The sequence below is a fragment of the Electrona antarctica genome (genome assembly GCF_951216825.1).
Source record: "Electrona antarctica genome assembly, chromosome: 9".
Lineage (NCBI taxonomy): Eukaryota > Metazoa > Chordata > Actinopteri > Myctophiformes > Myctophidae > Electrona > Electrona antarctica.
Genome location: NC_136790.1, coordinates 39,908,927 through 40,160,687, shown reverse-complemented (window position 1 = coordinate 40,160,687; position 251,761 = coordinate 39,908,927). Strand labels below are relative to the sequence as shown.

At 40.8% G+C, this 251,761-nt stretch overlaps 22 protein-coding genes across 47 annotated transcripts; 11 read left to right on the top strand and 11 right to left on the bottom strand.

Annotated features, from left to right (window-relative positions):
• Window positions 1–2,167: 2,167 nt before the first annotated feature.
• On the bottom strand, window positions 2,168–13,694 carry patz1 (POZ/BTB and AT hook containing zinc finger 1). 2 transcript variants are annotated; one of them, XM_079511106.1, is made up of 6 exons: window positions 12,156–13,475; window positions 10,401–10,464; window positions 9,934–10,105; window positions 6,997–7,155; window positions 3,984–4,196; window positions 2,168–3,443 (listed from the first exon to the last, which is right to left on the bottom strand). In XM_079511106.1, exons 1-6 carry the CDS (start codon window positions 13,427–13,429, stop codon window positions 2,965–2,967), a joined length of 2,361 nt encoding a protein of 786 aa, XP_079367232.1. In that variant the 5' UTR covers window positions 13,430–13,475; the 3' UTR covers window positions 2,168–2,964. The 2 variants fall into 2 exon arrangements, with proteins under 2 accessions (XP_079367232.1, XP_079367231.1); XM_079511105.1 differs by lacking the exons at window positions 3,984–4,196; window positions 6,997–7,155 and having other exon boundaries at window positions 12,156–13,694.
• Window positions 13,695–14,197: 503 nt separating this feature from the next.
• On the bottom strand, window positions 14,198–30,509 carry eif4enif1 (eukaryotic translation initiation factor 4E nuclear import factor 1). 6 transcript variants are annotated; one of them, XM_079511102.1, is made up of 19 exons: window positions 30,163–30,509; window positions 29,231–29,449; window positions 29,070–29,143; window positions 28,677–28,804; window positions 26,290–26,564; window positions 25,425–25,632; window positions 25,140–25,297; window positions 24,039–24,177; window positions 22,730–22,906; window positions 22,089–22,366; window positions 21,445–21,525; window positions 19,134–19,326; window positions 18,319–18,404; window positions 18,035–18,171; window positions 17,694–17,778; window positions 17,517–17,607; window positions 17,054–17,371; window positions 16,771–16,941; window positions 14,198–15,228 (listed from the first exon to the last, which is right to left on the bottom strand). In XM_079511102.1, the coding sequence occupies exons 2-19, from the start codon at window positions 29,414–29,416 to the stop codon at window positions 15,053–15,055; spliced, it is 2,961 nt and encodes a 986-aa protein (XP_079367228.1). In that variant the 5' UTR covers window positions 29,417–29,449; window positions 30,163–30,509; the 3' UTR covers window positions 14,198–15,052. The 6 variants fall into 6 exon arrangements, with proteins under 6 accessions (XP_079367228.1, XP_079367224.1, XP_079367227.1 ...); XM_079511098.1 differs by having other exon boundaries at window positions 17,487–17,607; window positions 30,163–30,508; XM_079511101.1 differs by having other exon boundaries at window positions 17,487–17,607; window positions 17,694–17,766; window positions 30,163–30,508.
• Window positions 30,510–30,887: 378 nt separating this feature from the next.
• On the top strand, window positions 30,888–51,047 carry sfi1 (SFI1 centrin binding protein). Of its 6 annotated transcripts, none has more exons than XM_079511092.1 (30): window positions 30,888–31,350; window positions 32,449–32,520; window positions 32,844–32,954; window positions 33,096–33,190; window positions 33,291–33,408; window positions 33,537–33,639; window positions 33,773–33,929; window positions 34,071–34,229; window positions 34,341–34,414; window positions 34,573–34,664; window positions 34,783–34,849; window positions 35,025–35,155; window positions 35,739–35,820; window positions 36,424–36,602; window positions 36,698–36,773; window positions 38,671–38,766; window positions 38,854–38,930; window positions 40,293–40,395; window positions 40,509–40,605; window positions 41,732–41,892; window positions 42,007–42,081; window positions 42,337–42,411; window positions 43,223–43,399; window positions 43,845–44,062; window positions 44,143–44,226; window positions 44,516–44,663; window positions 44,761–44,827; window positions 48,705–48,843; window positions 48,985–49,084; window positions 50,640–51,047. In XM_079511092.1, exons 1-30 carry the CDS (start codon window positions 31,199–31,201, stop codon window positions 50,781–50,783), a joined length of 3,429 nt encoding a protein of 1,142 aa, XP_079367218.1. In that variant the 5' UTR covers window positions 30,888–31,198; the 3' UTR covers window positions 50,784–51,047. The 6 variants fall into 6 exon arrangements, with proteins under 6 accessions (XP_079367218.1, XP_079367219.1, XP_079367220.1 ...); XM_079511093.1 differs by having other exon boundaries at window positions 34,068–34,229; window positions 48,708–48,843; XM_079511091.1 differs by having other exon boundaries at window positions 30,889–31,350; window positions 34,068–34,229; window positions 34,344–34,414.
• Window positions 51,048–51,574: 527 nt separating this feature from the next.
• On the top strand, window positions 51,575–59,521 carry sxph (saxiphilin). Of its 2 annotated transcripts, XM_079511108.1 has the most exons (17): window positions 51,575–51,692; window positions 51,997–52,160; window positions 52,803–52,902; window positions 53,112–53,288; window positions 53,411–53,573; window positions 54,005–54,069; window positions 54,236–54,393; window positions 54,566–54,752; window positions 55,098–55,246; window positions 56,309–56,399; window positions 56,794–56,841; window positions 57,393–57,575; window positions 57,974–58,121; window positions 58,216–58,298; window positions 58,393–58,577; window positions 58,703–58,889; window positions 59,011–59,197. In XM_079511108.1, the coding sequence occupies exons 1-17, from the start codon at window positions 51,647–51,649 to the stop codon at window positions 59,052–59,054; spliced, it is 2,178 nt and encodes a 725-aa protein (XP_079367234.1). In that variant the 5' UTR covers window positions 51,575–51,646; the 3' UTR covers window positions 59,055–59,197. The 2 variants fall into 2 exon arrangements, with proteins under 2 accessions (XP_079367234.1, XP_079367233.1); XM_079511107.1 differs by lacking the exons at window positions 51,575–51,692; window positions 51,997–52,160; window positions 52,803–52,902 and having other exon boundaries at window positions 53,279–53,573; window positions 58,393–58,582; window positions 59,011–59,521.
• A 2,071-nt stretch (window positions 59,522–61,592) lies between these two features.
• sirt4 (sirtuin 4) lies at window positions 61,593–65,739 on the top strand. Of its 2 annotated transcripts, none has more exons than XM_079511118.1 (4): window positions 61,593–61,736; window positions 63,145–63,629; window positions 64,195–64,489; window positions 64,760–65,737. In XM_079511118.1, the coding sequence occupies exons 2-4, from the start codon at window positions 63,145–63,147 to the stop codon at window positions 64,901–64,903; spliced, it is 924 nt and encodes a 307-aa protein (XP_079367244.1). In that variant the 5' UTR covers window positions 61,593–61,736; the 3' UTR covers window positions 64,904–65,737. The 2 variants fall into 2 exon arrangements, with proteins under 2 accessions (XP_079367244.1, XP_079367245.1); XM_079511119.1 differs by having other exon boundaries at window positions 61,726–61,841; window positions 64,760–65,739.
• Window positions 65,740–67,664: 1,925 nt separating this feature from the next.
• On the bottom strand, window positions 67,665–68,576 carry cUnh1orf74 (chromosome Un C1orf74 homolog; the record flags this gene model as incomplete). The annotated part of the gene is made up of 2 exons (XM_079511120.1): window positions 67,665–68,531; window positions 68,562–68,576. 2 exons carry the CDS (start codon window positions 68,574–68,576, stop codon window positions 67,752–67,754), a joined length of 795 nt encoding a protein of 264 aa, XP_079367246.1. The 3' UTR covers window positions 67,665–67,751.
• Window positions 67,888–70,679, bottom strand: tomm6 (translocase of outer mitochondrial membrane 6 homolog (yeast)). 2 transcript variants are annotated; one of them, XM_079511128.1, is made up of 3 exons: window positions 70,449–70,669; window positions 69,205–69,324; window positions 67,888–68,026 (listed from the first exon to the last, which is right to left on the bottom strand). In XM_079511128.1, exons 1-2 carry the CDS (start codon window positions 70,550–70,552, stop codon window positions 69,228–69,230), a joined length of 201 nt encoding a protein of 66 aa, XP_079367254.1. In that variant the 5' UTR covers window positions 70,553–70,669; the 3' UTR covers window positions 67,888–68,026; window positions 69,205–69,227. The 2 variants fall into 2 exon arrangements, with proteins under 2 accessions (XP_079367254.1, XP_079367255.1); XM_079511129.1 differs by lacking the exon at window positions 67,888–68,026 and adding an exon at window positions 68,756–68,879 and having other exon boundaries at window positions 70,449–70,679.
• A 1-nt stretch (window position 70,680) lies between these two features.
• Window positions 70,681–71,958, top strand: uqcc2 (ubiquinol-cytochrome c reductase complex assembly factor 2). Its single transcript, XM_079511127.1, has 4 exons — window positions 70,681–70,868; window positions 71,316–71,390; window positions 71,579–71,645; window positions 71,795–71,958. Exons 1-4 carry the CDS (start codon window positions 70,731–70,733, stop codon window positions 71,908–71,910), a joined length of 396 nt encoding a protein of 131 aa, XP_079367253.1. The 5' UTR covers window positions 70,681–70,730; the 3' UTR covers window positions 71,911–71,958.
• A 614-nt stretch (window positions 71,959–72,572) lies between these two features.
• tspo (translocator protein) lies at window positions 72,573–75,439 on the bottom strand. Of its 2 annotated transcripts, none has more exons than XM_079511123.1 (4): window positions 75,227–75,439; window positions 73,427–73,601; window positions 73,165–73,303; window positions 72,573–73,045 (listed from the first exon to the last, which is right to left on the bottom strand). In XM_079511123.1, the coding sequence occupies exons 1-4, from the start codon at window positions 75,330–75,332 to the stop codon at window positions 72,872–72,874; spliced, it is 594 nt and encodes a 197-aa protein (XP_079367249.1). In that variant the 5' UTR covers window positions 75,333–75,439; the 3' UTR covers window positions 72,573–72,871. The 2 variants fall into 2 exon arrangements, with proteins under 2 accessions (XP_079367249.1, XP_079367250.1); XM_079511124.1 differs by lacking the exon at window positions 75,227–75,439 and adding an exon at window positions 74,209–74,344.
• A 6,545-nt stretch (window positions 75,440–81,984) lies between these two features.
• frs3 (fibroblast growth factor receptor substrate 3) lies at window positions 81,985–91,266 on the top strand. Of its 2 annotated transcripts, none has more exons than XM_079511109.1 (7): window positions 81,985–82,219; window positions 83,461–83,589; window positions 83,971–84,059; window positions 84,197–84,383; window positions 84,520–84,681; window positions 84,773–84,888; window positions 88,353–91,266. In XM_079511109.1, the coding sequence occupies exons 3-7, from the start codon at window positions 83,994–83,996 to the stop codon at window positions 89,661–89,663; spliced, it is 1,842 nt and encodes a 613-aa protein (XP_079367235.1). In that variant the 5' UTR covers window positions 81,985–82,219; window positions 83,461–83,589; window positions 83,971–83,993; the 3' UTR covers window positions 89,664–91,266. The 2 variants fall into 2 exon arrangements, with proteins under 2 accessions (XP_079367235.1, XP_079367236.1); XM_079511110.1 differs by having other exon boundaries at window positions 83,446–83,589.
• Window positions 91,267–98,654: 7,388 nt separating this feature from the next.
• Window positions 98,655–109,775, top strand: slc6a11a (solute carrier family 6 member 11a). The gene is made up of 15 exons (XM_079511130.1): window positions 98,655–98,824; window positions 99,420–99,607; window positions 100,952–101,086; window positions 101,808–101,948; window positions 103,550–103,637; window positions 104,234–104,366; window positions 104,693–104,827; window positions 105,009–105,112; window positions 105,393–105,517; window positions 105,685–105,797; window positions 105,896–106,033; window positions 106,824–106,926; window positions 107,646–107,746; window positions 108,226–108,396; window positions 108,852–109,775. The coding sequence occupies exons 1-15, from the start codon at window positions 98,817–98,819 to the stop codon at window positions 108,999–109,001; spliced, it is 1,833 nt and encodes a 610-aa protein (XP_079367256.1). The 5' UTR covers window positions 98,655–98,816; the 3' UTR covers window positions 109,002–109,775.
• A 2,362-nt stretch (window positions 109,776–112,137) lies between these two features.
• ppil1 (peptidylprolyl isomerase (cyclophilin)-like 1) lies at window positions 112,138–115,048 on the top strand. The gene is made up of 4 exons (XM_079509344.1): window positions 112,138–112,351; window positions 113,678–113,832; window positions 114,541–114,609; window positions 114,755–115,048. Exons 1-4 carry the CDS (start codon window positions 112,296–112,298, stop codon window positions 114,973–114,975), a joined length of 501 nt encoding a protein of 166 aa, XP_079365470.1. The 5' UTR covers window positions 112,138–112,295; the 3' UTR covers window positions 114,976–115,048.
• Window positions 115,049–118,115: 3,067 nt separating this feature from the next.
• Window positions 118,116–118,937, bottom strand: LOC306929997 (potassium channel subfamily K member 3-like; the record flags this gene model as incomplete). The annotated part of the gene is made up of 1 exon (XM_079510734.1): window positions 118,116–118,937. One exon carries the CDS (start codon window positions 118,935–118,937, stop codon window positions 118,116–118,118), a length of 822 nt encoding a protein of 273 aa, XP_079366860.1.
• A 2,679-nt stretch (window positions 118,938–121,616) lies between these two features.
• On the top strand, window positions 121,617–129,725 carry eno1b (enolase 1b, (alpha)). 2 transcript variants are annotated; one of them, XM_079510156.1, is made up of 12 exons: window positions 121,617–121,711; window positions 123,530–123,628; window positions 123,852–123,947; window positions 124,728–124,786; window positions 125,676–125,745; window positions 127,110–127,243; window positions 127,441–127,663; window positions 127,926–128,123; window positions 128,436–128,637; window positions 128,777–128,885; window positions 129,224–129,282; window positions 129,554–129,725. In XM_079510156.1, the coding sequence occupies exons 2-12, from the start codon at window positions 123,544–123,546 to the stop codon at window positions 129,621–129,623; spliced, it is 1,305 nt and encodes a 434-aa protein (XP_079366282.1). In that variant the 5' UTR covers window positions 121,617–121,711; window positions 123,530–123,543; the 3' UTR covers window positions 129,624–129,725. The 2 variants fall into 2 exon arrangements, with proteins under 2 accessions (XP_079366282.1, XP_079366283.1); XM_079510157.1 differs by lacking the exon at window positions 121,617–121,711 and adding an exon at window positions 123,356–123,383.
• Window positions 129,726–132,207: 2,482 nt separating this feature from the next.
• On the top strand, window positions 132,208–149,767 carry rereb (arginine-glutamic acid dipeptide (RE) repeats b). Its single transcript, XM_079510526.1, has 17 exons — window positions 132,208–132,404; window positions 133,222–133,270; window positions 133,728–133,852; window positions 135,224–135,323; window positions 135,409–135,507; window positions 136,292–136,372; window positions 136,499–136,649; window positions 136,795–136,887; window positions 138,794–138,990; window positions 139,897–140,058; window positions 140,368–140,478; window positions 141,069–142,207; window positions 144,109–144,319; window positions 144,420–145,125; window positions 146,397–146,519; window positions 147,981–148,164; window positions 148,350–149,767. Exons 1-17 carry the CDS (start codon window positions 132,379–132,381, stop codon window positions 148,381–148,383), a joined length of 3,591 nt encoding a protein of 1,196 aa, XP_079366652.1. The 5' UTR covers window positions 132,208–132,378; the 3' UTR covers window positions 148,384–149,767.
• A 61-nt stretch (window positions 149,768–149,828) lies between these two features.
• Window positions 149,829–155,514, bottom strand: perm1b (PPARGC1 and ESRR induced regulator, muscle 1b). Its single transcript, XM_079510553.1, has 4 exons — window positions 155,431–155,514; window positions 151,501–155,000; window positions 151,227–151,343; window positions 149,829–151,059 (listed from the first exon to the last, which is right to left on the bottom strand). Exons 2-4 carry the CDS (start codon window positions 154,772–154,774, stop codon window positions 150,974–150,976), a joined length of 3,477 nt encoding a protein of 1,158 aa, XP_079366679.1. The 5' UTR covers window positions 154,775–155,000; window positions 155,431–155,514; the 3' UTR covers window positions 149,829–150,973.
• Window positions 155,515–157,591: 2,077 nt separating this feature from the next.
• cUnh1orf159 (chromosome Un C1orf159 homolog) lies at window positions 157,592–165,221 on the bottom strand. 3 transcript variants are annotated; one of them, XM_079510281.1, is made up of 9 exons: window positions 165,050–165,221; window positions 164,407–164,486; window positions 163,400–163,484; window positions 163,179–163,274; window positions 163,012–163,068; window positions 161,059–161,196; window positions 160,784–160,809; window positions 160,590–160,614; window positions 157,592–159,795 (listed from the first exon to the last, which is right to left on the bottom strand). In XM_079510281.1, exons 2-9 carry the CDS (start codon window positions 164,476–164,478, stop codon window positions 159,701–159,703), a joined length of 594 nt encoding a protein of 197 aa, XP_079366407.1. In that variant the 5' UTR covers window positions 164,479–164,486; window positions 165,050–165,221; the 3' UTR covers window positions 157,592–159,700. The 3 variants fall into 3 exon arrangements, with proteins under 3 accessions (XP_079366407.1, XP_079366409.1, XP_079366408.1); XM_079510283.1 differs by having other exon boundaries at window positions 157,592–158,333; XM_079510282.1 differs by having other exon boundaries at window positions 161,059–161,193.
• Window positions 165,222–165,609: 388 nt separating this feature from the next.
• ccdc36 (coiled-coil domain containing 36) lies at window positions 165,610–169,036 on the top strand (the record flags this gene model as incomplete). The annotated part of the gene is made up of 8 exons (XM_079510733.1): window positions 165,610–165,721; window positions 165,965–166,023; window positions 166,387–166,495; window positions 166,961–167,103; window positions 167,203–167,251; window positions 167,338–167,422; window positions 167,764–167,879; window positions 167,996–169,036. Exons 2-8 carry the CDS (start codon window positions 165,974–165,976, stop codon window positions 169,034–169,036), a joined length of 1,593 nt encoding a protein of 530 aa, XP_079366859.1. The 5' UTR covers window positions 165,610–165,721; window positions 165,965–165,973.
• kbtbd12 (kelch repeat and BTB (POZ) domain containing 12) lies at window positions 168,503–174,790 on the bottom strand. The gene is made up of 6 exons (XM_079510162.1): window positions 174,670–174,790; window positions 173,023–174,233; window positions 172,629–172,899; window positions 171,783–171,933; window positions 171,169–171,366; window positions 168,503–171,076 (listed from the first exon to the last, which is right to left on the bottom strand). The coding sequence occupies exons 2-6, from the start codon at window positions 174,096–174,098 to the stop codon at window positions 170,907–170,909; spliced, it is 1,866 nt and encodes a 621-aa protein (XP_079366288.1). The 5' UTR covers window positions 174,099–174,233; window positions 174,670–174,790; the 3' UTR covers window positions 168,503–170,906.
• Window positions 174,791–176,054: 1,264 nt separating this feature from the next.
• Window positions 176,055–186,344, top strand: slc26a6l1 (solute carrier family 26 member 6, like 1; the record flags this gene model as incomplete). The annotated part of the gene is made up of 19 exons (XM_079510732.1): window positions 176,055–176,194; window positions 176,494–176,633; window positions 178,660–178,770; window positions 178,857–179,032; window positions 179,304–179,468; window positions 179,635–179,787; window positions 180,357–180,439; window positions 180,736–180,883; window positions 180,986–181,099; window positions 182,978–183,055; window positions 183,218–183,313; window positions 183,439–183,545; window positions 183,688–183,757; window positions 183,851–183,943; window positions 184,228–184,338; window positions 184,990–185,409; window positions 185,868–185,922; window positions 186,032–186,177; window positions 186,318–186,344. 19 exons carry the CDS (start codon window positions 176,055–176,057, stop codon window positions 186,342–186,344), a joined length of 2,433 nt encoding a protein of 810 aa, XP_079366858.1.
• Window positions 186,345–187,510: 1,166 nt separating this feature from the next.
• On the bottom strand, window positions 187,511–208,625 carry p4htmb (prolyl 4-hydroxylase, transmembrane b). Of its 7 annotated transcripts, none has more exons than XM_079509297.1 (12): window positions 208,509–208,625; window positions 199,544–199,679; window positions 193,270–193,358; window positions 193,004–193,194; window positions 192,314–192,395; window positions 191,858–192,048; window positions 191,653–191,749; window positions 191,177–191,339; window positions 190,574–190,759; window positions 189,780–189,870; window positions 189,501–189,624; window positions 187,511–189,037 (listed from the first exon to the last, which is right to left on the bottom strand). In XM_079509297.1, exons 3-12 carry the CDS (start codon window positions 193,328–193,330, stop codon window positions 188,811–188,813), a joined length of 1,413 nt encoding a protein of 470 aa, XP_079365423.1. In that variant the 5' UTR covers window positions 193,331–193,358; window positions 199,544–199,679; window positions 208,509–208,625; the 3' UTR covers window positions 187,511–188,810. The 7 variants fall into 7 exon arrangements, with proteins under 7 accessions (XP_079365423.1, XP_079365421.1, XP_079365420.1 ...); XM_079509295.1 differs by adding an exon at window positions 199,812–199,929 and having other exon boundaries at window positions 193,004–193,358; window positions 208,509–208,607; XM_079509294.1 differs by having other exon boundaries at window positions 193,004–193,358.
• A 9,825-nt stretch (window positions 208,626–218,450) lies between these two features.
• Window positions 218,451–251,410, bottom strand: cacna2d2b (calcium channel, voltage-dependent, alpha 2/delta subunit 2b; the record flags this gene model as incomplete). Its single annotated transcript, XM_079511417.1, has 38 exons — window positions 218,451–218,588; window positions 218,703–218,785; window positions 219,066–219,175; window positions 219,278–219,401; window positions 220,109–220,164; window positions 220,389–220,441; window positions 220,841–220,993; window positions 221,545–221,616; window positions 223,420–223,467; window positions 223,561–223,652; window positions 223,820–223,918; window positions 224,532–224,635; window positions 224,787–224,849; window positions 226,678–226,768; window positions 226,867–226,964; window positions 227,063–227,123; window positions 228,160–228,236; window positions 228,360–228,421; window positions 228,565–228,636; window positions 228,813–228,884; window positions 231,263–231,337; window positions 231,653–231,730; window positions 232,182–232,247; window positions 232,496–232,585; window positions 232,737–232,786; window positions 234,511–234,589; window positions 235,501–235,611; window positions 235,799–235,960; window positions 236,098–236,197; window positions 236,634–236,684; window positions 237,081–237,138; window positions 237,269–237,400; window positions 237,903–238,038; window positions 238,216–238,260; window positions 240,569–240,628; window positions 241,034–241,150; window positions 243,070–243,151; window positions 251,295–251,410. 38 exons carry the CDS (start codon window positions 251,408–251,410, stop codon window positions 218,493–218,495), a joined length of 3,294 nt encoding a protein of 1,097 aa, XP_079367543.1. The 3' UTR covers window positions 218,451–218,492.
• Between the last annotated feature and the right edge of the window lie 351 nt (window positions 251,411–251,761).

Below are 251,761 nucleotides of genomic sequence, written 5' to 3'. Positions count from 1 at the left end.
TAAAATACTCAGTGTTAAATAAATTTTGAGTTAGAAATTGATAAATTGTCACTGAGGATTTTACAGTGTACCAAAACAGCATAATTAGGTTTACTCTCTGTACGCAGTGAAGACACTCAAACATCCATAACTTATCCTCTACATAACAATGGAGAAAAATATATACACAGACGAGAATCACTGACAAACATTGATCATATATTGGTTTGATCATATATATATTTATATATATATAGTATGTGTATATGAATGGTATATACACACTTGTTACAATCACAATATAATCATAAATAATGTAGGAATGTACTGAATTTAATAGACTAAGATAGCCACAAATAATTAAACTGAAGCAAACCAGGAAACAACACACCCACACACACACAGAAACAAACACAGAAAGCCAACCAATTCAAAACACTCACATACCCACCCCAATCTGTTCATGTAACATTCTTTCCCTGTTTCCTGACCGATTTGCCATGTACCATGATTAATGGTTAAAATTAACTGATAAAATGGTTTGATGAACTACAACTGATTTAAAGTGTTAGGATTCAATATGACGTGTTTTGTACAAGTTACAGTGCCCAACAAATCTGGTACATTTTCAGTGTTTTGAACTGAAATCATAAGAGATTATTTTGTGTAATAAATAGCTTTCTGGGGGCTACATTAACAACTCAATTTATATATCATGAAGTTATTTAACAAATGAATTCACAACATAACAATAGAACCTATTAATCAGGTTAGGTATGAGGCACTAAAGCTTGCACTTTACCTAGTTGTGTGCCAGCATTGCTCAATGAATGTAACAAATCTACAAGCCGAGGCATAATGCATCCTTCTACACTGTGTTGTAAGCTTGTAGATATGCCATTGTCAGTGCACAACACCAGCACATGACTAAGTACAACTCAGGCTTAAAGAACGCACAATGAACTAAAGGAAGAGAGAAAGCCATGTAGAAAGACGAGGGGTTAGCTCCAGCTGTGAGTAGACTGGAGGGCACAGTTCATTGAAGCCTGTTCCTGTCACAGACAGGCCTACTCAATGACAAATTATGCACCAAGTGATTTTGTTTCGGCAATTTACATTCTGAAACCGCAGTTCCTTTTCCACAATAACAGTAATAGAGAGATGGGCGACGCACTTGGCTAATCGTTAACGGGGATCATACAGAAATGCCCTCTTCACCTAGCACAAGCAAATCTGATAGAAGAGAGGCACTGATAGTGTGGGTAATTTAGGCACAGCCTAATACAAGAGAAAGAAACATTGTCAAATGTCAATACAAAGTTATGGATGATTTGAATTTATGATGGTTGCATTGGGTTTTGCCAGTCAAGAGCATGGCAGATAAGAATGTTCCTCACCCATTCCTGCCCACAGCTGTATAGTAATGGCCTTAATCCTGCTTCAAATCAGATCACTGTTGCACAACACACATACGTCACACACCCCTCTGTAGTCTGTACTCTGTATCTAACATAATTTAGCTTGTACAATTATCAAAATTTGCAAACCACAAGATTTTTGTTTGACAAACAATATAAAAAGCTTTGTACACAAAACAGAGGGCATGAATAAGTTAACAAAATATAATCTACATTTCTTTGAATTTATGTCACACCGCAACTTGGTCCCCATTATAATACACGTGATTTCACATTTGAGTGATTGCCAAAAAAGACTGGGAAACGTTCTTATTTGAGGGGTTTTACAAAAGCATTCATAACAAGCTCATAGGGTGATCATTACACATTAATGGAATTAACATAAGTACATTTTAGACAGAGATTATGCCATCTATTTTATAGGTGGCACTTTAACACCAATTCTTTGATACGGTAAGACTGCCTGGTAGAACTTCTTATCCTGGTTGACAGCCATTACAATTGGAACTTCAGTTTAATAGCAGTGCTAATATTGAAGGGAGCAAGATTAGGGGGCATTAAAGGGCCCAATCCTTGAGTCCTCGGTATGACTCACTGGAGAAGGCAGTTACCTGCCCAAACATTAGTTTATTTTTACGCTGCTCCAAAAATAAAGTATTGGCACTTTGGCTACCAGTGTGTGAGGCCACCTTCTTGTCTCTTGAAGACTACCATTTATGGCTTACTGGCTGACCAACCATATTGGTGAAACATTTGAAGTTTTTTTAATATATTATAATAGCTTTCATGAATATGCCATAAAACATGAGCTTGTTATGCATGTGATAATGTGACCCCCTACAATTAAACTCTTACAAAAGACTGGTAGCAGAATTCTACCCAGAATTTAACCCCTGCCACACACACACACACACACACACACACACGTGGGAAAAATAATATTTCCTTGAAAGCAGCAGCATACAATATTCAAATAACAAATTCACTGATCTTGTTGTCCTTAATTTAAGGAGACGTGTCATTGTAGCCTTCTGAGTAAATAAGAATAAGCTAGAATAAGCAAGTAAAAGCAACTAAGAATGAGCCACTTAAAATGCAATGGCAAATGATGGTTTGTGATGCATTTCATAGCATTGACAAACTGGGGGAGTCGACAATAAGTAATTCCTTGCTCTAAGAATTTAAATGACTGACCTTGTACAAAGTAACAAATGTAGCTATGAAAGGTTGATTACACACACCCGAAACAAGGTCATACTAATGTCATTAAACCTCAAAATGATCAGATTACAAATAAACCTTTGCAACATTTCAGAAAATACAAATATGTATTATAATAAAATAAAATGCTTTTCCCCACTCTGAAACAAAAAGAAACATGTCAGACTCCATAAAACAGAATAATAGCAGAGCTGAATGCACAGTGAGCGACACAATGAACAGCAGACTATTCTTGGGGCAAAATTCTTCCCAAATAAAGAGGATCTTGGGGGAGGGCAGGGGGTTGGGGCCATCAAACAAACCTTGTCCTAAGAATGAGAAATATATCATAATTCGCAGCAGCATGTCACTTCCCTCCAAAGTCCATCCCGCTCTGACCTGCCTCGGGGTCAACCAGTGACGCAGCGAAAGCAGACTGGACTATCTGAAAGCCGAAGGACTCGAGCAGAGACATGTTCTGTTGAGGGGAAAAGGGGGAGCTCAGAGTGGGAGCCAGTTCTCCCAGTCCAGACCCTGTTCCCCCCTGGCATTTCTGAGCTTTGTGGACTCGATGCTGGTGCTTGTTGAGGTAGGACTTAGTGCGGAAGGCCTGACCACAGATGCCACAGGTAAACTTCTTTTCAGGATCCGTCTTGGCTTTTGATCCCTCTGGAGAAGCCAGCACCCCGGCAGAGGGTCCATTACAGGCTAAGTTGGACATCTCAAGCTCCTCCCCATCAAGCTTGTGTGGAGATTTGAGCTCGCTCCCATTGGACAATTCCCCAAACGAAGGGTCCGATTCCTCAGATTCCAGATGTGGACATTTCCCAGCATTCTCCTGCCCGTCTGAGGTCAACAGAGTATGAGGGAGGGGACAGACCAAGAGACAAAAGACAAGATGCAAGGAGAGACAGAGAGCCTTGAATTAGCACAATATACATTTAAAACAAGGTTAATTTAGAACCATTTTGCAGTAGTTGACAACCACCTGGAACAGTTTAAGGTTTAGGCGTAGTTGTGTGCTCTAAATAAAAAATCAGACCTGTCTGAAGTGAGTGGTGCAACAGCGCCCCCTGTTGGTACCCTAAACATAGGGACATACAGACATAGGGATGGACATAGGGACATTGCTGTTCCTTGGAGTGATTACACCACTCAAAAAGGGGGAAAAGTAACAATTGACCCAACCTAATACATGCTTCTTTGAGAAGTAAATCTGGAAAACTGCCTCATGAGCAATCCTTGTATGCGACTACAGTTAACTGAATCTAGAAGTGGAAGTCCAATCATCTAGGCCAATGTCGTACGAATCTGCTGTGCTCATCCAATCAGTGGGCCGTGTTCGCACCATTACCCCCGCCCACCCTCCTGCTGGACTGTACTGACCTGCAAGAGGGCCATGGAAGGGGAAGCCAGGTGCGCCGGCAGAGCGACACTCCCAGAAATATGGAGCCCCACCTGACTTCCCCAGCAGCAGCTCAGGCTGCAGGCCCAAGGCTGGAGGGCCCGGCTGAGGAAGAACCGGGGTTCCAGAGAGCCTGTGAAAGCGACCCTCTGCCTCAGGGAAGGTCACAAGCAGCTGGTGACTGGCGCACAGGTCTACACGACACCCGGCCAGAGAGAGAGGAAGGGGAAGGGACAGACATAACAGGCCAGCGGAAACCACATTACCACATTACCTTCATTTCACCACTGATATTTGCATTACCGTCTGTAAATTCTCAGACCCAGTAAGCAAGCAGTATTCACTTATTTTGAATCTTACTTCATTCAGATCACTGGGACAAATGTGAATTTATCACTATTCCAACAGATTGCTAATATTGGTGGGGCCTGGTGTCTGTGTCACAGTAGCTTCCAACTCAGCCATTTCATTATCAAAGGTAATTGATAATGGCAAAGCTACATTGCATAGGCCTCTTCTATGACAAACAAGCCATTTAAGATTGAAATGGACTTGCAATCTTTGTGGTACATGTATTCTTTCAAAACTTTTACATAACTGGAGGCAAATAGCCAGTTATATTAAATGAAACAAGGTTTAGCTTAAACTGAACCGTACACAAATGATATGTGATATAAGGACAGCACTCATTCTTTGCCATGTTCACTTGCAAGAAAGATATACTTGCTTTGTTGTTTATTTAAATTCATCATGTGCCCTTTTTTGTAAAATTATGCTTAGTCCCTTTATGAGATAAGATTTAGTACATAGCAGATTAAAGACACTGTCCATAATCAATTTAATTATCTAAACCCAACAAAGTGCAAACTTTTGCAAACCAACTCTATTATGAAACTCACACTAAATCAACAATTTAGAGATAACCAACCATAGGTTTTCAGCTATAAACTTAATGGACAAAGACTGGCTGAATGACAGCACATGAAAATGTCTAAACTATAAGATTTCCTCCAGTGTCGACTGACGGTTAAAGATACATATTTATTGTGTCTCTAAGAACCTGGTTTTCATTTTTAAAAAAGGCACATTTTAAATGTTGCACTGTAAACAGAGCACACATTAGGACAATCATGCAACATCAACGCATTGCTGAACACCTGGTGATGGACAGGCCAAGCAGAAACATCATACGACCATGGCCATGCTAAACACGCAGGCAAAATCAAATAAAAAGGCTTATTACTAGTCCAGATACTTAAACTCAAACAAAATGCAATGACTTATCTTAATGTTCCTGTAGACTGCACTATTTTGGCTATCATATACATTCATTAGATATGACACTGAACGATGGGAGATAAAATCTTGATTATCTACCAAGGCAGAGTTTGACCTTTCACACTGCAACAAAACTATGACCTATGTCAACGAATGAATGTCAGGGCAATGTTTTACCTAAATAAATAAATATATATATATATATATACACACAAAATGGAAAGGAGGATAATTTGGACCCAGTCTTGACTCAAAGATGACAAGATGGGTTGGTAATTCTCCATAGCGAACGGATAATATCTCTAGCCATTTGTCACAAAGGTCTGCACGCACAAGTACCGTAATTGACTGCCTGTACTTGAACACAAGAAATATGTAAAATTATTGCAGTCTTTTATAGCAACTTCTGTTATAGCCTAGGATGCTGTGCACTGGCTTATCATTGCCCTGCCACACTGGGACTCTAAGACAGTTGATAACTTGATATTTTAATGTGATAGTGTGTTCTCAATTAGGTTCACATTTTTTATTTGGGAATGACACTATGTAGTGCAAATATAAACCCTGTTGTATGAGTTTTGAATATTATCTGGTTAACTGAAGACTTAAATAGAGCGTCGCAGTCCCGCCCCCTACCAGGGCCCAGGAAATGATTCCCCGTTCATTTTCCTCAGACATTTCAAAAAGTATTTATTTAAAGACCTTTTAAGCCTCGTACAAAGCCAACTCGAGTTGTGACAAATCATGACAACAAACACAATTTTTCGGGCCAAACAAATAATTAGAAAGAAGAAGAAAACAGCAGGTTTTTTGTTGTTTTTCTTCTTTGTAATTATTTGTTTGGTCCAAAATATTGTGTTTGTTGTCATGATTTGTCACAACTCGAGTTGGCTTTGTACGACGCTTATAAGGTCTTTAAATAAATACTTTTTGAAATGTCTATGGGGAAAAATGCATTGGGAATCATTTCTTGGGCCTGGCGTCGTCATGAAAGGGGGCGGGACTGTGACGCTCTATACCACCACATGGACAACTACTATATAGACACTATATTCATGTATTTAAGAATTGATTTCACTCAGTGGAATTCGGTGGAACGGGACATTCAGGGGAACTTTTCTAGTGGAAGAATAGCTTCACTCCAGGACTCAAATTAAGTGTCCAACTGTTTCAAACACCATTCGATTCTCTAGCACTAAAGCTACAATAACAATTACTCTGACCTGAAGATGCTGGGATTCCATATTGACAGCTTTAGAAACATCCGACTCATGTAAGCCAAAAATGCATGCAACTTGAATGAATTCATTCTGACTACTAAAAAAGGTTTAGTCTGAATAGGGCTTAGTCACAAAAGTTCAACGTGGAGAAAGTGAACATCATATTTAGTCATTGTTTACGTCCAATTGTAAACAAACATTGCATATCACGGTGTTACCGTATAACCATGCAGTCAAAATCTTCAACAATGTTCAATCTGTTCTGAACTTGACCGCTATAGTTAGCCAACAGAAAAACAACCAGCAGATGAAATCTGAAAGTAGCAATGTATGAAGAAAAACAGCTTGGCAGCAGCAGAGGTTGACGTGCGCTTATGTTTTAAGCACAGACAAAAAACAACAAAAAAGAATGCAACAGCATGTTTCCTCCATAAAGCAGCAGAGCAAATGAAAGCCAGAAACATGAAAAGTTGGGGTGGAGCAGACGGCTGCTTGCCTTCCACTGAGCACTGGCGTCCCGTGTGATAAGGGGTGCCGTTGTGCATCTGTGTTCCCCCCCTTGACTCGGGGAATACGTGCATTGTGGCAGGGTGGGGCAGTGGTGAGCTGTGGTGTGCCTTTATGTGCACCTTAAGGTAGGACGCAGTGGAGAAACCTGGGACACATAGAAGAGCAAAGGAGAGGGCAGTTGTTGGAGACACCCAGCCCTATTATGACAGGGGCCTCCTGTAATCAAAAACATTCATCAGCAATACTTGTGTACCCAAAGTCAATCGTGACAGCTCTGGAACTTTGATTAACACTTGAAGACCAGTTTATCTGAAATTTAGATTTCAAGACTGAACTGAATTTCTGCCTCTTTGAACTGCAAATGTCACACTGAAGAAACACAGGAACATCCATGTGAATCCTACTAGGAGCCAGAGCAATGCTCCTCCTTCGCAACTATGAGTGTTAAATGAGACCTGGGTGAGATCTGGCTTGAATCCCCAGTTACTTCTCACCAACTTGCAAGAGCAAATACAAATTCTATTCAGTGCACGATTGACATAATTTTCTAAACAAAAGTCACATCATGTAAACTGTCATGTTCTTTTTTCCTGTTAATCTGGTTATATCTTATGTTTGTGCCACCCTCTGGCTGTCAATAGCTGCATGTGCGGGTAAGCATCTTGAGAAGGAGGTGTTAACTGTGTTTCTTTGCTAGCTCGAGGAGCAGTAGTATTAACAGCTGAGAAACTAATAGACCAAATTCTAGAAAAACTATATAATCTACAACCCTCTCTAGTCTTTATTTTGTAATTACATGGAGCTAGAACTTGCCAACCTTTCTAGCAAATTAGAATTTGGCAACACTGAGAAAGACAATTCAGTATGCACATTTTCAAGAAACTAAATCAATTGGTGGTCTTACAATCAGAATTGTAAGAACATCAGATGAGTTTAGTTTTAAACTAAATATATCTTCTGCAACATGAAGAGGCTCATGTAGCATTAGACATCCCTATCCTATACCACTTTCAATAACTTAGGTTGAATGTCCTAGATTGTCGTCATTGTATAGAATTTGTTGACAGATGTACCATTCAAAACTGTTTTACCGTCTTATGATCATGGAATCTACCTGAAGCTATTTTCCAATGTGGAGACACATTACACACACACACACACACACACACACACACACACACACACACACACACACACACACACACACACACACACACACACACACACACACACACACACACACACACACACACATTTTGTGCAGTATATTAAGTATTTAGCCTGATAAACCCACTTATCATATATGTATTGAATTGACTGCGCAATTAAAAAACAAACATCCACTCTCTGAAAGACCATGTAGGAAATAACCAGGTGCACCACTGCTTACAGAAATACAAAATGCAAAATGTATGCACAATATTTGAGTCACTGTGCACCAACCATGCACTAACATCGTGAGAAAGAAACAGCCTAACCATATAGCACAAGACAACACAACCAGGGGTTCATTTTCATTATAGTTTACATTCCACCAGATACAAGTGACTCTCCTATGCAAGTCACCAGAAGACACAAATGCACGGCTTATCCAAGTGTTGGCCTTGTGGAAGGTACATGTAGTGGTTTACATTGTGCAACAATGTGTGTTCCTCGGATAAAGAAATAGAAGGTATTTCCTTAACCACCCCATTTTGTTTTTATTTATCGTTTTGACCGCCTGAGAGAATTGGATTACAGCTTACTGGAAAAAGAAAATTGATTAATATCAGCCAAATGTGTGTGCAGTGTACATTAGATTACACAAAGTGTTAAATTATGCAATAAGGTTTGGTACGACATCTGTAAAGGTATGCTACTGTTCGATCATTGCTAATATTATTTAACAATTTTCTATGCAGTGTATTTTATTTCCGTTCTATTTTTATTACTACTACCATCTATTATTTATTATTACTCCTTTTTTTTTCTTGCAGTATTGTCTCTGCATCTGAGAAGAGTGGGAGGGTAAGTGGGCGGACGGGTGGGAATACGCATTGCATATGCGTATGTATGTTTATGAATAACGACCTCACATGGGAGGGATTAAAAAAAACAAAAGAAAACAATAAACAGATAAAAAATGCACTAAGAGGGATGGTGGTCTAACAAAAGCAATTAAATAGTGTTGCTCTTCAGTCAGTTTAGGCAGTTCTACTCACAATATGGTAAAAGATAATTTTGTAGAGCCTGCATGACATTTATGCATCGCATTAATGGGAACATTGATTTCCTTGCATATGAAATGCGCCAACCTCTCCTGAAATTCTACATGCCTTATTTTGCTTTGATTTCATGCAGCTGAGGTACAGACGTTATGGATCAGAAGATCACACCAATCTTTCTCATATTGTGAACGACCCTGTCCTACAGTCATCGAGAAATTATGCAAAATTGTGACAAATACGATTTCAGACTTGCCAATCGTCCATATTTTTGAATAGTGCATTTTTATTTCAGAATCCTGCTCCTTGCTAAGTTAGCCAATATGTCACTTAGCAATAACATAATAGCAATTGTAATTTTACTGTGGGGTAAAATCCATTTAGCTACAAAATGGTGCATTATTTTTTAATTATAGTTTTTTTTACTAAATCGATAGCAGAATTTCCCTATTAAAAAAATATGAATTGTTGACATTGTCCAAGTTGGGATGTAAATCAGACATGTTTTTCATTCATCTTCCCCCCACTTGCTAAACACTCATTTGGAATAGAACGATCAACGGCTCACCAACTGCCCAATGTGAATCTTTTTTTCTTTTCTTTTCTTTTTTTTTACCTTTTTTTCTTTTTTACTTTCCTACACTTTACTGTGGTGTGTATGAGCATGTGTACTGATACCATAATATAGCAGTGTATAGCATGTAATATTGGCCAGTTACCTTTGTTACAAATACCACAGTAGTTATGATTCCCTTCACTGTGTTTCTTGAGGTGGTCTGTCATATATGCAGCCCGCAGGAACTTGCCACACATTTTACAGGGGATTTTGTCCTCATGGCAAGCAAGGTGTGATCGCAGGCGATCTCTTGTAGCGAAAGAAGCATTACAAATCTGAAAAACATTAATTAACATCACCACCTTCTCACATAATATGCAAAAATATCCAGTACCATATGTTGTCCACTTATTTTACTGCAAGAACTAATGAACTCAAATAGTATTTTTTAATAATTCACAGAGTAATAAAATCAATAGCATAAGCTTTTTTCTATATATATATATATATATTCACAGATCGACCATTTTGCTCTCACATCATATTATTTGCGGGTTGGGAAGAAGAAATAACGTAATAGCAAATTGGCCGCTGTGTGAATATGGTGAATAGGTATATCCCAAATGTCACCTGGCACTTGTGGGGTCTCTCCGTTGTGTGAACTTGTTTGATATGCCCATTCAGATGGTCTGGTCTGGAATGAAAAGGGAAAATAACTATTCTGTGTCATCAACTCCAAGTGTCTCAACATTTTCAGTTATACTGAGGCAACAACCTTTGGCCTGGGACCAGAACTGCTTGTAATCCAGGTGAAACAATGCATCAACAATCATGCAGACATCTCAGCCAGGTGGAACATAAGACTGAATAAGAGATCTGTGATTTAATCAATCTTAACATTCAGGTGCTTGCATTGATTCAAGTAAATTGAATATACGTTGTATAGTCTAACATTTTGCATTGCAGCTGTACAGCACCTGGTGGTAACGTATATCAAAAGCTAACTCCCCCTACTTTGAATATATTATAATGATGTAAAACATTCATAAATTATTTTAAATTATAATCCCACAAGTCTAGCAAAGATTGTACCTTTCTCAACAGTGACACACTAAGGTGTTAGTGATTAGTTGGTGATTGGTTTTGCGGTCAACAATAACCCTAGGATGTAATTTACTACTACTGTACTTTTGTTGTGTGATGTCTACATGATTCATGATCCATTACCACTATAACTACCATCAAACTAAATAAGTCATAGTCCTATGAGGTACAGGGCCCCCATGGGTCTTTGAAGGGTAAGTAAGTAAGTAGCCTTGCCGAGCCATGAGGCCCATAGGGGCAGGAGCCTATCTCCTGTTTCTGTAGCGTGAGGCAGCTTGATGTACAAGTACACCCCCTGGACATGATGCTAGTATGTCGCAGAGCCTTACCCCCAATCCAACCCTTGATGCTGAGTGTCAAGCAGGGAGGCACTGGGTCCCATTTTTAGAGTCTTTGGTATGACCCGGCCGGGGATCGAACCCCGACCTCCCAGTATCAGGGCAAACACTCTAACCACAAGGCCACTGAGCTCTTTGAAGGGGTTCCCAGGTAAATTATAGTAGCCGTTAGGAAGTAATAGCATATATATGGTATCAGTCGCCCCTAAATCATCTCGCCCCTCGATTTTTTACACCGCTTGGTGCCGCGGTTCTTGTATTTTGTTTTACTGAGAATAAGGTTAGAAATACGTTTAGGGTTAGGCAAGGCATAGTTTTACTGGGGTTAAGTTTAGGTATAGGATTAGGCATAGTTTTACCGAGGTTACGGTTAATAAGGATAGGTTTAACCGTTTAAGCATAATTTACTTTAAGCATAGGTTACTTTAGGCACATCAGGCCGCGCAGTTCCGCCGGCTGGACGCCCGGAGCGAGTTGGTAAAGGGGCGACCAGCCAACCTTACAGGTCTATTACGCAAGAGTGTACCAAATACCGAACAATTTCAGACTAAAACTCCGGATATTCAGTGTAGAATCGGATCCCAGGGATAAAAAGCGTATCAGTAGTTATAGGTCTGTGGCCTAATAATGCATATATCAAACTAGTGGTCCTTGCAATTAAGTGAGAATTATTGGCCTAGAACAGTGGTTCTCAAAGTGGGGTCCAAGGATCCCCAGGCCAGGGTTTCCTCGAGGGGTTCCAAGTCCGTCTTAAGGGGGCAAGTCTACAACTGAGAATGTACAAATTGGTCCATTTGTACACTCAGTGTTATGGGGGTCCTTGAAATTAAAGTTTGAGAACCACTGGCCTAGACGACGTAAAATATTGCACACTTTGGGGCGAAGCTGCACTCCAGGCTCTAATAAATCCAAACAACTCTCGAGTTACAAACAACGCACTCACCTGGAAAAACCTTTACCACAACTCTGGCACACATAGGGTTTGCCAACGGAGCCGTCGTGTGATCGCACATGGTACGACATCCTGTCCTTGCGTTTGAACCGCAGCCCGCACACATGACACGCGTACGGCTTCTCCCCGGAGTGAGAGAGCTTGTGTCGGTTCAGGTGGTAAACATCACGGAACACCTTCCCGCAGATGTCACAGCCCACGTGTCGCCTGGTCCGCTCCCGTTTACGGTTATGATCCAACGTGACTCCACCGTGTAATAACGGTACGCCATTTTCTAGCAGCCCCGCTTGAGGATGAGATATCAAAGTGATGCCACCCTCCGTGGGCACACCGTTGTTGTTGCTGTTGATGCCACCGCCGGTGGCCGCGCCATGCTGCGCTTCGTGGTTCTTCAGACGCTGTGGTTCTGTGAACGCTTTGCCACACGTTCTGCAGGGAAACAACGCGTTGTCTTTAATAGGGGTGCTGTGGTTAAAATGTAAAGGTTCCATGACCGATCCTTTCTTTGGTCTGCCCCGGCTTCTCTTTGACCCGAGAGAACCGCTGTCGTCGTGGAAGGAGTCGTTCACCTCCTCGGGCAGTCCGTCCACAGGCTGCAGGACAGGCATCGACGAGTCGGTACCGTCCTCCAATAACACCGTGCCATCGGTGTTTTGGGTTCCGTCCATAATATGAGTTTGTCCGTTGTTTGCAAAGGAGGGCACTCCGTTCACCAACATGCCAGTCCCGTTCACCATAACGTGATCCTGTTGTTGTTGGGCCACCGGGAACCCCGGCTCGGAGGAGCCCGCGGTGGCCTGGAACAGACTGGCATCTGCTCCCCGAGCGGTCGGAACCAGGATCTGAACGTTGGATTGTTTGATCACCTCCTGGCAGATCTCGATCACGGATCTCATCAACAGAAACTTGGCAGCTGTCATCAACTCCGGGAAACATTCCAGCCGCACCACAATCCTGGACGTGTAGGCGAAGTCCAGGATGTCTCTGAAAACTTTGGGGCTGATCGTGTGCATCTCCAGCTCCTTGGCGTCCCCGTCGCCTCCCTCCGCAGCCCTACAACTGAACACCGACTCAAAGTACTCGCTGCAGGCGGCCAGCACAGCTCTGTGTGCGGGGAAGCTCTCCTCCCCTACGCGGAGGATCACGTCGCAGAACCTGCCTCCATCTTTCCTTTGAACGTTGAGGTTGTGTAGCATCTCCGCGCTGTGTTTGCTCACCTGGTAGGTGTAGGAAGAACTCCAAGACGGCTCCACTACCTTCTCCATGCCGGATTCATCCAATACCGATAGTGTTCGCAACGATCGTTGTGGAAGTAGAGGACAGTTTAGAGATTATACCTAAAAAAACATAAGCAGCCCTCCCGTCCGTGTAGCATGTAGACGCTAGCAGCAGCAGCAGAAAGATGGCAGCCCCTCAGCTTCCTGTGAACTTCGACCCCGTTTCTTGTAAGGGGTGGGGGTCGCTCCGTTTTAACGTTCTCTCCCTTAAAACGTTCATGTGACGTGACCACTTAATCTTGAGCCTCCTTATCTGGGTGCCATTATCCAGAGGAACTAACGTCCAGTAAGATCACTACGACCATGTTCCTTCCACCACAACGAAACTACTCAATTTCTCTTCCTGGTCTCTAGTCTTAACCCCCTCCCCCAAAACACAAGCACGACCCACTCATGTTCTAAACAAAACACCTTATTTTGAATGATGCATAAATTGCATGTTGGGCGATAACACTTTAGTGCCCATTCCAAAATGACTGATGTGGTACCACATCAAATTCTCAGCTGCAGCATTACATTTAATAAAGTAGTACAGAGGAAATATTAAGAAAGTCTTTAGTTGTAGCCTCTTCCTAGACCCAATGCATCATTTTCAGAAATAAAAAGTAGATGATTGCCTTTTTGACATGCCGACCAATGCAAGTCAGAGTTGCAAGTTCCAAAATAATTAACATTGATCATTGCCAATTTAGGGACAGTAAGTTATGACCAATAAGGGCACACAAAAACAGTGATTAATATAAGCAAGAGACAAGATTGTTTTACTCAAGATTTTATTTATTAATTCTATTGTGCTTTTATAACTTAACAGCACATAAGCATAAACTGGATCCCAATCACCCCCTTCCAAGAAAATATAACAAAACATGATTTTGCAGTGCTTCACCCCTTGTGATCGGTTGGATGGGAGGGATACAGTTAAAAAAAAGAAAAAGAAAAGAGAAAAGAAAATAATTCGCAGAAAAATAAAGGCACAACCAGCACTCGCTGCTTATCCCAGAGACTTCCTGAAATACTCCAGCCAGCTACATCTACAGGAGGGGGCACTGACCTCGCCACATAGGACAACAGCGTAAACTTTGTGTCACTCTATCAAACACCTTGACCTGCAGTAGCCCTTTCTCAGTGCAGTTTCTGGGGGGAAATGACAACCTGGGACAACCAGACAAAGGAATGCTACCATCTCTTGGTGGCTCTACTTAAGTCTCTGGCAGTTCTCAGTTTAACTGCAGTATAGTTTAACCTCCCACCCCAAACCAAGAAAAAGAAAACATCACTATGTACAGGGAGAACACGCTTCTTTACCATGGTCTGTACAATTTGAGCCTATACATTAATTATTCTTTACTGCAAGGAAACCAATATTACAAAAAATGACGTGGGGGTGGTGGGGGGACAACCAACTGCAAAAAGAAATCTCCATGACTCGTCATCCCTTTTTCAGGTTAGGCCTCATCAAAAGTGGCAACTTCAAGGTTAAAGACAAGCATAATGTGACTCAGTCTATGCATCGTCTTAGAAATTAAAGTTCACATTTATCCCAGTAATGGGGTGGTGGAGATGGAACAAAAGAAAAAAACAAGGTTGTACTATCCACCATGTTTGAAATTCTCACGGCCGGAACTCCAGTTCATCTACGCTTATGACCTTAGCAGGCATAGAAGGAAGCGGCTGCTCGAGCACATCTGAGCCGAACCACTTGGACAGACCAAGAGGGGGGCTGCCCCCATGTCGCTGGGAGTTGTTTGTCCGGTGAGGGCCATGGCTCTGCGACTGATGTGGGTGCACTGCAAGATAAAGATTTAAAATAATTGGAAGAGAGAAAAACATTCAAATATTGTAACTACATTATAGATGGTTTGCACATGCATAAAGTGAATGGCAAATTGCATGGCAAAGTCAGTTTAACGTTGTTAATGCAATCAGATAGGACTTTTCTGTTTGGATGTATGGGCTGTCAAGGCCAGAAAGTAGTTTTTTTCCACTCAGTAGGCGTTCATGCATAACTTCCGGGTTTGATGATGTCACGAGCATACCAGAAGTGAATATCCCATTAATTTACTCCATGTTTCAGAAAAAAGGCGAAGGTACAAGACTATACATATTTTAGGGTGAACAAAACACTCATTATTGCATATACCCAGGGCTTAAAGCCAAAATAAATCCCAAGACTGAAAATGATTTTTTGCAAATCTGCACCGATCATTAAATGACCCCTATGAAATCCTCAGGACTGAAATCCACCCAGGACTGAGAACTTTAAGCCCTGCATATACCATTACCTTTACAATGCTTCCACCAGAATAATTGTTTAGCTTGTTTCTTCTTAACTGTAACAAAGTAGTTGAATGGGACATTTTCACAATGCTGTACAAGCATCGGTCCAGGCCAATTGATGTACCGGTAGTTGCAGGAGAAACTCAGGGCTGAAACATTTGTTAAAATAATGGCCTGTGTGTGAGACTTGATGCATTATTTTAAAGAAGTTGACAAGCTCTACTATTCAGGACATCACTGCTACACTTCGGTAGTGTAGTACTTCTCCATCACATTGTATATATTTGTTCTTAACTAGATCGACATACACATGTGTGGCTTCTACAGGATAATAGCATAGTTTTACAACCACATAGCTAGTGGTAACCTACAGTAGAGTGCTACGACATTATAGCCGATAATAAAATAGTCTATGTAGAAAATGAAAGGAGTTTTACTTCTGGCACATCAGCGTTGAGCTATATAGGTCTTGCTTCATAAATGCAGACTGGTAGAGGCTTTGCTGTAAAATTATGTTCTGGCTCCAAGAAAAGTGCCATTGATCACACCATTTGTTCAAGAATATATATACAAATTATACTAGGATGCTTTTCATTTAGTACCACTAAATTAACACATTCACTTCAATTCATTAATAAATTACATAAAGGGAACACATAAGCAGTGTATATACTGCGAATACAAAAACTTAGGACCAAATGTTTACCAATAATTATTTGAGCCGTTGGTAGATCAGAGCTGCCACTAACAAATATTTTCATATATCAATCTGTGTTCCATTCTAGACTAGAGCCCACCAACTGCATCTGGTAATGCATGCATCATTTCCACCGAAACCACATACAAACAATTCCGCTAGCAAGCCAATGACTCAAATGTGCCTCCTCTTCAAATGCTCCCATATTGTGGATGCCAAACAAAGTCCATCTTAAATGTTGCAGGTAATCTTTTAAATCTTTGAGGGTGAAATGCTCCCAGACCTGCCATTGTCATTTGCCATTTTTGCCCCACTAGGTGGAGCCAGACATTCAGAAACCATAGTGGAAACCTACTTTGTCTCTGTTGCTGAAGTTGTTGCTGCATTACTGCTAACTGCATCTGAGTGCTGGTTCGGGGAGGTAGGAGAGGATGCCCCGGGGGACCAAGCGGGTAGAGGGGTTGTCCAAGAACGGAAGGGTGCAAACCTTGGAGTTGTGCAAGGTCAACATGCGGTGGAAATATGCCTGAAGAAAACAGCAATAGGTGAAGGAAAAATACATTTAGCATACTCTAATCAACTGTGATAATCAAAGTCACTGTAGACCTATAACATGGTTGTAGAAATACAGAACTAACCTGCTTGCAATAAAGCAGGTCCAAGCTGCTGGGGCTGCATACCCTGTGCTAGCATCCGCTGCACCATACTGGGGTGAATCTGGGGCGGAGGAGGGCCACGCACCATGGGTACATGGGATAGCAGCGGTACAGGGTAGATTGGGCATGGGAAGGTTGAGGATGGGCCCGGATTCACCAGCGTCGGTGTGTGCTGTCCAGAGCCTGGCCTGAGACGCTCATGGTCTTTGCTCGCAAAGTTTTGTGATGAAACTTTCACCCCCCCGGAGTGGGAGCCACTCCCATTCATCGAGTCCAAATAAGAGTTTGGGGAACTGTTGTCTGGAATTCCATAACCAAAGTTCCAATGTTAAACAACAATTTGCAATTGTAAAAAATACAAAAGGAAATTAAAATCATCAATTAAGTGGTGGTGAGCACATCCAAGTGTATATACCATCTTGGGAGCGTTCCACCTCATCCTTACTCTCTTGACGATTGCCTGGCTCATCTCTGCTTTTCTCTTTCGTTTCATACATTTTACGTATCACCGACGTGGGGGTAAATGATGGTGATAACTGAAATATAAACAAATATTTATGTGGACAATGCTTGCATGTTGGACAAAGTTAAGGGACCAGCCAACCAAGTCATTAATACTCACAATGCTATTGACATTGCCAGGAGAGTTTCTTCCTGCAGGGTGAGGGCCTGGGGATCTATTTGTTCGTGGTTGTCTTAAAGGAGGGCTGAAATTAGTATAATAGTTTGTCACACAAAACCATTGCAGTTTAGCTTTAAATCATTATCACATCATTCTCAAGTACCACAATCAACATAATCTCTCAACATTTTCCACTAGACCTGCAGACATCTAGGGACAATACAATCCTGTAACAGGATTCTTTTAATCTATAAAAGCAAGGTTATATATATTTTCTCTACCAAAGCATAAAAGACCTTGGTAGGCCCTCAAAAAATAAAGTATTAAAAGGAAAAACAAACTTGTTTCGGAAGGCCTTGTCTTGTGGTTGATGGTTGTAACCAGTTTGGAATGAGTGGTGGGCATGCAGAGCAAGGTCCTGCTGGAATGCAAAGTTTTCCAGGTCCGCCTGGCTAGCAGCCATAGACAGTGCCCTCATCTGGACAAACACAAAATACAACATGAGGTAGTTCGAGGTTACCTCCCCATACTCCAATGAAGACTACATCCATCTGTATCAAAAACATCTGTTTCCAGGTGAATCGTCTTAAAAATGACAATTGGTTAAAACTACATTTTCTTTCACCTGCTGTGGAGTGGGTCCAGGGCTGATAGATCTATGCACGTCTGTAAACTGCTCCGCCATCATGGGCTGAGATCCAACTGGATATCCTGGACAGAAAACGTTTTAATTACATCTACAAACTTGTTAAAAAAAACAAATTGTTTTTTATTTCTACAATTAAGGGAGGGAGAAAAAAAAAAAGTATTCCCGGGGCACAGAATTATAGTCATTATAGTGGAATTGCTGCATTCATGATTTGAGGCATTTTGTTCAACACAAGCGACTCCTGCCAATCTTAGCCAATCAGGATGGAATATGAAAAATCGGATCACATGACTATAGAGATAATGTGTACAGATTTGCGTGGTGCGGTGCTATAACAGGCCAATGTGAAAAATCTGGGGCAGAGGTTTTGCTCTGTCATCCAGGGAGTGTGTGTGCAGTTTAACGTGGATTGGCCCAACGGTGCCAGAGATTAGCTGATGTAGGGAGTCTAGGGACAGGGTGCAAAACATAGTCCTGGCCAAGGGACTATGTGGCCGGGACTGGCGGAGACAAAATCAAGTATGCCCATTAAACCATCTACACCAGATGTATTAAGACAATCTAATGAATCGGTGTCCATGATCGACAAAGTACTGTCTGATGTTAGCACTGAGGATTTGTCACAGGGCAATTGGTAAGTAGTTCTAATATACTGTACTGTAGATATAGGTAAAGCTCACCATAATCTATAAAGGCTACAGCTCACATTTTGTAGTTGCATTCTTGAAAGACATCGCTTAGCACCTTTAAAATTAAATTACCTGAAGGTTGCACCTTTACAATTAACTTACCTGAAGGTTGCATACGATGTCTATGAAAGTAGTCAGGTGATGGTGCCCTCTGTGGAAAGAGAGGGGGTGAGGGACCCTTATGCAGTAGTCCATGTAAAGGAGTAGCGTTTACTGCAACGTCAGAGCTACTCAGCAGACTGCCAAGTAGATTAGGAGAGATGCTGCGAGGTGGACCCTGGCCTCCCAGAAGCTCCTAATAAAAACAAACACCTTAGAAAGCATGGCATAACATTTGCATGCACCAGGTTCAAGAGCAGGTTGGACGGAAAATTTAATTTAATCTTCAAGTTACCGGTATACCCATTCTACCACTGCTGTGTAGCGTTAACCTGGTGAAAATCCTCAATCGTATGCATACTCCTAAAAATTGACTACTGTTAAGATTTGTATATTGAAAACTATTTCTAAAATGGTGCATCTCATACTGCAGAAGAATGGGCAGAGACTAAAGCCCAACTGATATATCAACCATTTGGCTATTTGATGACATAAGTATGTGTCCCAAACTTTAAACCTTTTAAAAGTAAAAATAAAATAAAAAAAAAGGCATATCTAAAAATGTGATCTTGTTCATTGTATAATTAATAAGGTGGTGCAATTATTAGTTTTGTTATAGTTAAAGCTCTATATATTCTGAAAGCAACCATTGCTATATTTATTCAGTAATAGAGGATATCCTGTCTCTCCAGGCAGCTCTTTAAACATTTTCATCCAATAGAGAACAATTAAGACGTCTCATTTCAGCACCACTAGTAGTACTTATGGAGAAGTTGAAGAAATGCAAACTGGCTCTAGAAATACAGGAATAGGCGTATCTCACAGCATTTCCCCGCCCCCTTTTGGAGATAGTGGTGTTATTTATTTTGCAGTCCATAGGCTTCCATGTTAAAAGAGGTATTTTCACAAGCCACAAACTACCGTTTTGTAAAGGTAAGGTTTATTCTACTTATTTGAGTTGTTATACCATTGTGTTTTCTTCATTTATTATCAGTCTTTGACATTTTAACATTAGGAAATGTACTTAGATTCTCCAGAGATTTTTTTTTTAAATGCCTAATGTTAAATGACATCACTATCTACCGGAAGTGGGCGTGAAAAGGGGGCTGTGAGATAGGCCTATAGGGGTGAAAGGCTAATTACTCCATTGAGAATGAGTGTCTTAAACATCTAAAATGTATCGATAGGCTACACAAATGTAATGCTCACGACAACACATCACATCCATGGCACAGGCCGCGCAAAATAATACATTGGTCTCCGGTTGCCGACAGACTAAAAAAAAAAAAAGTCAAAATCCGACCGAGTCACTCAGAACAAAAAAGGTCTTTATATATGGATATATATGCAGCCCAACAAAACGTAGCCTACACCTGCCCAAAGCCAAAGTTTTTCGACGTACTCTACTTAGGCTACTACGACAGAGAAAAGTCGGCTTCTCCGCCCCGGAGAGCACGACGGGTGGATTGACAGTTGGCGTTACGGTGTACTGGTTTGTCTTGCGCTATTTGAATGAAAACACCGGCATGCAATTATACTTTATATACGGATCCCGACAACAGTGTTATCCCATTCCCCACACGTGGATAAAGAAGAGGGCAAAGTAGGAGCTGTTTATAAGTGCATCGAGTGTCGCGCCTTAATATTCCAAGAGACGAGGCTCTTTTTTTCTCTCACCCTCTACTGCAGCACGCAGTCTGTAGGGAACCTCTCTCTCTCTCCCCGTCTGTCCACATGTAGGCTATGTCTGCCTGGCTGGGTCGGGTCTCTCTCGGAATGTCAGATTTATTTTGGATTTCGGAACCATTTTTTTGGACCCCTGAAGAGCTCTACTGTGTAGTATGTGTGAGCTAGCTAGCTAACGTTAGCTATGTTTTTTGTCTTTCAACCTGTAGCACTAGCTAGTAGCTATACTCGGGCAAATATTGAAGTTATTAAAAAAGAAGCCTATCCATCATTGCCGTAGGGAAAAAAAATATTTTGTAATACAATAAATTCCTTGCGACCCATCCTTCCGCGAAAAAAAAAAATATATATATATATAATAAAATAAATTCCCTACCGACTCAGCCCAAAAATGACAGCCAACCGGAGACCAACAAATGATTTTGCTTGGCCACATCTTAAGCTTACACACGTGCACTAAAGTATAAATCAGAACCATCACTGGAGTCATGGACGATGCATAGACTACAAAAAGCATAGCTGCGCCTGGTAATGGCTTCAGATGGTGCAATGAAATACAAAAAGCAGACTGCATTTCATACCACAAATGAGCATTGGCCAGAATGAGTAGAGCTTGCTATATACATACCTGGAATATGTTTTTCTGCTGTTGAGCAGGCACTTGACTATCAGGTCGTGGGACCTGTCGTGGGACAGCATCTGATGACTGCTGTGAGAAAAGAGTGTGTGGGGCAGGCAGGTATAGTGAAGTTCACAAACCACCCATGTCCTTATAAAACCCCATCCCACTGGGCATGCTGCTGTAGCATGTGTGCAGTGTGTTAACATTATACTAATGGATTCAAAAGCCACATCACTAAAGGATATCATTTGGAGGATTAATGCTTGCCCACTGAGATTTGGAATAGTGTAGACCTCTCAAATACTAATGAAATATCCTTTGTGCAAGTCAGCCAGTAGTATGATTGCAATACTACTGCATAAGAGATGGAATTCCACAAGTTGACTTGCATCTAGGACATTTACGCTTTCATACATCCAACCACAGAAAAGAGGTACTTCACTGATATTTAATGTAAATCCAATTTTCTATTGTGAAACTCAGACTCAACATGGGGATTTGTGATAATATTGGTGAAGTTCCTCTTTATAGTTACAAGACAAATTTATGCCCATCACTTTTAGTGTTGAATGAAAAAAACATGCGTTTTTAAGGATTGCCAGGCATGAGATTATCCTGCATGTCACTGGAGTTGGAGTTGTGAGACTTACATTGTTGGAGTTGGCTTTGGGGTGGGGAGGCAACGTTCCACTTGCCTTCATGCTGCTGACCAATTTATTAAAGGCTGACATGTCAGGGTCATGCGAGCGTGGACGGACACTGGGGCCACCTGTTAAAGCTTCCTCCAAGTGCTCAGCCATGTAAGGTGTGCCATCTCCCCTCTGTGGAGCGGACATCTTTTGCACCCGTGGTTGAGGTTCAATCCCCAACTTCATCCTGTTCATTCCCCCCTCCACCTCCTCCAGAGAGAGAACCACTCCCGAGTTGGCTGGAGACAGGATGGGGACAATTAAAAACAAAACCACAAGGAGGAACAAAAGTTGAACCATATTTTTCAGATGAATAGATTATGCGGCCTGATTTTCAGAATCTATGCCAGATTAAAGTAAATTAAGTTTTACTTTATTCATTATACCACATGAAACGATACTTTAGTTTTACAACCCCACTGACAAATTATTGGTTTTCCCATTTGGCAGCAATACAACCATCACTAATATAGATTTTGTATTCCTTTAACCAGTAATCGCTATTTCGGCAGAATGCGTATGCATTTCAAAAGGTAACGTTTGGCTGAATGTTCATACACAAAGGCTTGTTGTAAATCCAGTGAAAATGACTTGGCACTCACTGCTCTCACGTAGCCGAGCTTTGTTGACCGACAGACTGGAAAGGAGGGGCTTCAGGTCTACTTTGGCCTTGTGTAGTATCTCCAAGATGTCCACCTTCTCCTTGTGCTCTGATGATTGAATAGGTGTGAAATATGTGACTGGCCCTTGGCTAGGAGAGGTGCTGCGTGGTTCAAGCCCTGAAGACGAGCAAGACGGTCTTATGTTTTAAGGCAGCAACTATTAATTTAACAGATTAAACGTAGAATTTGAAGTCATGTCAGACATGTCTGACGAAGGCTATGAACATTAGAGTTATGGTGCAATTTACTTGCAGTCATACATCTTAGGAAAATATATAAGAGTAAAATGAATAACTTAATAGCTAAACTAATTATAGAATAATTTGTATTTAAGGCCACCGGCATTAATTAATAAATTCGATGGAATTCACACCAGGATTTTCCACCGTTCAACCCACGAGCCAAAACCCACAACCGGATGTTACTAATGTTGTCGCATCCACTCCCAGTCCCGCGATCGGCGGAGAGAAAGCCTCATCGCGACCATAACAGCGTCGGCTATGGGCTGTGGAATAAATCTTGTTTTGAACAGAAATGCCATCTGGGACAAGGAATTGGAGATAAAGGCGAATTAAACCAGTGGGCACGGGTGCACGAGAAATTCAAGATGGCGTGCTCCAGTGTTGTTGACGGGAGTCTTTTTGCGGAGCCTGGGTGTCGATGGTTGCTGAGGGGGCACTTGTTTTACAGGTTAGGGTTAGGCATAGTCTTACCGAGGTTAGGTTTAGGCATAGTTTTTGTGAGGTTAGGGTTAGGCATAGTTTGTGTGAGGTTATAATAACTCAGGGTTAGTCGGCGCTGTAAAACAAGCGTCCCATCAGCACCCATCGAAACCCAGGCTCCGCAAAAAAAAGGTAGTCCCTGTTGTTGACAGCATCAGCTAGCAAACCAATGCTTATGTAAGTAGCATTACAACTTGATCTAACATAACCACTATAAAACACGAATTGCCGTAGATCTACGGCAATGTCGCTAAGCGTGGTATTTATTAATTGACGCAGATCTACGGTGATGGCAAGAAGCGTGTTAAATTGTTAATACTTTGCAGTGAAGGAGATCAGTTGCCATCCCATTGACGGTCAGCAATAACTTGCACAATCAATGGTCTGCATGTTGCCAGGGTCTCCCTCACATTGAAATGACATCATCAGGATTAAGACATTTGTGTAATACACAGGAGAACATGTTTACAGCCCATAAAGCATTATGGGACAAATGCTTGCAACTGTAGAAACCCACTCATTTTTACCTGCTAGTCTCTCCAGCTCTTCATGGGGTGTTGACCTCAAACTGCTGGAACGACTGCCTGAAGGGCTCAGGCTACTGGAGAACCATTGACTGAAGCGGCTGGCTGATACTGGACCATCCCCAAGAACATCTTCTATCATCTGAAACACACAAACAGCAAGGCTTTGTGAGACAGAGTGGGTGGCCCAGAATGGAGACTAAAGGGTCTGAGGACAAAGGTGACACTTACGTTTCAAAGGCTCTCCGTCTGTTTAGCACAGAAGGTGCTAGAAGACGGGATGAGGCAGTTTCATTGGATGCATTGCTGGTTGGAATTGTGCCGCTTAAACACGGACCCAGTCTTTGTTGAACTTTCTTATTCAGCTTTCTCATATTCGCTCAGTTTCTAAAATAGGCAGCTGTGCCAATGTGGCAGTGATGATGGGCATACATTTGGATTCAGAATCACTTTCTGTACCCAAGCAATAATCCATGATTGGCAAACCAGAAAGAGCACCATGTAGTGACAAACAAATGCCATCACAACAGAAGGTCCGTGAAGTGCATGTGCAGTAGAGGTATTCATATTCAAAACCTTCCATTTTGTCAAACTCTTTGACCTTCCTAACCAGATCAAACTCTTCAGAATCAAACAAATACTGCCAGTGAAGGGGCTGCGTGCACCAATGAGTCTTTTCCTGAGCATTTTGAAATGTTTTCAATGGGAGCACCGCATATTTATTTACACTATGCTGGAAACGGCAGCAGCATGACAAGGCTCTGAACATTCTGCGCTGTGCTCCTTTTTATCTGGCTAAAACATTTTTCAACTTTGGGTGTTTAGAAAAAGAAAAGTTTTGCACGCATCAAGATATAACGACTTATGTCCAAAAATAGCCAATCTTCTAGCTCACAAGGTGTCGAAACTCAATGAGTTTTTCTTTTTTGCCTATAATGACATGTCCATAATAAGGATGACATGTTTAAAGTGATTCAAAATGTTGCATAGCTGCCATACTGCATTAAAAGATTGGAATTCCATTTGGAGGCATACATGAAGACCTCTACTGTTCTGTCTTAAACCTCTAGCCCCCAAACCGGTAAAGTGCTCCCCAGGACTTACAGAAGCCAGTCCTGGCATGGTCTTCTCAAGGTTGAAGAACTCATTGAAGTCAAATTCTCCAGCTGATGGCTCTTGCAGAACAGGGTGTGGCACCTCTTGATCAGATGGGGCTCTGACCACATCTGGCTCTTCCGCCTGTCCACCATTACATTCCACTGCTAAGTGAAAGAATTATCACATTTGAATTACACATTTTACTGTAAGGCCTATGATGAACCAAATTCAAAGTGAATTGATACATTAATCATTAAACCGCTACAATTTGTAAATAGATGATTGACATGCCTTCTTTCAGAGATTCTGTCCGCTTCCTTGACCTTGACTTGTTGTTGGACCTACGCCTGTCATCTTCCAGGATCTTATCATCAAATCCAATGAGCTCGATTGTTTCAGACTGGCTTGTGGGACCTCCAGAGAACCACTCCGGTTCTTCCTCTGCATAAGAATCATTCCTTCTCCTCTCACTGAACACACGTTTGTCACCAAAATCTCTCTGTAAAACAGTTGCAATACAGCAAAACAGACATAGTAAGATTAGTATAAGGCTCAAAAATAGCTAAAATAACAGTCTACAAGCTCACAACACAATGAGAAATGCCGTGAGCTTGTAGATCTGACATTTTAGTTAAAAAGAAATACATGTGGCTCCGATAACTGCATGTGGCCAGCTGCCTGTAATTTAGGCTGTCATTTATTATGACTCTAAATGTGGACAAGGTTTCAGTCTTATCCGAGGTATCCCTATCTTTTTCCCCCACTGGGGCAAATGCCTTGTTTGTATTTATCATATTGCCTGCTATTGTCTGTTTATATTGCACGGTTTTGCACTATATTTTCTAAAATGCGGTTTGCCGTATATTCATGTTCAGTTTGTATATATTGTAATGTTTGCCCGTTGTCTTCTTTTAACTTGTACAGCACGTTGGGTGACCTGGTCACCTGGTTAAATGTGCTATATAAATAACATTGAGACGAGTTATCAGAGCCTCATTGACAACTATTATACAGTCACAAAAAGACATGTGAAAAGTTCTGGACACACAGATTGCTAGACTCCTGTAGAGTAATGCTGTAAACATTTTGCCAAAAAATGCAAATGTGTGTTTACAAGATTAACTGTACCTCAAGCAATGATGCATAATCTACAAACCCTGAATCTCTTGTCCTTGAAATCACGTTCACGTTCCCTTTCCTTCTCCACACGTGCTTCTCTCTCAAAGGCTCGGGTAGCAATGATGCGCCCACTACCAATTCTGCGTGCACCACCAAGACGAAGACTCTCATTCTCCTTATTCTCCAAAGGACTGATGGGGCGACGAGTGTGGGCTGGAGGTGCAGCATTGCCCTGACATCCCCCACCAAAGCTGCGCCTCTGTGGGCTGAGTACAACATCCAGGTCATCCTCCTTTAGGCGCTCACGAGGGTCTAACAGAAAAACAGAATACAAGGTCCAGTTCTAAATATTTCAAAACACTGATGTACCTTCTAATAGAGATACACACACACACACAATAAATGTTATTGCGATTTAGATATGGTCAGGCCGTTTATAATTGTTGTGGACTTTCTTTCAAGGTAAACTATAGCTCTTTTTTAACCCCAACAATAGAGGTGATGCAGGGAAACCGTCCACCCACGTGCCCCTCCCCACTCTACTCACAGACATAGACAACTGCATTAAGTGAGCCATTCAGCAGCACATCCTCAGCACGAGACTTTGAGTTAGCCTTGCAGCCTTCACTACGCTTAAGGGCAAGATAAATGCTCAGCTCTACGTTACACTGTGTGCCACACTGTTGGTGTTTCCAGAAAGGCAGCACTCTCCTTACACAATCAGTGCCGGGATTCCTTCAAAATAGAAGCTCTGGGGTGCTGGGAAGACATGCCCGCTTTTACTCTGTAAAGCCCCCCCCCCTCCCTTCTGTTACGGGGGGGGGGGGGGAAAGGATATTTTTTTGCTTGTCGAACCAATGACTAGTCTAAACTAAGTATGCACCCCATACGCAGTATGCAGTTGAGAAGTCAGAAATGAAGATCTTAGTATATCTATCAGATCAAAACCACGGAGAGCACCCTAGATTAGGAGATACGAGGCATTCTTTCTGCAGTGGTAAACAGGGAAGTGACCGCACATGAACAAAAAGCGAAGTGTATGGTGGCCTTAGAGTCCAACTAAAAAACAAAATCTCGTTTGATATCATTGAAGATGCGCTAGGACGTGTACACAAGTCCTTTGAATCCGTCGGTTGGATTGCTTATGACGTGTGGGCACGTCAGATGGACTGAACCTAAACAACTCAAAACATACGCTGTGCTCAGGAAAACATCTTTGTGTACACAATTACAAGGTGGAACACTGATTAATATACAGCATGTAGTTTTGTAATAATGCATCCCAGGGAGGTTTCCATGAGGTCCCAATATCAGGTGCTTCTATTCTAAGACTCAATCTGAACCTGTTGTAAAATGACTTCTCAAACTACAATTACTGAAATTCACTAGACCAAGTGGTGAACTAGAACTACTGATAACTTTCCTCCAACAAATATGGTGGCATCATCATACCCGGAACTGAGTGGCAACAAAATATTTTCTGGCCTTGATACATCCAAACAGAAAAATCCTATCCTATTTCATTAACTTTTTCCTCTGCCATCTACGTTTATAAACGTAGCTAGGCTAACGGTACCTACTGGTGCTATCTACGCGTATGTTTGTAGACAACCGTATAACTCCATATATTAAAGAGCCTCTGTCACCACCAGCTATGGGATTTTTAAATACAGCTCCGTTGAGCCTCCATAACAGGATATTCAAAGGGCTGTATCTCCAAAGGTTCGAGAGCTGTCAGCCGCCGTGCACCAGACGATCGTAAATCATTTGCGAGTTTGTATCGCATTGCTGAGCAAATGTAACTGGTTGTAATGCTAGCTAAAGGCTGTGAGCCAGTGGTGATGTACTCATAACAAAGGCCCCCACCTTCCTGAATAACCCGGAAGGGAAACAAGCTCCGTAGAGTTAAGGTGGACCGCTGGCATTCCTTAGGTGCGCATGCTAACACTAGATGGCACTAAAGGAGTTAAACAACATTAAAAGCTTTAAACTCACTTTGCCACTAGATTTGCCACCCACTTTATGCATGCGTCCTAGTGCATCTTCAATGATATCAAACGAGAGAAGAATATTCAGAATTTTTCTTTTTTTGAGTTGGACTCAAAGGCCACCATACGCTTCACTCTTCGTTCATCCGCAGTCCCGGTCACTTCCTAGTTTACCGCTGCAAAAAAGAAAGAATGCCTCGTATCTCCTAATCTAGGGCACTCTCCGTGGTTTTGATTTGATGGATATACTAAGCTCTTCATTTCTGACTTCTCACCTGCCTCTCGTTCAAAAATATAATAAATAATAACGCGAGGGATCAGCGATTATTATCGGATTCTTAGCGAGGTAAGCAAGCAAAAATATGTCTCCGATTTTTTTTCGGGACCGAAGGGGGGGGGGGGTCAATGAGGCATACGTATATGTCATGTCACTTACCTGGTATTCTGCGTTTCAAAAGAACTCTATCGTCCCCGTAATCTTTCTTAAAACCATCAACTGGAGAGGTGCGTCCTGAAGTGGGATACAGTGAGGCATGCCACTTCTCAGGGTCCCAGACGCCATCACTGAAAACAATTTAAACCAGAATCAGAGAAAAAAATATTGACACAAATGATGCTGTGGGTAGAAACCAGCTAACTCCAAAATCCGAGTATATATATTTTTTTAGCTTTTCACCTATTATGACATGCCCAGAATAGAAACGATAGGGTTCATGTACTGTAGCTAGGATCAGAAAATGTGCATTCCAAAGAAGAGTCCATGTAGATTGGACATACTGAATTCTACTTTAGGGCTTCCCTTAAATGTCCTCCATACTCCAAATCTTACCTGTCATATTTGTCAGCGAGACATTCCGGCCTTTCTTTGGAGCATGGCAATTCCTTTATTTCCAAAAGCTCCTCCTGTAAAATGATTTATACAATTTAAATTTGTCCTCCATTGATCAAGCCAACTTTGGCATATACATTTTGTTTTGTGGCAGTCCTCACCTTGGTATATCTGTAATAATTTGCGGTGGCTGACGGTTCCTTCACTTGGTCAATATCATCATTCTTCTGTTCTTCATTCTTCTGTTCTTCATTCTTCTGCTCATCATTCTTCGGTTCATCATTCTTCGGCTCATCATTCTTCGGCTCATCATTCTTGGGCTCATCAACACTAGCATCGTTCTCCATGACTGATCCAACAGGCCCACCAATGCACAGCTTCTATCATGATGCAGACAAATACAAACATTTGTCTGAAACTTTGAATACATTAACAGTTAAAAAAGCACAGGGCAGTACAGTTCAATACAAGGTCTGCTAAGATAATTTAAAATGCAAGAAAGCCTATGGCTTGTTTCCATTTGGGGTCCTTAATATTCAATTAATCAGAAAACTAATTTCTGATTACAGATAAATGCCTACCATATATGCTATATGGTGATGAGTTATGGAGTTGTCACCTTCTTAGTAAATAAAACAAACAGAATCATTCCCAACTTATCAATCTTACTGAAGGCAAAGTGGTAAGAGGGCGATTGTGATTTAAATTATTCCCATCTATTGCAATTCTTTAAACTGACCCCATAATTATCATTCAAATGACCATTTTAACACCCCCCACAAACATTAGGAACCAATTAACAAGTTCACTGATGACGGCAAGACGCCTAGGTGATACGTAGCCGTAATTGGTTAATTGGCATTCTGCCTGCTGTTGCGAATGAAGAAAGATGGGCAATTACAGCAGCCATTCCGACGCATTTATTCGCCTTATACGTTTTATTAAACAGTCATAATTCAATATTTTCTTGTTTTGGGTTCAGGCTTCATGCCAGCTATATTAGCCCACAAATACAAAACTTCTGGAGAACGCCTCTCTGCGTTAACGCGGCCCTTTACCAGGTTAGGTCAAAAATAAACATTCAGCCACTTACTTGGTTTGGATGCTGCTCAGAACACGGTTTGTTTGTTTGTATGCCAAGCAGAGCTCGGTTAGCTAGCTAGCTGTTCTGGCTGCTGTAGCTAGCTAGCCAGCTAGCTGGCCGAATGGGGATAAAGCCCACCCAGCGATAAAGGAAACGTCCAGTCGGTTCTGTGGCCGCGGTAACGTCACTAGATGAAGTCTCTGTTGAGGTGGATGAATACAATATGACAGATAAAAGAACGCATTCAATGTGCGAAGACTGTGTGTGTGTGTAAACTCAACTCTATTGATGTCTCCTCTTTCTCTGTTTCGTAGCAGCGATTTTCCTCTGATCACCGCTTTAAGAAGGTCCTCGCAAGGATTACAGCGTGCCCCGCTGCGCCTTTGTACAATTCCGCTGAGTCCAATAATATGTTCTGCACTGACTGTGTGGCCTTATGGTTAGTTTATTAATAGCTAGTTAATACATAGGTCGAAAAATGTGTATTTTGAATTAATTATTAGTATGGACGCTGACATGTAGTTACATTGTTTGTGTAAGGTTTAATCGGCATTTCATTGGGCACCTATACTGCCTTTGGGTGTGTTTGATTTGAGTCATGAACCAGTCCGCAGCTGGCATAGACGCCAGTCCTCTTCTCTCCTCCAACGGAATACAAAGTCCCGCCCATGCGGGCTGCCAGGGGCTTGCAAACACGCGTCGTCATGATTCAGAAAGAGACGCGGTCCAGATTTGTCACTAGTGGAAGTAAACAAAAGGTGTAAAACTTCAAACTTTACAAGTTTCACTTTAAATAGTTCACGAATAATATACACGTTACGTGCTGGCGTTATAACGTTAATTGTATGAAGTAATACAAAGGGTTTTGTTGGTTTATTTTGTTGCTAAGGTTTGATTAAAACGTCGATCTCTGGAACCGCTACAACGTGACAGGTGGTTGCGTTGAACACCAAACAAACCCGGGTGCTTGCTAACTGACAACTGTTAACTGTTCCTCTGTAGTTGACTGATTTGGTGTCGTGTCTGTCTTTGATGGCCCCGCACAATGCAAACTAACAGAAGAAAGCCAGATCTGGTGAAACTCAATAAGCCAGGTGGTGAAATCAAACAAATACGCAAAATCCTCACCCGAAAGATCACCTATAGAGTTGGATACAACTGGAACAAAGGTGGAAGACTAAAGGAGATCAGAATAAGGTTATTTTTATATCACGTTTCTTTGTTGTTTTCTAACCATACCAGCCTTCGATCAGAGTATAATAGATGCATTTTATCGAGTCTGACTTTTACATTCGCATACATAATGCAAAAGTAAAAATCGATATAATACATCTGAGTCTTGATCCAATTGCAAGGCAACCATACTTGGATGACATTTATTTAGTTTAATGAATACAAATTATATAGCAACAAATATTACTGCAAATTTAAATAAATACTGCCCCTTTTAGTTTATACTGAAAATAAGTGTAATAACATCTCTCTGAGGTATGATTGGAATGGTATGGTAGAGGTTTGGACTGAGACTGTCCTGCTGAGCTAGTAGGCTACAGTGCTGGCAATGATGCTAAAATGATAAGAAAGCCCTATGGGCTTGTTTCCATTGTGTTCCTGTGTTTTTGGAATCAGACTTTCTCAAAGTCTGGCCCAGGGGTCCAGATGGACCCTTATTTGTAACTCTGAAAGGCCCCTTTCCACCAAAAGAACTTCGGTTCTAGAACTGGTTCCGTCCTAGATTCTTCATTTTTATATACAGCTTTTGTCCCCACACGTCTCAATATTTGCCATTGACAATGACAATGAAAGGAGAAATTAGGTCAAATGTCTGCCAAATACGTAAATTTAACCAACCAATCACATACATTCAGTTGTTCATGAGATGATGTATGATAATGTATAATGATAAGAGCGCCCCTCACTTCAAGTTCACACGGGTGTGATTGTTTTGGTTCCATTTCCATTTCAGCTTTTAGGGTTGTGATTGTGAACCAATTCATTTTCAGTGGAAACACTGAACTGGTTCAATATTACTGTAGGCAGGAAAAAATAACTGAACTGGTTCAACCCCGGTGTAAAAGGGGACAAAGTGTACCTTTGGACCCCAATCTACATTGTGTATTAATGTTGTTTTTACAGACCGTCACCCCTGGTGGTCACTGGACCCGACGTTGAGAACCAGTGCATATAATCTAGACTAGAGGGCTAATTTATGTTTTATAATCTGATTACGTAATCCTGATAATGTAATCAGTCTGACACTCTTGACCCTGCCTATAACTTTCTTTAACACTGAAGGCATCTGGCAAGGAAGTTCCTAAAGTTATGGATGCTGAGAACGTTTGGGCGAGTTCATCCTCATGAAGCCAGGTATCATTATTTACTTCATAATATTAAGTGTAGTTTCAACTGTTGGATTGACCGAAATGTATGTGTAGCAATTCATATTATAATGTTATAAACTTAGAAGAAAAAAGTCCTTAAGCACATCTACGGGGGACAGGTACATCAGATAAATTAACTGGAATAGTATGAAAAAGACTGCAATCCCGCACACTTCACGTCTTCACTTACAGAATTTCATTGAGGCATAGAAGCAGCAACGTTTGGTTCCGTCAGACCATCATCAGACATGAAGGTCTGACGTTGCTGCTTCTATGCATATTAATGTTATAAACCGTTACATTGTCCAGGTCCCACTACCGCAGAGTGCTACTGCTCAAAGCTTGGGAAAGTTGGAGAAACGAGTGGTGGACATCCAGGCGTGAGTGGGGCCTCTCAATGCGAGCGGAGTGTCACTACAGGTATAGTAAACGTGCCCTTATATCTCTGTGACACAGACGAAATCATGTTACAAGCTGATATCTTATAATTCCCTTAATATCGTACAATTCCCTTGTCAAAGCTTTCCTTTACATGTGCTAACAATGTCGCATATGTTTTAGGTATCACCTTTACAACCGGACCTTCTATTGCTGGCAAATGTTTGTGTCTTTGCAGAGAGAGAAGAAGAAGAAACTCCGGCGTGCACAATGTTTTGGTATGTGGTCTGGGTGATAATGACTTTATTGGAGTTTGTGAAACCTAGAAGTCTGTCTCTTGCTGTCTGCAACCAGTGATTCATTTTTGTTTGTTAACAGCTGATAGGCAACAGGTGCGTCTGATTTGGCACAAGTGGGAGCTATTCCTAGAAATGAAGCAAATTAAGGGTAGAATGCTCGAATGTGCTCTTCGGCAGAAGAGATGCACAACTCTTATGTAAGATAATAGTTTGTGTACATAAAAAATACATTTTCAACCATGGCTGTATTAGAGCACATTATATTTGCTCTAATACAAATAAAGTGTGCAGGTCATAAACATATTTAAATGTTTTTCCTATGCAGGTCGGCATGGAATAAATGGAAGGCCAAGCTGCAGCAGCACTATAATGTGTATGCACTAGAGGATCAGGCCTTGCAGCAATGGGCTTTGATGCTACAGGGCAGGGTAACCATGCAATCCATCATACACACCAAGGGTTGTGTATACAGTTTTATATCCACTTTTTGTCTGTCAGTTACTAATCTTCAAGGCATGTCCTTATACTTTGTGGGGTATGTGTATCGATCTCCTACCTCAGGCATGGCTTCTGTGGAGAACTATGTACATAGCTGCCTGTTGTCAGAGGGAGAAACAATCAAAGGCTTCACTCCACTTCATTCATGGGACACAGAGAAAGGCACTCTGTACATGGGCTACTTATGTACGCTACCGCCAATCTAAGAAGAAGTCTCAAGGTAATTTTATATTGACTGCCGTCAGTCCACACGAAATAGGCCTCTTGATTATCTACAGTAAGAGATGTCCAAGTACAAGTGTGACTGTGACGTTATTCGTACACTTTTCCCCTAATGTTGCTGTTCTGACTGATCTAGAAGAGGCTTTGCATGGCTGGCATCTCAGAGTGCTCAGGATGTATTGGGATACGTGGCACAGTGAGCTGTGTGTCAAACGATGTGAAGAGGATCAGTGGCAAGCTGCAGGACATTTGGCCAAACGGAGCATCCAGCGTAGAACACTGGGGTGCTGGAGAACTTGTATCCCAATACACAGTATTCAAATATATTATTTTAAACTATATCGTTCTCAATGAATTTTGGAGTATGTAAAACTACAGACACATTGTTGTTGTTTCTTGAGCTTATCAGTAGATGTAAAATTGTGCAGTGAGGAAGCGGAACAAGATCAGATGGCAGGTCAACAACAGGCTCATTATTTACTGGTAAGAACCAAGAGCAGTAATAGACAAACATGACTGTAGTATACAGAAATCAAATTATTGTATTTAAAGCTATCTTCACAGCCTCCTGGGTTGGAACTTGCAAGGGCTGTCCCTAGTAAAACCCATTGACTGAACAAAACTGTCGCTGTTTTTCACAGGTCAAATATTGGAGACTTTGGCAGAAACGTGTTGAAGAGGCTGAAGACGAGGCTCTTAACTCCCACATAGAAAAGGCCATGTCACATCACAGGTGTGGCTTATTGTTTTCGTTGTATCATCTTTTACAGCACTTGTCATTTGTGCCATTACATGCATCATGGAGTGTATTTTTCGGTAACGTTTTGTTCTTAATGCCTCTACCTCAATAGTGCCTCAGTCCTGAGAAGTTGTTTCTACCACTGGAAGGTGAAGCTTGCTTGGCATAGACACAAGCAGGTATTCACATTTTTCATTATAGGTGTATCCTATTATACCACCACTAAATCATTAAGATCATATTATGAGGCTAAACAATTTGGGCAAATATTGTCTCATATCACTTTTATATGCTTTATTGTTTTCGGTTGATAAATCCCAATTACATTGTGTATTGTCCCATGCTTCTGAATAGGGGTTGGAGTGTCGAGCAGATGCCTGGTTTGCTGAACACAGATTGCCACAGTGTTTCAAATCCTGGGTTGAATTTACCCTACAGAGAAGACTTTGCAGGGAGATGAGACAGAAGGCAGAAGTGTATAATCGGTGAGTCACCATCATTTTAGGCATTTAGCAGATGCTCTTAATCCAGAGCGATTTACAGTAAGCAAGAACAATACAAGCTAATACATCAAATACATATAAATGGTCATCAAGAATCATAAGCAAGCTAAGAACCTGATATCTGTATAACAGTAGATTATCTGTACAGTGAGGCTATGAGTATACATTAAAGAGTGCTATGTGCTATGTCTACATAAAATGCTAAATTATAAATCTAATAAAATGCTAAATTATAAATCTAAAGTACATACGTTTAGCCCATCGCATACTTCATTTAACTCTTTTACGGTGTGGCTCCTCTGAGGTGAGCCATCTAGAAGAATGTCTCTGTCTGTGGGTCCCAGATCTATTTTCACAAATGTTTTATACTTTTTGAAAGGTTCAACTTTAATTTCCTGAACAAAAGACCTGATCAGGCTTTGGAGTTAATGCGTCATGTCACAGGCCACCCTACATTGGGGTCACACTGTTCCCATGTAGATCCACATGATTTGTTTATTTTAGACACTTGCCCTTCCTGACATGACAGCACTGAGCATGGTTTCTTTCTGTATTGACTTTACAGACAGTGTCAGTACACCTGGGTCTTCTACAGCTGGTGGGGAGAGACAGAGAAGATGAAGGAGCAGAAGCTTTCGGAGAGAACGGTACAAAGCTTTAATGTTCTTCATAGGGTTGCAATAGTTAATTAATTTATTATTAAAACATAATGGACGTCTTTACTTTATAGGCGAAAAGCTTAAATTTTTTAAAATAGATAATCTTCAAGCTATAAAAATATATTTTAATCCCGACTCCAGCTTTGTGTGTATTTGTAGCACGGAATGTGATGATTTGATTGGCTGATGTTTGATGATAAGAGCGCCCTTCACTTCACACGAGTGTGATCTCTTTTGTCATTGTATAATATATTTGCACGTACATGAAAATTGTCCTGTGAGCAGTGAGAAGCCATTGTACGGCGTTCGGGGAGCAATTAGGGGTTAAGAGTCTTGTTCAGGGACCCACATTGCTGACCTGGCCTGGAATGGAACTTGCAACAACCAGGGCCTCTGGCCCAGGCGGGCTCACTAACCACTCAGCCATGGCAGCTAGTTGTAGTTGATCTACAAGCTCACAACATGTCTCATCACGACGCATTGTGTGCTTGTTGATCACCTATAACAAAAACAAAAGTTCCTCATCAATGTGGACATGTTTTGGTTGCAGAGCAGACAAAGTAAATGTGCTCATGACCCTGTTGGTCCTAGGCCATTCTGCATGAGGAGCAGTGGCGTGCACGCAGAGCCTTTGCTTGCTGGAGGCAGCGTACACAGCAGCACATTGAGGAGAGGAAGAGACAGACCTCTTCAGACGTTCTGTACCGACACAGGCTTCTCCAGAAGACAATCAGACAGTGGAAGGACAATGGCACTGAAATACAGGACAGGTGAACAGAATCCTGCTAAACTGGATAGTGTCTTAAGAAAGGCATAACGGGCTCGCTAATCTTTTACATTTTTCCGTTTTGTTTGTTAATTCTAGGAGAACCCAAGAGGAGCAGGCTTGTCGACATGGTGAACTGCACCGCATGAGATGGGCTTTCGATCGCTGGCACAAGGTAAGGTGCCTCTCTGTTTGTACGCTTTAATCTCTCAATACATTTACCATATTCACACGGTGGCCCTTTTTAGATATTCTTTATGGCTTTTTTGCCTTTATTTGATAGGGTACAGTAATGTGACAGGAAAGGGGGGGAGACATGTGGCAAAGGCCGACGGGCTCGGGACTCGAACATGCGGCACGCCGTCAGGCTGGATTACCGGCCTAAGTGCCTGGACCGCACAGCCGAGGCCCAGGCACGGTGGCCATTTGCGCCCCTCCTATGCCCAGCTTTCTGTGTGCGCTGTGTACCCTATAGTGATGATTTGATTGGCTGAGGGCTTAAAAAGTGAGTACAGAAAAGTGAGAACGCCAAAAGTGATTGGCCGGAATGTGATGATGTATGTATGATGATAAGAGCGCTCCTCACTTCACACAAGTGTGATTTTTCTTTTACTTCATACCGTGTGAAGTGAGGGGCGATCTTATCATCGTACATCAACCTACATCATCTCATTCCGGCCAATCAGAATTTGCGTCCTCACCTTTATAATAATAATAATAATCTTTATTTATAGAGCACCTTTCAGACACAAGTGTAGTTCAAAGTGCTTTACATACAGTAAAAAGAAAAATTCACATAAATGCAAAAAATAGAACAAGGGTAAAAACAAAAGTAATAGCTTCAAATCTGGTCAGTAGAATTCGTTGAAATTAAGAGTACATTTAAGATAAGGAATCATGAAGGAAACAGAATCAGTTAAAGGCGAGGTCATAGTAGTGGGTTTTTAGCCGCTTCTTAAAGTCATCAACTGAGGTTGCCAGTCTGATATGGAGAGGAAGAGAGTTCCACACCCTAGGTACGTAGCTGGCAAAGGCAGCTTCGCCGTGTATTTTGCCATTAGTTGGAATTTCGATCAGCCGTTCAGTACAGAGTGACCTGAGGGGGCGAGCTTTGTCTTCAATGTTTGTGTTTACACAAATACTCAAAATTGTCCATGGAATTTAATGTTTGTGTAGGACAAAGTTTGTATTAGCACATACACTAAAAGCTGGACATAGGAGTGGATATCGCCCTTCAAAACAAAATATATATATAAATTATATATTTTTGAGTGGTGCAAACCACTCCAACAACTGGCTTTGTACCCGTGTACCCGTGTTTGTTCGTACCAAAAAAATCACACCCGTGTGAACTGAGTGGTGTAAGGTTTTATATAGCATGATCAGCTGTGGTCTGACGTAATGTCTGACGTTAAAGATCTTTGGCTAGGTAGACTCGTCTTCTGATGTGATGATTTGTGACCATGAAGTTGATTCAGCTGGAGTTTTTGTCCGATGTGAGGTATTATATAAGGTAAGGTATTATATAGCCTGATCAGCTCTGATCTGACGTAATGAAATCACACCTGGATGTGATTTCACAACTGGCTTTTTTTGTGCAGAGAAAATGACCATGGTTGCTACGGTCATCCAGTTCACCCGGGTGTGATTTAATTACGTCAGAAATTATTTTGAACATAGCAACCATGCTCATTTTTTTCTGCACACAAAAGCCAGTTGTAGGAGTGGTTTACACCACTCAAAAACGAGCATGGTTGCTATGGTTAGCAACCAAAAAAACGAGCATGGTTGCTATGGTTGGGGACGTCACTGACATAGCTGATCAGACTATATAAGACCTTGCACCACTCAGTTCACACGGGTGTGATTTTTTTTTATAATGGCGAATTATATATATATATATATATATATATATATATATATATATATATATACAGTATACAAGGAATAACCTATTCTCTCATGAACATTTTTATACCATGTTGTGTACGTATGTGTGTTATATACACTGTTAGTGTCTTCAGTTTAAAATTATACAGCAATTGTGTTTATCTCTCTCATGTGCACATCAGTTTGTTCAGCACCAAAGAGATAAGAGAAGAAGACTGGAGCAGATGGGGAACTATAACGAAATGAAAATACTCAAACATTCCCTAAACGTCTGGAAGGTACACCAGGCACCAATGGTAACATGAATTCATGAAGCTGGGCCAATAATCATTTCACTGAGCTCAAACACATCCATGTATCCACAGGATCACCACATAAAAACAGTACAGGTCTGTGGCCAGGCAGAGGAATGCTACAGAGTGCAACAGCAACACTTTCTCAGGTAACAACAATCACTACTTCATCCCACGATGGCACCACGAGTCGAGAACAGTTGACATACGAGCTCACAACGTGTTGCATGTCGGCTATTTTCAACGTGCGGACCATAAATTAGGCTTAATTTTCAGTTTTTTTCTTAATTTTTTCTTCTTAATTTTTTGTTTTTATATAATTTATTCCACATAAAAGTGTTGTTTGCCAACCTCTTTAAACACACATTTTTAACTGCAAGGCTTCCCCCAGCATTCACGCCAAAATGACTCAGGCATTTGGGGGAAGTGCTTTGGAAATCTTTTTAATTTAATTTTCAAATTGAATACATACCATTTGTGACATGTCGCCGTCCTCAGCGTGATGATGCTTATAACGCTCATAATGCTTATCACGCTGAGGAAGCCTTTGACCAAAATGTTTGTGATTTGCCCATGCCATCTGAATATTAGTACCTGAAGGACACTTCAGAGAGTTATTTTTTGCTGATATTGAACTCTTCTGAGCTGTGCACCTGGTAAATACATTAGTTGATTACTTGTGACTGAGTTGTGTTCACATTTTCTTCTACTTTGCGTTCCAAAATATTCTCTGTTCTCAAACCATGCTGTATTCTTTTTGGGCTAGGGATGGGAATTATCAATTAATTCATTAATTGATAGTTGAAGTTTTGATAACCTTATCGATCGATTAACCGGTTAGTTGATAAGCGGCGTTTTTGTAAAAAAACTGAGAATCTTAATTTCCCTCGATAAAACATAAAAATCTACATTTTGCTGATACATGGAAATAATACAAAAGGCATATTATATTCCTAAATCAAATATTTATTTGACCATTGACGATACAGGGCCAGGCAATGGCATCTTTGTATGTGCGTTCCTCGCCCACGCACGCAGACAGCTTTACATTCACAGAAAACCACCCAATGATAGAACCACAGACTTTTCGATTAATTACGATTCATTATTAACTGTTAAGTTTAATTAACTAATTTCTTAACGGCGATTAATCGATTAACTATTAACATCCCTAACCCTTTCTTTCTATATAAAGTTCTAGAACTGGTTCAGTTCTAGATTCTTGGAACCATGGTTCTTTCACGGAACCGGCGGACATTTTTCGGTTCCTAACTTTTAGGGTTCTGAACCAATTCATTTTCAGTGGAAACACTCTTAGGCGAGAAAAAAGAACCGAACTGGTTCGACACCGGTGGAAAAGGGGCCTGAATGACTATTAAAGGCTAAAGTCAGACTTTTAACCACTTGAACCAACCATATTCTGGGGGGAACATTAGCTAAAAAGAGCAGGGTTTAAGTGGTCACAGTCAAAAACTGATCTTGATGGTCTCCGTGAACCTCTTGCCTCTTAGGAGGAGTTTTGCTCTGTGGAGGAAGAACACAGTTCTTCTGGCTCAGATCAGAGTCAAAGAGCAGAGGGCACAGAATCACTTCCAGCATGGCCTTCTAGCAAAGGTAACAGAATAACCTGCTGATCAAGCTCCCTGTAGTGTTACCATCGCTATTGTTTTGCCATGGTTTATGCACAATTATTAGTTATTAGTTGGTGACATGCACAATGTTTAAAGGTGTTTCTTGCATGGAGGAAAACGACCGTGCATGCTGTGTCCAAACGCCACCAGCAGGGGGAAGTGTTGAACAGGGTACAGAGCTGCATAGATCAAGGTAACAATATCAGATGCTGCAGGGCCAATGTGCTACATTGACATAAAGGTGTGTTCACACAATCCACCTTTAAAAAAATATATAAATAAATAGGCACTGCCTTTTTTAAATGTATTTATATTTATAGTCCATACCCGACTATTGACCAACACCGTCTCATGGGCCAACAGCAATACATCTGCTACATACATCACAAGCTCTGTCTGGAGAAAGCCCATTTAAAAGTGTTCTTCTTTACACAATGCACATGCACCGAGGGTCTGCTGAGCATCTCCTGCTGAGCACGAGAGCTGACTGGCGGGAAGGAGAAACACAGATCTTTTATTCCAAATTTCACATCTTCAACTAGTTTAAACGTAACGTAGCAATATTCAGCAGACAGAAGGCTAATTTCCAGTTATAATGAAGACGGCAGACACATTTGATTGTAATTGGTCAGCTGATGAATATCGATTATGTGCATTTCTCAAATTTTTAACTAACCTCAACCTTTGAATTGAATTTGGCCCCCAAAAATCTCACTGAACATGTGTAAATACCTGAAGCCTGAAGTAAACTTTAAATTGAGCTTTCCCCAGAGCTCCTGGTTGTGATGATTAGGGGTGGGATCCTGTTGGATTGTATCGACTCTGTCTGGTTCCTTCTTAATGATTCCCTCTTAACGGTCCGATTCCATAACGGTTCCCTATAGGGGTTTTCAAATGGTCCTTTAAAGGTTTGTAATTCCCCCATTTGGTTCCATATGTACACTCTCAGAGTTATAATGGTCCTTGAAATTAAAAAGTTTGAGAACCACCAGTATTGTACTGTAATTGTATATCAGTCAAGTCCACATACCAGCTGAAAGTTTGAGAAATCCAGTTCCAGAAATGGTTCTAAATGTAATGGATGCTGTGCCAATGCTGTTGTCCCAGGAGACAGAAGAGGAGGATGGTGTTGGTGGTAAATCAGGTGTGGATGCATGACCGCCCCACCTCACCCCAACCAACAGCGGTATGGACTACAGAGCATGCCTTCATAAAAGGCAGATAGTGTGAACATGCCCTAGGATATGTGTGTATAGTGTGTGCATGCGTGGTGCAACAATTTACCATGCGTTGTAAATCTTTTTTTTCCTTTCAATAAGTGATTCTACAGGGGGTTTTCAGGAGATGGAGAAATGGAACATCAGTGGCTCAGAAGGAGAGTGTAGACATGGAACATGCCAAACAGCACCACCACTCCAAACTTCTTTGCAGAGTCATGAAGGCATGGAGCAGACATCACTACCAATACCAGAGATATGAGGTTAGTATTCCATTATCCTTTGTTTACGTATTTGTTCACTTGTACTATTTGTCACGTGCCACTATTTGTCACACTCTTATTTCAACTTATTTTTATATTGATATGATTCCGTAGGTGATGAAGAGGCAAGGAATGTTGTTGCTGAGACTGAAGACATACCAGACCTTTTTTGAACAGTGGAAAACTGAGGTTGGCTAGAATAGAGAGAATATGAGTTCTCTTGTTTACACAGAGTAGACTGTTGACCTGCCTGTTAATCTTTTCAACTTCAATAACATGATCATGACGAGCGTCTGTCTTGAGTAGATATTAAGGTGAACAAGTATCGGTGTGCATGTGTATACACCTATGTGTTAGTATTTTCACTTCTAAAAAATGTTAATTAATTGCAGTCGAAGCAAATGTTTGAAAGTAGTAACTCAAGTGATTTACTGCCCCTCACAGCTGCAGCACAGAAGGAGAGAAGCTGAGCAGACCAAGCTTGCTCTTTGGCACTGGTCCCTAAATCTGCAGGCCAAGGTAAACACCTGCTGACTGCTCTACAGTCTATGGCTGACTGACAGTATTTCCCTGAGAATCAAGGATATATGGGTATTGCTGTCACCTTTTCAAAAGAGCAGCTATGTTACTGTGCACCATCATCACTTAGTAATAACTATTAAAGCTATTCTTTTTCTTTTTGTCATAAATCAATGCTATTGAACACCCTTTACCTCTTTGTCTAACTAACTCCATGAACCTCAAACTGTCTGCCAAACCAGGTAACTCCACCAGAGGGGGTGGAGTTAGCTGGTTTAGCCCTCTCCCCTGCTTGGCAGAGCAGCTGCAGAGGCATGAATCCATTGTCAGCTGTTGGGACAAAACCTCCTAACTCCACTTGAGCTGGATTTTCATCCATCCATCTTCAACCACTTATCCGTAGTCGGGTCGCGGGGGCAACAGCTTCACCAGAGTGCTCCAGACTTCCCTCTCCAGAGCAACATTAGTGACTTCCTCCTGGGGGATTCCGAGATGTTCCAAGGCATCCTAACCAGATGCCCGAACCACCTAAGCTGGCTCCTTTCCAGGCGAAGGAGCAGCGGTTCTACCCCGAGTTCCTCTCGTATGACTGAACTTCTCACCCTATCTCTAAGGGAGATGCCAGCCACCCGTCGAGGAAAACTCATTTCGGCCGCTTGTATTCGCGACCTGGATTTTCATTACTTTCCTAAAAAAACATACATTTTGGAGTTAGCTGGTTTCTGCCCAACAGTAGAGATATACATTATGTGCTCTTTCAATTTAAAGGGACTTGCCTCGCAGTCATTCATTCCTTCTTGGCCGTCTGTAGGTGTTGTTTGCATGGAAGCTGTGGCTCACAGAGCAGCACAGGAAGCAAGAGCGTCAGGCCAGAGCGGCCCACTTCTACAGAGACGAGCTGCAGAGAGAAGGGGTGACATATATCCTCACACATGCTGCTCACATGGGCAGCCTCACCACTAGCTTAGCACAACGGAGTCAAGAGCAAGTGGGTTCATAGCTGTATGCGTGTGCTTACAGTTGGGTGCCACCGATATTGTCCCTTATCATTTGACCCATTTAGGCCTGACCTCAAAATTTTTAAAAAATCCTTCTAAATCCTCCAGTTTTCTGAAATAAATATTTTCACGATTTTTCAAAAATAGCAGACCTACAAGCTCGTAGCGCGCCACTCGGTGGCGCGCTATGAGCTTGTAGATCTGCTATTTTTCAATAGCTAAATTATAACATAATGTTTAAAACACCAAAAGGGGTTCCCGCCCAAAATGGGTTAACTGTCCTTTTGCGCAGATCACACAAACCTCAGCAAAAAGAAAAGGACAATATCGATGGCCTCCAACTGTAGCTGTATGTGTGTGCTTACATTCATTTGGAGGTGTACATTTTTCCTGTCTCATCATTATTTTAAAATAAATTATGACAATGTTCCACAGACCACACAACACCTCCAACAAGTGGTCCAACGCTGTGCCATGCGATGGAAGCACCGGGCCTTGTGCCGATCACCCAGCGTGCGAGAAGTTGGAAGATTGCTGTGTAAAAAGAGCGTGTCCTTCTGTCTGCCGGAACCCGACTCAAAAAGCATGTCACACGGAGTGACATGGTCTGCTTCTGTCGAAAAGGGGGCTGGAGACAAAGTGCTCAGCCAGCTGTGAGTATTTGCCAGTCTGCAGCAGTTTCACATTGGTAGTCTTTATTCTGAACTAACCGATATTTGTTACTCGCACACAGTGCTCTGACTCGAACGACTAGACTTCAACCTCGTCGTCCAAAAGAACTGCTGGACTCTCCTATAAAAGAGCTGCAGCACAACAGGTATACAAGAAGGCTCTTTGCCAAACTATGAGAGGTATACGCATGTACATGGCAGTGCAGCGTGGTTCAAAATAAATACAAATATCACATGTTGTAAACATTGCATGCTGAATTTTAAATATTGCATTTGGAAAAATCCATAGCTCACTAAAGGGAAGCGGTAGTAGCTCCAATTTCTATCTCTGCTAGCTCGTAAAGACACTCTTGCTGTATGTGATTCCATAGCCAGCAGCATGGATCTGATTTCTTCTCCATACAGTCAAATCCTGGTGGTTCCCGTTTCTTCCAGGGCTTTAGCTGCGGTACAGAGCACCATTGTTCCTGCACCAACATCCTCTGAAGCTCACACGTCCTCTCTGGATTCACTTAATGGATTACAGAACCAAGATGTCCTTTTACCACCATCTGCTTTCATGACCACCAAAACTCAGGCCAAGGTAGCCACTAGTCACTCATCTTTTCTCAGATGTGTGATCTGTCTTCCACTGTGTGCACATTGTTCCCTAACTTGGGCCATGTGGCCTCTTTTTAAAGGTCGGGAAAAGCAATGACTCAGTGCTGCTACCCCCTGAACAGTTCACCTTCTCATCTCATTATTCAGGTATGGTGATCACACTTTTAAATACTTTTTCTTCCGATAGGGGAAATGTATCACTAGCAAGGTTATCTCAGCCGTCTTTCACTAACAGACCACTTCACCCATTTCTTTTCTTTTCTTTTCTCTTCCAACAATTGGTCTTAGAGGGATATTCCTACACAGGCTTTTGTGAACACCTCAGAGAGTTTTTAAGTTGCTTGATTCAGTATAGATATTTGATATTCATTTTAGCTGTATCTATTTATTTAAAGTTTGGGGGATCTTTTTATGCATCTTTGTTTTTCATTTTCAAAAAGGGAAAAAATTAAAAAGTAATTGAAAAAACACTGTCTCATTACGTATTAGAAGGACATTATCAGTCACCAGAACCAACATGGTTAAAATTGAGTTTGAAGTTACAATGGGTTAAAATAAAATGAATATCAAATATCTAAATACTGAATCAAGCAACTTAAAAACTGTCTTATCTGGGGTGTTCACAAAAGCCTGTCTGGGGTGTTCACAAAAGCCTGAGTAGACGATAATTTTTTTTTTTTTTAAAGTGAAATATCCCTTTAACTAATGCTCATAAGTTGACACCAAACTGGTCAGGCTACTACTTGGCCTAACTCCCAGAACCCACCTCACCCCCACTTATTTTGATAGGTTGGAATGGCTTAGGGCTGACGAGTACAGCAACTTGCAATGGGCCTGGTCTTCAAGATTCGCTACACTACTAAGATACCCATGTACCTGTCTAAATACTTCCTTAATGTCAACGAAGTCCATCACAACACCAGAGGGAGTTCCACAAACCACATTCAACCCAGATTCGGCTCAAACAAGTGGTTAAACTAATTTCGCACCAATGCCACTAAAATGTGGAACGCCCTACCAACAGCCGTAAGAAATGGGAATCCCTAGACTCCTTCAAAACCAGTCTCTAAGGGGCAATTCACACTATGGTCCCGGGTGCGCACTCGGGACCACTTGGCAATGGCAGATCTTGTGGTAGTGTGAATGATGCGTACCGTTCCCGGGAGCGGATCGCCCAACCGTCCCCGAGACCGCATGGGGGGCGGGTCTCTGGACCGTTGAAGTGTATTCAGATACGGATCGTTCCAATGTGAATGCATGCGTACCTAAAGAAAGAAGTGGACTGTTTTTTTTCGATGAGCCAAGCGTCAACAACAAAAAAACACAGACGCTGCACGACGCGTAACACCAGCGCATTTCTCAACGCCGCCCGTCTCCTGTTGAATCTGCTATACGCGCAGCACCGCAGTACGCGCTGATCTTGATCTTGATCTTGATCTTGGACTACACGTGGCAGCGGTGGCCGAACGGATAGCGGCGCGGTCTAGATACCGGAAGGTTCCCAGTTCGAACCAGCCGTCCGACACGTTAAAATTACCACCGCTGAAATGCCCTTGAACAAGGCATCAACCACTACGATGAAATGTGTTCTATGAGCAGGGCCTGGCTGGAAACAAGTTCTTGAGCTTAGCCCAGATACCCTGGGTAAATATAGATTTCATTTCATTTCATTTCATTACGTGGCTCTTGGGCTTTGCTTGGCATAGTTTCCAAAGTAAAACAAAATAATAATAATGCTAAAGTAGAATCCATAGCAAACTAATATCAACACGACACTGGAGCACAGAACTGACTGAAACAGTGAATAGCAGGCAGGCTGACAGTGAAGTAGTATAACGGCAAAGAGCCAAAAGAGGCATTGCAATGCAGTGTGTCTGGATTTATTGGAGATAATGTCGCAGAGTTGATGGCCAGTGTCCGTTCGCGCCAGCCATCAAGCACACCGCAATTTGGAGGATCAAAGTGTGTTATGCAAGTGTACCCGGGTGCGCTGTTGAATCTCGGGCAATGTGAATCATGGCCATCGGGGACCAGGCAACCGTATTCGGAAACGGTTCCAATGAAACGGATTCAGTCCCTCTCAGTGTGAATTGCCTATAAGAGCACTTAACGGGTGGCTGCAATTCGAAACTGGCCCCTGTAAAAAAAAAAAAAAAAAAAAGGTAAAGACCCTCCCCCCCTTTTTTTCTATACTGTACATATTTTCCATATTTTAAATGGAGGACCCTGATCTCATTCTTAGTGCTTTTTCTGGTTGGAACTGTACCCATTCTACAAACTGTTAATATATATTTTTTCAATCAATCAATCAAACCATTTCTATCTACTTGGCTACCAGTAACATCATTGGTTTGTTAATTTCAAACAAGACTTCAAACCTTTTCTCTTTTTGTTAATTAATGCAATAACAGGGCTTCTATTTCAGCATACTAACTTTCCAGTGAGGGAAAGGCTGTAGTTTCTATTAGCTTGATGATGTCAGGCAGATTTCTGAACTGTCCATAGCCCACCAAGGACAAAATGAAGCCATCCTTGCTCCAGAAAGCGCCAATGTTCCCATCTAGACCACCGGATAATCAGCAAAGACCTCCGAACATCGCACGTTTTATCCAAACCATGGAGAGCTCCGTAGATTTCGAGTCATTCAGCTTTTTAGTCGGCCTGTATAAAGAGAGGTGAACGGCTGCGTGTTTGCGCAATCCGGTCTAGGATCGGTAAAGAAGGAAAGGCCAAGCAAAAATAAATCAGCGATCCGGTTTGGTATCAATAATAAAGCTTATCAGATGGAACGTTACGCCAGAAGCATTTGCCGGTTGGATTCCAACTGTCGGAACCTTTCCGCCAGAAGCAGTACATTTGTTAAATGCCATTAACAATAAAGAGACAATATGACGTAATGAGTTACAGAATGACGTAAGTTTTCCCTTCATTGTCAATGGAGTTTATTAAACAAACATTGAACTAAAGACAGACATTAAACCTGTATATAGCGCCCCTCAAAAACGCCATTGACAATGGACAGAGTTTAATGTTTGTTTAGTCGCTAACACAAACATTAAATGCCATTAACAATAAAGAGTTTAATGTTTGTTTGTCTGTTTGTTTTACATCACCATTACTTCACCTAATCATAGCAACATGAGCTAAACTTTAATATATTAGCGCCCCTCACTTCACACGGGTGTTATTGTTTTATATCTATGCACTGCCCCACCTTGTGGAAAGGCTTACTGACACAACATGTAGTCCAGGAAGGAAGTGAGACCTCACTATCTAAAACCACATTTTACACACACAAAAACCCCAGGAAAGTGTTCTAAATCTTCTAAATGTCATTAACATAATGTTTTATTGCAAAGGGGTGAAGTGAACCTCATACGGTAACCTCCAGAACTATTAAAATGGCAGAAGTAGTAGATCTATAAGCTCAAGTGTTTCAAGCTTGTTTGATCTGCTACTGTGGACTTATTCATTTACGGAAAAAAATACAAAGAGTTACAGTTGGAGGCTATCGATATTGTCCTTTTCTTTTTGCTGAGGTTTGCGTGATCTGCGCAAAACCCCTTTTGGTGTTTTAAACATGTTATAATTTAGCTATTGAAAAATAGCAGATCTACAAGCTCATAGCGCGCCACCGAGTGGCGCGCTACGAGCTTGTAGGTCTGCTATTTTTGAAAAATCGGAAAATATTTATTTCAGAAAACTGGGGGATTTAGAAGGATTTTTTTTAAATTTTGAGGTCAGGCCTAAATGGGTCAAATGATAAGGGACAATATCGGTGGCACCCAACTGTAGAATATGGAGATAAGAGGTTTCTGCCCCACAGCGACGATATATACATTTGGCCTCTCTGGGTGCTTGATATGCTCTTGTGGATGTACTAATTTGTAAGAATAATAAACAAATGACATGATGCAACACTTCAACATTTTAAAATCTAAAATGGCACAGATTCTTTCCGGTTTTAATGGGTTAATATCCAAAGTAATCTAGTGGTCCATTGTGGTGTCTATTTTTTTTGCAGCAGCATCCAGCAAAGATGGTGACGTGAAAGATGTGCATTCCGAGGCAGAGTATGCTGATCCAACCTTGGCCCTAACTGGAGAACTGCTCCGCATTCGTGTGGAGATGAAGCACTTCCACCAGGACAGGAAGCAGCTCCAGTAACAATTACAACCTTATTTAGCTTGCCTTGTGCTGTTTCTCTTACTTTGTCGGATTTCATTTTGGTCCCTCTTGCTGCTGAGTGCTGACATACCAATATATGTATTGAGGTTGATTTGCATGTGCATTTGTGTGTGCAGGGCATGGAAGAGGTTGAAAGATGTACTGAAGAACTGGCTGCAGACCAGTGGAAGGGAAGACCAGATGGATAAGAACACAATATGTCAAGAGTTGGAGCTGGTAAGCATTCATTGAAGATGATTTGTGGCTAATTTATGCATTATGTCACCATTTCGGTTTAAAATTAGATATTTCAATGTAAAATTTAAAATCACACCCGTGTGAACTGAGTGGTTTAAGGTCTTATATAGACTGATCAGCTGTGGTCTGATGTAATGTCTGACGTAATGAAATCACACCCGTGTGAACTGGGTGACCATAGCAACCATGCTCATTTTTTTTTGGTACGGACAGACACGTAAACTAACAAAGCCAGTTGTAGGAGTGGTTTACAGTACACCACTCAAAAAGAGATATGTCACTGTTAATTAAGTTTTATTCTAATTTGTACTATTGTCAGTAGATCACAGCAAATGGTTGATGGTTTGACCAGGTTAAAGGAACATTTCACCACTGGAAGAAACTGCAGTCACTCAATGTCAATAGTATTTGAGGTATCCGGACGTAAAAACAAATCTGTTGTTAACAGTAGTACAATTTGAAATTTGCACCCTCACTTCACATGGGTGTGATTTTTTGTATATCTATGCACTGCCCCACCTTGTGGAAAGGCTTACTGACACAAAATGTAGTCCAGGAAGGAAGTGAGACCAGTGCCTGTGATGTCACAGGCACTGGTCTCACTATCTAAAACCACATTTTACACGCACAAAAACCCCAGGAAAGTGTTCTAAATCTTCTAAATGTCATTAACATAATGTTTTATTGCAAAGGGGTGAAGTGGCCCTTTAATAAATATCGTTGTGGTCGGGTGTTAACCTCATACGGTAACCTCCAGAACTATTCAAATGGCAGAACTTTTGACTTGGGAAAAAAAAGTATGCAATATGGGTGCTTGATTTGCTGTTGTGGATGTAGCCCCATATGTGCCCTCTCCCTACGCTCATTCTGTAGCTCCGAGATGAGGTCACACACAGGGCTCCTCCCACCCCGCTCAGAAACGGCTCATGTTTCCACAATTCCACGATTCTTACCTTTTCTAAACAATTAATCAAAAACGTGAAGTGGTGTGAAGGGTTTACACTAATTCAACGTCAACAACGCCAAAGAAAATCCAACTTTAAACGGTTACACGAGCGTCTAGCGGTTGGTTTAGCATGTTTTTCAAGGAAGTTGAAAAGCTTTAGCGCCTCCCTGGTCGAAAATTTCCAACTGACTTCAGTTCACTCGACATGCACGCGCACACGCACAAATCCCTTGATAAACATGGAAGCGGCTGACTAAACCAACCGCTGTAACGCTCGTAACCGTTTAAAGTTGGATTTTCTTTGCCGTTGTTGACGTTGAATTAGTGTAAACCCTTCACACCACTTCACGTTTTTGATTAATTGTTTAGAAAAGGTAAGAATCGTGGAATTGTGGAAACATGTGCCGTTTCTGAACGGGGTGGGAGGGGCCCTGTGTGTGACCTCATCTCGGAGCTACAGAATGAGCGTAGGGAGAGGGCACATATGGGGCTATTGTGGATGTAGTCTACGGACTAATTTGTAAGAATAATAAACAAATGACATGCAACACTTCAATATTTGCTTTAATGTGTTGTTCACGTTTCCAGTTGGAGGAGCGTATCAGCCAGCTGTCCACAGAACTGGAGAAGCGGAAGCCAATCATGCTGCTTCATGTTGCCAGGATCCAGCATTTAGAGACCCTGCTCCACAGCTCCACAGGGGATGCCTTCCTTAACAGGGCACCAAAATGAAAGACTTAAAGATGCTATGATGACATCCACAAAAGTGGCAATTAGGGGATATCTTCGGACCATGTCATAGCAAGCAAATCTCAACTGTTTTTAAGGACAATAACGAAAGAAGTGGAGCAGGACAACAACGAAAGAAGTGGAGTAGTCAAAGTAAATCTTTTCCGTGCTGGTTATTGCCATTTGCATTAATTTCATTGTTTAATTGTGTTTTATGCTTGGTTACAACTTGGATTGTAGTTTTTTTATATACAATAAATTATAAATACTGTTGTTGTTTGAATTAATATTGTTCTCAATTCCCATTGTTAGGAAAAAATCACACCCGTGTGAACTGAGTGGTGTAAGGTCTTATATAGACTGATCAGCTGTGGTCTGACGTAATGTCTGACGTAATGAAATCACACCCGTGTGAACTGGGTGACCATAGCAACCATGCTCATTTTTTGGTACGAACAGACAGACAGACAAACTAACAAAGCCAGTTGTAGGAGTGGTTTACACCACTCAAAAATAATTATAATAATTATTATTAAAATAATTGTATAATTGCCCACTAATTTGGCTGCTGAAATATCCAAGAACATTAAAGTCAAGACACAAAGCAGCCCTTAAGTCTGCCCTTTAAAACGACAAACCTGTTTGGATGTGGGCAGTCCACGTGACAGATGGTCTTAAATATTTTCCATATGTGTGTAACAAAAGTCACTTTTTTTTTCCAGAAGAGCTCCTCTTGCACAATACTTTATATTTACCCCGCTATCACTGCCCCTCGCGTCTAATCCTCATGGAATTTGGTTTGCTGGATTATGTCAAGTGTAGGGTACATTTTTAAAGACATCTGTTGAACCGAAAAAGAGGGAAAAATGCGAACAGTTTTTCTCTGTCTCATATTTCTCTATGGCAGTTTGGGTAAGTGTGATTATTCTGGCTTGTTCGTTCAGCTGGCTATACTGGTAGTATTGAAAATGTAATGATCAAGATATAAACACTTTCCTGTGTTGTGAGCTTTAATTAAATACGGTACGTTATAAATTATGTACAAATCTGCCAGCGTGTAGGCAAAGCAGTTTCATCTTATTTGGATTATAACCTCTAGTCTGTTCACATGTTAACCTTTTTCCAGTGCCCTATCCAAAAATACACAGTATGTACATGGAAGTTTAGAGTTTTATAGTGAAATATCGTTCAGTTGGAGACATTCCTTGCAAAACAGGAAAGAAGATGCGGTGGTGTACAGTGTCGGAACCAGAACAGAAGAAATGTGCTGAACTGGCCAAAGCCCTGGTGGCTGTGTTGCCTCCAGCTGCTGTGGCAGCCTTTGCCAGGCTGTCCTGTGTACGTGCCTACAGCACTGCTGACTGCATCGATAAAATCAGGGTGAGACCATTTTCACATGACAAACTTTGGCACTATTGTTTTCAGCTAAGTTCCCAGCTGTAACTTAATTTTAGGGGGCTGCTCCAGATTGAAGTTCTTGCAGATAATTCTTCAGATTTCTTTTTGAAAGCTATTTGATGGAATTTATTGCAGCCTTGCTCATAAGGCTCACTGCCTCTGCGGGGGGACTGTTCAAGTGGCGTGAGGAAGTGGTCCTAGTCCGCTATACATTTTTCTTCACAACAGCATACATTTGGACTCCCTTGTCCCTTAGGGCCAGTGAAGGGTGGGGGGCTTGTTGTAGAGGGGTGAAATAAACTGCCCCAATGGCATGAGGAAGAGGGCTTGACAGACCGGTGTCTTTTGCTGGAAAGTAGATTAGATAATCTAATCCATAGGCTTGACAAACGACAATCAAAAATTAAGTAAAAATCTGCACACTGGTTCTCGGTTTCACTCGTTTATTGCTGTGCCACACTGATGTTTCAATCTTACTCTCGGCACACCATCAGGGAATTCGATTTTAAATTGCTGATGAAGATTGAGTGAGATTGAATTACGTTATCTGAGAACGAGTGTGTGGATATTATTCTCACTGTCAGATTGGGGAAAATGGCCTTCACTGCAGATTATATCTTTCAGGCTAACCGTGCTGATATAGTGACACTGGATGCTGGAGAGGTTTATTCTGCTGTGAAGCAGTTTGGCCTCATTGCCATCGCCAAGGAGATCTATAGTGAAGGTAAGTTCATGTTCATGTTCTGGAACCTTGAGATATTTCACCAGTAACAGTGTAACTATAGTTATATAGTGTGTGTGTGTGTGTGTGTGTGTGTGTGTGTGTGTGTGTGTGTGTGTGTGTGTGTGTGTGTGTGTGTGTGTGTGTGTGTGTGTGTGTGTGTGTGTGTGTGTGTGTGTGTGTGTGTGTGTGTGTGTGTGTGCGCGCCATAGGAGGTTGTATTCTGGCTGTGGCAGTGGTGACAAATGCCACCTTGGATATACGCTCTCTGAAAGGCCACAAAAGTTGTCACAGTGGAGCACGATGGACAGCTGGCTGGAGTCTGCCTCTAGGCTTCCTGCTGTCTCGTAACTATTTGACCTGGGAAAAGGAGCGGCCCTTGAGCCAAGGCACAGTATAATAAGTATAAGGCCTTACACGAGACTAGGACAGAGTCTACTTTACTTTATGCATAATAATAGCATTTTTGTCATCTCGGTGTTAAATGTGTTATGTTTTACTTGTACTGTAGATGTCGGTACCTTTTTCAGTGCTAGCTGTGTTCCTGGGGCTTCGGCCATGGCACCAGCCTTGTGTGCCTTGTGTCAAGGCCAGAAGTCATACATTCGACAGCGTAACTACCACTGTGAGACGTCCCACAGTGAACCCTTCTACAACTCACAGGGGGCGCTCAGGTTGGACTTGGCAGTTGCCCTAAGCAGTGGTTTTCTAACTTTTTATAATTTGTCCAATGCGCACCAATGGGCAAGTCAAAAGATAAAGGCAAACATTTCCGATCTACAAGGTTTTGACATGACCAAAATAACGACTATGAATATGTTTTTTGGGGTATAGAATTTGCTGCTGTATTGGGAAATTAGTCATTAAAAGTAGTAGTAGTAGTAATTAAACAATAACGTTATGTATAGTTGTATAATATACAGAATTTATATAATGTGTGGTTGTCATGAAATCCCTAGAAACATCTGTGCTTGACTCACAACACAGAACCTCAGAACCACTGGCCTAAAGCATGAATTATGAATAACTTAAATGTATGGCTTTCTAAATGTGCAACATCAGTAACTGTCTGCTTTTTCTATATCTTTTCCTCTGCCTGTAATAGATGTCTCAAGTCTGGAGCAGGGGATGTTGCATTCGTAGATCACTTAGCCCTTGAGAGTATTGAAGGTAGATCTGACTCTTTTCCATGTGCATGTGACTTTCTCTGTATCGGCACACCTTGGCAATGCAGTTTGATTTAACAAGCCAATCTTCATAACAAATTCCTTCTGACTCTTCAATCTTCTTTCGACCCATCCGCCATTTGGCTCATAACTGTTCTTTCTGGTCACAGAGAGTGAGAGAGAAGAGTTCAGATTACTGTGTGCCGACGGTTCACATGCTCCTCTCAGTGACTACAAACGTTGCAATTTGGGTCGTGGTCCAGGAGGAGGCATGGTCACAAGACTGAACTATCGCAAGATGGCTCGCAAATTCCTGACGACAGTGCAGGTAGATATACTTGTATATTTTAAAACATTGTTTTTAACTCTGCCAACAAATCCAAAGACACGTCCACAGACTCCACACTACACGCTGACTTCATTGATACATAACATTGCTGTGCTCCTTCTCTTGCCCGCCATTGCTTTGTTTTGTTCACTGCCCTTTTCATGTGTGGTAGATGTTGTTTGGCCAACGGGGACGAGAGAGGCTGCGTTTCCAACTCTTTAACTCGTCGTTTTATGAGGAAAATGACCTACTCTTCAAGGATGCAACAGATAAATTGGCCATTTTCACAGATGATAAGGATGTCAGTCAGGTGCTGGGGCTGGATTATGTAGCGCTCCTCAAAGGCCTTGGGCATGAAGGTGCTTATCAACATTGGTGTGTTTGTTTTGAATTGTCTCTGCCAGGCCGAAAGGCATGGCCGAGACTATGTTTTGCACCCTGTCCGTCCGTCTGTCTGTGGTTTTGTAAAAAACACTTATTCCATCCTGATTGGCAAATTCCGAACATTGCTGGCCCACAATAACCTACATGACCTGTGCACTGAGGAGCACCTTTGACCTCACTGAACGTGTGTGTGTGTGTGTGTGTGTGTGTGTGTGTGTGTGTGTGTGTGTGTGTGTGTGTGTGTGTGTGTGTGTGTGTGTGTGTGTGTGTGTGTGTGTGTGTGTGTGTGTGTGTGTGTGTGTGTGTGTGTGTGTGCGTAGGTAGCTCATTGGAGGACAGCGTTGTCCGTTGGTGTTGCATTAGCCATGCCGAGCAGATGAAATGTGAGCAATGGGCCCTCAATATAAAGTCAGACCCCTTAGTGTGTGTTAGAGCAGTCGCAATGAGTGACTGTGTGGAGAAGATAAAGGTGAGTTGTTTACCCACTTAAACACGCACACACACACATTGTATATGTATGTATATGTATATATATATATATATATATATATATATATATATATATATATATATGGAATTGACTTGGAGCATGCTGCATTGATGCCTGTATCCAGCCAGTATACAGTGGCTGACTTGCCAATCTCTAGGCTTTTTTTCAGAATAGGTTCAACAACCAAAACACTGATTTAATTAATGCAGAAATACTATTGATGTAAAATGTGTAGCACATAGACAATAGAAACTATTGCACATTCGGAGTCCACTAGTATACATTTAGGGCTGGGCTTAATTGTTTCTGTCAATGACCAATAATTTTATATATCCATGGCAAAAATAAAAATTAGACAAAGTTCCATCACAAGCTGACCCCTGCTAGTACCCTACCTCCTTTTTGAGTTACGGAGCTATATGTGTGGGTGGGTGGGTGGCTGGGAACGTGAGCACGAAAACAGCATGGTGGTTTTTCACCACCTGTGCGCAACCTAACACACACGCACATATTAACTGTATATATGGTGATTTCGGGTGTGCCAGTACAGTACAGCTAAGAGGGACCCCCACACGGTTACTCTGTCATTTCTCAACCGTTTCGGACGCGGGGCGGCTCGCCGGAATCGGGCCGGCACCCTGGGTGCGTTCCTGTGGGTCTAGAACTCCCCCCCCCACACACACACACCCCCACACGGAGTTGCACCACTCACTTCAAATGGGTGTGATTTTTTTCCTTTTTGCTAGGGTTCATGTGGTAAACTTTAAACATCACTGGATAATTTAACTGTCTTATGGTTTTATTTTGAATATTTGTTTTTCAACATGGGTTTCCATCAATCATCTCACAATTGCAAGTGTCCTATTTACATAGTGTTGATATATCGCCATGTCTTATAAGTTATTAATATAACTATATAATCATTATTAAATTCTGTACTGTTAACAAGTTATTAATATACCATCTGTTATCAGTAAAAAGTTGGACTGCTCTTCTAGCTACCAGTATCACTGATTCTACACACCTCACAATTTGCCACAGAGAGATGAGGTGGATGCTGTCTCGCTGGATGCTACTCATGCTTTCATGGCCGGGAAATGTGGCCTTGTCCCAGTGGTGACAGAGTATTATGGTGAGACCATATATAATACATCACACTGTATGGAATTCTGAGGCCTAATTTATACTTTGCCCTATGGGACACGGTCGTTCAGTGGAGTACAAATCACTGTAGGTCCTTCCTCATAAACTCATACAGTATACTTTGGCTACTATAACACAGAAGTTCAGATTATCTGGTTGATGCCATCTTTATTATTTAAACGCTATATACTTCATTGACCAGTGTTCCCCAGGGCTCTAAATAACTGACCTACAATGTCCTCTTGCGGCGCGTTGTGACTGTTAGCTTGTAGATCTGCTATTGTAGCTCACTGTTCACCCTAGAATAGGGACACTAGGGTGTAACTGGTCAATACAATTAAAATATTGGGCTGTTTGCACTGTTTTCTTTGACTCTCCTATAGGTGAGAACTGTGTTCCTGCTGATGGAATGACCCACTTAGAGACAGATGGTAAGATGAGATGAAATAATTACCCATTATTATCCAACATTCAACATAATGGAGACAATGAACCATATCTATGTATGGAAGTTTATTTGCCAACAATAAAGATCTATATACACAGTAAAACCCTCAATGTTAATTTAATTCCAAAGAGTGTATGAACACTCATCTAGGACTTTAACTATCGATTATCGTCTTAGTGATTATTCAATTAATGTTAATTTATTTTTTGATAAATCAAAAAGTGATGTTTTTATTTTCTTTAATCATTTGAAAACGTGTGTGTGTGTGTGTGTGTGTGTGTATATATATATATATATATATATATATATACTGTACATACATACATACAGACATACCCTGAATATTATAACGTAAATATCAATGGATCGATGTGAAAATGGCACAATAGATCTGCTATTTTCTTTTTAAATAAAGTGATGTACAAATTATTGTTTTTATTGTTGAATTGAATGAATGTTAAATTCGCCCCAAACTCTTCAGAATTTAATGAACACTGAGGATTATACTGTGTATCAATCAGTGTGTTCTTTCAGTGTTGCCGTCAGTGGTCGGCGTGGCGGTTGTGAAACGATCTAGCAGAAACCTATTTTTTGGGAACCTTGGGGGCCGTCGCTCCTGTCATGGACACATGTACAGTCCTGCAGGCTGGCTGCTGCCCTACACACATCATTTAAGCATGGATCATAACAGCAGCTCCCCCTGTGATCCAAACCAAGGTACTGAGGTTTCATGTTGAGTTGTTTCATGGACAATCCTACATTGATGCTTATGGTCTTATCTTATAATTTGTAGCATAGTAACTGATGCATAGAAATAGACCATCTACAAGCACTGCTGTTTTTGAAAATCTTTGAATGCCCAAAATAGTAACACTAAGTTGCAAGTGCTTTAACTTCATGAACTGCATTTCATTCAACACTTCTCTATTACACTTCATATACAGACTAGAATGTTTGTTACATACATACTCATACTACATACTCTTGTCACATACTCTGACTATAACACATTGCTTTGACCCTTGTATTCCCTTGTACTTACTTTTCTTTTCTGTCAACGGTGGTGGCTAAATGCCAGAAAAGGGAGTGTTGTGATTTGTTATGTCTTTGTTTAGTGTACAGTGATGTATTCTGGAAGGGCTGTCTTCCTGGCTCCCAGGGGAATCTCTGTAAAGTGTGCATGGGTGGTACAGGAGAGGCTGCAACCAAACGCTGTGCTGATAACCACAATGAACGCTACTATGGCAACATGGGGGCACTGAGGTATGTCAGAGAATTTATTTGAAAGTTGGCTTTTCGGTTTAGATGGGTTCAAGATTGTCAAGAAAATAATTATTATAATATTTATTGATTGTAGGTGCCTGGTTGGAGACACCAGTGGCAAAAGCTACGGAGACATAGCCTTCCTTGAGCAGCACAATTTGGAGACCAACATTCTCAGTGGGATATTCAACTTGCATGCATACATGCTAATGCATATATTTATCTGTGTTCCAGTGTTCTGCCACATTATGCATTGCCTTTTGTTCTCCAGGTTTGAGTTCGACTGGCTGGGCAGACAGTTGGCTGTCATCAGACTTTGAGTTGTTGTGTGGGGATGGTCGACGTGCCTCTTTATCAGAGTGGAAGAACTGTAATTTAGGAGTCATCCCTCCAAACATCGTCATGACACGGCCAGTTCTTACAGCCCGAGTATATGACTTTCTCATGAAGTCACAGGTCAGGTTGTTACTTTAAACATACTTTATTATAACATAAATTTAGATTTTCATATATAGCCTATACACATCTCAAAGACAGAAAACTTCATTTGCAGTGCAATAACTGTGTGTTTTAATTTATAGGAAACTCTGTCAGCCAACCCAGACACAGAATTCAAGCTCTTTCAGTCCATGCAATATGGAGAAAGTGATCTGTTATTCAAAGATGCGACTCAGTGTCTTGTGCACACCAGCCACATGGATTATCGTGCTATCCTTGGGGAGGAGTTTTACAGACATGCTGAAACAGTCTTCAACTGCACACATTCTGGTATGATTGTAGTCTACATCTAGTCTACATGTGCATTATTGTTACACATATCACTTATATGAACTATGCATAATTAATGCATAATTAATTAATTGACTACTTAATATCTTCCCTGCAACAGCTCTCTTGGAGTTTTGTGATCAGGATGTGTGCAGCATATTCTAATGGACAAAAAGAAGAAAACCCCCATGTATGCAATATCGGTAAACACATGTTTCTTTTCTTCCTGAGTGGCTGGAAATACTCATTCTCGCAGCTTGCCTCCTGCCAACCCACTCTTCTCTACATCATCCAGTTGCCATAGTAATCCTGACTCTGCTATGTGTTGCTGACTGTGTGTGTGGTGCACCAAAGCTTGAAATGAAATGTCAAGCAGCTTCTACAAGCCTACAATATAAAACAAACACTGATCGAATTGTTGAAGGCCATGACAAATAGGTGAAAAGGCCTTTAGCAACTCTCAAAACAAATGTACTACTGGGATTAAGTTTTATTTTATTTTTTAACATTCAATGTTCAAGGGCCCGGTTTCCCAAAGGACACATGGTGTAAGAGGTATGGTGTAGCTGTAGCACATGCCCTCTAGGCCACACACAGAAGCCTGTGAACATAGACATTCCGTGCATAGATGTGCCACGCAATGGTAGGCCTCAGGCCTGGTATGGTAGGCGTCAGGTCTACCATTCTGAAATTTCATTTAATTAGCTGGACAGCTGACAGTAGGCTCTTTACTCTAAAATATATATATATATATATACATTATCTTTTTAAGAGTAAAGAGAGCCTACTGTCAGCTGTCCAGCAGTCCAAATATTATTAAATTCAATTTCAGAATGGTACCATTGTGTGGCACATCTATGCACGGAATGTCTATGTTCACAGGCTTCTGTGTGCGGCCTAGAGGGCATATGATCTGAGCATGTACTTCACCATACCTCTTACACCATGTGTCCTTTGGGAAACCGGGCCAATGACTCTTGCCTTGATTCACCATGTCAGCGATTTAAAAACTCAGCAATTGAAATATTTGACTATACAAACCGATGGTTTATAACAAGCAATAACACATGCCAACTGCTGTGCTTCAAGAACACATATGGAAATAAATATGACAAATCAATCAATATGTTGACAACTACAGTTTGTATTTGTATTTCAAATGACTAAGTCTTCAACCACCTTTGGCTTGTCTCAAGTCGTCTTCAATCTTTGGCTTGCTGTTTTTGCTAATATAAGGGAATTGCTCCTTCTATATGCCTTGCAATGCATTACACTTGTTTACAGGCCTATAGGGTCCACCATTTTCAATTCATCAGAACATTATCTTGTTTAAAATTATTCAGAAGAGGCTAACCTATCCAAAAAACAACGTCCTTACAAAAATAAAGTTTATTTACTTATTACTTGGCAATGTTGGCATACATATTTACATACATTTAAATCAATACATATAGGCTATATAACTTATAAATGTCAGGCCAAATAGTAATCTCAAATAGTAATCTCAGCAAGGCAGATGGCTTCTTGGTTAGAGTGGGTGACAATATTATCACACGAAAAGATGAAATTACCTACCTAGGTTCCATCCTGGAGGCTAATCTTTCCGGTGATAAAATGGCCACCAATGTAATCAAAAAAGTCAATCAAAGAACAAGATTCCTTTACAGGATCTCCTCACTGGTCAACAAAAACACCTTGAAGACCTTAACAGGAGCCCTCGTACAAGGTTTCTTTGACTATGCATGCACCTCTTGGTACCACAGCACCTCAAAGGCCCTTAAAACAAGGTTCCAGACCTCCCAAAACAAACTGGTCAGGCTCCTACTTGGCCTCACCCCCCGAACCCACCTCCCCTGCCCACTTTGACAGGCTGGAATGGCTTAGGGTTGACGACAGAGTACAGCATCTTGCAATGGGTCTGGTCCACAAGATTCGATACACCACCAAGATACCCATGTACCTGTCTAAATACTTCCTTAATGTTAACAAAGTCCACACCCACAACACCAGAGGGAGTGCAACAAACCATGTACAACCCAGATTCGGCACAAACAAGGGACTAAATTATTTTTGCTCCTATGCCACCAAAATGTGGAACGCCCTACCAACAGTCATTAAGACATGTGAATCCCTTGACTCCTTCAACACCGCTCTCAAAGGGCACCTATGGACGGCTGCAATTCGAAACTGCCCCCCGTAAAATCTGAATCCCCTCCCCACCACCCCCCCCCCCCTTTTTTCCCCTCACTGTATATGTTTCTTTTCCCTTTTTACCTCCTTTATGATGAATTCCTGTTCTGTTCTTTGACTATATAGTAGTGTCTATCTGTACGTCTCTAAATGTTTTGATGAATTGAACATGGTGGACCCTCTTGTAAACAAGTGTAATGCTTAATTGGGTCGTCCACTCACAGTTAACAGTCTTTGTATTGAGTTTGTGCTTGAAATGTACTGTAATTCTGCAAACTGTTAATAAATATTTCAATCAATCAATCAAGCCAGTAGGTCTATATTAGGCCAGTTATAACAATCGTTCAGGATTGGAAAGATTAAATAGAAATAGAAATGTTTGATTCCTTTATTTTATTTTTTAAAAAGTACCAGATATGAGTGTAATATATTTTATCTACAAAGGTGATTCGATGCCCGGTCCCGGCTACAGCAGCTACATAACCGTGACTTTTACGTCCACAGTAAAATGACCATAGATAACCTTGCACGGCACGGGCTCCTCCAGCATAGGTCGCCAGGCTTTTCCTTTCTCCTTGACTTGTGACTGGTGTTACACAAAAATGCGACACATCCGGTTCTTCTCACTGTTGCTTGAAGGCGTCCTTTTTCAGTGTGGTAAATGCATTACTTTATAAAGCTTGGCAGTGGCCATGTCATTCTGTCATATTTACCTTCTGATATGTTATAGAATTAGCTACGTCAGTACGGTGTTGTGACAAGGTACCATTACAATTCATCCAGATAGTTAGCTTTGGCAACGTGTGGCTTTGAACTGTGCGCTGTAACGTTAGTTCCTTGTGACTCTTGAAACATTTACTTTTATAGATTCTAGCTTGCTAAATATAACGTTACTAATATGTTGTGTTGCTGTCAAGGTTATATAAAGATCCACTGTAGAACGTGTAGTCTCAAACATTTTTTTTTAGAGAGAATTACAAATTGAACTGCAATGGAAATATATGCAGAAGCAGTTAATGTATTTATAGTGTACATTAGAGCTAATGCTAGCTCTGGTCCATAGCTAGCCTAAAATGTACTCTCGTAGATGTAGGCTAGTGAAGTCCAGAGCGAGGCATAGTCTTACCTTCACAAACATCACTGCAGTGTGAACGATACTTATAATACTGTATCGTATTCGTATAATGTAAATATTTGTATACACAGTGTTGCGAAGGCTCTCAAATGGATCTCCATATATGGGGATAAAAGGCTGTCACTTGGATCTCCACATATGATGATGATTTATGGCCCATATGTGGAGATAATGGAAATATCCAATGCTGACATCGGATTGATGTGGGAACCCCATATAGGGATGTACACGTGTGTCATCGTCATATGCGATTGGATAGCATTGTCATTATGACACACATATAACTAAAAAGTATAAAAGGATTACAGTCAGAGACTTAAGGTGGCAGAATATCTTCTAATATCTTTGGCCTGAGTCAGTTGGATAGGACGGAATATCTGGCCAAGCAAATTATAGAGCTTTTCATTGGAGGTTTCCACATCTCGGTTAAGTTCGTATCGAACACCACTGTCGTGGGTCCTAACTACATAACCAGCACTGGTTCGAGCTATTTTACACACAGTATAGGCTATGTTGTGTAATGTACAGTATGATTGAAGGCTATTCATGATTGAATATGTCATTACACCAGCAAAATATAGCCTAAGATTTAGACTCTCGTAGATGTATTTATCGATAATGACTTTTTGTAATACATCTACGAGAGTCTAAATCTTAGGCTAAGCCAAATACACACAAACTATTGTTTCTGTGTAAAGGCTGTATTAAATGACATGATTACAATTAATTTGACACATGTTCTCATGGAGTACCTGTAATGGAGAAACCTTATAAAATAAGTGGTAGGCTGTGTGTGTGTGAGAGAGAGAGAGTGTATTATATGAGTGAGTGTGTTTTATCAGAATCTATCTGTTCCCCCAATATGAATCTTCAAAAATCCATTTGGGATGACAGCTATAAAATAACCCACATATTGTTGTCTTGACATAGATGCGACTGCCATGGAGGCCCTCTGTGCTCTGTACAGCACCAGGAAAAGGTTCAGCCGCAGTTCCTGCAAGACTGTTGAGTTTTGTGCCTGCCAGCAGCACCATTGATGCACATACCCTCGAACGGCTGCAAACCTTTGTATCCCGTGCCACAAAACTCTTTGTTATGACTGGTGCAGGTATGTCGACAGAGTCTGGAATTCCTGATTATCGCTCAGAGGGAGTTGGACTGTATGCCCGCACTGATCGACGACCCATGGAGCATATTGAATTTATTCGTAGTGCTAAATCTCGTCAGCGCTACTGGGCAAGGAACTACATGGGGTGGCCACAGTTCTCCTCCCACCAGCCGAACTCTGCACACAAGTCACTGCAGAAATGGGAGGAAAGGGGAAAGTTGCACTGGCTTGTCACTCAGAATGTAGATGCCCTTCATTCTAAAGCAGGACAAAAACGGCTCACTGAACTTCATGGGTGTACACACAGGTATGGCTGCATTGTCTTCTTACTTACACACAACAGTGATTCGGTTAGAAGTCTAGTCGCACCACAGAGAATTAATTGGTTAGCACTGAGACTAACCATCAGACAAATACTAGCCTGGCATAGCTAGTATATTTACCGGAGAAAATAATGTCCTACAATCCCTCCTGTTGGTTCCATCATGACTACAGCAGAAATTAAACTCCACATAATGCAATAAATGCAGTTTTTCTACAGCACCCATAGTGTATCAACCGTTTGCTCTTGTAATTGACAATTCCAACCCTACATTCAGAAAAGATAGTTTCCATTTTGTAACACAGACAGTGTCAAGGTTTCCACCTTGATACAATCAGGAGTACACTTTTTTTTTTAGTAACTGGTAAGGAGTGTGGACTCATCATTTAATAACAAAATCTGAGGCAACATAGAACCTCAAACAAATCTGATAATGCACCTTCCAACTGAGACAAATAAAAAGCCAAATAAAGTATTTACGGTAGTCATAAGAGCTGCAGGATAACAAATTATACATATATCAAATTAATTGTATGCATGTCCCCCTTAGGGTAATGTGTCTGGGATGTGGTGCTATCTCACCAAGGGAGGCGCTCCAGAGGAGATTTACAGCACTGAACCCTGGTTGGACAGCACAGGCAGGGGGCGTGGCTCCAGACGGTGATGTTTTCTTGGAGGATGAGCATGTCCTCCACTTCAGAGTTCCTTCCTGTAAGGACTGCGGAGGCATACTGAAGCCCCAAGTTACATTTTTCGGAGACACTGTAAACAAGGCAACGGTGCAGTTTGTGCATGAAAGATTGGAAGAATCAGACGCAGTGCTCGTTGCAGGGTCCTCAGTACAGGTAGGGTTTACTGAGATGTTAGCAATGATGTCTTTGATTAACTGTGATGTATTTATTGCCACATACGATTCATGTCGTTAATATTTTCACCTAATGTACTTCTGTTTTAATTTTGATGAACATCTCACTTTGGAATAAACCTGGTTAAATGTAGAGGCATTGTTTAAGGTCATTTGTCTCTGGAGTCTGGACATTGTAAATAACTTGAATGGAATGAAAACACAAATATACAATTCATGATTAACTATGATGCTCTCTGTCTTTCCAAAGGTTTATTCAGGATACAGATTCTTATTGGCAGCTAATGATACGAAAATCCCAATTGCCATTTTGAACATTGGGGCCACGAGGGCGGACCATCTGGCAGAACTGAAAGTGAGTGCCCGCTGTGGTGAAGTGCTATCAATCATTTAGCCTCTCTGACTTAAAGTCGGAGTAACATTTTGGACAGTATTGCTTCCCATGGAGAGGGATGTCTGGAGCTCTCTGGTGGAGCTGTTGTCCCCGCGACCCGACTACGGATAAGCGGTTGAAGATGGAAGAATGGATGCTTCCCATCAGTTCATCGCTCCAGACTGTCAATGATGCCTCAAAGTCAAGTAGATAGCCATGTTATCAACTTGATTTAACTTTTAATATGTTTTACAATGTTGCGTTTTGTTCTAATTTCATCTACCGGTATGTTTGAGATGAAAAAATAAATACACTAATCATTTAAAACTGCAGTTTCTATCCAATGATGACTTTGGGAAAATGAGCTTGGTTTAATTGGAATTTAAATGGCAGAACTTGGCATCCTCCCCAGCACCTATCACGAGGTATCCTTTAAGGGTCAGTCTTTTGTTTTCTTTATATATGCTTCACTTTGGCACTATTTTTCTGAATTGTTTGTGTGTTTGCCCTCAGCTGAATCCCAAATCAGGATGTGAACAGGATGGTGGATTTATAAATTCAACAAACTATGACATCAGGAGCAGTTATTGAATTGACTTTACTTTATAATGATTTAAGTAAATATAAATGTCATGTATATGTAGTGGGGTTAATATCATTTTAATTGCCTTGGAAGTCATTACATTTTGGATGGCTACAAACTTTCTCTGGCTAAACAAAAACAAAACTGAAGTCATCATTTTTGGCCCACCAAATTCCATCACCTGCATGCACTTGGCCTCCCAGATCTTCAAAGTGCATCCATTTTGGGCACACATGCACAAATCTGTGCTGTGTAACTATGGCTATGGCGACTGTGGCTCAAGAGGTAGAGCAGGTCGTCCAATGATCCATGGGTCGGCGGTTCGAATCCCGGCTCCTGTCTACATGTCGAAGTGTCCTTGGGCAAGACACTGAACCCCAAATTGCTCCCGATGTGCTGGTTGGTACCTTGCATGGCTTCCGCTGCAATCGGTGTGTGAATGGGTGAATGTAATGCAATCTATGTAACGCGCCTTGGATAAAGGCGCTATATAAATGCACCATTTACCATTTTATGTTCATTGGTTGCACAAGTGCACTGTAGTAGTTTTTATCCTTCAGTCACAATAGCAAACTTTAAGCTGCAGTTTTAACACACCGACCCATGCTTTTATTACCTCTCCAGTCTGTTGATGGTACAAAATTCAGCTGCTAGACTTAACTGGAACAAATAAAGAAGAGCACATTAACCCCATTTTGGCCCAACTGCATTGGCTTGCTACCAGTGAGATATCAAATTGATTTTACAGTTTTTGTTTTTAAAGACTTAAATGGCCTAGCCCTAGGTCATCCACAAAACACCCTTTCAGTTCCCAAAACATGCCTTGGACCTAAAGGGTGACCGGGCCTTCTCTTTTGCTTCCCCCAAACTCTGGAACAATACCCCACCATGTTAATGGCGTGATTTAAGTTTTCCCACAGCATTGGGCTTCGTACACACACAGAACGAATGTTCTGTGCTCTGCCTGTGTGTTATGGCCGCCCCAATGCTTTTCCAATGGAAGTCACATGGTTTGACCAAACACTTGTTTGATTGTGGGGAGGGGGGCAATCAAAAACAAGTGTTTGGTCAAACCACGTGACTTCCATTGGAAAAGCATTGGGGCAGTCATGAAACAGGCAGAGCACAGAACATTCGTTCTTTATGCGTGTACGAAGCCTTGGAAAACTTGTCTTAAATCATACCATTAACATTACATCCATTTATTGTCTTTATCGTTTTCTTCTCCCTCTTCAACGGGACCCTTTTGATGAATTGAACATGGTGGACCCTGTTGTAAACAAGTGTAATGCTTAATTGGGTCGTCCACTCAGTTAACAGCCTTTGTATTGAGTTTGTGCTTGAAATGTACTGTAATTCTGCAAACTGTTAATAAAATTTTCAATCAATCAAAACCCTACCTGCAGGGTCCACCCTGTTCCGACGAGCAGGTCCAAATTGGGCTATTCATGTAACAGCAGGTTTTTTTTGTTTTTTTAAATTGACCACTGAATGCAATTAATTTCTTTGTTTGTTCCACTACTATGTTCTCTGATTTGAGGTTTTTAGAATTGTATCATCTATGGTTTTTATTGTTATTTTAATTGCACTTTGGGTCAACTTCTGTACTAGTATTTAAATGTGCTATACAAATAAAGGTGACTGGACTTCACATTTTAACCACATGAACCAGCATCCCCAATAGTAATTCTGGGCATGTCCTAGTAGGCGACATTTTGCAAAAATAACTATCTACAAGCTCAGGTTTCTACAAGTTTGTAGATTGGCTATTTTCAGTGAGGGTTTGTGGTTAAATGCTGGTTTAGGTATTGTTAATGCTTGTTAACTGAACACTACTGAATTTGACAAGATCAACCTGTTTTGTTTTCCCTGATCCTCTGCTACTGATTTTCTTTGTACTCTACTAGTAATTCATCAATCTTATGGCATCAAATCATAAGGAATTATTTCATGCCGTAGCTTTTGGCTGTAGCTGTAAGTGTCCCTGAGCAAGACACTTATAGCCGAACAGTCAGCCTAACTTTTTCCTGGACTGTTCAAAATAACACTTACTGCTCCTAAATATTAGGATGGGTAAAATAACACTTACTGCTCCTAAATATTAGGATGGGTAAATGCAGAAGGCACATTTCAGGTATGTCCAAATGTACTTGAAGAAAAAATTAAATTATATACTTTAATTTTAAATAAACAACTCGTTGTTTGAGTCAGTTTAATTGAGTGATGCAGTAAAAACTTTCAACACTAACACAATTCCAGAGAGAACGTTTTAAACTTGTGTTGAAATCACAGACAGACAGAGGGCAATGTGACCACAGATTGGCAAACATTAAGATCACTAAAGACAGTTTGCTGCTGAAATCTCTCTTTAAGTCGAAGGTTCCAGCCGTCCACAATGCACCGAGTGTCTTTGTGCAGAACTATTGGAATGCTGAAGGAATACAGCAGAAATGTATGTTCTCCACAGCACGCCTTCCATGTCGCTGAAGCTTTCGTCACCATCAATGGGGTCATTGCCAGGCAGTTCTCAAAACTTCTGTTCTGGTCGAACCAGTAGGTTGCTGGATATCCCAATACAATCCCAAAGAGAGAGCACAAGTTCCAATCATTTGATTCTTCCTCAATATAAAGCGTTTTTTTTACTTCAGCTTGTTGCACAAACTGCCTTAACATAATTAACAGTTCTTGTATCATATTTCTCAAATCCTTATTTACAGGGTCAATGATGCTAGGGTTTTCCAGTGAATGGCAGACATTAATCACAATGACATTATTGTTTATATTAAGTAACTGTTCTAGATTTGACATTACTATTGTTGGATTAATGATGAGGGCATTGCCACTTAGAGACATTGTGAGAAGAGATTTGGACACAAGCTGGACAGACTGCAGTGAGATCAAATACTCTTGCACTTGCTCTATATCTGCGCCATTACTATCATACAGCAAAGCTGGTTTCAAGCCCATGTCGACAGCCAGGACTTGCATAGCCAAGGCCACACTCTGGGTACTAGAGAGGGATTTCCTTCTAACAGATAAACATTTGTGAGCAGCAGCGCAAAAGACCTCATAAGAAGCCATGACATGATTATAGACCTCATGAGATGACATGATTATAAATTATATAACATTGATCTCTCGCTTGTTGCAAAGTGCCACAATGTTACATTTTCAGTTTCTGAAAGATGCGCCTCTGTGTGAGTTCTAGCAGTTTACATAATTCAATCAAGAGAAAATAAGCTTAAAAAAGAAATTACGGTATTTAAATGTGAAGAAAAAAAAATCCAAACTGTCAGTTTATATGTTGTCACTGTCACGAAAAACTATTGTTAATGAGTCTGTTTATATCATGTTTACACATCGTTATTAAGCATTGCTATTGTGGTTTGCTTCTTCAGTTTGGGTCCATGACACCTAAAGAGAGAATATTGACGTTTTAATATATAGGCTTAAAGGTTCTTATTGGTTTGAGGTATTTACAAAACACACTGGTCAGAGAGCGATCCGAGGGTGGCACTGCCCTGCCAAGTACATGCTCTTCAAGTCATTGTGACTCATTCAGTTATTGTGTTTAGCAAAAATCTTAGCGCACTACGGCACTAGCTAGCAAGTCAAATAAATACCTAATAAAATACCTCCCAATTTAATCAAGACGCTTTTGGCAGTGAAAAATTAGCTATGCTTTTCTTTGATATCAGCAGAGATAATACACAAAACAATGCATCCCTTTGGTTCTGACCTTGTGCTGTTGTCTTGGTTGTTTTATGCCATAGGCTGTGGAGTCATCAGATCAAAATCGGACAGATTTCTTGCAACCCAAACACCAGCTGCAAATAAACCCAAGTTGACCAGTAGGTTCCTGTAAATAAAAAAATTAATAATAATTACATAATTCACTCGCAAGGTGCAAGTAGACCATTACCCAATTCTACCTGCAATTTGCAACACTAGATTTTTTTTAATGTGTTGAATCTGGAGTTGCAACACCGACCATTTAACAGCATATACGTCCAAAGTCTCCAAACAGAAAAGTCCTATCCGATTGTATTAAACAACGTTAAACTCACGAAAAGCTTGAATTATCCTCTATCTGCAAAGTGTTTGTTTCATAAAAATCCATGTTCCACGTAGACATGTTATGACTTATGAGCTACTTTGTCAATACATTCTATTTGTCACTGTGCAGGTGATATTTTGTGTGGTGTATTTTGAGTTTGGAAGCACTCGTTGGAAATCACTCAACAGAGCTGCATATCACCAGTTTTGAAATTGCACATGACATAATGTAGGAAGCAGCAAGGAGGTTCCGTGTTTGAAAACGAGCGCATCCAAACTCAAACAATTAAAAAAAAATCACCTGCACAGAATTTCTTGAAATGTGTCAAAAAGTAGCTCATAACATGTATAGGCCTACGGTGAACAAACACTTTGCGGATAGAAACAGCTGCAATATTGGTGAGTTAAGGTTGTTCAATACAATCGGATAGGACTTTTGTTGGACTATAATCTAGTGGAAATTGCGTACTGTACTGAGCCACTGCACCACCCGGAGGTCACGCCAGCGCAAAACAGGCAGGACAAAAGTATCTGGATGTATATTGTATAACTATCTGACAGAAAATGCACACAGCTCTGTTTACATTTATTTAATTCCCATTTATATCCAATATGTATTTGTAAATACATCGCTTTGGCAATGTAAACGTACGTTCTCATGCCAATAAGCTCATTTGAATTGAGAGAGAGAGAGAGAGAGAGAGAGAGAAAGAGAACCAGGTAGGATTCCCTCCAATCATGTGATCATGCAGTAATCCAAAGACTGTATAATAATGTAACGTGAATGAATGTAATTATACTAATTATGTGACTCCAGAAGAGCTTGAGAGCAGAAGCAAGGGCAGAGATAGCTTGGTCATGGCGTTGTTAGCATTAGCTATGGGAGCTGTAGGAGGACATCCAAGAAATGTTCCTGTTTTCACTCACCTTCTAAAATCATTTCTGTCTGCTGCGAATTGGCAAGCAGACGTGATCCATCCTACCACACCAGGTGGTCGCGAAGAACCCTTCTTCACAGCCTCTCCGCTCATCTTTCTTTAATGCGACTGGTATGTGAGTGTGACTGTGTGACACGGAACCACGCGGAGCAAAAGAACACCTTGTACAACCCGGGTCGATTTGGGTGTAGCACAAGTACGGGGAGCCATAAAGCTCAAACGTAATGTGTTACGCCAAAAACGCGATACCGTCTGCGTTCAATAACAAATCATGTCTGCTACAAGGTATCGTCGGTTCTTGAAACTCTGCGAGGAATGGCCAAGGGATGAATCAAAGAAAGGTCGAGATTTAGGAACGTTTCTCCGACAGAAAGTTGCGCATGCTTTTCGCGAGGGTGAAAATACACAGGTATTGTATGATAACTGACGACACTGTTTATGTTGGGCTATCTAGTTCAACAGTGAATGTTACCTGCAGTTAGCATTAGCCAAGAGGATGAACGGAACGCTATCGACCTTGCTGTCAGTGTTTAGTGTACTAGTCCTCCTTAGGACGGATTTAATTAATTAACCAGGATACCTTTTGGCAAGTCAAGTTGTCATTTTCTCAGCCAAGCTTATCATTCAGATTAAAGTCATAATAGTGCACTACGTCTAGAAAAATAATGGATCTGTGATGTGTACATTCATCTAAGTGGCAATTTATATATTATTGCAGTGTTCGGCAATTAATACACTTAAGTAATTTTTCATACAATGAAAGAATTTGACTGTCAGAAATGTACATAATTTGTGTCTGTTTGTGTGATGTATGGCTTTTCTTCCAATGGCCCTGTGATTTATATTTATTTTTCAGATCACAGATCCTGACAAATGTGACCAAATATATGACAGTTTGGCATGTATCAACAGCAATGTATACAAAGAACGAGTAAGTTTAAGATATATGCTACATTGCATGAGTGCTGTTATGGTGGTCAACTGGTCATTACTTTTATGACTTGATATCAATTATTTGCTAATTTGTTGTATTAATGCTGCTTCGTCAAGTAAATGAAAAGACAAAAAGTCAGTTTCGTATAGTTTAAAATATATCTTCTTTCTTTTTAACATGCTCAGTTTCCCCGTGTAAAGGACACAAGTTTTACTGGAGTGACAGTGGAAGAATGTCGATTGCTTTTGTCAGGTATGGAGATAACCATATCGGATTTAGTAGAATTTCAATTACTTTGCACTGCACACAGGCAAATATTCATGTACCGGTAAATGTATTAACAATCAACAATTCTGAAGACAATTCCTAGATTATTTTTGATTGATTGTATCTTTTTACAGGGAGTTTGCAGCAGATGGATGATGAAAAGAAAGGCTTGTGGAAGACATTAATAGATCGATTCTCCTCCAAGTCACCAGAAGATGGTCCTGAGAAGGCTGAGAAGCCTGAGAAATAGCACCCCCCTGTCATTCTGCATGTTTAGAAATAAAAGATTATTCCTATATCTTGGTTTCACGAGCTTGAGTCTTATTTCTTACATTACACGCCTTGTGTTTTTCTTACACCAAGGAGGTTTTCAGGATGAAGTATAGAAGAAAAGTTAAGGGAACGTTTCCTGAAGTTTGTTTCTTTTCAAGTCGTATGCACTGATGAAGGCTGGATAGCCGAAACGTCTGTCATTGATTTGTGATGTCGAAAATAAAAAAGGGTTAAATTTAATTCTTGCTGTGTGCAACCCAAACCCTCTCTTCCTATGATGTTGATCTAAGCGGGTAACAACATATGTCAGAGTGTGGTGGTTACAAGAAAAGTTATTCCTCAAGTTGTATGGCATTAACTGTTTCCACACACTTTGTGTACAGTAGGTGAATATAAGTAGGTTACAGATTTGTTATGTTAGTGATTTTAAATATCCAACACTTTTGTCTTGTAACTTTATACTTTAAAAAACAACAGTCCCAACATCAGCACTCCTCACAACCCTGCCAGGAAAACCAGCTGAATTTATTCCATGTAGAACTTTTTGAAGAGGTCTCAATTAAAATGGTGCCCAGGCTGAGTCTTGATTGGCACATTACTACATTTGTGGACAAAAGGCTAAAATGAATTCAACCAATATAACTTGCACAATTTATTCAATACAAACAGTAAATGATTAAATAACAGAAAATGGGTGTCAAGACATTACCAGTCACCTCCAGGTATGGGTTATTTGGTAGAAAAGCAGTCAACTGCTCAGCATATGTGGAATCTACTTCAAGTCTGATGAAAGTGCATTGCAGGTGACTACCTCATGAAGTTGGCTTCATGGGTATCCTGAAACACTGTTTTGGTTACTACCTGTACATAATGTTACTTCATAGTTTTGATGGTTATTCTGACCTAGAGCTTGTTAAAACAAAGTGTTGTCTTGTCTACTACTCTTCTTTTTTCTCAGGGTTGTCTCTCCATATGCAGTAGTTAAGAGAGGTAGCTAGACACAGCCATGACAGGTAGGGTGCCATGAGCAGAGTAGCAGTATGGCTTATGGAATACCAGGTCACCATGGTAGCTCCAACAGTTCCAGTGAGAAACATGATTTCAATGAGCGCCTAAAAGATGACAGGTAAAGGTTTACTGAACACATGCACACAAAATATGTTAAACATTTGTTACTGTACAAAACAAGTCCTGGCATGACATGATTTATTGATTTTATGTTTAAAGTTACCAGTTTGAGCTTGTGTGCACCAAAGAAGATAGGAGTCCAGGCCCAATTCAGGGCAAGTTGCAGCGCATAAAGTCCCATGGGTAGCAATGCATCCTCAGTGAAACCTCCAAGTTCTTTCCACACAAGATAGGAAGCATATCTGTATGTCACAAGTTCAAAATGTGTTGAAGATTTGATCAGCAAGACTTCACTGGTCTCAAACTGATGGGTGTAAAAAGTAAAACGAGATATGATTGCATGCATAATAAGTTAGGATACTGACCCCATGCCTGTATAGAGACATGTCCATGCTACTCCGAATGCTGCATTTGGTGGGCGCCACCAAGGCTTCTGAAGAGTAGGGTACCAGGTCTTGACTTCATGGCGTGTGACGTAGCCCCCATATAGCCCTCCAAGATGCGGCAGCACTGTCAGTCCCAGCATTGACAGCCACATTTCTAGAGAAGACACACAGACGTTGTAGCTAGTCAATAAACTGTTAACCAACCACTTAAAGAAATAATAATTAAAAACGATATACTGTACATACATATAATTTTGGGCATGTCATTACAGTAAGTTCCCAAAATTAGGATGCCAGGGCAATTAAGTGTCAGCCCAGATACACATTTTCTTTTGTGACTGCCTGTTTTTATTTGTCCCCAGCAGCACATTATATTCTGAATTAGATCAAATGAACTATATTTTTCTTAAATGTGGAATCATGTATCTTTATAATGTTTTGTTTGTTTTCATCTCGAAAAACATTAGGCTATAGGGTAAAATAATGCGGCCAATTGGTCATCACCATTGTGATATTGCAATGCATACATTTCAACAATACAGTACAGGCCTACGTCCCATCAGTCAAAGTTTCTTTGCACCCGATACATTTCCATGATTATTATTGTTTTTACTACCGATTTAGAAAAGAAAAAGATCCCTTTTTTGATTTTACTAGCCTACCGAATACCGATTTAGAAAAAAAGAAGTGACACAATACATGCATTTAATACGGCTGAAGTTACATATGTATACGGCTGTTGTATCTCTCTCTGATCTTACCTGAGCCGTGCACTTGTGTTGTAACTTAAAGTAGGATCACCGGGTAGCGCAAAATATTTGTTTATCTATCAAAATTCATAACCATAAGCAAAATGTGTCTGGGGTTCATATTCATAACTTCATACAAGGAAGCGCAGTGTGTTCGAGGCGAGCCTATAGTATGATGACACTCCCATTCACGTGACCGTCGTTAAAAAGACAATGACTGACATGACATAACCAAGACTGAGCCAAGACCATGCAGTGAGGGACAGACAGTTAACCATTTACACTGTAAAAGGTTAAAACTCTTAACTGCATACAGACTGTAAAATGTATGTATGCACATGTAAGCATAGATATATATCTATGCATGTAAGCACACGTGCATCTTCTTCTCAAAGACCGTGGCTCCGTGTTTTCCCAAGGATTTTATTTCATTAAAACGTTGCAAAATTAAAAGAGGCGTGGCTTAGCGTAAAAGGCTGAAGTCAAGTAGCCCCATATATATATATATATATATATATATATATATATATATGCCCACGTGCACTATGACGTGTACGTCGAGCCCAATGATAAGCAGCTTCATAACATTGTAGTAGTTACTGTAGTCCTAATAGTATAGTATCTTAGGCTAATTTGTTTCATTTAAAACACATGTACATAAATAAATTCATAACTAAATAATAAACAACGTAGGCCTATAATGATAGGCTATCCTATTTATAATACAAAGGTAGTAAGCAGTAATAATGTATAGTGTCGAAATATATAGGTACCAAACAAACTTTAAAAATAGCAGTATCAACAGCATCTTTCCTGCGCACACTCAAAATACTAGTGCATACTGTATATGGGACTCGGGAGAATCAGACTATATTTATTTACCATACACTGTATTATCTTCATATTTGCATAGATTATAATCCTATTATATAATAATATTATTGTAGTTATTATTATGAAAGATCCCCCCCTCCCTTGATTGGTACATTAGTTTTAGTCATCTATTTTTAGGTAATTGAACTGCTCATACCCTCTGGGGTCCTGTTGATCATAACATAAGGGGGCTTTAGATCATCCATGAATGTGGTGGTGAGCAGTGAGCACTGGAGCCAGGAGATCAGCTCAGTCTGACTCATCCGGAGATTCCATCTGGGCCGGCTGCTTTCCTGGTGTCCACCCGTTTCAACACTCTGATTGATTGATTGATTGATTGATTGATTGATTGATTGATTGATTGAATACTCTAAGGCTGGCAGCCTCCTCTCTACTGAACCAGTTCCCCTTATATAGACTCCTGACTCCACCCCTGGCTAAGCAGTCAGCAAATCACAATGCATTTAGCAACACACAAGACGCTCCCCCTAAAGCAATCAATCAGAGCTCTCTTCAGGCAATCAAGGCAGCGTCCCAATTACAGCATCTGCATAGATAAACACAGGTATGTCAGATTCACATGTCACAGCAGAATGTGCACCTTCTGTGGGACTGAGAATCCAAATGTCAACATACAATACAGCATAAACACAATGAATGTGTATTGTTGAACAGCATACATTACTGTGACAGAGGCTGCTCTGTCACAAATGTATCATTGTTAAGTTCACTCTGTATATCCACGGGCATAATAGCATGATGATGCCATTACAAAACATGAGCTACATGGAAGAAATGTGTTTAATAAAACGAAATTAACTGCTAGAAGGTCCTAAATTAACTTAATTAAGCAGTCACCGTCTCTGTATGGAGATCGACTACTATACAATCAAATAAATCTGTATACAATATAATTTCAGATTTCAGAGAGGGAGGGAAATACTAAATTAACTGTTAACTACATTAAAACATTTCGCGGGGGCAAGTTGGTAAAGGGGCGAGTCGTTTGGTATTCAGATCTGTTAAAAGGATTAAACCAGATTAAACCAGAAAAGCGTTTCGGCTTCAGGACATTGGTGTCCTGCACGTATACTTAATTCATCGAAACCCTCCTCCCCATCATCATCCTGCTCTGAGAGGGTTACTTCAGAGCACATTCATTGTAAAGTGCTTTGGAGAAAGTAGTAGTAGTATATTATGTACTATTTAATTTACATACAAATATCCATGATCATCTACTTGGTTTTATATTCAAGAAGAGGCTGTTGTCCTGGCACAGTGACAGGTCTGCCACCTGCTCCAGATAGGCCTTCGTTGTCATTGTTCGTGGTCAGGCACACAACCATTGTGTCATCTGCAAACTTGATGATGGTGTTGAAGATATTGATATGATGTGTGTGTGTGTGTGTGTGTGTGTGTGTGTGTGTGTGTGTGTGTGTGTGTGTGTGTGTGTGTGTGTGTGTGTGTGTGTGTGTGTGTGTGTGTGTGTGTGTGTGTGCGCGCGCGTGTGTGTGTGTGTGTGTGTGTGTGTGTGTGTGTGTGTGTGTGTGTGTGTGTGTGTGTGTGTGTGTGTGTGTGTGTTTCACACGAAAATATGAAATTACCTACCTAGATTCCATCCTGGAGGCCCGGACGGTTAGTTCAACCGTCTGGGCACCTAGCCAGCCGGACGGTGTGCCGCGGGTTCGACACCCTAACCCGACGGCCTTTGCCGCGTGTCTGTCCCCCTTTCCTGTCTAGTTACTGTACCCTATCAATAAAGGCAAAAAACGTAAAAAAAAAAATCTTTACATTCCATCCTGGAGGCTAATCTTTCCGGTGATAAAATGGCCACCAACGTAATAAAAAAAGTCAACCAAAGAACAAGATTCCTTTACAGGATCACCTCACTGGTCAACAAAAACACCTTGAAGACCCAGGACAGGAGCCCTCGTATACAAGGTTTCTTCGACTATGTATGCACCTCTTGGTACTACAGCACCTCAAACTTAGAACAAGGCTCCAGACTTCCCAAAACAAACTGGTCAGGCTCCTATCACCCCCCGAACCCACCTCACCCTTGCCCACAGAGTACAGCATCTTGCAATGGGTCTGGTCTACAAGATTCGATACACCATACCAAGATACCCATGTACCTGTCCAAATACTTCCTTAATGTTAACGAAGTCCACACCCACAACACTGCAGAGGGAGTGCAACAAACCATGTGCCCAGATTCGGTACAAACAAGGGACTACATTATTTTTGCTCCTATGCCATCAAAATGTAGAACGACCTACCAACAGTCATTAAGACATGTGAATCCCTTGATTCCTTCAAAACCGCTCTCAAAGGGCACCTACGGACAGCTGCAATTCGAAACTGGCCCCGTAAAATCTGAATCCCCCCATGTTTCTTTCCCTTTTTACCTCCTTTATGTTGAATTCCTGTTCTGTTCTTTGGCTATATAAGTTTGTACGTCTCTAAATGTTTTGATGAATTGAACAAGGTGGACCCTCTTGTAAACAAGTGTAATGCTTTATTGGGTCGTCCACTCAGTTAACAGTCATTGTATTGAGTTGTGCTTGAAATGTACTGTAATTCTGCAAACTGTTAATAAATATTTCAATCAATCAATCAAAAAATGAGTTCATAGGCCTAGCATGGAAGTATAGATCTAAAACATGAACCTTGCGATGTCATTAAGATAATATATATAGACCTAATTTAAAACTGATCCTGTCAACACAATCAGAAATAACAGTGAAATGAGATCACCCAGAATGTATTTACAGTTTAAAAATCACACCCGTGTGAACTGGGTGACCATAGCAACCGTGCTCATTTTTTGCGCACAGACAGACTAACAAAGCCAGTTGTAGGAGTGGTTTACACCACTCAAAAACACATGCTACAGAATGAAAATCACACCCGTGTGACCTGAGTGGTGTAAGGTCTTATATAGACTGATCAGCTGTGGTCTGACGTAATGTCTGACGTAATGAAATCACACCCGTGTGAACTGGGTGACCATAGCAACCATGCTCATTTTTTTTGGTACAGACAGACAGACAGACAAACAGACAGACAGACACGTAAACTAACAAAGCCAGTTGTAGGAGTGGTTTACACCACTCAAAAATGATAAAAGGGTCACATAGACATGATCTCATATAGCCTTTTTGTTGAGCATGTGTTATATGTGCACAAATATGGTCCCAGACTGTTTCTGATGGAGACACTGCCTGGTGGAGTTGGGCAATGCTTGAAGGAAACACCAGCTAGGGGGACATTCATCATTACATATCACACACAAAATCTGAGAAACAAAAATGTACAAAGAAAAAAAGTAAACCTATTTAAGAATAATAAGTGACCCTAAGCAGCCACAATTCCTCAAAAGAAGGCTGGTGCATCATATGATGAGAACACCTCATGGTCAGTGCACCCTTCGGATGAGAGAGGTTAGTCAGACGATGGAAGCATTCATGTGTGAACCCCAGGAAGAATAGATGAGGATCCGTATAATAAACAATAAATAGCCTAAATGATCCATTGATTAATGAATTGGTCCGCAAACTAGTAGGCTACATGGTGTGCCAAGAGATTTGTGTCCAGGTGTGACTATCGGTATTAATGCAATATACTTTTTCCTTTTTTTTGTTAAATTTCCAATAAAGGGGGAAATGTTATAGGCCTGCCCTACAAATAAATTCCAACCTGGCATCCCTAAAGACATGTATGCCAAAACCACTGGATTAATTCGTATTGCATTATTCGTAATATATTCCATCCTATGCCAGTCCCAGTCACACCTTTCCCAGTACAACATTTGTGATCAATACAGATTTTGATGGCATCGTGACTACGAGCTGTGCAGCCTCTCTCCTTTCTCAGTCATAGTTATCTCCTGCGGTCAGCACCTCCCCACTACTGGTGTGCGCTCCTACCTTCCTGTTTGTGTGATCAATAATTTGACCATGAATACATAATAAACTAAATGTGCTGCACATTTTTGAGTGGTGTAAACCACTCCTACAACTGGCTTTTGTGTGCAGAAAAAAATGAGCATGGTTGCTATGTTCAAAATAATTTCTGACGTAATTAAATCACACCCGGGTGAACTGGATGACCGTAGCAACCATGGTCATTTTCTCTGCACAGAAAAAGCCAGTTGTGAAATCACATCCGGGTGTGATTTCATTACGTCAGATCAGAGCTGATCAGGCTACATAATACCTTACCTTATTTCATTACGTCAGACATTACGTCAGACCACAGCTGATCATGCTATATAAAACCTTACACCACTCAGTTCACACGGGTGTGATTTTTTAAATTATACTAGAATAATACAGAAAAGTCAATTTACGGCACTTGTCTTGGCCTATAATGACATGCCCAAACAAAATGGAGATGCCAGGGTTAAAGAAAACCTTACGACCACCAGGTGACTATAAGACGGTCATTAACTGTGGCATGATGACAGTTTATTCCATATTTGAGGTTTCAATAATTGGGTCTCATCAGTACAGTTAGTGCTTCCATCGCATGTTACATAACATGAGAAAAGGGCCATTTAGGTGCAGAGGTGAGTGGGTGCGTGTTATATGGTTATTGTAGAGATTGCTTGCTTTTCAGAGGACAGGGTTGCTTGAGGTCATGAGGAGATCAAGTTCTACCAGTTCTACCTTATCAAACCGAAACTATTTGGTTTGGTACGGTAGCTTCGATAGTTGGTGACATCTTGATGAGACATCCTAGAGACAGTCTTAGACCTAGCATAGCTGTGATGTCATGCATGACAATGGAACAATGGAAACAGAAAGATATGAGTCAAAACCATCATGTACATGTACGTACATGATGAGTGATTAGATAACGATAAAAAGAGCATGCCAGGATTTAAAGGAATGCACTGTCACAACTAGTTCCATGCAAGGGCTACTGTAACTTTGATCATAGGTGAACAAGCTTCTAAGTGGAGATTGTGGAAGTTGTGCATAATAGTCAAACAAACAAACTCCACATGTCTGGGGCCATCACTGCGAGCTATTCTAAATGCACGTTCTGTGTATTGGTAGTGATGGACTGCCTGTCAGTCTGACACCCACTCACACCGGGATCTACTTGAATGGCTCGTGCGAGCTACTGGTAGCTCGCGAACCCCTGGTTGGTTACCCCTGCTTTACAGGATCACCTCACTGGTCTACAAAAACACCTTGAAGACCCAGGAGCCCTCGTACAAGGTTTCTTCGACTATGTATGCACCTCTTGGTACCACAGCACCTCAAACTTAGAACAAGGCTCCAGACTTCCCAAAACAAACTGGTCAGGCTCCTATCACCCCCCGAACCCACCTCACCCCTGCCCACTTTGACAGGCTAGAATGGCTTAGGGTCGATGACAGAGTACAGCATCTTGCAATGGGTCTGGTCCACAAGATTCGATACACCATACCAAGATACCCATGTACCTGTCCAAATACTTCCTTAATGTTAACGAAGTCCACACCCACAACACCAGAGGGAGTGCAACAAACCATGTGCCCAGATTCGGCACAAACAAGGGACTAAATTATTTTTGCTCCTATGCCATCAAAATGTAGAACGACCTACCAACAGTCATTAAGACATGTGAATCCCTTGATTCCTTCAAAACCGCTCTCAAAGGGCACCTACGGACCGCTGCAATTCGAAACTGGCTCCCGTAAAATCTGAATCCCCCCATGTTTCTTTCCCTTTTTACCTCCTTTATGTTGAATTCCTGTTCTGTTCTTTGGCTATATAAGTTTGTACGTCTCTAAATGTTTTGATGAATTGAACAAGGTGGACCCTCTTGTAAACAAGTGTAATGCTTTATTGGGTCGTCCACTCAGTTAACAGTCATTGTATTGAGTTGTGCTTGAAATGTATGTAATTCTGCAAACTGTTAATACATATTTCAATCAATCAATCAATCAATCAAAAAATGAGTTCATAGGCCTAGCATGGAAGTAGAGATCTAAAATATGAACCTTGCGATGTCATTAAGATAATATATATAGACCTAATTTAAAACTGATCCTGTCAACACAATCAGAAATAACAGTGAAATGAGACCACCCAGAATGTATTTACAGTTTAAAAACACATGCTACAGAAAATAAAAAAAATGATAAAAGGGTCACATAGACATGATCTCATATAGCCTTTTTGTTGAGCATGTGTTATATGTGCACAAATATGGTCCCAGACTGTTTCTGATGGAGACACTGCCTGGTGGAGTTGGGCAATGCTTGAAGGAAACACCAGCTAGGGGGACATTCATCATTACATATCACACACAAAATCTGAGAAACAAAAATGTACAAAGAAAAAAAGTAAACCTATTTAAGAATAATAAGTGACCCTAAGCAGCCACAATTCCTCAAAAGAAGGCTGGTGCATCATATGATGAGAACACCTCATGGTCAGTGCACCCTTCGGATGAGAGAGGTTAGTCAGATGATGGAAGCATTCATGTGTGAACCCCAGGAAGAATAGATGAGGATCCGTATAATAAACAATAAATAGCCTAAATGATCCATTGATTAATGAATTGGTCCGCAAACTAGTAGGCTACATGATGTGCCAAGAGACTTGTGTCCAGGTGTGACTATCGGTATTAATGCAATATACTTTTTCCTTTTTTTTGTTAATTTTCCAATAAAGGGGGAAATGTTATAGGCCTGCACTACAAATAAATTCCAACCTGGCATCCCTAAAGACATGTATGCCAAAACCACTGGATGAATTCGTATTGCATTATTCGTAATATATTCCATCCTATGCCAGTCCCAGTCACACCTTTCCCAGTACCCCCCCCCCCCCCCCCCCCCCCCCCCAAAAGAAAACAGGAAAAAAACAAAAAACACTCGTTGTCTGACTGTGAACTCTCACCCCGTTGGTGGGGAAATGTCACTGGGAGGCCCGCGCTGCAGTAGGGGGGCGTAAGGGGAGAGAGGGGAAAAAACAAGAAAGAAAAAAGAGAAAAAAAAACATTTTATTGCTGCCACTAGATTTTTTTTATTTGCTTTTCTTCTGTGCAAGTGCCATATGCCATTAACAGCTGCAGCCAGCGCCGGTAATCATTTGCCGTCTCAATGCTTATTTCGTAGGCTACTAGGGCTAATAACAATCCGTGCCAACATGTGAGTAGCAAATGATCGCTCTTTCCTCAGTTTCCCTTTAACTGCTAAATGTTCGCGCTATTGTATCCACTAACCATTGGAACATAATGGCTACATTGTGTCGATGCATTGTGCATAGATGCTTAATCGCATAGACATATTTTGTGCACTTCAAATTGATTTGAGCGCCGTCGGCTTCTTCTGGATTTTGCGTCGTCTTGGCTAATTGAGCAAAAGGCTACGATTTGTCTATTTCTAAAAGCCTATAGATGAATAAAGATGTGCCTGTTACCGTCCCATGATATATGACAAGTGTATGACTGTCATGTAGCCTAGCTCTTAGCCTGCTGGTTCTGATTCAAGATTGCTCGCTCTTGAATCAAAACCAGGCTATAGAGTCACTGGTTGCCTGGCATCTTAAATCAGCCAGATATAGGCTATAGGCCTGGATTAGAGAACACACGCGGTGTTGTTCCGAAAATATTGTAGCCTATTTCCAGATAATAACACACTAAATTGAACAGAAATCACAGCCATATGTGAGCATTATTTGTTTTGTCTTGTGTTTCCTGTGCTATACAGCATGCCATGCTGGACAGATCACAGATGTGTCCAAAATGTGGACTTCTATGGAATCATATATATATGACATAATATATATATAATATATATATAATATAATATATATTATATATATATATATATATATATATATATATATATATATATATATATATATATAATCATATATATATGATTCCATATGTATATATAAAATATATGATTCTTCTGTACTTGTAAACATTGTCAATAAACATATCAATCAATCAATCAATCAATCAGTATATATATATTGTAATGACAAAAACATTGTCATCATATTTATCACATGGTCACTATTTTGAAGCATATAGTTTTAGATGGTCAAATAAGGACCTTTATTCACAACTGGCTGTGATTATGGCTGCGGTTATTAGTGTAACATTTTATGTGAGAAGTTTTGTCGTATCATTATTTTATTATTTTTAAACATTATACCAGAGGGTAAATAATACAGTTAGCTTTTGATAGAAACTATGAGGGAGGGGTGTATTTTTACATGAAATTCTACGAGGCAACCTAAAAGGGAACTCATTTGTATCGGTACAATCAATGAGATACATGTCTTTCTTCATTCCTAAATTCTAACATGTGTTTTTGTCTTGACAAGTTCTTACACCTGTGCTGTGTGTATTTACTGTAAGTAGCTTTATCCATTTTAGGAGGGAGAAGATGATGTTTCTCTTGAAGATGTTAAACCACCCAACTGGCTTGTGTTTTACAATGATGATGCCCAGTAGACGATCCTGGGATTGAGGCTTGAATCTCTCTCCACTGATGGCCTGGACTGAGTAAGAACTTTGCATGTAACATTGCATGTTCTCCAAAGCAGTGGGTCAGGACCCATTTGTGGGTCACGACTCACCACTCGAGTAAAAATCCCATTTCATTTTCCCATAAAAAACAAACAAACAAATGTAAGAAATTCCATAAATAAAAATAATAATTAAGATGTAGTGAAAATATCCAATCTACAAGCTTGCAACTGCTATTTTCACTAGTTTGGCTGCCGTGCAAACATCTAATCTCTCTTTTGTTTCTCGACCTGAAAAGTTTGGGAACCACTGCAAGTGTATGATTGAATGTTGCTGGTGTTTGATACAGTATATTAAGCCCATCAACTTAAAGAAAATCAATGCCTGCTTTCATGCGTTGCTTCATTGCATCAACAGGTTTCAGCTGGTCTGCTGAAGCTATGGGGAGCTGTTGGAGCTGTCTATACAGAGACCCCATCCGAGACAACCATCTCACCAAATTCAAGGTACCCATACCCCAAACTGTCGTGTTTCGTTTATTAATTATTTCTAAGAAGAGTATGTTACCCCTCCCACCCTCCAAAGTTACCGCTTCAAAAGAGCAACAACTATATGACTTTTATTTGCTTATTTTACTTGCTAGGTCACTAATGTGGATGATGAGGGCAATGAGTTGGGTTCTGGAACCATGGAGCTCACGCAGACAGAGCTCATCCTACACACACGCAAAAGGGATGCCATCCGATGGCCCTATCTTTGCTTGCGACGCTACGGCTATGACTCTAACCTCTTTTCTTTTGAGAGCGGTCGCCGCTGTCAAACTGGGCAGGGTAGGTCATCAAATTGCTCTAAATACATGCCTGGTCAATCTGCTTCAATCATACTGCATGTGCAAAGCCATATAGGGGTTTGTGTATAGACCAACAGTTATTGAATCCACATTGTTGCATTGCTTTTTTCACCCAGGAATCTTTGCATTCAAGTGTTCTCGAGCCGAGGAGATATTCAACCTGCTCCAGGAGCTAATGCAGTGCAATAGCATTAATGTAGTGGAAGAGTCGATGATGATGAGCCGTGGTGGTCACACACCAGAGATGGACATGCCACGCACACCGCAGACTCCCAACAGTGAGTTACATACACACATACAGACACACACGTGCAAACGGTGCAATGTCCCTTAATGTCTCACTGTGTCACGACAAAAATCTGTTTACAGCTCCAGGATTCCCTGTCCAGGGCTTTCCCAATGGATACCCTGGTTATCCAATCAGAGGCGACTCCTCCCAACCCTCCCTTGCTGACGACCATGGCCTCATGGGCTTGGAAGACCAGGTAGGGGAGCTCAGTTGACCATATACCCATTTTGATCTCACACTCAAGACCAAAATGGCCACCGTATGAATATGGTAAAGGACCACCTATCCTCCTCCTCTGTCAGTGAGGTCAAATGTAGAGCTGCTGGCCGGCTCATATATGCAGAACTAGTACGTCAAATCAAGTGTCTTCATATATGGAGATCCAGGTGATGATAGTCAGCTCCACGTATGGAGATCCATGTGTTGTACCAACTTGGTCATTTGCAAGTCTGAGTAGCGCCACGGCAACCACAGTGGGTATCATGAGGCACAATATGGTCATATATTGACATTCCCATATGGGCTTAATATTGATCACATCAGGGATCTCCATATATGGACATAACAGGGATTGTATTAGGCCCTAATACAATCAAGACAAAAAAAGGTCCATATATGCAGCTGGGAATGCCCATATATTTTTTTAAATTCACGTTTTCACGACCTACCCGGCTCAAATACGTGAACAAATCCATATGGATTTGTTCACGTTTTTGAGCCGGGTAGGTCGTAAAATGTGTGCTAATTAGTAAGGCCAGGCGGGGCCTCGGTCCACCCCAGTTAGGGCAAAGGTAGAGTCAGACCTTAATTTCCGTCCCTGTTCTTCATCGTCACTGCTAACCACTGGTCGGATTTCCATTACTGTGGTGTCCACTTGATTGTTACCGTATGTCTCCAGCTTGACACTGTTTATAAAGACATGACTGGTAGAGGTTACTTTTTGAATGACGTTTTCAAATGCAGCCCCATCAGTGTCTCAGAGTTTTGCCAGTGACTGTTGTGACCCAGCAGGACCTCAGCGGTTTTCTAAAAGCATGTCAAGCATAGTTCGTCCTTAGAGTCTTCTATTTTGATCTTCAGTACAAGTCTGTATTTAAAGACTGGAAAGGTTTTGTTGCATTTGGAAGAGCAGTATTTTCTACTGTTCTACAAGTTTCTTGTTGCAGTCTGCACTGGGACATGCCTTGTATATGCAGTTGTCATGAGACTGTCACAATATGGTCGATATGAATGTCGACAACCATGTAGTAATCCACCCATTATTTCTGTCCCTGGGGCGCATTATTCATCTCGCCCAAGCTTTTCCACTTGGCGTTGGTTACGTTACTGTGTGTCAGGGTTTTGACCTTCGAGGTTTTCCCTTTTTTATCATGCTTTAAGTTTACACGCCTGCAGTATTTCTGGGTTGACCATCATCGTTGAGGTGAACGACACTGACAGAGATCGGCCTCCAAAGTTTGACAGGGATCTGCTTTCACGGCTACAATGGGTTGAGAACAGTGGTGTCATGCTTGTAGAACGCAGTACCACACCGTGGTACCAGTCATTTTTTGACGTGCACGCACAGGGACGGAACTGAGCGGTGCACGTGCGTGCACGCTAGAACGCATCCCCCTAGATTCAAGAGAAGACCCTATCTGCATAACCTGACTCTGCCAGATTGCGGCAGTATTGAGTTCACAAGTTCCCTCCTCCTGCCTGCATCTGGGCTCTCTCAAGCAGAAGCGATGAACCGGAAGCAGCGGGACAAAAATCTGATATCTCCACAATCATTTTGAGTTGTAGTCTTGTTAGGTTGTGTTTACATTTGTACTGTGGCACAGCTTCAATATGTCATCAGTGTCGCGTTGATCCCGCCTCTAGCGGCCGCATACGGCCGCATATCGCTCCGACCAGAATTGGTCCGGAGTACATCGTCCCTGCCCGAGAGAGACCAGACTCTCCCTTCTGGCAGAATGCAAATGTTGTCCAGCAGGGGGAGTGGTTCCACCAGGCTACTATCTGCAGTCTGCAGACAGACCCTTTCCAAGTACCCAGTGGTCTAGGTTTACTGGCGCCCCTGGCCCTCCCCTCTATTTTCACACTGTGTCAAGTACCGTGCCAAATTAAAATGGAGACTACTTTGCATAACAACAGCTTTAACTGTTTACACCTGAGCGCACGTAGCCTATAGGCCCTATACGATAAGCATGCACACTTACAGCAGTAGGCTATGGCTCCAGTAGGCTACTGCTGCTGTGTGTTGTTGTTCTGCACACAAGAAGAATGCCCCCTCCTCCATCAAAGAACAGATTAATTCGTCCAAAGCAAACGTTTTTGTTTCGCTAGTGTGCAGTAAAGAAGTTTGTCTGATTATTTTAAGTCTACTTTTGAGTTTGTGTGTCTAAAACTCTCATACACTATTTAACAATAGGCTTAGGCTAAGCAGCTGTTCTGTGTGCACGGTGCGATGTGCACATGCACGCGCGTGCACGTGCGTGCGTGCGTTTGATGTTCCGTGGTACTAGAAAAAAAATCACCATGACACCACTGGTTGAGAAGAACCATCAAACTTCTCTGCCTGCTCTCCCCACAGGGTAACTCTCACCTCTTTACAGCTCTCGTCCATTAGGTTGATGTCTCTCTTGGAGACTTCTCTGCCCATTTTAGTCATGATCCGTGACACGTCCCCAGCATTCCTGCACACTCCTATCACATTAATAATGGCTCTCTGGTCCATGTTCTGTAGGTCACTGATGGGTACGAAGTCAAAGTGCTGCATGGGGATTTTTACGATGTTATTACAGAGCACGACTGTACTCTTGTTGTTCAATATAATTTCATAGTCGTTCTCCCTGTTGTAGTTCTTGTCAGCTGTCTTAAGTGCCTCGGAGATTAGGTACACCACTTTTCCCTTCCTTCTCCACTAAAGAGAAAAACTGTCCACCTCTTTGTTGAAAACGGGCATTTCCCGTCAGTCCTATCCCTGATGTCATGAATATTGTCCAGCAACTCCACATCTGACCTCAAACCTCTGGAAACCCATGGAGCTGACCTGTTCTGACATTCCATATGTTGATCCTTATTCCTTCCCCATCCATCCTTCCTCTTCGATGTCTCCCTTTTGACTGATACCTGTCCATTCAAACTTTAGACGGGTCCGCCCCAAAGTTATTAGTGCAGCTGCGCCCGGCAGCCGGCAAAAACTAGAGTTCTCAACGGGCCCGAAAAACCCTGTACACTCAAGACACTGCCCCCGCTGCCACCCATAGATCTCCATATATGGAGCTGACCTGTTCTGACATTCCATATGTTGATCTGACCTCATCAAACCCTGTACACTGTGTCTTGAGTGTAGAGGGTTTGATGATGTCAGACTGACATATGCGTGATTATATATGGAGACGTGATGTCACGATGCGTGACCATATATGGAGATGTGATGTCACGATGCGTGACCATATAAAATATGGCGACGTGGGTGACTAGACGTGATGTCACGATGCGTGACCATATATGGAGGCGTGGGGTGACGCATTGACTGACAGACTGACGGGAAATGCAAGTTTTCATAGTAAATGCAACCAATACTGTGAACTGAACTCAAACTGATATCACCATGGCGGTCTGAGTTCCCGATTGCTTAGCTCTAATGTACAATGTGTTTCTCTTTCCTAATAGACCCACACGTACGTGAATACTGTTAGTATGGACGGGGATCTTTCTATGCGTCACTGTGTGCACTCACTGCCCGAGGTGCATCCCAGCTCTTTCCCAGAGACAGCACGGGGGGCCATGCCTGTTGGGGGGCAAGTAATCCAGTCAAACATGCGCTGCTGCCCCCTGGAGGAGCGCAAAGATCCTCAGGTGTTCTTGCAGCCCTCCTCGCAGGAGGTTAAATTCATGCTGGGCCCCACTCCAGCACAGCGCCATCTAATGGAGCGGGAAAGGGAGAGGCATGCACACAATGCCCATGGCCTTCAGCCTGTAGAGGGCGCTACCGGCTCAGAGACGGAAGGAGACAAGCCCCCGCTGCACATGTGCAACTCTCACTCCTATCATCACTTCCACCACCTCATGCACCGGCATCCGGGTCACGAGCACCCTGCAGAGGGCTGCCAGGGCAGCCAGCTCACCTATGAAAACATCAACGGCCTGAGGGGCAGCCGCAAGCAGAGGCTGAGTCCCAGCAGTGTGTCCCAGTCGCTGGGTTCAAGTAGCAGCAGCAGCACGGGGGACAGCCACTCGCTCTCCCTCTCGCACCCCCACGGCCCCTTGTCCCTGCCCTCACAGGGCTACCCCTGCGAGAGGGGCATGGGCGGAGGTCACCGGCGGACAACTCTGCTCAACTACGAGAACCTGCCCTCTCTGCCTCCCGTGTGGGAGTACAGCGCTCTGCAGCGAGACGACGAGCAGGACGAGGAGGACGACGAGCAGGACGAGGAAGAGTACGAGGAAGAGGAGGAAGACTTTGACGAGTACGAGTTCTCAGAAGGACCGGGGACACCCAACGGGTACCACCAGGAGAGCCGGGGCATCCACCGAGACGCCCTGCAGGACTATGTCAACACTGAACAGGTGCAGCCCCCCCGGCTGCGGCACGCCTGCCCCCCGCACCCCCAGTCATGTCAGTCGGACAAAGGGGGGCGAATATTTAACTTTGATTTCCGCAGACGATCGGGGGCCGGGGTCGGAGGCTGCGAGCACGGCCACATGCCTCCGTCGCGGCAGCTGAATTACGTCCAGGTGGATATAGAGGGAGAGCCACCATGCCCGGCCCTCAGCAGCGCCCCCGGTGCCCAGTCCCAGCCACAGCACCAGCGCCTCCCAATCCAGAAATGTGGCCAGCAGCAGGCACCCCGGCGCAGTGAGTTCTACGCAGTCATCGACCTGAAGAAGACAGCCGCCATGTCCAATCTGCAGAAAGCTCTTCCCAGGGACGATGGGACTTCCAGAAAGACTCGCCACAACAGCACAGACCTGCCTCTGTAAAAGGTGTTAAGGTGAAGAGGAAAGATGAAGACAGCAAATAAAGAGGTAAATAGAGGTGAGGATGTAGAGCTTGATGGGACAGGCTTATCCTCATTTTAGCACACTGGACCCTTCACTGTCATCCATTCATTCGACTGTCAGGCTGAATAACAGTACGTACTGAAACGTATCTGTGCATATAAAAGGAATCACAGAGGCTCTAGAAAGTTAGGAGTTAGGAGAAATTGCCATTTTATTGCGTGTTATTTATTGGATGTGGTGTGAAGCTCTTTTGAGTAACCTGCAGTGGTAACTGCAACTATACTCTTGCTGGATTCCAGATTAAACCCTATATATACACTGTTACATTAGTTGAAATTTGACCTTCAAGCTGAAAGTAACTTAAAGCCTCATTGTTTGTCAGTGGAGGCAGTTATTTCTATGCTTTGTTAGCTAATTTTAAATTATTCAACCCATTTCCATTCATAGGTATGTTGGTTCCAGCTATTTATTTTCACTCTTCAGTTGGTAACATGCTACAGTACATCCATGAAGTTTCCTCTTAATTACACTCCAGTTAATCTTTAATAATTCTAAGAGTCTAAATTGTAACCATTTCTCGTTATTTGGCCTTCGAACAGTTGTTAGAATGAAGAATGGTTAATGGTTCCTCCAAGGTATCGGCCAATATTCATACCTCATTTTGCACGCACCTAATTCTACCATTGTGGTTGGTAGGAAAGAGTTGGTATTTTTTACTATATGTCTACACAGAGCGTTTTGCACACAGTCCTATGGAATTGTACATTATCATAAGAATAGTTTAGTCCAACCCAAATTGAAACATTCAGCACAATAGAACATTTAAATTAAATAGCATTATAAACAAATGTGACATTTGAAGTTAACCGTGTCCTTATCAAACAACAAAACATTTAGCACACATGGTTTAAATTAGCTTATTCTCCCTCTCATCTGCGTGGGAGAAATGAGAAGGCAGGACATTATTGATCACACCTTCTACATATCATTCCACACGAGTAGGAAATCCATATGGTTTACTATTTAGAGACCTGTGACGATTGTCACATTGCACTTTTTACACTTGACCACTGAAATTATCCTGCTACTCCTGTTCTTTTAGGTCCACAGGTCAGACTAATTCGACCAGACATGTGTGGCCACTGGCCAAACATTTCATTGACATTGTTTGTTTTATGCTTTTATGCAGATTTTTATAAAAACCTCAAATAGTGGCATTAAGCTATAACCTCATACAATGTACTGATTCTATAATTAGTGAATTATCAGATTGAGAAAGTCTATAAAAGGTACTGAATCAAGTATGTTGCAGAGTCATGCAGTGAGGCTTTTTAATCAGCCTTTGATATTTATTTATCTATATTTATTTATTTGATTTTGTATTTATTTATTTATTCATTAATTTGTTCAGTTAGGTGTTTGTAATATTTTTTGTTTAAAATGTGATAACCAGCTGTTTGTAATCCAGTTGGTAATATGGAGACCAAAGCTTCACATTACATTGCCACTGGATACTGGTGTATTACTGTTATAACTGTGCTTAATTAAGAAAGAAAGAAAGAAAGAAAAAGAAAGAAAGAGAGAAAGAAAGAAAAGTAATTTATATTTAAAGTGCCAAAACTGAACTGCTAACTGTATGTTGAATAAAATCATATGTGCCATTAGGAGGTGTGTAGAGAACCATAAGGCAGTTATTCTCAACGTCAATGGGACCTGAAGGTCAGGCTACATAACTCCTGAATCAATCTTTGAGGATAAGTGAAGATTGAAAGGACAGATTTGACACATTCCACCTCATCCACATAGACAGCCATTTTGGAGTGAGATATAAGAATGGTAATGTTGTGGTCTGGTAATCACAGCTACAGTGGTATTATGCTGCTACATGTACATATAACAGTAGCTTATGTAAGCTACTTGTCATGATTAAATATCATGTGTTGGAGCCTATGCCATATCAGATCTTTTGTGTTGTTGCTTGGTATTAGAGCTAGCAGTGTTGTGTTCTTTTGAGATCTGTATCTCTGAACTGTAAAAAGGAAAGAAAAAAAAGACAATAGTATTAGATGTCTCTCTCTGGTAAACAAACATCAAGCCTTGTATACATTACAAACTGGTGTCTAAGGTGAAGTTAGTAACTTAACCTCAGTTCCACCACACCATATTCACACGGCAGCCATGTTGGCATTTTGCATTGGAAAAGCAGGGTGGCAACGCATTTCATTAACTTAATGGCAAGATGGCCGCCGTGTGCATATGGTCTATAGTTCAATCCTCATCTTTACATCACCTTAACATTTCAACTGATGGAAATAGACTAGATTTAGCCATGCGCAGGGAAATCTACCTGGAAAATCAGCCCTTCCACTGTCACATCAGCACAAGTATTGATCAAGATTAGCTTTAGGTGACAATGAAGTAAAGCGAGATTAGTGTTTATGATAATTATAGCTTTATGTTTGTGAGCTATCAACATGACCACCAATTTCTTGTTATTGTCTTTTAAATATCTTTGCCCTAAACTGATCTTTCAATGCAGCCAAGTTCATTCAGATGTAATTTAGATACAATGTAGTATGGTGATATCAATGGGTCATGAAATTGGACAACATTTCATACAAAGGAAGGATTTTTATTCACTGCTATACAATACTTGCGCTAATGTGAAATTATGGACTGACTGCAACAACTTTTGTCTCTAAAGGTAAAAAATAAAAGCCCCATACATGAATCTACTTTCATCTGACAGTTATCTTTTGAAGTTAATAGCCTACTTTTATTTTGGCATAAACGTTAACAATAGTTAAACTTTTTGTTTGTCCGAATAGGCCTAAGGGTCTTTACATTTTGCAATAATTAATGAATAGTTTATAGCTCTGTTGTTTTGAATTCAGTTTATGACTGTGTGAAGTGTGAATATTTGACTAGAAGTCTAAAGAGCTATGTCTTTATTGTTTATTGCTTAATTTATCCTCCACAGCGCGTGGGGTCGCATGCCAACAAGTGTTGGAAAGTGACACCGTCATACTATGGATTATAAATTAGGCTTAATGGCCTCTTATTTGAATCAGTTGTTTCAGGCACTTTGTTCATGATTCATATTTCATCATTAGATGAGAAAGAAGAATAGGTCAACCTGTTTATTGATTGTGTGTGACGCTGTATATGCTTAAACACACACCTGAACAGTGCCATAGGTATTTCATAATATTGTAGTTCGTAATGTACAAGGAGAATTTACAAGCTGATTAACTGTTTCATCAGAATCTCTTACTGTCTTAAACAGTCCTCACAATTTAATAATAATTAATTAATTAATAACCTCACCCATGTTAAGTAATAACAGTGACTACAAGTTAATTTATATTTTCCCAGTGAAATTATGGATTGTGTCATATATAGATTGTATCATAGATACGTTTACACAAACGATACACAGATGTATCATTATTACTAAACTAAATACTTCATACAGGGCTCTATTCTAGGCCCCCTCCTATTTTCACTCAACACCAAATATCTTTGTCAAAAATAGCCAGTCCACAAGTTCATATAATGTCATGCATGACGTGTTGTGAGCTTGTAGATCTACTATTTTCACCAACTGTTCGCCCTAGATTAGGGATGCTTAAATGTACTTAATATATATGCCATGCTGCTGAAGGTTTGGTTTGACAGGGCAAGGTGTGAAAAATTCAAAGATTAGCTCCCTGTCATTCAATCTTGAACTTCATTTAAAAAGGGATTTTCAACCAAAGGGCTTGCTATATGTTAACTGTCAAAACAATAAGTATATCTTGAGGCCCATCTAGATTCTCACTATGCCTTCCTGAAGGCAGCCTAGTGAAATAATTAAGACTAATGTATACTGTTTAACAACCGTGTTGACAAAGTATAAAATAGACTTTACACTGGGAAATGGGCTTTAAATGACATGGCATTACACTTAGATTTACAGAAACCATGTATTTTGTTTTGTTTTTTAAAGAAGGGAACAGCAAAATCCTCAGTGTTAAACACTGAGTGAGCCGACCAAGCATAACATACATCAATCAATCATTTAAATGGTGCAATAAAATATCCACTATTCTGTGTGACAGAAAGTTACTAAATATGAAAATGTGATTGCTGAAATATATCATTGCTGTCGGGCAGAAACCTTGTATCTCCATATTTCATTTTCTGTGTGTTTTTCCCCCATAAATTACTGCCCTACTTGGCATTTGACAGTATCCCCCAAAATATGCTCCAAACTCACAACATGTAAGGTTGTAGATCTGCTATTTTAGCCTTTTTGGTGTCTTTGATTTAAAGTTTCCGCCTATAATGACATGCCCAAAATAGGGATGTCAGGTTAGAAGTGGTTATGTCTGTCTGTGTTTGAAAGCATTAACAAGAGCTACATTGTATCCATCGGTTATTTGTTTCCATATCCTGAAAAGTAACCTTTTCGTGCAAACAAGGTTTTCACCCGACAGCTATACACAGTATTTGAATAGGGAAAACAGCACACATGACATCTGAGATTCTCAACACTTTCCTCTCACAGAGCTTATGGATGAATAAATCACTTTAACCTTTTATTTAATTGTTTGTTGTTTTTCTGCCTTACACAGCTGAAAATATGTAAAACCTTTCAAAGAGCATACATTTCTCAATACAGCAATTTGTGTAACAATCAGCAACTAAAGACTACAATTGCATCATTACAGAATATAATGTTCACCACCAAAGAAAGCAGTAGAAGAAATAGAAAAAAATAGCTCCAGCTCACTAATTAACATGTCCATATTCATCACTTAATGTAAATAAGGCTAACAATACAACACATGGTCAGCAGTAGGTGTGCCATGTAGCTACACCTCATCATTATCATCATCAATCATTCAATATCATGTACATGACTGTTCAACAGCTCATAGTACAACTTTCATAATCACATGATAAAATACATATCTGTTAAAATATTGAAACTATCTCAACTCTTAAATCTCAAGTATGTTTTATTTTATTTTGTTTTTTAAACCTATTTGTTATTTTGTTTTATCTGTCAGGGGTGTGTGGTATGACCTTGTTGGCAATGTACATTTATGGGTCCATAATATTCATGTTATTATCTTTCAGAGCCTGTGCGTAGTGGTTTTTGTGATGGATTAATGTTTATTTGTATACAGGTTGCATTAGCCAAATTTAGTGACTTAAGATTTTGTGACTTCAAATGAAAGAGTGCCAAATGTCCCTGAGCATTTTTAAAAGCCAGGACTCATATGAAGGACTGCAAAGACTTCCTCCTATATTGTAGATTCTACTTTATGATCTGAATGTATAGAATGAATTGGTTTACCAACGCTAAATGCTTTTTTGCTGTAAGAGGGAAAAAGTGTTAACATTTTTGTCACAATTTGAAATTTGAAAATGAAACCAAGTTTCTTCATATATTTCTTGTATGTATGTATGTATGTATGTATGTATGTATGTATGTATGTATGTATGTATGTATGTATGTATGTATGTATGTATGTATGTATGTATGTGTCAATTCATAGCTTATATATCAGTATGCAGTGGAGGTCTTCTCATTTTTTCCATTACAGATGACTATGAAAAAGCAAATTTTGTGCCATTTGTTAGATTGTAGTACGTATGAAAACCCCTCAGGCAGTGGTGGAAAGTAACTAAGTACATTGGTAGGCTATTTGTAGCCTACTTTACTGGAGTATTTCCTAATTTCAGTACTTTTACTTCTACTCCACTACATATCAGATACAAATATTGTACTTTAACTCCACTACATTTATTGGAAAAATGTACTTATTGGTTACTTTGTAGATTTTGATTATTATTACAAAACATACATTTACCACTTCAGCCTATAAAGTGATATCGGCCATTTGAAAATAACCGATCTGCAAGCTCACAAAATTCTGCATAATGAGTACTTCAATGCAAATACTTTTGTACTTTTACTCCATACATTTTTAATTCCGAACTTTTACTAGTATTTCTACAGTAGTAGTATTGATACTTTTACTTAAGTAAAACATTTCAGTACTTTTTCCACCACTGCCCTCAGGTATTTCAGTAGAAGTGAGTTCTAAAAGGGGAGGTATCTATATGCTGTAAAATCCTGAGTATTAATTTACGGGTCCATTTGGTTACATTTGTTGATGATTGGTTACAATCATCAACCCTGGCATCCCTCGTTTGGTGCAAATATATCTCTTAAAGGGTTAGTTCAAATTTGGACTTAAAGCTGTATAGGAAATACTTGCCATTAATATACTGGTTGCAAAGGTATGAATTGATTGCCTGAGTCCTGTGATGGAAATTCTGGTTTTGGTGAATATGAAGTAGTTCCGGTCCAGTGTGCAGTATTACTATGCCAGCAGCACAAAAAAATAGTTCCATGTGACAGAGGGGTCAAAGTTGAACGAAAGTAGAAACTGGTCAACAATACAAATGAATCTACTTTTGTGGATATATTCATTTTTAATGAGTGGCCTCCAGTGCTCCCCACTAAATATCACTAGGGTACTACTTAACCTTAAGGGTTGGATTAGGGTAAGTTCCTGCAACATACTAGCGGGAGTAGCGTCATGTCCAGGGGGTGTACTTGCATTATGTCCAGGGGGTATAATTGTACATCATGTACAATGGACTCAGGCAATACATTAATACATTTGCAACCACTATATTAAGTATTTCCGACAGCTTTAAGTCCAAAAATCTGAACTAACCCTTTCAGTGATCAACACTGAGGATTTGACTGTGTACTGCTCTCCATCCCATCCTGTATGAAATACCAAGTGAGCATGCCAAATGTTACTCATCTACAGACAGATTGTCCAAAACCTCTGACAAAAATGTAATTGCCATTATTAAAAAATCCACCTATGAAAGTATTCTATTAAACATCAACATTTTATTACTCTCATATCTTTAATGTCCTTCGGAGTAACAATAAATGCATTAAAGTAAAGAAATTCCTATTATGTGTAATTTCTTTTTAAAGGTAGAGCATTTACAATGTAATTTTGATGTATTTGTAGAACATTTTTAGTCAGCTATTTCAATATGCGCTGCTGAAGCATTCTCTTCTCATATACATTTTGTTTGAACGAACTCCTGTCGTTGCAGACTACTGTACATAGCGGTAACTCTCTTTCAACCTTTAGGCTGTTGATTCTGAAAACCAATGTATTACAAAAAGACAAACATGCATGTGCATGCGCACACACACACACACACACACACACACACACACACACACACACACGCACACGCACACAGACAGACACACACACACACACACAGACACACACACACACACACACACACACACACACACACACACATGCATTGACAGTGTTTGAAAGATGTGAAGGTGGTGAAATTATTAGAACGCCATCTAAAGTGTGTGTGCATGCGTGCGTGCGTGCATGCGTGTGTGCCTACCTATGTTGAATGAATAAATATTACAGTTCCGAAACCTAATTTATTGTTTGTTATATGACCATGTTGCTCTGTTAAAACAACAGATTTTCAAACACAATTATTGTTGAAAATGTGTTGTTTACAACAAGTCATACAATGAAGTATGAATTAGCCATAACTAGCAAGTGGGAAACCTTTGTTTGAAAATATGTAGCCACCTGCAACTGATAAAACGTCAAATTACTTTCATAGTGGACATCACAATGTTTTCCATCAGAAATTATTATTTAATAACTGCTTTGCAGGTGTATATTGTTTAACCTCTTTTGAGCATGCACTTGCATCTGCCTGTGTGTAAACTCATTTTAATTATATAAATGTTCAGTGAGCATGGTCTTTGTTATTAATACATCTTTTCCAGCCAACTGTAAATATATGCCTTATACAGTCTTGTCTTGTGTTGATTTGTCTGTCTGTCTTGTTTTATGGTTATTTGATTATCATTGTATCAAAACAAGAGCCTCATAAATAAAGCAGAGCTTTTATTGTTTCTACTGTATATTTGGGTGTCACTGCCTGGCATACAGCCTAAACATGTTGAGTATATGCCTCCTCTTAATAATTTAGTTATGTGTAACAGAAGAACAAGCCCCTAAAGGTAACTGGACAATACATAAGACGTCACGAAACTTGTACCGCTGTTATTTGATCATTGAATGTACCATTTGAAACTCGATCAACTGAAACTTCCAGTTTATTTACCTCTCTGTGTTAAAAGATGTAAACTCAAAGCCTAGTCTAGACCCACTGACCTCACAGAAATTATGTGAAAATTATGACTTCAATTCCCTTACCTCACACATAACATTTTAGTCACGTTTGTTCCAGTCTACTATCTACCTGGCTAGACAATGTCGATATTGTGATATGAGATGAGAAACATAATAGACAACATTATAGTCTTGGACTTTGGATACCATATATTATGATATGGCATAAGTGTTGTTTTTTCTTGGGTTTAAAGGCTTCATTACAGTAAAGTGATATAATTTTCTGAACTGACTGTTCTATAGCCATTTTCTTATTTGCCTTTACCAACTTATTATATAGACATACTGTATCACCAATGATTATTTGGCAAAAACTCTCAAGGCTTAAATATGTTGTCACAATATCAATACTGAGGTATTTGGTCCCAAATATCTCATTTTTGCTTGTTGCATGTTTAATGTTGTACAGCATGCAGAATAGGCCTTTGAAAAGACAGTACAAAATTATTGAATCCTGATTATTATTAACCCTTATTAGATGGAATGGCAAGTTCCTAATCACCAAATAACTGAACTAATTAAAAGCTCTGCCATGCCAGAGAAGGCTCAGCTGATTTGGTTTAGTTGTTAACAACTGAGCCAATCTCACCCCAAGCTGAAGCTCGTGTCTCAGTGGAAAAATACAGCAAGGAAGTGATGCCCTGGGGGCTTGTCATAAGCCAACCTGCCTGTCTTCTTCTTAAAACATCATGAAGAGTGAAGGATTTAGGCATTTCTCAAAAAGATAACAATGACTCTTTGTTTCCTAAATTCCTACTCTGGTCCTGCTCATGACATCTTGCCTTTCTAAAGATCCTGTAGAGCACGCTGGCTGAGAGGAATACTGATCAGTTTGTTATTGTTGTTCAAGGCTACAGGGGACACTGTCATGGAAGGGTAAGTACTTTATACACATGTAACTATTATTAGATTTAGGAGAATACTACTACTACTAATAATAATAATAATAGATCAGATTTTTTACAACGCTTTTCTAAGTACCCAAAGTCACTTTAGATAAAGAAATGAAAGGAACCTCTGTTAAGAAGAAAAAAACAGTAGAAGTGCTAGATTAAAAAGATATAAGGAAACAGGTGTTGCTGACATTCCCTTTCTTTTTTTTAAAAGTTGAAATAAGTAGTTTTTATTCAAATATTGGGGAGTTTTGCTTTTCTTTTTCAAATGTGCAAGACAGACAAGTTATGAACAGACAATTGTTTTTGTCTAAGCTGAATTTAAAACGTTCACACAGAATTGGAAAAAAGAAAAACACATTTATACTAATAATGACATCCACAGTTGACCTTCCAGCCTTGAGAAGGCTGCATGCTCAAGTTCAACTGTATATAAATAGAGCTTAAAACACAGTCATAATAACCTGGGGCATTTCTGGCTTGTTTTGTTCCTGCTGTCATGGATGAAGTACAGTATTCCATGCCAACTTTTATTTTATCCAGCCTGTCTCTGCCTGTCTCTTTGTGAACATGAAAAGGGAATGTCCTAAAGGAAACGGCCATGGAGGATCTAGCCAAGAAAACAGTCTGGTAAAGAAAGGACAACTTCTACTGGACCGAGGCCAGTGGGCTAACAAAGTGGAGTTTCTGCTTGCTGTGGCAGGAACCTTGGTTGGGCTGGGCAACCTGTGGAGGTTCCCGTATCTGTGTTACAAAAATGGAGGAGGCAAGAATGATTGATTTGCATAAATATAGGCTACTGGTTGTAATTGTATTTTAACATTTGTTTCAACATTGGTATTTTAAGTATGTGTGAGAGAGAACACAACCTTGAAAGGACAAAAGTTCCAAGAAAGCAATTTGGAAGCAATTATGTAACACATCCGTGTGGAACATTTAAGTGGCAGTCATATTATTTTTGCATCCCAAAAAGATGAATAATACAATAATAATAGAAAAACTTTAAAGTTAAGTTAGTCTCAAAATAAGATTTATTTAAATTCAAGATTATGTTCCACTAAGTAAGCACATTCAGTCAATGTCCAATTCATTTCCAAAGCCATTGTTTTTGCATGTAGTCTTTGTAAAATCCTAATCTTGTAAAAGCTAGTCAAGATGATATAGTGGGATAGCCATAAACCACATAAACCATACTTCCAGGCTGCATGTTCCCATGCTGTCCTGCACATGTTTGTCTTTAAACATAGGTGATATATGTTTGTATTTGCAATAATGACTAGATAACTTTCATAAAAAGCCACACAGCACATGCTGTTTATTCTTATCCGATAGCTTAACTGAAATAAATTCAAATATAACTGTATTAAGGTCATGCAGTGTTGGGTATGTTACTCAAGAAGAGTTAGTAGTTACTAGTTATTACTCCTTTAAGAAGTAATTTACATTACTTGGTATCAAGAAGAGTAAGTAGTTACAAAGTTATATTATAACTTTTGACTACTACAGACATGCCCACAAATACTTCAAATGTCACAGTTTGTAGAAATGTGATTCCTTTCAATAAATACTCATGATATATGGGACAATGGCCTCAAACAGGGTTTTCATATTCCATACCATTTGCCTGTATAATTCCCTTAAAACAATCTACTATTTCTAAAACAAAAACGCCATATATCATGAACGCAGATCCAATCATCCCCAAATTGGAACCACATGTCTATGTAGCGCACCTCCGAAAGTGCACAAATGCGAACAGTTGCATCATCTGAGTCTGTCGTACAAACTCTCTGGACAGCTTCCTCGTGACCTGACGGCTGCACTGCATGACCGATACAGCACATTTTAAAAACATGTATTATCACAGTGTGTGAAAAGTGGAAATTGCTTGTCTAAATATGACACCATGATATTTAAATATATTGTACTAACTATAGCATCTAACGCCATAGGATTTCTATGGAAGTTGATTTGGGCATCATCTGGTCAAACTTGCTCCCTATTGGAAACATTAATTTTGACCCATTACCTTAACTGACATGTGTGTGTGAATATGAGACATGAAAGCAGTCAGTGGATATGTTTTTCAACTGAGGTATGTGATTTACAGGTGCATTTCTGATTCCATATGTCCTGTTCTTGCTCACCTGTGGGATTCCAATGTTCCTCCTTGAGACTACCATGGGGCAGTACACATCTCAGGGATGTATCACCTGTTGGAGACACTTTTGCCCCCTATTTGAAGGTCAGAAAAGACACTCCAAAGACAAGCAAACAAACAGCACACACAACACACACGCATGCACACACGCATGCACACACGCATGCACACACGCACGCACGCACACACACTTCTCAAAGTGGGGTCCGGGGTCCTTGAGGCATTTCCAGGGGGTCAGTTTTCTTATTTATTACCCTATCATTTCACCTGCTAGAAGTTACTGTAGCCACCCAAGGCAAGGAGTATAAGAATGGCTATTCAGATCTCTCCCCAGTATAGACATGATAGAATTCGGTACTGAATCTATACTAAAAACCTTAAAGTTGTTAGAACTGTTGAGTAGCGTACTGGGAACCTTCCGGTTACCAAACGGCCACTTTATCCCTGAGCCACTGCTGGCTGGCTGGCTGGCTGGCTGGCTGGCTGTCTGTCTGTCTGGCTGGCTGGCTGTCTGTCTGTCTGTCTGTCTGTCTGTCTGTCTGTCTGAAGGATGAGGCTGACAGGGTAATGTGTCAGGGACAATAGGAACTATTGTGGCAAGCGCATCACAGACCGCATCTCATCAATTTGACATGAAAATGTTTGGGAACCTCTGTATAATTTATGTTCCCTGGTCTAGTCTTGAATTGTGATAACCACCTGTCTCATTTTGACCATGCTCACACTGTGTGTAGGTAATGTTCTCTTCTCAGCTTTTCCAAATAAAAGTTCATCCTGAATCACCAGGTTACTTCTGTCTCTTCAGGGATCGGCTATGCCACCCAGGTAGTGATTGCATATGCTGCAGTGTCTTACATCATCATCCAGGCCTGGGCTTTCTTCTACCTGTTTCATGCCTTCAGTGCAGAGGTTCCATGGGCCAGCTGCAAGAATGCCTGGAACACAGGTAAATATACCAGGTTGACGTGGTTTAGTAGGAACATACATTGTTTCATTTTATTATGTGTGGGCAGTGGGCACATAGGCTAAGCCTCTGATCCTCTGGAAGTTTGTTCCAACTATTTGTGTGGCAATAACTAAACACTGTAATGTTTTAACTCTGGGAACAGACCGACCCTGGACAACCTGATACATCTCAAGTCAGAGATGTATTATTTTGGCCCTAAACCACTGAGTACAGAGCCGGATTTACCTTGCTGAGGGCCCCCGGGCTGGAGCAAATTTGAGGGCCCCCCTTGGGGCGCGCGGCGGACTAGTCTTGAATTTTGATAACCACCTGTCTCATTTTGACCATTTTTCCCGTGAAAACAATTTGGGCTATTTTGTTTTCATTTTGGGGTACCTAGGCCCCTAAAAAGAGAGGTAGGCAGGCAGGCAGGCAGAGAGAGAGAGAGAGAGAGAGAGAGACCATGTCTTGTTTATTTAGTCAGAATGACACAGCACAGCAGATCATACACAACGGATGTTTCCTGCGGGCCAAGACGTCCGTTGTGTATGAACTCATGTGCTTGGGCGTTTGACAAATAAACATGAAATCCTAAAAGGACCAACTAAAGTAAGTGCTGGTGATCCTTTCTAAGAAACTATTGGTGCTCCCAATACACGTGAACTGTGAACTATTCTTCTGATAAGTGCTCACCTTTCTCTTTATCAAAGAACATGATAGAGACATAATGTATTTCCATATAGGTGTGCATAATGATTTCCCCCAATGAGGATCAATCATGATTTGTAAATTAGTTAATTATTTGTTAGGAGTCATAACTCAACACTCTAGACCAACTGAGAAGATTATAATCCTTGTATTTTTGTTTCATATTTTTAAAGCTTTTTCATTCAGTTATTGAACTATTAGCCTACAAAGACAAATTATGCAACTATAAATGGTTATGAACTGAAGCAAAAGGATACTTATATCAAGTTCACAACTTTACAACTATATCAAGTTGTGAAGGAGATATTGAATGTCAATACTGATTAACTGAGATAAGTGATTCTTGTGTAATGCTGTGGATGAGGGTTAGTTATGTCATGTAGCTACTGTATGCCACATGCGCTGAGGCTCACAGCTGGAGGCTGATGATAGTTAAGTAACTGTTGTCTGTTGACTGGTGACCCCTTGTCCTCCAGACTTATTTAAACAGAGAATAAGGCTATAATTATAGCCATAGAGACTTCTTCCTGTATCTCTGGGAACTAACCTTAAGTAAAGCATTGAGAAGCAAATCTGTGGGCCAACTGCTGTTTCCTTTAGAGTCTTAGACCCTGTAGTCTATACTTAGTAAAACAGACCTGAGTTGCACAGTACTTGGTGCGTTCTACACAAAATCTCTCAAGTTGTTCTTGTGATATACTGTACCTTCAGGGGAAACATTTACATATTTATGTAACGTAATATGAAGACAACTGACAACAGGAATTGCCTGATAATTGGATAAATATGATACATTAGCTGTTAATTGTACAATATGATTGTTTTACCTGCATTTAATTCTGTCTATATTAAATTAACTACCCTACCCCCCCCCCCCTTCTGTTTCTTCATAGATGCATGTGTTGAATTTGACAAAAGGAATGTGTCTGTCAATTGGACAGCACCTATAAATGCAACATCTCCTGCCACAGAGTTCTGGGAGTAAGCTTAATTTACTTGTTTGTCTAACCATTTTCTTCTTTACCAGCACATTTGTGTCATATGTGCTCGTGGATGTAGTAGCACAGTAGGCCTAAATACTATTTCTATAATAAATAGATTTCCAGCCTCTAAATGCTCTAAATGCTCCTAAAGGGACTAGTTTTTGTTTTCTTGTTTTCAACTTTTTTATATATATATTTGTTTGGTCTATTCTGTTCTATTTGTGTACTTTGTCTACTTTCCTTGAATGTGGCACTTAGATGATATTTAGTTAAGCTAAAATAGAAAATATTATCAAGACACACTTCCTTTCGAACTCTTTCCTTGTTTAAGGCATGTGAAACTTAGTTTTTTTTAATCCAAAAGATTAATGTTGACAAAGGGAAAACAGAATTCAAAGAAGAATGGAAAGAGAACTACTGTAAATTATTTATACATTTATTTGCCGGGCTATTTATTATCGCTGCCAGATAGTTCTGGCCCATATGGGCCTCCTGTTGCCTACCACTGCTCCAACGTCTTAACGCTTTCCTGTTGTGAAATGTTGTCCCAGTAGTTTGGCAAAAAACTTCATCCACTCCTGACTCCTCTCTCAGGAGACGAGTACTGAGCATATCAGGAGGAATTGAGGAAATTGGTAGCCTGCGGTGGGAGTTGGTCCTGTGTCTCATCCTGGCCTGGACACTGTGTTACTTCTGTGTTTGGAAGGGAGTCAAATCCACTGGAAAGGTAGTCCCAGAATATATATATATATATGTGTGTGTGTGTGTGTGTGTGTGTGTGTGTGTGTGTGTGTGTGTGTGTGTGTGTGTGTGTGTGTGTGTGTGTGTGTGTGTGTGTGTGTGTGTGTGTGTGTGTGTGTGTGTGTGTGTGTGTGTGTGTGTGTGTGTGTGTGTGTGTGTGTGTGTGTGTGTGTGTGTGTGTGTGCGTGTAAATGATTAAGGGCGGACAAACACATTTATTTTATCACAACAGATTTTCAGAGAGGAAAAGAATGTTGTGATAACAGAAGTTGACTTTGTCTGTGCCAACACCACTGTCCTTTCTGTTGATAGGTTGTTTACTTTACAGCCACCTTCCCTTATGTAATGTTGGTGGTTCTTTTGGCCCGAGGACTGACTTTACCTGGAGCCGTGAATGGCATAGCTTTCTACCTGTACCCTGATCCCATAAGGCTGGTGGACCCCCAAGTAAGTACTGAATCAGCAAGTCAAACATTTGACACAATAACCAAGAAAAGCTGGCACCTGGCTTCACTTTAAAGTTTGAACATACTGTATACACTTAAACTGTTAAAAACCTTTTCAGTTATGACCATTCATGGAGAACATGTTTATGGTCATAACTGTCTACCTTTGAATCTATTTTTAGGTATGGATGGATGCTGGTGCACAGGTGCTCTTCTCTTTTGGCATTTGTCAGGGGAGTTTGACTGCACTGGGCAGCTACAACCAGTATAATAATAACTGTTATAGGTAAGCTATAACCCACCTGTGCATCTTTTATATTTGAACCCAGCGCCTTTATGCTTTTTGTTGAAAAGCTAGAGATGTTTTGTCAAGCTAACCCATTTTCTTACATATTAATAAAGTATATACCGGTAATCATCATCATCATCATCATCATCATCATCATCAACATCATCATCATAGCAATAACTGCAAGACAATGGATTGATTGATTGATTGATTGATTGATTGATTGATTGATTGATTGATTGATTGGTTGATTGATACATGGCTATTCATTTTCCAGGGATACTTTTATTCTATGTTTGGTGAATGGTGGCACCAGCTTTGTAGCAGGTTTTGCCATCTTTTCTGTTTTGGGCTTCATGTCATATGAACAGGGACTGCCAATATCTGAAGTGGCTGCTACTGGTAAGAGCATCATATAACACATAATGTTATACCAAATATAGATTTATGGACTACATAAGAGCAGTATATCTCTGGAAATATTCTGAGGTATGCAATTGGATTTATTAATTCCTAGAAAAATAAATCATCCCATTCATTTTACTAAATTAATATCTATGTAAATGCAGGTCCTGGCTTGGCATTTATCGCTTATCCCCGGGCGGTAGCCATGATGCCTTTACCTCAGTTATGGTCTATATGCTTCTTCGTCATGGTCATCTTGCTGGGCGCAGATACACAGGTGAGTGAGATAAAAGGTTTTATTATATTAAATGTTAGTTTGAATGAGTCACTGCGCACCTTTCAATCTTTATCATCACACTGATGTCTCACTAACAGTTTGTCAGCCTGGAGTGCCTGATGACTTCGGTAACAGACATGTTCCCAACTATTTTTCGGAAAGGATATCGCAGAGAGCTGCTGTTACTGTGTATCTGCTTGGTTTGCTTTCTTCTTGGTCTCCTACTTGTCACAGAGGTGAGACCTGCCTACATTAGTTACAAGTGACCTGTCCTGCATCATGGGCAATAAGAAATTCTATAGCTTCACACTTGTGTGAAGTGAGGGGAGCTCTTATCATCATACATCATCACATTCTGTGCTCAGCCAATCAAATCATAACATTCCGTGCTATGGACACACAGACACACAAAGCTGTGCATAGCATAGGAGGGGCTAGCGCCCCTCAAAAAGTTAACCTGTCTGATAGGGCTGCAACTATTGATTATTTTCTTTCCAACGGGTACTCTGACAACGGGGATAACGGGTGCTCATAACAGGGTGGGGAATGCATTCCCTATTTGCACCATTCCCAGCATCGTTCCAGTGTAGGCCAATTTGACAGTCAGGCAAATTTGTATTTTAATCAAATCAACTAAATAAATGAGTCCAAATAAAATAAAATAGTCCAAATAACTAGCCAAATGGATATATATATATATATATATATATATATATATATATATATATATATATATATATATATATATATATATATATATATATATATATATATATATATATATATGAGCGATAGAGAGAGATAATAACATTAACAATACGGTAATAACATTTTCATAATTTGCCAGCAGAGTCACTGATTTTTGCCTGTTTTCATTGTAGCTCAAAAGGCTTCAGAACGCACAGAGAAAACCCCCAGGCAACAGAAAATCCACAGAATGTTCAAAGTTCAGGTTGTGTGATGTGTCTAAAATGGATTTACTATTTGAGTAAATTTGTCTATATCATACCATCTCATTTCTTGCAGGGGGGCTTGTATTTCCTCCAACTTTTTGACCATTACGTTTGCAGTGGCAATAACCTACTTCTGCTCTCGGTTTGCCAGTCAGTTGCCATTGGTTGGATATATGGTAAGTCTTCAAAATGATCAACCATTCTGTGAAGGGTAATCTTACAATGCATTAGGATTAGGTTTCTGTGGTTTGTGAATTGTTTAGAAACAACGGGTAAACCTCAGCCTGTTGTTCGATAAGCAACTCTAGTGATCTTGAGTTTGGACAATAAGCTTCTCAGTCTCATTTGTAAATCAATTATTTGTCGAGCAACACAGTCATTCAACGTACGTATAAATTAAATTGGCCTTTAGGATTTGATTTGTTGCCTGTCCTGTCATGTCATGTCATGTCATGTCATGTCATGTCATGTCATGTCATGTCATGTCATGTCATGTCATGTCATGTCCTGTCCTGTCCTGTCCTGTCCTGTCCTGTCCTGTCCTGTCCTGTCCTGTACTGTACTGTACTGTACTGTACTGTACTGTACTGTACTTATGCCTTCCTTCCATGGATTTGGTGTTGGCTCAGATGGTACACACATTATTCTATTGTGCACACATTATTATGTTGGTATCCATAATAATAATTTAAAATAACATGTATTTGGAGCGCCCGCTGGCCAAGTGGTCCAGGCGCATGCCACATATAGGCTTTGGCCTGACAGTGCGTCGCGTGTTTGAGTCCCATTCATGAAGACCCTTGCTGCATGTCTCTCCCCTTCTCTCTCTCCCTCTTTCCTGTCCATCTTCAGAAAAGCCAAAAACATAAAAACAACAAAAAACATGCATTTGCAGGTGCAGATCGCCTCTATGACAATATTGAAGATATGATTGGCTATCGGCCCTGGCCGCTGATGAAGTATTGCTGGCTATATATTACTCCTACCATTTGTCTGGTGAGTTGACATATTATTTGATGCCTTCAAGGATAAATAAGCTAGTTATTTGATTGCCGTAGTTTGGCTGAGGCTGAGGGGACAAAACTCTTACTAAGTGCATTTACATATCTGACGTTGATATTAGTTCCTTCAGGTTCAGATCACGCAAATCGGTACACAGTAGGCCTATCTCATATATCATGTGATCATATTACATTTCGATTGGCTTCCAAAGTTTGCAGGATTGGTCTGTTTTGAATAAAATGCCCCAAGTCATGAAAAATAATAACCTAATAATTGTCCAAAGTCGTCCTTGGCAGTCTGTGACTTTGCTCAAAACTCGTCCAAGGTCGTCCTAAGTAGTACAGAGTTTAGACTAAGTATTTGAAGAACACATCACTGAACAGTATATATTCCACAGATTAAAACAATGGGGAAAAAACTAATGACAATTAATTGAACTGTATGAAAACATGCCGTTTTATTGCTCCCATCAGAGTACCTTCATCTTTTCAGTGGTGAAGTACAAGCCTCTGAAGTTCAACAACACCTATGTGTACCCAAACTGGGCTTATGCTTTAGGCTGGTGCCTTGGACTCTTCTGTGTTTTCTTGGTACCTCTATGGATTGTCATCAAGGTGTCTCAGATGAAAGGGACTATATGGCAGGTATGACAAAACTTTCTATATAATGTATGCCTACTTATCTACATGTCTTATATCATTTTACACGGATAAAGGTAAATTCATAATGACAAAAGTGGAACAAGATTTGGAAATATTGGGGGATTTGTTTAGCAATACTTTTGCGATTCAGGACAGCCAGGATCCTATGATTCCTGTTTTGTTGAGAATTAATACAGTACACTATTGTTCTGCATCTGTTTCTAATTGAGTTGTTTGGGTTCGGGTTAGGGTCATTTGCTAATCAGATTTCTGCCACGGTTAAACACTTGACACACTTATTTGAATTTGATTTGAGGCCTATGCTATATACAATTAGTTTATTCTCTCTTAATGAAGTAACATAATTTAATAATAACATGTTTGTTAGTCTCATTTTCTAGTCTAATTATTAACCAATGTTGTTGTGATTGTTTTCACATCAACACATATTCCTGCAGAGGCTCAAACTACTCTGTCACCCTGGAAACATGCCTGAGAGAACAAAGCAAACATCAGAGCAATGTCCTTTGAACCTAAATGGCTCTCTTCTTCTTGCCAACAATGACTACAAGGAAAGTGGTGGAGCTGATATCGAGATACAATTGTGAGAAATTGTTTAAAAAAATACTTTACCTGTAATTATTTTACAAGTAAAGTATTTTCATGTTTTTAGGAAATCATGCTGCAGAGTATACCGGTACATAATCATTTTCAGCACAATACCTGACATTAGGTAAAGCAAATGCATTGTCATAATGAACATTCTCTGTTGGCCTGTATTGTTTCGGTGAGCATTTTACAACAAAAAGTGTTGTCTATTGACATTTTATAGAAGACAAACCTCAGTGTGGCACTCATTGAGATGCCTGAGATGACTGTATTTTTTTTATACAGAATTTATTCAATTTATACAATACTGTTTATATGAAGATTCAGATGTTATTTATTAGCCATTCATTTTATTTCAATTAAACACATTTAGTTTTATATATCTGCTTTAATGTAGTGGTTCGGATCAAAATAATAGCAAAGATCAAATTTGCTTTATTCGTTTACGTTTTCAAACTATTTAGAACAAAGCTTTAACCCAGCTGTCTTCTCACAAGTAACATATACAGTATAATCTGTTCATTAATAGCACTGGGTTTTCCTGGTAAAGAACAATAAGGGGCCAGAATTGTAATTCCAAAGGAATTCACCAAAAGCAACACATCTTCCTCAGGGACTGGTTCTACTTCTGATTATTACATTAAGCACATGAGGATCAAGTAAGAGAAGGAACATACAGTATAGCATTCTCATGATACTTAAAGGACCACTTCACCACTTTTCAACTTCTCTTCCTATAATTGGTCCTAACTAATGTTCATGATAAAATACCCCAATTTTTTCCTACTCAGTCTGTGTCTCATAGGAAGGCTGTGGGCAGTTCAGAAACCCGTCCACCAGTGACATCATCAATGGTGAATCCAAGCTAATAGAAACTGCAGGCTTTCTTTTCCTGAAAAGTTGCAATGCAAAAGTTGAAGCCATTGTTCTCACGATAATACAAATCTAAATATATTTTAAAACAAATCTTGTTTAAAACAAATCTGCCTAATGATGATGTCACTGGTGGACGGGTGTCCGAACTGCCCAAAGCCCTCCTATGAGACACAGACTGAGTAGGAAAAAATGGTGGTGTTTTATCATGAACATTAGTGAGGACCAATTATATAAAGAGATGTTGAAAAGTGGTGAAGTGGTCCTTTAATCATAATGATTAAGTATGATGTAGTATTATGATTAAGTATGACTCAATCATAGTGATTAAGTAAACAGTATACTGTTGTGTTGGACACCATGGGCTGATCAAATCAATAAAGATAGAGCGCCAGAACTTGCAGCACTCTGCAGAAATAGGAACGGGGAAAATTTGATTACATAGTGAAATGTATGGTTAACAGATCATTTTGCCAGAATGCCTGTTGACCTATACTTATTGATAGCATTCTGGCTCATGTCAGTCTTTACCATTAGTTGTTAATGTTGACTTACACACTATGTTTTGTTTAACATTAGAGGATTTACACTTTACAGGAAGATGTTGATAGTTGACAGAAAGAGCAAACACCCATCTTAGGCTCTTAAAATATACTGTAATTGGCTAAAACGCACATACACGCCACGTAGGTATAACTCCTTTGATTTAATTTCCTCATTCGTTTCGTTTTTTTGTATTTTGAAGTTATTATGCTTTGTTGTATGAGTCTGTCTTGAGGTAACTGTCTCTTATTTCTACATGTAGGAAATTAATAAAGAAAATGTTTAAAATATGATTTATTTATTCAATACGTTTTGTTTTATTCATATAATTTAGTGTTTCGTTTTTCATCTGTTTTTCATTTAATTGTGCTTATAGCTGTGATATCATGGCAAATGTTGCTTTCTTTTAAAGGACCACTTCACCACTTTTCAACATCTCTTCATATAATTGGTCCTCACTAATGTTCATGATAAAGCACCACCATTTTTTCCTACTCAGTCTGTGTCTCATAGGAGGGCTTTGGGCAGTTCGGACACCCGTCCACCAGTGACATCATCATCAGGCAGATTTTTTTTTAAACAAGATTTGTTTTAAAATATATTTAGATTTTTATTATCGTGAGAACGATGGCTTCAACTTTTGCATTGAAACTTTTCAGGAAAAGAAAGCCTGCTGTTTCTATTAGCTTGGATTCACCATCGATGATGTCACTGGTGGACGGGTTTCTGAACTGCCCACAGCCTTCCTATGAGACACAGACTGAGTAGGAAAGAATTGTGGTATTTTATCATGAACATTAGTTGGGACCAATTATAGGAAGAGAAGTTGAAAAGTGGCGAAGTGGTCCTTTAAGCATGCATAATACACCGGTCCTGGTGCCAGCATATGTTTATAATTTGTAAAATTCACCATCCCTCCTTTCTAATCAAATTTAAATTCTTTAATTTCCCTGGTTCCCTCCAAAATGAGATATTATTATATTATTATCCTAACTATATGTCTACAATTTTGTACTCTATGAAGTGTGTAGCCTAAGCATCCACCTTAATCTCATGGCAAAGATTAACAGTCAGGGCACAAATTGTTACTGTTGGTGACCTCTGCAGGCAACCTTGTGTAAGGCAATCATCAATGAAAGAAATCACTAGCATTAAAGTTACACCACATCCCTAGATTTAATTTGTTTAGAATACATGCTTATATCATATTTCAGTCTGTTAATTACACCCCGGAAAGATTACAACATTAACAGTGAAATGTATTTTCTCTGCTCGATGTGTGTGAAAAACAGGGACCAATTCACATGCTCTGTCTGGACATGTATTGTTGTGTTGGCCACCCCTGCTGTAGGCCCTATACTTACAGGAGAAGAAATTACTTTTGCAGAAGGAACAACTTTCGCGGACTTCCCCGTGGTCCGACCGACCTCACGTGGTCAGATGATTCTGCTGACATTTGAGACTTATGTGAGGAGAAATGAACAAAGATACCAGTATGAGACCTGCATGCTTCCTTGACCTCTGTCTCTCTCTATTTCTCTTCTGTCCGCTTTCCCTTTATGTTTCATAAACAGATCTAGCTCTGGTTCATGGCCTTCTACTGCTTAAGAAGACTATGGACCAGAGCTAAAACAGATCATGCATTGCATCGAACAGAACAGCAATTACAGCATGCAAACTGTTAAAAGGATGGCATATTATACTGTATTGGTCCAGTAGGTGGCAGTAGAAGTTGGAGCGTGAGTCAGAAGTAGCGTGTGGTTCCGGTGTGTTGAGGTCTTCAGTTCATTCACTCATGCTCCCGCTCCTCTTATGTTGCTAATAACGCGCTGTTTTATCATTTTATTTTGCTGTTGTGCGACTATTATAGTCTAGTAATGTCAGGGATACCCCAAGATTCATGGCAACCACCCACAGTTACTGTAGAGACAACGTAAGTATTAAATTAATGCAGCTATCGTACTTATTTCAGTTCAAATGGTAGCTATTTAGCTTTGCTTGGAACCATGTCCAATTGTCCATGAATCAAACTTAGTACGTAAAAGAAAAAACACATGAGCCACCAGTCAAGCGATGGGGATTTGTGTCTAGTCTATGGGAATGGGACAACATTTTACATTTATCAGGTCGTTCACTTATCTGAATCTTTTATTTTGGATTTTGGGCTAAATAGCTTATGGGTGCAGAGTGGACAGACTGGGCACGTAAACATTGTTTTTCCTAAATGTAAAAACAAATTGGGAAAGTTGAATTGAACACACTCATACATTCATCCTTCAACTTCTTTTTTAAACTTTAAAATATTTATAATGTTTAATTTTCATTTTTAGATTTTGTCAAATACAAGACAACAATGCAAGACATGAAATGACAAAGACACACACACACACACACACACACACACACACACACACACACACACACACAACAAATAAAGAAACAACAAGGAGACAGCCCAAGATTTAGACTTCGTAGAGGTTTTTTTCGATTCTGACGAATAGAGAGTATGCGCATGCTTAAAGTGAATGGCACATCGAGTGGCAAAGAAACAGGCAAAGTGAGTTTAACATTGTTTAATGTTGTTTAATGCAATCAGATAAGACTTTTCTGTGTGGATGTATGGGCTGTCAAGGCCTGAAAGTAGTTTTTTGCCACTCAGTAGGCGTTCCTGCATAACTTCCTGGTTTGATGTTTATAGCGGGAAATTTGGTATATAGTCTTTTTTTTATTGGCCTAAAATACTGGCTTGCTGATCGGCTGTCTGTATTGATCAATTTTTTATAGGGGTTTCTTGTGACCCTACCATTAAATATCCTATGTAAGTAAAAAAAAAAAAAAAAAAATCAAACTTTCCTTATGCTTAAGTATCATGTGACATAGCCATAGCCACTTGTGCTGACCCAAATGTGCTGACCTCATTACATTTGTGCTGAATCTCATCACATTTGTCATGACGGCTATGGCCATTTTTAGCCCAAGGAATGTTTTTTGTGCAAAACTAATGCTTGGAATGGATTCATAATCATGAATGACACTTAAATCATAAGGAAAATTTGACATTTTTGGATTCATGAATGCATGTATATAGACAATATTTTAGGCCAATAAAAAACACTACCAAATGTCCCACCCCACAAGCCCAGCTGCCGGACTATTGGGCAGCGTCACTACTTTTAAGTTAATGCTTTTGTATAATGTTACACACTGTACACAACCAAAACTGTGAAACAGTGCTGAGACAAATGTTCATGTTTTACAGTATGGGGTCAATTGTGCTGGAACTTTACTGGAGACATGCCCCTAAGACCTGCAAAAACTTTGCTGAGTTGGCCAGAAGGGGATACTTCAACAACACCAAGTTCCATCGGATAATCAAAGACTTCATGGTACAAGGTGGAGACCCAACAGGAACAGGTGGGTTGATCACAGTCACACACGCTCCAGACGGTCCATGTGGTTATTAGGCTGTGTTGAAGCTACTGTATTGAAGTTCGCTTCGAGTTAGCTTTACTGAAAAGCAATAATTCCTAGCCTGGCCTATCTTATTGCTTGAATAAGGTGCCACAGTACCAGCAAAATGTGGTTCTGTACAGAAAGTAGGATACTCATTTCATATTTATTTATTTACTTTAATTTAAAGAAGAAGAGGATCTTATTGATACCTGCCACTATCATTAAAAATCAACTAATTGATGCTCTGCTACCAACCGTTATTTTACTTCACCATGATTACATCAAATAAAAAGGAGAGAGAAAGCAAAGCATAGGGCTGGATATATCCATAAATATTATTTTGATGTTTAACATCCAGTCACATAACTGTTGTGTGACTGGCTACCCTGAGCACAATGCGGCATGTTGTGAGCTTGTAGATTGTCTATTTTTTTAAAGATTTACAGGAAATGTATATCACAATGCGATATCGTCAAAATATCGGTTCAGATATTTGGTCAAAAACATTGTGAAATTAGATTTTGTCCATATCAGCCAGCCCCATGAAGTCCTATAGGCCACAAAATAAATGCATCTTTGATGTGTAATATTTAAACTCTTGGTTAAATATTTAAATATCGTTTTGTTTTGGTATTCAGTATTTGCATGTTTTTCTGTCTCCTTCAACAGGTCGAGGTGGAGCATCCATATTTGGTAAACAGTTCGAAGACGAGTTGCATCCTGAACTAAAATTCACAGGTAACATCAAAGACACCTGGCATGACATTTTAAATTGTGGCAATTCTCTTTACCATGAAATGAATTGAGGTGAAAAAGACCTACTATATCTTATAGAATTGTGCTTTTGCACCTAAATGGTCTTCGTTTCATTTGTGTGCCTAAGGTGCAGGTATTCTGGCGATGGCCAATTCAGGACCGGACACAAATGGAAGCCAGTTCTTCCTCACCCTAGGAGCCACTCAGTGGTTGGATGGAAAGCACAGTATTTTTGGAAGAGTGTACCAAGGAATGACTGTGTTGAATCGCATTGGAATGGTGGAGGTCAACACTCAAGATCGGCCAACCGATGATATAAAAATTCTCAGGACAAATGTGGCCAGTTAAACAAATCTTGATGCTTTTTTTGTACTCTTTGTTTTTTGTTTAAATAAATAAATTGGCTTTTGTTTTAAGTCTACTTAAGGAATTTAAGTATATTTTCTTTCTGAATATGACCTATCCAAAATAGTGAAACAGACAGAAATAGCCAAATAGGTCATCTCGGTTGCATAATGCTCAGCTGCTATAAATATATGAATAACAGAATTGTACAAAACATTTTGTTTCAATAATGAAAACAGTTTCTAGAGAAACGTAAAAGTACAAATCTTCATGTGTATCGTCATCGTATGTCCAGCTCAGTGCCATGCAGCTGATGCAGCCACACCCACAACACTTGGAAGAGGCTGGACGCTACACTGGAGTACTTTGCTTTGACAATTATTCAGATGAATCTGAGATTTGTAAATGGTATTCAGCTTGGTTTATGAAATAGTGGTCACAAGAGCAACTCAGTATTTTCACAACTCATGTTTTAATAAATACATTATTTTCTCTATTTTGTTTTATGGACATGATTCACTAGGAGCCTGGATGGCTTGGTCCCAGGCTTAAAATATAATTAATATATATTAATATAAGTATTTTCAGATGTTCAATGCAGATTCTCCCCTGCAGACTGCAAACGTCACAAATGTAACATGCACCGATGTCAATTGTCAAGGCGCAGTGTCCGATCTATGCCCATATATGGGGGTCTGTCTTAGCCATGGCCAATTATGGAGCCCAGACTATGGCATCAGCCAGTACTATTACATCATATTGATGACCTCAGCGTATCCCATATATGGGCCCCTGATGGTCGGTTGGTGGCAACATGCACTGAGGTCAGACACAAACGGAAACCGTTGCCTAACAAGTAATGCAGGCTGTTGTCGAGGTGCACTGTGTAAAACAAATAAATAAAATCACACCCGTGTGAAATGAGGGGCGCTCTTGTCATTGTACATCAATTTATGTTAGCGGACATTTGACATTGCTACATAAGGTACATAAGGTGGTCCCTTATTGGCCAAGCGCTCCCACCAACAGGTGATGGTTAGCCCATTTGCTCGTTTACATATGACATAGGTTTTCCCTTCAATGGCGTTTAATGTTTAATTTACATATTTAGTGGAACTATCAGCTCTTATCATCATGCATCATCTCATACTGGCCAATCCGAATTTCTGTTGCCTGTGATTGGTTGGCTGATTTGCTCGTTTACATATGACGTACATTTTCCCTTCAATGGCGTTTAATGTGTGGTGTTTAATTGACGTCATATTTAGCGGACGTAATTTCTCTGTTCATTGTCAATGGCAAATCTCGAGACGTGTGGGGACAAAAGCTGTTTATAGAAGGGGCTAGCGCCCCTTAAAAAAGAAGAAACCGTTGACGACAAAATCGATTTACGCATGTGTCCACTGGGCACCCTGATGTGCCGGTATTATGTACATTGCGCAAATACAATTTTTAGCATCTACTCTGGACTTAATTGTAGTTTTCCCTTTTGAGCGGTGCTAAACGCTCCATTGTGTGGCTTTGTGTGTATCATGATAAAAGGCACCGCTCACTTCACACGAGTGATTTTTATTGTCTGTCTTCATTCAGGGCTCTGACAGCCACAGGGAAAATTCTCAGAGTCTTGAACCCTGTGACACCTCAAGCGTCACAATCAACCCATACTGAAGGGGTGTTTGTCCTTCATATTCCTTTTTGCACTTTCAAGCACCTATTTGTATGCATTTGACTTGAGAGCTCTCCATGCTTATGGAATCAGGCTGAAACACCTAGCCCAAATATGGAGTCACACGTCCTAGAAACATAATCATAGAACTGCCATTACAGACTGGCCACATTTTGTACAGACATTATTAGACCCTGTCTTGTTTTTAGTTTTTATTATTGAGGGGCACCAGCCCCTCCTATATTCAGCTATAGTGTCGTAACGCAAACATAAAATGCCATTGACAATGAATGGAGAATTTACATCATATGTGTTTGAGCAAATCTGTATTTTTGTCCTACACAAACATTAAATTCCCATTGACAATGACAGAGCCATAGAGTAAGACGGAGTTACAACATTGAGGGGGCCGAAAACAGCCCGATCACGTGGTTCATGTAACTCGTTTGTCACTGTAAAGCCTATAGACTCAATGCATTCCATAAACTTCAGGTTCAGGCCTTTGTCACTATTCGCCAATAGAAGTCTATGTAGAAGAGCCGCCATTGAACTGGCCCCCTTGTAGTGAACGGAGTTGTCGTAACTCTGTCTTACTCTATGGCCCTGGACAATGAATGGAGAATTTACGCCTTATGTGTCTGAGCAAATCGGTATTTTTGTTAAATTCCCATTGAGAATGAATAGAGAATCGTCATGTGTCTGAGCAAATCGACATGTTACATCATGATGATGTACGATGATAAGAGTGCCCCTCACTTCATACTGGTGTGATTTTTTTTTTATTATAGCACTGAAAATATCTTTTTGGTTTCACGTTTCTTCTCTGTGAATTACTGATTGTGTACAGTCCACTGGGCAACTAAATATCGTATTGCATTTGTACTTCGAGGCTAGACGGAGTTCCGTCTCTTAAAGAGACATAATGTGTAGGCCTCACACACATGCTGGCATGTGGCTGTTCCCCGGCTGTACACACACACACACCCTGCGGACCTAGGCTCAATGTGGTGTGGAGACATGCTGCTCTGCCGGGGGGAAGCATCAGAGAGCAACTGAGGAATCATCACTGTGGGGAGGGATCCCAGCATCTTCTCTCTGCTCTGGTATCACAGGCAGTAAGAGCAGATTGGAAATGCAGCACAGCGTTTTGGTTCACCCCCCATGGCTCCTTATAGACCTAGCATCTTCCACATGCATGAGGGATGTGGTGGTGGAGATCAAACTGGGAGCAGGTGGGTTGCCACCACAGCCAACGGAAATTCTCCCCTAGCCTGTATTGCTTGCACCTAAGACATTTGTTGAGGTACCTACCTACCTGATTGTTGATTTATTTTAACTCCCTTCCCATCTCCCTCAAGAGCCTTTTTGGAATTTGTTCTTAACTTGCTTTGCCTGGTTAAAAAAGAGATTCATCACGCACAATAAGTCTTTCACACTTTTGCCTGACTGAATCGGCATAGTGTTGCGTCCCTTACCCCTAGACCTGTTCGGGAATAAAGTAACTGCTTGATGCTTTGTGCTTGGTATCCATGCTCTCATCCTTGGCGTTCATGATGAGGAAGCGCAGCACGACCACGTTGAGGCAGGCTGAGATCACCATCAGTCCAACAAAGATGTAGACGAAGCAGAAGGCCATATAATACGGGTCATTCTGAAGAGCATCGTCCCTCTGCAGGGCAACATAGTCACCGAATCCGATGGTGGTGAGTGTAATGAAGCAATAGTAGAAGGCGTGGAGGAAGTTCCATCCCTCATAGTTAGAGAATGCCAGGGCCCCCAAACACAATATGCTGGTGCAGGAGAGAATGCCCACAGACACCATGCTGGCTACGGAGATCTCAGGTCTGCGCATTCCCAGGAACCTTTTGGTTCGATACAGAAGGTACTTGACAAATGTTCTGATCCTCTCTCCTAGGCTCTCAAACATGAAGAGAGTCAGAGGGATCCCCAGAAGGGCATAGAACATGCAGAACACTTTCCCTGAGTCTGTGCTGGGGGCTGCATGTCCATAGCCTATTGTCGTTATCACAGTAATTGCAAAATATAAGGATCCGGCAAATCCCCATTGTACCCCATCTTTGTGTGGCCTCAGCTGCAAAATGACCTGCTCCAGCTCAGCAAAGATCACTTCGGTCAAGTTATATTCATGCATAAGTTCATACTTTCTCGCATCACGCTCCCTCCTCTGAACCATTTCGTGTTCAGATTCCAACGTGTTAAATATGGCAGCTCCGACCCCAAGGTATATTAAAATACAGATCATGAGAACAAGAGTCCAAGTGTTCTTCTGCCTCTTCATGATGAAGAGGCTCTAACATTACTTATCCTTGTCCTTTGGGATCAAAAACTATGCCAGCACCGTCTTTGATTGAATACTGATACATTCGAGGCAAAGTGCACATTGATTAGAAGCTGCTTTGGCACACTTTGATGCAACACTGAATGTCTGTGGACAAACAAATTACCTGTAAACTATGATACTGATCTCCTCCAGAAGCAGCTTTTATATTGGTAATGATGTCACAAATATTTCCGAGCTCGCATTGTGATTGGCTGTGTATAATAATAGGCCTTTAAGTGTCCATCAAAACAGTAGTTGGCTCAAGCTGGGGACCCCTGAAATGCTGTCAAGGATCCCAACTTTGAGAACCACTGCACTAGACGGATAAAGTGCTGTCATGACTGATTTGACTGACCATGTTATTAATTCTTTGTAAGATAGCCGCAGACACACAGACAGAAACACATACAGAGACGCACAGGGATGAAAACAATATCTCCAGCCCTGCCTTCAGCCTGGCTGAGATTTTTTTAAAAATGCACCACGTGAAACGAGGGGTGCAACTATACTTTTGAGTGGTGTAAACCACTCCTACAACTGGCTTTTGTGTGCATAAAAAAATGACCATGGTTGCTATGTTCAAAATAATTTCTGACGTAATTAAATCACACCCGGGTGAACTGGATGACCGTAGCAACCGTGGTCATTTTCTCTGCACAGAAAAAGCCAGTTGTGAAATCACATCCGGGTGTGATTTCATTACGTCAGATCAGAGCTGATCAGGCTACATAATACCTTACCTTATTTCATTACGTCAGACATTACGTCAGACCACAGCTGATCATGCTATATAAAACCTTACACCACTCAGTTCACACGGGTGTGATTTTTATTGTTATAGTTACTGTGTGCGTGCGTGCGTGCGTGTGTGCGTGCGTGCGTGCGTGTGAAACACATTTACATTTTTGTGTCATGCCACTTGTCATGCCACTTTGGTCCATCCCATATGGGATTATATGACACATTTAACATTGTGTGTGTGTGTGTGTGTGTGTGTGTGTGTGTGTGTGTGTGTGTGTGTGTGTGTGTGTGTGTGTGTGTGTGTGTGTGTGTGTGTGTGTGTGTGTGTGTGTGTGTGTGTGTGTGTGTGTGTGTGTGTGTGTGTTGCCAGTTGCAAACACAGTTGTTGAGTTAAGCACGACTGCTCTCTGTGACCCCAATGTGACCCCGGTGTCAATAGCTCCTATACTCCAAACAGACATACGGTACATAGGGATCGCTGTTCATTGGAGACAGTGTGCGCCACTCAAAAAACAAAAAAACAAAAACGCAATCAACGGTAATCTAACTATAAATGCACCATGTATCTGTATGTATGTACGTCTGTAAATGCACATAACTCACATAAGAACCGTTCGCCCCACCGATCTCAAATTCGACACATGCATTCCACACCACCACAGGGAGTGTAGTGCCCGGTGTCGAGTCGGTCGTCTCTACTAGGCCTACTTCAATCCCAATAGGATTAATGATTGAAACAGATTTGGTTACAGTACGTCACCATCAACAGCCAATAACAGCACCACATGGCCTACTTGTGTGCAAGGCGCATGTTGGCACTTCGACAGAGTACATTTCTAGTTATAAGATTCTTGTGTTACCCTCTCTAACCCTACTACTTCAACATTTTGGACCCCTAGGACCCCTAGCTGAGAGAGAGATAAAGCAGGGACAGATAGATAGCTTCATAGGCGTGTTTGACAGCACTGTCATGACTGTCTTTCATTCATGTAATGTGTATTTTCAGACATTTAACCACTTAAACCGCCAATACTTAGTAAACTTGACCTTTCACTAGTTTGGTCTGCTCTTTTACACCAAACCTCTTTGCCGGAAATAGCCGATCTACAAGCTCACAATAGATCTGCTATTTTCGGCTAATGTTCCCCTCAGAATACGGATGCTAAAATAAAAGTGGTTAATGTTAGAAATACAATTTTAAAAAGTTCTTATCACACAAAGATTTGGCGGACCCCTTGAAGTAACTCTGAGGACCCCCTAGGGGCCCCGAACCCCTGTTGAAGACCCCTGGTCTAGACTCTAGATAGAGTATTGATTCTCAACTTTTTACATTTACAGCCATATGCATGATTAGGACATGGACACCCAGTTGATATGTTTTTTCATATCTGGCGGGGCCCCAATCTATAGCCTACTGTAAAATCCTAAAATGTACAATAAATGGAGTTCTTTCCCCTCAATGACACCTGGGGGGCCCTGGACCCCACATTGAGAACCAGTGCTCAAGAGATTCTGGCAGCTAATCTCGCGACTTGATCCACTCCTGTCCTGTCACGAGAAAAAGACAAGAGAAATCCTTCTTCTTTGCGCCCACAGGCCACACCCAATATCCCATAACCCGGAGGGATGGTCGCCCTGTAATTGGCTATTTGGTTGTCAGGCAACTGCTGCGGTGTGTAAAAGATGTTGAAAGATAAAATGAAGTCTGATAATGATGTACGATGCGATGCATGTTCACAGCATGTATACTTTACATTACTTACTTAGTTAAATTACGTTTTTTGTTTTGTTTTTTACATTTTAGACAAAAAAAGCCAATCGAGGTGCCACCTATCCTGTATCCATAGCAACCAATTAGCCAATCACAGCGCGACCATCCCTCCCAGTAATGAGCTTTACGGTGTTCGGATTGACAGTGGGTCGGTGTTTCAAGTTCAGAAGAACATCGCCGCAGTTGCTCCTCTCACTTTGTAAACTGTACAGCACATCTGGTAAGTGGTTCTTTAAATTATGTAAAGTACCGATTCCTCGGCGTGTTTTCTATTTCGTTGAGTGTGTGGGCAACTTTTCAACTTCTAAACTAGATGTGACATTAATTTCACAAGCGAACCCGGATGCATTGCTAGCTAATAGTAATAACGTAATAACTGTAAATGCTCACCTGACGCCTCGGTGGGGTGAGACAGGGTCTGAAATAAAGGTCAGACAAGTTCATGCAAGGCCTGGGTAATTTTTACCAATACTGGCAAGTCTGGCATTATATAACGCATGACAGTCACATAGCCTCCATTGTCAAATTATGCTATATTTTCGAAATTAAGTTAAAAGTGTATCAATCAATCCCAAACCGAGTTATAACATTATTCATTTTTATCCAGGTAAGACCCAAACAGCACCAATGCAACTCCAACAGTTTTAAGGACATGTCACACCAATGCAACTCCTTGCAACTGCCATTGCTTGGGAATAATCTTTTCATGCAACTGCATGCGAATAGCCGAATACTATCCCATCCCATATTATTCAATTAACAAATAGTTAACGGTGAAGGATGCATGTAGCATGTTCCTCTTGACAATAATTCCTGGGGTCATTGAGTACACAGGCTACTGTATCTATGCCATGATTCAGCAAAATGGCTATGACAGAACACATCTCAGATTTCACAGTGTGCTACAGAATAAAAGAGGATTACGCAGATACAGTCTAGTATGACATCATTTATTTCTCTAGTTAAATATGGCCTAATATATCTGAGGTATTATATATAGGCCTATTCTAAACCCTGAACATTTAAACTGTTGATGGACCTTTTTCATGGATGACTTTAATGTGGATAAACACTAAACAGCTAAAAAGGGGGGGAAAGGCATGAATTAACTGTATTAATTCAGTTATACCCGTCAGGAGATGTCAGCGCTGGTATGCAGGATGGAACCTAAATGGAACACACACTTGTTATAGTACCCATCCTAGATCCATTGAGTGGACTTTATTTTTATTTTTTTATGCTTTTACATTGGCAAAGGAAAGTTATTTTTTAATTGGAGAGAGGTTTTGAAGGATATGAATTTGTATTTTCACCCAAACAGGGATCAAAGAAAAAACCTAATGATATGAAGGTGAAGGTTCTTAATTTTAACCACTTTAACGCTGATGTCCCTATTTTGACCATGTCATAGGCAAAAACAAGGGTACACTTCTTCCAATTTCTCTTTTAATGGGGCATAAGTGGTAAAATTATGCTTAACTGTGCTTGTAGTTTCTTTTGAGATATACATTTGAACTTTTCACCTTCGTATGTCATACAGAAAGTGCTTGGAAATGTTTTAGAGAAGAAAATTAAGTTAAATTGTGATTGGTTCACAATCATGTGAATCATGTGAGAGCAGTCGATTGGCAGAAAATTAAATTAAACAATATATGGTTGCATGGATACAGAGGCTTCAGATTTTAATATTGAGTAGCATATAGACAGAAGCATCCTGCAATGGGAAATGTAATCTCGTTTTGACAGTTGGTAAGTGTTACAACCCAATTGTCATGTGATTAATCAGATGAGGAAGCTTTAATCCAATTAGGCTGTTAGCTAACATGTTAGCACTAGGTCTAGGTCAGGACATTCAAGTGAGTAAGCCATAAGGAGGAAGCAGTGTAAACAAGGTAGGCCTGACATTATTTACACCAAAGCTAATGGTATAGTGATACGTGATCGGATTCAGAGTGAATATAGATAATACATCTTGGTTTCTGGTTCGAGGGAGTTTCAAAGTAGTGGTAAAATAATCAAATGCCTTTTCTCTCCTCAGGATTCTGCAACACCATGTCTATTATCAAGATCCATGCCAGAGAGATCTTCGATTCCCGTGGAAACCCCACTGTAGAAGTTGATCTTTACACCGAAAAAGGTTCATTTAAGTTTCCTACAACAGACTGTGTAGGCCTACAGAGGTTGTCATAAAATTGGATTCTTTGCAATTGCAATAGTATTGTGCAATTTCCTTTCCCCCTGCCCACATTGCAAGCTATAGGTTTCATGCTAATTGCCACAGGAATAGTGTACTGTACTCCAGTGTTGCATGATCTTTTATTTTTATAATGTTTCTCTACACTGCGGCCGACATCTTGCAGGTCTGTTCAGGGCAGCTGTACCAAGTGGTGCATCCACCGGAATCTATGAAGCCCTGGAGCTTAGGGATAATGACAAGTCACGCTTCCTTGGGAAAGGTTTGTATATGTGGGCTTTGTTGTCTCTTGGGTGAATTATGTTGAATGATTTAAATGGACTGTGTAAAATTGGTTTTCCTTCATTAATTCTATTTGTCCATCCATGATTATTTGCCTCCTTAATTTCAAATGTTTTGTTTTTAGGCAAGGTGCTTTATATACTATACTGTTATTCCCTGCTATAATGCCCAATTTATACTCAGTCGGCTGATGGTGTCTACACTGAAAATAGTAGATCTACAAGCACGATGTGACGTGTTGTGAGCATGTAGATCTGCTATTTCCAGCACAGGAGACTGTCAAACAACTAAGCATTAATCCGGGATTACCTCCCACTATCTCTTTTTCCAGATGTGAAAAGGTTTAAGTAAGTTAGTGAGTTTTCATCACTCTGCTTGAGATTAACCCACACTCAGTCTGGCAGTCTTTGATCATAACATTTAAGTTTTTTCGAATGTTCGTGAATGCTCTCTGACAAATCTGATATGATTCATGAATTCTGCCATTTAGCATGTGGGTTGCACAATTTAGTCTGTGTGATTGATTTAATATGTGAATGTTGATTGTTTATGTCATATTTTATGCTGCTCTAAAATGAATGATTATTTGATGGGCTGTTTTAGTTACCTCAATAATCTGCATGTCTCTTTTTAAAACAATTTTGTAACAAATGTTGCATGGTTCCACAAACATATGTACGGTAGTTGAGGTTTGCACTTCTACTTTGCACTGTATATCTTGTTTGAAACAACATTAACATGTTAAATCTCCTCACCACAGGGGTCTCGCAGGCTGTGGAAAACATTAATTCAACGATTGCACCTGCTCTTGTTGGCCAAGTAAGAATCTGCATGTTTTTGTGCTGGGCAGATATCAATATTGCATAATAACCTTTATTAGTTTAACTTAATTTAAATGAAAGGAATGAAAATACACCCGCACACTGTGTATTTCCTTTTAATAAGGCAACGTTTCGGTCCCTCTGGACCTTACAATTTACAATTACAATTTAAAAATCAGGCATTTAGCAGACGCTCTTAATCCAGAGCGATTTACAATAAGCAAGAACAAAAAGCATGGCAATACATCATATACATAAAAAGTAGACCTTCTTCAGGCAAGGTCCGGAGGGACCGAAACGTTGCCATATTAAAAGAAAAAACACTTGTACCGAGCAGATACACAGTACCGAGCAGATACACAGTACCGAGCAGATACACAGTACCGAGCAGATACACAGTACCGAGCAGATACACAGTGTGCAGGTGTATTTTCATTCCTTTCATTGATGTCCACTGGCCTACGCACCTGTGCATACAGTTGGGTGCCACCGATATTGTCCCTTATCATTTGACCCATTTAGGCCTGACCTCAACATTTAAAAAAATCCTTCTAAATCCTCCAGTTTTCTGAAATAAATATTTTCACGATTTTTCAAAAATAGCAGACCTACAAGCTCGTAGCGCGCCACTCGGTGGCGCGCTATGAGCTTGTAGATCTGCTATTCTTCAATAGCTAAATTATAATGTTTAAAACACCAAAAGGGGTTCCCGCCCAAAATGGGTTAACTGTCCTTTTGCGCAGATCACGCAAACCTCAGCAAAATGAAAAGGACAATATCGATGGCCTCCAACTGTACGTCTGATTTCTAGGTGTGCGAAAGCTTTTTCCTACACTTAAATAAAGCTAAAATAACCATTTCCCATGCTATTTTCCTTAAATAATCAGGATGTATCTGTAATTGAGCAAGAGAAAATTGACCAGATAATGCTGGACCTGGATGGCACGGAGAACAAGTGTAAGTTTTATCGTACTTTGGTAACTGGCCTAATGGCCCCTACAAACTGTAGGAGTTTTAAAGTTGTCGGCGAGTCATCAAATCGTTATGTATTTCACACTACAGGAGGCTTTTTTTTTTTAATCGACTGTCATTATATCTTTGTGGCTTTCACACTAAATGATTGATAGCCGAGTAGGCATCACACACTGCAAGAGTACATCATTTGTTTTTTATTCCAATGCATTCCAAATACATCTCACGTACGTGCAGGATGCCGTGATACAAGCGCGAGACCAACACAGGACGTCTCTCTCTCTCTCTCTCTCTCTCTCTCTCTCTCTGCACACACAGGAATAGGCTACACAGGGCGAAATGTTTGTTATAGCGTAGCCTAGTGTGCTATGTGCGCTATAGCGAGACAGGATGTTAAGTCTTGATTTTCATTAAATAATTCTCTGACACACACACACACACACACACACACACACACACACACACACACACACACACACACACACACACAGAGCTCACAATGTCCAAAGGTTTGCGCTGCTGCAGCTTTGATTTCGATGCGGTTTATCAACATTATTCAATTGAAATGCGTAACCGCAATATTGGGCTAATATAGCTACCAATATATACGACACAGAGATTTACCCAAGGAATAAAGGTCATTTGATCATCTATCGATACAGTCGACAGAAAGTGTCTGTGAGCAGTGAGCACAGCTGTCCTGTGCTCTCATTGGCTGTGAAATGCAGGCCTTCTCGGGACGTGGTCGCAACCCAGTTCATACTGTATGATGTCCAGTCGGTCAGAGAGACAAATATCAAACCTGCTAGATATTCAGAAACACTCGGGAAGGCGTCGGCGAGCACTTTTAGCGGTGCTGGATCTTCTCGCAGCTCCTTTCACACACAATGAGCAAAACCTCAGCGATCAAAGCCCGGTCTTGCGTCAGATCTGGAGTTTTGTCGGTGAGTGCCAAAAACAGCATAATCGGAGCAAATATCGTGCACAAGCCATAACTAGAAGCATGAGCCTCTTTTATACTCTGTCGCATGTTGAAAAAGGAAAATCAATGTTTTTTTTTGTAACATTAATCAAAAATAGCAGATCTACAAGTTCACAATGTGTTTTTTGGTAAAGAGATTTATTGTAGAGAGAAAAAGCGGTGAAACTCTGGTTCAATAGGGTTTAAGTGGCTCCAGAACATAGCATTATGTATAGGTGTGTAACTTTCCTGTTGCTTTTAATAGTTCTGGCACTTCACAAGAGAAACAGACTGTTTAGCAAATAATGTGATGCCAATTAAAGCATGGGGTTTTGCTAGTATGGATATGTTCACAACCAGCTTCTTTTTCATTTCTTTCATGACACAGCCCAATTGGGAGCAAATGCTATTTTGGGTGTGTCACTGGCTGTCTGCAAAGCCGGAGCTGCAGAGAAAGAAGTTCCCCTTTATCGTCATATTGCTGACCTTGCAGGCAACGCAGAGGTCATCTTGCCTGTGCCGGTGAGTGTTCTGTTAACACATCAATCACTTAAGCCCTACATACATCATTGTATGTATGGGCTATGTAATTTACAAGCTTAGAACAGCAGGCAAGCTATTTTTGAACAAATTTAACAAAATGTAACATTAACAAATGTTTGAATCCTGATATTTAACTCAATTCATCATGCGGTTCACCATTCTTGTTCTCTTTACAGGCCTTCAATGTCATCAATGGTGGATCTCATGCCGGTAACAAACTTGCTATGCAGGAATTCATGATCCTGCCTGTTGGTGCTAGTTCCTTTAAGGAAGCTATGCGCATGGGAGCTGAGGTCTACCACAATCTCAAGAGTGTCATTAAGAAGAAGTATGGCCAGGATGCCACCAATGTGGGTGATGAAGGTGGCTTTGCCCCAAACATCCTCGAGAATCAGGAAGGTACAGTAAAACATAGAACCACTGCTTGATTACCAGTGTTCAATCCCACCTGTCTAGTGTAGTCTAAAATGCTTGCAATCAGTGCCTTTACCATAAACGTGCATTCAGAAAAAATGTACCACTACATACAAAAACACCAACAATCTGCTCAGAACTAAGATATGTAGAGGAAACACTACAGCATTAGTTTTGCTTTACCTTCCACATTGAATATGGATGTACTGTATACTTCATGCCTCTTCTTTCTGGTGTTTCCCTGCAGCTCTGGAGCTGATAAAGGAGGCAATTGCCGCCGCAGGTTACACAGATGAGATAGTGATAGGAATGGACGTGGCAGCATCTGAATTTTACCGGGATGGGAAATATGATCTGGACTTCAAGTCGCCTGATGACCCAAGCCGCTACATCTCACCTGATGAGCTGGCTGACCTCTACAATAGCTTTGTTAAGGATTATCCAGGTAACCTAATAGTAATAGATGCTGAAAGAGCTTTTTATCTTAAGTCAAAGCAAAGGAAAATGGCAAATTGTAGTTTGCAAAAGGGTCTGGAATATTTCCTTATGAAGTGTTGAATGCTGAACATTTACAAATTTGATTGATTAAATACTTTATTAGTCAGAAATGTAAACTGCACGTGGTACAGTGGGACTCATTTTCATTGTAGTCCTATGTAAGCGCCTCCAATGTAATATAAATGTGCAAAAAACCTGAACCTGTCTGTCATTCAAAGAGAAGATTCTGTATTTTAGAACCATCATTTCTCATCCACAGTGGTGTCCATCGAAGACCCATTTGACCAGGATGACTGGGCAGCCTGGACCAACTACACAGGAAGTACAGACATACAGATTGTTGGAGATGACCTTACAGTGACCAATCCCACACGCATCACTAAGGCTGTGGATGAGAAAGCCTGCAACTGCCTCCTTCTGAAAGTCAATCAGATTGGCTCCGTTACTGAGTCCTTGCAAGCGTAAGTCAACACTTCATTGAAACCTATTATATGTAGATTGTTAAAATATTACAGGTTTTATACAATATAAAAATCCTGTGCTACTTAAGACTTTGACAAAGCTATTTTAGTAAATGTCATCCTCCATCTTGTAATGCAGGTGTAAGATGGCTCAGTCTAGTGGCTGGGGGGTGATGGTCAGCCATCGGTCTGGAGAAACGGAGGATACATTCATTGCTGATTTGGTGGTTGGCTTATGCACTGGACAGGTGAGTTTCATATAACACCTTTTATTTGTTATGAGTGTGTGTTTTAAGAAAAACCAACAATGCCAACATTCATAATCATGTCAGGTGATAAATATTTGGAAAGCATTATCCATTTTCATATAGGGATTAGTGAAATGATGTGCTTTTATATATTTTAAGGTCTACAAAGATGCTGTGCCATGATAATTTGAAATGCATTATAATGCCATAATTTGCAAAAAGACTGAAAACATGGAAATACCACTTTGCTTTAATGAATGTTTACCTTTTTATGTTTTGAAGAGATGTTAACATGATATTGATTATATTTAGAGATATTAACCTTTGACCCCTAATAGATCAAGACTGGTGCACCCTGTCGCTCTGAGCGTTTGGCCAAGTACAACCAGATTCTCAGGTACATTTAAAAATCTGTTTCTTTCAACAGATTGTCAATGTCAAGGAATTATTGTTAAGAAGTATTAATTTGTCTGCCGTGAAAACCAAGCTGTCAAAATAACGTTATTTTTTATGTTAATTTGCTATTCTAGCAATGACTTAATTTTCCCCATATCATGTACAAGTATACTGTACACACTGTAGTGAGTGTACTGAATACTACTGTACATGCTATCTTGTGAACTCACAATCAACATGACTTAATATCAATACTATTTTTCATCTTTTAGAATTGAAGAGGAGCTTGGAGATGCGGCTCGTTTTGCTGGGCGGAATTTCAGAAACCCATTGATAGAGTGAATTATTAACTGTGTGTATACCAGCAGGTAGATTTGCAGTGCAAATGCATGTTATTGCACATAAAAATGTTAACAGTTAATCCTAAACTAACTCCCAATAAAACATGTAAAAAACTGCTACTGAAATTTAGTTAGTTTGTTGTCAAGTTCCTATTAATTGTGTTTCAATGTGGATACATTTCTAGGTATATTTACTAATTGTGATGACAGAAGCTGGGCTTAAGACCACAGTAAATAAACATATTTTCTTTGCAACAAATGTGTGTGTGTGGGTGTGTAGGCAGAGCATGCATGCTTCTGTGTCTCTATGTGCTTGCGTATATGGCACTTATATGATTGTGTGTGTGTGCTAAGTAGAGGGCTCTTTCTTTGACAATCATGTTGTCATGATATTTGTTCCCTTTTGATTTGAATGAATCTTACCGTCCATGGCAGCCAGCTCAGTGCTATAAGTACTGCTCGGGACTGCCACAACGTATTGCCCAGTATCAAAACTTCGATTGCACACAGGGATGATTGAATGACTTTAACAGTAGTCTAAATAACTACAGAATGAAGGGAACTTTTAGTTACTGAATTGTTGATGACTGTGAACATAATTTAGGATGTGTATTTTATAAATTGTAATAAAACTGTAAATGTGATGTCAGATCAAGACATTTTGATGTCTGAAAGAGGTACATTTTCAATTATTTTATATTCAGTAATATATTACAGGTGCCAGTAAAGATCTCTTGGCTGGTACGGTGGTACCCTCTCTATGAACAGCAATATATTTTTATTGATATGCTTCTACACAGTCAGACTGGGCAAGCCAATAATATTTGTGAAATTTTATTTTCATTCAAGATACTACATAGTTGGGACATAACCTACTACTGTAGTCTATATATGTGAAGAGATCTAACGAGAATTTGATTGTGGTTTATTGTCACTAGGAGTGGCAAAGGAAAACTTTTGAGACAGTAAAAGTTTCAAAATGTATCCAGTGAATTTGCATGATCATTGTATCCAATATTGTCAGATGTTGATTGTAAATAGGCTAATGACCAACCATTAACACCAGTAGGGTGCATTAGGTGAATTGTATACACAGGACGCCAATGGAAACAAGCCATAGTATAGGCTAGTGCTTTATTGGGTAGCATCCTTTTGTTTTAGGGAACTGTGTATACCTGTGCTGCTTTTGCAAACTGTTAATAAAGTAATCATCAATCAATCAGAGACCTTAATGGAAACAAGCCATAGTGCTTTATTGGGTATAGCATCATTTTTTCATCATTTTGGCTACCTGTGCCGTTTTTGCAAACTGTTAATAAAGTAACCAATCAGACAGCAACATTGTAAAGTTTAAAATGTAGGCCTGCAAAACATGTATGGACTCTGCACTCACTGTAGGCATATAGGCTAGTATTTCCCGAGATTGTAGGCTAATTGTTCCTCTTTTCTATATTATTCTGATTCATCCATATTATTGTATGGCTTTCATGGCATTGAGCCATATGTCGCCATCGTGCAAATGGCGCAATGTGATCTTAAACACATTACCGTCTATCCTCGTGTAGCCGCCCTAATTATTTGGAATCGGGGCTGGGTTGGACTACACAGACAATTGTATGCAAATGTCCCAGGACCCATGTAATAACACATGTAATAACAAGCCAGCCCAATAATAACACCGTTTCCCTATCTGATTCCAAAACCGATCGCACCTATAGGAATGCATGAGTAGCACGACTAACGAACATTTGGGCAAAAACGTCGATTTTAAAGGACTAGTTCGCCACTATAACAAGGCTTTTGTCATGCTTTAGTATGATATCCGTACATGTAAAAAATGTAAATATTTTAATTTGGCGAAACAAAATAGTGGCTGAGAACGGCTCATTTGTGGCAGCGGTGGCCGAACGGATAGCGGCGCGGTCTAGATACCGGAAGGTTCCCAGTTCGAACCAGCCGTCCGACTCGTTAAAATTACCACCGCTGAAATGCCCTTGAACAAGGCATCAACCACTACGATGAAATGTGTTCTATGAGCAGGGCCTGGCTGGAAACAAGTTCTTGAGCTTAGCCCAGATACCCTGGGTAAATATAGATTTCATTTCATTTCATTTCATTTACCTTGGCGGGCAAGGTGCGCTCAGAAAAGGTCCTTTAATTAAGGGGCCCACGTTTGGCTCAGGTTTGGCTAGATAGAGTAGCCTATGGACCATGGTTGGATTATGGATAATGTTTTCCATTATTGTAGTAGTATCAACAAATCAGTGTTGTTGTTTATTAATGTTACTAAAGTAATATTATAGCTTAATATGCATTTTGACGTAGCTCTGATATTTGTATATCGGTAGTTTACAGTGTTGCATTTCAGTAGCCTATGCAAAACAGAAGTAAAAAAAACAACCCAAAAAAAACATACTATTGTAATGTAAGTTTGTGGCGCCAGTCGTGTGCCTGTGTCGTGTTCAGTGAGTGTGTGTGTGTGTGTGTGTGTACACGCTACGTGCGCGTGCGTGGTGTGTGTGTGTGTGTGTGTGTGTGTGTGTGTGTGTGTGTGTGTGTCAGAGAGAGACAGAGAGACAAACTTTGGACTGGGGTCACTGCACACAGCATAGCAGAGCACTGAGAGCAGCCAGTGGCGTAGCTGCCTCCATTTTGAATATCTATGTAATAGAGGGGGAATCGCATAGTTTGTATCGACCAGTGCAGTGCGCTGCGTAGCGTAGTGTCAACAAGCCACATCCAAACATCCTGCGATCATGGACGACCTGTTCAGTCCCAGAAGGTAATTAGTGTAGACTCTAAACTGCACAAGTTGCAGTGTGTTTTTACAGGATCTGTGTGACACACATGTCTGCAGAGGGTTTAGACACTTTGCAGAGCGTTTCTATGGAATACCTCGAGATGTCAATGGTCACGAAGTTGTCTGCTAACAAGCTAGCCAAATAATAGCATACTCGTTAGCTGTAATGCTAGCCCAGCCCCGACTAGCAACAATTCCTGATTAAGATGGCCAGCACTTGTTTATTTTCACAGTGTGCATTTGACAGATTGTCATCGTGTAACAACCATATTATATGCAGTGCGCGCATTGTAGACCGGTCTCAAATCTGATTTCATGACAATCAGGTGTTCGACTCCACTCCAGATTTGACGTGTGTTTTGTAGATTTGCATTGGTCGCGGTCGCTATGTAGGTTATGTCAACAACCATCTTGTGATGATGGCTAACGTTGACATTACTGGTGACACTTGAGCTAAGCTTATGAGGGAGCCAGCTGGCCACTGTCAAACTATTACTAGATGTGGCTCACAGTAACGTGATAGTAAAGTTCATGTATGTTGATTGACTGACACTATTGCAGAAGCATCGGGGTTCGTTTATGTAATAAGTAAAGTAAGTCTTAACTGAGATTGGCTCCTATAATGAAGGGGCAGGATGTGGGGTACTGAGGAGATTGTTTTGTTGATGGAAGGTAATACTCATGTATTGATCACATTAGCCTATATTGATATGTTAAGCAGTTGGTGCTCAATCGGATGCTGCATTGAGCTAATTGAGTAGTGTTGTGAAATATTAATATGTATTTGATGTGTTTGTAGGAGCCTGAACAGCACACAGGGAGAGATCCGTGTGGGACCAAGTCATCAGGTAGGCACAGTGAATCATTTTAGACAAACTGTTTCTTCTGCCATGTAAGAACACAATTAACTGAAATAAATATATACTACAACACATCTGATTTTGATGTGTTATGCTTATGCATGGGTCTAACTGAATCTTCCAAAACCTAGTCGGATATATTAATAAATTAGTAGTAATTAACCCATTAATACCAAGGCCTTTTCTACAAATGCTTTCTAAATCAGTAGTTGTCATACTTTCAAGATTTTTCAAAAATAGCAGAGGTACAAGCTCACAGAAGGGCACAAAGTGGCACGAACTGTGACCTTTATATCTGCTATTTCTTTAATACAAAACAAAAATCTAGAATGTCACAGATACTTTCTTGGTTTAAATGGACATGCTAGCCTATTATTTTTGTGCTCCTATTAGGTTCAAGGTACTGTACTGGTATTTATTTGTCTCCCTCTTATTTTTCATGAAGGCTAAGCTTCCAGAGCTGCAAGCACGACCAACCCCCAGTTTACACACACTAACAGAGAGCGAGGAGTTGGTATGGACACCTGGTGTCAATGACTGTGACCTTCTCATGTACCTCAGAGCAGCCAGGTCAGTGTTTGAACTTAATTGTACATTAGCTAGCCCCGATACGTTCCCTCAGTCCCTACGCTCATCCTTGTAGCTCCGAGATGAGGTTTGATTGATTGAAGTATTTATTAATAGTTTGGGGAATTACAGTACATTTCAAGCACAACTCAATACAAAACTGTTAACTGTGGACGACACCATAAAGCATTACACGTGTTTACAATAGGGTCCACCATTTTCAATTCCTTATAACTTTAGAGACGTACAAATATACACATATACAGTGAGGGGGAAAAATGGGTGGGTGGGGGATTCAGATTTTACCGGAGCCAGTTTCGAATTGCAGCCGTCCGTAGGTGCCCTTTGAGAGAGGTTTTGAAGGAGTCAAGGGATTCGCATATCTTAATGACTGTTGGTAGGGCGTTCCACATTTTTGTGGCATAGGAGCGAAATTAATTTGGGTTGGACATGGTTTGTTGAACTCCCTCTGGTGTTGTGGGTGTGGACTTTGTTGACATTAAGGAAGTATTTAGACAGGTACATGCCATGGGTATCTTGGTGGTGTAGCGAATCTTATGGATCAGACCCATTGCAAGATGCTGTACTGAGTACTCTGTCATCAACCCTAAGCCATTCCAGCCTGTCAAAGTGGGCAGGGGTGAGGTGGGTTCGGGGAGTGAGGCCAAGTAGTAGCCTGACCAGTTTGTTTTGGGAAGTCTGGAGCCTTGTTTTAAGGGCCTTGTTTTAAGGTCACAAATCCAAGCCCTCCCATTGCATTTCAGAAACGGCGCATGGTATCCACAACTTACGCTGCTTACCCTTTTCTGCAGATTTTATCCAAAAAGTGAAGGTCCGTTAACGAGTTAAATTTAATTTAGGAACGAGACGAGCGTTTAAATCGGTCAGCTGCTTCCATGTTTTTCGAGGAAGTCGAAAAGCTTTAGCGCATCCCCAGCGCCTCTCCTGGTCAAATGTGGAATTAGATTTTCCAACTAACTTCAGTTCAGTCGACATGCACTTCCTTGCCGCTTCCTTGAAAAACATGGAAGCAGCTGACTAAACAACCGATTGAAACGCTCGTTTCATGCCGCAATTTGGATTTTCTTGGCTGTTCCTAAATTAAATTTAGTTTAGCTCGTTAACGGACCTTTACCTTTTGGATAAAATCTGCAGAAAAGGGTAAGCAGTGTAAGTTGTGGAAACCATACGTTTCTGAAACGCAATGGGAGGACTTGGATTCGTGACCTCATCTTGGAGCTACAGAATGAGTGTAGGGACTGAGGGAACGTCCTGGGGCTATACATTTGCCAATCATTCTGTTTATATTATTGTATTATGTTATATTTTCTATTGCATTTTATACATTTTATTTTCCCATTATTTATATTGCAGGAGCATGGCAGCATTTGCAGGGATGTGTGATGGTGGATCTACAGAGGATGGGTGTTTAGCAGCCTCTCGTGATGACACCACACTCAATGCACTTAACATGGTGAGGAGCAGAAGGAGCTTATTTAAAAATGACAATAAAATAGTTTTCAGTTTGCAAATTCATGGCTGTGTTTTTCTCATTTCAGTTACATGCAAGCCATTATGATGCAGCAAAAGCACTCCAGCGCCTGGTTAAAAAGCCAGTACCAAAGCTCATTGAAAAATGTTGGTCAGAGGATGATGTGGTAATAATGCTACCTCAGTTCTAATATGTTTGTTAGCTGATTAAGGTTAAATTAATAGAAAATGCATTCATTTTGGTTGTGTGTTAAAGTTCCTCAAGTACTTTAAATATATAGATAAAAAGAGAGAATCCGGGCACTCAAAGTTAAAAATGAGGAACACCTTTATTAAATAAAAAATCACACCCGTGTGAACTGAGTGGTGCAAGGTCTTATATAGCCTGATCAGCTGTGGTCTGACGTAATGTCAGTGACCATGGTAACCATGCTCACCTGTGCACGGACACGTAGGTACACAGGTACACAAACATACAGACAAAGCTGGTTGTTGGAGTGGTTTGCACCACTCAAAAAGGCAACTGCCAGCAGTTGACGTTTTTGATCCGTGTGAGCACCTTTTTATCATTATCACGTCTTGCTATCTCCGTTGAGCACCTTTAGTTTAGTTCCTCTTTTTCTCTACTCCAAATATATTTTGCTAGTGATTTATTCTAGCTATCAGTGTCAATTGTACTTTATTTATGTAAATGAGTGAAATAGGAAGGACTTCAGAATTGAGTCATAATAATCTTTATTTGTAGCGCACTTTTCATTAACATGGAATCTGAGAGTGCTAAAAGCAGAGTTTAAAAATGTCGAGCATCTATGTCCCTTTCCATTTACTGAATACCGGTACTCAAATATGTAATATCAAGTACCTAACTAAGTATTGTTATCATGCGGAATTATGGAACGATCTGTTGTCTTTTAAAGTTAAAATGTTTTGTTTCTGTTCTTCTTACAACAGAAGCGATTCATCAAAGGCCTGAGACAATATGGCAAGAATTTCTTCCGTATTCGAAAAGAATTGCTGCCCAGCAAAAAAACGGTAATTGAACATTCTTAATAAATGAGTTATAATCCAGTGTTTGTTTTTAGTTTTTCTTAGTTTTTTATTTATTTTAGAAACTGACCCTAGTAAATGATGGTGTCTTTAATTGTCTTTTCTTATCAGGGTGAACTGATCACATTCTATTACCATTGGAAAAAAACACCAGAGGCGGCAGGAACAAGGGCCTATCGTCAGCATCGGCGGCAGCCATCTTCACGCAAAGCCAAGACCCGCTCGGTTACAGCCACTGTGAATACGTCCCGATCGCACTCAAGTATGTGAGCACTCCTCTGAACTTCTCATACAAAATGTCATTCTAGTCAGTGCCTGCATTCCATTATTTTGTTGATGTTTGCAGGGTAACATAGTGTGACAATCATAACCATGTCAGTCGTCTAAGCTTGTATCTTCCTTTGCAGTGGACATGAGCTCAGCCAGCGAGGATGATGTTGACAGTGAAGACAGTGAACAGGAAATGAAGAACTATTCATGCAGTCATTGTTCCACAACAAGTAAGTGTTATTCTTAATGAGTTGGGCAGAGTTCAGTAGCAATTGGTCACACAAGATTTATGCGAGTGTTTGAAACCATTGAAAGTGCTTGAATTTGCTGTTGAATTTTGCTAGTGTTTTTTTTACTGGTGCGAAACGATGTTCGTAATGAGGCAAAAGTGACATTGGACTTGAGGATCGTTTAACAAGACTGCAACCTGATTTTTTTTACCTTCTTTATTATATGCAATGTTTATCCTCTAGCGTCACGCGTCGTTGTTGTTTGTCCGTGGCTGTGGTGTGTCCGAGTGAGACACACACGTATACACTGTATTGTACTACTGTACTGTACAATTTAGGCATTTAGCAGACGCTTAATCCAGAGCGATTTACAGTAAGCAAGAACAAAAACATGGTAATACATCAAATACATAAAAATAGTCATGAATCATACGTAAGCTAAGAACCTAACAGTGGAATATCTACAGTATATAATGAAACTATGTGTATACACTATTGAGTGCTATGTCTACATAAAATGCTTTCTAAGTTACATACTGTAAGTTGAGCCTTTGCATATGCCTGTAAGGTCGTCGAAGCTAGGGCAAGTGCTACGGGCTAAGATGGAGTCTGAAGAGGTGGGTTTTCAGACTACAGCAGAAGATTGGGACTAAGTTAGTCTGCAGTTCTGATTGCAATGGGAAGTGCATTCTATAGTTTTGGAGCCAGAAGGGAGAAGAGTTTGGGATGTGTGGAGTGTTGTCCCGGCGTTTTTAGTGAGGGTACTTTCAGCTTCCCTGTGTTGGCTGATCTGAGCTCGCGGAAGGGTTTGTAGGGTCCAAGCAGACTTGCAAGATATGGGGGTGCCCTACCTTTGGTTGCTTTGAAGACCAGCATCAGAGTTTTGTACTCTGCAGGCAGGGACCGGGAGCCAATGGAGGGAGCAGAGAAGGGGGGAGACATGTGAGAATTTTGGCTGGTTGAAGACCAAGCGAGCTGCGGCATTTTGGATCAATTGGAGGGTGCTCTTGCCTTAACCCCGTAAGGAGTGAGTTACAATAGTCATGTTTTGATATGACAGATGTCTGGATAAGGAGCTGGGCTGACTCCTGGGTGAGGAAGGGTCTAAGTGGAAGTATGACGAGGAAACCCCGTGCAGCTGGGCTTTAACGTTGAGCGCGTTTGCACTTCTGCATTTTGGGCACCAAATTTTGGTGCACTTTTCAACTTCCAATGACATGAATAGCGGGGGGGCGGAGCTTCACGCCAGATCAGTCTTTATCCTTTTATATACTCTATGAGGCTACCGTGGAACAGGGGCACACTGTCACGTGACAGTGAGTAGCCAATTACAGCGCTGTATTTGGCCGAAAATGGCTCGTAGCAAAATTGTATAGGGAACTTAATGTGGTGTAGCAGAAGAAGCTGATGATAACATGAGAACGGTGGCCTGTGATGTGAGGGGACAGGTTTTTTAGCAGGGGATTTGGGTTGTTTTGGCGAAAATGGAGTAAAGGAAAGATTGCAAGTACGTCAAAGTTGTTGAATGGAGTCAGAAATAGTGTCTGGCTAGATCTCGCGGGACGGGAGTCCAGGCGCGCGGTGCGTCGTGACGTATGAACATGGAGCTCGAGCAATGCGGAGGGAAAGAGAGTGACGCAGGAGGAGCAGTAAGTACAGTTCGGGGCGGTGGTTTCGGCACCGTTGGCGACGTCACGCTTTGTGTATTTGTGGATCTGAACCGTGCTTTGCTGTTGTGGGCGTGGAATTATGGCAAACGTAATATAGAATAAATTTGGACAAACCTATTCTTGTTTTCTGTAGTTCTATTTATATCAATATCAAATATTAACATCCCTCTTAAAATGCGCAAGATTTTGTTTCCTGAAAATCTGTACAAAACCTAATCACAAAACCTTTTTAACAGCTTCTAAGGATTGGCAGCCAGGAGGCAGGGACAATATCTTACTTTGCACGACATGCCGCACGTACTACAACAAGCATGGCCGTCTGCCACAAGCTCAGAAACCTGCAGACCCTCCATTTATGTTCAAACCTGTTAAAGAAGAAGAAGATGGCCACAATGGCAAGCATGGCATGAGGACGAGACGGAGCAGAGCACCCGTAAGCCTGAAACCGCATCATATCAGCACATATTTATGCTCTTCAACCAGTATTTATGCTCCTAAAACACTGTGTACTTCCCCCCAGGTGTCTATACTTGGCCCACTCCTTTAAACACTGTGTACTTCGCTGCCTAGGTTCCCCCCAGGTGTCTATACTTGGCCCACTCCTTTAAACACTGTGTACTTCGCTGCCTAGGTTCCCCCCAGGTGTCTATACTTGGCCCACTCCTTTTTTTTTCTCTCTACAATAAATCTCTTTCATGAAAATTGCTGATCTATAGTACTATAGACGAATAACAGTTTTAAGTCCAAATTGTATTCTGACCCCTCCACGAAAAGGCGTCTCGTTGTCCTGACCCCTTATCCATCATTTATACATTATGGATAATTAGTGTGGACTTAAACTGTTATTGGTCTATAGTACTCACTATTGTGACATGCCCAGAATAAGAAAGTGGCAAGTCGACGGTTAGATAAATGGATTCATTCTAAAATGCGGTTTTCAATAGATCAAACATGAAATTAGTAAATGATTCTTTATTACATCAACAATCATGTTATACAACATTTTTCAAATAGTATTTCTTTGTCCATAGGTTTTTTTCTTTTTTACAGAAATCTTATTAATCACATTTTCCACAGTGCGCAAGCTAGTAAGATCAGAAATGATGCATTGAACAACTGTGCTATAACATAAATTATTTTATAATTTACACCAGACATCTACTGTAATTTACAACATAGCCTGCGTATTGTTTTTAAATTAAATGTTGCTTTACCAGTTTATTTAGTTTATTTTTCATATATAAAGAGAACACATCTTTGTTGAGAATAAGTAAAGTATGTTCATGAATAACATGGCAATTCTTTAAAAAAAAATTGTATTGTTCTTTTTTTAATCCAGCTGTCATCTTTGAGAAGTGGCCACAAGAGGCTTACAGGCTCTCCCACCAGTGAGGACCAGCAGTCCAGCAGCCAGACCTCCCCGAGTGGAGCAAGTTCTATGTCTAACACTTCTAGAACTTCTTCAGACGGTAAAAATGACTCTCCAAAGAAGCCAAACAAGGTACTTACTTTCTTCACATGATGTAACTGTATAATATATAAATATCATAGTGAAGGCAGGGGTTTTGAAGTTGTTTAGCCAGTTTATATGTCCGTTTATAATCCATACATTGCTGCCAGTGGCCAGTGGCCACCTAATCAGAAATCTAAATAAGTTTGAAACTGTTGGATCTCAGGATGGGATTGTTTAGTATTGTAGCATATAACTACTTGTTAATGATAGAATATCGCTGAAAATATCATTCTTTTCACTGATACTTATCCTGTCTCGTCTTAACAACTATTAATGACATGAATGTTGCATTAACAGAAGATTAAGGAGGAAGCACCTTTACCAAAGACAACAAAACGTACGAGGGAGAATGCCGCTCAGGAACCTGACGAGTCAGATAAAGTTACACCTAAAAGACCCAAGACACAGGTGGGAAAACAGCAGCTGAAGTGTTTGACTTAATGCAGAATACCACTTAAAATTCACTCTCAAAGAATCCATAGTCTAATTTCTTTGCGAGTTTGGACCTACTGTAAACTCTTTCTTTGGTTACTTGTGTTGCAAGTAAGTAAGTAAGGTAAAAACTTCGGAATATCTTCTCATAGTGTATCTAATGAAGCCTTCAAAAATGTTAGTTGAGTGCCCTCTTGTGATATAACTAAATATTCCCAACTGGAAAATGTTGCTTCAATTAATAGGAATTGGGGCTTAATTAAAAAATAGAATTAACTATGACCTTCCCTGGCAATTGACAAGCTTATTGGGACGTGACACGACATCATCAATGGTCCAAAGAGCATATAAAAAAACAATTTTCCAACATTCAAGAAATGATGTGGGTTTCTGTACTTTGACCGGGGAATTGACCATATTCAGTTCACCCATAGTTCCCACCCCTGACTGAGTATAATGCAAGAGAAACGTCCACTGTGTGATCATGGTCAATGGCTTGCTCCTGAAATATAAATCATCCCCTACACTACAGGCACACTAACTGGTGGTATTGTTTGCTCCTGCAGGAACCCCAGGGATTACGGTCTGAGGGGGAAGCAGAGACGGAGGAGAGCTCTGATAGCCGCAGCGCCAATGGTGATGTCAGCAGTGACACCAAAGACATTGACCAGGACAACCGTAGCTCCTCACCCAGCATCCCCAGCCCTCACCAGGGCAACGAGAGTGACTCTGACTCCTCCGCCCAGCAGCATGGCCTCCCATCAGAGCCTGCTGCCCTGTCTGACTTTCAATCCCCACAGGCGCCAACATCTCAGGGCACCCCAACAAATCCCCTGCCGCCCCAGACCGCACCTTCCTCTGATCCTGCCCAGAGTCCCCCTCCCCCTCCTCCTTCTCCAGATCCTCCTCAGCCGGCCTCCATTCAGCCAGTCGACTGCATGGCCCTGCACGGCCGTCCACAGCCCACCTCTCACCCTCCCCCGGGCCAGCCACCTCTCCCTCTGCCCGTGGCACCGGGTTTCCCACCGTCGGCAGCATTTCAGGTTCCCCCGTGTGTTCCTTCTCTCCCTTCCCAATCTCTGCCGCCGCACGGCCCCCCACCTCAGGTCGCGCAACGCCCCCCTCATTTCTCCAGGGAGTCCCAGCTCCCCCAGAGTACTTCTTCCGGACCCCAAATCAAACCGCCCCCCACCACCCCTATCCCACCTTCACACAAGCAACTGCCGCACCTACCTTCTACATCATTCCCCCAGATGCCTTCCAACCTCCCACCCCCCCCTGCTTTGAAGCCTCTCAATTCTCTGCCCAACCAGCATGCCCCAGGTGCCCCTCCGCCACCTCTTCAACTCATGCCTCAGTCCTTGCCCATACAGCCGCTCCCTGCCCAACCTCCAGTTCTCTCTCAGCTGCAAAGCCATCCTGGCAGAAGCAGCCATTCCTCTCACCCACCCAGTGCATCCTCACACCCTGTCCCCTCCGTTGCACCATCATCTACTATTGGTCTCGTTCCTGGTCTCCAGCCCTCCTTCCCCTCTCTCTCTCTGAGGCCGTCGCCCAGCACCCCAGTGGGAGGAACACACATTCAGATCAAAGAAGAGCCGCTGGATGACTCTGAGGAGGCAGAGAGCCCACCACCTCCTCCTAGAAGCCCCTCTCCAGAGCCCTCCGTTGTGAACATTGCCAGCCATGCAAGCCAGTCCGCCCGGTATGTTGAAGACATTTAAGCAGTCAGTTCTGCCAACACAGTTTTAGTTCAGATTTATTAGGCTCCTACACGTAGCATAAATGGTAATACATAACAGACACACACATTCACATAACAGACTAGTATTGAAGTGTTTGCAGGCCAGGGAAAGATGGACAGATTGCTGATATTAAAGACTTTTGAACAAAAAGCCTCAAATCATGAACGCAATGTGCAATTTACGTGAAATCTTTCACAGACTTTCCTACTAGGCTGAGGAATATATCCCACCCTTCTCACATTGGCCTGTTATAGTGCCACCAACAGGTGGATTTTTGCAAACACACATTTTTGGAACAAATTATCCAATTGCCATCCAAGGCGTAGAAGAATTTGAACCCTTTTCACATTGGCCTATTATAGCGCCACCAGGAGGCCACAATCTGTCCTGCCCTGGTGGAGACCTGTGCCCCGAGGGGCACTTTATCTAGTTAATTCTCTGTCACTCACATGAATTGCTGCAAGGGTGCTTTTTGGACACGTGTGGGTGGTGAAAAAGAAATGCATATTAAGCCAAGATGTTGAGGATAACAAAAACGGAAGAGGAGAACTACAATCTATCTAATAATTCTGCATTATTGATAACAAATTGTTAAGCACAAAGCCACCATTCTCACGTTTCAGTTATTGATACATTTAAAATGACAGCAATGTAAAATATTATTTATTCAGCAATGTCAAATATTATTTATTCTCGAGGACAAGCCCTTTGAAGACTAGAATATACAATATTGGTAACCATAAAGTAATAATATCCAGAACATGCAAACTATTTACACAAGAGAACATAGTTGAACTAGAGTCAACAGTGATACATCACAGGCCACCACAAATGGTTGTGCTTCTATAACTTTATCACAACAATGACGATGTGTTTAATCACTGGGAGTACTTGTGCTCTCTGGTGGCCAAACAGGGAATTCACTTGAGACATGTTGGCCAAGTACCATTTCTGAACACAGTCAGCAAACTGACTCACCTCCCACAATTTACATTGCTTAACCCAGGGGTTCTCAACGTTTTTGGCCGGGGACCCCCGGAAATGCTTTGGCAATGTCTCGGGACCCCCGCCCCGCCCCCTCCCGACCCCCAATATAAATTGACTGCTACAATAACCTTAAACCATTTTGGGCGGGAACCCCTTTTGGTGTTTTAAGCATTGTTATAATTTAGCTATTGAAAAATAGCAGATCTACAAGCTCATAGCGCGCCACCGAGTGGCGCGCTACGAGCTTGTAGGTCTGCTATTTTTGAAAAATCGTGAAAATAAAATGGGGACCCCCTAAAATATTTTGGCGACCCCCCGAGGGGTCGCGGCCCACGGGTTGAGAACCCCTGGCTTAACCCATTAAGACCTGAGGCTGATTCTAAAAATGCCTTCTAAAAGCAGTAGTTCTCACTTAAAGAAATGTTCAAAAATAGCAGATGTACAAGCTTGCTGTGAGCTTGGTATTCTCGAATAGCCAACGCCCTAATGGGTTAATGCAGGCAGTGATGCAAATGACCTGCATCCTGCTTCCATAGACTCACTAAATTGAGAAATGATGCAATCATGTCACCCTCCGGGGATGCAATACTGTACTCAGTACAGTATTGCAGTAAAGCCAACGACTAACGTTGTTGAAGTAGGACTGTCCCTGCGACCCATCTAAAAGACTACCCCTGGGTTCCGGGACCCATTACATCGAAAACCTATTTAGATCACTTTATAGGACAAGTAAAATAACATTAACCTGGCAGTCCTGGTCTAGGCTACTTATCATTTTAGGAAATCGTTCTTTTCTGGCAGTAACAATGCAATTTCCTATTGTTTAAGGAATTACTTTTTTTGCATGATTTTCACACATGTTGTCAATTTCTAGGTTTATCAAACACTTGGACCGAGGCTACAACTCCTGCGCCAGAACAGACCTGTTCTTCACTCCACTTGCATCATCCAAGCTGGCCAGGAAAAGAGAAGACGCAGTGGAAAAATCCAGGAGAGAGGCTGAGCTTAATGCACGTCAGGAACGTGAGAGAGAGCGGGAGAAGGAGAGAGAACGAGAGCGCGAGAGAGAGGCAGACAAGAATGCTGTGAGTATACCGCTCCTTATGTCTCTTTATTCTTCCTCTGCTTCTAATGCATCGTGTTTACTATAATGTGTTATTGCAACTACTCCTGCTTGTCTTACAGAGAGCTTCCAGCTCTTCTCATGACAGTCGCATGAGCGAGCCTCAGATGTCAGGCCAAAGCCACATGCGGTCGTCCTTTGAACAGCCCCCCACCACAGTGGCTGCCGTGCCCCCCTACATCGGACCCGACACACCTGCCCTGCGCACCCTGAGCGAGTACGCCCGGCCTCACGTCATGTCCCCCAGCAACCGCAACCACCCTTTCTTTGTGTCACTGAGCCCCGGGGACCCCCTGCTGGCCTACCACATGCCAGGTCTCTACAGTGCCGAACCCAGCATGCGAGAGCGGGAGCTCAGGAACCTCCGAGAGAGGGAACTCCGAGAAAGGATGAAGCCTGGCTTTGAGATGAAACCTCCAGAGATGGAAACCATGCACCCGTCAGCCAACCCGATGGAGCACTTTGCCCGACACGGGGCGCTGGCTCTTCCACACATCGCTGGACCGCCGCACGGCCACCACTTTGCTTTTCATCCGGGGTTCAACCACCTCGAGCGAGAGCGGATGGCAATGGCACAGCAACAGATGCGCCCAGAGCTGAGTTATGCCGAGCGACTGACCGCAGAGAGGCTCCATGCTGAGAGGATGGCGTCGGTCGCCAGCGACCCTGCTGCCAGGCTGCAGATGCTCAATGTGACGCCACACCATCACCAGCACTCGCATATACACTCTCATCTGCACCTGCATCAGCAGGATCCACTCAACCAAGGTGAGAAAGTATTTCCTTTTTTGTCAGGTATTAAACCACTTTGAAACCACCTGACTAATGAAAGCTATACGACCTGTTCTAGCCCTAGTCATACAGTTTGAAAATGCGGGTCCGACGTGCATTAAGCCATTAACGTGAGGCTGTGACACACAAACATAAGTTACTAAAATAATAATCAGACTAATATGGGGGGGGGGGGGGGGGGGCACACACAAAAGAGACAATAACAAACAACTGCTGCGAGGCGGGAGGTTGTGCCACACAAACATACACGTTACTGAAATATAAATAATCATACTAATATGGGGGGGGACGGGGGGGGGGGCGACAACAGCACTTCTTTCACCTGACAAATATCATGTGAAATATCTATGTGATCATTTCTTGTTTTGTTTTTTGGAAAAAAGTGAATCAAGGACGGAAAAAAACAGAAGGAAAAAACAGTACAAACACACAAAACAAAAGAAAAAAGCAAAATTTTTCTGATATTACAGATTAATATTTGAATTCCTCATAGCTTGACCATGGGCTGGAGGAAGAGATCCCACTTTTCCACTTGTTGTGAAACCTATCCTCTTGTAGTCCTTCATTCCTGAGTATGAATGTTAGCTTTTCTGTGACGTATATTTCCCCAGTAATGTCCATCCAATTGTCTTTGGTTGGTGGGTAGCATTTCCTGGTTTTAATGGGTTAAATGGCCTACATCTAAATCATGGAGCGGTTGCGCAAAGACCCGCCCAGCAGCACTGTTTAATGCAATGTATTTGTGTGTGTTATAAGTATTTTTGTTGAATTACTCATTACAAAGTTGTAAAAGTCAACAATATGTATATCCATAAAATAAGCAAGCAGCACCCTAGCAGACGATACACTAGTTCTGTCTTTCAATCATTTTATTATTATTGTTGTTATTAATTTCTAATGTTTTGATAATATGCCAGATGTATGCATATGACGGTATAGAGTTTCATGTGACGAGCTTAAACTATAGTCTATTTAATTATTAAGAAGAAGATGATCAGGTAATGTAATTGTGAAAATAATAAAATGATTGAAAGACAGAACTAGTGTATTGTCTGCTAGCGTGCTGCTTGCTTATTTTATGGATATACATACTGTTGACATTTACAACTTTGTCAACAAAAATACTTATACACGCACAAATAAATTGCATTAAACAGTGCTGCCGGGCGGGCCTTTGCGCAACCGCTCCGGCATTGGAAAAGCCATCTTGCGTCACACTAATAATGTTGGATCATCACCACCACCAGGTGGCCCTCATCCTCTGGACCCGCTGGGAAACGGACCACGTTTGGCCAGGTTCCCCTTCCACCCCAACCATCTACTCAATGACCTGCCTCATGATCACGAGATGCTTCGCCACCCCTTGTTCGGTTAGTAACCTTAGTCATTTATACCATCTAAAATAGATGTCTTGCTTTCTTTGGTCCCTGGTCGTGGAACGACCTGCAGACTAGACTAAAATTGGCCTTGAAAGTTCCCTTGAGACGTTTCAAATGGATCACCTCTTACGTACATGTTCGGACAGGTATTAGCCTCTAGGTTAGGCTCATATATTTATGCACTTCTGTATATATTGTACATTTCTAAAATAATGTAGCACTTTTTGTAGATTCTTATTGTATTTGTAGGTATTCTGGAGGATAAACATGGATGTAATACATCCATGTTGTCTGTATTCTGTAATGTTATGTATTCTGTAATGTTATGTATTGTGGTAGCACTAATTTTATTTCTGCCTCTTGGCCAGTTCCCACTCTTAAAAGAGATTTGTCTCAATGTGTTTTTGCTGGTTAAATAAAGGTTGGATAAATACAAATAAATAAATAAATCTATAGAGGGTATGCGCATGCTTAAAGTGAATGGCACGGCAACAGGCAAAGTGAGTTTAACATTGTTTAATGTTGTTTAATACAATCAAATAGGACTTTTCTGTTTGGATGTATGGGCTGTCAAGGCCAGAAAGTAGTTTTTTGCCACTCAGTAGGCGTTCCTGCATAACTTCCGGGTTTGATGATGATGACACGCGCATACCCTATATACCAGAGAATCCCAATCTGTGGGGCGCGAGGGTATTGGAAGCAGGGCCCCAAATAAAGTCATGTTAATAAATTACTGAATGAATATCGATTATTCTTGAAAAATGTGTTTTCATTGTGATACAGATTCATAGGATCCTAAAGTATGCCATTGATCCAAGCAGAACACAATCAATTGTTTATTTTAATTGATCATTAAAATAAACGCTCTGAAAATGCTCTCTTAAAAGCTATCAAGATTAAAACTATTAGTAAACTATATATACTAGTTGACCAGGGTCTGCTCTTTCCCCCCATCTCTTTGCTGAAAATAGCAGATGTACAGTTTGCTGAGGTTTGCGTGATCTGCGCAAAAGGACAGTTAACCCATTTTGGGCGGGAACCCCTTTTGGTGTTTTAAACATTATGTTATAATTTAGCTATTGAAAAATAGCAGATCTACAAGCTCATAGCTTGTAGGTCTGCTATTTTTGAAAAATCGTGAAAATATTTATTTCAGAAAACTGGAGGATTTAGAAGGATTTTTTTTAAATTTTGAGGTCAGGCCTAAATGGGTCAAATAATAAGGGACAATATCGGTGGCACCCAACTGTACAAGGCTACAAGCTCACACGTGACATGGTCTGAACTTGTATCTGTTTGTGGAGAATCTTAGGATACTAGTGGTTAATCTAGCTATCACCATATTCAAGTGCAGTAGTACACAGTACACTATACACAGACCAAAAGACGTAATACTCACCTCTGAGTCCACGTATTTCATTTAAAGCTTGTTTGCCCTTGCATGTGGTCTAGGAGCTGCATATCAACGAGAGCTGCAGCTGCAGGGCCACATGCCCCAGATGTCTGCTGCACACCAGCTACAGGCCATGCATGCACAGTCTGCAGAGCTGCAGAGGATGGCTATGGAACAGCAATGGCTGCATGGACATCATCACCTACACGGAGGCCCTCTACCCGGGCAAGAGGATTATTACAGGTAAGGTGTTTAGGTCGATTCATGTAGTTCTTCTTTTTAAATGCATAATGTGTCATCTTGAACTATATGGGAAGTCATCAATATTTGCTCAGTGATCTGTGTAAAATATGACACGTGTGCGTGTGCGTGTGTGTGTGTGTGTGTGTGTGTGTGTGTGTGTGTGTGTGTGTGTGTTCGTTCTAAAGCCGTTTGAAGAAAGAAGGTGACAAGCCATCATGAGCCCCCAGATGGTGCATGCCATAAAAACCTATACTATACCTAATGAATAGAATACTGTGTACTTTGAAAACTGTATAAGAGAATATGTGTGTCCTTTGTTTTGTTTTAATATATTTCAAAAAAGAAAAAAAGATCTTTGAAACTGTATGCTCATTCCTTGTTCAGCACTTAAAGAGAATGTCCAAGTTTGTCTGCAATTTTCCTATTGATAGTCTAGTTTTAAAAATTTATACTGTCTTTATCATCAAAATGATTCCAATCGCACGTGTTAATGAGGGATATGCAGGTAGGGAGTTTTCTTAAACCCACTGAAGCCGTTTCATATGCAGTAAGGTATGCCAAGATATGTCTCTCTTAAAGGATATGAAATAATCTAATAGACTGATTTTCAGTTTAACTGTTGCTTTTGATTTCTACCTGAAACACTTGTACAGAATTACATTTTAATCAGTGTTTGAATGACTGACTTTTAACAACCTAGCATGATTTTCTTTTCTCAGTTTTCACTGAACTTAGCAAGTTGCATTGGTGTGTGCATAGAATTGGAAAGCATAGTAGAGATCCATTTTATTCGAAATCTGCTAAATATTTGTCTAAATCCTAAAATTTTATATTTCAAGATATCTTTTCACAGTGTAACCTAAGCTTTTACTCATTTTTGAGATTGTAAATGTAAATATGTGTTCAACCTTCTATATTATTGATATTACAGTAGATGTGACCTTGGCTTTCAGCTTGGCACAGTAAAAGTAACTCATTTAGATAAATACAGTATATAGTGTTACTAAGTGAAAGAATTGTAAATTGGACTATCACCTGTGTCACCCCTAACAGAAAGTTGCAATGTATCCACAGTGTTTTAATGATCAGGACAAAGAGTATTAGTATGAAATTAACACCTGTTATCCTAACCCAATTAAAACTGTTTCAAATTTTACTATTTATGTGAAATAATATGGTAAAAAGTGTATACATTGCATATTTATTTCAATAAATAATTCTGCAATAACACAAACATGAACCTGAATATAATTATTTATAATATTCTAATCCATGCCAAAGGAATGCACGGACCACAACTACGTCTGTTGCATACATATTTTCTAATTTTCAACATTCATGTTAAGCTTGAAGGTTTGAGTTGCTCCATCTTGCCACAGCCTCATTTTAGTTAATCTTGGTGCTATGTCAACATGAAGTTTCCCAAGGACATTTATGTGAAATGCTAATGCTCTAGCTGCTATTTATTCCTGCTTCCCATAGTATGATTGATAGACCATGTTCAGATCCTCATAGACATGTCAAATGTGCAGGGAAAATCCGAAATCAGTTGTCAGTCTGTGAATATGCCAGTGCTCAATACCCATGTGCAATTTTAGATCGATTGGACAAGCTATTGATGGATATACAGACCGACAGAGCTTCTCAATGTACAGACAAGAGCTTCTCAATGTATAGTAGGATTCGACTGAGCTAGAGATGGGCAGTGTTTGGTAAATGCTGTACTGTGCTACAGGGATTTCTCTTCCTGGAGATCCTTACTCACATTGGTGCTGTTCATACACATCCAGCCAGTCAAATTGACAGAGGAGAGGAGTGTAATACTGTATATTCACTCTTTACTTTATTGCACAAAGTCGTATAGGAAAAAAAAATCATATACATGTAGGCCTACACTAGCTACTGTCTTGATTTGTCAGCATGTTGCATCTATACATACAATGCTTTAATAGTAACAATAGCATAATCACCCTAGAATCCTAGATGATTGTGAAAGCATCTTTAATGCTAGGGACGCTATTTTGGCGTCTTAAATTACCGGGTCTTATGAATTAACTTAGTGGCTAACGCTGTTTAGACACTCAAAATTGTGAAACGGCATTGGCCACGCCTCCAGGTCTTGTCATAAGACCTGGTACTTAAGAAAGACGGGCAAAATAGGTTCATATTTATCATAGGGGTGTTTGGTTTTATTTTAACAACAATCCTTAATGTTCTGCACACCAGCTTTGTTAAAAACACAGTGGAAGTTACTGCTCTTTATGCTAAACATCGCATTCCATCATGTTCTCTCATATTGCACATCATCAGATCTGGCAGGAGTCTTCAGTACATTTTGGATACCATACCTACATTACCTTAGCATTTCTTCATAACCTTAGCCTTTCTTCAAACATACCTGTACACTTAAAAATATATCATCCCAAAATCTATAACTTGCATTTTTCACACACTTGGCCTACATCACAAATTCTATAACTTGCATTTTTCACACTCTTGAAATTGTCACACACATTATGATGCCTCACACCCCTATAAATGTACACACTATTCAAAGAAAGTCATCAGAACAATCATGAAACACAAACTAGAATGTATGCCACCAAGGCCAGAATAACAGCTATTAAACACATGTGTTACACAGTATGTAATGGTCCACATCAATATTGTTTACCCACATCCAAATGTATTGAAAACAGAATATAACAAGAAATATGATATTAGCAATAGTAATCCATGATATGAATATACTTTTAGTATGGACCCAAATGAAAATGTTTGGAAATGTGTCTTCTTTGCCCCATGTATATCAAGAGTCATCTTGCGGTGGATCCTTCTTCCTGTAGTACCGCAGGTACTGGATAGCTGATATTGCACTCACATTTGCTAGCAGAGCTGTACAGCATGTCAGTGAATGTTATTAACTTTATAAGTCAACCCCCTGTTTATACTATAATACAGTAGATATCTAGTATTTCATTTTAAGCGCAAGGTTTTAAGTCATTGGGCAAAGGGATCACAATTGGCAAGCAGTGGAATATTACATGCACGACTTTACATACCTGTTTTCCACGTATCTGCTGCCCGTGGATCAGAGGATGTCAGTACCCAAGAGGCCATGGCAATGCACACAAGACACATGTCTGATTGATTCAGTGTGGGAAAGACGCCCCCGCGCTCTACAAGAGACATGCAAGTGCAGTTGCATAATGAGTGAATTTCAATTCAGTCTTACTGTAACTAAATTGGTATTGAAGTAAATCTAATCCTATATTATACAGCACTATGTGTTACAACTTAGAGACAGTACATAAACAAAGAGATGACTGCACTCACTTGATAAAGAAACGGATGTATGTATACTCTGCTCCTCTGGTGACACTCTGAAAAGTTCAGATGTGACCCCTTTTTCGTTGAATATGGTGACGGCTTGTTTGCTGGGTGTATTGATAGACGCCATCTGGGCCTCGGCTGGAAATACCCAGGCACCGGACCTTCGGCACCAGCTCCTACCTGGGACGTGCTTTCTTCTCATGGAGAACAAGCATTTCCAAGTGCTGCTACACCCTCTTTTCTGGTTGAAAAGTAGCCCGTCTGTGCCTGCTGCAGATGATGCATCACTGGCCTGGATGTAGCGAGATACGACTCTGATGGGAGAACTGTCCTCTTCTTCCTCAGACTCGACATACGTGGCCTGTGGAAATAAAAGGTAGTCTAATTCTGGGAATGTGAGATCTCTAGCAGCAAGGCGAGCGCAAGAGAAGATAGGGATGGGTTTTCTCTCCATACTTTGGGAATACTGGGAGGGAGGGAGTGTCATTTCAGATCCATAGTCGGAGAGGAAGGAGTCGTACGTCTTATTCAATGCCATGCTTTTTGAATCATAGACAGCTTCAGATCCAGAGTTGTTCTGTGGCCTGTCATCTGTGAAAAGGTATTCAAATATCTCTGGGAAAGTTATCCGGTAACTCTCGTCTAGTATATCGCTATTGGAGAGGAGAGGTGCGGGTGTTCTTGTACTTGCCATAGTACTGTCACTCACATTGCAAAATGTGTTTTCCTCCAAGGCCTGGCAAGTGCTGAGAAATAAGCTCTTATCTGGATTGTCAAGTACAGAAGACTCACCTTTCAACGAATTCTCTGTGTCAGGTTGGGTGTGTATATCGTGCATACTTCTGCGTTTTGTCATCCCTCTTGTGCATGCAGGGTCAGGGGAGAGGAAGTGATTGGAGTTGTGATTTTGAAAGCCTTGCCCTTTGAGCTGTTCAGCGGCAACAGACGTCTCCTTCCCAACGGGGACCATGTCCTCCTCATGTATGTTACCTGTCAATGAAGGTGAGTCTGTAGTCCTCTGGCTTTCTTGCTTCAGGTCCTCCTGAGGGTCAGGACTTGGGTTTCTACTGGCACCAATAAACTGCCAATATTCTTCCTCAAAATCCGATGAGACTGAAAAGCTTGAGCGATCTGGCTTGGAGTCATCAAGGTGTGTGAAGTAGCCGGAGTCGGGAGTATCCAATGAATCCATTAGAGACCCATCAGGTAGAAGATATTGTGCATTACCAGCCACATGTGTTTGAGCATCTGTAGAATCTGTTTCTTGAATAGTATTTGTTTCCCAGGGAGATGTGCTCCCGTTACTCCTAAGCTGTAAAATGTCTTTGATTGTCAACTTTTCCATTTCATCCCAAAAGGCAGACACAGCATACACGGGTCGAGTAGAGGTCAATGAATTGGTGTACGTTTCAGGGCTTTCATCCATCGAGCAAGGTGTCACTGTTAGATCAGGGAGAGGAGGAAGTGGGCTACATCCATGTGCTACATCAAGGTGATCTCTGCTCAGGTCAGCGGATGGTAAAGGCATCACATCTGTAAGGTCGGGTATCTTCAAAGTCATGTGGGATGTTGAGCTGTGCTTGTCATTATCACATATTGATTTGTCTTCTGGCATCATGTCAGGGCTGTGTTCAGTACATGGGATTATCACTGGGGTCACAACGTGAGCCTGGCCAACAGTTTTTTCATAACTTTGACTTTGTTGTGGTGGCACATGGCCTTGGGAGGGATATCCCTCCGGTGTTGAGTCAACACTAGCTGCGACACTACTGGAACGCATGCTGAAATATTTATTGTGCATGTCACATGAAAACATTTCTGAGGCTTGTGCACTGCTAAAATTACCTGTGAACTCATGTAGGCCTACATCATTCTCTGCAGTCATAGATGGGGTATATTGCTGTGATAGCTGATAGTCTAGTAACAGATGTTGATTTTCCTCTGTAGATTCACTGGCTGAGAGATAGCTGTCAGAATCATAACTGGTTGTAGAGAAGAATTCGACACTATCTTCAAAATCCTCTGACTCCGTAGTCATTTCATGTGTAAACATGTCATGTAATGTGGGAATTGGGAGGTTTCCTGTGTTTTCTAAACTTACTTGTGCGAAGAATGTTTCACATTTGTTATTGTCCATGGTCAACTCTGTGGTAATTGCCTCCTCAAAATGAGACATTTCCTGTTTATTCGAGACATCCTTTTCTTCATCCAAACTCGAAGAGGTAGTATACATGTGGGGTGATTCTGAACTTTGTCCACTGTGAATGTTCATGGGTAACTTTAAGCTTTGATATGACTGTGTGATGCCTCCCATGGCCGCCCCTCCTTCAGATTCATTAGGTTGGCTTGTCTCTAACCCTAGATCACATTGAGACGTAAACCCCGGTCCATCATGGCAAGTGGGATTACATGTGTTCTTACGAAGTTTTTTTTTCCTGTATTTCTTTTTTACCAATTTGGTAGCAAATCTTTGCTGTTGCAAGGGAGGGTCATTCACAGTCACAAACCAACGCTCTCTCTCTTCTCTAAAGCCAGCACTTCTGTCTGCCTCACACTCAAATCCCTCTGTGCTTTCTGGCTTCTTTTTGTTGAACTCAACTGCTTGTTGGAGAGTGATCTGGTCAGATTCCTGAATGGATGTTGGGATACATGTCCTGATGTCATTCTGCACTTCATCATCTGCTTTCTTCACATGTGTTGATACTGACACTGAAACATTATGGCATCTATCAGTGACTGGGCACAGAACACTTGTAGTTGTAGATGCACTTTGGTCTGCAAGAAAAACATCACTCGTTACGCTTTGCACTTCTGTGATCTGGTCTGCAGCCTTGCTTAGATTTTTGTTTGTGGTGAGGGTGTTTTCTCCAGGACAGTGCACACATATGGGTGAGTCCCCATGCAACTCTAGAGAATTTCTACATGCCACACTATTCCTTGTGGGAACATTGTCCTGTTCTTTGTTGTCGGCTGTAAGGTCACCTTGCTGTATTCTTTCCATGCAACTCTGATGAACCTCTTGCTTTGTATTGTCGGCGCAGTGATCTTCTGCTGCTGTGGTTCGGACAGCACTGGGTTGAAATGCAACAGGTGTTGCAACGGTGCACTGCTGTTCCTCATGCTGATCCGTTTCTAAGGCTGAATCCTCTGAATCACTTATGCTTGAGTTATCAAGGTCTGCAAGGGTCGGCTGCAGCAGACTGCAATCCTCACTCTGCTCACAGAAGCTTATCCAATCATACTCTGCAATGTGTATGCTGTGATCTAAGTCGTCCATTGTGACACCTCACGTGCTTTGTTATCTGAAAACAGGCAAACATCATTCATTATATATAGATATAAGTTACAAAGCTATTAAAGGCTGTCTTTTGGTTTGGTGAAAATGTTGTTACTTAATGAACGGAAATAAATAAACCTTTAAATTCAAAGCATTAGAAATGTTGACCTCAGACAAACCATTGCAAAACAAATTCGGAGCGAAGCGGCAGCAACTTCCTAAGACCCTAAAATACACCATAGACCCACAGTTAAAAAACAGATCATATGAGCCGGTATGAAATGTTCAGTGGTCTACTCTAGTGTCACTGCACAGCGTATCGTTTAACAAACAATGCCACTCTATAATTTGTCATCAGATTATTCATGTTATAATACAGTAAGTAAGTATGTTAATATTGTAAATGATATGAACAAGTCATTGTTGAATTACTGTATATAATTTGTTATAATAATAATTATTATTATGTTTAATTATATATTTTCAGAGAGAGATGTACTTGTAGTTAGGGTTATTCTTTAACCTTGAAGGTAAGTTGTTAAAATAAAATGCTATACACTATATATCTACCTTATGTCCATTGCTAGACATCATTAAGGGCAAGAGGATTGTATTGCTCTTTAGTTTAGGGCCTATTTGTAAGAATGAGGACCTACCTGTTGCAAGGACAAAGCTCCCTGGTTAAAGCTTTCAGAGCATTCTTCCTGCAGCGCAGGGGCATAGTGCTGCGACGTCCCCGCTGTCCTTGCATGTGTCAGCCTGGGACCTAGCCATTCAACAGTTATAAATAGAGTAGCATGTCTACAGTCACATGTAGTTGCTGCTGGCACAAATGTCCTTGCCTCCCATCCAGAGGTGTAATATTTCCTTCCCTCAAAATAGAGGCCCTATCACGTTTGTCATACTGTAGGTACTAGGTATAGCTTAGTCTTATACTATAATTATATCAAAACAAAGGCAGTGACATTATGTAATCTTTAGATATATTCATCATCTGCCTAGTTTACATAAATTAATCACTCACTGTATACTGTATATAACATGTCATCAAAATATTTACATTAGTACAGAAGGAATTTTTGATCAGTATCGCTGACTCCTCTCCCGTGGATTGAGGGTTTCCGTGGACTATGGCTGTGGGCCATTATTATAGTCGTTATTGTCTCCACCAGGCCGAAGGCATGGGGAGAGAGTATGTTTTGCACTCCGTCCGTGTGTGTGTGTGTGTGTCCGTCCTTCCGTCCGTCTGTGAACAGCTAATCTCCGGCACCGTTAACCTGGTCGATGCCAAACTTTGCACACACACTCCCTGGATGCCAACGATGAACCTCTGCCCCACATTTTCCAGAACGGCCTGTTATAGCGCCACCATGAGGCAGCTTTTCACATTTTTTACCTAAAACCGCACCCATCTGCGTGAAACTTCCATGCACACTCCCTAGAGGCCAAGGATAAACCTTTGACCTGCATTTTCCGCATCTGCCTTTTATAGCGCCACCAGGAGGCCGACTTTTGTAAAACACATTTTTTGATATTACTCCTCCAGATTCTGTCCAAAAATCTCACAAATCGTTACACAGTATCTCTATGGTCACCTGTGCCCCGAGGGGCACTTTTTCTAGTTGGTATTCTTGTTGCCCGTGTTATCTGTGTCCCCTTCTCTTTCTCTCAACCCAACCAGTCAAGCCCAGGATGGAGCCAGGTTCTGTTAGTAGCTTCTTCCCATCAAGGGTTATAATATTAAAAAATTGTCAAAATGTCACATTTTTTATGGAAATTAGTGCTGCCATCTTCTTCCTTTTCTTAAAAACAGCAAATGATGGGAGTTTGTAAAAAAGAAAAAAAGAGAAGGGGAAAAAAAACATGTTTTTAGACTTGTAAACCTGTGACGTGACAATAAGAAATTGAAGTTGTTAAGAGTAATCTCAGCTCTGTATCAAGGTTTGATGGCAAGTAAATAAATATCTACCCTATATAGTGGGAAGCTGGATTTGGATTACGGATGAGGACTGGTACAACATATGTAAAACACAGCTCTAGAATGTGGAAGGAATTCAGCGGGAAGTCCAAAGATTACAGAAAGAATGCAGTCTAAACAACAACCATGCTGGAGGTTATATGGAAGTATAAATGTTGACCACGAACACAAATTTTGGAATTGTCCTAAATAAATAATTATTGGGACAATGTATGGTCAGAGATAAAGAAGATGGGATACATAAGACTAGTATTGTGCTGTACCTGGGTGATCTTTCACAGGATAATACGCAGCTAGTAAAAAAGCAATTACAAGGCTATGGTACAAACCAAAACCTCCAGTTTGTGAGCAGTGGCTGAGCATTGTGGAGGAGATATTTGTAATGGAGAAACTAACTCATGCATTGAGACTACAAGAGGAACTATTCATTGAAAAATGGGAGTGAATATAGAAATCAACAGAACGACACCAATGTTAACAATGATGGACCTTCATAAATGGACTGGAATAAGTTGTTTATTAATAATATATTTGAACCCTTGCACTGTAACTGTCATTTTATGTTTTTTTATTTGTATGTTTACCTGCAAAAAAATAAAATAAATTGAAGTTGTAAGCTGAGGGGACAGTTACCAAAATGAGCTGGCTTATCACTAGTAATGGTATAGCAATAGCCTGCCTGGAGACAAATGATTTTATTCCATAGGTGTTTAATGTTCACAGTTCACACACTGCAATTCTATCTGGAACCATGTGCAGCTAACAAGAACCTAAAGTCTCTTTGGAACCATTTTACATGTAAAGTAGGGTTAACATAGTAGAAGCAGGGAATCGGGGGCTATGAGAAAGGTGCTTTATTTCTGTAAACAATACATCTTCAGAATTTCAGGACAAAACTAGAATTAAAAGTAAAACATATATACAATACAGTATTTGTATAAAACTACAGTATATCTACGCATTTAGTTTTATGGATGGCTGTACAACAGCTAATGTAAAAAACAAAACAAAACTGCTTAGAATAACCAGATTCTCTTAACGGCTTTAACATCAGATTCTACTAATAAACTGAAGGTGGAAATCACCTTTTACAAAGCTTAATGTAGTGGAAATATAAAACGGGAACAAAAAATGGTAACATCCAACAAGACAAATAAATTAAATACAGGTAACCAACTTTGTTTAAAGATTGTTGGTAAAGGCCCCATAATGCAATTAAATTAACAAGTCATGAATCACAGTTAAAGGACCACTTCACCACTTTTCAACATCTCTTCATATATTTGGTCCTCACTAATGTTCATGATAAAACACCACCATTTTTACCTACTCAGTCTGTGTCTCATAGGAGGGCTTTGGGCAGTTCGGACACCCGTCCACCAGTGACATCATCATTAGGCAGATTTGTTTTTAAACAAGATTTGTTTTAAAATATATTTAGATTTTTATTATCATGAGAACGATGGCTTCAACTTTTGCATTGCAACTTTTCAGGAAAAGAAAGCCTGCCGTTTCTATTAGCTTGGATTCACCATCGATGATGTCACTGGTGGACGGGTTTCTGAACTGCCCACAGCCTTCCTATGAGACACAGAATGAGTAGAAAAAAATGGTGGTATTTTATCATGAACATTAGTTAGGACCAATTATAGGAAGAGAAGTTGAAAAGTGGTGAAGTGGTCCTTTAAGATGTCATTAAATGGTCACCATAGTAACAATTCCTAGCTGCATCTACAGCCCAGTAATGACATGAGAGCAGAAACATTTGGCAAAGATACGAGTGGTCAAGTAAATATTACATGGCTATGACAGCTACAGAAGAAACAAAAAAGTATCACATTGTAATATCACATTGTAAAAAAATATATCAAAGAATGTCAACTCAAGATTACGGTTCAACAGCTGACAAGTGCAGTCAAATAAAGTGCATTTTAATTTGGCAATTCCATGAATTCCAAGAACAATCAACTGGTTATCTAGATATTCTATATTGACCCCAAATTTGTATTTTAACATGTCTGCCCTTTAAGGGGGAAAAAAAGAAAAAAAACTATTTTTGTTGTTTATGATGATACTGTACTACAAGAACAAGTTTAGGAATATGATGGCATGCTAGTGTTTGTTGTTCATTTTGTCAAGTAAAAAAATGAGTATGCATTCAGCTTGGAATAATTAAGTTAACTGGAGGATAATTTAAACAATATATTTGTCTTTGTATTGGTATTTAAAGAGGCAATTTCAAATAGTCTGGAAAGCAACCTTAGTGATGTCCAATACAATTCCTCTCACTATAATTTCTCAAGTCTACCACAGTAAAACACACTTGTTCTTTAAATAACTCACAGATCAAAATGGAATTATGGAAATAAATAATACCACATGCAAACAAATGCAATGCAGAAGATTACACCAATGATATGGAGCTGTCACCGTTTCCCAAATCTCGAAGATAAACTCAAATTAATGACACTGGCATCCACTTTCATTAGCATTACATTACAAACAGTGAACTTAATACTGTACATTACACTAGTGCAGGTTCTTGACAAGCTTCTGATTTAACACAAATAACAAAAGCAGTCCACTGAGCAATGCACGTTTAAGCCTTGTTGCTTTGGTGAAAAGAATTGTCATCTGACATGTCGCCGCTTGACAAAAGATAATTTGATCTTCACACATCTGTCATCTTACAGCAACAAACAGACTAACTGTTTAACATACAGGTGTATCTAAGGCAGTCAGTGCAATATTGCATCTTGTGTTTCAGCAGGACATTAAAAATGAATACAGAGAGTGACAGCCACAATGGAGCAGATACTTAATGACAATTCCATTCCATCACCATTTAAATAAAATGCCATGTCTTTGCGCCACTGGCAGTCCTTCACAAAAATGCACATCTTTCCTGAGGCTTTCTTCCCTTGTAGCACCTACAGGCTGAAACACCACTACACATTATAGACTTTGTTGGTTGCTGTGGTGGGTTTTGTGGCAGTACTCGCTGCAGAAGGCCGCTCCCTTCTGACATATCTTGGCTTCCTCACTTAAGAATAATTAAAAGAAAAACAGTATAACCGAGAGAAAGGATCATGATGAAACCAGATTGTACCCGGTGTTGACTTTATAAACACACCAGGGATCACATTTCTCTTCTTTAATTTGACTGATATGTTTGCAGACAACGTAAAGACAATTACAGTAAAGAAGCATGTCTTTGGGTGTGTGTGTATATTATCATATATATCTTCACTAATGTTCATTAAAATATGGCACTATTCTACTAGTCTACTCGGTCTGTGTTTCAGTTCAGAAACCCGCTTACATAATCAATGGGGAATCCAAGCTAATAGAAACAGCAGGCTTTCTATTCTTGGAAAGTTAGCATACTATAATGGAAGCCATTGTTCTTGCGTTGATAAAAAAATATTTTTTTTAAAATATCTTGTTTGAAAAAAGAAACCTGCCTAACTGGTAGGCGGTTTCTGAAGTGCCCACAGCCCTCCTTTTAGACAGACAGAGTGGGGGGGGGGGGGGGGGGGGTACCATATTATCATGAGCATTAGTGAGATAGGTTGAAAATGGGTGAAGTTGTCCTTTAAATACATTTTCAGGCAAGGATACCAATTTATCCAATCAGGAGTGAGAACTCATACAGGATAAACAAGTGAAATTGGAAGTGATTACACAGACAGACACATTTGGAACTAGAAATGGGTTCTCTCTCCTGATTGGATGAAATTGTCAACCCGTCTGAAAATGCATTTTCTGTTTATTAAAACCACTTGAGGTGGGGAAGCCGCTTTTTGTTCAATATAAAGCACAAAATAGTATTATTACCTGAGGATGAGGGTATCATAACAGCCTATAGACAAAAAAAAGACACTCATTACTCAAGTTACTCCCAAGTAAATGATTACGTGTACTCGAAGACAGTGAATTACAGTAAATTAATCAATCAAATATGGACACACATTTTCTGTTCTACATTTCCAAGTTATGGTTGGTTAGGAAAATCATGACAAATTAATTACCGTTTCACTTGGCTGGAATATGAAGGCTGTGAAAGTACATGAAAAACACAATAAAACACTTCATATAAGAGGCAGTTCATTATCTTTACTTTATTTAGACAGGACAGTGCTCATATTAACAAACATTACATGACAACTAAAGTGCAATGTAAATACACCGGATTTAGCAAAGATGCTACTTTTCATCCAGTCCCTACAAGGGACTGCAAAGTGTTACCACTTCATTAAACAAGACCTCCCTATATTCCCCATTGTATGACCTGTGTATCACATACCCTTGTTACGGCGGTAGAAGATGCCTGGAAGTCGGTTTGAACGTTTGAGGTAGAAAAAGGAGGCAACAGATAGAATCAGGAAAAGACTGATCATCAGAGTACCAAGAAGGAGAGAAGCCGCCACACCTGGTCCTCCTGCTCCAAGACACAATAATAGAACATGAGACAACGGTGATGGGTGTCCTCCAGATTTCAGACAGACTTAAAAACATGAGCCTAATGAAAGGGAACAACGTCAAACTGACTTTTGTTGCATTTTATATTACCAATATATTTTTGGACTGTGCACACTATCCACTTTAGTTCTCCAATTAGTTGTTGAAACAGCCAAATGGAATTACACAATAGACATACAGACATAAATTATGTTCTCAAGTTATGCAGTACAAAAGGTCAGGTTTCAACAACTAGTACAGGCCTATGCATTCCTATTCTTATCAAAAAACTAAAAGAACATACTGTATGTCATGACAAATAATAATGTCAGCGCCAGTGTTGCGTCTCCGTCACCGTCAGGGAATGTTCCCTTTTTAATCAATGAAGGGTGGCTCCACTGCCTGCGTTGCGCTGCGTTCGGTGACTGCTTTAAAATTGCCCCGGTTTGTTTTTTGACGCGCGTCACACACGCCCGGTGGAGCCCCGCCGTAAAGGGTGAGGTTGCGTGCACGCATCCGCCTCGTTGACGGCAGACTGCTGGTACGAGCGCTGGCGCTTTGGCATGGGGGGTCAGATCAACATGGAATGAATTCTGTACTGGCCATATAAGGAGCATGTCTTGAGTGTACAGGGTTTGATGAGGTCAGATCAACATATGGAATGTCAGAACAGGTCAGCTCCATACAGTATATGGAGATCTAAGGGTGGTAGCGGGGACATTCTCTTGAGTGTACAGGGTTTGATGAGGGCCCAGGTAGGGCCTGTAATTTTCAGGCCTGTTGAGAACTCTAGTTTTCGCCGGCTGCCGGGCACGGCTGCACTAATAACTTTGGGGCAGACCCGTCTAGAGTTTGAAATTTGAATGACCAGGTATAAGTCAAAAGGGAGACATCGAAGAGGAAGGATCAACATATGGAATGTCAGAACAGGTTCTGAAATATATCCATATATATGTCCTCTAAGGGTTTGAGGTCAGATGTAGAGTTGCTGGCCAGTAGTGATGACATCAGGGATCTCCATATATGGGCTTAACTGCGACAGCAGGTCGCATTTAGTATGACATCAGGGTCTCCACATCTCCATCCCTGATGATGTCACATGATGTCACGAGACCTGGGAACCATTATATGCTGCCTGACACACTAACTGACGGGAAATGCTCGATCTGGCTGCCATCAATCAAGTGCCCTGCCCTCCCACCTTTAATCTTGCAGCTGTTTTTTCCCCCTTTTTTCTTTTTCTTCTCGGGAAGCATTTTAAGTTCACTCCCCCAACAATATACTATTGCTTTTACACCTCATTTTGTGCAGATCAGATTAGCTACAAAACTGAGATTTCCCAATCTATTTGATGGTTAAAAAAAGGCTCCTGGCTTTAGTTTCCCCCCCCATGTTAAGCCGTTTTCAATCTGGGAACACATTCAGAGTTGAATCTGTTTTGGGAGATTAGGCCGTTTGCAGATGCAAGAGGCAGAGGAGATAGGGGGATAATAGCAGGAATGACATAGGCCAAGTTATTGTGGAACATCTTGCTTCCATTATGGCACAAGGGACCCCCCAAAGAGTTCCCCTCAAAGATTGGTGGGCAGTTTCATCTCAACCTCAATAGAAGCTAAAGCCTGGAAAACAAATGCCAAAAGTGGCTAATCATAAGTAGTAGCTACCTTTCCAGCCAACAGAACTTCCTGTAGACTTGTAATTCTGGTTAGAAGTTAACTTTGCATTCTGCACAGACCAATGGATCCATATGACATCTCAAGTTATGTTATATGTTATGTTATAATTTTCAGTTCCTTACCAATTTTAGGAATGACAGTTGTTACAGTTGTATGATTTTTTCTCTCCACAGTGTAATCTAGTGAACACACAAAAGTGACAAATCAGAAACCTGAAGAAATGTAATATGCAAGCATTGTATTCACCAATGGCAAATAGAATGATTAAAAATCAACCCCAAATGCTTACTGTAGCTGCAGGCTGTCAAATTCTCCATGTCCACAGCTGCTGAATCACAATGTATGCAAACAGTGTTGCTGTTCTCCAGGACACGCAAATAGCATCCTGAATAAATGAAAACAAGCATATAACCCGCTTGTCCACACATATGACTCCGAACTCGAGTATCTGTTGTCATTATCTGTTTAGTGATCCATATCTTTCCAACCTTTTAATGTAGGGCAGATTACCTGGTTCACAGTGAGTGACATTTGAACATGAACTGTTCACTCTCTGTTTCTCGCCACAGCATTCTATAGAATTTTGATGAAGAGCCTATGAACAGAAGATGATCCAATCATTAACTACTCCTCATTACTTAGAACCAATATGATCCATATCTCATATACCCAGCTTGATCTCCACCTCATGAGGAGATAAAGCCTGCAACGTAACTACTGCTAAAAGTGTTTAACCAGAAGTACAAGTCTGTCTTCTGTCCATTAGCTCTCTCTCGACTACTTGAATGTACTCTTGATCAGTCATGTGTACATTGTATGATATTTATTTATTGTTTATTATTTTGGTGTCAGCGTGTTGGCACAGGAAATACAATGTACTTTAAATTGTGTCTGAATAATCCTGTAAGGGATATGGGCTGTGAAAGGCAGCCAGACACAAACATAAAATCATTAATTAATTCATACAAGGCTAAAATGTTGTCCAGCTGGAACTTCCTGTAGCCCTGTACTTCCACCTTGACACCTTTGGCAGTCAAGTATAGTTCTGGTTGTATTAAACGATATGTTAAACTCACATTGCAGCTGTACAGAATTATACAATCTTTAATTGTCTTCTATTTGCAATGTGTTTGTTTCATAAAAGTCCACCGTAGACATGTTATGAGCTACTTCAATTCTGTGCAGAGTTTGGAAGCGCTCGTTTTAAACAACATCCTGCTGCCTCCTACATTATGTGTAATTTAGAACTGCAGGTGGTACGCAGGGCCATTGATTGATTTCCAAAGAGCGCACCCAAACCCCAAAAAAGAATCACCTGCACGGAATTTCTTGATGGAAAGTAGCTCATGTCTAACAAACACATTGCAGATAGAGGATAATCCAAGCTTTCCATACAGTTACATTATTGCAGTTTAAGGTCGTTTAATACAATCAGATAGGACTTTTCTGTTTGGATGTATGGGCTGTTAATGGCTGGTGTTGCAAGTTGATGTGGCTAGTAACATTCCATTCCATACCTTAGTTACAGGTGTTTCAGGTCTGATAAGAATCACAGTTGCTGCCAAGATCATAAGGAATGACAGAGCCATAATGGAACCTTAGGAAATCAAAGACATTCAAATTACTGTAAACTCTCACAAGGTAGCAAAGAGAGGCTGCATAGTATCTCAGTTGATACACTATGAAATTAAAATTAGTACACAAAACACCTTTGCCTGGAAATGAGAGATGATCGGTCATGATCAAATTGATTCTCACTGGGTATAGGTAGGTGGACAATGTTGCATAGTGCATACTGTATTGATGTTAATGTTTTTGCATAGTACTGTATATTTGTCATTAAATGTACAGATGAATTGCATATGAAGGACCCCAATGGAAACAAGCCTATAGCATCCTTGAGTTGTAAATCCTCTTGGCAGACCTTGTATTGAACTGTATTGAACTGTGCCTTTTTCTGCAAAATGTCCATCAAGTATTCAATCAATCAAAAAATAAGAAAACAAAACAACTGATGACATAACAACTTCATTAGCTCTATCAAAAGCTGGAATGCACATGAGTTCAGTAATATAATATAGCATTAACGTTAATCGTGTTGTCATTCACAAGTACTGGCTGTTGCTAATGCCAGGGCAGTGAACCATAAATGTAACTTACCAGCAGTAATTCACCAAACTTTGTCTCGACAGCACAAGCACAAACAATACATGAGGTGTGGTTGTGTGTGTGTAATGTCAGACTGTAATCTGCTGATAGTGATAGCTGGCTGCTGTCTGTCTGTCAGCTGAGCTCTGTCAAACACTGTGCTGACTGCAGAACACTGCTTGAAGCCTCATTTATGCTTCGTGGCACAACGGTGTCGCGCGCCGTCGATATCAGACCTACAAGCTCACAGCGCGTCGAATCCTCGACGCTCTGTGAGCTTGTATGTCTGCTATTTCCTGGCGCGCGACACCGTCGTACGACGACGTCGCTGCTTGTTGTCGTTCCTCTGCTTCTTGTCGTTTTGCGGCGGGTTGCGACTGTTACTTTGTGCATTACTGCCACCTACTGGACGTATATAGGACATTTACGGTGTTATATGCATAGATATATATATATATATCTATGGTTATATGTATTCAATCATTACAGTATTTATGCTGTTGCATCGCGATAGCTTTATCTGTTTTGGCAAGCATGCCCTGACGTGACGTCACAAAGTCTCGCTCTAGGCGAGATCAGAGCCATCTGGCTCTGACTGGGCGGGATAATTGAACTTTCAAGCCTGCAATTAATTTATTGTCCAGTTTCATAACAGCGTTTTCTCTCATCGTCTGAATTACACACGTGAGTCGTTTTAAAGCTGGAACAGAATTAAGAGAACTACGCTTAAAAAAAATACATAAAAAACGTCGAATTGTTTATGTGCATAATAATTAAGCTTTTATTGAAACTAAACTTGAAATTAGATACACAAATATAGTGATACAGTAGCTTGCTGAACCTAAGTGCTATATACTGTTACGTTCGAAAACTGGGTAAATTATATAACCAATAGTCGACGAGCTAATGTTTTATTTATGTTGATAGGTAATTGCAATGAATCCGAACGTGTGGAACATCAAAGAGTTATTGAGCATCCCAGCTAGGTAACAATTTATCAATACTGTTTCATGTTATATTTGTCAACACTGTCTCATGTCAGATGAGTAAAGCTGGGACCGAGGCTAGTGTGTTTCACTAATGTGTGACTATACTAGTAAGCTATGTCTTAACTTAAACTTAATTAAGTGGTACCACTTGTCCACTTGGTCTGAATAAATGTTGCATACATATGGTACAGACAGAGACAGTGCTCTTAGTCTTAACAGTCTCAACATTCATTTCTTATTTGTGTGTGTGTGTGTGTGTGTGTGTGTGTGTGTGTGTGTGTGTGTGTGTGTGTGTGTGTGTGTGTGTGTGTGTGGTATTTACCAAATCTACCGTGTGAGTGTGACTAAAACCATCAACAGGAATGCATCCAGCAGTGGCTATTCCAGTTCAACAGACTCACAGTTTATGTTGGGGTCCCAGGAGACTATCTTTTCCAGGAACTCCCAGCCCTCCCAGCAAAGCTCAGAGGTACTGGAGTACAGTATAGGTGCTAGTAGCCCCTTGATTGATGTGATTACTTGTGAAAGAGGACTAATATATCCTGTGCTTTTGTCATCTTGTAAATTGTAGAGACTGTAGTATGGGTATTGAACTGTGAGAATAGCCAAAAGTATACAAATTCATTCCGGAGGCTTCCTTATTATGCCTTTGATCCATTTACAGAGACCAAATGGTTTCAATCAAACATTTCCATATAAATAAAGTGTTCAATTAACAATTGGTGTTACAAGGAGACAAAAACGAATTGGCATGTGAAATTATTATCTTCTATTATAAAACAATTGCCCTTTTAAAACAAAGATAAGATTAACAAAAAAAATACAATAGCCAATTGGCCATCACATACATTTTAGTAGTGTCATTGTCATGGTACAAAGTTTTACCTGTGCTCTGTAAACATCTGTGTCAATTCCATTATGTGTTGTTGTTTAGGGAAGTGACCCTAAATTTTTGAATAATTACCACACTAAACCACTCCTGTTCGGAATTGATGGTAAAGACTTGCATAGCAGGGCTGTTGGTGTCCTTGATAAGTTTGAAGAGGACAAGAGAAGGGCAAAAGAAAAAAGAGAAAGGTACTTTTTTTTAAATATTTCAGATTTTTTTTTCAGTTTGATTTTAATTTATCTGTTTGAAAAATACTCAGAACTATGATTTTGTTCTTGTTTTATCAGTGACCTTTTAGCCAACGAACGTCTTCATTTACGCGAAACACTCAATCATGTGAGTTATGAAAATAGTACATTTTACACAGTTCAAATTTGTTTTTATAATTCAGATGTAAAGAGAAGTTGCTGATTTATTTTCAGATGCAACATGCAGTCAATGACACAGAGAAGAACACTGCTGCATGCAAAACATTCTTAGAGGGATTTGACAGCTTTGCAACAGCATGTAAGTTTTCTTCTGATTCCTATCATGTTTGTTTTTTGTCAGTATAACACCATGCTGTTTTTTGAATGGTTGAACCCTGTTAATACCTGTGTAGGCTTAGGTTATACAAAGACTAAATACATTTAGTTTCCCAGGACCAGTAGATGGAGCCATTTACCTGTATTACCTGCTTATAAACATTAATTAACCTTGTAATCTTTGTTATATACTTTCTTATTATATTGATTGATTTTGAAACTGTTGACTTCGGAGATGTGGGTCGAAATAAATGGGATCCTGAAATGTGTGTAAATAAATGTATGTATGTTTTACTATTCATTCTTTTATTCATTTTATCACAGTGCAGAAAAATCTCTCCGGCCTTCACAATAGCATTACACAGCAGTTTGAGAAAATGCTGAGTCAAATTAGTTCACAAAAACAGCTCCTGGCAGAAATAGAAGAGAATGTGCTCAAGGTAATTAGTATGTAGCTTATGAAGGACGGCAACACTGATTTGTGGTTTAATGGCTAAAACGTTTCTGATTAATGACTACCATATAATGTATGAGTATTTCTTATTATTTGCTTTAGACTGGAGTGGCCTCCACAGAACTTGGCTCCCGTGTGAAAGGCTTGGAGAGGAATATGGAAGTCCTGACACATGAGCACAGAAGAGAACAGAACATGCTTGAAGAGGCTGTGACCCTCCTTAACACCTTAGTCTCAAAGCATTCTACAAAGCCCATCCCTGTGAGAGTAACAGACAGCGCGATCCAGACATCTCCAGGACTGACAGTCAGCACAGGGCTGACAGTCAACACGATCCAGACATCACCAGGGCTGACAGTCAACACAGGGCTGACAGTCAACACGATCCAGACATCACCAGGGCTGACAGTCAACACAGGGCTGACAGTCAACACGATCCAGACATCACCAGGGCTGACAGTCAACACAGGGCTGATAGTCAACACGATCCAGACATCACCAGGGCTGACAGTCAACACAGGGCTGACAGTCAACACGATCCAGACATCACCAGAGCTGTCACAAACACTCTTCAATCAAGAGAAGAAGTGCCTACCCGAGGACAAGCGGCTTCCATCCCAGAATCAGGGCAGCTGCATCAAAGTAAGACCTACTGCTCAGCGTCGTAAGATAAACAAGAGAAGACCGCTGATGCCACCAAGGAGGAAGGGGACTATCTTATATGAAAACAGCCAGACTTCCACTTACAACATTAATCCACAAGGTGTTTCTTTGCCTCATGATCCAAAGAGTTTAGACAGTATCCAACCAGACCCTCAGTCAAAAAGTGTAGTGGGCCTTGAGCCAGAACCTCATTCAGAGAGTTTAATTAACATCAAACCAGACCGTCAGTTGAACAGTTTAGACAACATCAAACCAGCCCCCAAGTCAAAGTCACACCAACAGAGCGGGGAAACCAGATCCAACATAGGCAAAGGAAGTTTCATAACTCCATTTAACTTTTGGTCTCAGGAGAGTGTCAGCAGTCCTACAGTCTTATACAAGTTACCAGCTGAGACCAAGTCAGGGATCTCAGAGAAACCCAAAGGCTTGTGGCAGTTGTTTGACATATGTCCCTCTGACCCATTCAGTGGAGAGGACTAAACTGTTGATTGACATATTGTTATGTTTAGTATAGTGTTATGTTTAAGATGCAAAAACAGTGGAGATGTAATTGACCTATGTCAATACCCATTATTGGCATAACTGACTTTTATTTGGAGATTTCTTTTTTACTTCCAAAAATTTGATACACTAAGCCGCTGTACTGATACGTTTAATGTATTCAATGTTTAGACTATTAACCTGATCTGCAATATGTTTAGTCTAAATGTTAATAACCTTCACACATTAAAAGGTTAATTGACCCCAATGGATTTGATTGATTGGATCAATCCCAGTCAAGTGTTATACTCTGACCTAAATACATTCTATGTGACACAACAGAAGTTGAGCTTTCTATAGGCTGTTCTGTCCATTCAAAGACATTGTGTGCTGTGTTCCTTCATGTGTGATCATCCCCACATGTCACCGGTTTAAGTTGTAAAATATGACATTCTTTTGTTTGCCTTTTTGCAATATTGGGTGGTTTTCCTTTTCTTTATTGGACTCTGGTGCAGGCCTAGAATTGTCAATGTCCTGACAATCTGACCGACAGTCTCCATTGTTGAAACAAGTACATCCACATCACTTCCTCACTGTGTATAAACGGTCAGTGATGTTCTGGGACCCCTGTGTTGGGCTGAAATGGGCTATCCTATCTTCTAACAAAAGCCAAAAATGGGATGGCATTGTATATTAATGAAAAGTGATTTAATTACAGCATTGTTCATTTACACATTGATAATAAAATGTACACGATAATAAAGCAAATCACTTTTTCATTCACACAGGGTAATGGTAAATCTTGTGGTTTGATTATTGGGTAAAAACATAAAGCATCATTGTTTACTCAAAGCAGCTTAAATTAAAAAAAAGTTGTACACTGTCTAACTGCCAATTTGAGCATTAAACTCATTTAGTGACATGTTAAAGAAGCACAACCGGTATTTAACTTTTCTCTTCTACTCAAGATTTGAACCCAGGTTTACTGCACAAGTGCTGAAATGTTTACCATTGAGCTAATAGAGCCTGGCTGCTCAGGGGTTACATTGAATCTTGATCAGGTCAAAATTCATGTCAGATCCTGTTTCTAGGTGAGACATGACCTTTGACATGATATAAATGTCTCAATAGATGAGCAGGTGGACACGTACAATACACCCCAATTGTATTTAAGTAATCTTGTATTGACATACACCATAGAGATTGGACAAAATTACATTTTATTCACTAAAGAAATGTTACATAGTGTTGTTTAATGTTCACCCTTAACATATCAAATCATTTTTATTTTAGGGTATATCTTTCATGATAGATAGTTGGAAATAGTTGGAGTTTTTTCTAAAAGTTAAAGGTCAAATCAAATTAAAAGAACAAATCTGAAGATAGATAATTGTTTTCTGAAAATTCTGTATCCCACTCATCCCTACTCATTTCCACTCTACATAGATGGCAGTACATTTTAATTAATCAAATGTTTCTATAGGCCTTAAATAGATGTAAAAAGCGGCAACACATATTTACAAAGTCTTATCCTTATCCTATTTTAAAAAGTGCTCAAATGCAGATATATATTGTGCAGCAGCCTCAGTTACTTTTGTGCTTGAAGAAGAATATCCTTTCAGTGGCTTACAACAAACTACACCACAAGCAACTCAACTTGATTATTATGGCTTTGTTGTACGACTGTGTCACTCACCAAAAAAGAACAAAATTAATGGCACATGTGCACTGAATAAAATTGGTTAAACATACAGAATTATGTTCAATTCATATGACTATACCGGTATATGAATTAAGCTTTACTAGTGCTTCACCTAATTTTCATGATATAAGTTATTCTATTATAATTTTCTCTTATTTGACAAAGGTGTCACTCTCTCACTAAGTCTGCAGGTGGGGCCCTGAGTCCCCGGGGATTGAGACTGGCCACCAAGCAAACATCATAATTATCATGCATTAGAGCCTGCCGGGCTATGACGCTCCATCGGTTCTCCCACGGGTCCAGTTCCAAAATGTCCTTTGTTATGTCATCAAGACGGTCTAAGGGTTATCGAAGAATAGAAAAGGTATGTAAAGTCAAAGTTACAAATACATGTAATGTAAAGATATATACTTATCCGTTACTACAATACCTGCTCCTTTGTAGTATCCACACATGTAAAGCTTGCCACCCACCACACCTGCATTTGAGGCATTGGTGCGCAGTGACAGCTGTGGAGATGGGAGAGAGGGTCCATCCCTCCAACAATCTCCATCAGGGTTGTAGATCTCCACAACATTCAGGCATCGACGTGATTGCCCACAGTCTACACCCTCACAGCCAATGCCTCCTGTGAGTGGAAATTAGGTTTAACATCAAAGACCCCCATCTCTGTAACTAATAATAATAATTATTATTATTATCTTTCAGTAACACAACAGAAACACAAAGATAATTCACAATTATATCTATGTTAGTATTTAATGAAAAATATAGTTAGTTAGTTGCTGCGAGAGTGAGGTCTAGCCAACACCAACTCGGGATTCCTGGATCGCTGCCCTCCACAATTTCCTATCCAACATCAGGTTCTTGAGCTCTGCAGTGTTGTCAGCCAAGCTGTCGCGCCGCAGCGTGTCTACATAGGTGGTACGCTTCTTTCCCCTCCTGGCTTTGCCCTGGGTTGGCTCCCATAGGGTCAAATATAATAGAAATGTAATAAATTAAATTAAATAATTCCCCTGATGTTACCGATTAAACTAAACTTACCTATTACATAGATTTCACCATTGAGTGCAACAGCACTGCATCTGTATTTTGAGAACTTCATGGGACCTAGCTCCATCCATTTGTTTTTGTCTGGATCATACTCCAGAAGGCGGTTACTAAGGCGATCGGGCTCATCATCCACGCGGTAGGTCTGGGGAGCATATTGACACAATGATGGCTAAATACAGAACACTGCCTCAGTGTGAGACACCTCTGTAGATATATGGTGTTGTATGACTCACAAAGCAAGAGTTAATTCACATTTTGTTTTCTAACATTACATACAATTACTGTACAAACAGGGTGCTTTTGATTATTTATTAGAAATTAGAAATCATACATTACCTGTGGCAGTGGAGTACTAGCCTGGCTCGGCCAGCCTCATAGCGGGGATTCACTGAAGATTCTTCCCCGCATGCGGGGAAGAATCTTCAGTGAATCCCCGCTATGAGGCTGGCCAAGCCAGGCTAGTGGAGTACTGTACTTAAGTGCAATTTTGAGATATGTTTTTTTTTACTGGAGTATTTCCAATTTTCAGTACTTTTACTTCTACTCCACTACATCTCAGAGTTAGTTACTTGGCAGATTTGGATTATTATTACAAAACACACATTAACCATTTAATTCAGCCCTATACCACTCATATTTTGGCCATTTGAAAATAGGCGATCTATGAGCTCCCAACGCGTCACATCCATTGTGAGCTGGTAGATCTGTTATTTTCAAAATATTTGTATATATTTGCAAACTTGTGAAATGGGACATTCTGCACAATGAGTACTCCGATATTGCGGTATTGATACTTTTACTTAAGTAAAACATCTGAGTATTTTTTCCACCACTGACCTGTGGAGATCGACCACCGATAACATAGAGACGGTCTTTCAGTCTGACCACGCTGTGGTAGGCCAAAGGCATTGGCAGTGGGGCTGCGCTGCGCCAGGGCCCTCCCTGCAGGGACCAGCGCTCCACACTGTTAGTGATGAGGAACTCGTTCTTCAGCTTCATCAGCCCACCCAGCAAATACAGAGTGTCACCCAGTGATCCCAGAGCGTAGGAGTCACGGTATTCTGCTGAGCTCAGGTGCTCCCAGGTACCTTGGGACTCCACTTTGTACCTGGTACCAGATAACCATATCATTAATACAAACACATTTGCAGGTAAAACTTAATGTGAAGCTCATATGAAATGCCTATCATCCTTAAATAATTTATACAGTATGTGCATTTATTCTTCTTACCGGTAAATGTCCACCTTTATGTCCTTTTGTCTGGCTATCCTGCGTTCACTTGTTTCTCCTGCCACTACAATGTCATTTCCTTCAGTTACAACTCCCGCACCCACATAGCCCAGCCCAGCCGTTCCATAGCGAGGAGAAGTGATATAGTACGTCCGCCCTGTGGATGGGGCATAGCAAAAGCTCTTTTCAACATAGCTGCCATATCGTGATCGTATTCCACCACCATCATTACCAATGCAAAGTAGCAGATCTGTGGTCTCCATGCCGTACCGCAGCTTCAGTTTGCGTGGTGCAGCTGATGGATGCATTGCTGTGACTTGCAGGGCTTCGTTTAGCATCTCAAGGCAATCGGCATCAGCCAGCACGTCTGTGTTCCTCTTCATGGTCTCCCTCAAGTAGTCAGGGTTTACCAGAGGCAGGCGGACCTTACTTAGGAGCTCTGGGAGATGTTGGCAGCATCCATCTCCATACTGTGTTGTGTTGTGTTTGACCCAGCGCAGAACCACGTCCAGGATGGTCTCTTCTTGTGAAACATTAAGGTCATCAGAGCTTAGCAGCTTTCCCAGCTGGTGGGCCTCCAACTCCAGTACCTCGTCACACTGGCAGACCTGGACGAAGTGCTGCCGCAGGAAACGCTTGGCTTTGTCAGCCAACTCCTCTGCACCCAACTCACGTGCATAATAATAGACCCCAAGGCAGTTGGAGGCATCCATGTTCTCTACCATGTGCAACTTGCAGCGATAGAAGACGTCATCCATTTGCAGGAGGAAGGCTGCGATGGAGATTCCCTGTACATTGTCATTGGTGAGTGGGAGATCTGAGGTGTACATGTAGTTTAAGAGCAGGGCCAGGCTGTCTGCTGGGGTGTCACGTAGGAATATATCCTTGCTGTTGCTCTCACGCAGGCCACAGGTGAACATGACACGGAAATAGGGACTGAAGGCAGATAGTACAACACGGTGGCAGGGAAAACTGATGTCCTCAGCAACCAGCACCACATCTGTCAGGTTCTCCGTCTCCCTCATCTTTCTTATCTGGTCCAGCAACACTAGCCCATGTTTGGCTCTAGGATCCATACTAATATTGATACTCTTCTCAGCAGCAATAATATATAAATGTCAACAGGATAACTGGATAGTTATCTTAAAAAGATAATGTTCACAGTCACACAGTCAACTACTGAAGGGGTTGTTTCTTTCGGAAAGGGTTTTCTATGATAAGAAAACAGAAACACAAGGTTGCTTTTAATCTGTTACCAACTGTATATATATCTCATCAAATAGCAACGGCGCAATTGTATTACTGAGAACTCAGAATGCAATAATTGCTGTGTCATTCCAAAATTATACCACAAATGGCTAATAACATGCTTCAAACATTTTGCAATACTAATGTCCATCATCCTAATCCTAAAGCCACCATAACCATAATAGCAGGTTTGCACAGTTTGTCCATGTCCACATTACTAATGGACTATTATAAAGGATGCATATATCTCTGTAAACTACAGTCATATTTGTATTCAAGAGGGAGGAACAACACAAGGCAGGTATGTCCATTGTCAAAGAGTGCTGCACAGTAGGTTAGTATCAGTCCTAATCATGCATTATTAGTTGGGCCATGCGGTAAGCACACTATAAATCTTACCAAACTCATCAACTCCCAGTGGTGGTAATCCTGTTAATATCTTTACGTTAAAAAGACGAGTATACTCTCGTGCTCTTTCACAACACCGCACATGTTGTTGATGTGTGTCAAAGTAAGGGGGGTTGAGAGGGACCAGGGGAACATTGCCAGAGACAAAGCTGTTTGCCCTTCCCTATAACTGCCCAGCCCCTCTGAGCAAGTAACCCAAAAATAGACCACACACACTCTAACTCTAACTAGAAACTCTACTGGGTCAGAGAAACAGGCGGGCTGAACATGATTCTTTTCAAAGAATAACAGTAACAAACACACTGTGTTTCTTTAGTCTCTTACAACAAGTTTGTGACAAATAAGTCTGTCAAATTCTCTATCCTGGCATTAATAGTTTCAGGTTTGAATACCTCACATGTCACGTGCAAGCAGCTCTGGAATGACTGAAAAGAAACTGCACCAAGGGTGGATTCGGATTTCAGCACTCTCTTAAAGGCCCAGTCAGCATATGAACACTGATAAAACAAATCTAACTGATACATTTGCTTCAGATATTAGACTATTAGCCTTCTATTATGTTTACTAGTTAATGAGAAATGTAATTTGTAATTGTTTTTGTTCTATATTCTGAAATATTTAGACGATCTATTTTAAGCATGCTACATTAATTGACCTGGGCCTAAAAATATCTTGTGAGTACACAGTAGACAAAAGTAGACCAGCTCAGTGGCCTTGTGGTTAGAGCGTCAGCCCTGAGACTGGGAGGTTGGGGTTCAATCCCCGGCCGGGTCATACCAAAGACTGTAAAAATGGGACCCAATGCCTCCCTGCTTGACACTCAGCATCAAGGGTTGGATTGGGGGTAAGTCCCTGCGACATACTAGCGTCATGTCCAGGGGGTGTACTTGTACATCAAGCTGCCTCACGCTACAGAAACAGGAGATAGGCTCCTGCCCTATGGGCCTCATGGCTCGGCAAGGCTACTTACACAGTAGACAAGGATTTGTTTTTTGCAAATAGATGACAACCCCTGTAGTTTGAACCTCATGACTCATTGGAATATTTTTTTGCTAGCATAAGGGCTAATGTGAAGACACATTTCCTCAGTGGACCAGAGGGTTAATGTTTTTCCACTTAAAGGCTATCATTAACGCAACGTAATGCAAGGTTTCACCAATGCAAAAATGCCTACTAATCATTATTTCTACATCCCTTATACAGTTAAACATTAGGCGATACAATGTATACATGTGAGAGTGGAAGCATATTGGCTGTTTAGTCTTTGGTGAAAGTTGTATAGGCCTACGAATGTTTCATCAAACTTAAATGGAATAAAAGTATCTATAATCTCCTTTAGTGAAAGCGGAAATTACACCTTGCACAGATTGAATGCCATGGGATCTGCACGCAGGTCTGGAAAATACAGAGTGGAAAGGGATGTGCTGGATGAGCAGAGGCTGGAAGAGGTTGCACAGAGAATCAACAACTCTGAAACTCACCCTTCTCTGACTGAACGTCTCAAAGATTCCCTCAGGTAAGGCAAAGCATTTAGATTTGGGTTACAGTATATGAAGCATATGGTATTGAATTGTTTGAGAGCAATTGAATTGGATTTTCTGTGTAATTGTCAATCTCTAGAACTAGGTTGGTGTATTGCTTGTAGCCGTGTCTATAGTCTATTAAGTATAAAAAGAGTATACAGTCTGATTCAATCTTCATAGATCAGGGACAAATAATTATTAAATTAATACTTTGAAACACCATGAAATATATTAGTGTGTGCCCTCTCTCTGCTTCACTTCCTTCTTTGTGTGCCCTTCAATTCTCTACCAGATGTACAGTACCCAAACTGAAGCGTACTGTGGTGGGTAGCTTCCCTGTCTTATACTGGCTGCCCCGGTACTCAATCTGGGACTATGGCATGCCTGACCTCATCGCTGGCATCAGTGTGGGCATTATGCATTTGCCACAAGGTACTACTGTATGACATTTTATTTCATAGAATATCAGTACTGCTACATGAAACTAAGCCCTATTAAAATGGTCAAAAATAGTAGATCTACCTACCAGCACACATCATGTTGCAATTGATTGAATACTTTATTAACAGTTTGCAGGACAAAAAAGCACAGGAAAGTACAGTTCAATATAAGGTCTGCTAAGAGAATTTATAACCCAAGAAAGCACTATAGCTTGTTTCCATTTGGCGTCCTTCATCTTCAATTAATTTGAACATTTAATGATATACATACAAATATACAGTACTATGAAAAAATATTTAAACGGTTAGAAATCAAAATAAATAGTCCTACATTAAAGGGGGGAGGGGGGGGGGGACTTTGACCGTTTTACTGGAGCTAGTTTCAAATTGCTAAATCTGGGTTGAATGTGATTTGTCAAGCTAACTCTGGTGTTGTGAGTGTGGACGGCGTTGGCGTTTAGTAAGTAGTTTGACAGGCACATGGGTTTCTTTGTGGTGTAGCGTATCTTGTAGAGTGTAGACCATGGCCCATTGCAAGTTGCTGTTGGTTTTCTGAGTGGTGCAACCACTCCATTGCGGAGCTATGTGTGTCCCTGGCTGGCTGGCTGGCTGGCTGGCTGGCTGGCAGGGTCCGTCCGAGCACGAAAATAGCGTTTGGATTGGGGTTTTCACCACCAATTGTCACTGTTGCGCAGCCTAACACACACACACACACACACACACACACACACACACACACACACACACACACACACACACACACACACACACACACACACACACACACACACTGTTCAGTACAGTACAGTACAGTAGAGGGACCCCCACATGGTAACTCTGTAATTTCTCAACTGTTTCGGCGAACTGCCCGGCCCCTGAGCGCATTCATGGGGGTCTGGATATTCCGGGGACCCACACACAGTAACTCTGTCATTCTCGACTGTTTCGGACGCGGGCGGCTCACCAGAACCGGCCCACCACCCTGGGCGCGTTCCTGTGGGTCTGGAAGTTCTGGGGACCCCCCGGAGACCCCCACACAGAGTTGCACCACTCAGTTCACACGGGTGTGATTTTTAATATATATGTTTGAAAGCTTTGTTTATGACATGCCCAAATTAGGGACACAGGTTGAAAGTGGTTATTAGTGGAGATGAGCGATACTTTGACGCACTACTCCTCAGTCCTCACACAGTTTTTGCCACACGCACTCGAGCCATATGTCAAATTGACCGGCTTCATCGGAAATCGTGTGCTTGTATTTTGCTAAGAGATCCGATCCAGAAACGTTTAATTGATATTAATTAATTAGTAATCCATAGACTTATAATGGGAAGACTGAAGACTAATTAAGGCTCCAATTCAAGTATTTTTTCTCTTGGAGACCGTAAGCACCATAACTCTTGAACCATGAATTTATTTTTCCATGGATTCCTTGGGTCATCTTTCCATATTTCCACGCCCATTTCCGTTAGGAAAGAATTTCCACCAAATTTGAATTTTCTTCAAAACACACTTTTTGCTCCTCTTCCTATACATATTTTGTCCAAATCTCTCAAAAAGTGGTATGATCTCTGGACCTATCCGATTAAAACACCACAGGCAGAATTTTGATAGTGCGTATCGTTTGGCCGTAATTGGCTTCCGAAGTTAGTGGGAGGGGCCCATTTTACGAAAAATGCCACAAATCATGAACCAAACATCTAATCCACCCCAAATTTGAATCAGATGTCGCGGGTGGTTTAATTCACCAAGAGGCAAAAGCAATTCCATTTTCATACATAGGGGGCACCGCGAATGCAAACAGTGTAACCGTTGCAGAAAAATGTTTTAAATCCCCTCCAAATTACTTACACTACTTCTAGTTTGCATTGTTGCTGTTGTCCTTTTTTTTCATTCACTTACTGTACTGAAGAATTCACATAATTTATTCTCTGTACAGCAGTTTAATCTCTCTGGAAGAATTTATTTTTCTGCCCTTGATTGGCAGCTAGTAAAAATACAACTTCTTTCTTTCATAGGCATGGCCTATGCGTTGTTGGCCTCCTTACCTCCTGTATTTGGGCTTTACACATCCTTCTATCCAGCATTAATCTACTTCTTTTTTGGGACATCCCGTCATAATTCCATAGGTAAGGGCATAGAAAAAAATGTTGCACCAAAGTTCCAAATAACTTCTTGATTTACAGTAGATGCATGTGTTAATCAATATGTTCAGGTACATTTGCTGTGCTCAGTATCATGGTGGGCAGCGTGACAGAAAGACTAGCTCCAGACATGGCCTTCCTCAGAGTGAATGGGACAAACGTGACTGCAGAGGTGGACATAGCGGCGAGGGACTCGTACAGGGTTCAGGTCGCTGCTGCCACCACGCTCCTTGGGGGGCTTATCCAGGTCTGCAAAAAGGCTGTTACCAGATGGCCACCTTAGAAAGGAAGTCCTGCATTAAGTTTAGACATGGATTTAATTAATCTAATGTAGTTAACTATAATATAATTATTATGTATGAATATAACAAATGGTTAAATTCAGGCATGATTGCAGTGGGATTTTCATTATTTTTACTGGCCATCTTTTGACATCCCTGTAAAAACGACAGACATTGCTCTAAAATCATGGTTATCTCTTCCAAAGTGATGATGTGTTTCTGGATCTTTGTGCATAGGTGGTACTGGGTTTGGTAAAGTTTGGATTTGTGGGAACCTATTTGTCTGAGCCACTGGTACGTGCCTACACCACAGCTGCTGCTGCCCATGCTGTAGTGGCACAGCTCAAGTACGTCTTTGGAGTGTCACCCACACGGTTCACTGGGCCTCTGTCACTGGTATATGTGAGTATCATATCATCTATTGTAATGTTTGGCACTGCATGTCCCATGGCCTGTACTATTCTACCTGCAATGGTTTAAAAATAAATTGTTCTTTCTAGTCTGGGTGTGTAACTGTGCTGAAGAACAGGATAGGTGTCATGTTTGCATGTCATTGATTTGCTTTCAGACCTTAGTGGATGTTTGCTCATTGCTGCCCAAGACACATCTGCCCACGCTGGTGGTCAGTGCTGTATCCATGGTTGTTCTCATTGCAGCGAAGGAGCTCAACTCTTTTCTCAGCCCAAAGCTACCAGTGCCCATCCCAGTGGAACTCATTACAGTCAGTTGTCTGTCTGTCTGTCTGTCTGTCTGTCTGTCTGTCTGTCTGTCTGCCTGCCTGCCTGCCTGCCTGCCTGCCTGCCTGCCTGCCTGCCTGCCTGCCTGCCTGCCTGCCTGCCTGCCTGTCTGTCTGTCTGTCTGTCTGTCTGTCTGTCTGTCTGTCCGTCCGTCCCTCTTCAGTACTCCTCAAAGTAAGTCTCAGATTAAAAATCTATTCTGTGATGGTGGAAAACAGACATGTAGAATCTAAAGAGCTGACTCAGTGTTCTGGTGTTCAGTACTGTAGCTTTATTCAGCAAGAACAAAATTAACTAATAATTTTAGAACCACAAGTGGCAAATGATTGACCACATTTTATCGCATGCTTAATGATTAGTGTTGTAATGTGCTGATGTGTGCTGATGTGTGTGTGTGTGTGTGTGTGTGTGTGTGTGTGTGTGTGTGTGTGTGTGTGTGTGTGTGTGTGTGTGTGTGTGTGTGTGTGTGTGTGTGTGTGTGTGTGTGTGTGTGTGTGTGTGTGTGTGTGTGCGTGCGTGCATGCGTGTGCATAATGGCTCTTTCCGTGATTAGATTGTGACAGCCACATTGATATCATCCTACACTCATTTGAACAGCAATTACACTATCTCAGTAGTAGGACAGATTCCTAGTGGGTAAGCATTATGACTTAACTATTTATATTTAGTTACATTATTGCTTTATTCACTTTAATTCTATGCCATTGGCCCATTTACTTATTTGCCTGCATATAAACATTGATATACACTTTTTTCCTTTTTCAATTTTTCAATTTTATTATTACTTTTTTTTTACATTGTCTTTTCCACCCTGTTGAGGTACACGTGCCTACAATATTTATGTTGTATATTTCTATGCATATAACAATAAACCATAATTTATTAGGTGTTTCTTAGAGCTGAACACATTCCCTCTTCCACCTGTTTACCAGTCTACGTCCACCTATTACACCAGACGTGAGCCTTTTTGGAGAAGTTATCAGCGATGCCTTTGCCTTGGCCATTGTGGGATATGCAATATCCATTTCTCTAGGGAAAACATTTGCACTAAAGCATGGCTACAAGGTGGATAGTAACCAGGTAAACCAGAACATCTCATGGTTACAGTATTGCCAACAAGAAATCCCCTTTAATTCCTGGGTTTTATTATGAATTGAATGCATTCCTTCTCTGCGGTTGCAGGAGCTGGTAGCACTGGGTCTCAGTAATGCAGCAGGAGGCTTCTTCCAGTGCTACTCTGTCTGTGCCTCCATGTCCCGCAGTCTCATCCAGGACAGCACTGGGGGAAAAACACAGGTGACACAAAAACACAAATGCCTACATATATATATAGCACAGTGCAAAATGTTCATTGTCTCCACCAGGCCGAAGGCATGGGGAGAGAGTATGTTTTGCACTCCGTCCGTCCGTCCGTGTGTCCGTCCGTCCGTCCGTCCGTGTGTCCGTCCGTGTGTCCGTCTGTGAACAGCTAATCTCTGGCACCGTTGGCTTGATCGCAGCCATACTCTGCACACACACTCCCTGAATGCCAGAGCTGAACCTCTGCCCCAAAGTTTTCACATTGGCCTGTTATAGCGCCACCAGGAGGCCGCTTTGTGCAAAACAAATGTTTTGACAGTACACCTACAGATTTTGTCCAAACATTACGCAAATTGGTACACAGTCTCTCTAGAGCCATTCAACGAAACCGTTCTTTCAGATTTTTCACACTCCATCCTGATTGGCTAAAATTGGCTTCCAAAGTTCGCAGGAGTACTCCGTTTCAAACAAAATGCTGCAAATCATGAACACATGGTGTGATTTCCGTGAAATTTTGCATGCACATTCCCACTAGGTCGAGGAAGAAATGCCACTTGAATATTTTCAACTCAGCCTCATGGTGGCGCTATAACTGGTCGATTTGTGTTTTACCTATAACTGCACCGATCTGTGTAAAACCATGTATGCACACTCCCTAGAGGCCAAGGAAAAACCTTTGCCTGGAATTTTTCACATCTGCTCTTTATAGCGCCACCAGGAGGCCGACATATGTAAAACACATTTTCTAATATTACTCCTTCAGATTTTATCCAAATTTCACGCAAATCGGTACACATGCTCTCCATAGTTATGTGATCATGTGATTTGTTTGATTTCTCATAATTATCCATCCTGATTGGCTACGATTGGCTTCTAAAGTTTTCAGGAGTAGCCCGTTTGATACAAATCGCCACAACTCCTCAACACAGCGTCCGATTGCGGTGAAACTGTGCATGCCTATTCCCACTACTAGACACTACTAGGTTGAGGAAGAAATGCCACTTGACAGTTTTCAAATCAGCCTCATGGTGGCGCTACAACAGGCCGCATCTCACACACACACACACACACACACACACACACACACACACACACACACACACACACACACACACACACACACACACACACACACTTTATATTACTCCTAAACATTTTGCCAAACATCACACACAATCCTATCCTCCTGGTGGAGACCTGTGCCCAGAAGGGCACTTTTTCTAGTTTAACCTGTTACAGCAAGGAAAGCACATGTAGATCTGCTATTTTTGCTAAATCTGTGAAAATGTGTGAAAAATTCTGAAAATCTTTGAATATATATAATTTTTAAAGCGAACATTGTCAACTCCAATCTGGGAACCAATCGGCAAAAAAGGGGGGAAAACACCGCCCCGTTTTCCTTGCGCAGCTCCCATGAATCTGTTCTTGAGAGCAGCTTGAATCTGTTCTTGAGAGATTAGGTCAACTCAAATCTTTGCTTCTGCTGGTCCCTGGAAATAACAATTTGATGTGGGTTCGTAGCCAAATAGATACAATTCTGGGGGTCCTTGACATGAAAAGAAAACCACTGATATACACTGTAGCAACATAGGTTTTTCAGAAAACTGTCAGGATTTAGTAGACATTTGTAGAATTTGCCTCAGGTCCTAATGGGTTAAAACCTGTTGTTTTAATGGAGTTAATGCAGCCATGCTCTGTGATTCCACATACATTTAGTTTCTAGGACTGTGCATCAGTATTGAAAATGTACTTCACAGCAGCATGGCTTTATTGTAAAAATTGCAGACATTATATACTTAGTTTGCGTGTTTTCAACAAAATGTTTACATCAGTTGTGTTATAGGAATAACATTAGCTAGCATGTTTTTGTTGCAGATTGCTGGATTGGTCTCAGCTGTAATAGTGTTGGTAACTATACTACAGCTTGGGCCACTGTTCCAGGAGCTTCCTAAGGTAGGCCTAGATTGCTGCCACACTTGCCTGAATAGATTGTACAGGTTTATATTTTAAATTGCTTTGACATTGACAATGACAGTGTTTTGCTATGCAATGGCTTAAGCTAGGTTTTGGATGTTTCATACATAATTCATAATCGCAATAGTGTGCTTCTTGCAGGCAGTGCTCGCGGTTATTGTCTTTGTAAATCTGAAGGGAATGTTCAAGCAGTATTCTGACATTGTTAGACTGTGGAGGAGCAGCAAGGTTGATTTGGTGAGATTGTGTATTTGTATTTATGTATTGTATTTATGTCACATATGCAGCCATATATATGTATGAACATTATTAGTAATCATGGCTGACTGCTGAATACACTGATGTCATACTCTTCTCCTTAGGTGGTGTGGTTGGTCACCTGGGTATCAACGCTACTGTTTAATCTAGACATGGGCCTGGCAGCAGCCATAGCATTTGCTCTACTAACTGTCATCTTTAGGACTCAGTTGTAAGCTATCCATGCAGAGCTGCATACTTATTACTTACCGTACTGATGGATTTCAGAAATATTTCGCCCAACAATTCAAAGAACCATACCATGTCTACATTGTTTAGTCCATTGTTGCTTTTTTTTTATTGTATTTTTTTAGGCCAACATATTCTGTTTTGGGACATGTTCCAGGTACAGAACTCTATCTGGATATAGAGACTCACAGAGAGGTAACATATAAACAAATAAGCTAAAGACAGCAGTTTAGATAATATAATAAATAAATGCCTCTAATAGCCAGTGATGCTTCTCTCATTTGACAGGTGAGCGAGGTACCAGGCATTACTATATTCCGTTCTTCCGCCACAGTGTACTTCGCCAATGCCGATCTCTACCTTGAGGCCCTAAAAGAAAAGGTTTATAATTTTTGGTTGATAATTTTCATAATGAATACAGTCCCGTATTTAATACATATTAATGATCAACAATAGTGAAAATAGCTGATCTAAAAGCTCTCAGTGTGTGACAATGTGAGCTTTTAGTTCAGCTATTTTAGCTTTTTGTGGAAGTACATATAAGGACGGAAGTGGTTTGCCATTCTCCTCTACTAGTGGACATTATTCTAAGTTGTGTGAATTATTATATATTTGAATTAGAATCATAGTTTATTGATTACATTTTAAAACATTGATTTCCTTAGAGTGGGCTTGACATCAGCAAAATGATTATCTACAAGAGGAGGCAGGAGGCAAAGCAAAGGCGCCGAGAGAGACGAGCAGAAAGAAGAGCAAGGAGGCGAGCTAAGAGAGAGGTAATGCAGTGTTAATGTTATGTATGATGTGTCTGTATCAATACAATAGGCAGATAGGGCTGTGGCCCTTCACACAAAAATATCTGGAAATGGCTGCACTCCAAAGGTTGTAAACAGCAAAATCTGCTAGTGTTAATGTAGCTCTGAAGGACCATAAGGTCCACCCATCCAGAATAAAAATGGATCAGCAAGGTTCTACACAGAATATTGTATAAATGGTAAGTGGTGCATTTATATTATATAGTGCTTTTTTTTGGTCAAAAACGCTTTACATGCATTACATTCACCCATTTACACACACACGCGTGCGCGCGCGTGTGCGCGCACACACACACACACACACACACACACACACACACACACACACACACACACACACACACACACACACACACACATTCACTAATGGCGGAGGAAACCATGCATGCAAGGCAGCAACCTGCACATCGGGACCAATGGGGTTCAGAATCTTGCTCAAGTAGGCTACATAATCAACAGTGACTCTGGGGGAGCCCGGGATCGAACTGGGAACCTTCCCATTCGGCCGCTCTGCCGGCCACACTACCCCTGAACCACTGCAGCCCCAAGTGGCTCAGTTATACAACAACAAATACAACAAATCTAACAATGCCATCTCTAATCAACATACAGAGAGGAGCGCAGAGGGCAGCTGGGGAGACTGTGTTCTCTGTAGAAGACGAAGCTGAGCGCTGGAGGGATGCGTGCATGGATGGGAATGTTATACAGGAAGAAGACCACCATGACTTGAGCTGCAGGGAGAATGGAACCGTCTTTGTCATGCCAGACACACCTCAGACGCAGGACGGCCACTGCAGATGGGAGTACCTGAAAGGAGGCGCCCCAGACAGTGGCAGCTTAGGGTCGATGTCTGAGCTGCAGGACGGGGACACCACCACCCTGGGCTCCAGCAGTGACGATACGCTGAGTCGAGACCTAGAGCGGGTCTCTCTGGGGTCCCTGGGAAAGTGGACCTGGGACATTCACTCCATCGTTCTCGACCTCTCCACGGCCAACTTCATTGACACTGTAGCCATCAAGACGGTGAAAAATGTAAGTCAGTCATCATGGGGAAAGGATATTGTGCTAATGAGGCTTAAAGGAAATGGGAACAGATGGGGGGTAATGTTGTAAAGACTTTGCCCCATGGTTACAATTAGATTTCATGGGAGCAGTCTCTTGCCTTGAACATATTTCAAAAGAACAACACATCTGGTTGTTTAAAATAGTGGTCAGAGATAATGATCATAACTTTCTCTATATAGTCAGAGGATATTAATAAAATCTGGGAATACATTTCTTACCAATACTTTTCTTCACCAATGTGTTTGTAAGGTACGTGTCTACTAACATATCCCACATGCTTTAAGTAGCATGTGACATGTCAAACTATGGGGTTTTCATGATTCAGAATCCATTCCAAGCATTAGTTTTGTTTTTCATATATATATATATATATATATATATATATATATATATATATATATAATCATCCCTGTTAATTTTAACAGATATTCCAGGACTTCAGTGAGATTGACATTAATGTCTACATGGCTGGATGTCAGGGTAAGTGAATAAATACCCTCCCTATAATATATTAAGGGTATAAAGAAGCATTTTATGTATAGCTCTGTTCTTGGGGGCATCTGTTGTCAGTAACTTATGCTCCATTTAGCCTCTGTGGTAGAGCAGCTAGAGCGTGGAGACTTCTTCACAGAGTCCATTACAAAGAGAAGTCTCTTTGCCACTGTCCATGATGCCGTGCTGCACTGTTCGGAGCATAATGTGGCATCATCATTTCCCGGATACGAGGATTCAGTGGTGCGTCTGCACTTGAAATCCACACTCAACTACACATGGAAAATTAAACAGCTATTTTTTTGTTTGCAATGAATAAATGAAATAGAAAAATACATCAAATTTGGAAAAGAATATATAATTCAAATAAAATCTCATTGCAGGGCATGCAGTACGAGACAAAACTCTAAGGATTTTGCCATCATAAGGATTCTTCTTCAAGATTACTGGAGAGCACACTATAGCAGATGGAAATGCTCGACATAGAATGCTCGACATGTGACGTGACGTGACATGGAGTCACAAGTATAGGGCATAGCAGTCTCAGCCATTTTCTGGTTCATTGGTTCCACGCCCCATTCATTTTTCCCATAGGCCAAATTCCAATACCCCAAATCTCGGCCACTCGCTCACTCGCACTCGGTCACTCCAGCATGGCAAATTATGATGAAATTGGTGACCTGCCGAAATATGTGACCATCTTGCTGTCTTCACACAACTTCCATGGAAGTCTTTAAATACGTGGCCTAAATACCACTAGGTTGAACTCTACTAATGAACAAACTGCTTTACATTTGGACAATGGATTGACATTATGTGATTGTCTACACGATTGTCACATATTTCAGCAGGTCACCAATTTCGTAACATCACCATGCTGGAGTGACCGAGTGCACGAGCAAGTGGCCGAGATGGGGTATTGGAATTTGGCTAAAGAGATTTCCAAAAATATTTATATAAATTATTTTAAGCCTAGAATGAAGCCATCCAGGACCCCTGATGATTCATGACCATAAAACATTTGATTCTGTGAAAAATAAAAAATAAAGCAAAACAAAGGGTATTTATTAAATATAGTATAGGCCTATAATTAAATATTCACAGAATCAAATATTTTATTGTCATGATTCACCAAGATCATGGATCGCTTAAATTAGTTGATATAAATATTTTTGGAAATCTCTATGGGAGAAATGAATGGTGTCTGGAATGATGGTACCAGAAAATGGCTGTCACTGCTATGCCCTATGATAATAATTTAAATATTTGTATTATGGCTCTCTGCATAGATTGTGAGTAGGCTAATAACTGTTTGTGGCCTTTCATTTCTGTTGAGACACATTATCTAATTTATACATCATCATACAATGATGACGCATGCCAAAATTAGCAGATCTACAGGCTCATAGTACATTGCAGATGCAGGTGTTGTGAGCTTGTACTGTATATTAATGTATGTAAGATATGCTATTTCTGCCATGCGATATCATTGTACAACAGAGCATAAATGAGTTAATATACTGTACAAATATGTTGTGCTAAAGTTATAAAAAAAGATAGACAATTTAAACTCTGATGAGAAGTAGCATAAAATAAAGTTTTTAATTGTCATTATATTCTTAATGTGGGAAAGTGATTCAGTGCATTTGGAAATATATATAAAAAACAAGAACAAACAAACTGATGGAATATTTGATGCTGGAGATACTGACAATACCTGAAGGAGAAAGTAACACTTTAAAAAAAAGGTACCTGGATTCAATACATAAAGTAAACATGCATCACCCTGGAAGTGTGGGTGCTTTTTTTCTAGTAATGCTATGATACAGACAGGGTAGAACATTGGAATGTTTACAGTGTGCCATTTCATTTTCAAGTGCAATTTGGTTCATGGCGACATGACAAAACCTACAGTATGTGCAACTATACATGCAAAGTCTCTCTCATCTTAACTCACTCGATGAGTTAAGTTTATGAGTTTCACTACAATGCCACATTCCTTAAATTGAGTGTGACCGCTGATGTAATAAAAATTGCATGGGCTAACAACAAGCACTTGTTAATATAAACATCTCACTTTATAGTTGCATAAACCCACTGTGACCACTGTCCCTGAATATAATATCTCTCTATACTGGCCACAGGGGATGTCATGAAAGGAATTTGTGCACAGGACAAAGCAAGGTTAGGTAGTACATTTTTTGTTCTTTTTCTTTTTGGTTTCTAAGCCAGTGATTCTTTTTCATTTCAAGGACCCCCATACCATTTCCCCCCTCTGGGACCCCAATCTATACTGTAACATTCTCACTGTTATATATAATATAACTATGAGAGTGACAGTGTACAAAATGGACCATTTCAGGTCCATTTGGTTCCATTTGTACAATCTCAGAGTTACAGACCCTTAAAGGACCACTTCACCACTTTTCGACTCCTCTTCCTATAATTGGTCCTCACTAATGTTCATGATAAAATACCAAATTATTTTTCTCATAGGAGGGCTGTGGGGCATTTCAGAAACCCGTCCACCAGTGACATCATCAATGGGGAATCCATGCTAATAGAAACTGCAGGCTTTCTTTTCCTGAAAAGTTGCAATGCGATAATGGAAGCCATCGGTCTCACGATAATACAAATCTTAATATATTTTAAAACAAATCTTGTTTAAAAAAAATCTGCCTAACGATGATGTCACTGGTGGACGTGTGTCTGAACTGCCCACAGCCCTCCTATGAGACACAGACCGAGTAGAAAAAAATGGTGGTGTTTTATCATGAACATTAGTGAGGACCAATTATATGAAGAGATGTTGAAAAGTGGTGAAGTGGTCCTTTAAGTGTGCATTTGGACCCCTTGTTGAGAATCAGTGTTCTGAGTTACAAGTCTTGACGAATGTCAGAATTGTGCAGTTCAAGTCTTGGCCTCGGCCCTTCATCTCCCTCATCTTCCTCCTGCTGCTGCTGCTGTGATACCAGCTGCTGGTAACGAGCCTGGCGCTGGTAATCCGGATCAATGTTGATCCATTTATTGGCGACCCACTTAGTGCCATGGGTGACCACACAACCTCCATGCAGCGAGTATTCATCCTGCTCTCCTACCCATCCTGTGAGAAAAACATGATATTATTAATAATCATAGTAAATTATATGTGATTTAATTTTGGGGTAGCAAACACATTGAGTTATGAGTTCAAGCTGATGGTATTGCAATGGTATTGCTACTTTCGAAAAAGCTAGTTCCCTTGAGCCCTCTGACCTGAACAGTATGATTCATATGAGAGCAGGTCAGCAACCGAGACTAAAGGATCTCCTCCTGAACATTCTTGTGAACCAACATAGTCACAAGACGAACAGGACGAATAGGACGAACAAGGTAGCAGAAGAAATTGTGCATATGACTTAATTTCATAGGGATGCAGCATCCCTGTGAAACTATTCAAACGTTACCCTATTTTTGTTAACCATGGCCTTGAATCTTTAAATGCCATGTTAAATATTTAAAGCCATGTATTTTTATTTTGGCGTATCATTGATTATTATTGAATTGTGTACAGCTGTACTTTGTACCTCTCCCATCAGACAGGTAGTTGTACCAGAACACTGCTGTCCCTTTGGTCGGCTTCACCCTCAGGTTGCCCTTGTCACAATTCTTTCGGGTGTCCAAAAGATCCACATCATTCTGTATGAGAGACTAAACACATCATCAAACTTTAGACACATTGTTAACCTAAAGACATGCACATGCACTGATGATAAACAAGTGATATAACACAGATATGATAGACAGTTATTTAAACAATATTACAAAGGCCACATAAACAGAGACCCACACACACAATTACGCACCACTTCATCATAGGTCATGTTGTCTGCCACAGGGAATGCGGTCTCCCCGCCTCCCTCAACAGAGTTCAGGTAGAAGAGAACTGTAATGTACCTAGATGTGCAATACATATTTAAATTGATGCCTGTGCGTTTGCCTGCACATATCTGGGCCTGTCACAATTTATACATAATCACCTATTTGCAATTATTTGCGATCGGCATAATCATTTCCATTCATTTGTAGGGAAATGTTCATAGAAATAGCAGATAGACAAGCTGTGAGCTTGTAGATAGGCTATTTCAACCTTTTCTTTGTATAAAAAAAGGATTTAAAAAAGTGTAAAATTATTAAATATGGCCTATTTTATGGTTATTGGTACTACCAAATACCAATCACCATAAAATAGGCCATATTTAACCTACGCTACCAATTTGGTAGCGGTCATTTCTTTCCATATTAAAGTTATTTCTCGTGTCTGTCCTGCACAAATCTTTACAAAGCCTAAACTCTTTTAATGTTACATTGCCAAAAACACAATTAAAATGATATGATCTTACATACCTACATATATCTTGGCACACACACTAACACATACTTAAACAAGCACATGTCTGTACAATGGTAAAGTAAACAAAAATGGGTTTCCACTCCGGAAACACAGAAACACATACAGTAGCATGCCCCACATTAATGAACGCATGTCAAACACACAAACAATCGGTCAATCATGTTGGACAAATGAATACAAATCTGTACATTCACAGATACTGTATGTGACAACCCAGTCCAACATTGTCGACCAGGCTTATCTCACCTGCAGGATGTCTCAAAAGGAGTGGAGGTGTTGGCAGCCAGGCGGGTATGTGTGCAGCCGGTTTCAGGATAGAAAGGGCCGCTGTCATGGTGGGCATGGTAGTGCCCTCCCTCCTCATAGCGGACAACCTGCAGGGGCTCACTAAGATCCACCAACATGGAGGGGAGCTGAGTAAGATGAGTCACCCTTTGTATAGGAGAAAAAAAACACATGGTAAGCAGTGGTGTAATGGCGATCATTTTTTCGGTACCACAGCATTTTAGTGACTTCACGTGCACGCACGTACATGCACGCGTGCACCTACATGTGCGCACAGAACAGCTGATAGCCTAGTATGAGAGTTTTACACACGCAAACACACAAAAGTAGACAACACGTGACAAATTAATTAATTCAAACGACCATAAAACCCATATATGAGCCTATCGTTTGGCAGTTCTGGACAACCACCTATCAATCTGATTCAACACCGGTCACGGTGCTCCCCTGGGTTGTCTGTGACGCGTGACAGGCGCGCGCACACACACACACACACACACACACACACACACACACACACACACACAGCAAGAGGACTACTACTACAGTAAAATAAAAGCCCACCTCTCTTTGATATCTTGTAGTACCGGGTGTGATCCTTGACCCTGATACAGCCAGGTGTGTCTGCTGTTCCTCACCAACTGACTGCTCTTCACGCCGCGCTGCAGCAGAAAGCGCTGGAATGCATCACTGCTCAGACGCCTGAATTCCTCCAGACTCAGCAAGTCTGCCCGAAACAACATAAGATAAGATTGGTATGGTCTCGCCTAGTATAAAACGGAGGCTGCTGTGCAGGGTGATTGACAGTTTGGCTTGCGCAACAAGCAGGTAACACCCAGGGTGAGCTGCCAGGGGGGCCTTTTATATCTGTTTGGTTGTTAGTGTTAAGATTGGTGAGATCAGGTGTTATATAGCAGCAACAGCAGTGATAAGTGATGTTTTTTTTATACTTTATTTCTTATGTGTAAACCCTTTGGAAGTTGTGAATCTTTACAGAAACGAAAAACTAATAATAAGGAGACTTTAAATTGGTTCCTTACCATCTCCATCCTCATCGGCTTCTAGCCCTGCATAAATTTCTCGCAGATTCTCTGGCGTGAGCCAGATGCCATCTCTTACCCGAGAATGAGTGAGTATCTGTGAAAAGAAAAGAAAAGATGAGTAAAGTATCTTCACCATATGAAATTTGACTTGCACACAATTAAAGATATGCGCTCACAACTTAAGTCACAAACTGACACGTACCTCATGGAGCTGCAACTGGCCATCCTGGTTGATATCCAGAAGGTTAAAGATCTCCTCTGGACTGAGGTTTAGCTCTTCTGCCAGGTCCTCCTGGCCCTCTTGCACCATTAGCTGGCTTTCCATCAGACCCTTCAGTTGTGCGAGCTGCATAACCACTCGACACTCCTCATCTGACAAGAATCCAGGAATCTCTGTGTACACATAATAGACACACAGCGTGGCTACAGAGAGAACCCTTGCGAAAAGTAATCCTGTGTTTGTGAAAAGTGTAGTATTTATACTACTTTTAAATTCCAACATAATTAATTTGTTGGGTTGTAAATTGGAATTAGCAATCCCTTGTTTCCAGGTTACATATAGAAAAAAGATGGTTGTTTCATTATACATTTTAGATGGCCCTTAATATTCCTTTTTTCTATGGATAGTATTGCATGTTAGGAGTGTGTGGGCTCCTACCAAAGAGCAGAGGTTTTAGACTTAGTGTCCGCATCTCATGACGTTTGCCTGGCACTAGAGAGACCTTCTGCACATGACCCGCCTGAAAGGGAAATGGAAGGTTGAATTTAGCTTTACTGTATGTGAATCAAGGCAGGGAGAGTCAGTGAGTGAAAGGTTGAGTGGGTGCGTCATATGTATCAATACTGAAATGTAGAAATACTGCAATGTAGAAAATTCAAAATGTACTAGTTAAAAAAGTAAAAAAATATTAGTAATGTAGCCTACTTAACATACCAAAAGTAGAACGTATACTCATTATGCAGAATGTCCGATTTCACAAGTTTTCAAATTCATGAAATGCATTAAACATATTTTGAAAATAGCAGATTTACACTATAGGGTTTTTTCAAATGGCAAAAAAAGATCTATAGGGCTGAAGTGGGTAATGTAGCTACTGTATGTGTTATTATCAAAATCTACAAAGAAACTAAAGTTTTCAAATAGCCTAATTGTAGTGAGTAAAAGTACTACAATATTTGCCTCTGTAGTGGAGTAGAAGTTAAAGTATAGAAAATTGGAAATTCTCCAGTAAAGTAAATAAAGTACCTCCAAATTGTACTTGTAGTAGTCTACTTGAGACACATACGTGTAATACTTTCCATTCAAAATATTCAGTCAGTGAGTGGGACGCGTGGGAGTCATACTCACTCTGACACCATCTATTCGTGGAAGGAAAACATCACGCACAAATTCCGACTTGGATGACGTCAGCCCGTGAGACTTGGCACGCTGCTGATGTTTACTTCTGGTCGCCTCATCACTCGGCATAATAACAGGCTCTCCTGGGCTATTGTTGTAATGCACGTATAGCAGCAGCGCTATGACATTGATGATGTACACTGGGAAAAATACCACCACAATCATGAAATATGAACGGGAGCATATGTTCCTCTTTTGCCAAGATAGACGCTTACACGGAGGCGGGGCCCGTGGGGTCGCAGTCGTGTCCTCTGGGTGTTCATGGGGGTCAGTCATTTTCCACTGAAAGCAATCGATATTTGGCCTACGAACGAATAATCCCAATGAGTATTAAATACTTGTTCCACGTCACATAATGTCGATTTAAACATGAATAGTCCCTTAAAACGTGAGTGCCGTTAAGTTGACTGACTGACAGCTGCCCAGAACGACAATTTCTTTAATAATCTCTACCGACTTTGAAGAAATTAAGCATGTGTCTCCATAGCAGTGAATAGAATCAACGGACTTTGAATCAATGTGAATCAAAAATAAATAAATAGTAGACCGTAGACGTGAACTTCATCTTCCACTTCCAGTAGCGTTGTAGTCTTGTTTACAATGCAGCAGCAGCTCCATCCAGCAGTAGCAGCAATGGGCTCCGTCTTTTTGGCAAATATAGAGTTTCCTGTTTGAGAGCTAGCAAATTTAAGACATCCGGTTGCTTGCAGAATAAAAGTGACATTAATTAAATAATTATTACATTACATTATTAGTATTATTATTACATTACAGTTATTGTAAAGACACACATGTTTATGTGTACAAAATAAGTAATTAAATAACGTAAAAAAGGTATCTAAATGCTAAAATCTAAATCTATATAAAAATGCTATTCACTGGAGTGTATGGACTTTATAAAGTGGACACTGGACAAAAGACGGCTCCGCGAGGCAACTGTTGTGACATATGCACACGTTCAGGGAGATGTCCTCTAGGCTCTACCACACCCCACTCTCCGCTAAGCGGGAGAGGTGTAAAATTCCGAGCAGCAGACCTTCTACTGCTGTCAAATGTAAAAAAAAAAAAGTGCCGTTTCCAGACCCAGAGTGGACACTGGACAAAAGACGGCTCCGCGAGGCAACTATTGTGACATACGCACGCGTTCAGGGAGATGTCCTCTACCACACCCCACTCTCCGCTAAGCGGGAGAGGTGTAAAATTCCGAGCAGCAGACCTTCTACTGCTGTCAAATGTAAAAAAAAGTTCCGTTTCCAGACCCAGAGTGGACACTGGACAAAAGACGGCTCCGCGAGGCAACTGTTGTGACATATGCACGCGTTCAGGGAGATGTCCTCTACCACACCCCACTCTCCGCTAAGCGGGAGAGGTGTGAAATTCCGAGCAGCAGACCTTCTAATGCTGTCAAATGTAAAAAAAAAAGTTCAGTTTCCAGACCCAGAGTGGACACTGGACAAAAGACGGCTCCGCGAGGCAACTGTTGTGACATACGCACGCGTTCAGGGAGATGTCCTCTACCACACCCCACTCTCCGCTAAGCGGGAGAGGTGTAAAATTCCGAGCAATTTGTGCTTACTGTGATCATCTAAAAAACAAACGTTTGAAATGTTTGGACTGAGCTGGGTTTGCTTTATATACGTACATCTAACTTTTGATCAATTTATGTGTGTGTGTGTGTGTGTGTGTGTGTGTGTGTGTGTGTGTGTGTGTGTGTGTGTGTGTGTGTGTGTGTGTGTGTGTGTGTGTGTGTGTGTACAATGTTTGCACTTTGTTTGCAGTGATGTTTTGCACTATAGGTACTTACTGCATGTTGTACCTTTTTATACATTTGAGTGATGTGTGCACTTATAGGTACATTGCATGTTGTACCATATTATACATTTGAGTGAAGTTTGCATTGAGGTACATTGCATGTTGTACCTATACTTTTGAGTAACGTTTGCACTTGGTACATTGCACGTCTTACCTTTTTATACATTTGAGTAATGTATGCACTTATAGGTACGTTGCACTTATAGTACCATTTTGTACTTTTGAGTGATGTTTGCACCAATTGACGTTTGTAGTTTTTGCTTGTTTTGCATGTGTTTGAATAATGTTTGCTGTATTAACACAGATGCACACACATACAGTAAATTGATCAAATCTGTGACTACTAAACTATTAAAGTAGCTTTTCAGTCCACCTTAAGACAAATTATGATGTTTAAAAACAAATATTGTAGGGATTTGGAAACTTTTAAATGAGCGTTTTATTTCTGATTGTGATGATCATTATTTTGCAGAGTGAATTTTCCTTCTTCTGTGTAACAGTGAATGAGAAACACCGTAAGCAAACTGTATGCCTTTTTCTTTCCATTGAAATTGATTGATTGAATGATTAATTAAAAGGTATTTTTTTGTAACTTTTTTCAATACTCTAGAGGGTACTCTTATTTTGAAGAGATCGTCCACCGGAAGTCTTATATTTGCTAGCTTAGATTTGCCAAAAAAACAGTGCTCGAAATGGCTACGAGTACATTAATCAATTGCTTAAGGAAACACATAAAAACACTGCAGTGTATTATAGCCTAGAGAATATTCTGTCTGTCTGTCTGTGCGTGCCGTAAACATGGAGTGCTGTCACTGTGTGGGGAGTAGCCTAGGGACTTACATCTCGATAAACTTGTAAACATTTTGCGCTGCTGTCTGTTAACAGTGCGTGGCTGCGTGCGGAGAGAGAGAGAGAGGGAGAGAGAGGGGGGGGGGTCCAGTCCCAGACGGCACGACACATGCACGTTATGAGTATAATTGTATCACCATAGATTTCACTGTGTAGGCTAGTTTATGAATGGAACACATTGATAAAGGTCCCCCCTGCTGCGTATGACAGTGTGAAGGCAAACCGCAGTAAATTAAATATGCAAGAAGTCCCAATTCTCCTCCTCCCATTCGCATCGAGTCTACCGAAGTATTAGGTGAGAATGTGACCTAAAGAGTCATTTGATGAAACAGGCAAGTCACATTTGCAAACAACAGTACATACACAGAGATAAGAGGTATAATTTGGCTATGTACATCTTCAGCACTTTAGTTAATGCCAAAACACTACAACAAGCAAGTACAATAGTATTGGTACTGCAAAAGGAACTCCAGCGTGGTGCAAGGCTGCAAGCCAGTCTTGACACCATCATGCCTGAGACACAGAATCTGCCACAGAAAGGAAATGTTGATACAAAGCATGTTCGACAAGACAGTCCATATGACACTGTGATTGCATGATCATGACTTCTTTGGTGATTTTGAGGATGTCAGTGAAAGTACATCTTGAAAACATTTTGAAACAGTAAGGACTGAAGCCAATAAAGCAATGAAAACCACCAATGACACAGGTGAAAATACCTACCATGGGGAACTGATTTTAAACAAGCTGTTCAAGATGCTCTCAACTATTCCAATATGGTCAGATCTCCTCTCAGGTGATTTGCAGAGATTCTCTGGAGCCTATGCTGCACAAATAAACCTGAGTAAGAAAAGCACAGCTATTTCTGAGGCCACATTAAAAAAAACACAAAAGTGTTGCTTTTACGAAATGAGAAACACAGACTTGACGATTTGGACACTTTTAAATGAGCGTTTTATTTCTGCTTGTGATGATCATTATTTTGCAGAGTGAATTTGTCTTCTTCTGTGTAACAGTGAATGAGAAACACCGTAAGCAAACTGTATGCGTTTTCTTTCCATTGAAATTGATTGATTGAATGATTAATTAAAAGGTATTTTTTTGTAACTTTCAAAGCCTTGTCTGTATTATTTTATTATTTTATAACTTTAATGCTATGGAGAGGGCCACTATATTTCCACAATCACTCCATATATTTTGACCTTACACCTCACTGTATGGCGTGCCATTTTTTTTACACCTCTCCCGCGGAGAGTGGGGTGTGGTAGAGGACATCTCCCTGAAAACGTGCGTATGTCACAACAGTTGCCTCGCGGAGCCGTCTTTTGTCCAGTGTCCACTCTGCGTCTGGAAACGGCACAATTTTTTTTACATTTGACAGCAGTAGAAGGTCTGCTGCTCGGAATTTCGCACCTCTCCCGCTTAGCGGAGAGTGGGGTGTGGTAGATGACATCTCCCTGAACACGTGCGTATGTCACAACAGTTGCCTCGCGGAGCCGTCTTTTGTCCAGTGTCCACTCTGGGTCTGGAAACGGCACTTTTTTTTACCGTTGACACCAGTAGAAGGTCTGCTGCTCGGAATTTTACACCTCTCCCGCTTAGCGGAGAGTGGGGTGTGGTAGAGGACATCTCCCTGAACACGTGCGTATGTCACAACAGTTGCCTCACGGAGCCGTCTTTTGTCCAGTGTCCACTCTGGGTCTGGAAACGGCTCTTTTTTTTTTTTACATTTGACAGCAGTAGAAGGTCTGCTGCTCGGAATTTTACACCTCTCCCGCTTAGCGGAGAGTGGGGTGTGGTAGAGGACATCTCCCTGAACGCGTGCGTATGTCACAACAGTTGCCTCGCGGAGCCGTCTTTTGTCCAGTGTCCACTCTGGGTCTGGAAACGGCTCTTTTTTTTTTACATTTGACAGCAGTAGAAGGTCTGCTGCTCGGAATTTTACACCTCTCCCGCTTAGCAGAGAGTGGGGTGTGGTAGAGGACATCTCCCTGAACGCGTGCATATGTCACAACAGTTGCCTCGCGGAGCCGTCTTTTTTCCACTTTATAAAGTCCATGCACTCCAGTGAATAGCATTTTTATTTAGATTTAGATTTTAGCATTTAGATAACTTTTTTACGTTATTTCATTACTTATTTTTACACAGAAACATAATGTGTGTCTTTACAATAACTGTAATGTAATAATAATACTAATAATGTAATGTAATAATTATTGAATTAACTGCACTTTTATTCTGAAAGCAACCGGAAGTCTTAAATGTGCTAGCTCTCAAACAGGAAACTCTAGACTTGCCAAAAAGACGGAGCCGCAGCAATGCGCACTGCGTATCCGCTCTAAAAGATCAGAACCCATTTCAAAACCTTGAGTGATCCCGTGTAGACTGTGTGCAAATAGTCATCCGTTAAAAGAAACGAGGTTGAATTACATAGATTACAAGAGATGTGCAAAATCATCATCTGAATGTGCTGTTTAGTGTTTACACGCCATGCCCCTCTGCCCCATCGCCACGCCGCAAATTACAGTACGCCGACAGCAGAGCCATAGACAGAGTTTAAGTTACGACAACTCCGTTCACTTCACGGGGCCAGGCTCTTCTAGACTACTACATAGACTTCTTGAAAATGGAAAACCGGAAGTTTACGGAATGCATTGGAGTCTATGGGCTCGCGCGAGTACATGAACCACGTGACCAGGCTGTTTTCTGCCCCCTCAATGTCGTAACTCTGTCTTACTCTATGGCTCTGGCTGACAGCAGAGAAAGGCTGACATCTAGTGGCGTGAAACAGCAGACAGAAATGATATGGCTGTCATTGTAGCATGACGCAGACACGAGATGCAGTGAGTGACTGTGAACAGACTACTTTTATTAACCTATTAAGTTATAGGCTGTTTTCATTAACATGTAAGACATTCATATTGTATGGTCCTTGTTGCAATACCACATGGGTATGGGTTTGGTTTTCAAATGTCACTCTCTGCACCGGTGCACCCTTACATTACGTCATTACCCTACATTCATGTTTTATTCAAGTTTTTATTTAAAAAAATGAAAAAACTTTACCCATCATTTCCCTGTTATCAGCTGCTAAAGTATAGTGTGGTGGCGTTTACCTGCAGAAACACACCACCCCTCGCTGTATTCAGTTTGTTTTGGTAGCCCAAAACAGCTAGGGAGAATACAAAAATACCAAATGCACAGGCAGGTGCTGAGGGAAAGGTCAAAAATCTATAGGCCTACTATACCGGTATATTGTTTTGGTAGGCTATGTAAACACAGGGCAAACGATGCCCAAAGAGATGGAGACAGGCAGGAGACCCATCTTATTGAACACTTTATAGCAACGATTACTATCTGAATATGTAGTGTAAAACCTTTAAACCAAAAATATTTTATTTTAAACAAAACAAATAGGCCTAGCCTATCACTTACAGACAGTACACTAGAGTCTAGACTACACCAGTGGTTCTCAACCTGTGGGTCCCCAGAAGTGGCAATTTAAGGATCTTTTTAATACCTAAGAAAAGGAAAAATTACTGCATCAAATGTAATCAACAAACTATACTATAAAAACTGGTCAAACTGTTAAATTGTCAAATTATATAAGAAATAAGCAAAATTATAAAATTAGCCAATCTACAAGCTCACAACGTTAAGCGTATTTTCACAAATATTCAAACCAAATTGAATGCCTCAACTCCTACAATTCCAAATGCTTGTCAGAGTGAGGGTCCCCAGTTCAAATATTATTATTTTGGGGGATCACAGCAGGTATAGCCTGAAAAGGTTGAGAACCACTGCACTACACTACCTTTAAAGATGTACCTTTCCAGTCTTATGACTCTTGGCCCTCAATCAGCTTGTTGACCTGGGATTCAGCGATGTCTGCACGCTCCTCACACTCCTCCAGCTCATGCTGCACCTTCCAGGACCTGGACAGGTGAGTGTTGGCCTGCTCCTCCTGCACAATAAGCCACACGTTTAAACTCTGAATTGTTGCATAAGATGAACTTTATGAAGATGAATTTAAACGTATCTAGGTCTGGGCTGGGCTTAAACAATAAAAGAATCACTAGCAACATAAAAGAAATACCGTAATTAATTTGTCAAGCCAATATCACCAAAACCCTTGGACAGGTGTTTTTGAAAGCTGGTCTACTGGGTGTGCTGGAGGAGAAACTGGTTCAACTGGTGAAAATTACCCAGGCAATCTGCAGAGGATTCGTCATGAGAAGAGAGTTTGTCAAGATGATGGCACGGAGGTAGACATGCACTTTATTTGAGTGTGTGTGTGTGTGTGTGTGTGTGTGTGTGTGTGTGTGTGTGTGTGTGTGTGTGTGTGTGTGTGTGTGTGTGTGTGTGTGTGTGTGTGCACGTGTGCATGCGTGCTTGTGTGCGCGTGCGTGCTGCGTGCGTATTAATCTGTTGCCTTCTTTGACTTTTATCAACAGGGAAGCTATTTACTCCATCCAATACAACATCTGCTCATTCATGAACGTCAAACATTGGCCATAGATGAAGCTGTACTTTAGAATAAAGCCTCGTCTGAAGAGTGCTGAGACTGAAAAGGAGATGGCCCAAATGAAGGAAGAATTAGAAAAAACTAAGGAGGAACTCGCAAAGGCCCTGGCAAAGAAGAAAGAGCTGGAAGAGAAGATGGTTTCCCTCCTACAAGAGAATAATGATTTGCAGCTTCAAATTCAATCAGTGAGTCGAACTGAGCGATGACATTGTTTAACAATTGACCTCTAACTAGTGTCTTTACAAATCCTATGATTACAACTATAGGGGAGTGAGAACCTGTTCCCTGGAAGACTAGAGGATGAAGAATATTAATATCAATATTATGAACTATGTTTCCACGTTTATTGACTTCTAGGAAGGTGATACTCTTTCTGATGCAGAAGAAAGGTGTGAGAGGCTCATTCATTCAAAAATCCAGCTTGAGGCGAAGCTCAAAGACACGTCTGAGAGACTGGAAAATGAGGAGGAAGTCAACACTGAGCTGACTGCCAAGAAGAGAAAACTAGCCAACTCCTCAGCAAGATTGAAGATGAACAATTATTTGGGGCTCAGCTTCAGAAGAGAATTAAAGTGACTACAGTGTGACACTATGAGAAAATAACCTACAGTACAGTATACTGTACACTTTAACACAGTAAAGGTGTTTTTTACACTATTAACTGTAAATACATAATCAATGAAGTCAAACCTTTACAATGCCACGTGCATATTTGTACATTAGTAATGTATCCAGTCTGTCCAGGAATATGCAGCAATTTCTGTGATTAATAGAAAACAATATTGAATTTGATAGTGTTCTCTTATTGTAATAAAATATGCAGTTTATTTTACTGAATTATTTTGTCAGTAAAATTGCCATTCATTAGCAAAAATGCATGAAAGTAATGTTCCATTAATTTGGCTTAGTAATACCCCAAATGGAGATCCACCTTATTCAAGTATCAAACATAAGTATCAAATATGCAGAAATATTACAGTTTGTAGAAAAAGCAGCCAATGCTTATTGCAGCAATTGGTTGAATTTGTGCAATGTATACACTGGCATCATCCTCCAAGGACTGTTCATACTAATTATGACATAATTCAGGGATGTGGCATAAAGCTAACACCATGTATTTGTTGTATTGTGTGTCACAGGCTCGTATCGAGGAGCTAGAGGAGGAGATTGAAGCTGAGCGTGCAGCTCGGTGGTGGAGAAACAGAGGTCAGATCTTTCCAGGGAACTTGAGGAGATCAGTGAGAAGTTGGAGGAGGCAGGTGGAGCAACATGTGTTCAGATTGAGATGAACAAGAAGCGTGAGGGTGAGTTGCAGAAGCTCCGATGTGACCTTGAAGAGTCCACCCTGCACCATGAGGCCACCTCTGCAGCTCTCCGTAAGAAACGGGCTGACAGTGTGGCTGAACTGGGAGAGCAGATTGACAACCTGCAGCGTGTCAAACAGAAACTGGAGAAGGAGAAGAGTGAATACAAGATGGAGGTTGATGATCTTTCAAGCAACATGGAGGCTGTTGCCAAATCTAAGGTAAGTCAATTATGTTTTAGTTTCTCTCACAAATGACTGAACACAACCATTTGAACCTACATTAATGCACCATGGGCAACCAGGTCACTGGCCCATGCTTGTGCTAGGAAGCACTTTGAGATTAGTAAAAAATGTAATGTGCATTACAAATAAAATGTAATATTATATTATTAATCAGGAGTACTACAAGATACAAAGTTTTGTTACAGCTTAACCTGGAGAAAATATGCCGTTCCCTTGAGGATCAGCTAAGTCAGCCAAGAACGATGAGCATGTGCATCAACTTAATGACATTAATGTTCAGAGAGCAACAAGACACTTGTTTCCCAGCTGACAAGGAGACGAAGAGGTTTTATTCATCAGATTGAGGAGCTCAAGAGGCACCTTGACGAGGAAGTTAAGGTATGACATAATATCTTCTGGCTCAAGGATATTTATTAAGTGTCAGGGACATTATTCAATTTCCTTTTCCCGCATGGTTTCAATTTCATTCTTATCAGGCAAAGAAATCCCTGGCCCATGCTGTCCAGTCCTCTCGTCATGACATTGATCTGCTCAGAGAGCAGTATGAAGAGGAACAGGAGGCTAAATCTGAGCTGCAGTGGGCAATGTCCAAGGCCAACAGTGAGGTGGCTCAGTGGAGGAGTAAATATGAGACTGATGCTATCCAACGCACAGAGGAGCTTGTGGAAGCAAAGTAATGACTGATGAAAACATTTCATGGAATGGTATTATGACATAATTCAAAGTAAACCAGTGTTTTGACGTACGGTAAACCTTTTTTTCTTTACAGGAAAAAGCTTGCTTGCTTCAGGATGTTGAGGAATCTTTTGAGGCTGTGAATGCAAAGTGTGCTTCTCTGGAAAAAACCAAACAGAGACTGCAGGGTGAGGTGGAGGACCTCATGATTGATGTGGAGAGAGGTAATACTCTGGCTGCTAACCTTGACAAGAAGCAGAGGAACTTTGACAAGGTTAGATACTTTTGAAATACACGTAATTCCACAAAGTCCATCGTCAAAGACAACTTACTCCTGTAGGTCTCTGCTGATCTTAACCTCTACATTTTTTTTTATTTTCCCAGGTTCTCGCTGAATGGAAGCTGAAGTATGAGGAGAGCCAAGCTGAGCTGGAGGGATCTTTGAAAGAGGCTCGTTCTCTCAACACTGAGGTCTTCAAGATGAAGAACTCCTATGAAGAAGCTTTGGACCATCTTGATACCCTGAAGAGAGAGAACAAGAACCTGCAACGCATGTACCCACACTATGCGATTATGGTCATCTTTGTTTTTGTTACAGACTGTGCAATGTGATTGTTGAATGTCATCAGCCCTGTCAGACTGTGCAATTTGAAGTGCTTTTGTCTAGTAACTAGACAAAAGCACTTCAAAAATTGCACAGTAGACTAGACCCCCCCCCCCCCCCCCCCCAGGAAGGTATTTTTAGTTTTTTGTCTTTGGTATGAGTCAGCTGGTGACCAACCTCCCAACCTCCCTCCCAGTCACTCTAATCACAAGGCCACTGAGCTGATGTAATTGTGTGATTGGTTGAACAATGAGCAGCGAGGCATGCTTTGTCAGCCAATGGTACACCAACCGAGCCCACTTAACAGATATTGTTGTTATATACAGTCCTTATTTACTGATTTGTCTAAAATTGATATATGATATATAAGTTTGTGTTTTATTTCTCTCAACAGAGGAAATCTCTGATCTGACCAAACTTATTGGTGAATCAGGAAAGACAGTTCATGAACTGGAAAAAGGGAAGAAGGCAGACAAGGCAGAAATACAAACAGCTCTAGAAGAGGCTGAGGTAAAAAGGTAAAAAAAAATGCCGAAAACAATGCAAAGCGTTACTTTTATTGTAAACTAGAATTACTATTTGATTACTCTATTTTCTGTATATATGCAGTCTATGTTAAAAATGCAAGCGAAAAGTGTGGATCAACGAATATCCAGACGTTTTCCTCAATGTAGGTCATTCGAGACAGTTGTCAATGATACTATGATCAAGTTTGACTTGTAGGCCACACTGGAGCATGAAGAATCCAAGATACTCCGCGTTCAGTTGGAGCTCACGCAGCTGAAATGTGAAGTAGACAGGAAGGTGTCTGAGAAGGATGAGGAGATCGAGCAGATGAAGCGGAACAACCAGAGAATGATTCAGACGATGCAGAGCACTCTGGATGCTGAGATCAGGAGCAGGAACGATGCCTTGAGAATCAAGAAGAAGATGGAGGGTGACCTCAATGAGATAGAGGTTCAGTTGACCCACGCCAACAGAGTGGCTGTCGAAGCTCAGAAACAGCTGAGAAATATCCAGGGGCAGCTGAAGGTACAGCGGAATCTCCTAAAACACATCGAATCCACAATCAGAAGGGGGTCAAAAACATACTTTTAGAATGATGTTGTATTTTCATCAACTTTTAGGATGCTCATCTGCACCTTGACGATGCCTTGAGAACACAGGAAGACATGAAGGAGCATGTTGCCATCGTAGAATGCAGGAACACCCTGTTGTTGACTGAGATTGAGGAGCTGAGAGTTGCTCTGGTGCAGACAGAGAGAAGCCGCAAAGTGGCTGAACAGGAGCTGCTTGATGCCAGTGAGCGTGTGGGGCTGCTGCATTCACAGGTAATGTCAGAGGTTCAATTGTCTCTCACAGCAGTTATCAATAATCTATAATAATAATGAGCTATACCACACTGATCTATAATGACTGGATAATTAAACAATAACTTAAATAACAATAAACAATAGCCCATTGTTTAGCTTCATATTGCGTCAGGCTGACAACCTCCCGATATGCCATGGCCTGGAGTCAGTTATGGCTTTTAGAAAACGTATACAAAACGTATATAAAAATCATATACATCCCAATTTAAATAACAATTTTATTACAAGAATCATTTCTAGTTCCTGACTGCCATAGCAAAATGGTGGCGACACATGCTATTGGACACTACATGCACCACCAAGCTTGTACCACCTTGTAGAGATGTGACGTTCGTGAACGAGTCGGATCTTTTGAACGGCTCTTTGAAAGGAACGATGGGATCCGGTTCACAGTAGGGAGCCGTTCCTTTTTAGAGGAGGAGGGGGGCAGGGGGGTTTCAACTGGGGGGGGGCACTGGGGAGACACTGGGGAGGCACTGGGGAGTGGGGAGGCCCTGGTCAGATATTGGGGAGGTACTGGGGAGGCACTGGGGGGGACACTGGGCAGACAGTTTTTTTTTTTTTTGCCCCCCTTCGCCCCCCCCCCCCCTCCCCACCCCCCCCCCCCCCCCCCCCCCCCCATCGGGAACGTCGTTCAAAAGAGCCAGTCTTTTGAACGACTCTTTGAAAGGAACGGATCCGAGAGATCCGGCTCCTTTCAAAGAGCCATAAATCCCATCTCTACCACCTTGTACCACCACTTGTAGTTCGAACCTCTTTAGAAATAAAACTTGGATTGTAGCTTTAAAGATTTAAAGTGTATGAAAGCTTCCTTTAACAATGTAAAATATATTTTATATCATTAGTGACTATACAGCATAACATGCATTGCAGCATTACATGTACTTATTTCTTCACTATTTCAGTGCGTGCAATGACTACTACTGTCTATGACTAGAGCATACATGGCCAACTGCTGGCCCTGCGGCCCCCACCTTCACTTAATGTGGCGCACAGGTTAACAGAATACTGATATATTATTGATTGCAGCTGTTACAATTCCAAACATGCAAACATGACCCGCTAATTCAGTATATTAGTAGTTTAATGAAATTGAATAAAAGTTTAACTTTTCAGGATTCCGATTAAAAAATAATCGATCTACAAGCTCAAAACATTAACAAACTAGTTTTGCTACTTTTGTGTGACATAATAGAATGATGAAATAGGACATTCATTTACTAAATAAGTTACATTCAAATATGGATATAAGAGGTTTCGGCCCGACAGCCACAATATGCAATGTCACTGTGGCTCCCTGGAGTGTGTGTGGAAATATAGTGGTCCTCTCTATCATATAAAAGTTTCCCACCCCTGCTGTAGAGTATGCAGTAAATAAACACCTCACTGTGCTTTTTTATAGAACATAAACCTCATCAACACTAAGAAGTTGGAGGGTGAACTTGTCCAGGTCCAAGATGAAGTTGAAGATGCCACCCAGGAGGCCAGAAACGCTGAGGAAAAGGCCAAGAAAGCTATCACTGATGTGAGTTTGACTTTACCGTCTACGTTGTCATCACTTTTTAACCCATTCAAATCGGGAAAGCATGTGTCAATTTAGATTTGAGATGGTGGTCGGCCGATAAATACATGTAATTTTGGGTGTCCTTGACATGAAAAAGTTTGTTCGTACATATGTTTTTGAGAAAGATCTTAGGATTATAATAATAATAATAAAAACATATATAGAATCAGCCTCAGGTCTATAGGTTAAATTTCAACCGTATCAAAACTCCCAAATTAATTGAATTACGTTTACATTTCCAACACAAATGCTTGTCGTGGATTACATTCTGTTACATTTAGCTTCAATAATCACAGTTTTAACTTTTTTTGTTTTTGTTGCTTCACTATACAGTAATTGTATAGGCCGCCATGCAGGCCGCCATGATGGCAGAGGAGCTGAAGAAGGAGCAGGACACCAGCTCTCACCTGGAGAGGATGAAGAACCTGGAGTTCTCCGTCAAGGACCTGCAGCACCGTCTAGAGGAGGCTGAGAACCTGGCCATGAAGGGTGGCAAGAAACAGCTCCACAAACTGGATCAGAGGGTGTTTATACAGTACCTATATTTTATTAGAAACAGCTCCACAAACTGGATCAGAGGGTGTTTATACCTATATTGTATTAGAAACAGCTCCACAAACTGGAGGCTATACTAGTGTTTGTGCACAATTGTAATGGAGAAAAATAATATTCTGCAAAAATGAAGGATTTACATTAGTGGCACATTCTCTGTCTGTCTGTCTGTCTGTCTGTCTAGGCTAGGACACATGATCTGATGCAGAACAATGTCACTAAGACATGGGTCTGTTGCCACATTCATTCACCCCATAATCTCAGTGAAAATGGGGGAATATGTCAGGAAGTCAGATTCTAAAACTGGATTCAGGGAAAAAGCCTTATTTTTACATTTTCTTAGTGTCATGCACTCTAGGGCAATACATGACAAAAAGGGAGTCCACACACAAGGCAAACCTTTTATATTATATATTTATAAATTAGGAAATAATCAAATAAACTGGTATGAGATGTGACAATGTCAGTAATCAGTCATGTATGCAGTGTATGGATGTATGGAGTGTGCTGTGTGTGAGTGTTGTAGAAGGTGTGCAACTGCTTGAAAGGAAGGTAAGAGAGCTGGCTTGAGAGCATGTAAGGAGAGGCCCTATAGTTCCAAGCCACACCCCTCTCAGGTGTACACAGTTGGCCTGCTCCACTCTGCCATAATCACCCAGGCTGCCAGCTAGCCTACAGTGAGGCAGAGGGGGCAGGGCCTTCACACCCCCCTCCATAAGAATGTGGTTCCACCACATTATCTACAGAAAACAAACCACAAATTAGCAACAAATATAAAAACACTTGTGCTAATAAAAATCAATTAGCCACCTCGTCATCTTTAACTATAACAATTAAGGCTTACCAAACAAATATGCACCATGTATGCTGTAACCATAAATACCTGCCTCCCCACTTTGCCACACCATCCTGCCCCCAGCCTCAGCAACCTTGTGCACAGGAGCGATTTAAGAGAGCCGGAGACAGGATAGTCTATAATGAGGAAAACAAGAAACAGGATTTGTCAACAAAACAGGTTAACACACTATTCTAAGGTAACCTTTAATAAATATGTTGAACATCCAAATTGTAGCTACAAAAAACCCATTGCATCGGAATGTTGAAGAGATCACAAAACATGTCAGTATACTACTGAAACATGAGTGCAAGAGTCAGTGCAGTGGTTTCCATGACTGAAATACATACAGCCAACTGGGTTTGACATTTTCAGTGACGGCAAGGCTGGCAAGCTACCATGTATCTGGAATTCAGGATCTAGGACCCAAATAATTTATGGGCCATCCAAATTAATTTGGACTTAAATCTTATGCCTTAGGCTTAGTCCGTGGACCAAAGTGTTCTCCTTGCCCTCAACAGGACATCAAAGGAGGCACACACCAACAAAGTGTGCCTTTTGCCAATCCAAGGCAACACACAACAGCCAAATGACAAACTGAATCCAACCCACAGCGCATGCAACCTGAAAAGCACCGCCTGGGATCACCCACAACACATGCAACCTGAAAAGCATTGTTTGGGCCATTGTCATTGAACATTTTATTCATATGTTCCCAATAAATCCCTGAATTCCCCAAATGCTCACCAGTCCGGTTTTAAACCTATGGAAGACGTTTGTCAGACACTTCAATTGCATAGCCATGTTCAAAATACACAACCCAGTCATAAAACACCACTCTTATTCCACCAGCACCCCCAGAATCCTCCAGGTTAGCCTGTATGATACTCTTCATTCTCTTACACATGCTTGGGTACTGAATAAAATCTCGTTCAACAATTCAACAGACGGTGACTTAAACCTTTGTACAATGGCAGTAATTTGTATTATGCAGATTACCAAAAAGATAGTGTTGGGGCTATAAGGTACAAGTGTGGGGCAGTAAGGCAGTTTAAGCAAAAAGTGGAACAAACCCCACCCTAATCTACCTAATGATCCTATATACTACCTACGTACCTTAATCCTACGGTCGGCCACTGAGCATGAGGATCTCTCCCATTAGTTAAAACCATTCCATGATTTCCCCATGCCCACACACTTATCTCTCTCTCTGCCTCCCCTTCTCTCTCTCTCTCTCTCCCTCTCTGAACAGAACTAACAAGTCGCGATGTGGCCCCTCCCCCTTCACACACACACACACGCGCGCACACACACACACACACACACACGCGCGCGCGCACACACACACACACACACACACACACACACACACACACACACACACACACACACACACACACACACACACACACACACACACACACACACACACACACACACAGAGAGTCGTGTCGTGGGGGCAACAGTTTAGGCAGAGATCTCTCCCGAGCACCCTATAAATCAGTGGTTCCCAAATTGGGTCTCTCAGTCCTTGAGAGAGTTCCAGAGGGTCCCCAGGTTGGACCTGTTACTTTCAGAGTTAAATTAATTTAATTTGATTACAATGTAAATTGGGGTCCCAGAGATAAAAATGCCATTCAAATGGGACCGTAGCCTAATTCAGGTCAAACCGGGGGCTCTTGAAATATAACGTGTTGAGAATCACTGCTAGGGCCGTTAAAACTCTTATGGGGATCCCTGGCATAATATCTTTTCAAATGTGGATCCAATTAGTGTCAATTTGGGGGTCCTTGAAGTTTGGGAACCACTGCTATAAACAAATGAATAAATAACCAACATAAAGTATATTATATGCATAGTAGCCTACTGTAGTAGTAATCTGAATACTAATGACTACAAATCCCAGCTGTGCCTGCACGCTACTCGTCCTCATGGCTGTTTTGCTGGGGATTTGATGCAGAGGAAGTTCCTTCTCTCCATGCAGTCCCTGATCTGCCACTGGGTGCTGTGGTCTTTGGGTAGGGTTCCACAGTGCCGCCCCCACAGTGGCAGGTTCTGGTACTGCTGTGGTTCCCCGTCCACCCAGAGCCACTGGCCCGCCAGGAAACGCCGAGCTGTCCACACCTGGGGACAACATGGAAGGCAAAGGAGGTCAAACATCTTCCTTCAAGTGTAACTGTGTTGAAATGTATACTACAGTATATGTTGGCCTATGGTAACTGCTTGTGTTTAAAATTAAATACAATTTAATTTTGGATTCAGAATGAGACAAACATTACTGCCAACAGTGTCAAGGTTAGTGTTCAGTTCTGACAGGGCTTGCCGATTCTAATAAAGTTGGGAAAGTGATGAAAAAGTTTCATACTGCCTCAAGGCAAATAAAGGCAACCTGTATGAATGAGGCAACAGTATATGAATATGATATGAAGTAGTTCACATTTTGTGTTGTTTATGACAATCCAACAGAAGACAATTAAGACTTAACAAGGGACTTTGATTTACAGTATCTTTGAAATTATAGAAAGAAGAAATCAAGTTTCCTGCACGTTCTAGCCACAATGTTGACCCATCAACACAAACCCTCAAACCTCATTGGTCGTGGCCTCCTGGATCTTGTCCCTGGCGTAGCGGTCGTCGTCCTCAGACTGCAGGCTCACCAGGTCATACTGGTGAGCCAGTATGACAGTATGACCCAAAGACCACAGCACCCAGTGGCAGTCGACGCTGCCGATGGACCTGCAGTGCTCCAGAGCCTCCTCCCATGTCTTGTTCTCCTTCACCAGGATCACGTTGTCAACGACACACATGAATGGAAGTTCAATAGAGCAACGTGCACTGTACCACTTGTCAGTACTAACGGAAAGGATGCCACAGTTCTCAAGATCTGGCTGTCCCGGAGCCCAATTCCTATAGTCTGAGTCCGTTCCGATCCACTTCCAGACGTCTTTAGACGTGTAGCTTCCAGGTGTGTTAGGGGGTAAATGCAGTCCAATCCAACTGTTACCTCTAGTGAACTTGTGCTGGTTGCTCTGTGTGACAGTGGCTAAGACCATGGACTTCTTGTTACAGCTCTCCTGGGCATCAAACCAGCTCATGCGTTTCATCTCATGTAAGACATTGTCGCCATTAGAGCAGTAGAAGGCACGTTTTTTAGAACATTTATCATTCTTCCACATTTTATCACCATAATTGAAATAGGTACAATTGAAAATTGTTCTCCTGTTGTCAAGTGAGGCATCCCCTCTGTGGAAAATAATATACAATATTCAATAATCATCAAAAATATACTGTATTGTACACACACACACACACACACACACACACACACACACACACACACACACACACACACACACACACACACACACACACAGATAAAGGCTACACACCTTTCTCCTGTCCACCTCCAGACAGAAATGTCCCCAGGGTCTCTGTACAGACCGATCCACGCATACCTGGCTTTATTCGCCAAAAGGTCTTCTCTCTGATAACCAGCAGAAGCCAAGTCAGTGAACTTCTCCTTGCAGTACTGTTGAGCATCAGACCAGTTTTTCTTCTCATTCACATAGTGAAATGTTTTCTTTATGACAAACGCCTCCAATTGAAGAGCAGCAATGATGATGATGAGGAGGAAGAGGGAGAGGAAGAGGGGGGTCATGAATGAGCTGCTCTTCTCCATTTTCACAAGTTGTTTCTTCAGTTCAAGCAGAGAAGAGTGCAGGGCAGAGTTCAGTTGTTGTCATAATGTCCACTCTGTAGCTGAGTCCTCTGTGTGACCTGGTTGTCTCACAGAGCAGGATAAAGATGTGGTTAGTTGTCTGGTGAGGAGCAGGCTGTCACACTGTTCTTATGACAGCCACACACACACACACACACACACACACACACACACACACACACACACACACACACACACACACACACACACACACACACACACACACAGTAGGCTAGCTCATCACCCTATCTGAGCATGATTTTGAATGGCAAAGTTGTAAATAATTTGTTTAAGAGTCAGGAGTGTGAAATGAGGTCCATGGTGTACTGAGGCAGCTCAAGTTTCAAGGTCAACGTTCAAGGTTTTACTTTATTGTTAGATCTTGTGTACAAACCAAATAATGAATATAAAGTAAAACAATATCAATTTGTGAAACTTTATTTATATGTCACAATACGTCATACCGTACACCACATGCAAGAATGTGCTGAACATGACAGATTGAAATAAAGGCAAACATATAAACACAACTATACTGTAATAATAAAATAAGAAATAGTAAAAGTGCCAGATCAAATGAACACAGTAGATATAAGGCAGTCCTGAATAAATAAATATATCTCTGTGCCAGCCTCACATTCTCCAGTAATCTGTTGAATTTGGGGACAGGACAATAACATCAGATCTACAAGCTCATCGCAAAAAAGTATGAACTGATCAAATTAAAAAAAATATATACCAGCCTTCAATTTATAATTTAGGCATGATGAAAGTGCAAGGTCGGAGTAAATGGAGTGCACTTATAGGTAAGGCAAGGCAAGTCCATTTGTGTAGTGAATGTCACACACGCACGCACGCACGCACGCACGCACGCACGCACGCACGCACGCACGCACGCACGCACGCACGCACGCACGCACGCACGCGCACACACACACACACACACAGATTTGTATGGAGCTTGTTACCCGGAGGTGGCCGATTTTGAATATCAAAGTTGTAAATAATTTGTTTAGGTGTCAGAGGAGTGAGAAACGAAGGTCCATGCTCTTTGTTTGATTCAAAGTTGTACTGAGGCAGCTCTACCAACATCAGCACATTAACAACATGGACATTACAATCTGAGATCATTAATAATATCTCATGTTGTCAGGGCCGGTTCTAGGGGGGGGCAGGGGTGGGCATAGCCCACCCAAACGTGCGTCCTGCCCACCCAATGTGGGCTTGACACCCCACCCGCGCCGGCGGAGTCGCCCCCCTTACAATTCTGTCTGCCCACCTGAGTGGGGCTGGCTAAATCCGGCCCTGATTTACAAAGTTTTCTTGAAAGATCATTATCAAAACAGAACAGACTGGCTAGACCAGTCTTATCTCCATGCCCTTACAGGAGCCAAATGGCCCCCCTGAGCTGAAGCCTCTCTGAGTGCTATTCTATAGATGGATGTGTGCTAAACTAAGTGAAAGTGAGAATATATAATAATGCTGACTGGTTACGTTTAGAATGCCCATGTATGTTTGCTGAACCAGCCAAACGTGAATGGTGTAGTAGAAATAGCCCTTGGAACAGTTGTTGAATGACAACAATAGAGCTGTGAAAAAGTACCCCTGCTGGTCAAATACAAGTAGGTAGGCTACATTAAAGAAATTATTTAGAACAGATTGGCATTCTAAAATATCTCTTACACAATATAGAAATGTTGCATTACATTGCACACATGTTTAGATCTCTGGCAGCACTGTACTGTGTAGTTACAATCTGGAATTTTCATTTTCAAGATCTGTGAGTTGGAAGCTGAAGTCGATGCTGAGCAAAGACGTGGTGCTGAGGCTGTTAAAGGCGTCCGCAAGTATGAACGGAGAGTGAAGGAACTCTGCTACCAGGTACGAAATGAATGATGGCAATACAAAATATACAGAAGAAAAAGAAGAAAACGCTTGCACGACGCACACTGAGGGCTCTAATGCTCCAATGCTTTCATTGCACCAAAAAAGTGGAAAATATAACAATAAATCATGAATTTTCAGTTAAGTGGATTAGCACAAATGTAATTATTTTAAACTGACGATTGAAAACAATGGTATGTTGAATGTGACCCCTGATGCCACCATGGTGTGACAGAGATCAGCAAACACATTGTGACTATTGTGGAAGTAGGAACAGGAACATCTAGCATGTTTACTGTGCCCACGTGCGTCTTGATTCATGCATGAGGGATTTTCAGCACTTCATGACAAATATGCCGTTACAAAATGTGCCAACTGTTCTGTTTACTATTACTTTGCATCATTATTGCTCAGTGAAATGACCAGTGCTCATTTTTCCATTTGTAACTCTGAGAGGGATCAGGGATTTGAGCAAACGTATCGCATCAAATAAGGATATCTTTACTGCTTCTAGTTTTTGTGTCATAAAGATTATACTGTCCACAGGCTGAGGAGGACAAGAAGAATATCACTAGACCTCAAGATCTGGTGGACAAGCTGCAGCTAAAAATGAAGTGCTACAAGAGACAATCTGAGGACGCCGTGAGTGTTTTCCACGCCACTATCATAGTATAAGCATTGTGTGTCATCAGCTCAGATGAGGCAAAGCATTAAAACATTGTTCTTTCTTACAATATCAAATATTTATTTTGATTTCCATGACAATCCCCTACAGGAGCAGCAGGCCAACACTCACCTGTCCAGGTACAGGAAGGTGCTGCATGAGCTGGATGAGTCTCAGGAGCGTGCAGACATCGCTGAATCCCAGGTCAACAAGCTGAGGGCCAAGAGTTGTGAGATTGGAAAGGTATTATTGAACATTTTCTTAATATTTACCAGGGTTGATTTTTGTAATGAATAAAGTATATGCAGACAAGGCACTGAAGGCAGCTTCATACCATGTGTTCACAACTTTACTTTACTTCCTCTTTCTTCTTCCTCATGACATCATCAATACACCTTTACTGAGTAAATACACCGTTGCTCGTTAGGCCCCCCCTAGGCCCTAGTCTACTTCAACCAGGGACTTCAACTTATTGTTCTTTCAGACCATGCACAATAGGCCTATCTCACAGCCTGCTTTCCACGCCCACTTCCGGTAAATAGTGGTGTCTTTAACATTAGCATTTACACGTTTTTTTCTCTGGAGAATCTAAGTACATTTTCTAATGTAAAAATGTGACAGACCGATATTATTATGAAGCAAACAAGATGGTAAATCAGCTCGAACAGATAGAACAAACCTTACCTTGAGAAAACAAAAGTTGTAGACTGGTGGACACGGTGGCAAAATAAATATCTGTTTTCTGCTCACAGGCAATGACGAAGAGCAGAACACTTTACTTTATTTTTTTATAAGTTCTGTTCTGTATTACTATTTTGGTCCCTTCAGGAAAGTACTAAGTACATTTATTTAAACTTGTGTACTTAAGTACCATTTTGAGGTATTTGTACATTTTCTTTTAAACAATTTCCAATACTTTTACTTCTACTCCACACTACAATCTCAGATCTAAATATTGTACTTTAGTTACTAGTTACTTTGTAGATGAATATTACACCGTGTTTTGAGTGTGAGAAGACTGTCACAAATGCATCTCTGTATAAAGGGTCAATATGAGGTTTGTCCACTTGATCAAGTACAGTAACTAAGCTATTTCATTTTTATTTATTTTTTATGTTTTGAAATGTATTGGATTTTTTTTCGTTTTTTGGAGGGAAGATGTTTGCCTATAATGACATGTTCAAAATAGAGAAGCCATGGTTAAAGTGTTTAAATGTGCCTTGAATTATTCAAAATCAATTAACATAATAATAAGCTTAAATAATTTGTATAAAACTATTCATATCACTTCATGATTGCAAGTAGTACACAGTACACAAAAAAAGGAAATGGAAATTAGGATGCTGAGCTGAAGTGAAAAATATCAACAGCATTTAATCACCAAGTATCAGATATAAACATTTAGTATGTGGCTGACAAAATCTTTACAAAGTTAGCCTTCTTCTGCTTACTGCTTTTGCATCATCTGTACAAAAATGAGGTGACATTGGAGACTGGCACAAATAGAGCAAACTCTCCCAAGTAAACACCAATATCAGCAAACTAAAAGCAGAAATTACAGCAGATCATTAACATTCTCATTATTTCATAAGCTGATAAAAGAAAATGACTGACAAGGATGGTTTTGTAAACTGCTTATAGTGCCCACCCGCAAACATCAATAACATTCAGTTTCCCTTCAGTTCAATACAAACAATGTTTGCATTACCACAAAAAAAAATCAATAATTGGACCTCATTAAGAGACAACGTATGTTGTTTATAAAAGGACATCTCTGAAATTATACCCACATGCCCCCACCCTTGTTATAGCCTGCAAACATAATTTTAATTACGTGTATTTTACACTTGAAGGCATCTTCCTAATTCTATGATAAAAGTCTATCAGGCAGTAGTAGGTTTCTTCATAATTCCAAACATTTCTGTGCTTTTTCCCTAAAGAACGAATACTGCAAATTGGGCTTCACTGAAGTCAAACTTTAAACTTCATTTTTAAACAGCAACCTATGAAAGCCTGGGTATCGAGGCTAACAGCAACCTAACCCTGAAGCCCTCTCATGCCTATATCACTCAAAATGTCCATGTAGGCACCCTTCATTCTCTCTGCAGTATTGGAGAGCTGGGTGTGAAAAGGAATGTAAAATATCCATCATTACACTAACTGTATATGTACATAAATCTGTAATTCTTCCAAAATTCCATGCAGTTAAATATTTTAAAAACAAACATTGCAAACTACAACACTGACCTCAACAACAGCAATACATTGTAGGCTATAAAGAGCAAATTTACAAAATGCCATCCTTCAATGTACTGCACTACAGTGTATTTAAGGTCTTTCAATAATGTAAATACATACTGTAAATCTCAGATCAATTATTAATGCAGTGGTTCTCAAAGTTTTAACACTGAATAATTTAACTGGAGAAACTCTGAAACTCTCTCAAGGACCCACTTTGAGAACCATTGAATTCATGCTTTTTAAAAAGCAATATGTGCTGAGGTCTCCAAACTGTGTTGAGCTTTAATCTGCTTCACCATGTCCCCCCCCCCCCATGCCTGGGATCAGATGCATTACTGTCTGCACAATTCATAAACATTCACTCACTTCAGTCAATCATTCTGGAAACTCTGTATGTGCTAGGCTTCAAATATATATATTTTTTTTCTTTCTTTTTTTTTTATCCAGAGTGCAGATGAAATGAATTAGAAAATAAAACGGATAGAGTCTGTGCTTTGAACCAGGATTGAACCACAGTGTAGAGATGACACTTGAGGGGTACTTTCTCTTTGCCCCTCCTTAAGCCTAATTTATACTTTGTCGGACCACTTGAAAAGCAGTCATTGTCGGCGACGGACGTGGTCGTACAAGAAAGTATACATTTACTCTCATCTTTCTATAAAACAGGATAGGAGCATGCTCAATAGAGGGGGAGGGCAGTTGGTACTGTACTTCAACTGTGTCATCTCACAATAGTGCAGTGTGCCATATCATTTTGTATCCCTCATCCTTTCAGAGAGAATCAGAATCTTTCCCGATGGTGTTTCTGATCTATAAGTCCATACAGAGTTGTACCATCGCAAACCTTGAAATTCAACAGTGTCTTTTCATGGGCTGCAAGAATAGTGTCCAGATCCAAGATCCAAAAAGTTCCTGCCATCCAATTGGAGTGCAACAAGGCACTACTGGGTGTGGAACACCAGGCATACAGAGGGAAGAAAACAAACATCTTACAAATATGTAAGAAGAAGGAAAAACAAAGGGTGTTCTGGGCTGGGGCGGGGGGAGAGAAAGGTCATTAACATGTCCCCTTTAACGCTGAAACCAAATAATGTTGATCAAATTGAAAGGGACTTTACTTTGGTAAAACATGTTTTTATATGATTACTCCACATATGATCATGAACAGTCAACCACTAATATGCTGGCACTCTGGGACGTTAATGTTTATTTTTCTCTTCTGTCTAGCGTAGCCATTTACTCACATTTATTTTGAAAGCCACAGAGTCTTTCCTTAGTGCCAGAATCTCTAATCTGTGGTATATATGAATGAATTCAGATATCATTTAGTCTGTTCTCAAAATGAAAATCAATCAAGCCTGGACAGTTTTCAATGGGATCTCTGGAACAGCTGATATTTAGGTTGAACTATTCATGAACTCATATATGCACACAAAACATGTAAATGATCTCCCACCTTAAATAAATAAATAATGAGGGGATTATCAACAAGCTATTATCATCATCACATAATGATTACATCAAAAGCTGTTCATAAACTACATACCCCAATCATAAGCATACATAAGTGCATGACTTGACAAATAGTGGCAATATAAGTTACAAAATGGGACTAAAAGCTCACCACCAATCTGCCAAATTACATAACACATGTAATACTGGTACAGTTACATAAATGATGACTACACATAATGACTGATTTATACTTGGTTGTGCATTGACACCACAAATTGCAGACCAACAATCTCACAAGGCAGTGCACTGTCCGTGATGCATTATGGACTATTGGTCATTCTTGACACCGGTATGCAACTACTCTAAGTAAAAATCAGGCTTTAACTTCAGCTAATTTGTGTGTTATTAAGCGGAATAGATCACATTGTATGTAAACCACTTGGAGTATTTTCTCATCATCAATCCATGTAATCAATCACTAGTTACCAATAGTATAAAACCTTCCAATAACCGTAGCATTGTTGCGCTATTGAAGAACAACTTCATGCAAAGTACTATGTACTTCAATGTGTATGTAATTGAGCACATAACTGTATGTATTAAACAAATCAGTGTAAAGTTTGATGAGTTTTGGCCTGTTCATTTCATTTATCTGTTTGACTTGTGAAGCACCTCAAATTCATACTATAAATGTCAGTGGAAGCATTTCAATGAAATACACATTTACTAAAGTACTCCATTTACTAACTAATAGACAAAGGAGTGGATTATGATGGAGATTTTGTATGAATAGATACTCTCATGAAATCTTTAAAATATGATTACTGCTGGTGGCAACACACTATAGAAAGTTTCATGAGCTGTTGTCCCAGACATATTTTCTGCATTAGGTAAGGTTACTCAAAGAAAGCCTTAAGAACTTGTCCTTAATGCTCTACATTTGTGTTGGGCATCCTGGTTAAGAATGCATCTAGCTCAAATCTTGTAGTGTCTGCTAGCTCTAAGAAATATGATAAATAAATAAAAATCATTAGTAATTTTTCTGGAGGAGATAAAATGCTGACTTGAAAGACTATGGCAAGAAAATGAGATTAGGTGTCAGGAGTGCGAGTGCCTCAGTTACGGTCTAATCCAGATGTCAGAGAGAAACTAGCATCAGAACAAGCTGGATGAAGAGAAGAATCCCTATGGAGGACTTCAAGGAATGGGCCCGTCCGCATTCAGATGTGTTCTCCTGCAATAAGAATATAGGCAAAACAGGCCTGAATAGCACAAACAACTGCAGCATTCATGTAATGTGTCCGATCAAAAGAGATTGTTGCAATGGTAGCAATTGATATTCTTTTACCCAGGCACTGTAGTCAAAGCAGGTAGCTGGGCCTTTACGGTATCGTGCACTGCTCAGCACTTCACATGGATTTTCCTCCTGAACTGTTTGCGGGAGTTAAGGGAGATTCTCATTCTGCCTGAAATTCATGTAATTTGCACAGGTAGTAAAAAATGCACAGCAATGTTCAGTCCCCCAAATTAAATACTATATTATCAAAATAAGTTTAACCACTTTAACCCTTTACACATCAGCTATTTGAAAATATCTGATCTACAAGCTGGGAAATGTGGAATATCTTTTTAGACAAATCGTGTATGGCACAACATATTTACAGATGGATTGGGGGTCCTTGGCATGAAACGGTTATGATGTAAAGGATACACTCCGTCCTGACTAGGGTCAGTCTCTCTATCTCACAGGAGCTGCAGGGCAACGTCTCAGCAACCACAAAGAGAAGGTTTGTATTCTCAATCCTCTTCGCATGAAACAACCTATGAAAACAGGTCGAGTGAGCATTCAACATGAAAGGTTGCAGAGGTTGGAGAAGCAATCAAACACTGAAAACCTATTTTGTTCATGGTGTAAGAACACACCTTGAGCAGTTTCCACAGTCTTGCAGCACATTGTATGAGTTAGTGGTGTTGGTAAAATAGAACTGGCTTTGAATGGTCACACAGCTGCTTTCCCTAGTTTCAAACCCTTCTACTAATGCATCACCTGCAACAAAAGTAGGAAACCTATAGGTTAATAAGTAGTCTGTAAGGCATTTTGTACATCGCTGTCACACAGAAACTTGTATCTTCAATTGTATCTTATTTTTGAAAATAACGCATTTACTTACATATTTATTTTAGACAATAATGAAAAGACCAAAATGTCAAGTGGTTAACTCAGTATATGTGTTTTATAAATATTTAACCAATGAAAATTATAGAGGGTATACGCAATTGCATGCATAAAGTGAGTGGCAAATCGAGTGGCAAAGTAAGAAGAGGGAAAGTGAGTTTAACATCGTTTAACGTTGTTTAATGCAATCGGATAGGACTTTTCTGTTTGGTTGTATGGGGGGCTGTCAAGGCCAGAAAGTTGTTTTTTGCAACTCAGTAGGTGTTCCCGTATAACTTCCACGGTATGATGATGATGTCACGCACATAACCTCTAAGCTTGCGACTAAATAACCCACTGGTCCCTTTTTCCATTTCCTAATGTAACAGTTTTGATCAACGTTTTTCATCCAAATACTAAATGTGATTTTTATATTCTCAATTTATCATATGATTATATTCTCAGCCACATCTCAACACTCATTTTCTTAGTACTCTGCTATCTTATATGAGTGCATATTTTAGTACAGGCTGTATCCATACATTTATGCATCCATGTACAATTGTACGTATTTTGTTTGTCATTATATAGAAACCAACCTGATAAGAACCAGGTGTTATAGGCCATTCCATAGAATAACTGCTGCATTACAGACCTGAAAAAGTGAGAAAATTACAGATTGTGAGAAAGTGAAGTACACTCTGGAATCAATACAGTATGTCACATTATCAGTATGTCAACACACTGCAGTTACATCAAACTCAATAAATCTCCAGTTTGTATAAGTTGCCATCCTGGCATCACATCTTTAATTTCACTTACAGTCTGGAAACGAAAGTACACTTCACTTAACATTGTGCGTATTTGGAGTAAACTCACCATGCCACTGCTGAGGACCACCACGCCAAACTTAAGATGTCAGCAACTGATGGCTAGAGACACCATGATGATCAATAGAAAAGAGATTAGCAGTTAGAGACATTATTCAAATAAGCTAATTCCTTAAAAACAGAAGGTCACATTTTTAAAAAGGGAAACGACATGCACGTCCCTAACCCCTAACTGCTTGGGCAGGTGTTGAGCGATGAACAGTAAGCAGAGAACATTAAATAAATGCTTGCACACTGAGGGCTCCAATGCTTTATTGCACACAAAAAAAGGTGTGAAGTTTCGAGCTCAAAGCTCTTCCTCAGACTTTTTTGTTTTTGCAATAAAGCATTTGTCGCATTGGAGCCCTCAGTGTGTGAGCCGTGAGTGAGCGTTTATTTATTTTTCTCTGCTTAAACCGTAGAGGTTTCATTAGAATTCTCTCTGGCCTCCCTGCCTCTCACCACAAAGATGCCTCTTGGAGCTGCACCAGTGTGACTGCTGCTGACTGGTTCACATGCAGACTGGTACTGGAAGGACTGACGACGGACATAGATGGAGCTATTGTAGAGTGCGTGCATCAGGTAGGGGTCCACATCACCAAAGAATAGGCCCACCTGTAAAAAATACAATTAATAAAGTCAGTGGTTTGTTGAATGTGTACAATACTGTACATGCATTAGTGAAACATTAACCTCAATGTATCAGGCGCAAACAAATCAGTCAGCTCCATATATGGGCAAAAAGGGTGAATGCCCATACAGTAAATGGGCATATACTGATGATCAGCGGTCTCCATATAGGGGCATAAAAGGGACAAGGACTGACAGATACAGAGATCTCCATATATGGGCATGAAAGGTACATGGACAGACATATATAGAGATCTCCATATACCTGTGGGCATATCTGCGAGATGTAGGTGTGACGGCCGCCACCGCCTAGCAGCCGCGGTCACGTTCACGACACCATGACTGCAGCCATATAAAGATAACGTTGAAAATGGGTGAAGTGCTCCTTCAAGTACTGTAACAACTTGATGGGTTTTTCATCTCCTTTCCACTTTTTGGTTCCCTCTCCACTTGTGTTCTTGTGCACGATACAGTATCTATCTACTGTACTGTGCTGTGTTAGCTTGGAAGTTCAGTTACAACAAACACATGCTTACCTTCTTCCATTGATCCCTCTGGTTGGACATAACCAGGAACCCACCATCATCAATTAGATAGCAGAGTAGGTCCTATAGACAACATTAGATAGTTAACAACACAACACTACACTTAACACTACTACTATTACTACCCCCCACACGCACGCACCGCCCGCACGCACGCACGCACGCACGCACGCACGCACGCACGCACACACACATGCACGCACGCACACACACACACACACACGTGCGCACACGCACACACATTTTATTATACTGTTGTGTTGTGCTGTGTTGTGTGTACAGTGATATGACATGATACGATGAGGGTATACCATATCATATCATATCATATCATATCATATCATATCATATCATATCATATCATATCATATCATATCATATCATATCATATCATATCATATCAAATCAAATCAAATCAAAGGCATTCACAAAAGGCTTGGTGTTTGCAGCATATGACCAATCGTTTCTCCTGGCAGCAGAGCAGCATATTTCACAAACTAAGAGCAAACTTATTAGACAAATACGACTATTCAAACACACATAATTGAGGCTAGAAGCAACACAGCTGCAGCTGCCAAATGCAGGAAGGCCATCTGGCAAAAAGAAATCTAGGACTGTGTGAATGCGGAGGCTCATAATAGGCTTATAATATAACGTCATCAGGGCACAAGTAGATCTGACTATAATTACATTTGTGTATTCCGTTAAATTAGACTGTACTTTAGATTGTAAGCGGCCTATGATGATATGGGTATACAAAAGCACAATGAAATGACTCTGATATTACTCTGATAAGCTGACACAGATAACCCCCTCCAACGAGAATATGTATACCTCTCAATTATTATCAAGGAAAGCCAAAGGGGTTTGCCTGTCTCTGAACATTCTTGCCCCCTTAGAGACACACTCATGATCCATGCACTCCACACGATTTCCGTGATACAATTTTCCAAGTTAACTGACTGGTCCATAGGTGGTGCATTTCTACATGTTGATCGGTTAGCAGGTTATGTTAGGTGTGCTGTATAAGTTCCCATGGTGAGAAAGAAGTGTACACCGCTGTAAGAAGTGAACCACGGTTTTATCCCTGAAAACCCAGGATTAAATCTGAATTCAGCGCACTAACCCCAACTCCTGTTTCATAGTACAGAGTACAGACCTCAGATCATATCAAGTACAGTCTTTGAGTGATAAAAGGTCTCAGAGGGTAATAAGCTGATATTGCTGGCTGACCAATCAGTACAAGGTACAGTGCATACCATATGCTGAACTCTGTGAGTTACCACACACAAGGAAATCACTAGGAATATCAAACGTGTGGTGGACTAAAATCGGCCACCAAATTCGGTTGCTGTGGATGGTGTGGTAAAATTCAATTCTGAGAAGAAATGTAGGAGTTTAGGCACCAAAAGGTTAGAGTGGAAAACGGCAAACAGGCTTCGGCACAGTTCACAGATTACTTGCGTACCAAGGATGAGGGACAGCTGAACCTGCCATGTTGTCAGCCAACTCCCTCTCCACACTGTTTGGGAAATCCCAGCGGGATTATGCTGTATATGCCCCTCAGTAGAGTATACACAGAGGTCTGTGCTTCTCCCCGGCGATACACAGACAAATGTAACTACTGTATACAAAAGGCTTACAATTCGTCCCTTCCTCTAGCAATACATAGGGCATTGTAATTGTGTGTCTGTGAACAAAACCATGGGTTTACACAAAAATATGTTTGACAAAAGCCAACCTTAAGCCAAGTCATGCTGGTGTTGACAGGTTTTACACCGCCTGGAGTATTTCTGTATTGCTAACATGCCTCTATGAATGTTAGTTTACATAGTTATGGTCATGTGAAAGAAGAAATATTCTTACATCAGTGTTTGCTTCACAGTCCATTTCACAACTTCTTGATGGCCCACACTGTTAGGGGTTAAGAAAAATATCGTTGTGACCCAAACAAGGATAATCTATGCAATCAGTTATCCCTCATACATGGTGGTGAATTCATATTACCTTTTGTGAGCCTTGACGGCTATCTGACACATTGCTGGCCAAGATCTTAAACTTGTCCACCCAAGCTTCCAAATCCAGCTTTACTCCCACAACTAATCAGTGATAAGATTCACATGGTCAGATTACAGGGAATACATGTGAAAAGATGAGAAGCAGATCATTGGGAACATGTACGTAAGAGGACAAGGTAGTCTAACACTTTAAAAAGGTAACAATCCCATAAGGTAAACTATGATATGAATATGAAAGTGTCACATACCTGCTGGCTTGAGAAGCTTGCCTCCTAAATTAACTTCAACAGATGAACTAACCAGTACCCCAATGGTGCCATTCTCTGAGCCCACAGGGTCGTCCATGGCTGCTTATAGGGGTGTAGTTAAAAAAAGAATGCATGGTGAGAATACTCTCAGTATTATCTTAGAATTATGTATGCCTACACCATTTTGACCCCAGACAATATAATTATTCTTTAAATAACACACAAAATACTTTATCAAGAGGATAATGACCAGTTAATTAACTCTTATAATTAGGGCTGGGCAATATGATATGATACTGTATTATATGATATGATATCAATGTAATTGATATTACATTGATATCATGATATGAGACTATATCATCTCATTCATCTGGGATTTTAGATATCGTGATGCGTTGTGAGCTTGCAAATCTGTTACTTTTGAAAACATTTTAAAAACTAGGGTGATGCCTGTTGGGAATGCATGCCCCTGGGTTTTGCAATAACCAATTCATTGTAACCATTGTCAGAGTAGCTAGTTCACTGTAGCAGCACTCACTCACAGTATCACAATACAATATTATCGACACAATATCGAGATATTTGGTCAAAAATATTCGTCCCAGTCCTGTTTGATCCATGTTTGATTTTGCCCAGCCCTACTTATAATGATGTAAAGGTGTCCCCGATTACTAAAACATAAAATGCCTTTGCACAGTTTGTTACTCACAGGTCCTCTGTGGAGCTCTGAACATATAGCCTTTATTGTCTAAGCTTCGTCTGTAGTAGTTGGAATTGTAAGGTTCAGGGTCCTCCTCCCATGTTTCAGCGGCCCTGCAAAATAGACGAATAATTATACAGACTTTAGGTAAAAGCACTGAGACTATCATCAAACCACTGCCCTACCAAAATAAGCTAGACCTAAGAGCAATATAGCCGCCAGGACAGTGTGGTCAATTTTGAGGCCCTGTACAGCCTTACTTACATGTTGGGAAAAACCCGCGTTACTCCACCATCTGTAGAGGCAAACACAGCCAGGAATCCATATCTGCAACACAGAAACTTGAAGTCAGTATACTGTACATCTTACGTCAACTCGATACCAGGGCGGCTTTTATGACTTAAAGGGCCACTTTGCCCCTTTTGCAACCAGATCTTATTTTAATGATGTCTAGGAAACAAGAAACACTTTCCTGGGGTTTTTATGTATGCAAAATGTGTTATTTTAGTATTTTAAATGTCTGAGATGCGTCAGACATGCGTGATTTCTTTCTACGTACGCTTTAAGACATAGACCCGCCCTTGGTGACGCCCCGCGCGTCTGATTGGCCAGAGCTCATTGTTGTCAATGTCAGAAACAGTCAGAGATGGCGGCGCCCTGTGACAGATGATGACAGGCGATAGGCGTAGTATTCTAAAGGCACAGATGACGCTCCAGAATTAAAGGCAAACGAATATTGTTTATGCGGTTTGCTTTGATTGAATGAATTGTGATTCGATCTGGGTGTTCTAATAAATAAAGTGTTTGTGGTGATTAGCGTGTGTCCGTATTTACTAATATTATTTACGCGGTTTGCTTTGATTGAATTGTGATTTGATCACAATGTTGGGTGTTCTAATAAATAGTGTGTCCGTATTCGGTATAATACTACAAAGGATAAAGCTGAAGGGAATAGTATAACAAAGTCCCTTTTTACAGTACAATAATGTTTCATGTTTATGTTGACATCTCTAGCGTGCTTTCTCATGGATACTGTTATTGACTTCGTCATAAAGACTCATAACATAAGTTCACCGTCATGAATCATGTCATGATTATGATTGTCATGCGGCGACGATGTAGGGTTTTCTAATAAATAGGCTACAGTGTTTGTGTTGATTAGCGTGTGTCCGTATTCTGACCTTTTATCGGGGACGGCGACAGATAAATGTTGGCGTTTTAATATTATTATCGCTAAATCGCTAAGGTTTTAATATTATTATCGCTAAGCTTCTCCCTACTTCTCTCCCTACTTCCTCTACTCTTCTTCTGACAGCAGCAGCATAGCTAGCCAATAAGAGGGTTCGCGGCCAATCAGAGGCAGGCGGGCCGCGCGGGGCGTCACCAAGGGCGGGTCTATGTCTTAAAGCGTACGTAGAAAGAAATCACGCGTCAGACATTGGTCTCACTTCCTTCCTGGACTACATGTTGTCTCAGTCAGACAAACCCACAGACCGCCCACATGGGGCGTCTCCCAACCCACAGACCGCCCACATGGGGTGTCTCCCAAACGCACAGACCGCCCACATGGGGTGTCTCCCAAACCCACAGACCGCCCACATGGGGTGTCTCCCAAACCCACAGACCGCCCACATGGGGTGTCTCCCAAACCCACAGACCGCCCACATGGGGTGTCTCCCAAACCCACAGACCGCCCACATGGGGTGTCTCCCAAACCCACAGACCGCCCACATGGGGTGTCTCCCAAACCCACAGACCGCCCACATGGGGTGTCTCCGCCCACATGGGGTGTCTCCGCCCACATGGGGTGTCTCCGCCCACATGGGGTGTCTCCCAAAGAGTTCCAGCAGCCTTCTTTCTTCCCCCTTCGTCAGAACTTGGAGGAGAAAGTCACACCTCCAGTCCACGCAACCCCCCCCCCCCCCCCCCCCCCCCCCCCATGCACCAAAGCATTATGGTCATTGTAGTAATTCAACAATCCAGTCAAACACACTTTCTGGCCATAGGGTGCAAATTTCAAATTGTGCTACTGTTATTTACTACAAATACTATTAACATTGAGTGACTGCAGTTTCTTCCAGTGGTGAAATGTCCCTTTAAGACTCATCACAAGGCATGCCTATACACTACCGCCTGTATCCTGAATGTTACTCACGCATTGAGATCCTTGTTCTTCCATACTCTAGAAGCAAGCTGCCCAATGATGCCAGAATCCAATATCAGGTTGTGAATGAGGCCTTGGTCACCTGAAACACAAACAAGCAGATAAAGTGACCATCTAGCATACGATTAATATCAGATATTGTGATCCACAACAAACAATTGACACATATCATGAACTCACAGTCTTCAGATTCCGGTGTTATATCCACCATTAGTGAAAGGAAGTTCTCCAAAAACTGTGTGTTGTTGTCGGAAAGTTGTAGACGCTTGCAATATTCCCTATACAGGAAGAACAGATTGCATTTTTTCTTCTTCCTTTTGACATTGAGGCAAATATAAAAGCAGAGATACATAGTGTGTGGTGGCAGGGTGTTCACCTAGGAGCCAGAAACACATGTCCTGATGACTCAAAGGAGCTGGGCAGTAAAGACTGCAAATCTGAAAAGAGTTATGAGGTGGACAGGGACAGAGAGGGAGAGAGATTGTGTGTGTGAAAGAGAGACCGCCAGACCGACCGACCGCCCGCCCACCAGACAGACAGACAGACAGACAGACAGACAGACAGACAGACAGACAGACAGACAGACAGACAGACAGACAGACAGACAGACAGACAGACAGACAGACAGACAGACAGACAGACAGACAGACAGACAGACCGACCCACAGACAGACCGACCATTTTATACTTTGTTAGTGTAATGCAAAAGTACTGAAATAGCCGATATACCAGCTCACCACTGACTACACTCTATATTCCTCAATAAACTGGCCCTCTATACTTAATATTCATTGGTTCACAAGTCCGAAGACTGATTGACTGGCCGACCGACCGACCGCATTACCCATTAGGCAATTTTAAGTATACATACCAGCTCTCAGTTCCACTTTTGTATTGCTGCTTTCCACATTTGAAATGTTGGAAGCAGCAATACTATTGACAATTTAGGCATTTAGCAGACGCTCTTAATCTAGAGCGATTTACAGTAAGCTAAACTTGTGTAAGGTAAACTGAAGGTAATACATCAAATGTATGAAGAAGCATCATCAGCTTACATAAGATGCATGGTCATCAAGGCTAGGGCAAGTGCTAGGGCAAGAAGTGCTACGGGCTAAAGTGGAGTCTGAAGAGATAAGTCTCTCGTAAATTGGGAGTGATTCTGCGATGGGGATTTTGTTCCACAGTTTGGAAGCCAGAAGGGAGAAGAGTCTGGGACATGTGGAGCATTGTCATAATAAAAAAAAGTGGAGCTGAGAGAAAGTGAGCAGATTTAATTATTTTCACTGTTGATCTTATGTTTGTCCAGCACCTTCACTTTACTTTAGATTAGAATATGCATACACTACTTTTGTTTGATAAATATTTAACAAAAGACAAGTATAAAAAAATAACTATTGGATCCATTTCCGGAAAAGTTTCAGCCTGACAGTGACATGTTAAATTGACTCTCTAGTCTAGTGGCTAGACACTCACATTGAAGCTGCAGCATCACATCGCTCAGGTCTGCCTGGATGTAGTATTCATTGTAGGGAGGCAATACCAATCCAAGACTGTAGGTACGAAATGGAAAAAAATTAGTAATATAAGGCAACAAAAACTCAATCTTTGAATCCTACTCAAATTGGATCTGCTTCAACATACTCATTTTTCATTTCAGATGGTCAACTACTCACCTATAATCTGTACCATTGATAGGTGTCCAGGTGTAACCTCTATATGCCTCATCAATGTATTGCTGCAAAAAAGGAAACATTCCATACCACTTCAATGTTATCCATTTAAAATCCCAACCCACTGAATGGTACCATACGTCACGGTGTCTTCACGCTGTCTTTGAAATTAATACATGAATTAATTATAATGATTTAAACAACTTACCTCATCAATTGATTTAAGAAGTGTTTTAATCTGCATTTCACCTGGTCTTCCGTCAATCATCTGTCGACGAATCTAAAACGTGAAAAAAAAATGGATTATGTAGTCCAATATACATAGAATCGACCTCCGTTGTAACTGCGTGTGTTTCTAAGCAGATGCTATTCATTGACCCACAAATAATACATCTAATCGGCAGAAGGCTTTGCAAACAGAAGTGCTCCATTACCAATAATGCACTAAGCACCTACCTCCTCTTTATTGCTGTCTTCTACCTCTGCATCCAGAAAGTCTAATGTTACAGGCTCTGGAAGGTCATCAAGCTAAAAAACACACATAACATGATGACATTTTTATCCACCATGTACAATTTTATATATGGGTCAAAGACGAGCCGTGCAAATTTGTTGTCCGAAGGCCATACAAAAAAATATGTATAAATATACATTGACTTTTGTATTGCAATTTGCAAACTATTAATTTGATTCTGTTATTCAACATTATTCTAAAGTGTCAAAATATCAATCAGTGTAACAGTCCGGGCAAAAGTCTTATAATGCCAATAGTATTTCTTAAATGTTAAAATCCATCCTTAAAAATAAATGAACACCAATGGCATAATTGTGCTAGTGCTCACAATAGCATATACAAAAACTGGGTGATCTATTCTATTATCTAAAAAGTATTTGAAACTTAAATCACTTTTGTCCGGAATGTTGTACTTCATCATTCGGTGCAACACAGGTAAAAAGCCATTTTAAAGCATAATAATTGTTCCAACAGTTGGAACAAAATCGTGAATTTATCAGTGCAACAGACAGATTATCTTTTGTATGCTATTATTTTATTTAAATATATATGGAAAAGTAAGGGTCAAGGTAATTACTTGATATAGGTGGCCAAGGAATTGCCCGGCAGGCTAAATATGTTTGCGAGTGGTTCCATCATTCAGTGTAACACGTTTGTCATTCAGTGTAACAAAGGTTTCATGACAGTAGCTTTGTTATACCTTGTTTTAACTAGTTTTCAACATTTCACTATAATCGTGCATTGCAAGCTATTATATTTAACTGTGGTATAAACACTATGATAACAATAATATTATCATTTTTAAACTATGTGTGGCATTTTAAGGTATTATAAGACACCAGGGGCCCTATTTTCATCAATGCCTTACCCCTTATCCCTAAACCTCTTTGCCTTTTTTTTTTTACTATTTAGAATAATTGTTCAACTAGCTTTGTGAGCTTGTAAATCGGCTATTTGAACATTTCAAAAATGTTTTTCAAAATAGTAAAAAAGGCAAAGATGTTAAGGGATAATGGGTAAGGCACTGGCAAAAATAGGGCCCATTGTCTGTAAAATGTAGATGCCTTACACTGAATAAAATGCAAAACTCTATGAAACTAATTGTTTTTGTCTCTATTAGTAAACAAAAGTTATTGTATTTTTATTTAAAATACAGTTTGTTTCTGGTGTTACACTGAATTACATTTCGTTACCCTGAATGATGTATCATAACAGCCCACAAATCTTGCTTAAATGTGATTTATTTTCTTTCAACAAGAATTATAATCATTCCATGAACTATTATTACTTTGCACCAATAATAATTTCCTTTTATCTATTTTTTATAATAAATCTGTGTAAATTAAGCATTAAGCAATTCAACATTTTGAACATATTATCCTGTTATTCTGCAGTCTTTATAACTGAAAAGATAGGTAAAAGAGAAAGAATCGTGTTGTTAGTAATAGTAGTTCAAAGGGCCATAATTGTTATTGCTGAAGGAATCACATTTTGTTTATTGATTGGTTAATTGATTTATTGATTGAAACCTTTATTTCAGGGAAATCCATTTCTGCCATGTCAATGGCGTCCTGTGTACAAAAGGAACATTTACAACAATGATTTTACAGACATGACATAGACAACAAGGTACACAAAATAAAATAAAATAAAATAAAAAGGCTTTCAAATATTACACAAAGCAGGTGCATAGTCCTTCTTCCAATAGTAATGTCTGCTAAAGAATCTTAGGGGGGAAAAACAAGGAAGGACATTTAACTAAAACGGGGAGAGAGTGATGGGGAGTGACACGCAGTAAAGGCCGTCAGGGATCGGGACTCGAACCCGCAACACCGTCAGGTTGCATTGGAGCCTAGGTACCCGGATCGCTAGGCCAGTGGTCTGGGCCCTAACTTCGCTAGATAGTCATTCTGTGTAATAATGCCCATAAGTACCAATAATATTACTTATTACACAGCTTGGTTGAATGCTTGATTCTGATTGGTCAATCGCTGAATTCAGTAGCCTAAATAAAACCCATGTTATAGCCTTTTTGTGTCAACTGTCTATTTATTATTTTATGTAAGTAGCCGTGTAATAAGTGGGATAATGTCTGGCTAGCTGGTCATTGTTGGGATATAATTCACTGTCGGTGAATTATCTCCCAAGAGTCCCAACAATGACCAGCTAGCCAGACATTATCCCTTACTTAACCACTTAAGGCCTGTTTTATAATTTGTCATACGACGGTGTCAAATGCCAGAAATACTTGATCTACATACTCACAACACGCCGTGATGCTATGCATTGTGAGTTTGTTGATCAGCTATTTTCAATATGTACCATAATAATGACATGCCCAAAATACAGTAGGGACAACAGGTTGAATGTTGTTAAATATTAGATCACCCACCTTTGGCTGAAGGTTAGGATGCAGTAGGAGGTATCCATTTGGATCAATGGCAAATATGTATCCATTGGCTCCGAGCTGTGTAAGACAGAAGGAACCAGGAGTAAGTAATAGTTGATATTTTGAGGATATGTGCTTGTATCTACACTGCTACAGTGGAACTATATATATATAGTACCGTTGTTAAAAGTATCAAAAAGCTTTTGTTTTATTATTTGTAAATAAATATAATAGTAATAATTATTAACAAATAGGCAGGAAAAAAAGTGATGAAATAATGACTGTTAATGGTTTAATATTTAGTTGTGCTGACAGTTGTAGTTGAAATGTATTAGTGGTCCAGAGCTCAAAAAGGTTTGAGGACCCCCTGCTATAAACAGGATATGTACTCACATTGTACCGTGGTGTCAGTCGCTTTATCTCATCCAGGTGCACATCAACTCCCATGACACCTAATATTAGCTGGTTTTGCTGAAACAACAATAATGAATATTTTGCTAAATAGCACAGAGACTATCATTCAACACAATGACATTGATTCATTTGATAGGGCCCTCTACAGTAATGTACATTATTTTGTAAAGATTGTATATTTAATAACCCAACTTTCAATGCACGCACGCACGCACGCACCCACACACGCACACGCACGCACGCACGCACGCACGCACGCACGCACGCACGCACGCACGCACGCACACACACACACACACACACACACACACACACACACACACACACACACACACACAGGGGGATGTAGTGGTGGGGATCCTATATAAAGTATTCTGTTGCAGTGGTTGCACGTTCAACTTGGCTAATCATGAATCATTATTCGAAACTACGCTAAAGTTATACAAGCAATTGACCCATTGCCATGGATGCCTTTACATGGAATATCCAGCCAGATATTGTACAGTACCTGTGAGTTTCCATCCATGCTGAGATTAAATACAGGCATAGTTCCAGTCACCACCATCCCAAGACCCTGAGACCAACAACAGAACATGAGACCTACAGTATAGTATATTTTTGCATTCCACACTAATACAATAAAAATCACACTTGTGTGAAGTGATGGGCGCTCTTATCATTATACATCATCATACATCACATTCCGTGCTCAGCCAATCAAATCCTCACAAAAGTCATTCCGGCCTGTCAATCACTTTTCTGCCCTCACTTTTTTCTTCAATTTTGTTTATGTACAAAAGTTGTATAATCATATAATCTTACCAAGGCATCCTGATAGACATTTGTCCATTGAACCTGCTTGGCAATACCGCCTGCCAGAACCATAGGGCGACCCAGCACATCAAGGTACTCCTAACAACACACAAAATAGACGGGAGCTTCAAAACAAACAACTAAAGGCGGCATGGATATTGGGTACACAAATATGTGGAATTAGATTAGGAAAACTAGAGACTGTAGATACTGATGGATCAGCTGTATGTGAGTCCCTAGACAAACCCACCTGGGTGTTAATCCTTATAGCACAGATGGAACGAATCTCAAAATAGTAACCTGGCAGGAGAGGGAGAGAAGACAGAGAGAGAGAGAGAGAGAGAGAGAGAGAGAGAGAGAGAGAGAGATGGTTACAACTGCAGTTGTAGGCTTCCTAAAGGACATCAATTATACTCACTATAGGATGGTGCAATTTTTTTCTTTTACTCCAGACATCGCTTTGGAGTAGCTAAAACCCAAATCTATCTGAATATGATTGGAGTGTCTGCACTGATCTCTGTGAATGCGGGAAACCAGACTGTTGAACACGTCATCGATGAATGCCCAACCTTTAAATCACCACATGGAGTCAGCAGGGGCTAGGAATCTGGAGGCCCGTTTCAAGACCACATATGAGGCCCCCCCATATATACCTATGACATAATTGTTCTGTTGTATATTGAGTTGATACATGCATATTGATACAAATAGTTTTGACTGTTTAATATCGCGCACATTTACACAGCAACAACACCTCTCCTCATCCTGTCGTCCCTTCACTGTCCCTTCACAAGTGTCTCCCCTTTACCGCCCAATGCCGCACATTTTACCCACGCTGGGCAAGATACGCTGTAGACGCTATCATTTGTTTTGGGCGGAAGTTGCGGGATTTTGGCGGAAGTACCGCTCAAGGAAATTACGTTGATGCTTTACAAATCAGTTTACTTTCTCCGTGAATGAAAGAGTGATGCGTTGCTGCCTTGAAGTCTCACTTGTGCTGCACCGCCTCGGTTCGGGAAATTGGATAAAACCACATTTGCTGCGCTATGGAGTGATGAAATTGAATGAGCAAATTGAATCACGCACAATGCCTGGCAAGAGCCAAATAACTTCTTTGACTAGACAATTATGTAAACACAATGGACACAAGGAAGTGCATGGCGAGCACTCACTTCTGCTGATTATAGTAAAATTACAAAGAGATGCGTAGGAGAATAAGGAGAGATGAAGCAACCTGACTCCGTGGACATCTCCATTGCAGGCGAGTGGTGCGCACCGCTCTATACCAAACTAATTTGGCGTACGGCTTACGGGTGCTTTTAAACTCCACTATGCGCCTTCCCAAATGTGTGTGACCAAAATAACAATTTAGGGGAAAGTGTGCCAACACGCCCATTACCACACCTCTAGGCGCAAATACCGGTGTCGGCATAATAGATAGCGGGTAACGCTGGACCAAAATACCATTTAGCAAGCTGTGTAATAGCAAAAATTACACAGCTTGCAAGCTCCTATACTCGTAATTTTCAGGCAGCGGCTGACTTGCAGGCTGCATCACAGGTAACGGCGGGGACGAAAATCGAGCCCTATAGGTGTCACATGGACGGACCACATCAGAAATGTGGTCCTCTACGGGGACCTAACACGGGTCACAGACAAAGTCAGAGAGAGAGGGCAGGGCACTGGCACCCGGAACTAGTGGCAACTAGCAAGCAAACTGACACGGTGGGAGCCAACCCAGGGCAAAGCTAGGAAAGGCAAGAAGCGCACCACCTAGATACACTGTGGCACGACAGTTTAGTACACACTAAAGAAGTTCCACACTACCTAAATTATGAGAGACCAAGGTTTTTGTTTATTAAGAATCATACTTACCGGTATTTGTAGGCCCTAGATATTATAATATAATGTAATATTATTACATTATATTAAATTATCTTCAGTGATGAGCCCATTTAATAGAGACTGTAGATAGAGACAGAGCAATTCTAAAATAATGTAGAACAAAACATATTTCAGTTTACCTTTATTGGTGCATGCTATCCACTGCAAAGGGGTGACATCATAGTTGTGTTGACCTACAGAAAAGGTAAATACTCTGACCTGAAGGAGAAAATGTTCAAATAATCGATCATTGCTTGTATTTTAATAACAAACAAAAATAAATAAATCGTTGTTCTATAGACTTCAACATAGGTGGCTAATTATGGGCTGTGTCCATAGAGAAAGACATTTGTGCAGAAGAGTGCTTTGGAATGGATGTCCATAGTGCATGACACACATGCCCACAGTCCCACACTGTTGAAATCTATCAACCATTGAGGTCTCACTGCTCAAAAGTCCTGTCATTTGCGTTATTAGGACAAATAGCTCAGCTGAAACTATAATTATTATAGTTTATATTATATATAAAAAACAGGTCGTTTGAGGAAGCAATCTGATTGGTTGAAACAGCCTTCTAGCCGTGGTTCAAACGAGCACCACTCCACACCTAATTAAAACAAAGAATTCAGCTGCTCTGTTTTCTCAGAGCGCAGCAAACTCGGTGGCTAGGCTAGCTAGTTTCTTGGGACATTTGTGGTCGTAGTGACTACATCTGTCATTAAAAATATATGTTTTTTCAGTGATCTTCTTAGTTTTAAGGGTAACTGTTGTATAATTGCAATATTACACTTGAGGGTGTGGTTTAACGTGATTATTGCCACTTCAGTGATGCTTGCGGAACTCGACTACGTCTCGTTCCTGACCGCATCACTGTTGTGGCAATAATCACGTTAAACCACACCCTCTCGTAATATTGCTTAAGTAAACAAGGACTTCTCGTGGTTGTAGTAATGATTCCATGTTGGGTTGTAAATTGTCGGATTGTCACATGCAATGAGGAGGATCAAATGGCTTCTTTCCAAAATTCGCTGAAGCGTGCTGGTCAGTGCTGAGAAGGAGCGCAACAGTGCTTCCTTTACCATAGAAATACATGGAAGACTGGCACTGTGGATGCAGGAATGATAACCTACCGTTTTGTTGGGCCAGTTGTATTGCACAAATATATCCTGCGCTCTGTCTTCCCCTCCATCAGTAAACAGCATGATTATTTTATTGCAGTTAGCCCGTGGGACATTTGTTTTCTAAAAACAAACAAACAAATAAACAAACAAACAAAAACTTCGTTACAGAAACAAGATTCAACATCGTATAACTGAAGAGCGCTTGTTATGATGTAATTGAGTTGGTAATTGCTCAGTAAATAAACTGTGAACAGCAGCCTTGCTATTGACATAATTGACAGTGGGTGTAAATCAATGTCTCCTTTACGTTTAACAGCTGGTGGAAGGCAAAGTGGAAGCCAGACTTATAGTCAGTGGTGCCTTTAGCTTGCATTTGCTGCACTGCATCTTTGAAGATCTTTTTGTTGCGCACATTGGCCTGGACCAGGTGCCTGAAGCAAGGAACAACAGCTTCTGCCTTCTCATTAAACTGAAACAGAAGACAACACAAAGGCGGACTGCAGTTATAAAAGCAAGCATACAAGAACAACAACAAAACATACAAGACTAGAATGAATGATGTGAATGGTACCGATAAAATAATGAATAAATGGAGTAGATACTGACCCTAGCCACATTGACATAGTCATCATCAGACAATGTATCCAGCATCTCCATCACTGATGCCTTGATCAGCTTCAGAGTAAGCCCACTAACGCTGCCACTCCTGAGGGGCATCACATTTCAGCATCAGCAACACAGATGAATCATGCATACAAAGTCAATGTGATATTACATACATCAGCAAATTAAAGTACTGTATGAACCCAGTACGCAGCAACATCTGATGCTGAGGTGTTCTGGCCTGCTTGTTATCCATGCCATTGAGTAATAATAAGGTTACGTGATTATCTACTACAAGAATATACATTGAGTAACTTAGAATTAAGTTGCTCTGTAGGTTTCTTTAGATAATGAATACTGCAATAAGTTTATCATTATCTTTATTAACACTTGTGTTACAATTGTATATTATTGGTTTATACAAAATGAGAAATATCAAGTGTAGCTGGATTTCATATACGTCCCTTTGCTGATGTACAAATTGTATATATACATTCAGTATATACACAAGTCAAAGTGAACAAACATGTATCACTTACACATCCACAAGAATAACCATGTCTTTGGGGGATGAAGCACCCTGAATATACCTGTAACACAGAAAATGATCAATTCAATAATAACAATCCTACATCAGTGGTTTGGGGAGTCCCCAGATAAATGATTGATATTAAAGAAACACAAATGGAACCAAGAGACCCTTATACAGGTCTGTTTGGTTCTATTTGTTACCAAACCGGGGGCCCTTGAAATAAAAAAGTGTCCTATAATAATAATAATAATAATAATAATAATAATAATAATAATAATAATAATAATAATAATAATAATAATAATAATAATTATTATTATTATTATTATTATTATTATTATTATTATTATTATTAATGTAATAATAATAATAATAATAACAACCACTGTCCTATAACCCACTGTACAATAATTACACAGTACCAGAAAATGGAATAAGCATTAGATTACTGTACCAGGGTCTTCTCCTAACATCATAGAGGTCGATTTTATCAGGGGCTCTCCAAGGTGTGGCTGTCGAAATAACATAAGTTTCTTTATAGTATGTTCATTTAGTTATCAATTCGGTAAGATTGTACCCATTTACCCATTTTCACATAATTTGCAGGTGAATACTAAAGATATGTCTATTTTAGTGCTCTACCTGGGTAGTAGCGTGTAACTCCTGTAGCACTCCCAAAGGCTTGCCATAGAAGAGATGGATCCTCCCGGCTGTTCTCCATAAACACCTTCTCAAGTGCCTGAGTCCAGTTCAACTCATTCAGAATGATTGGAGCTGATGGGAGGAATGGTAGGTTCAATTAATTGATTGGATACTTTATTAACAAGATTGTTGACAATACAGCAGCAGCGGTGGCCGAACGGATTGCGGAGCGGTCTTGATACCGGAAGGTCGCCAGTTCGAATCAGCGGTCCGACACGTTAAAATTACCACCGCTGAAGTGCCCTTGAACAAGGCATTGAACCACTACGATGAAATGTTCTATGAGCAGGGCCTGGCTGGAAACAAGTTCTTGAGCTTAGCCCAGATACCCTGGGTAAATATAGTAATAATTTCATTTCATTTCACAGGTAGTACAACATACCATTGTATTCAAAGCATCAATAATACACATAGTTATACAAATACAAATACAATACAAAGCAAAATGGGATAAAACTCAGTAGTGTCATAAGGTATGGGAGGCGGGGGCGGGGGAGCAGAGATCTGAACATTTTCAAGCAGCATTTCAATGCCCCCCCCCCCCCCCCCCCAACACCTATGACCCTTCCAGTACCTCCTTTATAGATGTCAGTGGGGATCTGAACCGCTGTGTGAGAGTAGTTGACATTGTTTTTGAAGTTGGCATCATACACAAACTCCAGCTTCATATGGGAAGGATTTTCCATATCTCCGTCTCCATCCAAGGAATACTATGAGCATATGCATAGATGTGAAGACATCCGTTTGTTTGTTTAGTCACAGCATTATTACCACAATTAACACATTACAGAATTAAAACAGCACTTGTCAAGGCTCTCAAACCTATGTTACCTTCAACATTAATTCATTGACATAACTTGAAGAATACACATTTGTGCCCTACTCACATAATCCAGCTCTGCTTTTGAATCATAATATGCCATATCCAACTCCTGAAAAAGAAGGAGAAAAGGTAAATAAATAATAATAATAAATACGTAAATAAATACATGTGTATCAATACATGCGTATCATTAATAAGGAAATCAGTCAATAAGGTCCCCAAATGACTTCAACAATAGCAGATCTACACACAGATGTGACGTGTTGTGAGCTTGTAGATGGGCTATTTTCACCACATGATACCGTCGTGTAACAAAGTATAAAATAGGGCCTATTAGAGTGGATAAAACATTCTTCAGCAAACACCGCTATGGGTGGAACTCAATTACTTTGACTATGTGAGCCCATCATCGTTCAGATACGGACAGCAGTGGCTCAACTTAAACTTTATTGATTCCACTAAAGGAAATTGGTTTTGAGCAGCTTGTACACAAAGGAACACAGTAACATACAATGAGATCCTCATCCCTATGTTAACCATACAAACAAATATTCCATGGAGCTAAATGCTGATTACAATTATCTTAAGCATTCCCAACAGTAACAAGGTATGAAGGTAAAAATTAGGTTTAAGAAAGAAAGAATTAACATACAGAGAATTTAGAACTATATTGTCGAGGGGATGAATCGATTTCTACTGGCTGGATGTGAATGCAGCAGATTAAAGAAAAGTTCGGAAGACATAAGCAAACAAAAACTAAAAATAAAAGTTTGGTGAATTCTCTGTTGCCCCTGCTTCACAATAGCATCAGTATTCACATTGAATTTAACATGGTCAACAACAAAAATATTACCCAAGTATTTGTATAATACTTGGGTATTATTTGTGTATAATGCACTATTTGGCTGCATCTGTTACGTCTAAATGCATAAGTTCCTTCGTTTAACGTTAGACACATTGAAAGTCCAAGAGGTGACCCCAGGAAAATAGTCAGTGTGAGTATTCATGTGGTCTGATCCTGAACCTCAAAGAAGAGACAGCAATGCAGTGTCATCAGAGAATTTGTCCTACTGTGAGGCTGAGCTCTCAGTGTACAGTACATAATGAAAAGGACAAAATGACGGATGTGTGAGCTGTGTGTGAACATGCAGTAGTTTAAGGTGCTATTAAATTTGTCTCATCAGCTTGCCTTTGATGCAAACAAAAGTGTTTATATAGGTGATTAACTTAAGTATGAAAACACCTGATCAAGTTTTCCAAACACAGTTAACAAACAAAAAAATCTAAGTTTTTCATTATTTATGATGTTCGGAGTGACTCTAAAATCATTGCTTATCTCTGGGAAAGGTATCACAGTAGACAATTTACAGATGGCAGCTATTTGATTATAGTTACTGTACGTGACATCTGGCTGGAAAATATGGTGAAAGACACTGCTAAGATGGTCAGGAGCAGGAGATAGAACGAGGTGGGAACAAGAAGGCTCCCGGTTCAGCTCCTCTTGTCAAAGGATGCTGAACCAGTGCGTGCGTGCGTGCGTGCGTGCGTGCGTGCGTGCGTGCGTGCGTGCGTGCGTGCGTGCGTGCGTGCGTGCGTGCGTGCGTGCGTGCGTGCGTGCGTGCGTGCGTGCGTGCGTGCGTGCGTGCGTGTAGGCTGATACCACAGTGCTGCTTCACTAGACTAATGAGCCAGACCAAGTGGAAAAGCGGAATGCCAATGTGTGTAGGACTCAAACACCGCTGAGTGTTTTTCAGCCTGTCCAGCTGCAGCCTGGCATATGTCTGTCACTACACACACACACACAGTACAATCCCCTGTGTTAAAACAGGTCTACAAGCTCAAAAGGTGTGGCATCACATAAATTAGGCATTCATTTACAGCAGGGGTGCCCACACTTTTTGACTTGAGAGCTACTTTCAAAATGACCAGCTCGGCAAGATCTACCCACCAAATCAATTATTATACCATTGCTGAAAATAGTTTAAATATGTACCTGAGGGGGCTTCGGAATAGTAGAGTTTGTGTTACATTCTGTACAGTATAAGACAAATGCACTTGGAATGGGAAATAGAGGGGGAGAAATGTTTTTTTTTTTTTTTTATCGTTTTTTTTCTTCAATATATTTAAATGAAATACTCTTTAGGGGCATGTCATGTGATCTACCTGCACAGCCTTTGTGATCTATTGGTAGATCGCGATCTACCTTTTGGGCACCCCTGATTTACAGACTTGATGAAATGCATCTGGGTTCATATATGACTGCATGCAGTGTGTTTAATATTCCAGGGTAAACACCATATTTTACTGTATGCATGTTCATACAGATGGATATTCATTCTTCCTATATCCATCAACTGGACAGCCTACTCGCCATTCACTCCCAGCATGCTAATGTTATTATATGTTTTACACGTTACCTTGATTCCATCCTGCCATAGATGTTCTCGCTGTAGACGCTCCGCCTCACTGGCTAACCTCTACATGTTAAATGGAAGAAAAGAGAAATGAAACATCTCATCGCTAATCATAGATAGCATCATAGATATCGATACCAAATTAATTTACTGAAATGTTCCTGTGAATGTTAAAACCTTCTAATATTCAAATTCTAATATATTTGTCTGTACGTTATAATTTAAACATATAATGGATACAGCCAATATTGTGTAATGTGAAATTATGACGTTCAAATTAATTATACAATACCAGTAAACTTGTAGCCTAATGATTTACTTTAAGCTTTATCATGAAGTAATTCTGAGGAATATTATTACTCATGGAAGGTATAAATCAAGGCAGAAGTGACATTGTTAATGGATGTTTTATGGAAAAAGGAACTAAACTAAATTGCCAACAGATTTTTTTAGAAGAGGAAAACTTACATCGAGGGCTTTGCGCTTCTTAGCTAGAAGTTTCTCTATATCAGAGGCCACCTTCTCCACAATTTCGCGGGGTTGATTCCTCACCACACTGAACTGTCGTCTTTTTTCATTGTAAATCTATAAATTGTTAGATTAAGAATATTATTAGTGAAATAAGAGCAATAGCATCAGCAGTAGGCTATATTGTACAGTATCGCTTTCTATATTCTCTTGTGCTGCTGTCCATATGATCACCGGTGGAAAAGGGGCCTATAGAAGAACACTGCAAAAGGGCCAGTTGGTGTATCAGTAATAATGCCTTTCAAAGGGAATGCAGCAGCCCCAGCCCTAGAAGCTGCATGTGAAGAACTAAAGTACATTGTAGTTCATTTAGACAGTTTCACAAGCTTTCAAAGGCATAACTTTGATTTAGCACAGAGAATGAGGTGCTACTGCAAAACAGACCACAAACACACCATCCCAAAACAGCTACACACTGTGAAATCCTCAGTGTAAATGTATTGATTTGTAACTCAGAAAGTGTACAAATGTAACCATTAAGCTACATTTATACACTCCCTGGGCCTTGTACATTCTCTGGGCCTTATAGACAAACAATCCACTAATTAATAGATAAATAAGTGTAAATATGCATACAGTAATAACTGTATGACTGAAACCACAGAAACGAGACTCTCCAGACTAATCACAATGTGTTAAGAGACTGGTTAATTGGTATAAATCTGATTTATTCTCCACATGAAAAGCTGCAGCCTACTGTTCCATCCATTGTACACACAACAATTCAACTCAGTGTGTAATTTTATTTGACCCATGGTGGCCCCTTAAAGTTCCATTTTTACAATATCCGACTTCAATGAACACAGCTTTTATTGAGTAGGCTGAGCGGGACCACAGCAGCATCTCTCCGCCAGATCAAGCCCATTCCAGACACAGGCAGTGTAATCCCTGTTGTACGCAGGGACGGATTAACCCCCACGAGGGCCCCTGGGCCAATCATTTTTGCATTGACCCCATAGCGCGCGTGTGCACGACGTATTTGTGTTTTTCCGTGTTTTTATCATATTTTTTACCTAAATTTAACAAAATCAATGGCCAATGAAGGGCCCCAGAAGCCCCTTTCAGGGCGTCAAACCTATTACCGTGCGGTACTGAGAGCCAAGGGCCCCTGGGCCACGGCCGCACTGGGCCAATGTCTAATTTGTCCCAATTTGTACGACGTGTTAATCTAACTCCAGAGAGCGTACAAATGGACACTTTGGTTGTTACACTTGGGTTGAATATACAATCATCAGAGAGAGTTAAATTAACACAAAGGATTTGACAGTGCAGGCAGGGATTATTGGTATGAAAAAGCAAGTCTCATATCTTTGGTTTACTGCAGGCTGCCAGGCCATCTGCTCGGCTTTGCCACACAGAGTGGGCACGTGCCTAGACCACCAGGCACACCACGCCCACACACATCTAACCCGTACACAACCCAAAGATGCCCCCTGCAGCTCATTTCAAGTTTGGATATCAGCATGTGTGTGTACATTTATTTTGAAATGTAACTTTTGAAACACTGTTACATTACTGCTGCATCACAGAGAACATTATTTATGAAATAAACAACTTTTAACAGCCAATACAACATAGATAGAGGCAGGTTATTATGTGTCTGCTATGAAATAATTACGGTACTGTTATGATTTGAACTGGATTTTATTTAAATTGTTACCAGCTCTACTCTGTCTGAATACCATTAATAGAAATCTATTTTGAAGACCATTCTGCAAGTGGGCATGAGACAATTACAGCAAAGTGGTTTGAGTTGGTTAATATAGAAGCCCTGTGATGAGAACATCAGATTAAGAAACAAAACCATGGCATGGAACAAAAAGAGAAGCTTCACATGAGACAGACTGCAGTTAATTTGATTTCCTCACTAACCTTTCTGTTTAAAGTCTGTTTTAGTGTGACTTGTTGAAGCAGCACAATGATAAACATGACGTAATACTGTAATAATAGGCATAAACAGAGAGCAACAGACTCACCCCCTTCAGCTGCTGAGCTCCACTGATGTGTTGAAAGACTCTGTCAATCTCCTGCTCAATACGCCTAGCCCAGTGCATTATCCTGTAGATACACATTAGAGAAGCATACTCAGACAACAGGAACAGACTAGTGTTAAAGGGTGGATTTAACCACTGTATACTTCATTGACTGCATGGTGTCCCCCATGTATTTGGTCTCCTCCTTTCTTCCCTCCTCCTAATAATGCTACTTCTAAACCAGAGGTTCCCAACCACCGGTACGGTACGGACCGGTGCCGGTCCGCGGGACATGTGCCACTGGTACGCGAGAAGGGAATCCCCAAGTTTTCCCGTCGTATAAAAAATCTATTTGAAAACGAGAGGACAAACACCAGACCTGAGAACTATATATAGTGCCAGTGAGTAGAATCTAAACAACACTGAAAACCACAATGTAGAGTTAATGCACCTCGTTAGTGTTCACAAGAAATGAGCCTGTAGTGTGTTGTCAGTTGTTTCAGCGAGCCAAGAGCAATGATGCTTTAATGAGCACATATGCACCTCCTTATCATGCCACCAAATTGAATTTAAACAATAATGGAACATTAATGTAAGCACCAAGCTGGGTTGATTCTATCTGTTAACCAACTGCATCAGCGAAAGAAACATTAGTATTTGAGATTAAATTAGGTTTAATTAACCCATTTTAGGACTAAGGCCAATTCTAAATATGCCTTCTAAATACTGAACTAAGTTTTCTAATTCAAAAAATATATTAATTCAAAAATTACAAAAATCTTAAGCTGATAATATACTGTACAACAAGAACCCCAAAGGGGGTTACCGTCCAGAAGGGTTCCCGTCCTGAATGGGATTTTTCTCGGGTCATTGCATGACAATAACTAAATACACCTCAGTTAAGACACCACAGTAACAGACAAGTAAAACAACTGATAACTATAACTGAATAATGTTATAAAAGATATACCGTATCTTAAATACACTGAGAGTGTAAACATTGACCAATAATGACTTGTCAGGACCTGTAAGAGTGAATAAAGGTTCAGGAATTGACTGTGTGAAGATTATGATGTATCCTGTGACGTATCCCCCTTGGGATACATCACTGAGGATACGTCCCAGGTGCATCCAAGCGATTTATTTTCGTTCTGAGGTATTCTATTCATAGTGACTCATAGGAATAGACTATGTGACAACCAGGTATAGTCTGGTGACCACCGGAGAGACGGGTGACAGCCGGAATGTAGACGGCACCCCGGGAGCAGTATGGGTTGGCGCCCCAGCCTGCATCCTCTGTGAGGAGGAAGCCCAAAAACCTTCGATGAGGCCTTTAGGAGGGCCATTCGAGCCGCAAACGGAGCCTGCAGTACCACCGTTGCCCAGATGGAGCCTGTAGAACCATTGCGGCTCAAGGAACCACCACTCCTGAATGAAGTGTCTGGTGCTGGGAGTCTAGTGCAACGCACAGGTCCTGGCGGTACTCCTGGTGAGAGCAGGAGTGGACCTGGTGAGACGTAGGAGGGGCCCGGACAGGAGTCTACCCACAGAGCCTATCCACATGCCAGAATTGTACCTCCCAGTCCCGGCAGAGTAGTTCCGGAGTGGATACAACGGATTGTGTGGCCCTGGTCTTTCCCTAGTGGGTCTGATCGAGGGTAGCTACTGGGACGTAAGTCGGGACTTGATCACCCCGGCTGGGTCACCCAAGTGAGGGGTATGATCGATGTTCGCGAGACCCGAAACCCCGATGACCTTGGGATACATCATTGAGGATACGTCCCAGGTGCATCCAAGCAATGTATTTTCGTTCTGAGGAAAATCTTTTGTTCATACAGTATGTATATTTTTTCAAAAATAATTTGTGTTATCTTGGGCTACAAACCAGCTGCCAACATTGCTTGGAATACTTAACAGGCACCATAAGCAAAACCTGACATTCAATCTTTGTGACTAGAGGCAATGTCACACAATCAATACTGTCACTGACACCATAACAAATGAAGAGAAACATACTCGCTAGTTGAATTGTATTGTTGCTGTTGTGGTGCTCATGACACTAAATATGCCAAGGAGAGTGACAACATCTGGCTATCAGCACTATGCTTGCTAACCACTTAAAAACCCCTATGTTTTGTTGAGCGGAGTCCCCCTGGGCTCTATACTAGTGTCTCTTCTGTTTTCGCTCTATGTTAACCCATTCAGGACGGGAACCCCTTTTGGTGTTTTAAGCATTATGTTATACTTTAGCTATTGAAAAGTGTTTGCTTCTGGGGGGTCCCTGGAACAACATATTTTCAGATATTTGCGTTTGAAAGCGCAATGAAAGCGTTTGTCCTTATGTGTGTGAGTGTGTGTGTGTGTGTGTGTGTGTGTGTGTGTGTGTGTGTGTGTGTGTGTGTACTGTATGTATTGTATGTACTGTATGTACTGTATGTACTGTACTGTAATGACCCCATGTCCCCATCTGGTTTATCCTTTCATGTGATGTGTGATGTAATATCCATGAAACTGGAGGTATAGAGCAGTGATACTCAAAGTTTTCTTTTCAAGGACCCCCGGTTTAATATATGCCTTAGGGCCACGGACCCCCCATACTCTGAGTGAGCGAACGATGAAATTATTATTTCATCTTATGTCCTGACGTACTGCGAGTGACAACGCACCGTGCAGCGACGTCGTCCACCCCTCCTATATTCACCCACAGACACTCTATTTGAGCAAAGTTTCGCGACACACATTGGTTACCAACGGGAATATTTAGTGGCAGTGGATTGTCTGTGATATCCCTATAGTTCATTTGAATGTTTCAGGCTACGTCACAACGCAATGGCCGACGTTACATATCAGGACAGTTTTTCGCACTATATCGCCGTATTGCCTGTGCAGATGAGGTGTTATGGGTCCATTTGGTTCCACTTGTACACTCTCAGAGTGACTATAGTCATTTGGCTGGAGACTCACTGGAACCCCCTCAAGGACCCCTGGGAGTCCCCGGACCTCACTATGAGAATCAGTGGATCAGCGTACAATGAATCTTATCTCGAGATTCTTTGTTAACATAAAACGTTTCAACAACATAACAGCAGCTTGCGTCTGACAGCTTGCGTCTGACATTTATAGAAACACAGTGTCAGTGTCAAAATAACATGATTTCAATCTGAAGGTTATTCTGCTATGGATTTGAACAGGACCCCCTGAATCTCACACTGATATATGAATCAACATCATACAGCGCCGAAGCTCCAGTATGCTTTATTGCAGTGGTTCCCAATGTGGGGTCCGGGGACCCCCAGGGGCCCCTTGAGGGAGTTCCAGGGGGTCCCCAGCTAAATTATAGTTTGGAACCAAATGGACCCTTATGGGTTTGTAACTCTGAGAGTGTACAAATGGAACCAAACGGACCCACACTCTCAGAGTTAAATTAACATTGATTTTACAATATGAATTGAGGGTCCCAGAGATAGTAATGTAGACAGTAATGGGGGTTCGTAGACTAATGCATGTCAAACTGGGGGTCCTAGAAATTAAACGGGTTGAGAATCACTGCTAGAGCCGTAAAAATCTTCTCTTATGGGGGTCCCTGGCATATGTTTTCAAATGGGGGTCCGCGGGCGTGAAAAGGTACTTTATTGTACTAATGAACTTTGTGTTACATTGAATAAAAATGGCATTGCATAACTTGCCAGACTGCAAGACTGTAAAATGTTTTCTACCACACCACAAAGTTTCTGTTGCTAAAATAAAAGTGATAATAGTGAATTAATGTAATGTCTGACTCTGGTGCATATGAAGAATCACTGCTCCTTCACTGCCTGAAACTCTGCTTGCCCAAATTTTTGATTTGATTCCAATTTATTATTATTTCATAGTACACTGCAAAATTATGCATGTCAATTTAACTCTGAAAGTGTAAAATGGACCTGTAAACGCTGTTAAATTGATACCGTGTTTAATGCGTCAGTTTTTTAATGAGTTGGTAAATAGACTGCTTTTCTTTGTGAATAGAGCCTGATTAACTTTTTTTTGGATGTTACCTTTTTCCCTTCTCCCATTGTTTATATTGTGTTTAGTTTCCAAGATGGCCACAGCACCAGGAGGGGGTGGGGCGGAGGTGAGCGGGTGGGGTCAACATATGCCCTTACTGGGCTGCATTCACAAATTCAAGACACCTGTCTTGCGTTTGTCTTGTGTCTGTGTTTAATGGCCGCTCCAATGCATTTCCAATGGAAGCCCATATGGTTTGACCATATGGGCTTCCATAGGGGGGGGGGGGGGGGGGGGGGGCAGAACACATCCATCAAAGCTGTGTTCAGACACAAGTCAGGTGTCAGACACAAGGCAAGGCCAGTAAGCCAGGGCATATGTCGACCCCGCCTGCTCACCTCCGCCTCACCCCCTCTTGGTGCTGAAGCCATCTTGGAAACTAAACACAATATAAACAATGGGAGAAGGGTGGGGCCGAGAAAGGCCCTTAGTCCTGGCCAGAGCCATATAATAGAAGAGTTGCGTTATTGAGGGGGCACAGAACAGCCCGGTCACGTGATCCCGGAAGCGCTCAGGCGCACAGCTGCGCTCTCATGGAGAGCCTGATTAGGGACCCCAGGCTGTCCCTAATCAGGCTCTCCGTCTTTTTAGCAAATCTAGAACTTCCTGTTTGAGAGCTAGCAAATTTAAGACATCCGGTTGCTTTCAGAATAAAAGCGTCGTAAATTAAATAATTATTACATTACATTATTATTATTACATTACAGTTATGGTGAAGACACACATTATGTTTCTGTGTAAAAATAAGTAATTAAATAACGTAAAAAAGTTGTAAACTGTATGCCTTTTTCTTTCCATTAAAAGGTATTTAAATTTGCTAGCTCTCAAACAGGAAGTTCTAGATTTGCCAAAAAGACGGAGCCATGTGGATCCATGCAGTCTGTCAACATCCGGCGCACAAACTGTCCCTAATCGGCGTCCCCAGTAGCGCTAGATGCCGCCATTACGCAGGCCCCATGAAGTCAACGGAGTTTGCAGAACTCTGTCTTTTCTAAGGCTCTGGTCCTGGCTGTATACATGAAAATAAATAATCTTTACTGCAGCGGCGACAACAAATAAACAGGGGACAGAAAAATAAAAGCTAATAGGCAAATAGCAAGATGCATTTTCACTTCCGAATTACATACTGCCATGTGCCTAATTGTCTACATTCTCTTTTGTGTCTATTTTTGGTGGAGAAAAACACTTTCAGGCTCCAATGGAAAGAACTGAGACGAAGATGAGGTGCAGGAAAACACAACACTGTGTGGGATTAGTATTAGTATCTATGACAACATCTGCCGTTTAATTCTATGTCCCAACTCAACTTTGACTGAATGGTGTTATAAAAGATATACCGTAGTGGCAGCATTAGAAAAACAACAACCATGGAGCACTCTATAAAAGGTTGTGCAGTGTTTTTGTAGAGGTGGGGTGGCAGCAGCAACCATACCAGAGCCCTAATCATATATTCTACCAAATAACTCTGTAACTGTAGATAGAACTGTACTGTAACTGAGCTAAATCTATCAGATTTACATTAAAATCACACTCGGAAGAGCTTTTCTGCTACAGCAGTGTTTTGTCAACATGTACAGTAGTACACTTACACAAAGCAATGCACATACCGCATTTTTTATTCTCCTCATAATTCCTTGAAATTATTTGCCATGGACAGAAAAGCAGGATCTACCACAAAAATATCCAAGATGATAAATGTAGTGAGACTTGCCTCACAGCCCTGCTATTGGCCATATGCGGAACGTGGCCATCTTGCCAGCAAGGTGCTAACTAGATGCATTGTCCCATTGACAGCCCATTTATCCAAACAGAAAAGTCCAATCTGATTGAATTAAACAACGTCAAACTCACCAACATTGCAGCTGTGCGAAAAGCTTGAATTATCCTCTTTCTATCTGCAAAGTGTTTTTCCCCCATAAAAATCCACTGTAGACTTGTTATGAGCTACTTCCTGTCAAGACATTCCTTGCAGGTGAATTTCTTTCTAAGTATTGGAGTTTGGAAGCACTCGTTTTTAGTAAAGCAACCTCCTGCTGCCTCCTGCATTATGTGCAAATTCCAAACAGGTGGTACGCAGGTCTGTTGAGTGATATCCAACTTGCCACGGGCAGCCGTGCAACCGTTAGTGTCAACCCCAGGGCTTATGATGACTTAACAGGGTTAATTGTTACATGACATGAGCCCACAGAACTACAGAGCCGTTTCAGCCAAGTGACTCAGTGCAGCTGAAGCACAGTTGTGACGTTTTTAGAGAATAGAGCACGGGGCATGCTTCATACTGTATAATCTGTCTAAGAGCCCATGGGACATCAGAAAACTATATCTCAGCAGGCACAGTGATGAAGCAGTTCAGCTCCATACTTACGTGTTACCTGCCTATATACCAACACACCCCTGCGACACGAGAGCGAGAGGCATTACATGCTGTGACCCATATTCACTTACAGAGATGGGAGCGAGAGGGTGATAGGGTAGAGCAGCAGGAAGTGAAGATGGAGTGAATGGAGCAAACAGTGGGAAAGGGGAGGGGAGGAGAGAGAGATTAAGAGAGAGAGGCAGGGAGAGGGAGGGAAGAGGGCGTAGTAAGGGAGGGAGATGGAGAATAAATCTTGACTGCTGCAGTATTCATTCTTAATTGGAGTAAGATGCTGCTCTTCAGTTATAGCGATTCTGCTTCGTTTAGCTTACATGAAGAGACCCAGGGCAGTTTAGAAACACTCAGCAGAAAGACAAAGAAAAAATGGAGAAGAGAAAGCTGCTATATACCGCCTTATGCATGCAATAACCCAATTCATCACAACACCTCTATACACACACACACACACACACACACACACACACACACACACACACACACACACACACACACACACACACACACACACACACACACACACACACACACACACACACACACACACACACACACATCCCTGATATATAGACCTTCCTCTATTGGTAAATAAACCTAGTATTTCCAGCTGTGATTGGCCAGAAATCCCTTGCCCTGTCCTAGAGTGTCCCACTGTGCCATCTGGCAAGCCCCCTCCTCCTCCTCAGTGCAGCCGGATTGCAGCGCCTGGAGGTGGGGGCATATAATTGTACTAGTCTCAAGTCAAGAGCCAGCTGTACTTAAGAGTGAAGGGTTAGAGGTTAGGAACAGAGCACAAGATAATTAAAAATGACAAAGAAATAATATGTTACATGATGTGATGTCAGACTACGGACTACAGTGTCACTGTATGTACCGTATGCTGCCTTGTCCAAATCCTGCAATGCTATGCCTCATCTCTTCTTCATTCTGAGAGCTTGTGAGGTATTTTAAGGTTAATTTAAATTTAAAAAGCTTGTTTTGCACGGAACCTACTACAAGGTACAAGCCCATGAAAACATTCGCCTTCACCAAGAACTGAGAAAGATTAACACCTAGTAATCTCTGTTCAGTTTGTCAACAACTAACATTACTCAGATTTAAGAATGTGAGAGATCAGTGAAGGAAACTTAACCCTGGCCTGCTTGCAAAGTACAATATGTCACCATAACTTCACTGATGTTTCCTCAAAGTCAAAGACTTGGTTTTACATTTCTACACCATTGTGCAGTGCTTACTACAAATAGTGATTGCAATATTACAATTATATTATTACAATTGCAATTATTTTCACAAATACCTAGACTAAATTGAATATGCCATAAGATTTTACACCCTCTCCCTCAGAGAAACAATATGCCCACAAAGGCAAAAATAAATAAACCCCACAAAAACATTATCCCAATATTACAACAATTATTACATTTCAATGATTTCATATACAGTTTGATGATTTGATGTGTGTGTGTGTGTGTGTGTGTGTGTGTGTGTGTGTGTGTGTGTGTGTGTGTGTGTGTGTGTGTGTGGGGGGGGGGGGGGGGGGGGGTAATAAATTAACATATGCTGTCATAACAGCTGAAATAACCAAACACACTGAGCCTGAAAATTATTTGTACCGATATGTCCATTGATAGTGTTAAAGCATATAGACACATCTATTCAATTATATAACGCAGTCGTATTAAGCAGTCTATAGGCTACTTACGTTAAACAGTTTTTTGATACAAGGGCTCCCAATTAAGTGAACCTGACTCCAGTTGACACTTTTAGCAACACACATGTATTCAATTAGGGATATCTATCCACTTACGTGTATTGCTGTGGAAACGTGAGTCCCTCTGCTCCAGGCCATGATGCACTGAACATCAAGATAATCTGGATAGATACCAAGCAGACGATGCTGCAAGACTGTGTGCCTATCGCCATTTTTCCATTAAAAAAAAATTCTAGTCACGGGTTTCAATGCGTTAATGAACGATCTGTCCTCCTCGAAGACAATTGTCCGTGTTTTGGGCAGTTTTCAGTTTCTTAGCGAGTCCATGGCGGCTTCATATCGACATGTACGCGATCAGTGTTCGCGGTGGAACCATCACGAACCGTCGGAGGAGATGCACTAATGCAGCTGCCTGCCAAGACACTGCAGCCTCGCGCGCCCACACTACCGCTCTCTCATCAGCAGCGCTGGATGGATGCAGGCTCGCTCACGTTCTCTAGGCAACAGTAGCTATGTACCAGCCTCACGTCGTTAACTGACACGTTTTTTCGTTTGCCTTATTT

Excerpts from the sequence above, each read along its gene's own strand:
- patz1 (XM_079511106.1), bottom strand. The coding sequence starts at position 13,429 with ATGGAGAAGGTAGTGGAGCCGTCTTGGAGTTCTTCCTACACCTACCAG. Across the intron at positions 7,156-9,933 it reads CTGTGGTATTTGTAACAAAG|GTTTCTCCACTGCGTCCTAC; the intron begins GTAACTGGCCAA and ends TATGTGTCCCAG. Across the intron at positions 3,444-3,983 it reads CTTCCATGGCCCTCTTGCAG|ACGGGCAGGAGAATGCTGGG; the intron begins GTCAGTACAGTC and ends TGTTGACCTCAG.
- eif4enif1 (XM_079511098.1), bottom strand. The coding sequence starts at position 29,416 with ATGGAGAACGATGCTAGTGTTGATGAGCCCAAGAATGATGAGCCGAAG. Across the intron at positions 22,907-24,038 it reads AGAGCTGGAGAGACTAGCAG|GGCTTGAACCACGCAGCACC; the intron begins GTAAAAATGAGT and ends GCTCGTCTTCAG. Across the intron at positions 22,367-22,729 it reads AGCTCGGCTACGTGAGAGCA|CCAACTCGGGAGTGGTTCTC; the intron begins GTGAGTGCCAAG and ends TCCTGTCTCCAG.
- sfi1 (XM_079511090.1), top strand. The coding sequence starts at position 31,199 with ATGCAAACTAACAGAAGAAAGCCAGATCTGGTGAAACTCAATAAGCCA. Across the intron at positions 32,521-32,843 it reads GTTCATCCTCATGAAGCCAG|GTCCCACTACCGCAGAGTGC; the intron begins GTATCATTATTT and ends TACATTGTCCAG. Across the intron at positions 33,191-33,290 it reads CCGGCGTGCACAATGTTTTG|CTGATAGGCAACAGGTGCGT; the intron begins GTATGTGGTCTG and ends GTTTGTTAACAG.
- sxph (XM_079511108.1), top strand. The coding sequence starts at position 51,647 with ATGCGAACAGTTTTTCTCTGTCTCATATTTCTCTATGGCAGTTTGG. Across the intron at positions 52,903-53,111 it reads CAAGGAGATCTATAGTGAAG|GAGGTTGTATTCTGGCTGTG; the intron begins GTAAGTTCATGT and ends TGCGCGCCATAG. Across the intron at positions 57,576-57,973 it reads CCCCTGTGATCCAAACCAAG|TGTACAGTGATGTATTCTGG; the intron begins GTACTGAGGTTT and ends GTCTTTGTTTAG.
- sirt4 (XM_079511119.1), top strand. The coding sequence starts at position 63,145 with ATGCGACTGCCATGGAGGCCCTCTGTGCTCTGTACAGCACCAGGAAAA. Across the intron at positions 63,630-64,194 it reads CTTCATGGGTGTACACACAG|GGTAATGTGTCTGGGATGTG; the intron begins GTATGGCTGCAT and ends TGTCCCCCTTAG. Across the intron at positions 64,490-64,759 it reads TTGCAGGGTCCTCAGTACAG|GTTTATTCAGGATACAGATT; the intron begins GTAGGGTTTACT and ends GTCTTTCCAAAG.
- tomm6 (XM_079511129.1), bottom strand. The coding sequence starts at position 70,552 with ATGAGCGGAGAGGCTGTGAAGAAGGGTTCTTCGCGACCACCTGGTGTG. Across the intron at positions 69,325-70,448 it reads GACAGAAATGATTTTAGAAG|GAACCTACTGGTCAACTTGG; the intron begins GTGAGTGAAAAC and ends TTTTATTTACAG.
- uqcc2 (XM_079511127.1), top strand. The coding sequence starts at position 70,731 with ATGTCTGCTACAAGGTATCGTCGGTTCTTGAAACTCTGCGAGGAATGG. Across the intron at positions 71,391-71,578 it reads GCAATGTATACAAAGAACGA|TTTCCCCGTGTAAAGGACAC; the intron begins GTAAGTTTAAGA and ends TAACATGCTCAG. Across the intron at positions 71,646-71,794 it reads ATGTCGATTGCTTTTGTCAG|GGAGTTTGCAGCAGATGGAT; the intron begins GTATGGAGATAA and ends ATCTTTTTACAG.
- tspo (XM_079511123.1), bottom strand. The coding sequence starts at position 75,332 with ATGAGTCAGACTGAGCTGATCTCCTGGCTCCAGTGCTCACTGCTCACC. Across the intron at positions 73,602-75,226 it reads GATCAACAGGACCCCAGAGG|AAATGTGGCTGTCAATGCTG; the intron begins GTATGAGCAGTT and ends TGTCTTCTCTAG. Across the intron at positions 73,046-73,164 it reads GTGCACACAAGCTCAAACTG|GCGCTCATTGAAATCATGTT; the intron begins GTAACTTTAAAC and ends GTCATCTTTTAG.
- frs3 (XM_079511109.1), top strand. The coding sequence starts at position 83,994 with ATGGGGAGCTGTTGGAGCTGTCTATACAGAGACCCCATCCGAGACAAC. Across the intron at positions 84,060-84,196 it reads ACCATCTCACCAAATTCAAG|GTCACTAATGTGGATGATGA; the intron begins GTACCCATACCC and ends TTTACTTGCTAG. Across the intron at positions 84,384-84,519 it reads CCGCTGTCAAACTGGGCAGG|GAATCTTTGCATTCAAGTGT; the intron begins GTAGGTCATCAA and ends TTTTTCACCCAG.
- slc6a11a (XM_079511130.1), top strand. Across the intron at positions 101,087-101,807 it reads CTTTTGCCCCCTATTTGAAG|GGATCGGCTATGCCACCCAG; the intron begins GTCAGAAAAGAC and ends CTGTCTCTTCAG. Across the intron at positions 107,747-108,225 it reads TTACTCCTACCATTTGTCTG|AGTACCTTCATCTTTTCAGT; the intron begins GTGAGTTGACAT and ends TGCTCCCATCAG.
- ppil1 (XM_079509344.1), top strand. The coding sequence starts at position 112,296 with ATGTCAGGGATACCCCAAGATTCATGGCAACCACCCACAGTTACTGTA. Across the intron at positions 112,352-113,677 it reads ACAGTTACTGTAGAGACAAC|TATGGGGTCAATTGTGCTGG; the intron begins GTAAGTATTAAA and ends CATGTTTTACAG. Across the intron at positions 114,610-114,754 it reads TCCTGAACTAAAATTCACAG|GTGCAGGTATTCTGGCGATG; the intron begins GTAACATCAAAG and ends TGTGTGCCTAAG.
- eno1b (XM_079510156.1), top strand. The coding sequence starts at position 123,544 with ATGTCTATTATCAAGATCCATGCCAGAGAGATCTTCGATTCCCGTGGA. Across the intron at positions 125,746-127,109 it reads GGATGGCACGGAGAACAAGT|CCCAATTGGGAGCAAATGCT; the intron begins GTAAGTTTTATC and ends TTCATGACACAG. Across the intron at positions 127,664-127,925 it reads CATCCTCGAGAATCAGGAAG|CTCTGGAGCTGATAAAGGAG; the intron begins GTACAGTAAAAC and ends GTTTCCCTGCAG.
- rereb (XM_079510526.1), top strand. The coding sequence starts at position 132,379 with ATGGACGACCTGTTCAGTCCCAGAAG. Across the intron at positions 135,508-136,291 it reads GTTGGTCAGAGGATGATGTG|AAGCGATTCATCAAAGGCCT; the intron begins GTAATAATGCTA and ends TTCTTACAACAG. Across the intron at positions 148,165-148,349 it reads GGGCAAGAGGATTATTACAG|CCGTTTGAAGAAAGAAGGTG; the intron begins GTAAGGTGTTTA and ends TTCGTTCTAAAG.
- perm1b (XM_079510553.1), bottom strand. The coding sequence starts at position 154,774 with ATGGACGACTTAGATCACAGCATACACATTGCAGAGTATGATTGGATA. Across the intron at positions 151,344-151,500 it reads TACATCCGTTTCTTTATCAA|AGCGCGGGGGCGTCTTTCCC; the intron begins GTGAGTGCAGTC and ends TGTCTCTTGTAG. Across the intron at positions 151,060-151,226 it reads AGCAGATACGTGGAAAACAG|CTCTGCTAGCAAATGTGAGT; the intron begins GTATGTAAAGTC and ends CATGCTGTACAG.
- cUnh1orf159 (XM_079510281.1), bottom strand. The coding sequence starts at position 164,478 with ATGGCTCTGTCATTCCTTATGATCTTGGCAGCAACTGTGATTCTTATC. Across the intron at positions 163,485-164,406 it reads CTGAAACACCTGTAACTAAG|GCTCTTCATCAAAATTCTAT; the intron begins GTATGGAATGGA and ends TTCTGTTCATAG. Across the intron at positions 161,197-163,011 it reads AACTGTCATTCCTAAAATTG|CAGGAGGACCAGGTGTGGCG; the intron begins GTAAGGAACTGA and ends TGTGTCTTGGAG.
- kbtbd12 (XM_079510162.1), bottom strand. The coding sequence starts at position 174,098 with ATGGATCCTAGAGCCAAACATGGGCTAGTGTTGCTGGACCAGATAAGA. Across the intron at positions 172,900-173,022 it reads ATAAAGGTGGACATTTACCG|GTACAAAGTGGAGTCCCAAG; the intron begins GTAAGAAGAATA and ends ATCTGGTACCAG. Across the intron at positions 171,934-172,628 it reads TCGGTGGTCGATCTCCACAG|ACCTACCGCGTGGATGATGA; the intron begins GTCAGTGGTGGA and ends TATGCTCCCCAG.
- p4htmb (XM_079509294.1), bottom strand. The coding sequence starts at position 193,330 with ATGACTGACCCCCATGAACACCCAGAGGACACGACTGCGACCCCACGG. Across the intron at positions 192,396-193,003 it reads CACGAATAGATGGTGTCAGA|GCGGGTCATGTGCAGAAGGT; the intron begins GTGAGTATGACT and ends TTTCCCTTTCAG. Across the intron at positions 189,871-190,573 it reads CCTTTTGAGACATCCTGCAG|GTACATTACAGTTCTCTTCT; the intron begins GTGAGATAAGCC and ends TTGCACATCTAG.